The sequence below is a fragment of the Drosophila gunungcola genome (genome assembly GCF_025200985.1).
Source record: "Drosophila gunungcola strain Sukarami chromosome 3L unlocalized genomic scaffold, Dgunungcola_SK_2 000005F, whole genome shotgun sequence".
Lineage (NCBI taxonomy): Eukaryota > Metazoa > Arthropoda > Insecta > Diptera > Drosophilidae > Drosophila > Drosophila gunungcola.
This window is the reverse complement of record NW_026453180.1, coordinates 4,438,564-4,659,500: the sequence shown is the minus strand read 5'-3', so window position 1 is coordinate 4,659,500 and position 220,937 is coordinate 4,438,564. Positions and strand designations below refer to the sequence as shown.

The 220,937-nt window shown below is 38.2% G+C and overlaps 17 protein-coding genes, 8 non-coding genes and 1 pseudogene across 35 annotated transcripts; 9 read left to right on the top strand and 17 right to left on the bottom strand.

Annotated features, from left to right (window-relative positions):
• Nucleotides 1-24,088: 24,088 nt before the first annotated feature.
• On the bottom strand, nucleotides 24,089-26,032 carry LOC128259126 (ras-interacting protein RIP3). The gene is made up of 2 exons (XM_052991321.1): nucleotides 25,803-26,032; nucleotides 24,089-25,192 (listed from the first exon to the last, which is right to left on the bottom strand). Exons 1-2 carry the CDS (start codon nucleotides 25,933-25,935, stop codon nucleotides 24,282-24,284), a joined length of 1,044 nt encoding a protein of 347 aa, XP_052847281.1. The 5' UTR covers nucleotides 25,936-26,032; the 3' UTR covers nucleotides 24,089-24,281.
• Nucleotides 26,033-32,901: 6,869 nt separating this feature from the next.
• Nucleotides 32,902-32,973, bottom strand: Trnam-cau (transfer RNA methionine (anticodon CAU)). The gene has a single exon. It is a non-coding gene; the product is annotated as a tRNA-Met (tRNA).
• Nucleotides 32,974-41,022: 8,049 nt separating this feature from the next.
• LOC128259136 (protein extra-macrochaetae) lies at nucleotides 41,023-45,303 on the top strand. The gene is made up of 2 exons (XM_052991332.1): nucleotides 41,023-41,913; nucleotides 44,098-45,303. The coding sequence occupies exons 1-2, from the start codon at nucleotides 41,314-41,316 to the stop codon at nucleotides 44,131-44,133; spliced, it is 636 nt and encodes a 211-aa protein (XP_052847292.1). The 5' UTR covers nucleotides 41,023-41,313; the 3' UTR covers nucleotides 44,134-45,303.
• A 445-nt stretch (nucleotides 45,304-45,748) lies between these two features.
• Nucleotides 45,749-51,313, top strand: LOC128259138 (uncharacterized). Of its 3 annotated transcripts, none has more exons than XM_052991333.1 (3): nucleotides 45,749-46,054; nucleotides 47,763-47,826; nucleotides 51,055-51,313. In XM_052991333.1, exons 1-3 carry the CDS (start codon nucleotides 46,027-46,029, stop codon nucleotides 51,311-51,313), a joined length of 351 nt encoding a protein of 116 aa, XP_052847293.1. In that variant the 5' UTR covers nucleotides 45,749-46,026. The 3 variants fall into 3 exon arrangements, 1 of the variants encoding a protein (XP_052847293.1); XR_008268030.1 differs by lacking the exon at nucleotides 45,749-46,054 and adding an exon at nucleotides 46,585-47,410; XR_008268029.1 differs by lacking the exons at nucleotides 45,749-46,054; nucleotides 51,055-51,313 and adding an exon at nucleotides 46,585-47,410 and having other exon boundaries at nucleotides 47,763-48,221.
• Nucleotides 51,314-64,333: 13,020 nt separating this feature from the next.
• Trnai-uau (transfer RNA isoleucine (anticodon UAU)) lies at nucleotides 64,334-64,431 on the top strand. The gene is made up of 2 exons: nucleotides 64,334-64,371; nucleotides 64,396-64,431. It is a non-coding gene; the product is annotated as a tRNA-Ile (tRNA).
• A 1,017-nt stretch (nucleotides 64,432-65,448) lies between these two features.
• Trnai-uau (transfer RNA isoleucine (anticodon UAU)) lies at nucleotides 65,449-65,553 on the top strand. The gene is made up of 2 exons: nucleotides 65,449-65,486; nucleotides 65,518-65,553. It is a non-coding gene; the product is annotated as a tRNA-Ile (tRNA).
• A 32,773-nt stretch (nucleotides 65,554-98,326) lies between these two features.
• On the top strand, nucleotides 98,327-98,849 carry LOC128259137 (uncharacterized; annotated as a pseudogene).
• A 29,900-nt stretch (nucleotides 98,850-128,749) lies between these two features.
• Nucleotides 128,750-130,165, bottom strand: LOC128259139 (uncharacterized). Its single transcript, XM_052991335.1, has 2 exons — nucleotides 129,970-130,165; nucleotides 128,750-129,064 (listed from the first exon to the last, which is right to left on the bottom strand). Exons 1-2 carry the CDS (start codon nucleotides 130,050-130,052, stop codon nucleotides 128,821-128,823), a joined length of 327 nt encoding a protein of 108 aa, XP_052847295.1. The 5' UTR covers nucleotides 130,053-130,165; the 3' UTR covers nucleotides 128,750-128,820.
• Nucleotides 130,166-136,630: 6,465 nt separating this feature from the next.
• On the bottom strand, nucleotides 136,631-145,077 carry LOC128259115 (splicing factor 3B subunit 3). Of its 4 annotated transcripts, none has more exons than XM_052991302.1 (13): nucleotides 144,926-145,077; nucleotides 144,382-144,645; nucleotides 143,105-143,470; nucleotides 142,030-142,504; nucleotides 141,319-141,653; nucleotides 140,439-140,746; nucleotides 138,074-140,048; nucleotides 137,832-137,890; nucleotides 137,584-137,642; nucleotides 137,324-137,368; nucleotides 137,092-137,141; nucleotides 136,860-136,912; nucleotides 136,631-136,795 (listed from the first exon to the last, which is right to left on the bottom strand). In XM_052991302.1, exons 2-7 carry the CDS (start codon nucleotides 144,605-144,607, stop codon nucleotides 138,075-138,077), a joined length of 3,684 nt encoding a protein of 1,227 aa, XP_052847262.1. In that variant the 5' UTR covers nucleotides 144,608-144,645; nucleotides 144,926-145,077; the 3' UTR covers nucleotides 136,631-136,795; nucleotides 136,860-136,912; nucleotides 137,092-137,141; nucleotides 137,324-137,368; nucleotides 137,584-137,642; nucleotides 137,832-137,890; nucleotide 138,074. The 4 variants fall into 4 exon arrangements, with proteins under 4 accessions (XP_052847262.1, XP_052847265.1, XP_052847263.1 ...); XM_052991305.1 differs by having other exon boundaries at nucleotides 137,832-137,884; XM_052991303.1 differs by lacking the exon at nucleotides 137,832-137,890.
• LOC128259620 (small nucleolar RNA Me28S-Cm788) lies at nucleotides 136,978-137,050 on the bottom strand. Its single transcript, XR_008268072.1, has one exon. It is a non-coding gene; the product is annotated as a small nucleolar RNA Me28S-Cm788 (small nucleolar RNA).
• On the bottom strand, nucleotides 137,213-137,285 carry LOC128259619 (small nucleolar RNA Me28S-Cm788). Its single transcript, XR_008268071.1, has one exon. It is a non-coding gene; the product is annotated as a small nucleolar RNA Me28S-Cm788 (small nucleolar RNA).
• On the bottom strand, nucleotides 137,435-137,518 carry LOC128259625 (small nucleolar RNA Me28S-Gm3113). The gene has a single exon (XR_008268076.1). It is a non-coding gene; the product is annotated as a small nucleolar RNA Me28S-Gm3113 (small nucleolar RNA).
• On the bottom strand, nucleotides 137,709-137,791 carry LOC128259626 (small nucleolar RNA Me28S-Gm3113). The gene has a single exon (XR_008268077.1). It is a non-coding gene; the product is annotated as a small nucleolar RNA Me28S-Gm3113 (small nucleolar RNA).
• LOC128259624 (small nucleolar RNA Me28S-Gm3113) lies at nucleotides 137,953-138,038 on the bottom strand. The gene has a single exon (XR_008268075.1). It is a non-coding gene; the product is annotated as a small nucleolar RNA Me28S-Gm3113 (small nucleolar RNA).
• Nucleotides 145,078-146,081: 1,004 nt separating the features above from the next.
• LOC128259125 (UPF0415 protein C7orf25 homolog) lies at nucleotides 146,082-147,710 on the top strand. Its single transcript, XM_052991320.1, has 4 exons — nucleotides 146,082-146,328; nucleotides 146,386-146,712; nucleotides 146,930-147,481; nucleotides 147,548-147,710. Exons 1-4 carry the CDS (start codon nucleotides 146,170-146,172, stop codon nucleotides 147,623-147,625), a joined length of 1,116 nt encoding a protein of 371 aa, XP_052847280.1. The 5' UTR covers nucleotides 146,082-146,169; the 3' UTR covers nucleotides 147,626-147,710.
• A 179-nt stretch (nucleotides 147,711-147,889) lies between these two features.
• On the top strand, nucleotides 147,890-148,820 carry LOC128259134 (uncharacterized). Its single transcript, XM_052991331.1, has 2 exons — nucleotides 147,890-148,103; nucleotides 148,168-148,820. The coding sequence occupies exons 1-2, from the start codon at nucleotides 148,080-148,082 to the stop codon at nucleotides 148,783-148,785; spliced, it is 642 nt and encodes a 213-aa protein (XP_052847291.1). The 5' UTR covers nucleotides 147,890-148,079; the 3' UTR covers nucleotides 148,786-148,820.
• Nucleotides 148,821-149,273: 453 nt separating this feature from the next.
• Nucleotides 149,274-150,114, bottom strand: LOC128259132 (protein DPCD). The gene has a single exon (XM_052991329.1). It carries the CDS (start codon nucleotides 149,966-149,968, stop codon nucleotides 149,300-149,302), a length of 669 nt encoding a protein of 222 aa, XP_052847289.1. The 5' UTR covers nucleotides 149,969-150,114; the 3' UTR covers nucleotides 149,274-149,299.
• Nucleotides 150,115-150,586: 472 nt separating this feature from the next.
• Nucleotides 150,587-152,833, top strand: LOC128259131 (B-cell receptor-associated protein 31). 2 transcript variants are annotated; one of them, XM_052991326.1, is made up of 3 exons: nucleotides 150,587-150,708; nucleotides 150,806-151,375; nucleotides 152,313-152,833. In XM_052991326.1, exons 2-3 carry the CDS (start codon nucleotides 150,872-150,874, stop codon nucleotides 152,493-152,495), a joined length of 687 nt encoding a protein of 228 aa, XP_052847286.1. In that variant the 5' UTR covers nucleotides 150,587-150,708; nucleotides 150,806-150,871; the 3' UTR covers nucleotides 152,496-152,833. The 2 variants fall into 2 exon arrangements, with proteins under 2 accessions (XP_052847286.1, XP_052847288.1); XM_052991328.1 differs by lacking the exon at nucleotides 152,313-152,833 and adding an exon at nucleotides 152,172-152,306.
• A 5-nt stretch (nucleotides 152,834-152,838) lies between these two features.
• Nucleotides 152,839-154,992, bottom strand: LOC128259123 (bifunctional peptidase and arginyl-hydroxylase JMJD5). The gene is given in 3 exon segments (XM_052991317.1): nucleotides 152,839-154,203; nucleotides 154,206-154,344; nucleotides 154,395-154,992. Coding segments are annotated over 3 exon segments (1,191 nt in total). The 5' UTR covers nucleotides 154,668-154,992; the 3' UTR covers nucleotides 152,839-153,424.
• A 343-nt stretch (nucleotides 154,993-155,335) lies between these two features.
• Nucleotides 155,336-159,384, top strand: LOC128259117 (FGGY carbohydrate kinase domain-containing protein). Of its 3 annotated transcripts, none has more exons than XM_052991310.1 (6): nucleotides 155,336-155,369; nucleotides 156,306-156,530; nucleotides 157,135-158,148; nucleotides 158,213-158,287; nucleotides 158,896-159,114; nucleotides 159,174-159,384. In XM_052991310.1, the coding sequence occupies exons 2-6, from the start codon at nucleotides 156,345-156,347 to the stop codon at nucleotides 159,321-159,323; spliced, it is 1,644 nt and encodes a 547-aa protein (XP_052847270.1). In that variant the 5' UTR covers nucleotides 155,336-155,369; nucleotides 156,306-156,344; the 3' UTR covers nucleotides 159,324-159,384. The 3 variants fall into 3 exon arrangements, with proteins under 3 accessions (XP_052847270.1, XP_052847269.1, XP_052847268.1); XM_052991309.1 differs by having other exon boundaries at nucleotides 155,355-155,492; XM_052991308.1 differs by lacking the exon at nucleotides 155,336-155,369 and adding an exon at nucleotides 155,519-155,649.
• A 46-nt stretch (nucleotides 159,385-159,430) lies between these two features.
• On the bottom strand, nucleotides 159,431-160,906 carry LOC128259127 (mitochondrial E3 ubiquitin protein ligase 1). Its single transcript, XM_052991322.1, has 4 exons — nucleotides 160,720-160,906; nucleotides 160,087-160,670; nucleotides 159,826-160,033; nucleotides 159,431-159,570 (listed from the first exon to the last, which is right to left on the bottom strand). Exons 1-4 carry the CDS (start codon nucleotides 160,822-160,824, stop codon nucleotides 159,451-159,453), a joined length of 1,017 nt encoding a protein of 338 aa, XP_052847282.1. The 5' UTR covers nucleotides 160,825-160,906; the 3' UTR covers nucleotides 159,431-159,450.
• Nucleotides 160,907-161,288: 382 nt separating this feature from the next.
• Nucleotides 161,289-162,693, bottom strand: LOC128259154 (mitochondrial E3 ubiquitin protein ligase 1-like). Of its 3 annotated transcripts, none has more exons than XM_052991352.1 (4): nucleotides 162,504-162,693; nucleotides 161,861-162,453; nucleotides 161,613-161,808; nucleotides 161,289-161,465 (listed from the first exon to the last, which is right to left on the bottom strand). In XM_052991352.1, exons 1-4 carry the CDS (start codon nucleotides 162,630-162,632, stop codon nucleotides 161,346-161,348), a joined length of 1,038 nt encoding a protein of 345 aa, XP_052847312.1. In that variant the 5' UTR covers nucleotides 162,633-162,693; the 3' UTR covers nucleotides 161,289-161,345. The 3 variants fall into 3 exon arrangements, with proteins under 3 accessions (XP_052847312.1, XP_052847313.1, XP_052847314.1); XM_052991353.1 differs by having other exon boundaries at nucleotides 161,861-162,450; XM_052991354.1 differs by having other exon boundaries at nucleotides 161,861-162,446.
• Nucleotides 162,694-162,955: 262 nt separating this feature from the next.
• LOC128259067 (fork head domain-containing protein FD2) lies at nucleotides 162,956-165,837 on the bottom strand. The gene is made up of 3 exons (XM_052991197.1): nucleotides 165,082-165,837; nucleotides 163,574-163,829; nucleotides 162,956-163,508 (listed from the first exon to the last, which is right to left on the bottom strand). Exons 1-3 carry the CDS (start codon nucleotides 165,441-165,443, stop codon nucleotides 163,026-163,028), a joined length of 1,101 nt encoding a protein of 366 aa, XP_052847157.1. The 5' UTR covers nucleotides 165,444-165,837; the 3' UTR covers nucleotides 162,956-163,025.
• Nucleotides 165,838-183,157: 17,320 nt separating this feature from the next.
• LOC128259391 (MIT domain-containing protein 1) lies at nucleotides 183,158-184,984 on the bottom strand. The gene is made up of 3 exons (XM_052991728.1): nucleotides 184,472-184,984; nucleotides 183,767-183,972; nucleotides 183,158-183,414 (listed from the first exon to the last, which is right to left on the bottom strand). Exons 1-3 carry the CDS (start codon nucleotides 184,835-184,837, stop codon nucleotides 183,261-183,263), a joined length of 726 nt encoding a protein of 241 aa, XP_052847688.1. The 5' UTR covers nucleotides 184,838-184,984; the 3' UTR covers nucleotides 183,158-183,260.
• Nucleotides 184,985-200,541: 15,557 nt separating this feature from the next.
• Nucleotides 200,542-205,093, bottom strand: LOC128259394 (protein snail). The gene is made up of 2 exons (XM_052991734.1): nucleotides 203,608-205,093; nucleotides 200,542-202,220 (listed from the first exon to the last, which is right to left on the bottom strand). Exons 1-2 carry the CDS (start codon nucleotides 204,029-204,031, stop codon nucleotides 200,680-200,682), a joined length of 1,965 nt encoding a protein of 654 aa, XP_052847694.1. The 5' UTR covers nucleotides 204,032-205,093; the 3' UTR covers nucleotides 200,542-200,679.
• A 12,662-nt stretch (nucleotides 205,094-217,755) lies between these two features.
• On the bottom strand, nucleotides 217,756-217,987 carry LOC128259313 (uncharacterized). The gene is given in 2 exon segments (XM_052991619.1): nucleotides 217,756-217,905; nucleotides 217,907-217,987. Coding segments are annotated over 2 exon segments (231 nt in total).
• Nucleotides 217,988-220,937: the final 2,950 nt, after the last annotated feature.

The following is a 220,937-nucleotide window of genomic DNA, read 5'->3' as shown; positions in this document are numbered from 1 at the left end:
TTGTAATATGCTTCTAGATTTTGTGCCTCTGCAAATACAAATGTGAGTTTATTTGCAAAAAAATATTTTGATTTTATTAAATCGTAAATTGTAGCCAACTTAGAAAGAAGCTTATGAAATTAAGAACTTTAGTGGTCTTTATATAAAATATTATAAAACAATCTTATAAATGAGTTGTACATAAACTGCCATATTTTGCTCTGTGCATGGGAGTTAGCCCGCTGACAATTCTATTTGGCACGAGCTCATTAAGCTCCATTTATATGCAACCTGAGCCATGACTGGTCCAAAATCGCGCAAGCAACCGCAGCAGCCGGTCAGCCGCCTCTCGATCTCCCGATCGCCACTCGATCCACTCGAGTCCCCACTCCAAATCCGAATCCGATTCGGAGTACGAATCCAAATTCATATTCCTCACACTCATACTCCCCGTGTTCCGTACTCTATAACCCGATGACAAGTTGTTGTCTGTTGTCGCTGGCGAATGATTTACGGGCTCACCAGAGAGCCAGCATCTCGACTTTAGGTCGCATGCCAAAAGCCGGGCAGCAAGATGCAAAAAAATAAATTAGAAAAATGGAAACACAGGTGGAGTGTTGGCTTTGGCCAACATGCAGCCAACATTCTTGTCTTCGGTCATAGGGCGACACAGTTAAACAAATGGAAAACGATGTTGAAATATTTTAATTGCCTGCAAGTGACATTCAAGCCAAATGATATTGTTGGCAACGACTTGTTCACAGAAAGATGTAAACAACTTTTTCAACAAACCCAAGACGTTAATGTTTTGATTTAAAAGTTGGAGACTGTGAAAAAGTCGTAGTTTAAAAACCATGTAACAATAGTTTAGTTTCTATGACGAATTTCGCTCTGAGGTTATATATAGTGTATAAAATATTATACACTCATTTATCACAATTTCTTCTCCGAAACAGCTTGTCATTCCCGAGACATATGGCTTCTGCACCTATTTGACTGCATCGACACCTTGTCACACCCGAAGAGTTATATTATCGCAGGGGTCATCAGGTCACTTGGCAGTCAATCAGCGACTGCATCTGACTTTTAATCTGCACAACTGGTTTTCTTTTTCCTTATTTTTTTGCCAGAATGCTATATCTTTTTGTCAGCTGCTGGCTGCTAGCTGCTGCTGTTGTCGCAATTAGTGTGCCGCCTGTGTTCACACGAACTCTTAAACTCCGGCTGCGAGTTTTCGCCAGAGCTGCGATTTTGAGTAATCATCGACTGGCGGAAATCCAGCTCCCCGGCAGCAAAAGTAGCAACTCTTGACCCACAAACTTGACAAATCCATCAGCGGTGGTACGCCCCAAAACTCTTGCAGCCTCTCCCTCGATCGTAAATCAAACGCTCGTAACTTTTTCTGTAAATCATCGGAGGGGCTGGCGAACGAAAAATCAGCAAAAAAGAGTGGAGATTCCACTGAAAAATCATAAGTCACTGCATGTCTGGGTAGTCATCTTCATCTTCAGTCCGCTCCACAGGTGGTTGAGGGGCGTAGAGGGGGAGGGGACCTTTACCGCCTCATATGCAAAGTGTCAGTCATAAGTGACTTTTTTGATTTTGTCTGCCAGCAGCAATAACAACAATACCCAAACAGCCAGCACAGCAAATTAATTATAGCCAAGCCATTTTCAGACATATTTCTTTCGCGGAATTTTTTTTATAACCCTCGCAGAGGGTATTGTATGTAGCATGTTTTCACAAAAGGGTTAAAAATGCTAGGAAGAAAGAAATTCTGGCACCTGCAGTGCAGAAACTATACTCAGGAATGTAAAACATCTATAATTTGTGATGATAAACTAAAGAATTGATCGCTTAGTATTCTCCCTGACTCGAAGATTTTTATTATAATACAAAAACTAAAGATTTATTTGGATATAAAAGTTTTCCCAATAGATTCAATCATTAAAATGTTACTATAACACTTATACATTGATTAAAATATTAAAAAAAAATAATGATTTTAAATGCTTTGCGAGGGTATTTCCACCTTCTATCTTCGAAATTAACATTTCATCCTGTATTTTTTTTTGGTAAGCTGGCTGTATTGCATGTTGCATGTCCGCGGAGCACCTTTCACCTTAAACTGTTTGCTTTATGACCTCTTTCAGATGGATATTGTTGACGGCTGTGGCTTAGCTGTCAGGTGTTTTTTTTTTCATCCTCTTTTCCTCCTTTTCGCTCATTTCGGTTTGCTTGATGGGTGTCTGTCCGGTTTGACATGGCCGAGGGCCAAAACATCAAAGCTTCTAGGCACCTTTCACTACGGCAGAATCCGCAGGTTCGCACCTGTGTACGTGGTGTATTTTATTGGGGTTTTTTTTGGGATGCCTTTCTGGATACCTCGTAAGTCTCTAATTAATCGACTTTGCCAGGGTCTTGATTAAACCTAGCTCTCTGTCTTCTTCTTCTTCTTCTTCTTGGCTTCTTTGGCTCGACGTTGTTGGCAGCGGCGTTTGAACTTTCGACCCGGGCCCATAAATATCGGCAAAAGATGTGAGATATGCGATGTCGTCGTTGTGGTACGCAGCAGCAGCAACTTTGTAGCAGCAACAGCAACAGCAGCAGCAACATCTCAGCAGCAACAGCAACAGCAACAGCGACGGCAACTTCCCAACCAACAGAGTCATCATTAGGTAAGCTCCAACGGAGGCCGATGCCGATGTCGTTTAGCATGTCGGCTTTATGTCAATTAGATGTTCGTCTTCGATTAAGTCCAAAAGCCACTGGGCGAGTGCCTATAATTTGGCGCTTGTGACAGCAATTTGCCTGCCTCTCAGTACCTCCCCCCTAATATATGACTTCCCTACCCGTTTTTAAGGTGACATACGACGCACTTGCAAGTGACAAGTGAACCCCGCCTTGAGTACCATGATGACCCATTGACCAATCGATTTGGTTTGATTGATGTTTTGGACTCGCGAGCGAACACAAGAAAATAATAGCTAATATCGATTGGAAACACTGAAAAAAATCAAATAAAACTTTAATATTAAACAAATAAGACTTCTTCCACTTTCATTTTTTTTGAATGAAATTTAATTCTCTTTTAGCTCTACTTTCGTATATAAAGTTACAAATGTTAATATATCAGAAAAAGATTAAAAAAAAAAACAAAATAAAAACCAGAGCCTTTTTAACCAATGTAAAATAAAATACTTGGGAAGAAAAATATTGTTGTACAATTTTTAAGATCTCTAAAACAATACCTACACTTCTTGAATTCGAAAACTTAGGAGTATACCGTATTCGGAATTTCTTCCCTGGCTTTCTGATTCAAAATTAACATTCCACAAAACAAGGCAGAACATTTTCTGGCATTTTTAAGATAGAAAATAATAATTTTTAACTTACTGTTTTAGGTTCTCGTATTCCCCAGTTTTTGCCAGTGTAATCGCGGTTTGTGTGTTAAACACTTTTGATTGCCCCTAATCATCGCAGGTGCCCTTTATTTTGTCCTGGTTCATTGGTTCATTGCGTGAGTCCATAGAAATGGAAAAGTGGGAATTCGAATCGCTATTGATTTTCTTTCGATTGCGGGTTAACTCGATAGTTGTGCCATGTCCAAATTGATTGATAGGTGTAATTTGGAAGCAGAAAGCAAAGGTCTAACGAGCACACTTAAGGAAATTCACTTGGTGGCTTTAGGTTTTCTCAATGATACTTATTTTAATACAATATGCAACACTTGGACATTTAAAATAAGTTTTTTTTTGAAAATAAACATTTTTTGTTGATATGACACTGATTGTCTATAATTTCTAAAACACTTTTAATGATTTAAATGTGTTATATTTATTTTTTAAGCCATCGAATCTGGTTTGGGTTTCCTGCTTATATGGTTCAGCGGCAATTTGGGTGTTTTCCTTTTTCTTGGCCAGCGGCTTAATTTGATATTAATTGTGCGGCCTGACTGACTGACTACCCCTGACTGATTGACGCGATTTGTTTGCCGCAACTTGGCCAAAAGCACACGACTTATGGCACTCCCCTCTCAGTCCAGTCTTAAAAACTCCAAAACTCCCGCTGGCATCGAGCGCCACGAGTTTCCACAGTTTTCTCAGTTTGCTCCCCTAGTTCCAGATACCAGATACCAACAACTCCCGGCTCATTAATAAGCGCCGTCTTTAAGCTAACGTTGGCAGGCACTTGAACCACTTGTAAAATGCAACATTTGTTTGAGCGATAAAATCGAGTCCAATAAATTCACAATGAACATACCAAAAGGTGCATAAAATGCAGCCAGCCACCAGCCACAAGCCAACCGGGCAGACGATCTGCGATCCAGATACAGATACAGATACAGATACAATGTGCCGCCTGCCATCTGTATCAGCGAAGTATGCGATGCATTCTATGCACGATGTCGATGCAAAGCCGAAATGCCGGTGGTTCGGAGTTAGGAGGTCCCCTGTGTTCCAGTCTTGGTAGCCAATGGTCAGCCAGTCGGCCAGCTAGCCAGCCAGCCAGCCAGCCAGCCAGCCAGCCAGGCTAATAAACGAGCGACCACCGCTGCAAACTGACTTCGGCGAGCGCGACAAAATAAAAAATAGAGTTGTACGACGACCACCTGCAGACCGGGTCGCTCCACCAAAAGACCCCCAGCCGAAGATCCAGCGCTGGAGACCCGGGATCGGGATTACATCAAGAAAAATATTTTCCGTTCAACCCTAGACCGTACATTTTTAAGCAACTAAATTACAAAATTACTATATGGTACTTTTATTTTTAAATGGTACGTATATAATTTAATTAGAAGTTTTAAAGGATATTATATTTTGGGCTATAGGGACTCCGCCTTAATTTGTTTCTAAGTTTCACGCTGCCTAACCATAAATGATTTGATTCCCAGTGTATTTTCTTGGTTCTCTGCCATTTGTCGCCATGGGGCTGCGTGGCACTTGTTGTCCATTGAAATGTCGCCGTGTGCCTCCTAAAATATTCAAATCTCCTTTTGAATGGCTTGTAAAACGAGGCAGTGACCCCCAACTCGATCTCTTTGCATGTCGGTGTCAGGCGGAAAAGCTGATGGTCTGCAGTTGCTCCAGTTGCCGGTTTCGGAGAGGGCGTCCCATGTCGTGTGTGTGTGTGGGCTGCTCATTCTGCCTGGGGCAGAATTTAAGCATTGTAATTTAAGCTCCTCCATTGTTCGGGACATGACTTTCAAAGAAGGAAACATTTCTGACTTCCATTTCAGTAGGAAATTCGTTGTAAGTCACTCAAGCAAAAGAAAGCGGGCCCTAAACCTAGTGAATAACACTGTTCTTCAATTTTCACGATAAGTCGGCTGATATTAATGGTCCACAATCAATTTATCAACAATAGTCCCAATAACTTTACGGTTTTAAAGATGATACATTTAAAATTGGATAGTTTATTTGATAAGGTACAATAATATATTATAAAAAGCTTAGCTTTCAAAACATAAAAAAATGCATACATCTTAGTAGTTAATAACCACACAAACTGTGTAATTTTCTTGTTTTGGCTCATGTCTCTGTGAAACATTACTCCACTTTTAAACTAGCCATTTCCTAGTAATCCAGACAAGCGAGTTTGACCTTAACTGGTCACACCTTGCTGTACATGCGGCGATATTAATTGTCCAACATTACGAGTTGTCATTTGACCCAAACCGAGCTGTCCGGCATTCGAATAAGCCAATTTTCAATTGCCCAACTGCAGTGGGGTAAATTGAATCAGCAGCACCCGGAGCAGCGATCGATCTATCTATTAAGATCCCAGCCCAACCAGTAACCATGCAGAGAAAGAAAAATGTACACGATATGGTTATTAATTTGGTGATTTTACCACAGACATATGTTTTATGCACCCGCCTATCATGGCTTATTACTTTTTTCGTTTTTAAAATCAGAAAATTATTTTAATAATTTCGAAACATCCCTATTAAACAATTAAAATGTACTAATATCGACCTGTTTCTTTCTGTGCTTTAATTCCACATCGAAAACAAAACCGAGGCGAGCAATCGAAGGAGAATGCTGCGTGTCGATTGCATGTTCCGCAAACTAATCGAACGAATCGATCAAATTCTCAGCGCCGCCGCAACACGCAACCGCTGAAGATCGATATATATATATATATATACTGGTGTATATATATTTAGAGGGCTGGGCGATTGTCTAGCGGTAACCGGCTGGAGTAACGCCCGCCGCTGGAATTCAATTATGACGATTGCTTATAGGCGCGATCGCCGCGGCGAGCCAATAAACAAATGTACGGACAGCAAACGGACGTAATATTTAATAATAATAAAGCACGCGGCGGCCTGGACCAACAACTAAGCTCAACATCTACTCCAATCAGTGGAGGGGCTACAAGGGGTTAAGGTGGAATCTAAGGAACCTAGAATACTTAACTTGTAACTTAACCTTTTTAAATTAACATCTAAATAAAGAGTTTCATTTTTAGGACCATCATTTTTCATATAATTTTGTATTAAATTTGAAAATGTTTAACCAAAAAATACGTAGGTATTTTAGGAAGGTCTTTCAATTCGAAGACTTCAAAACCTATTTTAAAGGAATGTTGAGGGCCTAAATTATAATAAGTTACTATTTGATTTTGGTTTTCAATTGTACAGTATATCCTCTGCTTTCATAAATTTTTAAAAAAGTGGCTAATCAATTACATACTGAGCACAAAAATTCAAAGTTTTAGGTACAAAAACCAGGAAAGAAAAAATCTTTAAAACTAAGGCATAACTTTTTGTACAACGTGTTTTGCTTCATTAAATTTTGTAATATTTTTATTTGTGCGTCATTTACACAAGCTTACTCATTTTTATAATGCAAATTAGTTAGACCCCTCTGACAACTATTTCATGGTACGCCTCTGTCTTTTTGCTGGCGCCCGTTGGCCATGTGGTTTAAGCCTACACCCGCACCCAACTTGGAAAAAAAAACAGGGAAAAGTAGAGAAAAAGACAAAATGACTACGGTGGCTGGGCAACAATAAAACTTATTTATGTCTCTGGTCAAATTTGCGTTGCTATTTTGGGACTTATTTGACAGAGCCAGCGTTTTGTTATTGTTATGGGCATCATGAGCTTGGCTCAGATTTCGGGATTGGTCTCTAAGATTTGGTTTTTGGATACCCGAGGAGTGGGAGTACGAGAGTGGTGGTGCCAAGTGGTTTCAGCGCCTGTCTTTTGTTTGGTCGCGCCAAAAGGTTTACGACCTGTTAATGTCCAACTAGGCAAACTGCATTGGCCATTTTGGCCACCGTAAAGGTGGGATATTGGCATTATAGTACACACAGACAACAGACAACAGACAAGACAAGACACCCAATGCAGCAACACGGCTGCTTGGCTACGCAATTTGGCGCACATTTTGTTTATATTATTAAATAAATTTCGTGTCGGGCATATTTTCCTGGCATTTTGCCTGTGGGGAAGGTGTGCTGACCCGATCTGTTTTTACATGTGGGCTGGTAATAATGTTTTGAAAGAGCGAATGCGAAACATGAGGCATACATTATGCATGGATTTGAAATTGGTTTGGAAAATTGATATATTGCCTTTATAGTTTCAATCTGAAGTTTAATACATTTTGATCTTGAGTAAGAAACGTATTGGCATTTTATTAATTTTTTATACAGGCGTATATTTATTCAATTGAACTATAAAATGAGAACTTTTTTTTAATATTTGGTTACAAATTTGTTGTCCTAGTAGTGTTCATAATTTTTGAATTCTTCTCTAAATTGCAGTGTTCACTGTTGATGGCAAAATAGCCTTGATTAGATTAACACTGGCACTTTCATAGGGGCACATTAGGAGACTATTTATTTCCGTTCCCATCAGCCTGTTTTTCCCTTAAACTATGGCAATTGTCATCTTATCATCGTCGGGTCTTGGGAATGACCAATTGATCGAGTGAACTTCCACAGACCGACCGACAGTTAGCCCACATAAGCGCACGTGCACTTAATTTATTTCAATAAAAACATAATTTTCAGTCTATTATCCGCACTCTCACACACACACACACACACAAATTCGATTCAATTAAGCTTTGAATTTCATATGGCTGAAAAGAGAGGAGGAGTTCGGGGCTTTTGGGGCCTTATTTTTGAGCGTTAATCGCACCGAAAATTGGACACGCCGACCCGTTGGCATTTATGTGGGCTCAGCGGCATTTAAATTCGGGCTGCGGTGTTCTGTTCTCAATACTCGTACAATAAATCTCGAATTACATTATGCATATGAATGCGGCTTGTATTAAATTTCGTAAAGTGTTAAAATGCGGCTCGGAAAGAATTGGAATCCCAATCGAAATGCACCATAAAAGTGTCACAGACCGTCGGGTTCAGACATAAAACATAATGGTACCCGACTTGGGGTCACTACGTGACTTCTCCGGGTCCACCACACCACACTGCACATCTATACACATATCTGTCTTTCGTTTTCTTTCACTCGAAAGTTCTTCGGCCTGGGAAAAAGAAACAAACCAAGGCGATTCAAATACCTCAGAGACAGTGCTCGGTCTTGTGGACGCGTACGCGTAACTCGATACTTCATATTGCCATGGACATGGATTCGGTCTTGACAAACATGACACTTCATAATTCGCCCGACCGAAGGCAAACATACTAGTGTACAAACACCAGTTTAAATTTATATACCAGTATGTACCTTTGTCCAACTCCAACTTTTGCTCGTGGTGTGCGTGCGGCTCTGGATCCACTTGTTGATGTTGAATCAATGTAGATTAAATATGCACAGTGGGTTAAGTTCTGCTCAAGTATAATTTATATATGTCTATATCAATGGAGGATTTTGTATATAAGCAGATATCATTTCTGATTCCTCTGCCAAACAAAACTTATTTAGGTCTACTTATAATTTTCTTTTTAAATGGGTAGTGGATAAGGAACAAATTTCTCAACTGACTCCACTGTGCGGCTCCTTGGGACATTTGCTGTCATTGCTATTACCATGAATTACATTTCTTATCAACGACTTTCGCTGCTCTAAAAAACGACCATAAGTCCCCCGACTTATGGCATTTATGAATGCATTTTCATTTCCTGTGGCAAACTGAAACGTCTTGGTCTTTAAATGAACTGACTTGAGGTTCGACTTTCGTTTGGCTTGGGTGCATGTTTACTCAACTCACGCGTTGCACTTGGGGCAAAGGTCGGACCCCAATATTTGTGCTTATTTTTGGTCATATTTTTATCAGCCCACGATGACCTAATGCAGGCTAAATATTTACTCCGATTTGTTATGTCTTGGGTGATAAGTGCAACGCGATTACATCAAAATGAACCGAACTGAACTGAACTCCGGATCGAAGCCAAAGACCCGGCTACTGATAATACTTAATGGGAAAAGCGATTTCCCCGAAATTTTTTATAATCAAGTTACATAAGAACATAAAGGTATGAGAAGGAATGACCAGAGAACCGAAACATGTAAATGGAATTCAAGGAAAATATCGGAATGGAGTTGGAGAAATACCAAACAATCGACAAGTGCCTGCCACGCTCAAATTGGAATAATTAAATGCCTCATCGGTGGCGAGATAATCGGCCCCCTCCGGTGCGTCGATAAACCTGAAACCCACCACCAATCCAGCGATCCCGCTGGGATCGGGATATGGATTTTAGAGGTTTCCCCAGTTCCATATCATCACAGACGTCTGCACTTGCTTGCGACCTCTGTCCTCATGATTTGGGATCCCTTGTCCCTTATCCCTCCATCACCATGTTGTATGCATGGCATTCCACAATCTGAACTCAAAACTCATTAATATGCTTCGCAGGCAAAGGCTTGTCCATTTGCCCCCGGCTGATTTGTGGATGAGGATGAAGAATGGAGCCGGGATGCGATGGCATTATGTGGTTTGTTTGCCCTGCCCGACGATTAATGTGATGCGTGCATGCCACGCCCTCTTCATTGGATGCACTCGAAGAAAATTTCCAGTAGGGTACCGTCTTATAACCTTATACTACAATTAAACAGTTCATTTGAGGATGGATAAAATTAAAAAATAAACGAAAATAGTTAAATTACTTAAATTTTTAAAGTATTTAAGTTTTATATAATTTTTATAATATAACAAAATACAATTGTTTTAACCAAAGAGTTAAATATGTATTTAAAAAAAAAATATTGTTTTCTCAAAAAATTTTACAAAAAACAAAGCTCTAAAAAATTTAAAACGATTGCCTATGATCTAAAAAAATGTTTACTGGGCCTAATTCTAAAATATAAAGAATATCGTTTTAAGAATCTATAACTTTTAAATTGTTTACAATTAATTAAAAAAGGAAAGAATTTGTTTCAGTGTTTGTGCGTGCATTCCTTTGCTTTTCGAAATGAGCCACGAAAATTAACAAATCTTTGGCTCATTAATTTGAACACTTGTTGCAGCCGATCAAGAGCCTCGGGGCGGGATCAACGCAGCCACATTAAATATGGGTAGAATCAGGAGCTGAGGACCAGGAGCCACATCCTTTGTCTGTGTGGGAAAGGGAAAATTGAGTCGCCTTCTGCATACAATTTGTCCTTAATCAGTTTTGTGTGAGGCCGACAACTTAACGCTTATTAAAGCCAAACAAAAATACATCCCTCCAGAAAGGAAACGAAACGAAGCGACGTGATTTTGGACAGAGTCTTGAATATATATGTATGAGTAATGCGAAACCGAAGCCTGGAGTCGGTTGTGTCGGCGAAATATCAAAAGGTCACAGGGTTCCTGGAATGTCAACAGAGATTTCCACACGATGCACACGTGCAAAGGCATTGCCTCAAGTGGATTTCGGGACTCAGGAACCTCCCGGATTCAGATAGCAGCACCACAAGTAAGGGCAGATAGTCGGGAGTACCAGAAATTTCGATGATGCAGTACCTGCGATAATGCTTCACACCAACAGTAAACAGGACAGCGCCGAGTGAAAATTATGAGGCACGCACACTACAGTACACCGGAAAATGCAGCGAGCATAAGGAGACAAGTGTCTAGGGTGGATCCAGTAGTATCCGTATAAGAAACGTGATATTGAATTGTTTAAAAATCAGTTTAAAAATTATTTCAGTAAATTCCTGTTACAGAATAATTGGTTCAAACATGAAAGAGTAAGTATATTAGATTATAGCTATTGTAAATTGAAGTGGTAAAAAGTTTATAAAAAGCAAAATAAACTCTTAGAAAAAAATGTGAATGTGTGTATGTTAAAGTAGACTTAAATTATTTCTATTTTTATATTTATAAACTTGAAATTTAGTTATAACTCAGTTCTGAAATTATTTAAGTAATTTCACAAAATAAATGATCTTGAGAGCAAAATAAGAACGATTGAAAATTAAAGTTAAGTTACATAATAATCTATAATTATAATCATTGTAATATTTTGTTTTTCAGAGTATTTATAAAGTGTATTCCAAAAACTTAACGATCTGCTCCCGCCTAGATAAATAGACAATTAGCTAACAGTCATTCCTCTTCCATTATCTCTTGCCTCTCCTCACTATTTGTAGGCCCTGGGAACAAGTGTCCCATGGGCAATCGTTCAAGTCATCATCGGGGACTGGGCATTGGAATTGGGAATGCAACCGATAAGATAAAGCCACTGCAGTGGTGGTCCTTGGGTTTGGGTTCGGGTTTGGACCTTCTCCTGGCTTCCACTTCTTCTCCTCCTCCGATTTGTGCTGCTGACCAGGCAGAGACAAATGTTTGTTTGCCGAGACTTTGATAGCGAGCTGAAATTATCTTTGGACAGGGTTCGGCTCGGTTTTGGTTTGGTTTGGTTTGCTTTGCCTTTCGGCCTGTCTTATGGCTCGCTGATAAGCGTATGCAGACAAATTACACGGACCGACGACGAGTGACAGTGCAGTTAACAATCTAGCAAATTTCAAGAGGAGAAATTTACAGATGGGCTTCTATAACCCGAAACAAAATCTGTATAAAAAAGAATGGACATAGATAAAAAAAATAATATTGTTTATAAGTCTGTAACAAATTAACAAAATTTTGAAATCATAGATAGGTAGGTATACTTATCGATCTATGTAACATTTTTTTTGTATTTCATTAAAAATTAATTTTATTTATAGGTATATATAGAAGGCTCTGTCAATTCATTCAACATTTTTTTGTTAACATATTTACGCTATTATTAAAAGTGTATTTAGGGAAGCTGCACTGTACGTTTCATTTTTTTCACTCGATAAGGTGCATCACCATCTCCGGCATGCGTTTCACCTGTGACAATTTAGCGCGCCGGCGAGTGGTAAAAATATGTAAATTATGTGCAGCCTGATGATGCCCGCCGGCATCCATAAAGCACTTCGAAGAGCCAAATACCAATATTGTGGTCCGAAAGGAAGTTTCCATTTTTGGGTGAAATTGCCAATGTCTGACCAAATAAATTACTCGCATGATTAATAAAATGCAGTAGGAGCCGTGCCGCGCACCGCCAAACGGAAAGTTCAATTTGGGCCAAAATATTTTTATCGCCTCCTCCTGTCCATTTTCTTGCTCCTCCTGTCCAGTTCATCCTCCTCCTGCTGCTGAGACTCCTTCAGTTCCTTTGGCTACCGCGCATTCCCATAAATTAAACGCCAAGTTATTTGAATTCCCTTCGCTGCTCAGGACAGGCGGAGATTGGGTTCGCTCTTGGCTCGATCTTTGCATCTCCCCCAACTCTTTTTTTTTTCACTGAAAAAAATTGCTTGAAGGTATGCAAAACAGCTCTTATGTTTCTAATTTTTAATGAATGTTTGCTTTCGAGCCGAAAAAACTATTTTTCTTTACTTGTAATATATGAAACGCAAATTATTTTCACAGTCTTAAAACTTTAATTATACCTTTATTTACCATCTATAAACTCAATATACTGAAAGTAGTAGTAGCTCTGATATTTTGAATTTTTAATAAAGATTTATTTTAGAAACTGACAACTGAAAAAAACTATTTTTATCTACATACAATGCAAACTTTCTTCAATTTTTAAAATTTAATTATGCATTTTTTACAATCTCTATAGTTTACTGAGAAAATATTTTTTAATTAATTAGTTTAATTTCTAAATTACAAATAAAATAAGTTAATTGCTTTATAGATTTAAGTAGTTTTTCTCTTTGTGTGTCCACCCTTTTGTTTTGATTTCACTCGGCGCTTTTGTCAAATGAATTTTGCAGCTGCCGCAACATACAAAATTGCAGGAGCACAGGGAAGAGCTTCCTTATCGTCCTCCCCTCGTAACCTCGTAACCATCGAAAAACCGCCTCTTTCGAGGTGGAACAGGAGCTGGAGTTGGGATCTCGAGATTGAAGATGTGTCTGTGGTCTGGGGTCTGAGGATCCGGAGCCCAATGTGCCCAATGCCGCTGGGCAGGAAGACACTGATTTGGATACTGTAATTCGTATTTGTCCATTTCGCGTCTTTGGCAATTTTTCCACGCTGCTCAATTATCGTGTTTCATGTTTGCATTCTTCTTGGGCTTCTGTCGCGCCTCTTGTTCTTTATTTTTCGAGGTGGATGGGGCACATTTCCTGTCCAGAACACTTTTTCGATTTCGCCAGCAAAAAGGAGCCCAGTCATCCGGACTCACAGTAGCTTTTGGCAGATTGTTTTCGGAAGGTCTGAGAATTAGTCGGGCTTTAGTGACCAAGAGATGTTCTTCTTGGATTTGTAGATTTTTAATGAGGTTAGGATCTTTTTAAAACAATAATAGGTTCTTAATTAATATTAAATTAAAATAACGATTAAACAAAATACACTTTTTAAGCACTTTTAAGCAATGTTTCTTTTAAATATTAACTATTGTCGAACAGTTTAACATAATACCATTTTTAATCGCATCCATACAATGTTTCTTTTAAATATTAACTTTTATCAAAGAACCTTTCTCATAAAATTCAATTAATATAACAATTTATTTTAATACATTTTTCCTCACAACGTTTCTTTGAAATATTAACGATCAAACGATCTTTCTCCCAGAACTTAATAGGTTCTTATGATCTGAGGTGTGTTCTTGGGTACTTTAGAGAACAGAATCCAGAATCACTGCCCTGCGGGTAGGGTATCCACATCCACTTCCCCAACCGGGTGACCAAATTGCTGAGCATGCAACGCGGTGTGGCATGCAACAACTGGCTGCAATTGTAAATTACCGTCTTGGCCACATTTTTGCGCATTTAGTCGCGCTTCGAGTGTTGCAGCTCCGTTCCATTCGGTTCCGTTCCGATCCGCAGCTGCCAACGTCCCCATCCCCATCCCCAAGCCCAAAACCCAAACTCAGGCTCAATCGCAATTACAATTCACTTTGCGCCAGGACGAAAGCGCCTTTCGGCCATTTAATTTGCGGCTTGAATTCGGATTCGTTGTTGCTGCTGCTTGTTGTCGGTACTTAAGTGTAATTACGCGGCGAATCTCGATCGCAGGCACTGTGCGACCTCTTTTGCCACATCGTGAACTTTTTTTTTGCGAGAGGGGTTTTCGAGGGATCCAGGGGAGTTGACTGCTCATCGATGTCGTTGCTTTGTGGCCCGCGGGCCACTGATCAAGCATTTAACTGAAATCTTAAGCCACGGACTCGAGAGCTTTCCCAGCAGGATCAGCAACACTGCAAAAAAAAGCTGTTACGTCCAAACACTTGAATTTATTACTACGTTTTGCCAAATAATTATAAGCTGTTGGCTTAGATGGGAATTACTTTAAACTCGTCTTATCGCTAAGAAATAGGTGATGATAAATGAATTACCTTAAGAAAAAAGTTAATAGTGAACAGAAAAATATTATTGTTTAAGGAATGTTGTTTAACCATAGTTTAAGTATAGTTACACTTTGGTTGTTTCCGTCTTATGTTATAATTTTGTTTCAGTACGACATTTTTTTTTGGAAAATTCGTGAGTAAGGACTATACAATTAAATGGGATGCTTGCATTTTAATCAATGATCAAGTTAAGTTTGACTTTAATGTTTATTTTATTTTATTTTTCTCTTAGTGCGTGAATGGGTGTTGCTGCTGATTCGGTGGGTTGCATGTTCTCTTTGTGTGTGCACATTAACGGGAATCATGTGGTGAAACTTTTAATGGTCCGCGATACTGGGGCTGACTGTAACAAGAGCTTAATTTGATTTGTGTTTAACATTGTCGGCTGCTGTTGTCGTTTCGGTTTTTCGGCTTTTGACTTTTGTGTTCTTTCAGTGGCCGAAAATGCTGATGGGGATTAAACACGAAGCCCACTAATAGCAGGGCAGCAAACGGTTAACCCATTGAAAGAGCTTAAGTGGAGTACAAGAGATGATATATTATAAATAAATTATACATAACAATGTGGCATCTACATTTGCCATACAGATTAAGTAACACCTAGAACCCGTTGGGAATTATAGCGACGCAGAAGATAAACAAATTGTAAAAGCTAAGCTGGCCTTCATTTTTTGGGCTTCTATATTTTTTACCAACTGCCAACCCCTCCTCTATGGATTAACGCCTTGCACTGACAGTCAGACAGTCAAGGCCAGGTCTGAATTATTTTGGGAACTATGTAGAAGCAGAAGCAGAAGCCACTGCCACTTGGCCACTTTGGCTCCTTGGCTACCGTCTGCTACCACCGAGTGCAATCTATGTCAGAGTTTGACTCGTAATTAGGCTACTTGGAGTGGCACAAACTGGGGATCCGATCCGCAGATGCCAAGCAGCAGCAGCTGTGGCGCGAAAATTGTTAACACATTGCTGTCACTGTGGCTACTGGACGGTTCCGTTCAGTTCAGTTAAGTTCGAATCGGATGGGATAGATCTTGGGAAGTTGTGGATCTCTTTTTCTTGGCTCTTATCGCGCTTGACGGGCCGTTTAATTGAAATTCGTTAAGCATTCGGAGAAGAGGGGCAAGCACAACAAACGAAGACTGGAATTTCAGCCTGGGAATGGGAAATGCTAAGACTTGGCCAACTATGTTGCAGTTCCCAGTTGCAGCTGCTTTTCAGTTGCAATAATCCACCCGCAACTGCAGCCTAGCTGGATAATTGCAGTCAGTTGCAGTTGCTGCCGCTGTTGTTGGCGTAGAAATGCTAATTAAAGTTGGTTTGTTGTCAGTGGGAGCTGCAACTGCAATTTGGCTAAGACAGCCAAGGGTTGTTCAGAAAAGAGCAAAAATAAAGATTAACGAGCCAAAGAAATCGTTAAAGAAATGAAACCAGAAACTGATATAAGGTGGTCATATCTGTGATTGATCAAGAGGACTTGGGAATGCCCTAATGCCTTACAAAAACAACAAACATCAAATCAAAAACTTCAAAAAAAAAAAAATTAGTTCTTTTGAAACCTTTAAGATGTTAAGATGTCTGTAGAATATTGAATAATCTGAGAAAATATTCAAACACTATTTCTGTGTATCTTTAAAAAAAGAAAACTTAAAAAATACAAACTAAATATTTTCATGATGGATTTTAATGAAATGGAAGTTGAAAATAAAATCAGATAGCACAAAATATAATGAAAAATCGAACTAAGATACAAATACCACCATCCAGCACATCTGGAATACCCCAAAAACCACAAAGAGTATTCCGAAAAATGAGTTTGGAAAAAATGCAAATTGTTCGTTGATGAATTAACAAAAGCGAAAATCGTGACTTATGTTTTTGGCAGCTGCAAAGCGAGCCAATACAACTGTCCAGCAAACCGCTTGTTTTAGCTCCCTACGCTTTCCTTCGGTATATTCATATGTATAAGCCTCTGGTCTAGTCCGATTTCTTTGGCTAATCAATGACGCAGCTTTTTGGCAGAGCGAACACCTGCAAGATCAATGTCTGAGGGCTGATTTTCGATCCGCTGGAGAGCTGCAGCTTCCGCACGATAAGTCTGCCTCATTAATGACAGCGGATCGGAGGAATCGGAGAGAGCAACAACAACGATGATGGCCACTAATTTGATTGCCTGGTTATAATGATTGGAAGCGGTCCTAGCCTTTACTTGGCGGATGGATTCCTTGCCAGGCGCTCCTTTGCTCCCGCACGTTTTTCGCGTTGAACTTCACTGAACTTGGAGCTGAAATGGTTGCCAACTTAAAGAAGAAGAAACATTTATATTTAACACACTCAAAAATATTGTGAGAAGTTGTAAATAATTTTCGAGGTCAACTGCTCAAATTGAAATTGGTATATTTTTTTTTGAATTTGAATCATTGAATCTTTAAGGAACAAATAAAATGTAAAAATAATTATTTTTTCCCACCAAAAGGAAATGGGAATTGATTAATCATGCAGATTATATTTAAAAATGCTTTTAATAAAAGAGAAAAGGGTTAGGTATTTTTTATAAATCTTTACAGAGCTTTGTTTTTTTTATTCAAACCAATATTAAAATGTAGGTATCGTTAACATTTATTTTCATTATTTAAAAGTTTGTATCCTCTTAAAATGAGCCAAATATCTTACTGTTTAACTATTTTTAGTTTTGTTATTATATATTTTTGTTTATGCATTAGAAGTATAAGAATTATATTTTACAAGGTCAATATTTTTCCCAAGTGCAGGTTTCATTTTAACTTTTTAGTCGTGATTTGAGTGTCGTGCGAAATTTTTTGTGCAACTTTTTTATAAGTAAAGGAGCAGTTTTCAGCTTGCACTCTAAAGCCTGAACTTTGTGCAGTCATTTAATTTTTTCCCCCGCTAAAAAAGAGAGCCGAGCTGCGCGGGAATGATGGCCAACATTTTAATGTGCTGGCTCTGAGCTTTTGTGAAATTTTTCGACCATTTAGCAGAGTTTTTGTGGCCTTTTTTTTTGGTTTTGTTTGGCTTCGAGTGGAATTTTAATGCTTTCGCACACCTGCGCACAGGCGCAGTAACGGTTATGTGCCCGTAACCTTGTTTCTGGGCCGAAAAGGTGGAGATTGTGAGCTGGCGAAATTTTAAGCGACTGTCTCTGCTAGTTTTATAATTATATTTTGCGACTGACATTGACTGAAAAACAATGCTCTGAATTACGGATAGTCACGTTATGGTTTTTGGCCCAAAATGAAAATTAAAACATTTTGTAAATTTTTAATTTTTGGATTAATATATTTTAAACATTTAAAATATTAATTTTCTAAAATTTTCTAAAACATTGCGTTGTTCTACGTTTTCCTACTTTTTAAACCAAATTTTTGACAGCAAAACAAATGCATTTTGCCTAATTAAAATGCATTAGGGAGTGAAGGTCTAAGGTTACTCATAAAACCGGACACGTCATGCCTTTTGGGACAATCACAACAAACTACCTGGGATGAAATGAAAATCCTTTCCAATCACAGCCAACAATATCGTGTTTTTAATGGCCGATGACTCAACCACGGGAGAAGAAGACAGAAATGAAGAAGTGAAATAAAATAAAGAAACAGCTCACATCCAAACATACACACACACCTGAGCTCTGCGGCTCTGCACACCTGAGAAACGAGAAATGCATGCAGGTGTCAATCGTTGGCCAAAGAATGGTCAGCAGTGCAGCAGCATTCCAAAAAAAAAAAACACAGAAAAAGACGGAAAAAATATAAAACCATCGAGGAAAGAAAAGAAAACCGAACGCGCTGGCAGACGCATTACAAATTCACACCAAGTGGCACCCACAGCCGCAGAAGATACAGATACAGATACAGATACATCCGCAGGCGATTCAGGGGATTGCGGGGAAATGGTTAATCATTTAGGTATAAATCTCGATCGCGTCTTTGTCTGACATTGCCCGTGGGGGCCCACAATCCAGCGAACCATCCAGTAACTCTCCACACAAGCGCATATTGGATCATTAACGTCCTTGTTGGTTGGTAATTTTACACTGGAGAGGAAAGATCAGGGAGCTGCATAGAATTTATTCCAGGCTTAAGAACAAATTCAACTAATTGCTTTGTAATCGTTTTAAGACTTTAGGTAAACTTAACACATTGTATATGGCAAAGATAATATTAAAAACTGAAAGAAGTAAATTCTTGAATTCAAAAAAGATTCGGGCAATCCTAAGTTATATTTAACATTTACGTTGGAAAAAACATAACTTTAAGTTATTTTACCAATCTTAGTGTTAAGTATCAATTAAAAAATGAATGCTTAAGTGTTTAACAAAACTCAAAACATAGTGCTATACTTTGTTATATATAGAATTTAACTAAAAGAGTTTTAAAAAACTGATTGAAATTAATTCTTTAATTCAAGAAAGATAACTCTACGGAAATCTTACAGGACATGTTTGTTTTAATTCTAAATTCAGGCAACCTTTTTTTAATTTTTAATTACAGTTTAAATATACTTTGGAAAAACTAAAAACATTTTGCTACACTTTGCTATCCAGCTGACTTTCCTCACTACCCATTTTTTACACTCCCCCTTCATTTTATGCAAATGAGGTAAATACATCCAATTCGGAATAGCTCCACGGAGCTCCATGGAGCAAAAGATAGAAGATCACGGCCGGGAAAGAGCTCTCAAAGAGCGGCGGCGACAAAAAATTCCAAGAATTGTGCGCGTCAATTGATTTACTCAGCTGTGCGACGGTCGTCGGTTGATAACTCTGAGATTTGTTATATTTGCTTCATCATCGCACCACAAACGAGGCAGTTGAAGTCGTCGCAGTTGGAAATGGATGTGGATGTGGAGGTGAATGTGGATGGGATGGGGATGGGGATGGGGATGGGGAACCCGAAGGAGCGAGGCGATCTTCATCATCATCATCATCATCCGAGCACCGCACACATGTGCGCACATTAAAAAGCAAGTTTCTCAGGTGTTTAAAAGCGTTTAAAAAGAAAAAAGACGCTGCGGAGGAGAGGTGAAGTTCGAGGGACGGCGATCCCAACGAGACAACAATAAACGCAGCCGCGTCCAGGTCCAAAGGAGAGTTAAAAATACTCGAATTCATACTGGTACTATGCCAAGAGCCAAGATTCAAGATCCAAGAGCCAGTTAAAGCCATGATCATGATCTCGCGACTTGCGAGCCATGGAAACCGTGGACGGACAGCTGGCATCATCTACAATTGGGGGCGAAAAAGTAGTTTAAGCAGAGTTACTATAAAACCAAAAGCTGTTAAATACCATAGTATGAAATGTTATGCTTTTAAGTTTTCGACTATTTGTAGAGAAGTTTAATTAAAAAAATTTACTTTGGTTGAACAAAAATACGGGTTTTCCCAGAAACGTAATAGTTGTTATTTTTAAAATAAAAATCACGTTTTTAGAGTTAAGTTCTGATTTTTATAATACAAATTGTAAAAGATATACAAGAATTGTTATATAATATTTATTCTCGATTGATAACTTGATTTTTATAAAATATTTCCGCCTTTTTTTCTGAACACTTTTTTAGCCTATGATTATTTCTAACCTCACAAGAGTTATTTGATTAAAATTTATTTTTTTAAGTATTATATCTTTAGTGTACTATATTATTGTGACCCAAACTGTGTGACGCCAGCGACGACGAGCACGTGAAGGTTGCCCAGCCGCTTGGCCAAGTTGGAGATTTACTTAACGAAATCAAGAGGAAGCGCGTAGGATCGCAGATGTGATGTGGAGGGGGGTTTTTTAGAAGCGGGTTGGAGGTGGCAGTTAACCTAGCTGTCATACAGCATTGATTGCTCCGAGGCAATGGCAATACAATGGCCCCACTGACTCCGCTTGATTGCTTGCTTTGCTTGGCCCAATGGAAAACATGGTAAATATACATGGAGAGATGAGATGAGAAGGGGGCCTCTGATGAGGGCGGTACATTTTCGGACCACGTCTCAGTGACTCAGCATCTATACACATATTTTTTTTTTTTGTGTGCTAACGATGTACGTGTAGCTGGATGGGGAGTTCAGCCAAAATGTTAAGTGCATGTTTTGATTGGTTTGTGGCGGCCCAAACGGATCAAGATTATAGCCCATTGAATGTAGGAAGCCAACTCCGAAAGAAGCCACATTTTCCAGGGGATTGGAAACATCTGGGCAGCGAGGATAATGTGCAACCTTATGTGCATAATCTTCTTAAGAGGTGTCACAGGCATTTATTAAAAATAAGGAAAAAAAAGCCTCCGTTCTGGTCAGCTACAAAAGCCAAATTAATGATGAGGCTAAATTATAGAGTTGCAAATCTGACTATAAGGCTCTGGGGAATGAGTGTAATGTGCGATTCACGAGTGTAAAGGTGTATAAGAAAACAAAAAGAAATAATTAGCTTCTTGTTTGCGAGCGGAGAAATATTAAAATTAAACTTTTAAATCAAAATGTAATGGAAATAATAATTATTATATATAATTATACATTTACAGTATGCAGATTTACAATACAAATTTACATAAAATATGTTAAGGAATTTTAAAAATGTAGTTTACTAATAAATATCCACTTACATTTAAGATACAACAAGATTTACCGGCTTCCTGGAAGAAAAAATTAAAACATTTATTAACATAAGTTTTTTAAGTTTCTTAGAAAGGTTATCAAATATAAAGTTTTTTGAAAATTTATACTTAATCCTAATACTATAGGTTGTCTAAAATTATCAAATAAGAAACTAATATCGCAAAAGTATGCGCATGTATAGTAAAAAATAATAGTCCTGAAAAAAAAAATCCTAATATAATATATCCCGTTGTTTAAGTTTAATTTTAGTTCAAAGAAAAGTAATCATTGCAACAAATGTTAATGTAGTTTTAGGATGAAATATTTCATTTGAATCATCATACCAATTCGTTATCATACTTGTATATATAACGCATATGCTTATATCTAAATATAATATTTCTCAAAGATAAAGAGCGGAACAAATGGCTTCCTAATATACCTTCAATATACCTATACCTGGCCAACGGCAGTTGCTGGCCAAATGTTGCTCAATCCCTTTGTTTGCCACCCCTTTTTTATTACCCATCCATTGAACATCTGCAACATTTACTGCTTTTGCACCTGTTGTCCATGCAAAACTAGGCAAAAAGGTGTTAGAGACGGGGCTCTTAAGTGGAATGCGAAACCCTTTCGTCGTAGCTCCGGATGATGAATTAAGCGAATTCTGGAAATTCCGCAACATGCTAACGGTGGCTCTGGAAAATAAAGACGATGAGAATGCAACCGGCACGGCAACAAACGCATTAACAATGGCCTGCGAGACTTAACACCTGTGTGCCAGAATGCACTCTCTCATGGAAATCTCTACAAATATTTGACGTGAGCTGAATAGAGGGAAAATTTGCATTTGCCGTAAAGCGTCGGCGAAAGAACAAAAGCGAACAGGTAAATGCACTTCTCGGCCATCCGCATCATTAACACGTCGAAGGAGAGGTGCGAAAATCCATCACCGATTCGGGTATCTTTATTGTTCTTAATGTTTTCTGGCCCGGTCTAAAAACGTCGGCCAAGAGAGAATGGAAATTAAGTTTGGAATGTTCGGGGCAGCGTGGAATTTAATGCATTGGCCATGGGCACGTTCGAGTGACAAATGTCAATTTGCATTCGATTTGTAAATGTTTCTTTTGGCTGCCGTTAATTGCGCCCCCACGCCCCTTCAATCACCTTCTTTTGCAACCCAGCTCAGCTCCCCAACTGTTTCCAATCACTGGAATCGGTGACTGCCACTGTGGGCTCGACGGCGTTCAAGCTCAAGAACACACCTTAAACTGTTTTTCAGAAAGCTTTGCATACTGCAAAAAATGGTGACTTTATTTTAACCAATGAAGAAAATATTTGTCAATCAATACCGCCTTTTCTGTCAAATGTGGATGATAATTAGATAAAAAAATTAAAACAAAATAAATTGAAATGCTTTTAATAAAACTTAATAACATATTTGTATAGGATTAGTTGGTAAGTGAAAATAATTATGATGATGGTAAAAAAAGATATAGAAACAATTTTTCATATTTTCTTTATAAAGAGTTAATGTTTTACTGTTTGCCTGTAGGTACTTTCAATATGACTGAATTACATTAAGAACATTAAGAGCTTGTGTAAATTCAAAGCAGGACTTTGCTTGATGGTAATTCAACCTAATAATCCATCTCTCAATCGCTATTTCTAATCTATTCTATCCCAATCACTATTTCTATTTGATCTTTTATGCCCCCTTAGTTTTCCAGAGTGCATTGGTAACCTCTGTGGCTGGCTGCTATTGAAATTGGAATTCATGGGGCAGGCCAAGAGCCAACAACCAACAAACCAACGAGCCAACGAACCAACAACCAAGTGCCGAAGCCAATGGCCATGCCCATGCCCCAACTGCCAACTGGCTGCAACAAGTTCAAACACATGACGTCGTCGTCGAGGCAAAAGCAAAAGCAAAAGCAAAAGCCACCGAGTCGATTGTTGTCGCCTCTCCCCCAGAAAACACACCGCTCCCTTCGAAGACCCCACTGCTCTGGAGGCTCCAGCCTCCAGTTCAATGTCAATTTCGATTCGTCATCCGCAGCTGCGTTGATTTCTCGAGCGACCTATTCCCCGTCCACTGTTTGCTTTTGTAGCCGCGTTCTTTTTTTATGGTCATGTTAAGTTTGGACTTGGCTTTTAACACACGGACAGACGGACAGACAGACGGAAAACGCAGGACCACCGACGATGGGGTTCATTCTAGTGTATAGTAATTTATTGAGGCGATGCGACGCGAGGCGAGGTTCCCCGGTTAAGTAAGTTAAAGTTAAATGCGGACATGTGTGGGCAACCGGAGGCGAGATTACGTCGGATGCCCTTGCATCTGCAGCTGGCAATCACACAGAAAAGCTGAAGTTCAGGCTGCAGAATCCACTCGAACGCCCACACGATTGTCACTATATCTTCTTGGGTTTACTTAGCGGCGCAGGCGCAGCTGAAAAGAGCAATTTTTGCCGGCAGAGGGCTCGGTCATCATGCTAAATTAATATTTAACCACAGAGTCAAATCCTTATTTAATAAATAAATAAATAACTATGCAAAGCATAATGTGTCTGTAATAGAAAGGGTACTTTTTTTATCTGTAGAAGCAATCAACCCGTTGCAATTTAAAATTTAAATTGCAGTGCAGGAGGTTTTAAAAAATAGCATATCAATTTAAAATTGAAGTAAAAATAACCCCCACAATTGAAAGCATAAAAAGTGTACATTTATAACAACGTTCAGTTTTATTATATTTGTTCATATGCAATGATAAAGTCTAAAATAATCTCGGGGCGACCACGGTGCACTGGACTTGCGCACTGTGGAGCTCTCGCTCTCACTTTTAGCTTTAGCTCCTATACTAAATGGTTTATAGGGTAAATGTATCTCGTTTGTTCAGTTCCCAATCCTCGATTTAGTTCCAATTTGTGGAGCTGGTGCTCACTTGCGCCTGATCCAAGGCCATTTGTTGTTGGTTCAACAACATTTGCGAGGGCTGCGGCTGCTGTTGTTGCTGCTGCTGTTGCTGCTGCAACACCAGTTGTTGCGATTGCTGCTGCACCGGCGGCTGTTGCATTGTCTGCAGCAGGAGTTCCCCCATTTTGGCCCTAAAGAACACATTCTGAATGGGCGTCATTTGCTTCATCAGCGGCAGAAAGCTGATCAGGTAATTGTAATCCGAGTCGCCCACATGGAGGACACTCTTGCACCTGGCCAAATCCTGGCTGGTTGACTGCATCAGCTGTTGCTCCTCACGTTCCAAGTTCTCCAGAAAGTTAACCTGTTCATCCACCCGCTTGGCACAATGGCAACTGCTGGCTGCCGCGGCTGCCATGGCACTTCCTTGGGTTAAATTCGGATTTATGGATCTTCCGGTTGCAAATTTCATGCCCGTGGAGGCGGCAGCTGTTGGAGGCACTTGCTCCTCAGCCGCAGCGCTGGCCAACGAAATACTCTCGGAGAGTCGTCGCAAGGCCTGCGGAGTGGAAACATTCTGGAATTCCCGCATCAGAGCATCATTATCCGCCTCCATTTCATCGGGACCCGACGAGGAGCGTTCCTGTTCGCTCTTAAGGGTCGACATAATGGTGTCCGGATCCGGATCTTCCTTCAATGAAATCTCCAGCTCCTCCTCCTCGTTGTTGCTACTATCCCTGTCCTCCCGCAGCAATCGCTGACCATCGAGAAAACTCATGGCCTCCGCATATGACCACTGGTGACCCGGCGATGGTGACTGTTGTTGTTGGTGCTTCTGGAGACCACTTCGCCTGTTTTGGCGGCGATAACTGCATCGCAGATTTTTCCACTTGCCGCGACACACATCGACTGAAAAGGGCACAGAAATAATAATAATGTGATTATGAAAAAGAGGACGTAAACAAAGCACTCATTATATGTTACACTGAAAAAAATGCACTACTCTTAACTTGATTCTTCTTATATCTCTAATATACATAAATTAGATTTTTAAAATGCAAATCAATTATTTGGGATTTTTTCTAGTAACATAAGTGGAAAATCATATTATGATCTCAATAAAGTGCACACAAAAAATATAGCACACTGACTGTTGAGCTTATTTAAATGGAAAAAGTAATATATTTTAAAATGTGATTAGTAATATAATTAAATAAGTATAAAATTTGTTATACACCGTTAGTAATATTTAAAGAGATTCCAACATCTTTTACAAAATTTGAAGACTTGCTTCCATAAGTAAATAATAATAAGTATTGAATTTATAATTTTATAATTGACTTTTTTATTTATATAATATTTTGAATTATTTAATGAGTACTCAAATAAGTAATTAGTAATAATAAAACTAATAATTAATAATTAAATAAATAATGATAGTAATAAGTGACAAAGTTCAACATTTTTTGTTACATAATTTGCTTGTTTGGCTCTTGGTAATTTCTCTCAGTGTACTCACCACCGAGTCCAACTGCCTCCGCCACTGCGTGCCAGAGGCGCTGCGTCTCCGGACGGTTGGCGTGGTCCGGATGCGTGGAGTCCCAGAGAGCGGGCCGCTGCTTCACCTCGTAGATCAGCCTGTGCATGTCCATGTGGCTGTGTCTTTATCGGCAAACTGAGCAAAAAGCGGGCCTTAAGCCCACAAAAGAGGCACTTTGCCGGCGCGCAGGAAAAAAGAGATTGCGTTTCTCTCGCTTTTTATCTCTCTCCGAACGGTGAATTTTCTCGGAGAATGAGGCTCTTGTGACGGCAAAAAATATGGACAATATGTAGTGTGCTCATTTTGTGCATGACAATAAAACGTTTTGTATGTTATTGCACTTGTTTTACAGGTCGGGGTTCGGTCAACAAATTGCATTATTATCTTTTTACAACCAATTCAAAATAATAATAATATTTTTTTTTTCAATTTTAATCATAATAATTATCAAGTTCAATTGTATAAATTGATAATAAAAACCACATGACCAGAAAATATTTTTTAAAAATAAAAACAAATGAATAGATTAGTATTATCAATAGTTCCAAACTTTTTACCCAACCTCTAATTAATAATTTTCTGAAAAGTCCCTAAATTTTATTTGTGTTAATTATCACAATCAAATTTAAAAGCTTGATACTACAAATCACATGCTTTCTCTTTAAACCCGTTTTAGAAATATTCTTGCTGACCAGTATATATTTTTTAAGCTTTACAACAAAACAAATGATTTCATAGGTATTATTCTCCAATGGCTACCAAAATTGTCTACTAAACCAAGACATTTTATGTGATACCGTGCAAATGCCTGTGTGTCCATTAAATTTACAGGGCATTTGTCAATTTGCTATATCATTTAATTATACTATTGCTCTATGGAACGCTTTTCATTCGTTTTTGCATTGTTTGCTGTTTCGCTTTCCGTTCTCTCCGGTTATTGTTGTTGCTGTTGTGCCAGACATTGAACTTGGACGCACAGTGGAGCGGATTGCATTGAAAGTGCATGCTTTATAGTATGGCACACATGTGGTGAAGATGATGGCCCGTAAAGTAACTTCCTATCGGGGGAAGTTCCAAATATTTGCACAGCCGGCGGGCTGTTTGCCGATTACCAGTTGCAACATGTTGTTCGCGTTGCCATAATCCAAAAAGCCAGGCGGCCAAAAGCCGAGAGCAGCAACACATGTTGCTGCCGCTGCTGCTGCTGCTGTGTGCCATGTTGCTGCTGCTGTGCCGGCGACAACAAGTGGACGAGTGGAAAATATGCGACAGCAATTATCTCTGGCAACGACCGGGCTATAGCCTTATAGCATATATAGCACATATAGCATATCCATATGCTGTCGCCTGCTCGGATTTGCGCACGACTTTCGCTTACCATTCCATGCCATTGTTGCTGCTGCTGCTGCTGTGTCTCATGTTGCTGTTGTCATCAGTTGCAGCTGCTGTCAATCTGTTGGCCGCTCGCTTTCAAAAGGCAAAACAACGTAAAATTTACATGTGTCATTTCAAAAATGCAAATATGGACATGATCTGGTGCCCTGGGTCTCTTTTGAAAATCGCATCTCGGATCTCGGATGTTGTTGCTCCTGCAAAGTCTTCCACATGTCCAACTCGTCAGGCGATCAAACCCCAACTGACAGCCAAGTGACGTCTAAATTTTGTTCAACGAAATGATTATAAAGGCATTTATGCATGCGTAGTCACCAGCCAGAACGGAGAATGGCGATGCCTAGCCACTAAGAAATCTGAATACCAATGGCACTCAGAAAAATTCACAATCCAAATAAAATTTAAGAAAAAAGCAGAAAATTATATGTTTTGAAAATAATAATTACTAAGGAAGTACTTTGTTACCCTAACAGATTAATTTTTATATATTTATATATATAAAATCAATATTATAAAAAAACAGCAAAGTTATAAGTTTTTTTTATTTTTTTTCCGATTGTTCCTATGGGAGCTATATGATATAGTCGTCCGATTTTGATGAAATTTAAACCGATATTCTGAAATATTAAACCATTACTAAATGCCGAAGAACTAAACAAAAAATTAAAAAAACAGCAAAGTTATAATTTTTTTCATTTATTTTTCCGATTGTTCCTATGGGAGCTATATACTATAGTCGTCCGATTTTGATAAAATTTAAACCATAATTCTGAAATATTAAACCATTACTAAATGTCGAAGAACTAAAAAAAAATTAAAAAACAGCAAAGTTATAATTTTTTTTTCATTTATTTTTCCGATTGTTCCTATGGGAGCTATATGCTATAGTCGTCCGATCCGGCTCGTTCCGACTTATATACTACCTGCAATAGAAAGACAACTTTTGGGAAAGTTTCATGCAGATAGCTTTAAAACTGAGAGACTAGTTTGCATATAAACGGACGGACAGACGGACAGACGGACATGAATGCTTATAACAAACCATGATTAAAATATAAATATTTTTTCCTGAAAAAATTTAAATATTTCAAAATTGAAATCAAAGAAAAGATAATTAATTGTCTTTCAACAATGTAATATGAAAACCATAAGATTATTGTATTATCAATTAGTAATTAAGTTAATTATTTAGTTTTTGATTTGCAAATTACCAATAAGTACTGCTCAGTCATTTTAATTTTCTTTTTATATATTTAATATTATTCTGTCATAAGCATTTATCTGACTGTATTCTGCCATAAAAAGGAGATTGTTGCTGCTGCTGCAATTGATTTGTTGCTACCAAATGCCCGACAGACTCTGTCAATTGCCAATGTTTGTATTCAAATTTCCCCCGATAGGGGTTTTTAAGTTTATTATGGGTTGGTCAAAAGGCAATTTATGAAGGCTTTGTTCGAGTCCTAGACTGGCTATGCACTAAACGAAAGCCAAAGGCTTAAGATGACGGGTATTTAAATATAAGCAAATAAATAAAAACTATCACAAGTGATTATGTTATAACTTAGATTCTAACGCCCCATAAATGGCAATTGCAATTGCTGTTGACGGCATTTAACGCTGGCCATAAAATGTTGCCGTCGCCGTCGTAGTCGCGGAATTGCAGTTGTTGCTGTGGTTTCTTGCTGATTGTTATAACAAATTTGCATAATTATGCCGCTTATCTTAGCCATATGTCTGGGCTCGGCTGACTTGAAAACTTGAAAACTTGAAAAATGGTAGACGTTTCACGTCTGCAACACGCGTCGCCAATCGACAACAAAGCGGCAACGGCAACATCGCAATTGCAACACCCACATGCAACATTTACTTTTGGCCATTGTTATGGCCGATCCCGATGCTACATGTTGCTGCTGCCGTGTTAATTGCAACTGCAACAACATCATAAATAACCAACTGCCAGAGTGCGGTAGAAAAACAGTTAGTTGACATTGACGCACTGCGAATCATAAAAACAGGACAACAAATTGATTGCCAATCAACAACATGAACACGACAGCAACACCAGCAAGACCAGCAACACCAGCAACTAGCAACCTGCAACACTAGCCAACTAGCAACCTGCAACCTGCAACTCCACAATTGCAGGTGTCAATGAATGTTGCAAATAAGGAAAAGCGCGACAAGCGTGGCGAAAAACGGGGAAAAGAGAGCGAAATGTGCAGAAAAAAGTTAATTGACCACGGCCAATTGCTGCTAATGTGGCCAGTTATTATGTCAAACGGTCAGCGGCTTTTGCTTTTGGCCAGCGGCTTTAATTGAATTCAATGCCGACTGCCTGACTGGCTGGCTGGTTGAACAATTGTCACGCAGTTGATGTTGCAGCAGCAGCAAGCTGAAACTGCAACTGTTGCAGAGACCAACTGCTGCGATACAGTTCGGCACACACCGGCAACTTGCAACTCGCAACTTGCAACTGGCAACCCACACGAATCCGCAATCCACTATCCACAATTCACAATCCGCAAGCGAATGAAAGATGTCCACGAGGCGCACATGGAAAAATTCCAATAGCAATTAAAAATATTTCCAACGCAAATGCAGCCAGCGGGCAAAACGTACAGCTGCTGTAATTGCACTGCGAGAAATATTTATGAAGGGGTTAAAAAAATTAAATTTATGGATTGTAAAGTACACTATGTCGTGTGTTGATATTTGAAGAGGAAATTTTGGGCAATGTATTCTCAGTTGTGTCTCGGTCCGTAAATTATTTTTATTTTCAAAAATAGAACACATTTATTTATTTTTAAATTGTAGTTTTTCGGTTCAGAATTTGTACAATATAATAAGTAATTTAAAAATTACAGTCCCGAAAACAATCGCTGTATTTCAAATTACTATATTAAGTAATAACATAGTATAGTATAAAAACAATTTTTTTAATATTTATTTAGATTTATTTATAACAAGACTAGTAATAAAAACAATTTATGAAAAAGATGTTGCCATTTAATTAGCATTTATCGTACCTTTTTCGAATTCGCATGACATTTCTCCGAGTGCATCCAGACAGATTTCACCTTGTCGTCTCGGATCGATCCAGTTCGCGTCCAGCGTCCAGCATACAGCATTCAGCGGCTACTTACTCCGGGCCATCGCCATCTGTTTGGTATTGGAGTGGATGTGGATGTGGATTGGAGTCTTTGGCAGCTGCGTCGGCCGTTAGAAATGCTAATGAAAGTCAGGCGTCCGTCCATCGGCATCGGCATTGGCAGCTGTTTGCTGCAGTGCCTCAACTGTATTCCCTACCTCCTCCCAAACTTCCCTCGTTTTGCGGTGCGTTTTGCGATTTGATTGCATGGGCATAGAAAGTTGCACGGCTACCGTTTTTGGTGGACATGGACATGGCCAGCTTGGATCAGCTTGGAACAGCTGCCTAGGGGATTTTGCCATCGGCGTATCGATATCTGTGGGCCTCTCAGTCTGGGAATGCTCTGCATCCATCCAACATATGCGATACATTTTCCTTGGCGATCTGTTTTTTTCCTTTTCCTTTTTTGCGAGAGAGCGCGCGGAAATTCTGCACACGTGTCGATCGTTCAAGTTTTTATGATTGCGCGCACAGCTTCCTGCTGCGGGGCAAGGACGTTTCGGTTCAGTTTGCCTTTGTTTCTGCCTGCCTTTCACCCTCCCTACCTCCCTCCCTCTTTCCCTACCGCCCAACCCCCTTTGGCAAGGCCCTTCCGTCCACGTCCGCCCAGCTGTCCACGTCACATGTGTGCGCTTTCCTCGATTTTTGCCCCGATCACACATGCATTGCAGCCGGCACTCGGGCATCAGAAATGCCAGCTTGGCTATTTCCACGGCACATATGCCGGTTTTTAGAGGAAGTCGAAAGGCAATACTTGTATTAAAAACGGATCACGGTAACTTGGTATACATTATTTCGTCATATTGGTTTTACACTTGAAGGTAAGGATTCTAATTCATATTCTGAACGAATTAAATAATTTTAAAAACGTAATTTCGGCAGATATCAACATTATAGGGAACTTTAATTTTAACATGGAACCCTTGTTGCGAATTTAATTAATAGTATCCCAAACATAAAATTTGTTAATAAATATTTTTGAGGTTTCTGGTTTAAAGTATTACTATTGTTTCATTTAAAAATAATAATAAAATAGTGACAATATTTCTTACGACTCTCATAAGAAATGGGAAAGCCAATCAAACAATTATAAAGTTATTTGTTTAATTATAATTATTGGCTACTTCTTGTATTAGTTCTGTGAATTAATTTTATTTATTTACCTAGCTCTTTTTTCCCGATAATTGGAAACTATCATAATTTTTAGAGGGTAAGCAAGATCAAAACGAAGCCAAACACAGACTTCAATCGACGGCTGGCAACCAGTTCGCCTCATCATTTTTATGGCATGCAGCCGCCGGCGTCGACGAAGTGAAGAGCAGCACATGGCCACCGCCTTCTCCTCGATTTAACCCCAGAAAAAGAGGGAAATAACATTGGTTGGCAGAGGAAATCTCAATGGAATCGTGGACATGTGCTTGGAATGCCTCGAGCAGCTGTGTGATATCTGCTCCACGCGTTTGGCATCGGAAACTGTGCAGCTGATAAAGAAGGAGAACCCCGAACCCGAACTGGAACTCACAACTCAAAACCCGCATGGATTGCCGGAAGATTTATGTGGGCATCTTGTTGGGTTTTCGGCAGAGATTTTTCCCAGCTTTTGACCGGGCACTGCCATGGGAAATTTCATGCCAATCAACTATTGCAAAACATTCATTTTACAGGACGCATTTAAATATACATTTTTTTTCCCTTATATAAGATAACTGACATCTACTTAAAAAATACAAATCGTTATTTTAAAATTAAATGGTTTAATGTATGTTAAATTTAAATGTATTAGAAAAGTTTAAGCGAACATGGTTTGACAATCAATTGAATTATACATTCGTGATAGCAGAAAAAGCTTAGGATTCTGAAACCTCGGCGTCTAGAACTCTCAAACTATAACTAAATTCAAATGGGTTTTTTTTTTAAACCAAACAATCAGCAGTGCTAAATAATTTAGTTGGTTAGTCGGAATTCCGAACTGTAATTTTTAGCTACCATAAGATAAGAATTTGAATTTCCCCAAATAAAAGCTAATCGCCATTTATAATTATTATTGGGTCAATACAGAAAGTCAAATGCCGTCTTCTAGTAAGTAGAAGACGGAATTAAGTCCTTATTGTTATTAATTACAATTTGTATTTTAAGGCAACTTTAGTTTTTATTTTGGTGGCTGTCCATCTAGGGACATGTACTGCAATTCCCTCTTTCCGATTAACTACAAGACCTACAGGGAGTCAGGAAAGAACGCAGCCCAGAAGGCACTGGCAACGAACGTTACGCAGAACCACGACCTAGCACCGATACCAGCCATTTAAATAAAATTTATCATTGACATAACATTTACTGTTAGCAGTATATATGGTTAATGAAAAAAAAAAAACTTATAATTCAAACTCAAGAAAAAATTAAATAAATTGTAACTCAAATCTAAACATGTGACTATTTAATTTTTGAGGGTCATTCTTAAACACAAAAACATAACATTTTAAATTATATTTTTTCCTTATAAATAAGGAAAATATAAAAAAAAATACAAAATGAAACACATAGCAGAGCAAGGTTTCGATCCTCGGACCTCTGGGTTATGGGCCCAGCACGCTTCCACTGCGCCACTCTGCTTATGAGAGTCAATGTGCAATGTGGGTGGGTGAAGGTTACAAAAGTGAACGAGAATTATATTCATCTTGTTTAAAGTTGGATAAACACTTAAAATGTCTGTCAATTCGATGTATATTACTATTTATTAGTTATAAATTTCAATTTTATGGAATGTAAGTTCTTAAATGGTAAATACATTGTCAGTATTTAAAACTTAGAAGAAAAAACAATAACAAACATTTTAACCACGTCAAAAAAGTTATTTATAAGGCCTAACAATTTTTGTTGTTACCAATTATCCTAAATTTATTGCTCTTTGAGGGAGTAAATAAATTTAATTTATAAAAAACCTTATCCTCATTTCAATCTTTTAAATAACGGAATACTAAGATAAAAGAGGTTTTAAATGAAAAGATACAGAATACCATTTCAAGGGACCCTGGTCGGCCAGGGACTTAGGCTTCTCCCTTTTGTGGAGTGATTACTTTCGGTTAAGACATCAGCTTAGCCCCTTTTTCGAGTGGGTTATCGGGCAGAAGTCATCAGGAGGAAGCCACTTTTGGGCTCTTTTGTGGACTTAAGCGGCTCAAGGAGCCATTTGCCACCGCACGACACCGGGACTTCGTACCCATGCCCATGCCCATGCCCATCCATCATCCCAGATATGACAAGTGGCCAAGTGCCCAAGTGGCCTTCTCGACTTGGCTCGATCATCTCTTAACTTAAAAATAAAAATAAAAACAAAAACAACAGCAGCAGCAGGAACTACCCAGTGGAAAATGTAAGCAATTAGCAACTGGCGACAAATTGACGAGGCCGAAACAAAAACCAAACACACACGAGAATCCGTGGGTTTTGACCACCTGCTGCGATTTTGTGCGAAAAAAATGTAAGTAGAGGGGAATGGGAAAATGGTGTTGTGACCAGAAGAGCGGATTGTGGCCATAATATTTGTGCCAAGAGGCGGCTGCTGCTGCTGCTGCTGCACATCCGGGTACCTGGTCATAAATGAAGTTGCAGCAGCCAATGTCTCATTTTTGGCAAGCCTCTAATGCCCTTAGCCATTATTCCCGTCTAGACAGACCCGAGCACCTCTGTCGCCCGACTAATGAGGATAACTACTCTCGGATAGCGATCGTTTCTCGCTCAAGATAAAGGATTTCCCGTAAACGCAACTTAGGCACCACAAATGGGTTTCAATTATGCTGATAAATATTATTTTTAGATGGTGGCAGAAAAAAATTATCTAGTTTACTATGCTTAAGAAATATTAATTTTTATAATTATTTTATACCAATGTTGGTATTACTTATATTAACCTAAATCATAGAGTAAAAAATACTTAAATATACGTAGTATATACGTTATTGTAGGATAATGTAACACGTTTTTGGTAAGCACGAGATACTTCTTATTGGGTATTATTTGCAGTAAAAACGGAAATTGAGATTTTTATAGTATTTGATTTTTAAAGTAATTAAATAAAACTATCAGCATGATTTTATTTGCCAATTTCTTTCAGTATTAAATTTAAGGCGTACAATATTAATTCATTAAATTCAGTTTTAGTTTTTATAATTACGTTTAATATTCAAACGACAATTGACCTCGGCTTGGCAAAGCTATTTGCCAGCTATGCTTACTTGTTGGTAAATAGTATAAGTCATCGCTATAAATATCCATATCTAATTTTCCATTAACTAAACTCCGAAAATGTAACGTTACATAAAAGTGTTTGTTACATTTTCAAAACATCTGAAATTCATAGCCTGTTTATCTGAGCAAATGACTGTCTTTACCAACCACTTATTAAACGAAAGTGTGATCAATATTTAATGCCATATTCATATTTGCTTCTCATTTGCCCCCATCTCAGCTGCTCGCAATTAACACGGAGGAATGTGAAAAAAGCCCGGTGTGGCGGAACGGTAAAATGCAGTTCAAATAAAGAGGCAGCCGGCGGTTTTTGGTATGGTACCTTAGTTATCCTGCAGATGCGATGCATTGCACAGCAACTGCCCTCCAACTGCCCGTTTTTCCACTCAATTAGGGTAGCAAAAAATACAGCGCACATTTGCCTAACTATATATATTTTCCAGATCCGAGGGAAAGGAATTTTGTTGTAGCATATGTGACGGCGTCGTGCGGCGCAGTTGTTGTCCTGCCGAGGAGCATTGTTAATCGTATCCTGCGTAATAGCATAATAATCCCTAATCGCATCTGATCTGTTCACCTGGTTGACACACTCGCTCGCTCGCTCTCTCACATTCCCTTTCTCCATCGGAAAGCCGGCTGCACAATTCTCATTCGCATTTTGGCTTCCATCGATATGTGTCCTTTGTGCGCCTTTTGTCGCCGAGTGTCCTTTTTACCCTAACAGGGCTGGGGTTATTTTGACAGCAGTTCATTTGCCTTCTGCCGCCGATTTCACTGCTGTTTCAGTTTCACTTTCCAACTCCCTGCGATGAACACTAAAAAAAATATATATGTACGTTTAATTGAACTAATAAATGTTGTGAGAATATGAACCGAAATGACCTACCATTTTTATTGACAAAATAAAAAAAAAGCCCTATTGTAAAAAAGAAACATTTTTATAAAATATTACTACAATATATACCATAAAATCTATTTTTTTTTGCTTTAATTTCATTTAAGAATTATAAGACAACATTTTCAAGTGTAGTAGTTGAAGATGGTTTTAGTATGGTTTTCCTCCCAAACCCATGTTTTGTGTTTGTTTTTTCCTTGAGTAGTTCGGTTTCAATGTGTCGACTTTTATTTGGCTTCCATTGCCTGAATTTGTTTAGCACTCTTTTGTTGCCTGCTGTATTTTTATGAACAAACGCAATGCTTGACTAATAGACATTTACAATTTGGGACATTAACTTCTCTTTAGTTGGAGAAGCCATTAATAAACCGCCAGTTGTGTGTTTGAGGCGTAGGTAAATGCGAGAAATAATTATAAAAGGGGTTTTCGTAAAAGTAATCCCTATGCGGTTTGTTAATTAATTGCTGTTTAAAGTTCAGACGAAATAAGGTATCTTTGGTAAAGAAAAACATTAATTAACAAATTAATATGCAATTTAGAAATAAACATAATATACTTTTTTTTGATCATCTTTCAAAACCAATTATTTTTTGGACAAAACCATGAGTAATAAACAGCATCGAATATTTTGGCAAAGTTTAACAATCTAAGCATTTATTTGTTGTACAAAATAAATCTCAATTCTCATTATTATGACAAAATCCCCGTGATATGTTCTTATCGATCCAAAATATTTTTGCGCATCTCTCTAATTTGCCGTTTTCTTCACCATAAAACCAATTCATAGACTCATCTATCAGATAAGAATATTTATAGGAAACGCACATGAATAATTCAAAGATTGCATTAAGGAGAATAGAACAACAATGTTATAAAAGCTAATCATCTGGGGACTTGTGCTCCTACGGATAATGAAGATGTTGTGCATCAAGCAGAAATCGATGCCTTAGAAACCAATGGCCAAGAAGAAGAAACTGAAGAATACGACAGCAACGAATTCGATACAGAGGAGTCTACCACGGAGTATTTAAAGCCCAAACAATTGATTCTGGCTAAGCACGAATACCAAACCAGACTCCTTCCAAGATTTTATTAATTGCATAATGTGAATTTACTAAAAAGCATTAAGGCAAAATGACCAACAAACGACCAAAATATTGATTTTTGCGTCTTAATTGATCTTTAAATAATCATAATAATTATTTTTACATAGCTACGAAAATAATAAGGAGCTTCAATAATATAAATGTTCCATTCGCATACCAATCGGATCAATGTGAGCCCGAATTTTAGCTGAGCTTGTCAGTAATAAACATGCGTAAACAAAAAAGAAATCATTTCTGTTTCAGTTCCCATTCCCACGCAATTCAGTTTATTGTTTCGCCAGAGAAAGAGGGAAAAGGGGCGAGTGGAGTAAGTAAACAAAAGCTCAGCGATCATCGACGCCTCAATGAAAGGTTTTTTTTCGCAATTAAATTAGTATTCAGTTACCATACCGGCAACAACAAGTTGAACAAAAACGAAATAAAAAGAGTGGACAGAGGCCGGATGCGGCTAAAGAAAAATAAAGTCCGAGGCAAGGAGCCTTGGATTCAACTGGAATCTTGGATCTTGGATCAGCAATCGCCAATCATCATCTCTGGCCATATGCAAAAATATGTTTATAAATAAACGACACAGGGAAAAAATGCGGCTAATATTTATAATTGCAGATAGAACTTAAAATGACTATATAGAAATTATCTAAATATTTTAGACTCGATTTTATATTAAGCTTTATTTTTTATTTTTTCTATTTTTTTGATTTTTTTATTTGAATAAAATTTTGGCCAAATTTTGCAAAATTTTTTCAATATCAATAAAGTATTTTTATTTTAAAGTTTACGTACGAAAAAGGCGTTTCATATGCAGACTTAACTTTATCTTAGTAAAGGCCCATTGTAATTTGCACTTGCCAAAAATGTATGCTGAAATTTTTATCGGTGCAGCGAATCGAAAACGGTTCCGAATTCCAAGGCGAAATCATTAATGGGATGTCACCGGAGAGTGACAGGGCAGAGCACCCCTTTAATGGCAACTAGATGTCCTCAGCTGGGATTGGAATGGGAATGGAATCAGTTCGTCTGGTCGTTTTGGTCTGGGAGACTAGCGTTGGGTATTTCAATGGGGATCGGATCGGTTCGTATTGGAGGTGATTGGTGCTTCGAGGAGCGGGGCCGTGTGACGGGTATTGGATTTCAACATGCAATGCACGCGGCGCGGCATGCGGCTGCATATCTGCAACGCCATCTCTCGGATACTTTGGGATCCCCCTTTTATCACCGATCCCTCCGATTCGCTCATATATAGTATATATAAAAACCCCTTCCCCAAAAAAACCAACAAGTTGCTCCACCGCAAGTGCCCGCCCGCTGACTGACATGTGATCCTCATCTTCATCGCATCCTCAACCAAGTTTCTATGGCTTGCAAATCTCTGCACTCTTCTCATTAATTTTAATACACTTAAGGGAGTATTTAATATTAATATAAAATAGTTGATAATATTTTTCGGTTATTTGTAATCTTCCTATGTGAACCCTATCTGGGTATGTGCTTTCCTTTAAAACTATATTATTATTGTAATAAATTGTTACCCAAAAATAATAGTTATAGTTTATTTTTTTATAGATTTTGTAATCTAAATTGTTCTACACAACATTTCCCTTATATTCCCGTTAGTTTTAAGGTTATTCTGGAACTATTTACTGTTTTTAAGGTTTTAAGCAAAAAGTAATGAGTTTTAGGTTTCTGAGGTTTAAAAACATAGTATTTAAACCCTCGAAATCCAAAATGTTTTTCATTTAAACAAAGGGTATTTAAATTACGTATTATAGGAGGCTGTCTTGTTTTTTTCCAGAGTTTTATGCTGTTCTCAACCTGTTGTTGGTTCGTTCTTCGGCGGTGCTGCTCATTTGTCATTCAGGCGAAACTCTCGCAAGTCGTAAAGTAAGCTCCGTTCCAGTCTCCTGAAATCTGCCGCTGCTGCGCGGTCATAAAATTATGATCGGTATTTTTTTGCCATTGTGCTCCCCGGGGAAATTTGAACTCGACCGCCTTTTTTTGCTAGCATTTTTCAGTTATTTTCGAGTCTAGTTTTTTTGACATGGAACATGGATTTCTGTTGTATTTCATGCAACACCTTGTCCCCACGATTTCCAAGAACATATCTCGGGACATTCCTGAACTGAGTTTCCACGGAAACTTGCCAATGGATCGCAGTATTTAAAGGCACGAGAGCCTAAGCAAAATAAATATAAGCTCTTTAAGTTCATTCATGTCTCCCATTCAGTCGCATAAAAATAAAAGGCAAACCAATTCAAACCGTTTCTAACGCAGACGATAACCAGAGACGTTTCGTTTTTCACAAACAACGACGCACCCGCTCACATTTAACTAAAATTTCCACAATTTCCTCAATGGGTTTGTCGTTGGCCTCTCATGTGTGTGTAATATGATCGTGAATTTCTTGCCCAGAAACCCTGCAACTTCTCGTCGATTTAGGAGTGGGAGAAAAGTCGAGGCGCCTCGAACACTTATGAGTGTTCAAGATGTCGTAGACCCAAATTAAGATAAGATTCAGATAAGCCGAGCTAGCTGCTTTGGAAACTCGTTAATAAGAATTTGTTTAATCCATTGATAACGGCTAGTTTTCTATTGAATGGAGGCAAAGAAAGCTTATATTTCTTTGGAATTATTATGACAAATTGAAAGACTACCGTTTTATTCTGTTTACGTTCAATTTATACACTTGAGTTGTTGATGCCATCTTCATGTTATTTCTAATTTTATCAATAAAACTTTGACAATTAATCAAAAATTTATAGTTTTCTTGTATTAGAAATATTTAGAGTGGAGCTATTTAATAAATATTAATAGATATACAATCCTTGTGACATCATTATTTATTTCTAATGCATTGAAATTATTTTATGAATATATCTTTGAAAATAAATAAAAAATTTATCATTTTCCTGTTTTATATTTTTATTTTTTTAGTGGATTAATACGAATATTTATTGGCTATGTTCTACATAATAATATAATATAAGGCCTTCCATAGATGTTTTATTTAAATTTTAAATCTCCGAAAATTTTTTGGTACACATGTTTTTTAACTCACTTTCCCCATCCTAAAGCGATTTAATCAAATTACCCAGGAATAATTTTTAATATTCATTCTGTAATTAATCAAGCCCTCGTTTAGCAACTCTCATTGTCTTTTTCGCTTTTTCGTTTTGATTGCGGAACCTCCTTTTCCCACAAAACACTTTTCATTCATTTTCATGCTCATTCACAAAATGTGAGAATAAAGAAAAACAAACATTGCAGTTGAGAGAGAAAGAGAACGGGAAAATAATTGAGAACAAATAGTCGGGTTTTCTCAATTCAGCTGAGAAAAGGAGCCGACCAATCAAAAACCAATTTCCCCTTTCGAGAAACCCGAGCATGTTGCATCTTGTAGAGATTATTTCGATTTGTTGGAGACTTTTGGAAAGAGTACCACGAAAAGCCGGGTCTACAAAGGTGAGTATTTGTGGATTGTGGTAAATTCAGGGGAAATTTTGGTACTTTGGTATTTCTCCTTAGTTTCGGATTGCAGTCTGTGGGTTGCATCTTGTGGAAGGTGGTGAAGCAAGTTGGGAAATTAGTCTACACAAGTTGAGAGTTTTCGTTTTAAGCTGCCATTGAGACTTACGGTGGAATTCAACTTTGTAGATTTGTAGGGGCACGGCTGTGGATGTTAAAGCCACTCCACAGATTTGGGGACCACGAAGAACTAACTTTAAAGATGCTAAAATTGTTATAAAATAAGTGACTTAACATTTCTCGAGCAAATTTTTTATTAACCTAAACAATTAGCTCGTTTATTTTATTACAAATATGTATTTTGTGACTTTCGGTGCTTAAATAAAATTCTTTCACAAAGTTCAAGTCACTTCTCCTGTATCATTTTGTCCCACTTTTCAAGAAATGGAATCCAAGGCTTTATACCATGTGGATGGATTTGTTGTATTATAAGTTCGACATATACCTTTTTCCCCAATAATCCTGACCACTACTCCTTTTTCACCATGATCCCTAGATCTTGCAAAAGTCCAAACTCTCCAGATAATATCTCCAGTAAATTTAAGTTCTTCAAGTGTCGAGAATATGTGTGGTGATTCTCAAGACTCAGAATTCTTTCTCCAATATCCAAAATCCAAATACCCTTTGTAGATATGGAGAGACCTCTGAAAACTCTACATTTCCCCTCTCCAAAAATCCGGTTTCAAGTCATAGTTATATCCACATGGTGGATTCTCAAGTAGCACTTTCCCCTGGCTCTCTCTCTCTCTCTCCCTCCCTCTCTCTCTCTCTCTCCGCAACCACCTTTCTCTGTGCAGCCGACGAAACCCGAGAGCGTAGACTCCGCCTATCGTCGCTCTTCGGATCTTCGGCGAGTATAAAAGCGAGCGCTCTGAGCGAAATGTACTCATTCGTGCCGACCGTTCGCTGAAAACAAGATATAGAAATTGAAAAACGCAAACGCAGAAAAACACGCTGGATTAAAGTGTTTCGTTTAACAAACTTCGACAGAGTGAGAAAATTTAAAGTGAAGTGAGCAACGCATCGCAGCACAAAGCCAAATAACTCGCAGAGAAACCAAAATCAAATTTAAAAAAAAACAAGCAAAACCAATATTTAAGAACCTCGCAGCAAGTAATCCGGTACGACCGTGTAATAACCGCCAAGATTCTACTCAAGGAGCGTAAAGCGATCATCTCGAGAATGAAGTCCCTGACGGCCGTTTGTCAGACAGGTGCCTCCGGAATGCCGGCCTTGAATGCCAGCGGGCGCATCTCGCGCCACCCCACGCATCGCGGCGATGGGGAGAATGCCGAGATGAAGATGTATCTATCGAAGCTCAAGGATCTCGTCCCGTTCATGCCCAAGAATCGGAAGCTCACAAAGCTGGAAATCATACAGCATGTCATCGATTACATATGCGATCTGCAGAGCGAGCTGGAAACGCATCCCGAGATGGGTAACTTTGATGCGGCGGCCGCTTTGACGGCGGTAAATGGACTGCATGAGGACGAGGATAGCGACATGGAGGATGCGGATGTGGAGGCGGCGGAAGCGGAAACGGACATCGTCGTCGATCCGGATGTTCTTCTCGCCCAGCGTCTGGCCGTCGAACAGCCGGCGAAAATCTCTAGTCCCGCCGCCCGTCTCCCGCTCACCGATCGCCAAACGCCCAACACTCTCCTCGTGGCGCCAGCTCATCAGCAGCACCAGCAGCAACTCCAGTTGCAGCAGCAACAGCAACTGCAGCAGCAACAGCCACAACTGCAATCACAGCAGCAACTGTCCAACAGTTTAGCAACGGTGAGTTAACAAACAAATTGCTTAAAGAGTGAAATAGGAAGTGGGCAGATGAGCACAGCGGAGGTCGAAATTTTAGCAAAAATATTAGGTTCCGGACAAGTTTTTAAATCAGTAAAAATGAGAACAGGAAAACATTGACATTTTTTTTAATAAATAGAACAACAGTCTTAAAAACAATTTAGAAATATAAAAGCAGTCTAAAAAATTTATTTGTATTTAATTTTAAATTTCTTACGACTCCGAAAAATCGAACATTAAACAGTGTTTATGAGTTTGTACTCCAGGCAAAAGCACAAATAATTGCAAAAATGAAGATAAGGAACGCCATGTCCAAAGTTTTACAGATGTTTTACCCGTTTTATGACCGCAGTTTTTGGGTTTTTGTTGAATGCCATTATTTTGACCGCAGCTGTTTGACATTTGCATTGCAAATATAGGAGACAATTGAGTGTCAAAGTGATCGGGGCTCTACTTGTTGTTGTTTTGCGAGTGACCTCATTCATAAGGCGATTGACAAATGTTTTTTTTTGTTTCATTTCGCTTTTCGTAAGGACGAGACGAGCCGAGGGGCCCATTTCTTTGGCCCCAATCTTGTAAAATTTCTTTACTGGGCTTTCGACAACAATAAATCTGCGCCGCTGACCTTCCCCGATTTCGTAGCCTCCTCTTGAGTTCACCCGAAAATTTCATTTTCGGTTTTTATAGACATTTCACAGACTGTCTCTGTGCGATTGTATGGGTTTTGCGGTTGTTGTCGCCACACATCGTTTTCTTTCTTTTGTGTGTTGCCATTGCCTATACGTAGCTGTTAATTTTTGTTTTTTCTCGCGGCCTTTTTCTGTTGTTGTGATGTTTTAAATGAACACCTGCAGATACTTAAATTTATTTCACACACACTCGCCTCACACACACACGTATATGCGAGCTTGAAAACGGAATTTGAAATTGGGGAATCATCAGTCTTCGTATTTTTATTTTATTTAGTTTTTTTGGCTTACTTCATTAGCGCGAGCAGCTTCTTTTCTTTCTTTTTTTGTCGGTTATTGATGATGCTGGCAAAAAAAAATTGTTTAGGACCCACGTAAAAACAGGTTCAAAAGAGCTTTTTTCAATGGATTTTTCGAACAAATGCTCGGCTGGGTGGCCCCGGCAAGTGTTATTAATTTTTTATCCGCTGATTGTTGATTAATTATGAAGGTGGACAGCCCTTTTTTATAAATCACGCAGATGGGTTTTGAACTCGGGCCTCCTTTCTTTCCAGCTGGTGATCTCATTCTATGTTTGCATTGGTTTTCAGATCGTTTACCATTTTGAAGTTATCTATCTAAGATCTTTTTTTCTCACTTGGTGCGTAATAAATTTTTTATTTTTGTTGCAAAACATCTGCAGCCCACAAACATATATATTTTTTTGTGTTTGTATGATGTGTCACCACACAACAACAACAACAACAACAACCATCTGAGAATTCTTTCGAAAACACGCACACACATACGAGAACACATGGGGGCACTCAGAAAACTGTAAAAAGAAATGCACGTGTTCAAAATGTTCTCTCTGTGGGTTGTTTTCAGTTGTTTTTGCTGTTTCTTTTTTTTATTTTCGCGCAGCTGTGCGCCAGTCGCCAGTCGGTCGCTTTCTACATTGTATCCCCCCACGGATCCTGCCCCCCTTGCAGTACCCGCCCCCTCGCAGTAAGAGAGCTAAGGAAGGGGAAGAGAACATAAGACACTGCGAGAAAAGCCATAGGGAACATGCGATATTTTTATTTTTAATATCAGCTAATTCACATTAAAATATATTAAGGTTGTTTCCCTATACTTTTTGATTTTTCTGGAAAATTACTCCACTCTCTATTTTTATTTCAGTCTCAGCATCTCTTATTCTTAATTTCACGTAAATTTCTCTTAGTGCCTACGAACTCAAATGAGTAGAAAACAACAAAAGCTCAGTGACAGCTCGTTTGATTTTCTTGGCGCCTCTTTATTGCCTCATCCCCTCTTTTCATCGACATCATCTTCTCATCGAGTGCCCCAAAACAAAAAAAAAAAGCAACAGCCAGTAAAACAGCGAATTAATTGATAACATAGAATGGCGAAATAAATACAGCTAATAAACAAATTATTGTACTTCAACCAGACATAAATACTAATTTGAATTTTCCCTTCTTGTCTATCGTTTTAGCCACTGAATGCGGAGAAAGACAGCAGGCAGTCGTAAGCGTGGAAACGCCCAGCCGGGAAAACCTATAAAACCTATAAACTTATTAACTAAATGCATAATTAAAGTACAGTCAAAACTCCACTCGCAACCTTCGTGTGAAGATCTCCGCATAATATAACGTGTGTGTAACTCTCAAGAAAAACTACAGCCCAGGCGAATCTCTTCAACTCTCATTTTCCCGGCGATTGGAAAAATCGGGGAGAAAGAGAGCTCGCTTTTTGGCTCGACAGAGTTTAGTTTAAACAATTAATAAACACAACAACACAAAAACCTAGCATTAGAGCATCGTAAGAAAGTAAAAATTATGATTAATTATTAAACATTACAACTAGGATGGCGCTTAAGAATGAATGGAAGAAGAAAACTTGGCAAAGCTTTAAACAATTTAATTTTTTCTTTAACGCTTGAAATTACACTAAAGCACATATATATTTTTGTTTTCCTAATTTTAGTTTTGTTTTGGTTTAAACAACGCAAGAAAAAAAATGTTACTAATGCAAAGCAAACAGAGATCAGCAATAAAAATAAAACAAAATGCACAGGCAACAAAACTGTAAGCACGTTTAATTATATGATTTCTTTCACAATGATTTTCCTATTAATTTTAATCAATGAAGAATTTTTCCTATTATTGATTAGCCACAGCCAATAAATAACAAGAACAACCAACTCAGCAGCACACACATTCAAATTCATTAATTTATATTGAGTACGATTTAGTGTTTAAGTTTTGTGAAAGTTAATTTCCAGGCACTAATTTTCACTGACACCCAAAACACACACACAAACTCACCTCATTTTGTAGTTTTTCCGAGACCCTTGGATCGTTTTCCTCTTTTTTTAATCGAATTAACGTTAACGTATAATCCATAATAGTAATTACCAGATATACACTAAAACCTATAAATATATATTAATATATGTTCTGTGATCTGTAGCATACTTTGTACAAAGTGTTTTTTAGCATAATTATGCTATTTTTTAATTATGATTTGATCCGCAATCGAAATTACATATGTTTGTTCTCATTTCGATGGTTAAAACTCTATCATGATGTGAAAGAAAAAGAAAACATTTGATGATGATGCGAAAAAATATATATCTAAAAAGAAAGAAAAAACCAACATTAGCTCTTAATAAATTGCAAAAAATTAAAAATATTAAAAATCAAAAAACTCAATGGAATTTCACTGGGAAGATGGGGGATTACGAAACTACAAGAAGCTACCAGAAATATGAGTAACTACCTGAAGACAAGTAGCCGGAGGCAGGAAAACTCTGTTGAAAAACCATTTCCCATGTAAACAAGTGCAACGAATTACCAGAACAATAAGGTGGATGATAATACCCCCGGAGTTCCATGGGCGACCGAGTTTTCTCACGCAGCCGCCGCCTTTGTCATTAGGGGTTTGGTTTTCCCAGGTAAAGTGGCCTTTAGGGCCCTTAGTGGAAAACTCGACCTGCACACGTGTGCGAATTGTGGACAGAAAATTTCCGTTGAGAAATTTGTTTCCTTCACTTTGGCCTGCTGTTTCTCCTATTATTTCGTTTTCCTGGCCACTTGGGTGTGGATTTAATTTTGGTTTCTTTTTTTTTTTTTGGTTTTTTTTTTTGCCCGCAGCTGCCTGCCCTCCCACTCTCTCCCTCTCTTTCCCGCTATCTACTGGCCTATTAGCGTTAATGATTGCAACTACAATGCATTGACCAATTGGCAATTGCGACTATATAGTCTCGGGTTTGTTTTTGAGATCGGAGCTCGCAACTCGGAGCACTCGGTGCCAGCCGCCCCATTCAAATGTCAATTCGGATCGGAGACCCCTGCAAAACACAAGAGAAACATTTTAAATATCTAGCTACGGAACGATTTTCCGTGGCGGCCACAAATCTGGGATGCTCTATGAAGAGCCCTGTAGTACAGGTTACTGCATGGATTAATGTCATAAAGACAAACGTTATTGAATGTGTTGGTATTTAGAAGAAGTCTACAAAATAAATTATTGACTAAATATTTAAGAACATTAGTTGATTATAACAAACAACGGCTTTTTATCATTATATTTTAATTGCTTAAATTATAAAGATAAGATGATATTATTAAGCACTTTTGATCACAGTAATCAACTTTTATTTATTTTATTTTATTTATCTACCCGATTTTTATGTTAATTTAGATTTGATTTTTAAAGTAAAAAAAATTTATAATGTAGCAACATTTCCTATTAAATTATTAAGTACAAAAAAGTAAAATTTAATATTTGACAGATCTTAGATAAAGTAAAATTTATTACATGGCTCCCATTAATTTAGCAATTATTTTATCGTAAAAAACTCCCCGTTCCATTGGCACCAAAACCGCCAAACTGTTTTCTTGTTAGGGTATGCACTGTCGTTTAAAATAAAATCCCAGGCAAATGGAAAAAACGCTGGTGTTCACATGCATTGTCTATAGGGGACATTCATTGTGCACAGAAAAAAAGCTTAAACCAATTTAAAGGTTTCATTATATAAATCTAAAATAGAGTTACATTTATAAGAGTATTTACAAATCTTATAAGTAATTTAATTTCATATCTTTCTTTGTATTAATAAAATAATTTTTAGGCATATGTTCTCGTAATTTTATTCCATATCTTTATTTGTACCATCTTTCTCAATATACCTTTTTTTGTTTTTCTCTGTGTAGCAGTGCGTTTTATTCGACGACGCCCGTTCTGGGGGCCAATGATCTCTGATTCCGAGCCAAACTCTGGTATGCACTAATTGTTTGCAGAGGCTTGTGGGGCTGTAGACGCTTTTCGCGGGGTTTTTAGTGCGCCGCGCTCACCTTAGTCGCTGTTTCTCAGTCCCAAAAGTCTCGGGTTTTCTCTCATGTAATGATATTTTTTTTGGGTGCGACTGCGCTGAGACGAGAAATCAGTGAAACTTGAATTACCATAAAAACTCGTGTAGCAGTCAACAGCTGCGGCAACTGCGCGATTGCGAATGCCGTCGCCTCGGTTCGGCTACTCAGCCTTCCAATGGCCGTGCCGGAAAATTTTGACATAATAATTGTCAAGCTGACATTTCCAACCACGCAGCTGACAGCTGAGCCTGAACCAGCCGAGCTCCCGAGTGTTAAACGAAGCCGGGCCGATAGCTGGTCGAACTCCCCCCAGCTTAACCCCTTGAGATCGCAGGGGGATTATGGAAAGGATTAAGGAACTTATCGCTTCACATCTCGTAGTGATTTAATGTATTTTGGCTTTCAAAAGTCAAAGCCATTAATTACCTCATTGTATGTATCTATATTCGTTTTTTCCACTATAATGTAAAAAATATGTTTGTGTTTGTTTTACCTAATGACTTCAGGTGCTGAAATAGGTATCTAATTAGGTTGTTTTCAATTCCAAAGCACGTTCAGTAAATAATGACAAATATGTGCCTTTTTTTAAAATATTATCTGTTTTAAAAATCGAAACGTAAAGTAAGTAGTTTTGCAAGGTCTTAATCATAAAACATTTGGCTTAATAAAGCATTATAAGTAGTATAAGTATAAGCCAATTAATCTCATTCATATTCTACTGTCAATGTCTACTGTTTTATAATTATAACATTGATTTTTATAGGGTTAACTGTCTTTTTTCCAGCTCCAACGGAGGTCTCCGAAATGAAAGCTAAACCACAATCAACAGCGCCGACGACTTTGGCGAGGTGCGCATAAAAATCGCATTTAATTGTGATTTTCACACGAAATACAATGCGCATGAGCAACTGGCGCCGCTGGTTAAAATGAGGGGGTGACGTTTCATAAAGGGGGAGGCGGTAATACTTGATGGCAATTTGTGTAACTAGCGGTAAAGCGTAACTACTAAACAGTCCGCGACCGCTGCAGTTGTTGTTTTTGCTTTTGCTTTTGTTGCTGGTGGTGGCTTTTGGGAAACACCTGCAAAACGCAAAACGCACCTGTTTCGCTTAACAACAACAGCAACAACAAGCGGCAAACAAAAACTAAAACAAAGTCAAGACACCAACGCCAGCGCTAGCAATACAAATGTATAAAAGCAACGCGGACACGGCTCAGCAACTTTCGTGGGTTAAGCTGGCCGAGGTGGGGCGAAAAGGGGTTAAGGGGTTACGGGGAACCAAACCCAACCGAACCGAACCGAACCGCCTGACTTTTGTGTAATTGAAGCGGCCATCTGTCTTTGTGGCGGGGGAAAAGCGGAAAAACTGGGTGAGAGTTCCATGCGAATTAGGAAATCGAAACCAAGTCGATGTTGGAGTTACAAAGTCAGGACTGGGGAACATATGTACTTTGTTTACATTGTAAGCACACAGTTGTGGGCAACATGGTAGCAATATTTATTTTAAGTTCTATAAAATTCGTACTGAAACCTACGTTAATTAAATTTAATTTCCGTCGAAAGACGCGTTTTTATAATTTTGGAATCAAATCGTTCTTTAAATTTTAATGTTTTATTTGTTTACTTAACATATTTAAAAAAAATTCTTATATTATTATTTATATTAGATTTTGATTTGATTTAATATTGTTATTTTAATAATGTAATTTGTCATCGTTTTAAATATGACATTGTAAACAGACTGTCATTCTACTCATCGTTTATTATGTTAACAATTTGATTGATGTTTAAATTTTGAATAAATTTTAATTAGAGGAAAGATTGTGAACTAACTCGTGGACCATTTTAACAATGGCATGTTAATATAATTCATTTTAATATATGTTCTTAGTTATTTTAATTTTCTGCTTGCCATATTTGAATGTCTTAAACTATCAAGATAGTAATATCCATTATGGTTACCCCTGATATTTTCACCTCATTCGTTTGGTTGGGGATTGAGTCAGGTGCACGAATCGGAAGCTTAAACTGTGTCCATCACCACCACAGCCGAACTCCAACAGCTGGCGGAAGTTGGCCAGAAAAGCGGACGGCTGGCAGCTGACGATCGGGAATGGGAATGGCTCGGAATGGGAGTCACAGGACTGGGCAGCATTGATTTCAGCTGCGTCACCCAGCCATTGTGGCTTTGTCATGGGTTTGTCATGGGTGGCTGTGGTGCAGAAAGGGGGTGGTGGCGTTGTGGCCTAATGACAGCTCAGATTGGTAAGGCTCAGCCGCCGTTTTTCTTTTTTGCTTTTCGACCAACAATGGCGATGACAATGGTCGAGAGGTGCGGCTGCTGCAGTTGCAAAATCTGCTGCTGTTGCAGTTGCTGCCGCATGACATTTGATCGAAAGACTGGCGCTGCCGCAGAAGCTAAGGGGTCACAGAAACCCACAGCCCACCGCCATCGATGACGAACTTCGCGGCGAGTGTCAAGCCGTAAATTAAATAAAATTATGCACAATTCCTTATCGCCAATTGAATTGTTGCTATTCAATTTTTTTCCCTCTGCCTTGAGGCTCTGACTAATGCGCCACCCGAGTTGCCGAGATTGATATGCGATGGGGAACATGGCAACGCTTAGCGGCAACAGCAACTGCAACAGCCAACAGCAACTTGCAGCAGCAACAACAGTAATATCAAAGACCACCAACAGCAGCTGCAAACTAATAAAATTATTGACTTAGGACTGAAGTTATAAATACTCTAAAATATATTTTTTATTATTTACATATCCCAACAGTTTTGATTTATTTCACTGCTTTCGTGTCGTATTAAACTCATTTGCTTGTGAGTTATTATTTATTTTATGTCTTGAAAAAACTTTGTATCTCGGCCTAATCCATTCAAATTTCTGTGCGTAGCCTTAAAAGTTTGTCGTTCAATTCTTAGTAAACTTGCATTAAAGTAAACTTTATACAAATTTTTCAAAATTTTTGGCAGTTGGATAAAATTAAACTGCTCAACCTAAACATTTTCTTATTTCCATATTATTTCGAAGTGGTATGCATCTTAAAGTTGGTCCTGTATTAATATATAAGGATAAGTAGTATCACACTGCAATCTTAAAGCCTTGGATCCCAACTTTAAGTCGTACATATTTTGGTTCACATGTTGTAAATAATTTTGGCCATTCTAAGAGGGTCCTTTCTGATAGCATTATAATATAATAATATATACCCCTTAATAGCGAAAAACAACATAAGCCGAAAATCCGACAATGATAAATGCCATCCCACGCCTTGCCTATGTTTAAGCCAAATAAAAAGTTAAAAAATCGCAAATAAATACTGACCGGGCTCCTGCCGATGCAGTTGCAGTTGCAGTTGGTTATTTCATTCATTTTCATTTCGTTTTGCTAATTGATTCATTGATCTTGGCGATATCGCTCCCCGGTGACCAGAGCTTAGCCCCCAGATTCCCCTTAGTTTCCCCCTGCGATCCTGCTGCAGATCGTAACATAATTCTTTTGCCGAGCTGCGGTGCGGGTCCAGAGTTTCGCATTCATTTGCACGCCTGTCCACTTGGCCGTCAATTGTGCACAAAGACATTATTAGCCGTCTAGGAATTCAATTCCATTTCCATTGTCGGCCTGCCCAACTGGCTTTTTTCCGACGCTTTTTCACGGGGGCTTGGCCGGGCTGGGTTTTTTTTTGTTTTTTTGTTTCTTCTGTTTTTCTGTTGCTGTTGTAGCTGCAATTTGTTAAATTGACAAAAACTTTTTGCGATAAACTTGGCGCGTTATTAAATTCAATAAATTTCGGTCTTGCACCGCAGGCTGGTTTTATTTAGACGCGTTATCTCGGCTTGCGATCAGCAAATACAAATTCTGTTTAAGATACGAAACAGAATCGATCGATTTGGCCAGGTTAATTGCCAGTCAGTGGGGCGTGGCCATCAGATATTCGATATTCGATACTCGATATGCGATGCGATTCTTATCTGTCACCGCTGAGGCGAATTAAATTTGCAATCAATGAAACCCAGCCAGCTTGTCACAAATGCCACAAACCTCTTCCTCTATTTGCAGAAAGCCCCCGAAACACAAAGGTTGCCGCCAGCTCCAAAGTTTGCAAAGAGACTCCGACTCCAAAGCCGGGACTTCAATACTCCGGCCAACTTCCGTCGCACATTTGCCATTTGTCATGCCATGTCAGAGCAGCGGTCCAAAGATGCCCAAAAATGGCGACGAAGGAACAGACTTCGCATATAATTTACGATTATGTTGGAGGCCCCCAAATGAGAAGGTGGGGGCTGCACTAGAAGAATTTGGTTGGTCCTTCACTTAAAGGGAATAAATTTTGAAATCTTATTAAAAGAACAAAGAAGAATTTGTATCTATCCATAAATTCGAAGATATTTCAGCTTTCGAATCTATTCTAGAATTTATTTTTACATATTATAAAGTTTATTAGAAATCGTTAAAAATAGTTTAAAAAAATTATAATAAATAGTATTTAAAATATTTACTAAATAATTTGCGGTTAGATAAATGTTGTAATGTTTATGTTTTAATAAAATAAACAAAAGATAATGTTATAATAAATAGATTTTAAAAAACATTTTTCTTTGATTAATTTTCTTTTATGTTTCACTAATATTATTTCCAATACTACATATTTAACTTTTAATCAAAAGCATTTAAAATATTTACTAACAAATTTGAAGATTTTTTAAATGTAATTGAACAGTTTCCCCTAAATTTGATATATTTTTTCCGAGTGCACCGTACTGAGTCTGAGGATTGATTTAGGTTGCCGCCAAGCCAAACTTATGGAGCCATTGATGGACGCACTTAGCCGGCAAAGACTTCAAAATTTACGTTGACATTCAGTTGGCTGCCTGCCTGCCCCCTGCCTTCATAACCCACCGGCCGCTGCCGCCATTAACCCCTGACTGCCTAATTATTTTATATGGCAGTTGCAGTCATATACTTGCAAACACACCGGCACAAGCACACCTCCAAAAGCTGCATCCACGTTGGCGTTGCGGCGCTGTTTGCTGTCGATGGATGGAAATTTGTTTGCCATAAATATTGTTTTTCACGCGTTGCCGCAGTAGCTGCCAAAATGTATGGAGATGCCGCCAACACTGCGAAATTGTATAGAGAATGGAAGCTGGGGGGCTGGGTTTTCATTTCATGAGACATCTACAACGTTGCAGCGTCTTTAGTTTTTGCCTAACTTTGTTGTCAACACCGCAACGCCTGCAGTGCGTCAATTTATGCATAAACATTTGCATTCGCTTATTGATTTTTCACCATTTTATTTGAGCTGCCGAAGCATTTTGATAGCGCCTGGAAATGTTTATTGAATTCTGTTTGCATTTTCACTGGCACGAAAATTTATTGAAATTTGCTTACGAAATGTTAAAAGCATTTAGAAAATTTACATATCTTTGATATGTAAATAAAAAAATTATTTTTAGTAGACATTTATTCAACGAAATGGACCACGTTTTAAAAGATCTACTGTATCCCATGTTTCTTTTAGGCAAATCAAATTTGTTTAAAACACAACAAAAAAAATTCTTAAATTTGTATTATTAATAATTTCATTTTTTTTATAAAATGCCTAATAGAAGTACAATTTTTTTTTTATTCTTTTCAACTTTCTTTTGGTAACTTTGTGCCAAACACTTTTTTTATCACCATGTTTTGCTCTTAACTTTCCAGCAACTTCCTTCAATTTTTTAGCCGCCTGTCTATCAGCCATCTCGCTTGTCTAATTAACGCTTCATCGCCGTTCAACGGCGGAACACGTCGAGTCGGCACATCTCAAACGGCAATCGAATTACACTTTTCGAGGACTAAAGCCAAAACCAAACCCAATTCAAATCTTGGCTCATAATCGCAGTGCAAAAATCTCATTAACGCAAGCGGCCAAAAATCCACACACCGAAAATGAAAGGAGCTGGGGGAAAAGCGATTGCCCAAAGCTTGGCCAATTAATAAAGAAGCGTGAAATTGAATTTCTTAGCCGTATATGCGCAGTGCAGACTTCACACCCCAAGATCCGAGCCCAAATCTAGACGGCATCGGCATCGTCTCTTTTTCCTGCGACTGCAGTGCAAAAACTGCCAAGAGAAGGCAACAAATGCAGGTGTGGTTTGGCTGAGCTGCGGCTATTAAAACTCAATCTGAAATTCAAATCGTAATATAGGGCCACCTCTTCTCTGGCAAAAGGCCGCAAAAACAAAAGGCCAGCGACAAAGCAGAGCGAACCGAAATCCGCAAAAAGATCGAAACCCGAAAACTATTCACACAGAAAGGCAAGCAGAAAATTCAAAAGGCCAGAGCGAAGCCAAAGAATTTCTTCTCCGTCGTCGCATTTTGGTCAAAACGAGGCGAAGAACGGTCATTCAGTCCATCCGTCGACCAGGGCTATCTCACCATTTGATCTGAGACGATTCGTCGAAGGTTTGCCCAGGTTCGGGGGCTCAGTTGCACTGTTACACTCAAAGAAAATTAGGCCTTGGAAAAGGAAATGGCATTATTACTTACATTAGTTACATTACTTATCAGTTTCCGAAAATATTTGATACCAAGTATGACAATCTAAACCATATCTAGAACGCAATTAGTTAAAGTCTGATTCTATTTAAGCTGTTCTTTGAATTGTTATATTGACATTTAAAAATGTCTAATTTGGTTTGGTTTATTTAATACGTTTTTTTTTTTTTTTGTTAATTTTAACTAATACAAAAATGCTATACTAATCCTTTACACACCCTTAATGGGCATATAATGGGCTTTTTTTTTTGAGTGCACTACGATTCTGGAGCTGATCTCAGTCTGAGTCGCAGTCTGGGACTGAATATGAGTCTCCATGTGCCCCGCAAGGAATTCTTTCAATTCATTTGGTTTCGGCTGGGTTTCTTTTACTCCTTTACCTTGGTTTTTTTTTTTGGTTTTTGGCAAAGATCCTTTGGGTCCAACGCGCGGCGCATTTCAATGCTGCACGTGCAGGCCAAAAACGAACCTTCTTCTCTTTCAGTTTTTTTTATGTTTTGCTTTTTCGGTTCCCCTTGAGAGGATTTTGCCTTTGAGCCGAGATTGAAATTTGCTGAACACCGGCGTGGCATAACTTCTCTTTTTTTCTCAACTTTTTTCGTGGGCTTTGGTTTGCAATATTTTGCTGTGTGTGTGTGTTTGAGTGTTGTTTTTTGGGATCGACTGCGCTTCCTTTTGACGGTGACGACTTTTATTAATATTTCGGGGATTTGTTTTTGGCTTGGGGCCTTTTTTGCAACTCGGTTAGGGACTGGGAACTTGAAGCTTGGGGGAGAAGAGTACCGGACAAAGCGATGCGCTTCTCGGAATCGTTCCTTGTGATCAGCTTAAAGCTCTGATGTGATGCCCTGTATTTCCAAAAAAAGGGCTTACAAAAATGAGTTTTATTATGGAGCCAATAGAAGATGGAGGAGTATGATTGAGTACTTAAGCTAAAGCCAAAAGTTGGAATACATAACTATTAATTAATTACCTTATATAAAAATCATAATACATAATTTTACATTTTTAAAGATAGGTTATATAATACAATACAATACAATAATGTACTCATACATACTATAAATTATAGTTACATTTATGAAATTCTGTGAAATTTAAACAAATATAATTTATTTATTTTGCAGGTAAGCTTTCAGTTCGATCTCATTCTTGTAGCTATCCCAAACCGTTTTTTTAACAGGGCTTAAGGTTTTTTTCGCGAGGGGAAAGGTTTCAAAAAGGCCTTTGAGTATTTTGAAGACAAATCATGCCCCTTGGTCGCATTGGATCGCTTTGTGTGGCTTTGTCTTGTGGTTTTAGCCAACTCCGCGCTCCTTCTTCTCCTTTTAACATTCGGCCGCAATTCATCGCCCATGTGCCTCGAAGGCATTTTTATCTCATTGCTGGTCTCTGTTGCAGACTTCTTCCAAAATTAAGTTATAATTTTGAATCTGTGGCTGCTGGGTGGTCGTTATTTGCATTTAAATTGCAAACAAATCATCGCAAACTTTTGATTTATAGTGGAAAGTCGTCGCCTCAATTAAAAAATCCCAAAAAAAAAAAACCGGCGAAGATTGCTGATCATTTTTGTTGTTGAATTTGATTATGAATATGCCGCAATGTTGCACTTGGAAAAATGTATTTAAAATATACTTGAAGTTTAAATCAACATGTAAATTCTAAAACAAATGTTTACAAAACATCATAATTGCATAGAATTATAATATTTTAATCAAAATCTAATCTGAAGTTGTTTAAGTTTAGTGAAGATTAAATGTCAAATCAACTTCCCTGTTGTGAAACACAAATATATGCATGCCAGTGTTAAAATTTTAATGGAGGTAAATAATGGCAAAATAAAGTTAAAAGAATAAAATATATTAATTTATTGAATCATGAAAGTTAAGAAACAAAAATCAAAAATATCAAAATTATATTTTAATACATATCTTTAGTTAGGAATTTGTTTTGTTGCAAAAATCATATTTTCCAAGTGTAATATTGATCGCTCTGATGCGGCTGCGTAGGCAGTGGAACGGTAGCCATGCAGATCGTCAACGGCAGCCGTTCCCAGATGACAGCGTCTGCAGCTACTCGTACTTATCGCTCTTTCAATGTTTTTCCTCTTTTCTTGTTGTATTGTATTGCGAATTTTTCATTTTATGTTGAACTTTTTACGAAAGCCGGAAAATGAGGTGCGTCGGCAGATAAAGAAACCCGCAGCCACAGCGACGACGACGACACGGAGAGCTCCGTATGAAAGAATGCCAAACAATTCATAAAACCATGAGCCACAAAGAAGAAATAAACCGAAAAAAGGCGAGAGAGGTGAGCCATTCTTTGGCAGCCACTTGGCAACGAACGTCACGTAGCGGCGGCATCATTAGCCAAACCGCCAGGTCTCAGTCTCAGACTCGGTCTCAATCCCAAGTGGAGACAGAGTCAGAGACTCAGCGGCTTAAAAACCTACACAGAGGAAAAATAAAATAATTTCCGACATCAAATCGGTCGATTTCCGTGGAAGAATGGAAAAGTTCCATTAATGCATGCAACTTTAAAGTTATACTATTTGAAAATTATAACTTAATATTAAAAATATATAAAGTTGTATTGTATTTAATACTAAATTCCTTAGAGTTATTATTTTAATAAAAAATAGTTTTTTTAAAAGAACTATTTCACAATGGTATGTGATTGACAATAATAACATATAACACACTTATACATGAATTAATAGGATAAAATTTATGTCAATTAAAAGGACAACATTTTTTTTTATCAGTTATATACATACATTCGTCTTATTTGTTAAATACTTTTATAATACAACATATTGTTTTTTAAAAATAGTATAAAAGTATAATTTCTAATTTCTAAATATTTTTATTTTTTTTATGGCAAGCTCTAAACGACTTTACTAAGAATTTCTCTACATGTTCTGACTTATTTGTTGCTGCTTTGAAGGCGGCCTTTCCATTTTCCCACTCACTTTGCTGTGTGCAACTGTTGGTCGCCGCTCATTAATCCCGAGCCTCTGATTCCGATTCCGACTCAGATTCGGATTCAGGGGCCATATCCCGCTCTCAGCTTCAGCTGCACCTACTTTTCAGCGCTTTTGTTTGCCGCACACCTGAGAGGAAATGCGTAACAAACACACACAGCTGGTGGGTAATTTCCACGAAATAAGTGCCGAGACTTTGTTGTTACTCTGAGATTTGTCCACGCCGGAGGTCATCAGCTCACACATCGCATATATACTTATGCGGGTGTAAATATAAAATAACCCCTAGGCAGAAAAAAAGGGGCTCGAGAATGGGTATGTGGAACCCACTTTCAAGAGGCCCATTGTTTGGCCATATTGACAGCCATTCAAGTGGATTTCCCCGCATCTTTTAATTGTTCCATAATTAATGTGGGAAAAGATTGTCCAAATGGTAGAAATCTCTGTTGTTGATTGAGACACAGCATACCCTACATCGGTGGAAGAGTTGGAGACTGGATCAGGCTGGGCCATCCGCTATATGTCGAAACTGTCAGCAGAGTTTGAAGAACTCCATCAAGTACTTGATACACTCGCATTCACAGATGTGACGAGCAGTGAAATGCAGCTCAAGTGGCAGATTGAACTCTGGAGAAAAGATGCAGACGATCTACAAAATGAATACTCAATTGGCTTGAATCGAGTAGAAAGCTTCCTTAATTGTTGAAAAACTACTTGAGTAAAGGGGTGAGAAACGTATGGTTCCGTTCTTCGTTTACTTTAAATACAATTTTTAGTTCATCTTCTTCCTTTCTTATAGAAAACGAAAAACAATTATGCAAGCAATTATCATAAAAATAACTAGTTTCAAATCGATAATACAAATAAACTAGTGAGTAAAACGGCTTTTACTTATTTTATTTTTGAATAATAACTTTACCACGTTAACAAACTAATTTACAATCATTTCTTGATGATAAATTATTATTATTTCCTTCTTTAAAATATTATAAATTAGTTATTTGTTTGCATTGCACCTGTTTTATACCAATTCCTTTTTTCCTCCTATTAAATAAACCAAATGTTACCAAAACAGTTGGACAAGATATTGTACTAAGCCCTTGTCAAACTGTTTTTTTCCATCAGAAACGGAAGTAAATAATCGGATTAAAGTATCAGTTTTTAGGAAATGCTGATATTTGTCCATGAAAAGATCAATTTAAAGGCGGAAAAAGGGATCAAAAAATCTTGACCTTGTCCATGTCAATCAAAGTATTTATATGCCATTGCAGTTAAGGTAAATTAGGGTCTTTAAAGGAAACACAAAATAAAGGTAAGATTCAACTTTAAAACCTTGTTGTATAAGACTGCAGTAACAATTCCAGTTCCTTTCATCATTCTTCTCTTTACACACACCCAGCGATGATTACTCATTCTGCTGCGGATTTTGTGATTTGAGGGGAGCAGCAAATTAGCCTCAGACAACTCAATTGGACATCTGCAGAGTGCAGAGCCCCCACAAAATGGTCGATTTGGTCGATTTTGGACCACACCCATTGAGTAATCCGCAAACAGAAATCTTTCCCGGCTCAGTCATTTGGCACATTTAATCCACGCGTCAACGAGCCGGGCACCGGGAAAATGTTTGCGCATAGTTTAGGCCAGATAAATCTCAAGTTAAATGGCCAAAAGTCAAAATAAATTAAGCCCACATGCGCGGCAAAAACCAAAAACAAAAACTGAACAAATAGAAAAGAGATCGAAGCCAGCAGGCGACAGGCAGTCACCACAAACGTTGTCACACCTTTCTGGCCAAGGCATTCTGACCCGTCGGATCTCGGGGTTTTACTTGGAGCCTAAAGTTTGGAGCCAGCAACGCCCACATGCAGATGCATTCGCTCCAAGACAATGGGCACGGCCCCAGTCCTAAAACGAAACACTCACAAAAATATAGGACCAAAAAGCTTTGACCATAGAAAATCTTTTTACAAAAATTATAAAAGTCTTTTTAAATCTGAAGTAGTTTACCCTAAAGCCGTAGTACTATCTTTGTCTTTTTAAGATATTATAATTAAAAACACTTTTTTAAGATTTGGCAAAGCTCCCAATAACAAAATTTAAATATAAAGCATAAAAACTATAATATACCTACCTTTTTCGATAATTCGAATTTCGAGGATTTCAATTAACTTAAGAAATAAATAACTTTAATTCAGAGGCAACAAAACTTGTAAATTAAACTTCTCCAACTTTCTCTATTATATAGGTGTAATTTTTGTAAGTGCTGGTTTGAGTCCCAGTTTGAATGCAACTCCCGAGCTCAGATTTGTCACCAGCTAGTTGTTGGCGGGTTTGGGGTCTTGTGCACATGCGCCAACTGGGCCGCCGTCTCTGATTAAGTTGACGAAACTCAAATTCAAATTGCACGGAAAGGGGTCGGTCGAGGGGGGGCTATATAGTGACATGATCTGGTCCGCGGCTGGGTGACGAATTGGACAAACATTGGACAATTGCTGCGCCCTCGAAATGTCAACGCCCTAGAAACGAGCTCGGCTCAGCTCAGCCCCCCTGCCAAGCTAATATTGAATGCGAGACACTGGACAAAAAAAAGAAAGGTTATAAATAAAAATATATATATTTAATATAAATATTTAATATTAATATGTTTCGTTTTTACCTAGTTAAATGTTTTATAGCTTCAACAGTACATTGTCATGTAAAAGTTTTCAATTTTAGACATAGTAAAATTAAAACTTCAATTAAGACCTTAAGAACCATAACATTAATAGTAAGTATTCTTAAAAGAATTAATTCATTTTTGCTTGTCATGCTTTTATCATTTAATATTCGATATGGACCAGTGTCGCAAAGGCACACCTGATAAATATCGAATAACTAACCCCTTTTCCCTTACTCCCTGCTCCCCGATTTGAATCAGCGTCTTGCTGACATACTTTTACCGGTGAACGCATTTAATTATCGAGACAATTTCGATATCGAAAACTGTTTGTTTTGCATTTCGCATTTGCACGCGCCGCCGTCGCGTCGATCGGCGTTTTATGTTCACCGCTTAAAAAAAAACGGTGGCGTCAGCGTCTGTCGCCCAATTATTCCAATTTTTTCTTCTTTTTTATTTGGCGACGATCGACGATCGAGTTCAAACACCTGCATTGCACTCAATGTGTTTGGTTGCTTTCGTTTGCATATTTTTTCTTGGTTGTTGTTTATGCGCTGCACGCAGCGGCAGACTGCGTTAATTTAACTACGTTTTTTTAATTTACAACTATTGCCGGTTATAAATTCTAGCTAATCGCGTTTAATTGCCAGTGCAGAGATACTCTGCAAATTAATTATGCCAGCCAAGATACGTTTTAGATTCGTACTTCGGAATCTGGCCAAATAATATGAAATGGGGCTGGGAAAAAACCAAAATGAGCGAACAAATTCCCACAAACTTGACTCCGCTTGACCGACCCAACAACGCAACGCAAGCAAATGACGTGAACGTGAAGTTTGATCAGGTGCGCATACAAATCTTACGACGCCAACTTTCAGTTAAACAAAACACACACAACCGGGTACTGAGCAATGTACATGGGCAAAGGCAAAGAGGCTCTGGGTGTTTTTAATGGGGCAGGATAATACGAATTGAAGATACTCTATCGGCCTAAATGGTTTTAGGAACTTAAAGCAAGGGGTATACAAGTTTCAATAAAACGAATATTAACGAAATCTTTCTTTTTACTTAATAATGATTTGAAAGTATAAGGCCTTAAAACCTAAAGTTTTTTTTATATTAATTATTGTTTTTAGAATATAAAATATATTTTTCATTTACAACGTAGACTTTGGTCGAATTAGGAGTTCCAATAAACCATAAACAAATTTTATAGCACAACAAATTTTAATTGACAGCAAATTAACATATAAAGTTAACAATCGTTTTATTTTACGTTATTACTAAACCTGTTGTTAAGCCCCCTATAAAATTTAAGGGTATTTACAGACCTGAACGCCGCAAAAGTAAACTTAAGCAAAAGTTAATGAGAAAGTCAAATAAACGAAACAAATAACATGCAAAGTGCTGGCTAAAAGAGTGCGAGTGAGAGTCCCCAGAAAATGACAGAGAAAGACAGATACTGGCTGTCTGGAGGATGTGAGAAGCTTAGTGGAAATCACCGAGTTGCGCAGGCGTTTTTATTTTTGCTGCAATTCTGCTTTATTTTCGTACCTTGCGGCAATTGTGGGTCGGTAAAGCATTTTGCATTTCAGCCGCTGACGCGTGAGAAGGTAAACAACAAATCCGGCGATGCTACGCCGCCAGCCGATCTGATCCGTGATTAAGTGAGGCTGCCCTGAAGTGGCCCCCGGGTAAAAGTCAAGCCTGCACTGGGAAAAATGCGGCACGAAAGTAACCAATCAATTATATTTTTTATTATATTCAAATGGATCTTTTATATAAATGGATGGCTTAAAGATGCTTACTCCTTTTTGACAGAATCTTCTATCGCAATACTGCAAAAAACATCTCACAAACTAAAAACACTTTCGAGGAATACTACCAGTTTATAAATTATTTTATTTATTATTATTATTCCAGATATCAAAATGTAACTTATTTCATAATTATTTTTCTCTGTGTCATCAGTTTGCCGATCAACTGCAGCTGAGTCAATAATCAATCGTATTGTCCGACCAGTGACTCCACGCCCCCACAGCCCCTTAATCCCCTCCCCCTCCTGGTCTTTTCTCTTCACCCAGCAGCTACAACTGCACCCGAACAGCATCTGCATCATCGACCGCATCTGCATCTGCATCTGCGTCTCCAAGCGAAACTGAAAGTGGCGCTACAAGTGCATCGACAGCTGATAAGCTCCTTCCACAAACCCAACAACTGTCAGACGGTCGCCAGCTGTAATCTTAATGTACTTTTTTGTGTGCCAGCCCACAGAGTCTTCGAGATTGGTCGGGCAGAGGTTCCACAGCTGCAAGGGTGGGCTATATGGGATATTACTACTCACAGATGGGTCCACAATAATAGCACATTAAACAAATACATAGACTCTTAGGAGCAAAGTTGAAAAAGAAAATTCAAAGCTTCAGTTCTATCATAAAAATGATTTCATGTAGCCACATGAAGCTTTCAAAATAGTTTCATATATATTCAAAGTGTTTAAGGAATAGAAATATAATATTCATCAAAAGGTGTAGCCACATACGTAAAATACTTACAATAAAAAAAAACAAAATTGTTTAATAGGATTAAAAAAGAAAGATTTAATATGGCACATGAAAACTTTTAGAACAATACAAAAATATGTATTTATCCATATTTGTACCACTATATGTATATTCTCTTATGTTGGCTCTGTTGAAATGAGTAAGCCAAAGCGCAGCTTATCAATGTTTTTCCAGCGCGGGTCCGTCTGGACAGTTCTGGACTTTATCTTAATTGCCGGGGTTAAGGGAACTTGAACACCCAAGATATACTCTTGTTTGCGTATATTGGCCCAAGTATTTCCCCATTTCTTCTTTGTTTTCTGCCCGCTTATCTGTGGGAGAAAGTGGACAGAAGATTTAGCATGTGCGGCAGTATTTCCTCTGCGCTGATAAATATATTTTTGTGGGTTTTTCCAGTTTTTTTTTTTTGTCTTAACGAAAAATTCGTTCTGAATGACTCATTAAAGTAAGGGGAAATCGTAGAAAAATGTCTTACAATTAAAATTGTATTTATTTTAATACTTTTTATAGCGGTCTGACAAAGTTCTATTAAATATAATTACAAATATATGTACATTTTTGTGGGGATTTTCACAAGGTATATTATTTAAGGGTTTGATGTGTGAAATATGGGGTTTAGTTCAACTTACAAAAATGTATTTTAACATTCTTAGACCTTTGTTTCAAGAATTGAACAGTTTTGATTGGCCTCTCACAAATCGATTTTGATGGGTATTATAGCGCCTGCAATTTGTGCCTATTTTGTTGTTGTCGCTCATAGTGTATTTTTCCATATTTATGTAGTATGTATTCCATTGGCGCCAGACTCGTAGAGTCGTCAATGGTAACCCTGGCTTCCTCATCGACCCCATTTCCATCCCCCCATCAAGTTCCATCTCTGCTCTACTTTGTTCCTTCGTGGGGCTGAAATATATACAGTTTTGATTTGATTGCCTCGGGTTCGCATCTAATTCGATTTCGTTCAGTTCTCAGTATAACAATTGCACATTGAAGCATTAATTTATTTAGGTATGTGGCACATCGTTCCGCTATTTAAACATATATTTAAATTTTATTAATTTGTATTTGTCACCCGTTTTCACCAGTTTTGCACTTCTCAGCTTTTACGACATAATTGTCCGGTAATACTATGGTGGCATAGTATTATTAACTGTCTAGGAGACGGCCGCTGTCACTTGAAAATATATTTTTTTAATAATTTTTAATTACAACATGACATGACAAGGGACTTACTTTGCATGCTCCGTCAAGTTTTTCCGCTGTAAGCTCAGTTTTTTTTTTTTCTTAAGTTTTGAATTATGATTATTAATGTCATATGGTGGTCATTTGTCATGGCTTCAGGTGTTGCCGCTTTGTTGTTGTTTTTCACTAACGGGGATTGCCTTTTGTACTTTATTGTTATTGCATGCTTTTCATTTAGTTAGAAGCGATTATGGCAACATCAACATCAGCAACAAAAGCCAAAGCGACGGCTGAAGTAATTAGCGGCATTTGCATTTCCTGACTCTGGCCTTTTGTTTTTTCCCATCTCTTTTTATGCTCTTGCCAATGGTTTATTCATATTTTACTGGTATACTATACAATGTTTTTTAACAACGGAAAAAACTTTAAAATCAAAATGTGCTTACTGTGGATGTTTTTAAATAACTAAATATATGATATGGATCAAATTTTATTAACTTATTTCAATATATAACTGTTTGAAAACCTATTGAGTTTCTATGCAAAATATTTCGCTTTCTAAAATCATATTTAAATAATTCGTCATAGCTTAATCATTTTTGTTTTTAAAAAAAAACATAAATATGTACACGCACAAAAAAAAAAGTGTATTTCAATCCTCGGCTTTTTATCCACAGTCCGCGGGTTTGTGTTTTATTCTCGTATAGGGGATTTTGCAATTGCAAATGAAATTCAGATGAAATCGAACTGTCGTAACTGACTCTGGTTGTTGTTGCTGCACCGGCCGTTGAAATGGTAATGGAATTGGCTAATCAGGGGGTTATGGATGGAAAGGGGAGCAGGTCTCTATGCGGTACTGTAATTTTCACGGGCTTCTTTGTAATCAGCACACCTGTTCTATGGGTAACTAAATATCGAACTAACGAAAGCGAAAACCCAATCATTTGCATTGTTTAATGAGTTATATCCACAGTTTATTGAAAGTAAAATCGAGACAAAATTCACTTTTCATTGACCTAATACATATTAATAATTCTAAAGTCTTGGCTTTCGCTTTCATTTCTGTTTGAGATAATACACTTTATACGAATTAAATCACAAAGTAACACATCCGTTGACTCATTTGGCACATTTTCAGATTTTCGGAAGCTCAGATTTTCGGATTATTCAGATTTTATTCTTTTTATTTCGTTAGTTCTTATCATCAACAAAAAAAAAATATTTTAATGTATTCACTCATCCAAACATTTGCAAAAACTGGGGGAGGGAGACAGAGAGAAGAGAGACAGGAGAAAAAGAGCGAAAGCGCAGGAGAGGAGAGAAACGGCGAGAGAAAGAGAGAGTGTGAGAGCGAAAAAGTTCTATTTTCAGGGCCGAGCGTTTTGCTTGGCATTTGGCGCCGCTCAGACAACAGCTCCAGTGGCGCAATTGGTTAGCGCACGGTACTTATAATCAGTATTCTGTGTGTATGAGCTATGCCGGGGTTGTGAGTTCGAGCCTCACCTGGAGCAAGTCGCTGGTGACTATATATTTTTGGGACTAACTTTTCTTTTTTTTCTTTTTTCTAAATATGGGAATAGTTTTGAAACAATTTACAGGGTTTTCAAAGCCGTTTTGAGTTTTTTTATACTACTTTTCGATGACAAAAAGCGAGTTTGTGCCTGCTTTGTAGAAAAAATATTTATTTGAGTTTCCTTCACTTCACAAAGTGCACTTCTTTTTTAACGGTTCAAGAAAATATTAAAATTAAAAAAAATTTAATTTTAGTCTATGGAGGACTGTAAATTTTAAATCCCGTTTTTTAGAAGTGTCTATAAAAATAAAGAAAACGCGTATGAGTTCAGGACCTAGAAAGGGCAAAACAGCCAAATAATACAATTTTTTTTTTTAATTTTTGTAGAATAGACTACAATTGCAAATAAAATTTTTTCTAAAAAATAAAATTTAACACAGAATTTATTAAATATAGTTGATTTTTTACAATTAAACAAGGGTTTTTGAAGCAAATTAAGCGTTGTCTATAAAATTTTTTTTGTTAATATTTAAAAATTTTAAAATCATGTTTAATTAAACACTTTAAATATTTTTAAAGGCGTTTTTAAACGAAATATTTTACCTTTTTTTTTACAAGGGCAACTTAAGAACCCAGCTAATCCAAGTATGTTAACTAGAAAAGCTTCCTCTGTGCTATAAAATTTTTTGCAGAGTATGCTACCGTTTGATTATCTCCGCCTTGTTTATAATTAAAGCTCAGCTTCGGCTTATTAGTCATGAACTATTTTTGAAAACGGGAGCATAAAAAGTATGCTTCTCAATGTTCTTAAAAAAATTATTATAACTTACTGAAATCAATTTACCGATAGGAATTATTAAATTCAGCTGAAATACTGTGCGAAATGAAGTAGCCTCAACTAATTTGAGATAAAGCTGGGAAAAGAAAGTGTCAGCGGGAGCTTAAAGGATACGGGATTGTTCTATTTTTCGGGTGCCGGGGGTCTCCTTGAGCTTTTGGCGGCGCCCGGGCAACGGCTCCAGTGGCGCAATTGGTTAGCGCACGGTACTTATAATCAGTATTCAGTGTGTATATGAGATGAGCTATGCCGGGGTTGTGAGTTCGAGCCTCACCTGGAGCAGGTCGTTTGGGGACTTTTGTTTTTAGACCACATTTTGTTTTATTTTTAGTCATTTTTATAAAGTTTTGTTTAAAAGGTTGTGTGCATATTAAGTTGATTTCTGATTACCCAAATAATGTTAATTGTTAAATATTTAAACCAGTTAACTCTCCCAGTTAAAAAACAGTTTACAATTGAGTAAAGTTTACAATTTTTTGGAGTTTCTTAAATTTGCGATTACTGTTTTCCTCTGCGTTTACTTGTTATTTTAGTTGTTTTTATTTATTTTTTTATTCGAAAGTCTTTTATTTTTATATTGAACATTCAAATGTACAAATCACATTTTTTGTTTTAACCTTGTGTTTAGATTCAAAACTTAGAACCCTATGCAGATGGCTTAGTGAACACTTGGCTACTGCTTGTAAACATTTCGGAAATCTGTCAAAAACATATATCTCCAAGATATATCCCTCTATCCGCTCTCAAGTCAAAATCCTAACATTCTCAATCTGAACATGCCACCCAAACAAATCGAGTGGCAGACAGACATAGTTTGTTTGGAAATTCAACAAAAGTGCCCACGACTAAACATGATAATCATTATCTTCCCATGGCCATGTGGATATGGAGTTCTTCGCAGCGGTGCTGAGTTGAAGAAAGCAGCAATTAATCAATATGAAATCGAACAATTTCCGCTAAGACGAGTGTGTGTTCGTTCGTCTATCCACATAAATAATTTTTACGATCTCCGCGCGGCCCAAGTCAATTGAAATTATGAACAGATCTTGCCAGTAAAGGCTAAAACCTAAACAACAATTCCAAAACGCCAAACAGATGCGGCCACAAGAAGGTGTTGAAAAAGAGATCCCCTCGGAGGATCGAAATAGGGATGGGATGGGATGGGATGGGTCTGGAGTCTAAAGTATGGGAATGTGGGCGTTGTGGAGTGCCGAGTGTTTGGAGTAAAGTCAATAAAAACCAAGCATCAAGAGCAAAGAGCTATAGCGGCTATATCCGAAAGCCAGAACAGAAAGCGCAGCCAGCCGCCAATACCAATAAAATGTTTGCAGTCCGGCTGATTTGTTTACACAGCATCGATGACGACGACGTCCGCAAGACGATCGATGGCACAGTGGTTTAAAAACTGCTAGGAATATATTTAAAGTTTTTATTTATATTAGTAAGGGTGCTTACATATGTAGATTTAATAACATATTTTTTTTAACAGTCTGATTCTGTTTCAAAGCCGTATATCTTAGTGGAACAGTACAAAACGTTTCTCTAATTTTTGATTTAACGAAAATAAATGTTTCTCAACGTTCGGTTTTTGGGGCTAGGTTGACTTTTTCCTGCAAATGCCCATATCGCTTAAAAAGTTTTGAACTGTGGCAAAGGACCATATCATGGAGATATTTAAATAAAATTATTTTCCACTACGTAAAATCCGCGTCCCAGTGTACTCGCAGTACTTAGCATATTTTCCGAGCAGCTGCAGCCCTCCAAAGTTCCAGCGGTCCAGCAAACTTTGGTGGTCCCCACAGATGGAGTAGGAAAACACGGAGATCGCTGGCCCTCGAGGGCTTGAGACTTGGGTTTTTTATACATTCAGTTTGGAGTGGTAGGCGTGCGGAATTTTAAACAAATATTTACACAGCCAAAACTTTTCGGGCAGATGCAGATGCTTGATGCCCCATCCGGAGGCAACATAATCACGATGGGATCGGATCTGGATTCGAGATTTGGGATTCGGGCTCAGGGAATCAAACTGCGTTCGTAATGTGTGTTTACAGCTGCAATATTTGGGGCAACATTTATGCAAAATAAACATCGCATGCGAGGAGGGCCTTTCCTCTTCCGAGGGCAGCAATTGATTTGGGACAGACCACCCAGCACATCATCTCACACGTACCGGAACGGAACGGAATCGATCGTATCACGGATCCGCCCGCAACATGATCGCGTGGATTGCAATGCCCCTGATCCTCATCCTCATCATCCTCAACCTCGTGGATACTCATTTGCATGTTTGGGGGGGGGGGGAATTTTGCGGTTGGGCGGTCGCCCGTCTGGCACTAGTGTTTGCCGCTTGTTCTGCTTCTTGTTCGCCGGGTTGTTTATTTATGAGGATCAGGCGTTAGCTGTCCATAAAACACTTAACAAAAAACGTATAAATCCTTCATAAAATATGTTAAAATTACTTCTTTTAATACAAGTTAGGACTTAAAAAATAAAAATATTGTTCAAAACTTCACAATTGATTTTCTAAATGTACTCTATTAATTGGCAAAGATTCAAATAATGACGAGATATGTTTTGAATCTCATATTTATGTAATGTGTTATTTAATTTATTTTTAATATATAATATTTTGTATATAATATTTAATTTATTTTTAATATTTTGTATATAATATTTAATTTATCAGTTGTAGACTATTAATACTATAGTGGAAATGAAACTGCAATTTAATAAACAATGAATTCCGTGGTCTTTTAAACTATTAATTTTGTACACCTACTTGGTTATAATAATTGGCTTATATTTTTCTGTAAACTTTCCAAGCTTAATATCTTAAACACTTCTTATACTAATCAGTATTGAAATATGAATATTACAAGTGGTAGATGGATATAAAAACTGGTTCCGATTATTATAATTCACATAAATTGTTTTTTTCTCTGCACTTTCTACCTCTTCCTCTTTAATCCACCACTCCCCCCAAATTTACACTGCTGCGTGGGCCGAAAAAGAAGTGAGAATTAGGCCAATTAGTGGCTCTTCCTGAGTTCGGGATTGGGACGCGGCTAACAGAGATATCGGAGTGAGGAGTATGTGGTATCTGGCGTATCTGGCTAACATCATCAGCTTGCGGCGTCTGCGGCGGCATGTTTGTGTCTTTTAACACTAATTGCAGCGTGCGGTGCGTTGCATGTCAAGTGGAAATGGCCACACCAACGGATGCATCTCCATCTCAGCACCTTTTCTCAAGTTTTTTTTAGAGTATTTGGATGTGTAAGAAAAACTGAGAGATCCAGCCGACATTTACACCGATCGCACAACCAAAATGATTTGCTTAAACATTAACTCGACTCGAGTATTTGTCATGGGAATGAAAATTCAATTTCGGTTGCAATCGGAATATTTCAATTAATGTCATTAATTAAGGTTTATGCCTTGAATTACGCTCGAGTGCTTTTTACCTTAAGTTATTGGCCTGCATTAACATAATTACTTTGATCATTTATTTTTATTTTGTTGTGAGTGGGTTATAAATAAAAAAAACAGAGAGAGCGGGAGGCATTAACAAATTGGAGAGTTTAAGTAAAATTTTTAAATAACAATCAAATAAATTCGTAAAAGAAAAAATTCGGAGAATTGTTTATAACTTACTTAAAAAAGTTTATTAAAGTAAAAAAAAAATGCAGATCTTAAATATTATTTGATTGCTGGTTCTATTTCAAAATATGTCAATAAGAAGAGAGAGATATTTATTTTTTTAATCATTGAACATTTTTAATAAAATAAGCCGAGACAATGCCCTATCGGAAGCGGTTTTCCAGCTGAGAAATTTCCATAAACTTCCCCGACTGGCGTGCGAATGAGGTGGCCGCTCGGCAATGTGCGGGTGAAACCAGGTGCACTTTCATCTAATGAACGTGCCCGCCCAGCCTTGTTCGCTCACAAGGTGCCAAGAAATACTGGCATAAGTCACGCCCAGAATCGCAGATGTGAGGTGAACGTGAACGTGAACTGGAACCCCGGGGAATCGAATCGAACCGAACTGAATCGCCAAACGCTGACGCACGCGCTTACGTCAATTTGTTGTCGCAACGCATAACTAGACATGTCAATGTTGTTTAATTACATGCAACAATTGTCGGGAGAGAGAGAGGCAACCGCAAAAGTTCAGCAAAGTGCACGCAACCGACAATTCAGCGAGCCCAAGCAAATCCGCATTCAAAAAGCCAAATTTTCGGAGCCAAAAACGGTAGCAACAGCAACAGGCACACGAGCAACATGCAGCAACCAGCAACCAGCAACAGCAAGCAGCAACAACCACTACAATATGCCATTGTTAATTGCATGACATAATCCCAGAGCTAATACGAAACCGAAAACTCAATCGAAAACGGCGAAAACAGCCACAACAATGGTGGCAAACTCAAAATCAAAGCAGACAAATTGCAGCAACTCCAAAATAAAACTAAAGGAAAAATCGTAAAAACGAAATAACCATTAATCGCGACGTGTCCGTGCCTTTTAATTGCTTAACTATTGGCCGGCGGCAATTGTTAATAAACAATTAGATAATTTGCATTGGCAACTTCGAAACCGACACAGATACAGATCCAGAGATACAGATACAATACAGAATCGACTACGGGTACAGATACAGATACAGATACAGATAAAGATACCGATACCGATACTGATCTTGATCGGCATCGGCGACATAAAGCTAATTCGAGTGACGGACTGGCCAATCAACTGGTGACGATCGACGCTGGTGGCCAACTCAGAACGTCGGCAAAAATACGGAAAATTAAGCCAGCAAATACAACAAATATAGAGGCGTTGGAAACGACAGCGTTTCGACAACATTGTCTCAGTTTAGACACACGACGGGCTTCAATTACCATCGCGAATGAAAAGGAATATGGAATAAGGAATAACACCCTATTTCGAGCTTGAAACTTTAAAAATCAAATATATAATATTTTGTTCTATATATTTGTATATGCATATTATTTATTCATATTCAAAATTTCAATAAAAGTTAATTAATTGAGTTATTAAAATTAAGATGAATTTAAATTTTAGAGACATAACAAGCTTATAGTTTTAAACTGAAGCTTATCGTTAAGCCATTCTGAAGCTCGTAATTTAATCCTTGCAAGTCAAGCCCTCTGAATCATTTCTTATATCAGGGTCGGATTGTCCATATGCTAAGTTTGCTGACAAATGCCATATAAACAAATAAACGCGCTCGATTTCATTAGCACGCCAAAGCGACGGACGGATGGATCGGATGAATGGATACGGATGGATACGGATGGACAGACGGAATGGGAATGGGCAGCTGGCTGGAAATGGGAACAGAGCGGATACCGCTGAGGGAAAAAAAAAGATGGTGATGGGGCGGTGGGGTACGAGCGGCAAAAAGTGGGTAAAGTCCGAGGCGCATTCCGCATCTGCTGTTCGCGAGCCAATTGGAAGGCATTTCGGGCACAGCACAGATCTCGCGCACTCGCCTGTTTGCACAGATGTTCATTATTTGAGTTTTACGTTACGTAAATTTGATGAAAACGTTTTGTGTGTGAATATTTCATTTGAAAATGTTAGAGATCGCAGATGGGACGTCGCACCAACACTAGCACAAAGCTCAGCCTTTGATTGATGTTTTTCAACTGCAGCTGCGGTAGCGCTATTTCACTGCAAAAAATACTAATTTTATTTAAGAAATTTAAGAAGAAGTTTTCGTCCATTTTTCTTAAAACTTTTTATTTTCCAACAGTTTATCAGCTGATAAAAACTGTTCTATATAAATATATAAGTGTAGCCATTGAAATTAAATTATATTAAATTAACGAAAGAAAAATTGAGTGATTACCGTTAACTATTTCAAAAATATATTTCTATTTAAGAAAAATATTAAATTTAATTCTAATTCAGATTACTGATTATATTTAGTTTACACATTTGCTTAAGCCATGACACTTTTCCTTAACAGCATTTTATTCCGTTTTTTTTTTCAATAAGTCAAAGCTAATCGTGAACCAATTTTTGAGGTCGGTTAAATAAATGATCATTTTCTTTCTCTGTGCAAAAACAGAAGTAGGTTGACCCCATCCTACATTCCCCTTCTGAAAACGATGATGATGTTGTTGACGTTGATGCGCCACAGAGTCCACCCCGCGGCACCTCCCTTCCCACCTCATAGCGATGGAGAACTGAAAAAAGGCTATTAACTGCAGTTTGTCTACCCAACATATGGAACTTCTGGTCGCAGTTCGCTTTGATCGTATCTCTGCCAAATGTTTTCTTTGGCACCGACTTCACTGGGTCATCACCATGGGCGTTCGGCGTGCAATTAGTGCGCAAAATCTCTACGACATTTTGGGGTCATCGCATCGAATCAATGAGAAATGATTAGCTGCTTCAACAAAATCAATACCGATTAGGTGCGGAAAATTTGTTAAACGAAATTATAAAACTTTTAAAATATGTTTAAACGTATTTACTTCTTAAGAAGTTCCGTTCACTTAAATTTTCAATTAATAATTTGTGAATATTAACGGTAAGCTACATAAACGCTGTAAAAGGGGGCTATTGATCATGTTGATTTACTTGAACTCATAAATCAATGTATTATAGATTTTATCTTAATGGGTATAAAGTCAAGTTTTTTTAAAGATTAAAAAAAAGTATGCCAGCATTATAAAACTTGATTAAGATAACTAAATATTAAAAAGCCATTAGGCTTTGTTGTTAAACATTCTAAAAGTAATAAATACCAGTTTTACTTTCATTTAACTTTAGTAAACTGTTTGTCTAACAGTTCAATCTCTTCAAGGCCCCTTGACCCCTGGAAATACCCATTACTGTATTGCACTACATCAAAGCTAAAGCAAATTCAATTTGCTTAAGTCTCGTTCGATTCCTCCCCAAATCTTACCCTCTGGCTTTTCCATGTTTTGGGAAATTGGTCGTGTTATTAAATTTTTCGACCCAGCGCAAAACGAAAGGAAAATCAACAAGAATATATTATATTCACGTAAAATCGGGCTGCAATTTGGCAGACACTCAAGAACGCATTCGAAATGTTTACGCTAATGGCTGCCACGTACGACACGTGTTGGGATCGAACGGCTTTAATTTAACCCTTCCATTATGGTGAATGGTCCCCAAGGATGCAAAAAAAAAAAAAAGAAAATAGAAGGGGTCAACGGGAAACAGAGCCACAAAAATGAATGCACATAAAAGTTTAATAACTATTTGCGCTGTCGAACAGTAGCACGTCCCGTGAGTCACTCAACACACCCACGAACCAATCATAACATGTGGCTGAGATCGAGTTGAAAGTGCTGCTCAAAGCTGCTGCTTGTGCCACATGCCAAAAAGCGCAGCAAATACACAGAACATAATTCTCAACAAATTAAAATAATGTTTTGTAAGAGAAATAATATTATTTAGCTATTTAACAGCAGTCGTTACTATAGGAGTAATAAATAAAAATATCTTACATTTTGTATTTTATTTATTGCTAATAAACTTGTTATTATTTTTTTATCAACCCTTACGCTTGTTCTTAAACTTTAAATACAAATCCTAGTACCGATTATATTCAGTATTCAGATGTTTTTGCATTTCCACAAGTCTTATTTTTTAAAAATTCCATTTTTAAACTTGAAAACTCCAATTTTCGCCAGTGCATCCTTGGCGTGGCACTTGAGACTTGGCAACTTGGCCGGCCATCTGTCATAATCGGTTCATCGTTGGCTGCATCCGAATGGTAACTTAATAAGACACATTCCCCGCAGTTCTCTGATCCTCCGAAAAATGACTGCAACTCAATTAGAAGAGCGAAACGGTCTTGAATTACGCATACGCCTCGTGTCGCTGTTGTGGCAACACTTTTAGCTCTTTTCCTCTCCAGAAGTATATCAGACATATGCGACATATGGCAATCTTGTTGCCACGACACCATGGACTAAATGGACATCCCCTAAAAGCCTTAGCCATCCAAATTATTCATCCTCACCTCCCGAACTCGAGACAGTTATGAATTATTCAGATGCGCTAAGAACTCGCAGATTTCCCAGCGGACTTTTGAGCGATGAAACGTGTTCCGCTTGCAAAGGTGAGGGACTCGGGGATTGAGGGATCTAGAATACTGAGGACTGAGGGGTTGAGGGATGGTGTGTGTTCATCATCATCTCTGATAAAGATAAAGTTGTCAGCTGTCAGCTGCGATGGGTTTATGGTCATCGGGGGCCACCAGCCTTGTTTCCCGGGAGCACGTGCCTTAATTTTTTTGTTTATCTATCTGGAAAATTTTAATATTTCACATAAGTTGTGTTGTACTGCTGTTTTATTTTTTTTTTTGTTTTTTTTTTTGGTTTTGTTAAGTAGTTTAGCAAAACAAAAAAATTAAAAGCCAATTTCGCTGACCCATTGTTGTTGTGCAAGTCGCGACGGCGGCATTGCAATGTCATTGTCTGTCTGTCGTTTAGTCAGTTAGTCAATGAGTCAGTCAATCATTTGTGGAACGCACCTGCCGACAACCCACGCCACGATTTAAAGCCGGCACCGAGACAAAATCATCATGTAGAAATGATTAAAGAGAGACATTTTTAGTTTAAACTTATAGTAACATAGTATAATATTCTATGGATGAAGTGGCCATCAAATACCTCTAATTATTAATTATACTGACATTATTTAGTATTGATATTGACATGATTAGTTCAAACAATAAAAAGCAAAAGATTAAATTAATAATATGCAATTACAAAGATATATTTTTTTATTGTGTATCCCAGTGATGTTACTGACTTTTCCCCAGCATCTTCAGCCGCCTGTCCCTTTCTCTTACTCTTGATATATCACTGTCTCTTTTCGCAGCTCCCCGTCCCGCTCCGACTTTCTGGACTTGATTTACCGTCGGCGGCGGTGGCGGCGTTGCATTGCATTGCGGAAAAGTGCATCGCACGTTCGTGTTCATGTTCATGTTGAAGCTTTTTGAAGGTTGCCGTTGCAAATGCAATAAAAACAAATGCAAAAAAAAAGTAATCGAAAAGTAAAAAACAAAAAATAAAACAACAACAACTGAGCTTGTTGTTTAAAATTTATGTGCTGATGAGCAGCCAATTTGTCTTGGCAGCTGCGAATGCCAGCGGAAACGCTCTCCAAACCTTGATGAAATGCTCCGGCGGTTCCAGCGTGGGATATTCAATATTATTGATCGCCGGCGTGCTTATCTTAAATTCGAAATTAGCTTATTTGTCAGAGTCAACGAATTCGGAATGGTTTTCATTTTCATTTTTCATTCAATCAACATTCTTTGCGCTCGGAAAGATCGGAGGGGTTCAGGAGATTAGGTTAAAGGTGGCCAAAAAATTGGTATTATTTATGGTGCAAAATGTTTTATATGTTTATAATGCTTTTAAATCAATTTCGTATTATATTAGCACGTAATCAAAATAGTCTTCTTATCATAATCATTTGAAATTTTGTAGATACTCCTTTTTTATAGCCACAAAATATGTATATTTACTCACTTTTTATTACATTTAGTGCATTTGTGGTGCTATTAATTTATTTTTACTTTTTTATGCTATTGTTTTTTTTTTAATAACTTAATAAAATTCAAGTTTGAAAAATATTTGTATTTAAGATTAATGGTATGATAGACAGATGTTGCATGCTTTGAGTGGGCAATTAAAATAAACTAATGAGTTGGCCAAAAATCAAAGGTGAATTAAAAATCTTAGACTGGAAAACAATTGCAGGCAAAATATGTGTGAGTAAACTATTACTTGGAAAATAGAACTACTTCATATAGTTTTAAAGTGTCAACACGAACATAGTTAAGGGCAAATACATATCTAAGCCATTCTAATTTAATTTTTCTTTGCAAAATACATTTAAACAAATAAAGTAAGTATATATAATCTTTATAAAGTCAAGTTTTAGTATTTAAGACGAGAAACTACAGCTTATGTCTGTAAACTTATAGTAAATCATGTGATTTGATCTGTTTTTTATTTTTCAATTAATTTATTCCTTAAACACAACATACAGTATATTTCTACTGCCATAAAAAAAGTTTCAAAATTAAACTACATTCGATCATATCACCATCACGACCCGTTTTCCAACGCCCCCATAACGAAAAGTCGCGCGAGCCGTCACTTAATTTGCGACTCTGAACTTTGACCGTTGCGCTCATAAAAACTTCAAAAGCTGCCAATGCTCAGATAGCTTGAAAAATTTTCCAAAATTTTGCGACATTTAACGCAACGCGATCGGGGCAAATTAGAGGGCCAAAAGGAGCGGAGGAAGAGGAGGTTCGTTCGCCTTATAAAATTTAACGAATCTGTCAACCTGCCGACTGGGCCAAGATTTACGAGAACTCCGCGCTCGACTAGGTGCAGTTAACAAATTGCCAAGCCGCGGACTCCGTCTGCGTTTTTTTTCCTCTGTGGAGTCTGGAGTCTGAAGTCTGGTTTTTTTCCTATTTGTATATTTTTTTCATTAAGCGGGGGAGGCCGATGTCGGATCGGGGCTCAAATTAAATCGATAGCCGTGCTTAAATGTCGGCTAATGCAAAGCAAATAGCAAACAATGAGAGGGGGCAAGTCTGAGTCTGAGTTGGAGCCGCCTGTCAGCAATAGCGATAATTGCTATATGTCTAAGATACCTTACAATTAATTCCCGTAGAAGGTGTATTATTTGTAAAGGGTTAATAATAAATAAGCACATCTTAGCTTCTATCGTTGACAATTAATTATGTTATGTGAGTGACGCATACATTTTATATTACATTTTTATATTTTACTATTACATTTCTTATAAAAATTAATATTTCATCATCCACAATATTTCTATACTCTAAGTTATTTAATTTTATTATACCCTGGCAGAGAATATTAAAATATCTTGCTTAAAATGTAATAAAATATTTATTTTATCTCTGTTTAAATAAATTTTGTTTTATTTTTATTTTGTGCTTGTATCTGTAACACTAAAACAAACCAAGCACAAATTTCAATTCATGCAAAAGAAAAATGCAAATATTATCCAAAACCAAAAAATATTGTTATTCTTGCACAAAAATTAATCTTTATTAAATTTTATAGATGTAAAATTGTAGGGTATTGCTTATTCCACTTAACTACTTTGCTGACTTTGACTTGTTTTCGATACGCTTGCGCTAGAGTCTCGCAAATTCGTGTGAGTCACCCGCCGGCCGCTCAATCTTGAGCCACCTGTGCGCCAAACGACGACGTCAGTTTTGGTTTTGGTTTGAGCTGCAGCTTTTTGCTTTTGCTTTGGCTTTGGCTGCGACTTCGATTCCAGCTTAGGTCTGGGCTTGAGTTTTCAGTTTTCAGTTGTACTATAAGCTAAGCGCCAGGCAGCTGCACCTGCGCCAATCGAAAGCCAGCTGTTGATGTTGCTGCCGCTGCTGCTGCTGCTGTGATGTTGCTGTTGCCGCCTTGCTGTAGCTGTTGCTACTTCAATCCTACTCTGGTGGCGACGCTCTCTTTCCATCCAAGATCGACTTTTTTTTTGCTTTTTTCCAGCAATTAGCCCACTCGACTTTGCATTTTCTAATTAGTCCATTTCGAACGGAGACAGACGAGCTGTGCAGCCGCCCGCCTTCTTCGGTTTGTTTTGCTTAATTGGTCCACGACTTTAGCTTCGACTTCGACTTGGAATGCCCCCCAAAACTCCGAACCGTAACCTTTTCAATTGTTTTTCGTTTTTTTTTCGTCTCTGGCTCTGGCGCAATTTTAATTTTCAATTTCTTGTCGCTGCGTGTCAGTTCCGTTGGCATTTCAATTGAGTTATTTGCGCGAAAAACATTTCGTAAATGTTTCCCCTCTACCGAAAAAAACACACAAAAAAACCCCATGCTACAGTTTCAATTTCAATTTGTGCTTGCATTTTATGGCCGGCTTTGTTGTAGCCTGAAAATTAGCGTCTAATTTGGCTTTTAACTTTATGCAGTCGTAAGTAATTACTTATATATATATATATATATGTATACAGCTGTAGTTGAACCAAAGCGGCTGGAATGGCTTTTTAAATGCCGTCCGAGTATTTTTAAATGAAAGAAATTTGTTACGCGACTTATCGCAGCCGTTAGCAGTTTGGTCACTCCATTGAGATATTCAAATTGAATTGTTAAGGCGACTTGGTTTTGCTGATCGGGTGGGAATAAAAGTTTGGACATCGGGTTGGGAGAATAATCAATGGGACTTAAGATTTGGTTTAATAAAATGGCAACTTGAGGGGACAGTAAGATTTTAAATCAGCCTCATCATTTATTTATAAACATTTTTTTTTTGCTAAAAATTCCTTATTAATAAAATGTAAAAGCACATTTGTTTTTGAGCTTCAAAGATAGATTTCTTATGCTATTGATGTGCTATTATAGTTATTTGTGAATTAATAATATCAGCCACACAGTCAATTCCCTCTACAATTAACTAAGTTGGCTTTGTTTTATAACATCCAATCGATCGATCGATCTCTGGCACATCCGGTCAGCGTGCAGCTCCATCAAGATCAAAGCTGGCACCCTTCGAGGGCAATCGAAATCGAAACCGAGTCGAAAAACACGCCACATGATATACAGATCGTGTTAGGCTGTCGGAAATTCAAGTGCACATTTCTCACTGATAATTCCTGGTGCATGTAAACAGAAATCGAGGATTTCGAGAAGCTTTCGGGGGAGCTCTCTGAACGCATAACGATATCAATTAAAAGGGACTATAAATTGTCACTTTATCAATTGGGGAAGGCGTGCGACGACGAGCACACAAAAACAAATACAAGTGAACTCAAAAAATCAGTGCAAACTCAATTAATTTTTTTTCTGCTGCTGCTGCTGTTGCCGCTCGGTTTTTGCGCAATCGCACTGCGAAAATGTACAAAACCAAAGCACACCGCACTTCAGACCATATCAGGCAGTGGCAGAGGCAGTGTGTATATATACGTAGGCTCCATAAATTCATCAGCCTAATTACATCGAGCAAATACGAGGGGAGCCGGGGGGGCGGGGTCTTGAGAACCAGGAGGGGGAACGCACTTAAAAGCCTTGCTGGCAGCAAAAGCAAAAAAGCGGAAAGAAAAGAACGTGCGCCAGATAAGAACCTACGTAATGAACCTTGGGCTCCCAACCAACCAACAAGACCAGACCAGACAGTCACGGCTCTCTGCGCCTTTGGAGCTATATACGTATATGGCTATAGCTCCGGTGCAACCACCTGTTAGCTTGTGGGCATGGCATCGGCCCTCAGAGCAATGGGGTTAACTCACAGAGTCACAACATACGCGGAATCAGAGCTGATAACAGAAAAGCCTCTGCACTGAGAAATTTAGGGTGTAGTAAATAATATGTTTACTATTTTATTCCAAGAGAGGTTGTGAGGGACCTACAAAATAAGAATCCAAAAATGTAGTTTAATATTTAAAATTGCTTTAGTCAATTTCTACTTGTTCATACCTAATATACAAAAATGTAAATAAAATAATAAATATTTTAACTTTAAATTACTTTACTCAATTTTGTAATATAAAACGTGTTTGTACTAGGTACGTATCATATTTTAAATACATTTATTTGCAAGTGTACATTTTTTTAGTTCATTTAACAAAGTCAATATTACAAGTTCTGTGAACGTCACCATTATAAGTCCTAAACCCTCATGTTGATCTAAATTAAAAGCAACATTTCCATGAAATTATTAAAGAAAGCTTATGCACCATATTGAAGCACATCTTTGATAAATATAGATGTACACGCCTAGTAAATTATTAAATTAATTAATTAATTAATTTCTTTAAATTTTTGAAAAAATAGTTATTAAGATTTTTTGTTCGTGTACTACGCCATGGACAGGCAGATGCCTTTGGCCCACTTCACCCCACTTCGCAGCAGGTTGACTTGGCCATCTGGCGCAGCAGTTTCGCTTATCAGAAGGCGCTGCTTTCTGCTTTCGGCTTTTGCTATTGGAATTGCCTTTGCTTTTGCTTTTGCGCGGGCGTAATGCGTAGCGTGTGTGCGATAAGCCAGGTGCCAAGGTGTTCGAGTGCGAGTTGTACGATCGGTACATATAGTACTACGAGTACCAGGGCACTCAGCTTGCACCCAAGGCAAATGAGTCGGCGTGGTCTATTTTAAGTTGTATGGAGCCCCGAGTGCAAACTGATAAATATTGTTTACACACACTCCAAGTACAAGAGCTGGGAATTGGAATTGGAAGTGGAAATGGAATTGCTTTGCACCCAGAAGAGTAGATTGGCCTGCTTGCTTGTTGTTGGCCACAATAATAAAAGGCCCCTAAGTGGCCACAGGTGTCTAACCGGGCAATCTCCGATCCATTCACATTATGGCCACGCATTTCAATGTTTGTGTTTTGTGTTTTGTAGTTTCTTGTGTAAGCAGTGCTATCAGAATGGGCGCGAACGTTTCGGAGCCCAGACATGTCATCATTTGAATTTCTAAACTGTTTTTTATCTGCTCACTTGTACGTATATTTGTATATTTTTCGTCAGCAGCTCTTGTCGTCTGGCCAAACAGGCTTACAATCGGATCTGGTTTGATTTTTGGTTTTTTTTTGGCCTACAGGTGTTTTGCACTAATCGAAACTATTTCTTCGATAGTCACTCTAATTAATTTATGGCCTCTCATGCCAATCCGGAATACTCTTGGGTTGAGATTTTGACCAACAGCGGTGGCGAGTGCAAATTGCGTGAGGGTTGCCGGAAGTAGTATAATTTTTTGGTTTTGCAAGATTAAATGAAAATGGGGGATTTTTTTTGGTATAGTTTGGGTTATATCTTAACTTTCTGATAGTTTTATAAACAGATGTTTCTAGTAAAACCCATTCATATAAGTTAACATTTTAATTGGGTTTTTTTTTAATTAAATAAATTTGTTTGACATAGTACTATGATGATTAGTCCAATGACGTAAATGTTATAACAGTTCACTGCTTTTACTGCCTAGAACTTTCTTAGCCATCTAATTTCACGCAAATCGTCTTTATTTTTGGATGGGTAAACATTTTTAGCACGCATTGTTATTTGTTGTCATATGAGATTAGTTTTTGGTTGATAAAGTTGTTAAACTGATTAACAGATGGCCAGTTAACTAACCTGGTTAACTACTATGTCGTAGTGTTGAGGGTGATATGGTATTATTTTTCAAGTTTTTTTCTACATCAAGATTTACTGATCATAGTTAATAGAAATGATACTAAAAATCTAAACAAATGATTGTACATTCCCCCAACAGCATTTATTTGACTAAATAAACATCGCTTAAATAAATAATCCATACAGTATATAAGCTATTCAGGATTTTCAGGTGTTTTTTTACCAAATATTGATTGCCAATAAAGGGATCTTTGCAACAGGTGTTTGAGTGGCAGGTGCGTATGGGGCGTGGCACTCATCTAATTGTCGCAACACGACAATTTATGAACTCGCCCCGCAATTTGTCCGCCAATTCGGGGCGACAAATGTGCAAACAAACGTAATAATAACATCAGTCCGTCGGAAAACACTTCACAAAGGGGATCAGATCAACATTGCGAGAAGGGGTACCAAACACTCACTCAAACACTCGGGAGGACACACACCCCTTGGCCAACTGGGCGGACAGGAACCAACCGCATTGAAATCGACATCCAGGGGTTGAATGCCGAAGTCAAGAGGTTTTGAATAAATTTAACACGAGTTTATGTTATATAAGGCAGATGACAGCAGGCCATACATGAATGGGGTGGGAAATCCGGATGATAAAGCGAGTCGGGGGACCTAACAAATGTTGTGTTTTTAGAAGCCGGCTTTGTTTTCCAATTGGATCTCTGTTTGCACTGCCTTAATTTGCGACGTTCATAGGCCATTTGTTCCATTTTATGTCATCATCAAAGGGGGCAGGCCAAAAATGCTGTCAGCTGCTGCTCGCCAAAAGGGAAAAAGTTGGCCATATTTATATTACTGGCATAAAACAATGGCAACACACACACACACACACACATGTGTCAATTTATAAGCGCATAGAAACCTTATTGCCATGGCCAAGCCAACAGGTGTGCGCCTTGGGTTTGAGACTCATTTGAATGGGTGCGCACTCTGAGAAACTGGCCAAGAAACCAGAAACCAAAAGCCACACAAAAATACATTCGAACCAACAGCATTCGGCCTGTCATAACGCATACGTCATGTGGGCTCTCCACTTTAATGGCCAAGACGTGTTCAACGCATTAACATTTGGCAAAAGCTAAAGCAAAAGCTAAAGCCTTTAAACTCTGTTTTAGATTTATAACATTTTATTGTAGGTACACACATGCGCCAAAGTTCGACGCTGAAAACGAAAATGAAAATGTCCAGCAAATATTCAACAATGTTACAGCACAACAGCAATACCATTAGCGATCGCATTGAATTGCTTGTTAAACATTTATGAACGCGCTTCGTGTCATTTGTTTTTTTTTTACCAGTCAACGGCGAAGGCTGTCAGTCAGTTAGTCAGTCGAACAGTCCGAGCGGGATTTACATTGATCCATAAATCTCTGGGCTTTAGGCAGCAAGCCAGTCGAAATATGGGCTTAGAAAGGCGGCCTTAAGGTTCAAAAAATGCTTTTGCAAAGGCAGTAATATAAGTTTTAAAGGTACATAAATGCGTTTTTGAAATGTTTTTAACAGAAGCCATTATGATATAACAGAATTTCTAGCCTAAACATTACTTACTACCATACAATCTACCCAGAACAATGTGCAAAAATAAACAAGTGACTTGATATTTATGACGGCACTTGAGCACTTTCACCCAGATTTTAATCAATCCGCTAGCTACTCAAAGCCAACCGAGATTAAACAACAATTGAGCAATTAGCATTAGGTGGCAGTGATAGAGGCGGTATAAAATATTATTAATATTTTGTACCCAAGGTTCCAGGAAAGATAAATGGTTGGGGAATCTCCTGTCATTTATTGACTTGTAGAATATGAATAAACAAGTGAACCGCCATTTTGTAACTGCCCCACCTAGTAACCCACTCCCCCTCACATGGCAATTGATGCGCAAACAACAAAGCTCCAGTGCGGTGGGTTAGGTAAATACCTGGTCCACAGCTCGGTCCCTGCACTGCGGAAAAATAGGTTACCTAAATATAAATTTAGTTTTTAAGATTTTGTCTTAACGAATTCAAAAATTTGTAAAACAGTTTTGTCACGAGCTCTAGCACAATTGAATTATTTTTGGCCTTAATAAATACTCGAGTATTATTTACCAAAAACATACATTTATATTGTCTTACTATTTTTGACATTTTAAAACCTATTTGATCCCAATTTTTGAAGATTTTTTCTAGGTGTGCCACATCACCTTTTTCTCTCCCAGATGCGACTCTATCTCTATGTGGCCGTTGGCCGCTACGATAGCGCGCAAATCAGGTGCATAACACCTGAGCAAATTAAACACACAAACAAAAAGAATGCCTAACGATCGTTCGTCGTTGGCAATACAACAATACAAGTTGCGCACCACATCACAAATCGCACCATCGAACAGGTGGTTCCGCAGGTGGTCACGCCCCATTTTCAATGGGTTTGAGTTCAGCGCCCAAAGCGCCCCTCTTGCACTCGGCATTTGGTATTATATGTATTATATTATGAGGTTTTTTGTAGTGCTTATATTTTTTTGCTTTATTTTTTTTTTTGGTCCGGACGAGGGACGCTATCAGCTATTCGCGACGCTTCCGCTGCCTCAGTCACCGTCGCAGTCGCAGTCGGTCGGGTACACTTCGCATCACTCCGATAAAGTCCCCATTTGCTTTGCACTTGAATTTTTGCGGCATTGTATTAATAGTATTTGTAGTCATGGCAATGAGTGCGCCACCATATATTCCGAACGTCCCCCCAAAACACACACTCAAGTAAGCGGATAATTTAATGATGCGATGGCGTGTAATTGCACCCGATACCCAGGCTAAAAAGGGGTCGCCTGGAAATTGGGGCTTCAATAAAACTGAATTTAATACCTTATGTCGGGATATACATATTTATTAAAAAATACATTTTTATAACAATAAACGTTATATTATGAACAACCAGAAATTTAACTTTAATTTAAATATTCGTTTATTTATTAGAATGTTATTAAACAAATTGGGATTCCTTTTGCTATGTAATCTAAAATAAACGAGTACTTGACACAGACGAACTGTGCGTCTAGTTATTGTTATCAAGAAAAATGTTGCTGCTGTAAATGTAGATGTATATGTTGCTACTCTATAGTATATGTTATGCTTTCTTGTAGACTTAACACTTTTTTTTTGCAAGCACTGTACAGTCAGCTTTGCAGTGGTGCACCTTTAGTGCATTTAACAGCATTAGCCTACTGAAAGGAAATCCTAGATTTTTAATTTAAAATAAAATTGTTTGGAAATTGAACCGTTGAACAGTAAAAATGAAATGTAATTAATATCAAAGAATACCAAAATTTTTCTCTGTGTTTCCCATTTTTGGTGTGGCAAACCCTGCCACTCATTTAATTGCCAAACAATCTACGCATTCGCGACTCGCACACACTGAGAAAAACAAGCTGAGTGGTATCTAAATCAAATTGGCGTTGCTGTCAATAAAGTGCACATATTATGCAGCTGCCGTCGAAACATGAAAAACAATTTAGAAACGCCACAAATCAGCGGCTCAATGACCGCAACTGCAAACTGCAAACTGTGAATGCACAAAAAGATACACATGCAGATGCAGATGCAGATACTCGAACATAAAGGTAAAGGAGGCAGAGATTCGGATTCGGATTCAGATTCAGGGGCTGCAATCAATAAAAGCGCAATGCCTTTAAACAGGTGCAACGACGAAAAATGACAGGCCGGCGGTCTGTATTTCTTTAGTTTCTTTTATACTCTTTAAGAGGGTACTTAAATTTTAGTTAGTTTACAACGCACTGAAGGAGACTTCTGCCACCATATAATGCTATTTTACTAGTCAAGTTGTTTGGTTAAAACTTTCTCAACCATTTTATTCCGGAATAAACTAAAATAAAAAACTTTATTGGACAATCTGGGCAAATTGGTATAAATACATATGAAATGGGACAAGTTGCTGTAAACGATTTCCGATTTCCTCAGATTTTCATCTAGTTTAAACATAAAGTTAATGTTTAGCTTAACATTTAGTTTAGTTCTTTGTTTTTAATCAGATCTCTTGAAAATCAATCCTTGCTCGTTTACAGCGATTGCAGGATAAGATTCGAGATGGTATCAAGAGTGTGTAGAATTCGACTTGATCTTTTTTTGTCTTCTGGTGAAGGGAAACGCCTGATGACACACTGAAAGTCGCACCAGATCGCCCGCAGCAGTGGGTGGCAACTCTGACAACCCTGCCGCTGATGTTTTGCAGCTGTGCGCCACATGTTGCTGCTGCTCTTGGTGTTGCTACTGTTGTTGTTGCTGCTGGTGGGGCGGTACTGGGCGCCCATTAGTGGCCGCCGCTGCTAATGGCAGCAGAAACGGCAGCTTCGTGAAATGAGCACAGCAGGTGCAGGTGCACCACAAGCACCACCTCGATCCGCAAGATACAAAACCGATCCATGGCGATCCGAAAAAACCGAACCGAAAGTTGACAAATTTACAGCGAGCGAGTGCTGCTGCTGGCTCAAAAATGGCCGGCGGCAATTCATTTGCCTGCCACCGATGACGATGACTAACCGGACGAAATGATGGACACTAAATGGCCGGCAGATTTATGGCGAGCACTCCCAGAAGTGTAACAGTAGACACCGCCTAAGCGAGCCGACGAAAGGCCAACCAAATGATAGAGAAGAAATAGGGTGACATTAACAATAGACCATTAATAGTTTAAGTTGCTTATTATTTTGGTATATATCTTTTTCAATGGCAGCTAAAATGTACCTAAGCTAATGTTTTCGAAAAAAAAAAATTTTATACACATACAAATTTATATCTAAGATATTTGTTTTACGACGAATTATTATCTAAAATGTAATTTACTTGTCTTAATAAAAAGGTGGAAAACTGACAGTTTAATGTTATTACATATTTATTATTTTAGATCAAACTTCATTTAAATTCATGTTAACAGGCATGACAAATGGCAAAAAGCTAAGAAAACTCTTTTGTCAAGTGTTCTATAAAACATCAACTTAAGTTGTACCGTTTGGCTGGCCAAGTGGCGCGACTTCAGCTGGTTTTTCTGTTAACCACTGACGACTGTGGATCCCATTTGGCCCGCTCAACTAGTTTCGTTTGGCCGCCTTCTCAATGTTACTCATACGCACCTGTGGCCTCGTCCGTCCGCCAGTCCGACTGTCCGTCTGTCTGTCCGCATTCATTCGCAATATTTTCACGCTTTTTCGACTTGTCACAACAATTGACACTTAAAGTTTTTGAATAAGCGAGAGATGCTGATGTTGATGCCGCGGCGGCGTTTCTTGCACACCAATGAAAAGACACATCGACAGCAGCTGCACGCGGCCACGAAATTCACAGAATGCCACAAGAATTTCCAAGAGAACAAAGTAAAATGCTCATAATAAAATATAATAATGTGTGCACAAATATTCCGTGCGATAATTTATGTCAAACATAAGCAAGAAAGAAAATAAAACAATAAGGAAAAGAAAATATCCCCTGAATTGTTTGTGTTTAAATTTAAAGTTCGCCATAGGCTTTTCACCCGCACAGCAAAAAATATTTATATTTTCTAAGGTCCATTAGACATATAAACTTAAATAAAAATAAAAAAGGACAAGGGATTTGGTAATTTTCTTTTTTTTTTTTTTGTGCGGGAAAAACGGTAAAAAATTTCCCTAAGACCCACACTCTGCCCTCAAATTTCCGTGCTATGGATGAGTTAAGACAAAGTTACTGACCCACAGATCATAAAACTTTGGACTCCATATTCCAGGTGAAAGTAGCCAGCATTGTCTCTTTCTTTTACCTGTCCCACCTGGCTGCTTTTTCGCCCATTTATGGGGCGTTAGTCTGGCAATTAGTTAGTGTCATTTAGACAAATTGCCCAAAACAAAACAGCCACAATGCAAACAAAAACAAAAGCGCTGAGAGCAGCTCCACGATGAGGAGAAACAACGCCCCGCAATTAGACAGTAACAACGTCAAAAAGAAAGGCCATTAGATGGCGGAATTGGGGATAGGGGATGGGTTGGAAGTTGGATGTTGGGAGTGTAGATGGGTTGGAGCTGCACCTTATCGAAGCCAATCTGCATGCAAGCACGGCACAACTGCATCGCCATTCAAACTCCATCATTCAGAAGGCCACACGGAAAATAAAATGTAACAAATATATGACTTTTAGTAAACTAAATCGTTAAGCTCGAAGGTTTGGAAGTCATAGAAAAACTTAATTTTAATACTTACACAATAGGTTTTAACAGAGAAAGAAAATAATATTAATGGTCTTTAATTTAATCTAAAAATATTTTGAAGTCTTATTGTATTTTTTGCTGTGCACCATCTCAAGTCCATCTGCACTTTGGTAACTGTAACAGACTCTCAACGACGGCCCACGGCGTCTGCGCAACACCTCGTAGTCTCATAGTCGTAAGTCGTACTGGTGCCCAATGTCTTACCCACCGAGGTCTGTGATCCAAGAAAAACGAAGTCAAGCCGGCCAGCCAACTGGTATTTCCCAGCGGCTGACTAACAGAAAACTCGGCGAATGCAACAGGTGGCCGCCACATATAGACGTACACGTACAAGGCCTGCTGCTGCTGGCGAGCTCCCAATTGCAGTCCCAATCCTAAGTCCCCATACCCGCGCTCCCCTAAAAAAAAAAAAAACCGCCTGTCGAAAACGTGCACCAAGTTAAACTGGAGCACTTTTCATACTAGTTTTCCAGGTGAAAATGCAGGCAGCAGCAGCAGCAGTATGCAACATGCAACCTGCAACCAGCAAGCAGCAACTTGCAACTTGCCACTCAACTGAGCGATGATGTATTTATGCTAAATTGCAAGTTAATTAATGTTGTCGCTTAATACGAACGTTAAAGTGGCAAGATGTTTGCTCTCCATGTCGCTGGTTGGAAAATGCCCGGAAATTAAGAGTCAATAGAGAGATTGCAACTCGGTAAAAAGTAAATTGATTCAGGAAGATGTAAAATATTTCCCATATACACATATAATAAAAGTGAAACAGCTCTGAAATTTGCCTGTAAGTATTGTGGAATAAAGTTTTTATGTCTATTTCACAACAATTAAAGACATAAAACAGAATGTTATACTTTATTTCTTAGGACTGATGGTTACTTTTACAAATACAGTGCCAATTTATATATCCTTTCAGTACAACTGTTTAATTTGTATTTAAATTAAAATGTAATAAATGTTATAGAAAAAGTAAACAAAAATTGAACTCACGTATCAACCGTTTTTGTTATACGGTACTATTGCTCTATTAAATTCCAAATGAGCTGAAATGAAAAGAGGTCAATTACATTTTAATCTTCTTATTTTAATTTATGTATTCGGTCTTTGATTGGGAGAAAAAAATCACCAAATCGTAAATTACCATAAGTACAAAGGATCACTGAATGACCTATCACCATTAAAAATCAAACCAATTAAATCCAAAAATACCGCATAAAAAGGTTATTTAATTAAGCCAATCAAATATCGCAAGGTAAGACATTCATGGTTGGATATCCAAATATTTATGAAAATACTTTTTTAACTCCAAATACATAGTTACTCCCCCAAACAAATGGGGCTCAATTTATTTAATTAGTTTTTAACTCCAGTTTAATTATATGCACCCACTTCGACAGTCAAAGTTTTGCTAAAATTATGATGGCATTTTGATGCTTTGCAGGTGCAGTATGGCAAATTTTATGGCATTTGCTGCTAATTTCAATTGTTTCTCTGGCCATTGTTGTTGCAACGTTTCTGGACTCGCTCAATCACATTAGCGGCAAATGCAATGCAATGAATGCATATGTTTATAAACAACATGCAAAATTGTGCAATAAAAACGTAATGAAATTTATGAGCCAACGGAGGGTAGGTAGCAACCGAATGGCAAATGGACCGCCTTAGTGCCAGTGAAAAGTCATAAAAGCCCCGACTAAAAATAATTAGAAAACGCCGAAGAGAATTGCACCTGTTTAGATGTTGCCCAGGCGCTGATTGAATATGCCAATGCGAATCGAAAAGGTGCAAGAGCTGGCAAGCACTGCGAATAAATAGTGTGCATTATAAATATCAACTAATATCTTAAATCCCTAATCTAAATATTTAAGCTAAATGTTTTACATCATTTATATAAATTGTTATCGCTAGATCCTAATAATTTTCATTGTTTTCATATTATTCATATTATTCATTCATATTCATATTATTATCATCATATCACCAGATATAAATTTTTTTTGTGTACATTTCACTAGCAAAATCTAACAATAAACACACTGCTCTTGGAATAACTTAGTAGCTTAAATTGTTTTATAATTATATTCATTTTTGCCTGTGCATGGAAGATGGCACTACGTACTAGATGAATGAAACTTTTATGCATGTGGGGTGCATAATGGTATCGGATGGGCTGATGGGGCCTTTTGATGGGAGACCCATGAATTCATTATGCAGCCAGTCAGCCAGTCGGCAAGTGGAGGAAAACACCTGCTCCGATCGGATTTAAGGAGGGGTTTCCAGGGGTGACGGGGCGGATGAAAATGTCGGCAACATTTTGCAGGTGTATGCAAACCGATTGTTGTTGTTGCTGTTGTTGTTCCTACCGTCGGTTGCTATTATTGTTTGCCAATGCACTTATATTTCATTTAGTGGGGGAAAGACTGGGAAAGTCTTGCAACATTTTTTTGTTGGCCATCGGTTGGTTAAAGATGTTTTCTCGGATCTTGCCACCCCGGGAGTGTTTTGTCAGAAATTATGCTTATTTATTGGCAAGATGTTGAAGGCTGTTTTTTTCGCTGTTTTTGCTGCCGTTTCTGTGCGTTGTTGTACATCGGGTGACTTAATTTGGAAAGTCAAACAGATAAGGTTGAATAAACAGGATAAGACACTTAATTTGAACTAAGTATGCCAGTAAAGATAAGAAGAGATAAAAGAATTAGGTGATAGTAATAGTGGGAAACTACAATTGTATTTACATTTAAAAACAATTTTGCAGGCAAACGATTTAAAAGTAACGATTTTAAATACTTAGTTATTTTTAAGTGACTTAAATGGTTTAACAAACATTATTACAATTATTAGTAATCATTATTCGTTTAATGCATTGTTACAACAAAATACAAATTAAAGCTTCAAAGTAAACTGTAATTATTTTAATTAAATATTATGAAACTGCGTACCTCATAAATTGCAAACTATTAATCTGGCATAGACAATAAACAAAATGAGGTTTGTGTTTATTATAAAGAAATTTCAAAATAAAGTCGAATTTTCTGAAGTAGCCCATTATCCTAAATTAAAATTGTTTGCATTATTATCACAAAAATTGGACTCTCCCCTAAAAATATTTTACCAAACTCACACTTTCCCCCGATGATCTTCTCCAGCAGTTTAGAGGTCAAATGTTTGAGTGCGAGCGATTTGTCTGGCAACTAAGACACGAGTTTTAAATCGAAATCCTTACGAACACATTAAAACAAAGACGTGATCCCCCATCGAATCACAATTCTTTGGGCAGTCGAAATGGATAGAGACAGAAAGTCAAACATAATAAAATGTCAACAGGAACAGCCGCAAAACAATTTTGACAGTCCAAATAGACACGCGCCTGCGACTGCTGCAGTTTTTCGATCGGATCGATCTATAGATACAGATATACACATATGCATATATATGCGATGACAAATGAGAGTTTTTAAGCCAAGAGCCACGAGAGGGGAGTGGCATACCAATAGAAAATTAAGTTGAAGATGTATGCTCGTCTATTTTGGACTTGAAAGTTTTCCGCGCAACATTTGTGGCCATAAATCATAGACGGAAGCAGGAGGCTGGAAAAAATCAGAAAATGCTCGGAAAATCAATTAAGTCTAGTTTTCGGCACACATGCGTACGCACACACAATTGAGTTGTCAATCAGATGCTGATTTTTGTCGCCATTTGCTGTCAATCAGCAGCAACAATTGCAAGCGGCCATCAATTATTTGTTTTTCGACTGTCCTTTTTTTACTGTTTTTCTCTTGATTTTCGATTTCTGCTATTTGCTGCACGTGCGTTGCAGTTATTGCATTGCATGTTGCCGGCTCATTAGTTTGGCTTTTATTTTTGGAAAAGCCAACGCGACGCATTGCCGGCCTGTCTGCCTCCGATTTTCCTCTGATTTTCCTTCCCGACTCCTCTTAGCGTTTCGAAGTCAAAGTTGGAGAGTCGTCGCCGCAGTTGTCGATCGTTAGTTGCCAGTTGTTGCTGTTGTCGTCGTCGTCATCGCCGCATTTTTTTGTCTGCCGATGGCAGCAGGTCACAGTGGATCAAAAGTCGATGGTTTCTCTATATAAAATTGACATTTCAATTACAGGAAACCTAAGGCCATTTTAAGAAACAAAATTTTTAGCAATTAAACTTTATTGTACATAAGTAGTTAAAATATTTATTTCTAGTATTCAACATTTTAAGGTATACGGAATACCATATGCTTATACAATTTGTATTTAACAATAATTTCGATAAAATCACATAGATATAAGCCTCTATTTAATTTTTAAAGTAAATAGCTAAATAATTTTTAAAACACAAAATAAAAGTTTTTGGCTGTTCTAAAGTATTCTAGTATTATTTTTTATTACTATTAATATGCAAACTAAAAATCTGTATCAAACAAAAAACAGAGATATTAAAATTCCACTTAAGAAATTACTTTAAAATGTATTTTAATTATTATTTAAAAAGATAAACCCTATTTTCAGTTAGAGATCAGATCAACCACTGTGCTCCGATTGCACCAAAAACTGATTATTAATAGACCTTTGTCTGGCGCTTGCTGCTGCTGCTTTTGTGGCTGCTGCTGTTGGCTGTTGGCAAATGCCAAACACCGCAATTGTTGCTGTCATTGTTCTGTTACACTTACAATCGCTTCATTTATTATCGTCGCGACTTGGCTTCTCAGACAGTCGCTCAGTCAGTCAGTCAGTCGTTCCGTCAGTCAGTCAGTCAGTCAGTCATTCAGTCAGTTTGTCACTTGTCGCGGTCGTTGGCTCAGCCTCCAATTGCGAGGCGATGCAATGCAGACGCCAGGCGACAAGACACCTAAATTTAATGCGACAACCGCCAACCAGCTGCATTCAATTATTTAGTTGAAAAAAATCATCGTCATCATCGTCGTGTGATCATGATCACATCTTCTCGACTCGCGTCTCGTCGTCTCGAAACAGACAATAAAACATCATTAAAAACCAACGGCGTTGTAACACGCCTTGCAAATATTTTAATTGTTTTTCTTCATTTCTCCCAGCATTTTCCGGCGTTTTTTTTTTGCCAATGCCGTCTTCAATTTGCATTTTTATGACTATGACCGAAAAAGTGTTTGCAATTTTTCCTTTTTTTTTCTTGCCTTTAAGGTGTTAAGGATGTCCACATTTTTACACGCATGTATTTCATAATTATGTGTGAAATGTGTACAGGCATGTGTGCAAATGCTCAAGGACCACACGTGATTATGGCTCTCGGCGAAGAATAATGAAAGTCAAACAAAATTTCTTAGTCACTCATTTATCATAATTGTAATAACATCAAACATAGTTGAATAATTTAAATTATTTATTATAATAGAGAATTGAAAGGAATACTAACAAAGCCATTAAGACTTATACGGATTTCGAAAAATAATATATAATTTATATAAGATATATTAATTTACGAAGTTAATTAAATTTAAAAGTAAAAACAAAATGTTTTATGTGTTTCGTTTAACATCAGAATATTATATATCAATCAAAGGTCTAATCAAAGAAGCAAACCAAATGATCAATGAATTTATATTCAGTTTTTCTTGGTCCATTACATATTATGTCTTTTGCACTTGTAATAAAATAATTAACAACAAACAGAAAGGAATTTCTCGTAGATAGTTTTCTGGCTGTGGGCCAGCACATCGACACATAAATTTCTCCTCTACAATTATAGTTAGTAATTTTGTCGGGGTTGGCCAATTAATCTCTCAATGCAACGAGGCAGATCAGCTTTATCTTGATGCATGTGTCAGGTGTTTTTGTGTGTCTATTGAAATAATATTAGTAGTATGTTATTCATGCCGGGCCATCGTCAATTACAGGCCTTCACTATTCACTATCATTATCATCCAACCACCCTGCACCTGCATGATTAAATTAAATAAGAAAAGAAGCCGCCCCGAAACCGAATTTCCATCCCGATCCATCAACATGGAATATAGTTAAAGCCGCAAAAGGCGAGGCGTGAAGAAAACTAATTCATCAGCCGGACTCATTTGCATTAAATTAAAACGAAGACCGAATGTGTGGGATCTAAAATGAAACCTTATGTTCGTTACGAATTTTCAGCCATACGGAGTAATTTGTGAGTGACGAAATTGGGGTAAGGGGAAGAGACGGGTACGGGAAACTAATAGAACATATGGATGCCGTGTCGAATGATGATGACGCTGTTGAAACGAGGATATGAATGCCGTAGAAGTGCATTTTGTGGCATGTGTCGTTTAATTATGCTAAAAGCTAGCAACAATAAAGGCAGGCACCAACAAGGACAACAAAAACAAGTCAAACAAATGCCATTGATATGGGCGTTGATCCTGAAGAGGGTGCAAATACCAACCCTTGGACATAGAACTAGAGCAGGAAGCCCCAGCTTTTTCTTTTTTCTAATACAGTTGAAACACCTAAGATGCATTTTCCAGGACATGTCATTTTTAAAACCAATTTAAACAACTAACACTAATTCCTAATTTCTATAATGAATAACATTGCTTAAGAAAAAAATCAAAATCAACATTTTTTAATAGACGTAAATAAAGTTTTTAAGCAAGAAACTCTTTTTCTTTGTATATAAAAACCTTGAGATATAAATTTCCCATTTCTGTTAGTTTGATAACAGATGGCGGGTTGCATTAGTGAGTTTTCACTGTAGTTGGTAAACATCTGACTCAAGGAAGACCAACAACTGTCCTAACGATGGGGTTGGCCTTGGGGTCTCGCCCACTCGAGCGTTTATCAGCCCATTCCGGCCAAAACTCACGCAGGATATCGTTGATCCCAACACCCCGCATAAATACCAATAATGAAGCTAGTGGTGACAGTACAAAAGAAAGAATGAAGACCCACCGGAGAAGACTGGCTTCATGCGCGATCTTTATCGGCATGTCATGCTCAAGTCTTCATTAGCCACCGAGACGTCTTGAATCAGCGGCCACGGAATGGCGTTTGGCTGGAGAAGATCCCAAAACGTGGAGCTGGCACATTGGCAACATGTAATGATCATCATAATGTCAGCTAAATGAAGGTGCAAGTGATAAACATATCTCGAATCTAGCTATCTGTAAAGATCGTTCAAATACTTACAGCTTGGTTAATCATTTTATATTTTAGTTTCAATCTTCTCTTCTCCTTTCAAGCAAACGATATATGGAAATAATATTAACAACTAGTGGACAGTCATCGACTGAACACTAATTGCCTCCATTGGGCCATTTTTGAGATTAAGTAATATAGAAATAATTTAATTATTACCCTCTCCACCCATTTTTTATTGATCCAAGACCACGGTGCATTAACTAACACCTCATCGCTGACCAGCGCTGACTGACTGACTACCTGTATTATCTGGTCTCGCAACATTTGGCTGCCAGTTTTCAGCCAGATGTGCTTGGCCAGTTTTTTGTTGTCCAAGCGCCGCCGCCGCCGCCGCACGCGAAAATGCATTTCCCGCTGTGTGTGCGAGCTGATTTTCATGGAAAGCCAAGTCTTGGGCCGCTGCCTTCATGTTTTTCACGCTGTTGTTGCATATTTCACACACACAGCTTGCGGCAACACCTCGTGCCAAGAGTTGTGCCATTTTGCCATTTGCGCCTGGAAAATTAGTGCAAAATAGGCGAAGGCGAAGGCAGAGGGAGATGATGGTACCCCGTGTGTGCATAAATTTGTGTGCATGATCGGCTGCAATAATTTTATTTGTTTACGATTATGTTCGCTGGCCAACAGGCAATAGCCAGTAAGCCAGTCAGTTGACCATCCGGCCAGGCCAACTGCATTCGCGTCACTCATACGCCCCGACGACAGCCACAATAGCAGACTTTGTGGCCCCTTCTCTCTCTGCATCGTGCACAGGGAAATAGTCCTGCATATTTACAATTCAAATTGCAAAAAAAAAAAAAAAATATTTGTAAAAAAGAGGAACCCTTTCAATCTTTATACATTTTGAAACTCGAATTCTTTACCTTCAAATTGAGCATGTTGCTTTCAATCTTTTTTATCTTAAAAATAATTAAAAGCCTAAAAACCATTTAGCTGCTAAACAAATATTAATATTGCCTACAAAGTTCGAAACGCGAATTCTTAAGCGTCATAAACAGTAAGACGCTTTCAATCTGTTTCATTTTAAACATCTATTAATAAAGTAGATTTGAAGTTGACGATGGCCCTATTTGGCCCTTCCAAGCTTCGAAATTCGAATTTTTCAACTTCATTATTTTAAAAATCCTAACAGTTAATAAAAAATTAAACCTTTAATAGTGACTTTAATTTTTTGCGGAGTGTAAAACCCAGCCCCAGATAAACTTCTTTCTGCTCTGAGCCGATCCGATTCATTCCGATCCCAGCTGGGTTGTTGTCGCTCTTGTTGGCAGGCGCCTGCGACTGCGCCTTGCGCGGTCCATTCAATTCATGTGAAAATTGCTATAAATTGTGGCCAGATCGAGCCTTTTTCAGCTGGGGCCAGAAATATATAGTCAAACAATGTTTGGCTGCTTTCGGGGGCCGCACACGGTAGGGATTTATTGTTTATTGAAATTGCCACAAAACGGTGCAAAATAATGAGAAAATCGCTGTGGCCAGACATTTTTATGTTTTCATTTTCCAAAATTGTTTGGCTTTTCCGCTGCTTTGAGTCATGTAACCGTATACGTCATTAAATCTGCTCAAAACAAATTTCCCTAAAAGCCAGAATGCCGTCTATATATCTCTCAGACACGTGCCCATCTTTTGTTGTCATCCACTTCATGGGATGTCCTCCCGTCGGCTGTTAATTTTAATGCTTTGTGCTTGTGCTCAAAGAGCAGAAATCACGTCTAATCAAGATTGATAGTCCGTAACGCATTTATGCCTGACTTTCGACGCCGACTAACCCCCCAAAAGATATGGAAAGTCACCCTCAAAAAGCCAGACGATTGCAACATTTGCGCTTTTCGCTGGTCAATTGTTTGTGCCGCAAGTTGCAGCCACAAAAGGGGCGGTCTGATGACATTGGAAACGAAACCAAACCCCACATGTGCCATTAGCAACGGCTGCCTTGATTAAGTTATAAAATCTGATTCCCCATGGCCAAGATCTCAGTTTGCATTTAACTGGAAATAAACTCACTATGGGGAGATTTTAGAGGTTTTAGCTTTGATTGGATTGCGACTGCCGGACTTAACTATTAGCTAAAAAGATTTTTAACATTAAAATAACATTAACTCGAATTAAGGAAACTTCTTTAGAAAAACTGTTTTCATTTCATTAAAAAACCTAGGATTTTATAATTCTATCTTCAAGTGCATATTTCAATACTACAAAAGAAACATTACATGCTGGACTTAACTGTTAGCAAAAGTTTTTAAATATTAACTCAAGTTTTCCTTTTAAAATAAACAAATATAGTGTATTTTATTTCCATCTTTAAGTGCATATTTCTATATCATTAGGGAAACATTTCATAACAAAGCAATTAAGTGCCTTGAAAAAATGTCCCATTTTTATCACCTTTACATAATGAGCTGTTAATACCACTAATGCCAAATGCTTTATAGAGACATCTGTTTGCTTGGTATTTAGGGGTAAAAACAGTGAAAAATCACTCATTTGCATAGTGCAATTAGTGGGAGCACTCGGATGCAGCTGCCGCTGCCCATCGAACAACTGTCGCGCCCACTTAAATTAAGGGATTCTGATCGGCGAATCAGCCATTCTTTTTGCGGAGAGAATCACAGAACAGCACCGCAATCCGAGCAGATTTCCCATTGAAATGGCAAATATTTACAGAGACAAATGCCTGGCAAAACCAGAAGGAGAGTCGCTGAAATGCGGAAATTACAAAACAAATGTGCGAAAAAGTACTCCTCAGCCTAGCGTTTTTTCAGAACATTTGCCAATATAATTCGCACACAAGTCTGTGCACATTTCGATCCCATTGTTCGGGGGTTGCGCCTCGAAAAACAAATGCGTGAAAGGTGCCATCGATTTCGATGTTTTTGGGTTCGAAAATCCCCCGATCAACCCTCGAGAACAGAACTTCATCGCCCAATGACACGAAATCCGAGCAATTAACTTAATTAAATTGGAATAACAAGTGCTCAGCAGTCGCAATCGGTGGTCCTAATCCTCTTCTTTCGGATTGTTTATCTTTGTGCTCGAACAAATGTCGAATTTTTTGACGAAGGGCTTGGTACACAAACAGTTGTATTGCCTCGCATGTTTGTCCAAGTTTGTTTGCTCCAGTGCGTAATGTTAATAAGTAATTTTAATTTGTCCTTCTACTAAAATGAAATTGGCCGACAAATATGCCCAAGTCTGTTTGGTTTGCTTGATTTGTTTTGGGAGTGAAATTAGTCGAGGGAATAGTAACATGAAATTAGTAGACAAACACAAGAGGGGTAGTTTCATGAGCTTATATCTACTTTGAAATTAAAAGGATAAACATGGAACAAATGCTAGCTTCGCAATACACACTTTGGAAATTTGTTTCATTATGGTACTTTTTTGTGGAAGTTTTACTTTAATGAAACAATTAATATTTTGACATATTGACATGTATATAAAAGTAAAAAGTTTTTAAACATCTTATTTTTGCTAGCTTTCTATTTGGTATTTAAAAGTTTAGACATAAAAAACTGAAATTTTATTTAAAATTAATTAAAAACTTTATTATTTTTTGTTGATTTGGTCCCCTTTTAAATTAATAACCTTTATAATAACTTTATGGTGTTAATAGATCTAAGATCTGACACTTAAGTCTTTATGTGTTTTCCCTTTTCATTGATTTCCCTTTGGACAACATCAAACGAATTTTCGCGGTAAATTCCTTTACAAGAGACACATTCAAATTCCATTCATCTCATTCTGCAATTTTTGCAGCTGCAAAAGACAAAATGCGTGGCGTGTTCCGGCTCCGATTTCAATGCCCTGCAAATAGCTTTAAGGCATCCAAATCCGCCACATATACGGATTTATATCCGTCAGCCATTGCCACCCAACCAGCTGAAGCGAGGACAAACCAAACTTTAATGGCAGTCAACCAACATTGGAATCAACAACCCGAAACGAAGGGACTTAAGACAGTGAAAAAAATTTAATCCTCCAAGTTAATTTTAAAAACTACAATTTACGTTTACTTGTTATTTAAAAATAATGATAGCTATCAAACTAATGCTCAACATTTTATTCTTATATCGAAACAACTACTTTTAAGTAACCAACTATACAAAACTCCAATCTAAGCTCTAAAACAATTTAGCATAGGTAAGGTTTAAAGCAATCTACAGTTCTTGAACAAACAATATTAAAACAACAAAAAAAGTAACAATAAACTTTAAAAAATTTATTTCAATGCTGTTAAAAAAAAATTGATTAAAATTAAATTGTTATTTCCATCCCATTTACGAGGATTCCAATGTTCTATTTGGTTAACAAAATCATTATTATCACTATTTGCCAATTCATTCCTCCCTAAATTTTTCTTCAGTGTTCGATTCAGGAAAACTTTTATTCCTGGCTAAAAGCTTTCGACGCCGAATTTTCTACGCCCCCACCAGCCTGTCAGGTTTCCCCTCAGGCCCCCAACAGAGCGAAAACGAAAGAATTCTAATAAATGTCAGACAAGGACGCTCCCCAAAAAGCAAATTCCTTTTGATGAACTCGAAATTGTGCACGTGCAAAGCCAGGACATGGGCGGAGGGAAAAGGACAGAGGGGGGACGACGACGTCGAGATAGATGAGTGAGTTCCTGGCCAAGGACTCGGAACAACCCCCAAAAGCAAATGTTGGGGTGTGTCGGAGTTAACGAGTTCAAATGTATTCATGAGCCAGCTCTTACCAGACAGCTGGCTTTTATGTGGGAGGTGTCGCGTGGGGGGGACTCCAGCCCTCTGCTACAATCTCCCCCTCTCGAGGATTTGGCTTCCTGCCAGCTGCAAGGGTTGGCTTTTTTTTCTTTCTGCCCCGACCCTGACTTATTGCCTCGCGGTCATGTGGGAGGATGTGTCTCGGTCTCGGCCAAAATTCCCACCTCCCTGACGAATCCGACTCAATGTTTTGCAATTTGCAGGTGTTTTCATTTCCCATTTCGACCAGCTGTAGAAATTTTCCAACAAGCCAAGAGGCTTAAATCAAAAAATTCTTGCTTGAAAAATGTTGTTATTAAAGACTTAAAATAATTGCATTCTAAAGAATATTAGAAATCTCATCCCCAGAAAATGTTACTATAAGGAACTCTAGAACATATAATAAATTATTACTTTAAAATGTAAAAAGGGTAGTCTTGTGTAATGGCCAAAAAAAGTCAATTTTTAATAATTTTTTGAAATTTCTAATAAAAAATATTTAAAATAGTTTTTTCGTAAAATGAACTTTAAAGTTTGTCTTATATACTTTGAAAATTTATGAATATTATATTGTTATATAAAAAGTTAAACCTTCTCATCCTTGTCTAAAAAAAAAAATGTTGAGGCTATACATTTGGAAAACTATTTCCAAAATATAGGTTTAATGTTTTGTACCTCACCTTCCTTAGCCAACATAATTTTCCAAGTGCACCAGCTCGGAAATGATGTTTGTGTGAAAAGTGCGTAAGCCGAAATGGAAAAGAAACAAACACTTCTCAGCGAATGGGGTGATAACAGGCCCTCCATGGACAGCCCGTCTCTGATGCTGTCCAGAAGTGGGCCACTAAAAACATTCAGACGATCCGACGCAGCAGACCAGTTGATCGAACTATATAAAATAAAATATTTCCACATAGATTTCTTAAATAAAGCGTATGCGGGGAATATCAGTGGCGGCTCGTTAAAATTCCCCGTCAGGGGATGTGTGTGTTGGGTGTATTGGATAGCACACACCTTGAGGGTCTGTGGCCCATCAATTCTCAAGTCTAATTTAGTGGCAGTTGGTGCCGCAACAAATCGCCTTCATTAGGCTCACAAATCGCTCGGTTATTGGCGCGCCACTCGGTTAAAAATTTATGCGAATTTATTACGGCCTAAAAGTGAGTGCAAATTGTGCAAATGCGCCCATTCAGTACAGTAGTTAACAGCTATGGCCACCCCGCTGTGCTGACCATCCATGACAATGATCGTTATGGCGGTGTTCCCCCTCGATCTTTCCGATCTTTCCGAGGTGTCGTACTGGGGAGTGTGGCGAACGAGGATGGGGATACCATCTAAAGTGGGCTTAAATGAAGCGATTTCTTGGCCCGGCCAACGATATGTTATAAATTGATCGCGGGGCTAAGTGAACTGCTGTTGGCTGAAGGATTCTATTACCAACTTCATGGGGTTATTTTGCTGGCTTAATCAGGTAACGAGGAAGTTTGACATGAGTTACCTAAATGTATTCTTACACGATTTAATCATGGAGAGATAATTTTAACATGCTTCAATGCTTGATGATGTTGCTGTGTTAATACTTGCAATTTGTATTAAACCCTTTAAATTCGTTGTATTGATTTCGGTGAACTGTTCTATTCATTTAATTTTCGTATATTTTTAATCATATAAGAGTAGTACCTAAAAATAATCTAACATTATGTATTTTTATTTAAGCTAAAATTAAGACATTTGTATTTATTTTGTATTTCCTAAAAAGTGCCATATTAATAGGAAGGTGTAAGAAATTGTTTTTTTAGAGTTCGGTGTTAAAATATACATTTATAATAAATATAAAATGTAATAAAATAAAATGTTCTTAAGAACAAAATTATAATTTGGTTAGTGATACAATACAGCCGTAAAGTTCCCGAAAGATCACCCGAGATCATCCTAAAATGGAATCGAATCACTTTCTAAAAATCTTCCGCCCTCGCAACTCTTCAACTTACACACCTTTTTAATGCGTCTGCACTCTATCCCCAGACAGCTCCGACTTTCCTTCTCCGACCAATTCACGTCCATGTGGCCTGCCAATCAGAGGTGCCACGAAGCATTATATATATTTTCCCTTGCTGCCGCACACGCACTCGTTTTTCGGCGTATTTCGCTTTATTTATCTGGCACATAAATAAAATATTTTCGGTACTCGCTGGTCAGCTGTTTCCCATCAACGGCGCTTGCCACATGGGCGTCCATCGCATCGATTGCCATGGGTTGTCTGCAGATTCTATCACCTCCGCGGTCTCTCGCGGTGGAAGTGGCATAAAGAAGCGCTAATGTTGCATTAAATTCAGCTGAAATCTACTGTTAAGTGGCTTTCAGTGAGCTATTTAATTCTCGAACACCCAAAAAGAGCAAAGGCGATATAAATACGGAATTTCATAAATAAATATGCGTCTGCTACGATCCCAACTTGATTCAATTGAATTTCTCAATGGTATGCAAAGGGTGCGAGTTCTTTGTTTTTTAGGGGCAAGTAAATAACATAGAGGATGTTTTGCTTCGTAGCAATTATGATTGTTTTGGCAGGCCGAGTTTAGAGCAATCTGAGAAATTCTACAAAGTTCGGCCAGCTGCTGAGAAAGTTCATTAAATTTGATTTCATTGAGTTGTGTGAGTTGTGATGTGCTACGAGAAATTATACATCCGGTGGGCTATGACTGAATATGTGACCTTGTTGGAATTGTAATAAAAAATTTTGAATTAGTGGAGACTTAAAGAGAGATAAAATGTTCGAATTTTGTATCTTGCTTTTAAGTTATGAAAACAATTTTATAAACCAAATTTAAATCAGTTTCTGTGATGCGGCCAAAAAAAAGCCTTATATTTTATTATTATATTATGGTCTTTAAAGTCTGTTTTGAAGTTTTCTGTTACAAAACCTGTAGACCATTTATGCATAGCAAATCGAGTTGTCTGAGGACATTATTTATCTTACAGTACTTTGGCAACAAACCAACTTAATATAATTTTTCCTTGGTAAACCTCCTACTACTTTAAACTCCCATCACCTCTATTTAATCACAGATTGTGCATCTTGTTCTCAAGCATTTTTCTATCTTCCCAGCTAACTTTCAACCTTTCCAAAACGACCTAAAACCTCAAAAACAGAGGTCAAAAGATTGGCAACCTCTGGGTTGCCGTCTCTGTATGCAAATCTCAAGTGAATGGATGGAAGGGGCCGCAAAAGAGGTCAACAATTGTGGCTCCTCGCATCCGTAGAACAACAGCCTCGAACTCGAAGGCTTGTCAGCTTTTCATCAAAAAACACATGTTGCCGTCGAGTCAGAGTCACAAGACAAAGGCGGAGACAGCGATTCTAACGAGAATAATATAGTTCTCCATTCTCTTTATTTATATTTATGGCGGTCGACGAAAGGCTTCTTAGGAAATGCATAAAACCTGCGCCAAGACAGCTCCACATGCTACGTAGACTGTGGCCAAATGTGCACGAACGATTGACTGTCGTGAAGCTTCGTTTAAATGCGTTTTTAATTAATTATGCGACGCGCGTGCCGCATGCAACGTGCTCCAAGAGGCGAGGGGGCCAAAGGCAAACTTCAGTGACAACACACGATCGACATAAAAATGCAGACATCGAGCGGACGGAACGGGGGAAGTCGTAAAAATGCGGCAAGAAATTTTCAAATTTGTAAAGCGCTAAAAATTCCCAAAATGCAGCAGTATCTTCTGGATGCAGAGAAAAAAAGTCTCAAGAAAAATTGTTGTACCTTTCGGAAGTAAGTACTAAGTAATATTTTGCAAACTGTTATCCAACATTAAATAAGAATGAATATGTAATGTTGATAAGTGACATATTTTTTATATCATTTTGAAAATATACACTATAAAAACCAACTGTTCTTAGTCAAGAATACAATATTTATTGATAATCTTTTTTTCCCAGTGCACATCCTCTTAACCCCTCAGTGGCCCTCTTCGGTAGCCTGCCACGCATGTGTTAATCTGCGTGGAGCACAATTAATTTTCTGCAAATGCCTGGCAGGCAGCATCGCTGAACCCAACAATGCGCCTCGAAAGATCTTGGGGGCTTTATATATTTTATTAATTACAGTCAAGTGCTCTGGAAGGGAAGAAGGGGAAAGGAGGGAGCTCTGCCGGGGCTAATTACTGAAAAATTGGCAGTTGTCGTTGATTTTATGGTAAATTATTTGTCAGCAAGATGGAAGATGGCCAATGGAAGATGCCAACTGCCGACGACTGGCGACTCTTCAAATGTTTGTGCAAGGAGTGGGCTAAATCGTAGGCTGCGGGGGGCTAAGGGGGCTTGCCTAGACAGATTTATGGCTGGCATTTGAAAGTTTATGTATAACTAAATGCGGTTTTGATTTTAGTTGCAGTTCGGTTGAGTTGAAGCAGCTGCTCTCCGGGAAATTGAAAGAAGTCGTGTTGCAAGCGACTGGAACATCGATCAATTGCGGATATAATAAAAAATAGGATAAGGAATGGTGATAGTTTTCTTGTTAGAAGAGCGACTCGACTCTTTAATATAATATAAAAATAAAAATTTAAAACTTTGTTAGGAAGAAAGGAGCAGTTAACAGCTGCTAATAATTTTTACAACCCAATACAAAATACTCTTAAGAGAAACAAGTTTCTTTAATACTCCTGTTTTATAGTAAACTAAGATCTCTATCCGATTCTCTACCAACGCAACCCAAAGTCTCGTCCTCCTACAAATAAATTAAGTCATGTTCCATGTGATGGCCACTAAATCAACCAGATCACGCACTTGAAATAAAACTGTCAAAGATCTCTGGAGAGCATCTAGTTCTGGCCGCGGATAAAATCGAATAGAACCTGAAATTCACATCAGTTTAACCTTTCCTGTCCTATAAATACACATAACGATTTAAGGCGACATCGATGGCAGTTGTCCGGGCAATTTATAGATGGTTTCTATGGGCTAGGGTATCCGGACTCCAAACTCCAGTCATTGGTGGCCACCCAAGTCCCCGAGTGGCGGGAAGCCATTAAAAAAGACTGGAGTCGGGTTCTTTTTATGATTGCCACTAATCAGAGGTAGACGCTGCCGCATGCTTTGCATATTTCGACTAATTTTCATTAGGCGAACGGCTTGGCTTTGTGTCTCTCTGATTTTTATGAACACGAGACCACAAATTTTAGTTTGGCCAAACACAAATGCCCCATAAATTGTCGGCTGATTAGTGCAACAATTTCAGGGTCATAAAACTTAATAAAAACCCATAAAGACGGTGCAGCTGGCACAGGATCCGCGAGTTAACACTCGAATGTATCTCATAGATACACATGGAGTGTACAAGCGAATGGCCATAAAAATCAAATTGCAATGTCTAAACGACTGTAAGCGACTAATTTTGCACAAGTTAATAAATTTGTTTCCCCGTTTTCTGTTTCTTTCTGGTTTCGGAGGAGGCACACAGATCGTGCTCCAAAAGCTGATCTTCATATTTAGTAAGCTGCAAATTATTACCGCAATTTCCAGACGCAATTTGCCCAAAACCAAAAAAAAGCGAGAAAAAAATGCAGTGCAACGAGCAGAACGCACAAGGAAAACATATGGAAAATTATAGTAATAAATACTTTCGGGGACCAAGGGGTCTCTGAACACTGGACGACACGCAGCCAGGCACTTGGAGGTAAATCTGAAGAAAAACGATAATGGCAGCACTAATAAATTGCGGCCAACATGTTGCATGCTGCACGAGTCTGGGGTGTAACCCCTCCTCCTCCTCCTCCCCCTCTCCCTCGCCCGAACCCCTCTGTAAGATCCCCCTTTAGCTCTTCCTCTTTCACTGCACCTGAAGTCGCCGCGTGACTCAAAAACTCCGTCCAACAGCAACAACAGCAACGCAGCGCCGGGGCGTGCAATTAGAGTACAACGTTTGCCATTCAACTGGGAATACGATTATACAGAGCGAAAATATCACAAAAAGGATACCTTAAAAGAGACATAATATATATTAAGCCAATTTTACATTTAAATAGTTCTATTTTCATTACTTTCCTTATACAATTTCAATTACATTTCCATATTGATTTCCTTTCCTGCAATAAAAATGCTACATATTTGTATTTTTTCCTACTTTCCTTATACATTTTCAAATACTGGATTCCCCATTGATTTCCATAACAGTTTTTATTTCCACATCCATTGCCATATTCATTTCCATATTCATTTCCATATTCCTTTCCATATTCATTTCCATATTCCTTTCCATATTCATTTCCAATTTCATTTCCATATTCCTTTACATATTTATTTCCTTATTTATTTCCAAATTCATATTTGTAAAACACTTTATTAAAAAAAAAAATTGTAGTTTTAAGCTACTGCATTAAATATTGTGCAAATTGAAAAACATCTTGATTTTAACTGGATTTTTCTCAGTGCCTACCTTCATGCAAATAACGCAGAAAAGGGGCAGAGTGGGTTGAATAGAGGGTCAGGCTGAGCGAAGCGGACCCCGAGGGACACTTATTAAAAACAGTTATTAAATGCGACAGGCAACGCGCTTGGAGATTTTTGGTGCGTACCCACATCGACGTCCCATTCCCAAACCCAAACACAAACCCAAACCCATATAACCCAGCTCAGCTCAAAACTCCGGTCTCAGTCCCAATTTGAACTCCATTTCGGACAAAGTCGTGCAATCCCCCGCGGCTTTGCACGTGTTCTCTCCGCCTCAAATTCTCCCTCTCATATTTGTATTTGGATAAGGACATGCGTACGAGCGGCGTCAGCGTTTCCATCGACATCCAAAGCGACGTCAGCGTCGCCTGTAGCCTCCACGATACAGTGAAGACTTCAAAACCTTATAAATAATACTTCTTTGTTTGGAGAAAAATAATGATGTAGAACATTTTAAAACATTTTATTGTGATCTTTAAATAACATTATTAAAAATTTATTTTTACTTGAGTCTTAATAATTGAGGATTAATTTTCCTTTGCCACCTTCCAACTTATAAACAGAAGCAAAGAAAGAAAACTCTTTTTAACAAAAACTTCACTTTCAAAAGTGTAGTTTTTTATAAAAAACAACTTTGTTTTACACATTCTTGAAGAATAAAATGCACATATCTACAACTGTCGAATGACCACTGTAGCTTTCCTCACACTCTTGTTGCCATTACAATTTCATGCGGTTGCTCAGCTCGCAGTATCGCAATATTGGATTTCATGTTTGCCACTTTTTGCAACGCAGTGCGTCGGGCGCGGCTTTTGGCAACATTTTATGCTGATTACACGTCTAATCCTCAGCGTGTGCCTTCGTCCTATTGGGTTAATGGCATGGCAGGAGGCGGTTTTACGCAGGCGGGGAGATTTTCCGGAAAGGGGGATGGGTTGGCTAGAGTTAAGACAGCGTCATTCAATTGCTGTTTGCGCCATTGGCGTTTAACGTGAAGGCCAAAAAGAGCTTTAATTGAATACAGGATGCCAATTGTGTCACCAACAATGGTAAGAAGCCCTTAAATTCCCGGCGATTGTAACTCTTCTAGGTCTTCTATGCGGGCTGAGGGTAAGGAGGTCGAATTTCGAATTTGTTTAGAGAAGGGATTGGCAAGAAACCTTAAAAAGGCTTCCTTCACCTTATACTTATATCGGAAAATGTATTTTTCTAAAGAAACTGTTATAGTAATTTGGCAATTTTTTGGCAAAGAGACTTTTGATTAATTGACATACCTAAAACTGTTCTCTTCGTAACATTATCATTATTTTAGAATAACCATTTATTATATATTTTTCGATATTTCGGTAAAATTATTTAAGAATGTATAAACACCTTAAATAATACGTAACACTTTTATCTTTGTACAAATTACATACACATATTCAATTTGAAAGTTTTGCTCTCTTATTATTATATTAAAAGAAATTCTTACAATATATAATTCATCTAAAGTCGTTTAACTGAATCTAAACACCCTGTTTTCCTCAGAAGCCAAGGAAAATAAACGCTCGGCATGGGATCACAGAACCCAGACGACGATCCATGCCGAACCAAAGGCCCTGGCGTTTAATTGGAATCTTGGGCAAATATAGAAACAAATAAAGGCACGCCGAGAATCCAATAAATGTCCTGCGCTGCACGTGCAAGCCGCCAGACGCCGTCGCCGTGGGATCGAAGTAAAAAAAAAATGCTGGGACGGGAATCGGAATCGCAATTGGAATGGGATAATGGTGGTTCTCTGCGACTGGGCAGCGTTAATTGAACGCTCATGAAATTGATTAAAATTGGCCAGAGAGAAAGAGAAGGGAATGAATATGCGAATGGGAGTGCACACAGAACACAAGCGGTGTCACAACAATCGATTGTTCTTTTTTGTGCCCGCATTTGCTGACATCATCGCAAGAGACTGGGGAATCTCCGAATCACCTCCCCCGTTGCTGCACTTCCGACTTCCGACAAGCTACAGTGGAATATTTGCTTTAAGGTTTTGAATAAGCAATATTTTTCAAACTGTAGAAACTATCTAGGTTTTTAAAATTAGTTATATAAATTTCTTGAATGTGATTAATAATTAAATATAAATAAATATTTCACAACATAGCAACATTTAATATAACATTTTAAGCATTTTTTAACAATATATGTCTTCAATTTTTCTTAACAGATTCATTAACGAAATACATTTTAAAAATGTAATTTCGCAATCATTTTTCCACTGTGCTTCGTGCTCAACTGGCTGTTCCGTTTCTAGAATCTCGATTGATCATAAGACACGTGTTCCGGCGGAGACTAACCCCTGGAATCTGCCGTTATGCGATGCACGTGTTTGGATTTGTGTTTATCATCGAAAGGATTCAGCTGACGTTGCGACCGGAAACCTTTCGGTCGCACTGAAACCCTATAGCGTTGGGAAAATCGATGCCAGACACATCCTGTTGCCAAGAACCCAACTCCCCCACCTTTTCCACTTTTCCCCACTTTTCCCACCCCTTTTTCAGTGGGTGGCTCCCGGTGGAGCCGACGCCATTGCTGCGCAGTGGATAAACTCACAGAGAACCACTGAGAAAAGCGAGAGAGCTGCCAATGCGATGGAGAAATTCTTGGGGAGTCGTAGAAAATAAGTCACTTTGGCTATCAACTTAGTTGTAAGGACGCAAACGCCCCTAAAAATGTCTACACTTTCAGTAAAAAACCCCTTAAATTTCCCCCATCTCACATTTGTGAACTTACTGTATATATTAAATTGTTTTTAAGAAAAAGTAAGGTTTTGATATGAAATTATTTGGATTATAAATTTTACGGTCTTTAATTTTTAGACTTTGTTGCTCCATAATACATTAAAACTTGTATAATAAATATTTCAAAACAAGAAAACAAAATTAAAGTAACTAGCCCAATTGGAATTGTTGATATGGTTTTGTGTTCAACTTGTTAAATCATCAATTCAGACTATTTTTGTACTCAGATAAAAAAACATTAGTTGAAGTAAAATTTAAGCCGCAAAGTGTACAGAGTCCAGTCGAAAGGTCTGCCCACAGATCGAGATCCGAATCGATTCGATTTAAGCCCAAAATCTTGGACACAGGCTGTCCAAACAATTACCGACGTCGATCTGTTTGAAAATTGTGTTCGAACAAACGTCGCATTAACGCAACATTTTCCAATTTTTTATGGCCAGGCTTACTCCCGCCTTGTCCAACAAAGCTCAGCTGCCTGTTATTCAACACGGCGGCGACAGCAGAAACCTCAGCACGGGTTGCTTTCCGATACCCGAATCCCTCCTCTTTTTCCGCTTTTCCCACTTTAAGTTTGTACACGGAGAAAAAATTATAATCTACTCAATTTTTTAAAACTTCCTTGGGAAGCAATTCATAATTATGTTAAAATCCTTAACAGTTTCTGTGGCATCAAATTAATAAAAAGTTTTAATACACTTACTTCATTTAAATGATCCAAATATTAATCTCTTGTTTTTATAATATTCTTAAATTGTTCATATTTCATTTGAAGGATAGAGATTTATATTAGCTCAAAAACAGTAACAAGGGATTATCTTTTGAAATCAATAGCCTATTTAGGTAAAATTTTGTAGCCGTGCACTGCCAGCCAGTCTAGGCTCAATCTTAGACTCGGACACCAACTGCAGCGCTTGTCCAGTTATGCGCCAAAAGCAGTGCAGTCTCCAGCTGTGACTTGAACTCTTTCCAAACACGCGCGCCTGCGCAGCGGTTGCCCCACCTTAGCCCCCCTTCCCACTTCCCACTTCCCACCACCCCTGCTCCATACTCTGCCCCTTTTTTATGGGCATTTGAAAGCGCTTGGAGTCCAGGAATGCCAAAAGTCCAAAAGAGCCAGGCAGGCGGCTATCTCGGCAGTCGTTTAGTGTAATCAGTTGCCGGCACAGGAGGACATGGACAGTCGACTGACTGAGCGGGCTAAGAGGGGTTGTGGAAAAGGAGTACTTTACGGAATAGATGCATCTACGAATATGAATACCAGTCAACACCTGAGATCAATTCAATCAATGAACTGGGATATGCTCACATGCAAGTTGAGGAAACTTTGCGTGGCAAATTAAGACTCAACACATAACATGGTTGATTGGAAATTCAATTACGTAAACGGGCTATTATGTTTTTATATTATTTATTTAATGGATTGTGCAAAGATTTTGTTTGACCTAAAACAAAATGAAGCTTTTTTTTAAATATTTCGCTTAAATTTTTTTTAATTTTAACAAGCTCTTATAGTCGCAATACAAAGATATTTAATTTATTGAGGACAATGTCTTAAAACAATAATGTTTTGCGTATAACCCATAATTTATAGTGTTAAGTAAAATATATACCCAATAAGGAAAGTTCCCAAGACCAAACAAAGCTTCAAGCTGCAAGACTTTTTTTGTCCTGCCAAATAAAGCTATCGCCATTGGAAATCTTTGTGCAGGTAGGTCAAAGATCTTCAAGTGCTGCAATCTGTATCCCACATAAATTCACAAAAGAACATCTATTACCAGCAATCGGAGTGCTGGCCACCGATTCTTTCACTTTATCATTGCTCCAGTTGGGTAAAAAACGATGGCATTCCTGTGCATCGGATGCCATTGCATTTTGGCTTAGCCTGATTGACCCTCATAAAGTCAACTGCCAGCATTTAGCGATCTAAATCAGTTGAAAGCGGCCAACTGGCAACTGGCAACATAGATATTACCAATGCAGGAAACTCTTTCCAGGAAACTCTTTCTTGGCTTTCGGGGCTCTGATTGTGTTGTGTCCACCTTTTTTTTAGTTTTTTCCTTGGTTTTTTCATGTTTTTCTGTTGGTTTTGGGTGCCCAATTGAACCGACCAGCAGCCGAGAGATTTATTTGCAGGCAGCAAACATGACTTGGTAGTTTTGTTTCGTGTGCATGTTGCTCTTGGCTGTTGGCTGTTGTGTTGTGTTGTTGTCTGTGTTGCCTGTGTTTTGGCAGTTGCTAGTAGTCCTCGAAGATGAGATACTTGCCGTCTGATTAGCTGACATAGCAACAGCAACTCCGCAACAGCAACAGCAACTGCAGCAGCAGCAGCAAAATCAGCAACAACAGGCCAAAAGAGTGGGCAGCAGGCACTGTCAGGCTGCCAAGTCAAATCGTGTACACAATTGGCGCGACATGCAACATTATTCTCCTTCTGCTCCTTCGAGGCCGTCGATCCCGAACCCCCAATCCCCATTCTCCGGACTCCAGTTCCCAGTTCCCAAATCCCAAATCCCATTCCCATTCCCGAAGTTGCAGCTGCAGCAGCCTGCAAACTCCAATTGAAAGTGGCGCGGGCGGCTGCTCCAACTCTGGACAGACAATTTAGCCGGGTTCGACACTCAAAACAAAGTTTAAAAAATGTAAAAATAATTGTTTAAGCCTCTAAATCAATCATTTTAACACTATACATATACTATATATTGTATAAAATGTTTATTTATTATGTAAAAGAATATTGGAAAGTTTAAAGCTTTAACAAATTCTTGCAATAATGAAAAAACAATTATTTTGTTTAAAACTTAAAAATATGATATATTTAATCGAAATGTAAGAAACATCGAAGGGACTAATAAGCTAATAGGTCAATATAGTGCAAATCGTGTTCATAAAGTTTAGTTTTAACATTTTTGGTTTACCTTAAAATCATTTAAAATTTAAATAAATTCATAGATTTTAATTATTTCAATTTAAATAAACTTTGAAAGTCACGAAAACAGAGTTTTAGCCATTTATTACTGTGTAACCGGCATGTCCCGATCGCTCCGATTGGTAAACGTTTTGCAGCCTTAGTTTGACTTAATTTTCACCGACCAGGACGGTCGTCGTGGTCGTGGTCCTCTGGCTCTATTGTCTGCTCAGCTTTCGCTTCGTGATTTGCGATTTTATCGCATTGAAATGAAATAATTTGAGTTCAAAATGATGAAGTTAATTGTGTTTATTAGGCTGCCAGTCACACAGAGTCAGACAATGCGAGTCTCGAGTCGTTTGGGTCTCGAGTATCGAGCTTCGCTCCCGCTCTGCTGACTCACTTCGCCCTGAAGGCGCTTCCCTCCCAACTGTCCCTCAAATGTTGCCCAAATAGTCGCAGTCTCAGCATCGGTTTATGCAAATTCGTGAATTTATGAGCTGTGCCCCATTAAGTCATTTTAAAAGACTCTTTTTCCAAGTGGCCCCAGGAGCAACAAGAGTCGCAGTGGCACCGACAACAATACGAAACCCAACTCCCAACTTGCAACTTGCAATCCGCAAGCGGGCAACTTGCAACTTCCAAGTCCAATTTCCGAGTCCAAGTCCAAGTCGTGTGCGATATTAATCGCTTTTGCTGAAAATGTCATGTCAGTTTTATGTCGTAACATGATTACGTGGTTACGATTCCGGAGGATATATGGATGTGCGACGATTAGATGTTGCAGTTTTAGTCAAAAGAAGTGTCTCGAAGAAAGTAGAAATAAGGGTTAATAAGTTTTTTTATTTACCATGGGAAAACTGACTAAACCAAAGGTGCTTCATTCCCTTTGCTTCAATATAAGTTCACATCATTCATTCCCATATTACACAATCTTAATGACATCAAAAACGCGTTTTACATAAGCCGGAACAAAATGGGGAAACAAAACGAATGAGCTGGAAAGCAGTGGCAACAATTTAGGGGTAGAAGAACGTCGTCAGATTAAAGCATTTTGCCCACTGTGCAGCGTTGTCAGCTTAGCTGATTTCATCTCAGGAGGGGTAGGAAGCAGCACAGAAGGGCCGGGATTTCGGAATTGGGATCTTGCAAAGATCGTATCGAAACACGAAAATCGGTTGTCAGACGCTCTTAATGAGCAGAACGCAGCCTCGTGTCGCTTTTGTAAAGGTCACGTGTGCAACGCTTTCGCCCACCACTTTTTTCCTGTTTTTTGTCGTTATCCTTGTTGTCAAGTGGCTAAGATTGGTCTTTACATGGGCGGTTCCATTTCATCAGTGGCAGTTTAGGATTATATTGTGATGTATCAAAGAATAGATTGCCGTTTACCTAAGCCATGTCTATATATTGCAATTAGCACAAAAAAATAGGGGCAACAGAGTTGAAAAACAAATAATAAACTTGTGAGAAACAAATTTGATATGACATCCAATAGGATTTCAAAGTTAAGCTGAAACTTGCACTTTACCAACCAAAATCGTTGCATCTGGTGCCAAGTACTTCTGATTTCTGAGGTGGTTAAAAACGAGCCAACGAAATTCTTGGTGGTAAGTAATCCAGAAAAATCGAAAATGTGTGGCCAAATATGTGTATTAACAAGAAATCCAATGAGATTTCAGGTTTGTACTCGCTATCTCACAATAAAGTGGAGTGTTTAGCCCATGGCCAACAAAAATCGTTGCATCTGGGACCACGCACCCGTAATTCCCATAAAAATCTTTCCAAGGTGGTTAAAGACAAAGTTTTCTTTACCATATTGGTACCCAATCAAACCGAGGTCGTTTAAAGTTGAGCCAACGAAATTTCTTGCATCTGGTGTCCACATAAATCGATTTCGCAGCTTTCCCAGGGAACAACCCCTGAGTTTTGGAGCCCAGCAACCCTCGTCAAGGACCCTTAAAACGTTGTCCGGGTGACAAAACTTTTGTGGAGACTCTCCACTCTCTCTCTCTTAGTGTCATACTCTCGTTGGAAATGCATTTTCCGGCGACTCTCACGGCGCATGAAGTCGGCCATTTTGAATTGATTTGCATAAAGCAAAAAGAGAGAATATGCAACCCCAAAAAATGTGGCCCCCCACAAGAAACACTGTGTAGACATTTTCCTATTGATTTTTCCTTCGTGTGGCGCCCACCTTGGCGCTGCCTCCTTTTTTTTCTACCCGGTCATAAATCCATGCCAAAAGACATTGCATTTCTATACTTTGATTTTTATGCAAATGGGAAACCGAAACGAGGCAGAAATTGTCTTCGAATTGCAGTTGTCTACAGACCACGTGCAAAACTGCAACCGTCAAAAGGAGCGCCTTGCTTTTGGCCTGACTTCAGATTCAGCCACATAGCCTTAAAAAAAAATAAAAGCAAGCTGAACTCGACTCACGATCACGAAATACACAAAAGCCAAAGCTCCTGAAATTATCATGACCCCAGCATGGCAATTGGGTCAAGCAGCGCTTGGCGACATTTGTTCGCTGACACAACACGAGCACAGGGAGTGCAAAAAAAATCGGGGAAGTGTATATAAAAAGGGGAGGTGGGGGTTTGCGTGCATTTCTGACACGTGGCTTTTGGAATTCGAGGCAGCTGCAGCAGGCTCGTTTCCGTTCCTCATTGCTTTCAACTTTTACCTGAGAGCAGGTCACACTCAACAAAATAAATTATTGAAATTTTGTACACACTTGACATACTTTAGAACTTAAGCTACCAAAGAAGGTTTTAAAAGTTTTAAAGTGGAAAAAAAAATCGTGGTTTTTTTTGAAGAGTCAGTAACCCGAAAAAGACACTAAAATTATAGTAAAAGACAAAATTGTTATACACACAATTCGAAATGTGATAACAACAATACATAAAAACCTTAAAAACACAATTAATATGGTTTTATATTGTGAACTTAAAATTTGTTTGCCCAAATTTGTATTATTCTTATTAGTTTAAGGGCATTGGTGTTATAAAAACCTTTATTAAATTCTGTCAAAGATCTTATTTGGGATTCCATATCAGAAATACTGTCTTTTTTATTTATTTATTTTTAGAAAGATTCACCAACATTCACAGTGCATAGACTAATGAGGTCCGATCCCAGGCCTTGTTGACTTAGTGCATTAAGTTGCGGCCACGTGGCCGACTGCCCCGGAAAGTGGGCGTGTGCCTGGGACCCGATCAACCACCGTCGCTATAGACATCACCATCCCAAATATCCTATCGCAGCCTTTCGCCTAATTGACGCACGTCCAGGTCGTGTGTCGCTTCCATTCGGTTATACAAACTTAATTGACGCATTTGTTTGATTTGAACGGTCATGGGAGAGTCCGCCTCCATGTAGTGTCCTAGAAAAACGAGCGGCGCAATCAATTTGCTTGATTGGGTTAGCTCCCTTGGAGATTGTGCACAAATTGCCCAACAAAGTGGAGAAGGAGCATCTCTAATTTGCTTGAAGGCTACCGAGATTCAATTGCCGCGTGTTTTCGGGATGGGGTCACGTAGCAGGCAGCGGGAAAATTATGCTGATGGAAATTCATCATTCTTTCGCTTTATGCGGGTTAGATGCTAAAAAATGTTAAAAGCTTTCTTTTATTCAAAGAAAGTAATAAATATTTAGGTTCCTTAAACTGGCTAATAAAATAAAGTTAACATTTTCTGATTTAAAAAAAAATCATAAATAGTTGATTATTAAAAAAATATCATTAAAGTGTGATTTTTCAACTTTATACTTTTTTCTCAAGCACTCAATCATATTTATAACATTTACATATTTTGTATAATAATTATAAATTGCATACAAACGATCAATTAAAATAATCATTAGCTAGTATCAAAGCAGGTTACATAAGTGCTTATTGCTCGATTAACTTTTAAGCTGCCTGACTTAAGATTGATTAAATTTTTTATTAGTTTGTTTGGTTCCACGCCAATACTTATAAATGACAGTGAGAGCGTAAAAAGTTCTTTACACTCAAATCATTGACTTAAAAAATATTTTCTCTTATGTAATCGAATTTTAAATATATATTTTTTATTTCCAACTGAACATCATTGAAGGCTGTATGTGTTTTTCTGGCCCCATGTTCACACTTGCATAGAAAGATGTTCGAGATGCATCTCATCCATGACCGTTGGGCAATCCTAGTTTCCTGCTTCTGCCGGTGTCGCAATCTGCAGGTGTCTAATCCAACTGGCTGGCCAAGATTTGTCACCTCCATTGTGCCAGACTTAACGCTGTTGGCGTCAGCACGACATTGCCCCCTGGTGCCCCAAAACCCTCTCTGAGTGTTATCTTTATTTTCGAATCGAATAAATCATAACTTTTGCACCTACTGGCACGACAAACGTTTCGGTCACACCCCCAACACACCACATGCACTTCAAAAGGAAAGTATTTGTAACTTATTTCAATAAAAAAAAATTAAAAACAGAATCAAAAAAAGTGCAATTGAATTAAATAAATTTGAGTTAATTTTAACAATACAAAAACTGTCTTCTTACTGTCGAAATATGCAAAGTAATCAATGTCTCCTCCTGTTAACCCAAATTAAATTTCAACTATGCGACAATTCCGTAAAAGGCCGTCAAGTCGCTGACCGATTTCCGGCTGTGTCTAATTATAATTATGTAAACAAAAACCCGACAGACAAGGCGTGGCTATTTTTAAAGCTCAGACATGAAGTTGTTGTCTTGTCGCCGTTGTTTTTGGCTTAATTGCAGCCCGATTTGTTTACGGGCCAGCGCAGCAATCAAATGGGCCCACCAAAATGGCCAAAGCCCGAACCAAACGCGCATTCAAATCAGGCCCAACTGACACTGAAAAATACCATACAGCCGCTCACGAATATAGCAGACCGATCGGCCACATCGGGGCATCGTCGACAAGGCACGCACAGCGACACGAGAAACACAACATCGACATTGTTGACATCCGGAGCTGCCCTGTCGCATGACAATTAGAAAAGGTTCGGCCACCACAGACTTGGCCGCAAAGCGGCCAAACGCCCCCGCATTTTGCGGTCTGGGACACCAGTTAAGACATTCACCAGTATATCAGACAATCCTCGCTTACCAATCGCCAATTGCCAGACAGTCTCAACGGCGAATGAACCCTACCTTTGGCTCTAAAACTCTATGCAAATCTATCGATATGCGAAAATGTTTTTACCACGGCCAACTGACAAGCGGATTACAGTCTCTCCTTACAGTATATCCCCGCTCGTGTACTTGCACATGTGTATCTGATTTCTCCAATTCCTTTTTTGGTAAGTTTCGACATTTTTTAATGTAAAATAGGTTAAACAAATGTTGACAGTGCAAGAGCCCTTCGGTAAGTATAAAATAGTTTAAAACTAATATTTTAAAAGTAATATTTTATTTAATTCCACATATTTGTTACAGATTTTTTAGTTAAAATCTAGATTTGCGATAACCAATCAATTAAGTGTAATTTATTTTTTAGGTCTTATCATCAGTTCAGTAAAGGTTCAAGAAATGGTGTAATAATCGCTTTTCCAAGAAGACCAAAAGACCCTTCTAAAACAAACTATAGAATAATGCTCTCATTTATTAGTATAGCTCTTCTCGCTCTCTTAAGTTTTTAATTTAATTGATTAAAATATAGTTAATCATTATACTCTAAATAAGTAGCTTATATCTATGTTATTCAATTTCTCAAATGTCACGTCATAATTTTTTTTCTCCCTATTTATTTTTTCTAGTTGCTAATTTAAGGACCGTCCCCTTTTCAGCTCTTCTCATTTTGCAATTAAGCGATTGCACTTTGGCTGTTAAAATATTTGCTCACTCACAAGAACAACACACTTAAAATGTCCAAAATTTTGACAGCAACGCCCACCTACACAGCCGCCCCCCGCAAACAAACACACGCATTTAACAAGAGCGCCAAATTAAGCCATAAATTTAGACGCCTTGGACCACCAGCCAAGTGGCAAAGTCAGATGCAAAAAGGGGAATGGGGCATTATAGAGCTATATATATGTAGAGCTCTACAGCTGGAGCCAATGCAGCAACGGCAATGCAGGGAGCCAGGTCCAAGTTGTCTGCGGCCAAGACGCCTCTGCAAGTGTGTCTGTCCTGGGGATCTCGCATAACATCTGCAGCTGCGTTGGAGTTGCGGCTCGAGTGGTCCTCTATAAGTCACCTCCTGAGTCATCATCATCATCATCATCATCATCATCCCACTCCCACTCTCTCTCTCTCGCCCGTTTAATACAAAAATTCAAATTTAATTAGTCTTCAAGTGAAGAAGTAATATTTGTACAATCTGGTAAATTTCGCAGCTGCATAATCTGCATCCAAAGAAGTGGGAAGTGAAATTGAGGAATGGGAATGAAATTGGAATGGGAATGAGAATGAGAATTGCAAATGCAATGGGGACGACTTGCTCATATGACGACTCCTTGACTGAATGCCAAGCGTTGTTGATATAAAACTGTTGGGCAGCAAGTGGGTTGAACACTGGTAAAATATTCCGGGTTAAAACAAAAACTTCGTTTGTAAGTTTTAAAGTTCTTCTCTCAAATATTTTTATGTCATTATGTCCTGTCAAATATTAATATATATTGATTCAAGCTGATGCCAACTATCACAGATATCACATATATCCTATCTTATCAGTTTTTTTTTTTCGATATTCGAATCAAGTTTTCCCACAGTGTTAACCACATGCTTTGCCGTTTGTCCGACTGCAACTGCACACATCTGCATTCCAGACGAGTCAACGGCAACCGGCAGACACCACCGCAGACTCAGCCTGAAAACGATAGATACTATATAGTGGTATATAGCTGGACCCAAAGCCAGACCCAGACCCAGACCATGTGGGATTATGACGCGCCGGCACTTAAGGAGGGGCGATGGCAGTGCTCAAGTCAATTGCAGTTTGTCTGCAGCCAAACGCAGCTGATGATGAGTTCTTCTGTGCAAGTTAGCGGCATCTGCGCAACTCCACAACTCCTCCAGCTTCACCATCGGGTTCTTGATTGGCTGCGAAGACGCCTCCGTTCGTCGTTTTCAGCAGTTCGCGACCCCGAGCATCGCGTGTGACATTTGCTGCCCCTGCAATTGCAACTGCAACTTGCAGATGCTATTGCTGCTGCTGCACCACATTCATTAGCAGTCACTAAATGTTCGCTCAATCAATTCCCCCCGCCAGTCTGTCACAGCTGCTTTCCGGGTGCTGGCTTACAGACAGAAAAACCCACAAGTTTAGCAACAAAAAAAAAAGGATTATGAGCTGTGTTTAAATATATTGCTATAAACTAAAGCAATGCATTGATAAACTAAGTACTTAGTCTAATACTGTATTAGTTTAACAATGTCTTTTGGCAATTGTATCGTTTGTTCTCACATCCTATTTCGTGGTTTAGGAATGATTTAAATAGTATAGAACATAAGCACAGAAATACACTCTCTTATATCAATTATCTTTCTTTCAAAAGTAGTTTATTATTAAGAACAAGAAGAATTACAAGTCTTTACAATTCAAAACAAATAAGAAATATTGCCTAGTTGCTGGAAGAATTAATTCCAAAGCTTATTTCTCGAACTGAACGCCAATATTATCATTTCATCCTTTATAGAACTTAATCATTTTTCTAAAGTGTATAGCTCAAGTGTCCCCCAGCTGAAGTTGTATCCAAAGTTAGATTCGAAGTCAGAGAGTCACAGTGGATGGCACTGTCTACAAATTGCCATTGGCGGAGCTTGTTGCAATCTTAAGTGAATTTATGTGGCAATCTGGTGGCGTCTCCGGCCTGCAATTTCTTGCTCACTGCCTGCCACAATCCATGATGACTTCAATTAATCAGCTTAATGCGCTGCAAATGTTTGGAACTGAGATTGCAGGATGCGAGAGGATGCAGTTCTTGGATTAATCTCAGGATTCTAATTGGGTTCTTCAACTTGCAAGATCTCTTGGCCTAAATAAAAAATTGTGTGGAGGTTCTTGTTTATTGATTTGCTAACTAAGTTATTTGATATCCAGAAAGCTATGTCTATAAAAGTTATATCTTTAGACAAATTCATCTTTTTTAAAGTAAATTTTACACAAATTGTGAAACAATTGCTTTTTGGGATTTAATAACCTGTTTGCTTTTGGGCACCCTAAAACTGAAAGTATCTTTCATAAGTGTCTCGGTATAAAAGGTTATGTCAGGTTGTGAAAGGTGTAAGGCCTCCAACACCAGCTGCAGGAATTATATGATTATATGGACTCCGCATCGCGGCGGCAGCTGGCTGAAATAATTCGCCAAATACGCAAGCCGAGAAAACGAAAAAACAAACATAGTATATATTTGAAATATCGGTCGAATGGCCATATAAAGTCAGAGACAGCGCCGCCATATGCCGCTTTATATGGCTGTGGCAGGTCGGATCGTATCGGATCGCTACGGATCGTGGCCAACTGTTCGCCCAGTGCTGACCATTTTGGCGTTGTTATTTATTTTTCCTTTTTTTTTGCATTTTCTGCGGCATCTACAGCCATTGACAACGCACTTGTCGTCGTTTGGGCGTGTTTTATGCACTTGTCGCCGCTCGTTGCACTAAACAGTTGGCTTAACATGGCCAACAAGTTTGTTAAATGTCAATTTTGTGTCAAAACGCATTTTGAATGCCCGAAAATTGCCGATGCCCCATATATACTTGAAAATTCATTTGACACATCGCACACAGTTTTAGAGGCCCTGAAATCACGCTGCCAGTTTAAATTTAAGGCTCATAATGCCGAAGAAAGTGGCCCCGCGAGCACGCCCATTTCGTAGACCATGGTGGATCATAAAAAAAGACACGCGGGTAATATCAAGAAGCCATAAACAAAGCTAAAATATTGGGCAACACTTTGTGGACCATAACAAAAAAATTAAAGACTAAATGAAAAAGAATTTTTCTTTTACTCTGGGGACTTGAGATCTTATGGTACCCTTTCCTAAACACTTTATATATATTTTAAATGAGATAAACCATTTGATTTACTTAATGGAATTGGTTAAATAAGTTCATTTTAATATAATTTAACCAAATTATTCCATACATATAAAACAAAATTTGTAATTTAAAAAAAAAACATTTTGGGCGATATACTTACCAGAATAATACACATAATGCTATTTAATGACTTAACATTTAAAACTTGTATATGCGTAATATGTACTTTTAAGAAAATTTTAATAACAATAATGGTAATAACATTATGTTTAAGGTAAAATGTGACATTCAAAAATCCCCAATCAAGTGAGTGTATAAGCAACAGTTCTGTATGCCTCGAAATAGATCACAACACGCGTTTTAACCCCTTGGCATCATTAGCAGCTCGTCGAGAAAAGCCCCCCCGCCCACATTCCGCCCCCTCGGTGAAAGAGGAAGAGCAGTGACATGTGGGTCCCACTCAGGCAACCCCCAATCTTTCAGAAATAGCGTGATAATCGCGGCACGCTCACATGTCTTCTGGTGGATCTTGATTTCCACTTCCGATTTAACTGGAAATGCATAAAAATTTTCCCTTTTTTTTTGGGTACAGGCCATGTGTGTGGTTTTCCGCCCCAGCCGCCCCCCTTTTTTTCTGTAAATTTCCGCTGTCATGTGTGCCAAATGTGCAGCTGCAGAGGGGAAAATAAGATATAGAACCAATCGACTGGCTACCTTATGTTTGATTTCATAAATACACGATACTCTCTTCGAATCGGCGGCTGGGAAAAATATGGTAACATGTAACAGATGCGCGCCATATTGCGGCTACGGATCACGGACTGTTTTTGGACTCCGGACAACGGACTCCGGATAGCAGACTACGAATACGGTTTGCCCACCATCGGCATTGTTTATGAACTGCATCCGCAGTCAATAAAACATATACATTTTGATACTTATTCGTATACAAACAGCCGTTTACGGGCCTTTGATCAATTTTTCGAGTAGCAGGGTGGGGTTTTCTATTTTATTGATTAAGTGTGGTGGAAAATTATTCGATTGGGTTCGGGTAATGGGATTTAAAAATATTAAAGTAGTACTTTCTTAATTTATTTAATTAAATATATTAAGTTAAATATTTTTTTGCGTTAAGTCTTACCACAATTTGAAAAGAAGCATAGCTCATTTCCTGAGCTATTTCGCCGCAGCTCAAAAGTAACATTTTTGGTTTCTTCTCTTATTCCAGTCGCGGCGAATTGAAAATCAGCGTTGCTATCAAAATGTATTCTGGAAGGCACGGCACATTGGCGACCACAAGCTCACACACACATTCACCGACGCGGCGGGAATGCATTGGTGAAAGGAGAATCCGATAAACCATAAAAATGAAATTGTTTTTTAATTTAACAAGTTCCACAATGTGGCTTAAGCTATTATTGACCAAATATGATTTGATTTTAAGGAGGTATCGTTTCTCTAGTTGCATTAGTTGCAATTTTCCAGGCTTACACACATATGCAAAAGCCTAGCCCCTTGCTTTGGTTATTTGGTTGTTATTTACTTTATATTGCAAGCACCACTTAATCACAGCATATCTAACTATTATCACTTTGTTTTTACCACAGTTTTATACCTTTTTCTGTGTTTATTTGGCGAAAATTGATTTAAATCGCGCTTAGAAAAAAGACGCGTCCGGCAGTGAAAAAGCGCAGCCAGAAAATGGCAATGGCGGCGTTTTGAGAGGAGAGCAAAAGAAATAACCGAGGATCTAACGGATTTTACACACACTCACGCAATTTTTCTAGGCTCGTACAAACGTAGACGCTTGGGCATTTGATGTTTCGGTATCTCGGCGGGTTAGTATGGCAAAAATTATTTAGTCGCAGATCTATTAATTTTAACTACTTTGTTTTAACTATGGTGTTTACTTTCATCTATGTTCAATTGGCGAAAATTAATAATCGTGCGCTTAGAATACAGACACGTCAGTCGTGCAAAAAACTCAGCGAAAATGCCAAATGGCGACGATTTCAGGGACGGAGAGTAAAAGAAATCGCCGAGGATCGAACGGAACTTTCACGCGCTCTCTTAAAAAACTCTAAGATAAGTAATTTAGAGAATTATTAAGATATTTAACTAGTATTTGACTATTATTACTTTGTTTTTACCACAGGGTTATACTTTTTTCGGTGTTTACTTGGCAAAAATTGATTAAAATCGCGCTTAGAAAAAAGACGCGTCCGGCAGTGAAAAAGCGGCGTTTTGAGAGGAGAGCAAAAGAAATATCCGAGGATGTAACGGATTTTACACACACACGCAATTTTTCTAAGCTCGTACAAACGTAGACGCTTGGGCATTTGATATTTCAGTATTTCGGCGTCAGTATGGTAAAAATTACTTAGTCACAGATCTATTAACTTTTACTACTTTGTTTTAACTATGGTGTTTACTTTCATCTATGTTCAATTGGCGAAAATTAATAAACGTGCGCTTAGAATATGGACACGTCAGTCGTGGAAAAAACTCAGCGAAAATGGCAAATGGCGACGATTTCAGAGACGGAGAGAGGAAAAGAAATCGCCGAGGATCTAACGGAACTTTGGCGAGCTCTCTTAAAAACTCTAAGATAAGTAACTAAATTAATATATGTATGTATGAATAATTTTTGCAAATTTATAAGTTGGTATTGATAAGCTTTAAAATTCCAAACCTCTGAAGTATTTGGGTTATTATTATAGACACTGATCCATTTCGTTTAATTTTCATATAACAACTCAAAAATTTAAAGTGATCCAAAACTTATGTTTTAATTAAATTATCAAAAATAAATATTTTACTTTTATTATTTTGGATATCTTTTGCAGAAAAATCAATAACCAAATATTAAGAAAGCTTTTTGTAAATACCAAAACGATGTTATAATCAACAATAGAAATTTTAAATTAATATTTTTAGTTCTAGGCATTGAAAATTGACGATCCCAAAGTTCAAGCCACTAAAAGCCTTGCTTTAAGTCTCCAACCATTACCACTAATAGCTTTGAAACCGCCTGTGACCTCTGGGACTTCACGATCTGCATCTGATGCAAATCCCCGAGCATGCCAAATCAATCCACTGATGGGCCAATCGACTGCCCATCCAGAGGTCTCAGGTCCAAGAGCCCCTTTCCCATTCCCCATTACCCGATCCCAAACCACAAAACCAGGCGCTTCAGGTTCAAAGCGAAAGACTTGGATCAAAAGAACCAGCGAAGCGAACTCAACTTAACCAAGACGAACTGAGGCAGGGCCAAATACATTTCGATGGTCAGGGCAAAACCCTTTGAACTTCAACTGAACAGGGAGAACAACATCATAACAATTGTTCATAATATCGAACGATTTAATAAATAATTAATTTTAGTTATGGGATCATGCATACATGTGATCCACAACCCTTTGAGTACTCTAGTTAAATATTTCTTATGTATAATTTATCAGAATTAAGTTCTCACACAATTTATTTAAAATATCATTTTAATAGACCTCTTATTTGATTGGTCAAAAAGCATTCAGGTACAAGTACGTCTTCGAAATTGATTGTACATAGAGATTTGTAATTATATTAATCCTAATCACATTATGAACTGCAATATTTAAACAAAAAATATTTTTAAATTCATCATAAAAGCCAAAAGCCTGTTACATTTTTCTCCGTGCAGCGATCCCAGGTTTGAACAAATTGTGTGTAGCGAAGTATTATGTTTATGGCTTTTGTTTGCTCTGAATTTGTGGAGGCGGCCAAAGGGGTCAAAGGGCAGGGGGAGTGGCAGATGTGCCGACCTTGTTGAAACATCAAAACGATATTATTTCCATGCCGACTCGCGATCTTTAATTTTCGTCTTCGCCTGCCTTTTTTTTTTCCATTTCGGTTTATGTTTTTGAAAAATTGCACAAGTTAAAAACCATTTCATTGCATTTACAGGGTTTCACTTGCCTCCATCGGCGGTTGCGGTCCGCTGCCATTCGATTTGTTGTTGCCTTGCCTTTTGCCGCTTTTCATGTTGCTGCTGCATTGTGTAATTTATATGCGCCAGGCCAAAACGAAGCCGTTGGGGCGGCACTTTGAAAAATATTCCTTTAATTACTGCATTACAAATTATTGACACCTAAGCGCAAACTTCAAGTCCCTAAGTTTTTATTTTTTAAAACATAGATTTTCAAATTAAACTAGATACACATTATTAATATTAATATTTTAATCAATAACGAAATATGAATTTCTTATTTCTGCGAGTGTGCTGCACTGGCCATTGCTGCGGACGACTACGTGACCTCCAATTCGGGATCAGTTTCATGTGCGTTAAAGTGCACATGTTGCCTGTGTGTGCCGGTGCCACTCCCCCCGCGATTCGGTGTGGTCCGCCTTTGATGGACGCCGCTGCCGCCTTCTACAGTGGGACACCCGAGCCAAGTGGAGAAAAAAAAACAAAACCAAAAGCAAAAAAGCAAAAAAGCAAACCAAACTGAAACGAGCCAAAACACACGAACACAGTGTCGGCCAAAAGTTTATTCATATGCTAATTTCGCTTAGCGTTAAGACACACGAAAATATGGACAGTCCGCGCCGCACTTGTCGCTTTTTTAACTTGCGGCTTTTGCAGAGGGGCTTTCGAGGGGGCGAGAATATCCAATTAAAATTGTTCAACGCTGCGACAAATATTGACTTGCGGCTTTTCGGCTCTTTTATGTGGATGGCTCTCCCTTCGACGGAACGAAAAAAAAAAAAAAAACGAGGGTCAAATTGGAAGGGGATATCGGTTGATTACTTTCATATGGAAATCGACTGACAGACCGCCAATGGGGTGCCACCATTCTGGGATTAAGATCTATAAATCTTCGATTCTAGGTGGCGTGGAAATAACACAAGAAACATATTAGAAATTTGTATAATAATTAATATAATAATTTAGACATGTTTTTAGAAGTAGTGCATATAAATCAAATTAAAATTGTGCTTAAAGAAATATAATAAACATATTAATATTATACCAACTAATATATATTAAGGGTTTAAAAGTTTGATTAAAAATTATTGATTAGTTCTAGCTTCTGCCTGCTTTTCATTGGTTTCAACAAATTTAACTCTATTTAAACAGTTGCAAAATTATATTAATATTAACATGTTTTAAGAAATAGTGCACATAAATAAACCTTGAGTTAAAAAACGTTTCATATATTGAATAAAAATTATACATAACTGCTATTGCCTGCTTTTTATTGATTAAAACACACTCAACTTTATTTTAACAATTTATAAGTAAGGATTCCATTTCAATAGTGTGTTACTACTGGACTTACTAAACAAGTTTCAATATTGAGTTTTATAACCCAGCTTGGTAATAACTTGGTTTAATTTAATTCCCAGCATTACAACTTCCTCTTGGTAATTCACGCAACGTTAATGATTCACAGCCCAAACAATCTCGATTTGCTATTGTTTTTTCTCCTGAAAAAGTCTATACAAGCGTACAACTCTTTCAACCGCCGCTCGGAGGTCCACTAATTAAGTGTGGAATGTTACGGCAATCAGCCTGGCAGCGGGGTTACGCCGGTCCCACATTTGCCCCTCAAAATCACTCGAGGTGGCCACAAATGGTCATTGAATGCGAGGGTCTTAATGAGGCCTCCAGCCAAACAAAAAAAAATCTACAAAAAAAAAGACAAAAGCTGGCCGAGCCAACATATCAACGCTTATGTGCGTGGACCCATGGACCACGTCGCGGGTGCGTAGATCTAAAAAAAAATATATATTACAGACAAGCTTGCTATGGTTTACCAATAAGTAGTTATAATTTTGGAATTGCAAAAATTCAATTAAATTAAAAAAAAAAAATTATAAAAAATATTTCCATTTAAAACATGTTTTTAAGGCCTTCGAAATTTACTTAAATTTACTTAAAATTACTTTAAAATGCTTTTCTTCCAGGAGCTTGGTTACTTTTTCAATAATCTTTAAAACAACTTACCTGAAAAGTCGTATCAATCTAAATTTCCGTAGAACTGTAGTGGCTATATAAAATCGTATTTTCGTTTTTAAAACCAAATTCGCTTAAGTTAGATTCAGCATATCGGATTTCGACTGTACTATGGGGGCTTTAGACGAATGGGAGCCCAGCTGAGTGTGATTATCGTGGCCATTGTTGCCCTCCGGTTTAATGTGATCTCATGTTGATTGATTGCGCACACCTGTGTGTGAAAGACGAACTGACGAACTGAATTCGTTCGTTTTTGTTTAACTCTTTTTTTTTTTTTTCTTTTTGAGTGTGTGTGTGTCTCCCAAAAAACCGATCTTGATGGATTGGATTGGTAGAGAAAGCTTGAGGCTTTCATCTCGGCCTTTGTGTTATGCAATTGTTAATACGAAAACAGGAAAAAAAGTAACAAAAGCTATACCAAAGAGGGGCAGAAAAATAATTATTAGGGGCCAAAGCCAAACAAAAGTGTAGCGTTTTTGCTGCTTTTGCGCTTCGCTGACTTTTTGACGGACAGTTGCCGTAGTAGTTGCTTTTTATTGTTACTATAACGCAACTGCCGGACATTGTGGAGCTGCATGGGTGGCTCTCATTCCACCGATCCCAATCCAAAGCCATTGTGTGCCATGGTGCGCCCTGCAATTTGTATGAATTTCAAATTTCTTCAACATTGAATATGAAAAAAGCCTTGGCGAAACGGCAGCAACGAGAACAGCAACAACAACAGGCGACGCAGTCAAGCAGTTTGAATGAATAATTTCCGCAGTCGTCGGTCGTCTTCCGCTGGGCCCCGTCTACAAAGGTTCTGCCGGGCACTCAAAAAAATGATTTCCATATTGCAGGAAAGCTTCAAATTGTATTAAACATACAATTTAACTGATTTTAAACCTTTTCAGAAGTTAGCAAAATGTTGAATTAATCAATTTTTCAACAAATTAAAACTTTATCATAATTAATAAACCTAAATTTAAATTAAAAATTGCTGACCTTATTATCTTACAAAATACCCACAAGCTTAACTTTGTATCTCTATATCTTCAATTTTGAAACCAAAGTTGAAATGTATATTATTTTTTTAAAAACGAAACTTACCAAATTAAATTATACTTCAAATATTTCCCAATTTAGCTAATCAGAAAATGGACTAACTTCTAAGTAAACCTTTGCAAATTCCGTTTTAATAAGTATTTAACTTTTTTTATGGTGATTTTTCTGTTAAAACAAAAGATAAATCTATGCTTTGTTCACCCAATAGTTCCTTTTTTATTCTGTTTTGACTTATTTTATTTTATTTAAAAAATTAAACTATTTTTACCCAAGTGCATGGCTGCGGCTGTTTATCGTTGTTGGGTTCTCTGCGCCAAATGAAAATGAACACGTGCGTCCGGTTGCTGCGGCTCAGCTGCTGCTGTTGAAAATAAATACAAGTATGTGGATATTGTGCGGCATTTATGTGGCCCTGTGGCAGCAGCAGCAGAAGGAGAAGCTCTGGGACCATCCAACAAATTTCACTTTATTGATGAGCACTGCACTTGAATTGTGGGGCCACCTAAGCAAACAAACAAAAAGCACAAGCGATTTGCAACGCTTGGCCGCACAACGAGGCGTATGCGCGATTTGGCATTAACATTAACATGGAGCAACAGCTGTTCAATCGGAGCGCCAAAACATCGCAAAACTTGCACCACCTGGATTTCCAGCCCCACTGCGGTTCGCCTTGTGCGTTTCAAGTCCACAATTTAAATGCTAAGTGGGCAAAAATGCGTTGGAGATGACATTCAAATTGCACTGAAGCAAAACCAAAAGCGATTTGGGTGATATCTTTGGTTTTGAAGTGAAAAAGAATCAGGAAAAATTAAGGGAAATTGGTGAAACTGTGTGGTTACTGGTGTGAGATCTCAATTAAAAAATCACAAGAATAAAATTAGACAACCAAATCAAAAAACCCATACAACGTGTATCTGATTTTGTTGTAATTAAAATCTCAAATTACAATTTATTCAGATTCATATAAAAAAAAATAAGATAAAGTTTTTTCTGCTTTGGTTTGTAAAAATCCAGATTAAAATATATATTTTGTTTTAAGATATGGAAAAAACAGGAAATTGTTGATATAAAGAACATAAATTTAGCTTAGTTCCTTAAATATTGATTTTTAGGAGTCTAATATGAATACTCTTAAATTAATTAGTACAAATATATTTACTTTCAGCTACGCCAAGAAACAATTCATTTTTTCACTTTCAAATTCATAAACCTTAAATTAAAAATAAACCTTCAAAAAACTGCCCGACCATTATTTAAATTAATTCCTACATATTTGTATTGTAAATGCATGTGGAGATGTTCAGCGCTCAGTCAACTATGCAATTTCAGCTCAGTAGAGTTTCTGTTTGTAGTAACAACATTATTTCATTCAATCTCCGGCAGAGAACAATAAAAACATCGTACACTTGGCCGCAATGATAAAACCCCTACATCTGTAGGAAGTGGCTATTGCATGTATCACACATAAAAATGACTGTACTCGCCTGTGGATGGGGATTCGAGTATACGAGTGTACGAAGTGTATATCCACAGCCCCTCCCCAAAAAAAAGGCCCCATGTTGATTGCTCAGCGGAGCTTATCTCGAGCGAAATGACCCCAAAATGCGATGGCAAAACAGCAACAAGGAGCGAATTCGTCACGGACTCAACCCTGAATTTAATGGTTCACAGATTGCCATTTGTCATGGTCAAATTATCTGCATATTAAATTCAATTATGTAATTACATAAACACAGACAGTCAGAAATGCAAAAGGTTTTATGATTATTGCACATTTTAAAATGGGTCAATAAAACTTTAGACTACAGAGATATTAAAAACATTTTAAAACGCATGCACTTAAAAGGGTATTAAATATATTACCCTTATTACTTACACTTCTATAAACAGAATCGAAATTTAATACATAAATCACTTTAATTGGAAAACACAGACCCCATCAGCAAATAGTTTAATCAAATTGGCCAGCTAGCAAATAGAGCATTTTACAAAAAAAAATAAAAATCTTGCACAATTCAGGAATTTTGGGAAAGGCAATTCCAAAATTGAAAAGCCAACTGGCCGCACATGTTGCTCAGCTGTTTGCAATTACTTTTTGGAAGTAGCAGCGGCCACCATGTCAAAGATACAAATCAAAGACATTGCCACAATTGCGTAACAGCCGGCACAACCCCATCTATAGCAGATATAAGATCTTTGGTTCTGGAACTGAGTAATGTGTGTCTGCTTCAGGTGGCAGGAAAATGAAGATGAACTGCGAATGGGGCTGCCATTCGCCGGAACTGAGCGACTTCCGCTCCACTCGAACAGCCGTTCATCTTTTCGGGATTTTCTGCAGTAATGAACATGGAAAAAAGTATTCTATATACAAAATAAATCAGCGAAGGTACTAAAACAAAGTCTAGCAAATAAAAACATAAAACTTTTCTAAGTAAAATACGTTGTTTAAGACATTAAAATATAAATAATTGTATAATTATTAAATTATCAAGATAAACAAAAAAATATATTATTTAAAGATTTTTGAATTGACTTTTAGGTGAAAAGTTTTTGTTAAATAACTCTTAAGTTGAAAATATTGATATGTTTTGTTAACAACGACATTATACTGCAGATTTGAAACATTTTGTATTAGAGACTTATATTTTTTTATAATTTATTTGAGTAGATTTGCCCTTTTGAATATTTTCCTATTTATTCGTAGTATTTTGTTTCGGTGTAAAAGTGTTCGATCCTCATTCTCCGGGTTGCAATTATTCTTAAGTTAAATTTAATAACATGTTTTGTTTATATTGATTGTAAACTGGGGATTTTAAACCATTTGGACTAAGAGCTTGGGCTTTTCTGAGCACTTGCCTTGTCCTTTTAAATTTATTCGTTATGTTTTTTTCGGTGTAAAAGTGTGCGATCCTCATGCTCCAGATTGACAAACAACACGTGTGACTGATGGAGTGAGCGAGTGAGTGAGTGAGTGAGTGAGTGACTGGCTGGGCAAGTGAATGAATGAATGAACCAACGGATGGATCGGATTGGAATGGGTGAAGTGTGCAGCAAGTGTGTGGGGCAATGGCAATCAATGTAATGTTCATGCTGACGCTGGGGCCTGGGATCCAAAGAACTGGAGACTCGAACCAGATTCAGATTCAGGACCACAAATTGCTTTCAATTATGTTGCATGCGGCTGTGCTCCCGTTTTTATGCCTCATTGTTGACGTGTCTCCGTTGGCAAGTTTTTACCCCTTCTCCATTAACCATCCACATCCACAAGCAGCGTATCCATCGCATCCATTGGTTCCATCGTCCACTTCCATCTGGGCCATGTTTCGTGTTTTGTGTTGATGATCTCCGTGTGCGACTGATCAAGTTGCCTCACGTATTTATCTTGCGACTGTGGCAACTGCACTCTCGACAGCACCATTATTGTCCCCATTAGCGCTGTACAATGGTACTAAAAGCGCTAAAAAGCTTACTAAATTTAAAATTTTGTAATTTGAGATTTTAAGCTTTTTTTAAGGTAAGTTGGGGATGATTAAAAAATAAGACCGAAAGCACATTGGATAAAATAGTTCAAAACGGAGATTGAAGATAGGTAAAATATCTGCTTATAATCCAAATTAATAATTAAAATAAATATAAAATAAATATAAATATAAAAGAATCCAACATTAACTAAAAAAAATCACAATTAAATGTTTAAATAAATAATAAAAAATAATTTTTTTATGACATTTGAAGCGTTTTATAGTTACCTTATAATACATATACTTATGCGTACATTTTAAACAGCCATTTGCCATCTCATTTCCACTGTGTCGCACTCATTGCTTAGTTCTTTTTTTATGACTTTGATTTTAAGCATCGGTTTCAGCATTAAAATGTTCCATTATAAGACCACCTCCCCGAGATCCTCAGCAAAACCGCAGCAAATTACTTGCGGAAGTGCGCCACGCCCACTAAAGTGCTGGTTTGAATCATCGAGGAGGAGATGGGATCGGGAGTCCATGTGGGATTTTGCGATTGAGTTACTCGGCGCATCGTCATCATCATTATCATTATCGTCCTCGTAGAGATATCTCTTTGCTTTGGGATGGGATCGGCTGGGATCCTTCAGCTGCGTGCAAATTTGTGCTTTTAAAAACAAACTAAAGTGAAAATTATGTCAAACCTGTTGACCAGCCGGTCGTCGTCGTTTGGATCTCGTTCTGAATCCCATTCTCGATCTTGTTGTCCATCTGCATCTGCATCTGAATGCCGATCTTTTAGCATCCGACTGGAATTGAGTAATTTGTTGCAAAGACAATTAGATGCAACAGATTGTTGACTAAGTGACTGAAACGTTTACAGTTGAGATGGTCGGTGAAAGGAAGTCGAGCAGTCCTCAGTTTGGACCCATGAAGATGTTTTTTGGCCCGGGGGCGAACAGTTGGACTCGACGGAACGATGAGCCGCTGACAAGCTGGGCATAGAGTAGTCACTGACAGAAATGCTACCCACAAAAAGGACTTACCTTAAATAACAATCGACTTTAGTTAATTATTATAAATAAAAAAATCAATTGATGCTAATCACAAAGAAATAAATGTTAAAACATATTAAAACAAACAAAAAAGATATGTCTAGAAATAATATTAAAATATTTTAAAAATTATAGTTATTAAAGAAGTATTTACTTTAAACAATAATAGACTTCCCACTTTAAATAATAGTAGATTTTAGTAAATATATAGTTGAGAAAGAGTAGTACGTTTGAATTACTTAAAGTTTTAACTACTAACAGAAATGTGAAGCTTTTAAATATAATTTTTAAAGCTACTTCGTTCAAGTCAACTAAAAGTATTTTTGAACCAAAGTTTTTCTACAAGTCCAATTTAGCAGGAGGGAGAGAGTTCATCGGAGTTCAGAAGGCAAACGAAAGAAATGAAGATGCCACCGCAACGAGGAGACTGCGACTGCGATTGGGCCCTCGTAGCATTTCATAATTTTCAGCCAATTATGCGAAATTGGCAGCGAAAACAAACAGACCTTGGGCCGAGTTAATGACATTGAATGGGGTCAGGTCCCCAGAACCACAAAAAGCTGAAACGACGAGTCTGAATCAGGGGAAAGATTGCTGACAGCAATCAACAGTTGTGGACTTGTGGACTTGGGAACTTGAAGACTCTCCGCATGTGAGTGTCACTCCGCCTCGTCCCAAACCCACCTCATTTTCCCCCTTTGGCAGTCAGCAGTTTATGCGCTTGAAACTAACAGGTATTCAAAACCGACTTTGTAATTACACTAACTTGGAAAATCAGTAAAGTCAGGTGAAACCTTTTGGAAGAACAAAGAAAATAAGTTCACCTTAAGATGAAAATATATATTAAACAATGTTTTTGATTGGAAAAATAATAATTTATATTTAATGTTTAGTTAATAGTTAGGAGAAAATAATTCATTTTATGATAATCATCAAAGATATGGTCAAAAAGAAATAGTAGAATAATTGTAATAGTAATTGGAAAAATGTATCCACAATGTACGGCATTTAATTTATAGACAGATTTCTTCGGTCTAATTAATAATTATTAATATTTAATATATTATGTTTTGAATTGAATGGGATTTCTTTTGTCTTTGTAATCATCAAGGAAAATAATTATTATTAGAATATAATGAATTATATGTTATTCAAATAGCTTGTAAATTAATTTTATATGTTCATTTTTAGTTAAGGATTATAATAAGTTCAGCTTTAATATTTAATAATGTAATATAATTTATATTTTTTACCTGAGTCTTAAGAACTCGAGTAATTTCTGTTATTACAATTAGTTAAGTGCATGTCTTTAATTTTCATGTTCATAAATCCGCTATTGAAATTACTTTGTGTGATCCACTTGCCTTTTATCTGAGCATTCACCATCTTTCACCTACTTTTTCTCCGCTGATCGCAGATTGCAGCTAATTCGCCTGCTCAGTTCTTATCGCATTAATTGGCCACTGGCCGATATATATATTGGATATACCCGCCGCGGGTTAGAGATCGCGATCACAGCCTCTCCCAATAACCATCCCAATACCAATCTCTCCCAACACGTGCACATCAAACTCTACGCTTTATAATTGGTTTGTCGAGCTGCCAGCAACCGGCTAAGTCGCAGTCTTAGCTTCAGCTTCAGCTTCAGATTCAGATTCAGTATTCAAAGCCCCAGCTCAAGCTCACTTGTCTGAGCAAAGGCCGAAGAAAAGTAAAGCCGGGCCGAAGACAGGCACTGAGAAAAACTTAGATCTTTATTTGCACTATAAAATCAATAGCCTATACCCGTTAGTATATGCTTTATACCTTACACATTAAATATAAATATTTCGGACGATGCATCAGATGGCTTTTATTTTACTATGAAATCAAAAGAGATCAATTAGGCATTCTTTGTAAACATAATTTCTATACCTTACGTTTAACATAACAATATTTCGCATAATGTTTCAGTATCAGAGGATGAAAATATTATTAAATCATTAGCTTATGTTGTTATTTTAATTCATATCTTTTGAAATAAACACAATTTTAAACATTTCTTAAGATCAATTCATTTTGTAGACTTATATTCAATATTTAATATTATCACGTCAAAATGATAATTTTTATAGTTTTGATATATTTGTCTTGGTGGTAAATATTTGCTATTAGAAAACCACGATTACTGATTATAATTATCTTTATACTTATCATTGAATAGAAAAAAAAGTTTTTGTTCAAGGCAAAAATATTTATTGAAGCATTACAAATCACATAAGTTTCTGGTCTTGATTGAAATTTTTATAAAACAAAATATTAAAATTGAAATGTAAAGCAAAAATAAAAAAAGAATACTATAGGCAGGACTTTTTACCCCAAAAACGTTTTTTAAATCCTGTATTAAATATTTTGTTTTACTTTTCATTTAATATATTCAAAATAAAAAACTGTTGTTTATTTTTTGAATTTTTTAATAGATTTCTAAATCAATGTGTTCTTTACAGTTTTGACTTTAACATTTTTCCCACTTTTCGCCGGTGTGTCCAAAACCAACGTCAGACGATGCTAAGTGAATTAAAATAATGCTGCCGCTGCTGCCTTTCGCTGATGATGATGATGTTGTTGGTGATGCTGATGAGGCCGGGTCTCTGGTCTCCGATCTCGGGAACTCCTCTTTCGGAGATCCGCCAGGCAGCCACTCTGATGATTCTATTTATTACACGGCAGGCAATTTGCAATTTTCCGCTGCGTTTTAATTATTTGCCATGCCCGTTAGTTTTAATAAAGTTGCTAACTGTGAAAAGACGTGACTGCCGGCGAATGGGGCATTTAATTCGCACTCGCACACCCAGGGAAAGTGTCGGTCTATCGAGCTTTTTTTCAGTTCTATCCATCCATATCCAGTACCCACTATCCAACTGTCTAGTGTCCAGTATCCAGTTTCCAACGTCCCAGACTCCGGAGCAGACATCTGATTAAAATCTCGGCGTGTCCGGCAGAATTTCGCAGAAAATTCTTACACGCAAACGGTGGACAGCTGAAAAGTTGCAGCGTTAACACCCATATTGCCTCAAAAAGTCCCCAGATCGTGGTGCACTTCGTGCGAAATTTTATCACGCAAGGCATTCTCGAGTTGATAAGCATCTGCGGAGCCGGGAACTCTGCGAATGGGACTCCGATTCCAAATCCGCGATCTTCGCAAGGCGATTGCGATCGTCCTGCACTGATAGGCGACCAATGCGCGGTCCAAATTCACGCCCCACAACAAAGGATCAGTGATGTTATAGCTTTTTAGCAGCATAGCATAGCTAACTATTGATAGGCTTTCTTCCAGAATAATTTAAATAATTTTACTTCAATGGAAACAACTATTCTCCAATTTGTAACCCTTCAACAATTAAATTCATGTGGGCTAATGGCTTAATTATCTGCATCTCCTTAATAATTATTATGCTGAGTTTAGGGAATTTAAATATTTTTGTTTGCGAGCTAAGCGTAGCAAATATGTTAGATTGTTGTTTTAATTTTAATTTAATTTAATTTAAATTTGTAATTTACTTGAATTCAGTTTGACCTAATGCAGAATGTATAGTATTTTAAGAAACAACTTACCACATTAAACCACTAAGTCGGTTTTTTATATTAAGCCCAAAATGTATAAAATACAAAATTCAAAGATATAAATTATATATATTTTTTGTATTGGTTTTTTAGCAAAAGTTGGCTACTATGTTTCTATAACATAACGTTTTTAAATAGCTTCCATCACATTTGCCTTAGGACTAGCTAGATTCAAGCAAGATTATTAAAATCTCTCTATCTCTGTAAGCTCTCTAGATCTAAAAAAAATAAGTGGAATGCTATAAAATGTTTAAAATATAATATAAATATTTTAAAATAATATATTTAAGCAACAACGGACAAGTAGCCAAACTGGCAACACTCTGAAAATCTGCAGGCTGGGGACGCCGTTGTCTTATCTCCAGCTGGGCATCTGCTCATCTTGCCCCATTCCACACGCTTCAAAATCCCCATCCATATCGCCACTTCTCTCTCGGAAATCTCAGAAATGGCAACTGCTTCAAGGCGCCGCAGAAAGGGGCGTGGCAGGTGTTGCAGGGCTGGTTGGTTGTACGTTGTACGTTTTTTTTGTTGTACCGGGGGTGCCAAGTGTTTGCGCCAAGCGTTGATTGTCCTTATCTAAGGCACAGATCGTTTGGCCAGAAAAACGAGCAAAAGGCGACGCGAATCGCATGCGTAGATGCTGCCTAGAGATCTTGAGATTGCACTTGCGTGCCAGTATGGCAAAAAAGCATCCAAGAAAAAAAAAAAGAGTGTAAAACCAAGAAAAACCAGTGCCAAGTGATGAATGTCCGTGTTATGCGATCTAATGATCTAGAAATGAAGTTAATAAATCGTTTAACCAGATGGCACAGCTTTGGTCGACATCGGAAAAGAGGCTGCCTTTTTGCTCATGTGGATTCCTCAACCCCCAGACATCACAAGATCAGAGATGTCGTACTTAGCCAAATGTATATTATTATCTACAAGTTTTGCTTACAAATTTAAACTTGGCAAGATTATTATTTATTGGTTTTGTTATATAGGTGACCCAAAACATGTGATATATAAAAAAATTTCTAAACACCTGCTTAACATAACATGACCAAAAACCGATTTCAAAGTGATTTACATCGAAAATCTTTCCTAAATTTTATTTTTCTTTTTTTAATATTTAACAACTTAGTAAAAATATTTATTTACAAGTCAGAATTAAGAGTTTTTTGTGATTTTCCTAAAAAGTGTTAAGCATAAGAAATGTTCCACTTATTTTTGAACGTAGTTGAAAATCATCTTTTATGTAAAAGTTAGAGCTTCTTCAAAGTAATTTATTTTCTAATAAATCCTATTTCCGTATTATTTATATGCTAGCACATTCTAAATTGATTTTTAATATTAAAAATAAATCTGAAAATTCGCTTTAAAGAGTAGTGATTACTAAATGCACAACAGACCTTGTTAAAACTCTTATTTAGCTACCAAAACGCCCATTGACCATCTCTACAGCACTTGCCCCGTTTGGCGAGTGATCGACCACCGGGCCGAGCGACAATTTGCATAACTACTGTGCTTATGCCGCAAACACAACAAATTACAACGATTTTGCGTACATGCCGGGCGGATGGAAAACGAGGCGTTTAGCAAATATCTGTCTGCCTGGCCTGGTCTGATGTCCCATAACGGGAAAATGAAAATGAAGAGCAGTGCAAACAAGGCCGAGATACAATACCCAAGCCACATGGTAATGGCCATAATAAGACCGCAACAAGACAGGCGAACATCAACTGGCATTATGCAAAGTATCAACAACAAATTACCTCAACATTCCATATTCCTTGGTTCTTTTTCGGTTACTTTTTATTTAGAAATTGCTTAAAGTCTAGAGATGATTATATTTAGGTGGTTGTGCGAATTGTGGAATTCGCACAGTGGCTTAGGCTAAATATAAATAGGCGGCAGTCGATTAGTGGTTGATTAAATGTTCAATTAGTATAGATGTACAAACTGCAAGAGAAAGAGAGTGGTATAGGTTTCATTTATATTTCTGATTTATAATATAACAACTTACCTAATGTATGATTTATTTTAAATTATACGCCACATACCCCAACGCAAGAAGATCTGTAATCGAACAAACGAAATTTGTTTAGTTTTTAATATTCATTAAACAAGTTTAAAATCCGTTTAAAAGCTCAGTTACTAATTTACAATCAAATCATTTCATTAGTCTAACATATGTAAATAACATCATTAGGTTAGTTAAATGGTGTTCTTTTTTTAATAATTCCTTTGTTTCTTACCTTTAAAACATTCCGAATGTAGAGTTCCATTGAATTCTTTTCTGATGTAACTGCAAGTAAAGACAAAATAGAAGTTAAAAAAAATGTTCATGATTTCCAAGCAAATATTGAATAGTTTTTAATGTTCTCAGTTACTAATTTACAATCAAATCATTTCATTAGTCTAACATATGTAAATAACATCATTGAGTTATGAAAAAAAAAATTAAATTGTATTAAATTCAATTCTTACCTTAAAAACGTTTCGAGTGCAGCATTTGATGGTTTGCCAGGTTAACTATAAGAAAAAGAAATAATTTATTAACAACATTTCTTAGCATTTAGCAATGTTATGTTTATAGTTTTACATCAGTTAAACATAACTTTACGCTAATCATGATTTCTCATAGGTGTCCCAAGGTAAAATAGCTATGTCATCATTGAAAATACAGCTGTTTTTGGTTTACATTTTTTTCAGCAGCTAAACAAATTAAATTTTAAATTAAAACCCACCTAATCCAAAAGAAGATGGTTTCCATTGGGAGGGCTTTTGTATTTTTGTCTGTTGCAATCTGAAATATAATACAACATTTAATTAGTCATGTTTTTTAAGAGGTAAACCCAATGTTAATTTAAAATGATTTCAGTTTATAGGTTTACACGAATCATGGCATTTCATAGGTGTCCCAAGGTAAAATAGCTATGTCATCACAGAAAGTACAGCTGTTTTGTTAAGAAATTTATTTAAAATTTGAACCCACCTAATCCAAAAAATATAGTTTCCCATTGGGCTTCTGTACTTTTGTCTGTTGATCTGAATCTGAAATAAAATAAAACATTTAATTAGTCATGTTTTTAAATAAATAAAGATAAGTAAATTTGAAATACATTCAGTTTATAGGTTTACACGAATCAAGGCATTTCATAGGTGTCCCAAGGTAAAATAGCTATGTCATCACAGAAACTTAGCAGCTCATTGTATATACCACCAATCCCAACTCACCTTAGAATGCATATCGCGTGCGTATGTCCTCCAGCTTTTTGCAGATCTGATTTGGGGTGCGGAACATATCTCCAGCGATGCTCTTCTGCTTGGCTGCCTCGATGGACAGATACTGCTCGCATAGATCGCCATCCAGCACGTTTTTCACCGGGTAATACGAACTCCTGTAGCTGAGATGGTCGCGTCCGCAGAGCGGTGGATTCTCGTTGCGCATATGCATCTCCAGATGCTGGAAAAAGTCGTAATCCTCGCGACTGGTAAACGGAACAAAAGCGCCCACAGTGCCGCTTAATGTGGCGTAAATGAGGGCTTCCGATCCGCCGGGAATTAGAGTAGCTTTCTGCAGCGACATGATGATCTCGCCCACGTGGAAAGAGCATATGTTCTCCGACTTTTGCGAGGCACCAGACAACAAGCCACGATCCCACAGAGATTTAGTGCCGGTTGGATCCTCATCGACATCATCGGTCACCGAGTGCGGCAATCGCTGAATGCTCAAGTTGCCAAACTTATCGGCAATGGCTATGGTGTCGTAATCCAGCAGTGTTGTGGCCGTAACCCAACGCGGATGCGTGTCGTCAGCGAATATGATCAACTGATTCTCGGCGCGACGATAGCGTATGAAGAATACAGATTCCTGAACATCAGACACGTAAACGCGATGACCCATCGCCTGGATATTGACAATCTGATACGGAATGTGTTTGTTCTCGCACTTGCGCAGCATTTTCTTCTTGCCATAATCATAAATCCGCAGCATTCGTCCGCAGCCGGCCAGCAAACGACCCTGGAAGCCACACAGTGCCCCGGGAATCTCATCGATCTCCGTGCGATGCATAAACTCCAGACTCGAGCAGGTGGGATCTATTTTGTAGATGTCTATGCAACCGCCCTGCGAAATCCTCGGGTTCAGCTGCAGATCCTTGGCGATTCCCACGGCCAGATAATACCGACCATCGGCTGCTATGGAGAACTTCAGCATGGCCATCGACATAATGGCCTCGTTTTGGGTGAGCGGCACATTGAACATCGTTTGGCCGTGCATGGCATCCAGGCAACGGATTTGCGAGGCCCAGAGACCCAGACCCGCTTTGGGTGATGAGAAAACATCCTCGGGCAGGACTTCGTTGATGAAAGCATTGGCCATTTCGCGGGCCAACTCGCGCTCCTCATCTCCCGCCGCACTGCGCATCTCCTCCGCCATCTGCTCCTTGCGGGCACTCTTCGTATCCTCTGTGTAGGCATTGTGATCCGTTTCCGCAATCAACATGCGACCCGTATCCGGATGGATTACAAAGGTTCGCGGAGTGTATTGCAGGGGGAAAGCCACTTGATTGAAGACCGCTCCCAGTTTTTCCAAGGCCAAAATCCTCAAAGTGTTTGTGGATATGGCCACAATACCTTCGCTGCACTGCTCGCTCGAGAAACCAGAAGCATACTCCAGCGTTTCATAGGACAGAGGCGTCAAATGGAATCTGTTTTGGTGGTAGTACGACAACCAGGTCCTACTGGACATGGCCAGCACTGCTTCGGCGCCCTGCATCTTGATGCGGAAGAGCTTGACGGGCCGAGAGCCCAAATACCGTGTCCTGGTGTCGGCCAAATCTCCGGACACCGGATCGAGCACAGTGCGCAGCAGGACGCCGTTGCTCAGGCCAATGTTTAGGTAGATGGTACCCTTGTTGCTGCCACTTCGCTGGGCGGGAGCATCCTCATCCAAAGTTCCCTGGGTCGTACTCTCCGTGTGACCCATTTCCACCAGGCAGAGGGATTCCGCAGGCGAGGGTAGCGCTTGCATGGAGCAAGGAGTCAGGCAGTTGTTGGGATCCAGCGACAGGATACGCACGGTATTGTCAGCCAGACCAACGGCCAAGAACCAGGAACGCTGCTCTCCCTCTGGAACAGTTCCCAAGGCCATGCACATGATCTCTGCCGGCATTTCAGAGCGTTCTGTATACTCATTTAGCTCTCCCGTCTGTAAGGATAAAAAAATCCTTATTAGTTGGGTTTTTAATTTAAGTTAATTGCTTTTTATTGATTTAAAAGCTCAGCACTGCAGGACACATAGTGTCTCAACATGATTGTTCTTTTCGTGTTATTGTCATCAGAGCAAAATATATTCAGGGTGTTTATTTCAAATAATATATCAGGGGTGCTTAAAACTGAACTAGGGCAGTGTATTTATCAACACAATGAAAACAAAAACAAATATGGTTTAGCGATGAAAAAGAAGTATCTGCTTGTTATTAAAAGCAGTCTTTTAGTAAAGGAGACTTTTATATATTCATAAGGATTACCGATTAAAAATAAACTGATCAACACCCTGATTAACTAACAAAATGCCATTAAAAAATTCAATGCTTACCGGATCCATTTCAAAGTAGACCAACTCCCTGCCCGACAAGGTGATGACCACCTGGCGCTGATTCACGGCACACTTGGTAATCGACTTCTTGCCCGGGGCCTTCCACTCGTTCACACGTTTGTCGGAGCGAATGTGGCGAATGCCATCGGGATAAACCTGAACCAAGGCATCATCGCCCAGGGCGGCACAGCAAAGTGTCGGTGTGGTGCCCAGGAAACCACTGTCCGTAACTTCCTCAACCGTTTCGCCAATACTCAAAACGAGAGTGGCATTCACGAAGGACACGATGATGTAGGCATCAAACTCGTCTAAAAGTAGGGGAACAAAACAAAACTTAAACCGTGAGTATGGAAAACAATGATAAACCATTCAAAAATTGTTGCCTATCTTTGGAGACATTGAATAATCAGTTTATCAAGTTGTAATCAATGGATAATTCAGCTGAAACACGGTTGATAAATATCGCATCATGTTCAATGTCCGACTGGCTTAACTATAGTTTTGTATTTGGTTTTTTCGAGTAGTAGTTGTAGTAGTAGTAGTATCTGTTTGACTTATGAGCTGCATTGAATGTTGCCTTACCTATCGCTTCACAAAAGACAATTTAAATTTTACACAAACGAGAGAGTAAATTCTCTATAATCGCTTGTCTTTTTCGATAGTTCACACATGACGTCTGTGTTTAAGCGCCTGAAATAAGAGAGAACTGGTGGTTGATAACTTGTGGGACTTGTTTGGAGAATCGTGTGTAAAGCTAGGTGTAATCTATATCTCGATCTGTATCAATGCACCAGTTGAGTTATTAGCCACATTTCAATCTTACGTCTAATCTTAGCTTAGGAATCATGACTTTATCATTAGCATTCGTATGGAGACTCACCATCAGCTCGTTTCTTCACAGTCCAAACCGCATTGGGATTACCGGGCAACTCGGAAACGGCCATCTCGGAAACCTCCAAACCGTGGCGAAGCACTCGCAAAGTGGAGCGAGGTCCTCGTCCGCAGAGGACGTACAATTGCGGCGTATCCTCGTTGGCAAGATCAGCCACCTGAGAGGTGATTATCGGCGCAAACGAGGGCAGTTCGTCTACCAAAACCAGGTTCTTCAGGGCACGTGGCGCAAAGAAGAAGGTTTCACCCTCCTCCAAAGGCATGGCTGAACTGAACTCTGGCTCATCATCATCGTCGCCCAGGTGAGCAATTTGGTAAAGGTAGCTAAAAGTTGAAGAAAAGTAGCGTTTAGTTATGATTCTGTCAAACACAATTTAGAAAGAAAGAGATTGGTAGTATAATATTGACAATTTCAGGAATTTCTTTATATAACATAACTTAATATTCCTGCCAGTTTTTATTATATGTATATAATATGGCATTCCAGCATTTTTCAGTGGAGAATAATCGAATTGGAACAGAATATTTATATTTTAGGGAATGTAATAGGTTTTGAATATTTTAAAGACAAAATCTGTTAAGATAAATTCTTTTAATTATTTTCTGAGACCACCTTAAAATTCTTTAGCCACTTGTAAAACGCCTCTGTCAATATATTAAACCCCTCCTCCTATCAAATCTTTCCAAACTAGATACTTACTGGTTGCCAAACTCGCTAGCCACGAAGAGGAAACCCGTCTTCAGCACACACATAGCTGTTGCTGGAGGCACTGTGTCGAAGTACTTCAGCTTGATCTCAGACACCACATCGTCATCGGTTTCCAGGGTGATCTTGAAGATGTCTCCCTGCTCCGTTTGCAGCAGAAAGAAGTACATGCTTTTGGTGCGATGTGTGGCAGAGCAGATGAAGATCATGCCCCTTTCAGGATCGTCCAGATCGTTTCTCCTGCGCGGAATGGGGCAACGAATGTCGTGCTGATCGCCGAGATTCTTGTAGGTCAGATAGTTCTCCGAGCAGATGAGCACGCCCGAGGGGCCATCGTTGCCTCCAGGCACGGAAACCAAAAAGTTTGCGTGCTCCTCCAAGGGTTCAGAGTACTTGCGAACCACGTGGTTCAGGCCGAGATCCAATTCGTAGAATGTCAGCGTTTGCTGTGTGCGCTGGGCGGCATCACCTGGAATAAATAGAAAGGGGTATTGGTTAGTAATGGTTTTTGATATAAATGGGATAGCAGACAATCTATTTGTGATATAAAATATGTGAGTATTCATATGAGAATATGGTTTTCTCGGTAGAAATGTTTAATGAGTAACAGTAGCACATTTTAAATAAAGTTAATATTTAAAATGGGTGTTTAAGACCAAAATGTTAAGTAACAATTTAAAAATTAATGTGACAATAGGGTTATCTGGGTACAAATTTAGAGAATTTCATTAAAAGCTAGTTCTTTAAACAGACTACAATGTATATATTTAATAAAACATATTTTAACTATCAAAATTTAAAAAGAGTTTCCATAAAAGCTTGTTTTTATGAAGACATTGATATTGTAAAATATTTAATAAACCCTATTTTAACTTTCAAAAATATATAAAAAATTTATAAGTGTGGGTCACAAATCAGTGAAGTGTGGCTAGGTAATTACAGCAACACCAATGGTTCAGTGATCGCAATTTATCTGGCACTAACGTATTCAGTGTTCGTGGTTAAATCCACTAAACCTGTGAATTAAAGCGCCTTTTGGTACAATATTATGTTAAAGGGTAATGCCCACCTGATGGGTCCATGTCAGCCTCCTCGTAATCGATCTCCAGACAGGCAAACATGGGATTATCAAAGCCCACATCCACGCCCACCATGTGATATGTCAGGGTATTCGATTTGTGGGCCTCCAAGGGCGATGAGATCGTCAGACGAGCCTGTGTATCCCGATTCATGATGTAGGCCAACTTCTGCTTCTCCACGGCGCCAATCATCACGGCTCTTCCCTTGGGATCGATGGCAAAGTACTGTCCAGGCACAATCCTTCGGCATCCCGACTTGCCAAAGGTCTCCTGGTGCACCTTTTCCAAAGCATTTTTGGATGGGATATACTCAAGGATCACAATGCGACCCGAATCGGAACCGGCAACAATGTAATCTGGAAGTCAATAAAGTTAGATTTAACATTAATCATATATTTTTAACATTTTAAAATATATTTTTAGGTATTTTTTGGTAGTGTAACTCGAAGTTTCAATTCGCCATTCCGTTGAGTTGGTTTATGGCAAATGCGACGCCAAGTCTTTCGGTTATTCTCGCACTTAGACGTGTTTATAAGGTCTTACTGGGGTCAACTAATAGTGTTGCCTCAATAGGGATTTGTGCGTCTTGGAAATGTTGTTAACTTGGCTTAAAAATTATATATATTAGTTTATAGAAACTTCCAATGCTGTATAGATTTAAAAATAAAAGATTGAACTGGTTTAAAAGGAAATTTTAGAGTTAACCAAAAATAGATAAGAGAAAAAAATGGTTCCCCCCACGTGGTATTTTTTTCGAACTCTTTGGGTTTGGTAAATCCAGATTTAAACACGTGTTTCTTAAAATAAGCATGCATCTTGTAATTAGATTATGATAGTAAACTCCTTGAATGTTTTTTTAATCTTTTTTAGTTTTTTAAAGAATTGTTTGACTAAGAAAATTTAAATTCAGTTTTATATTAAACTTTTTTGGAGCTTAGCATTTGCAACCCTGTTTCGTTTTATTTAAAGAATCTAGAGGTTATTTAAACCTTACAAAAATAGATACCAAAATGTTTATTTAGAAGGTTATTATCTTATTAATTCATGTCAAACCTGTATCAAAAAGTGTCTCCCAAGTACCACGTGGGCTTAATAGTTTTCAAGTGAGTTCGAAATATCAAAAGAATTTTCGGTAATAATAAGTGAAGTTTCTATCTAGCCCTATCTTTAAGACTAAAAATATAACCTTAATAACAACAAAGCCAAGTATAATTTGTTCAGATGATTCTCCCCAGTAATATGTTATATTATAATGCTAAAGCCTCACCTTTAGTTCCGCCCGTGAGACGAAAGGCCATCAAAGCGCGGATGCATCCGAAGATCTCCGTGGAGAGGAGCGTGTGGACCTTTCCCGTGTTCGAGTCCGGACGGAGGAGCTCCAGGGATTTGCCACGTGACAGGAGAACCTCCTGCTGTTTTCCTCCGGAGAAGTTGCCATGCACCGCGTGGGTCACTCCCGTGCCCTTTTGCAGGGTCAAATTGTACAGATACATAGTGTTACACTATACCACTTTCACTCTTTTGCCCAAAACTGAAAGAAAAGTACAGTTGAGGTTAGGTACAGTCGCCGATGGAAAGCCTCTTAAATATCTTCATATAAATATACATATATTTTGTACTACTTTGAAAACCATGGCCACAGTATGGGAAATTCGTGTCGCCTAACGATGCTAGTAAGCAGCATTTAATTTTTAGTTTAGCACGCTTCAAATGCGACCAAAGCACAGACATTTCTGATTTCTGGAGATACTTCGTGCGGAAAATCTATTAAATACCAGGGGCTACTGTTAAAATTGGTTTTATTTGTTTACCTTCTGCCGGTTTAACGGGTGACTTAGCACATTTCACCAGCGATGTCTTTGGATTAGAATTTTCTTGATTACTCAGGTGGCGTCATTTTCACTTTTTCATTTCCACATCTGGTCCGGTCGGCGGAAAAAATTGAAAGAAAAAGTGATGGGAAAACGTCGATGTCAACACGTTTGTCATCGGTATATTTCCAAATATCGGTCCTATCGATGTTTGGCAGGGACTTTCGATGTTTATCCATCCATCTCTCTCATTCTGTTAGTTCGACGTTTGGCTAACATTTTTCTGTTAGTCCGACGTTTGGTAAACCTACCACAAGCACGATGCCAGCATTGGTGTCATCGATGTTTTCGATCGGCCTGCCGATGTTTGACAGGCATTGTCAATGTTTTAGCCACTGTTAACTTCTCACTCCATTTCTTGCACACTTAGCCTGGTTCCATACCATTTCTGGCACACTTTCTGTTAAAATTTGTTGCACCTGCTGAAATGCACTCACTATTTAACACCACTCGTGTAAGAAATGTGAAAATAATATTTAAGTACTGTAAACGGAATTGAATACTCTTATTGATTTGTTAGACCCTTTGTTGCTTGTTCTTCTATTGTATCGGCTCTGCAACATAACATAAGTCGTAAGACTTCTAAGAATTTTAGTGTATCACGCAAGAAAAAGAAACATATGTTTGTAAAAAAATCCGGTTTTTATGCATTGTGTGCATATGTATGTATATTGAGTGCGCCAATTTTTGGCGCCAAGTTTTGGCGCCATAATTTGTCCACATGCATAACTTCTAAAATTGGCGCGAAAATATTTTTTGTTGATGTTGATCTTCATTGCATATATATGTAACTGTAACCGAAACAAAAAATAGTCGAAATAGTCATATTGGTTGTAACTGTAACTGTAACCAAAATCGATATTTGATTTGGTTTTAATCCCTGATTGTAAATAAATAAAAATTCCTGTCGTAGTGGCAAAATATAATAATGAAATAACAAATATTAAAATACAAAACATAAAAAAAAAGAATACCTCTCTTAGAAATAGTATCGTAGTTTGAGCAAGAATACCGAATATCGATAGTGCCCAGTGGGAACTGTCTACCTGGAATAAAAAAGAAAATGCAGTTACTAGTGTTGTGAAATCCGCAATTTCGCAGCCATCTTTGTTTACCAAACTGAAACAGCTGACAGTTGAAAACAATTATTTCGTGATTTTTGTAAATATTAATCAAATATAAAAATGGAGGAACAAGATGTTCAAGAGAAACTTAACGAAGAGGCCCACAAGAAAGTTAAATTGGGGGAGGAACTGAAAAAGGCGTTAATTGACTTTGAGGACCTTCCCGGAGTCAGTAAAGTGCAGAGAAAAATTCAACAGGAACTAAAATTTCTAAATAAGGTTTGTTTTTTTTCACTATTCTGGAAACTTCCACTAAACGACAAGTTTTTCTTGAAGGTGATTACTACAAAATCGGTAAAGGAACACCATATAACAAGTAGTAACTTTGTCTACTATGATTTTCTGATTAAAACTCTGCGTTTGCAACAAGGAGTGGTGGACATCAATGCCGTTTTTCGCCTAGAATCCCGAGATAATCCTTTGCGAGTTGATATAGTGGCCAATAATGGTCTCAAATGGGTCAAGGTGATAGCCAGGAACTCAAAGTCCGTTGAGGACGCGGCCAAAGGATGCGTAAGCATCGGGGCGAGGAGCGTTTTGGATCAGGCAGAGGACTATCTAGAGGCTAGTGAGCTCAGTTTCTGCATGTTCCAGAGGCCCAAGGTGGGTAGCTATGATTTTTGTAATTTATACAGTCCATCTTCTTTGTTTTTCAACCATAAATCAATGTTTTGAAACCCATGTAGGCATTATGGAAATGTTGGTTTTGGAAAACTATACATTGTTCCACTTATTTTATGTTGAACGCACCAAATTTGAAATATTTTAAAAGAGACAAAGTTAGTGCTTATCACAACTCATAGAATTTATCCTCTCTCAGATAGTCTTTTACTTCTCCAACAAAATCGAGGATTCTCTGCATGAAGAACTTCTAGAAATGGGCGTGCAAACAGCCTCTTTGGAATCACCCGATAGTGATTTGGATCAATATGCCACCACCTCGAATGAATTGAATCTGGATGTGACCACTCTACTGGCCTATGTGAGTGCCCTGACCAATGGATCTGCCAATTGGGTCTACAAGGAGCCACTGCTCACCGAACAAGCCGAAAGGGAAAGAGCCTCGCCACTCAAACCTTTGCTAGAAAAAATTCTAGAAGGAAAAACTTTAGTTTGCTGCCAATTAGCCTACGATGCCTTTCAAAGTATCCTAGATATTGTGGGTGGCGAGGGCGAACGAAAACGAGCCGAGGAGCTGATGAACAGGGTAACCGTTTTTCCGGATGTGGAAAATATACCCGAGGAATTCTCCCACATACGTTTCACTGCCAATGTGAACGAGCGAAGTCTAAAAATCTTTAGTTTCGGCATGGCCAGACAAATTTTCACCGTGACTTCGAACAAGGCTTTTGTTAGATCAGCTAAAATGCAGGTATGTATAGCTATTTGATAAAATGTACTTTTTGAACTATTCTATTTTCTTTATTATATTTTGCAGGGTATCAATGTGCCTGTGTTTATACATGCTTCTGTTGCACTTACAGAGGGAAAACAAGCCACAGGAAGACCGCTTTAAAAGACAATAAATGTTAACTTTTTAAATATTTATTATGTGATTTTTTTAAAAACATTTTGAATGGAAATAAATTTTAATCGTTAAATTTTGTGTGTATTCTGCAATAAATATTAAATCTGCAAATAATTGATTTCTTTTTGTATATTTCAAAAAGTTTTAAAGTGAAAATTAATTTGATCAATTTAAATTTGATAGGTTGCAACTTAATTAAATCGATAAATTGATCTATCGATTGATTTGAAGACAGAGCTGCCATATCGCATGCGGAAAACATATGTAAACAAAAGAGAAATTTGGGGAAATTGCGACTTTTGTAAAAGAACAAACATTTTAATAGCTTAGAACCAAAAGACAACACATTTGGATATTAGTTTTGTAATATTTCAGTGGAAGGCATATAAAAAAAAATTAAAGGAAAGAGGTAAACTTAAAATTCAACGAGAAAACCGCAAGCATGGACTGCGCACCACTTAATTTGGTAAGAACTCAAATAAAAGTTGTATTTTTCCTGTGAAAAATGTAATGTTTATATTTATATAAAGGCTCATTTCCACGAGCGAAGATCAGAGCGTTTTATACGCAATCATCGCTATGAGGAGGCCATAAAAGCGTTGGAGACATCCCTAATTTACATGCAGGATGCCCAAAAACGAGTGGCTCTGCCAAAGTCCATAGAAGTTCTGAACACATTAACGTTGGACTTCCAGCGAAAACTGCGCCAAATTGAGATGCGGAAAACACAGCATGGCTTAAATAAGTTGAAGGACTTCGCTCCGTTAAAGGAAACCAGTCCTATGTTACCATTACGGCCGGAAAATGGAGCAAGTGGAGCCGGAGGATCCGCGCAATCGGTGGCCAAGGCAATTGACAAAACAGTCCAGGATTTCGATGCCAAGTTTACATCGTCCCTGATTATAAAAGTCCCCAACAATTTGGCCAACTCGGAGCCCCAAATGGAGACGCTAAGGAAGAGTGATCCCCTGAAGGATGTGGATGAACGAGATCCCTACGATAACCACAGGCTCACGGGCAGCGATGATCTGGATTTGCCCTCTTTGGCCCCTTTGGAACTGCCCTCCTTCGATTATAGTCTCTTCACCAGCTCATCGGCTCCTTCTCTGGCCAGTTATGCCGGCATGGCCGAGAGCTTCCAGAAATAGGCTAAGAACAATGATTTTCGTACCTTCAAAATGTCTCTGATTTTGTTTAATTTCGATCGGAAGATTGGAAGATCTCTTATAATACAATGGCCTGTAGTTCAAATTGCAACTTACTTTTAAGCCTTTTTACCTTCATAAAAATTTTAAATTGTAGTGCCTTCAGTTTAAAATTGTAATGACCCCTTTAAAAAAGCTTTACTTTAAAAATACTTAATCTGAATGACTGTGTTTACATAGTAATTGACTTGCAAGACCTGCTATTGGTTCTAATTTCAGTTATTTCGAGATCAGTTTCCAAGTCCGCAAGTTCGTCACAATGACATAAAAGTATATATTATATAAATATAATCTTAGTCATATTTTGAATGTTTTAAGCGACATTTGCTATGAAAAATTACTAGACAACTTGATCTGGTCCCATAAAAATGTACCGAAATCTTTGAAGCTTAAGCCCAGACCCTGCCCTATAATAATCAAAATAGGACGTATTTTGTAGTTCTATAATCTATCTTATTTATTTGGCCATCAGACCCTTTAGCAGGTCGTCCATGTCCGTTTCAGTTTCGACATTCTTGAGTAGCAGCAGAACCTGCGCCTCCATTTCGCAGAGAATGGCTGGTTTTTGGTAGGTTATAATCAGGGTGTTGAACTGGTGATGAACGGAGAGGCTTTCCTGCGAGGGCTTTATCCCACAGCGATCCAAGTCGGGGATCTGGATGACCTTGTAGTACTTCTTGTTCGAGGTGCGCACTATGATGGCCCGCTTTTCGGGATCGGCGGTTACATTATAGATATCCAGGGCAAATGGCATATTACGTATGCGCCACTCGATATTCTTCTTGGTAATCCTCTTGGTTAGCAGAGGAGCGGTGTTACTTTCCCGTAGAGTGAAATCTCCGCCGGATAGGGAATCATCATCGTCACCAGATCCTTGTGCTTTATTTCCAGACCAATTCAATTGACGTGGCTCCTCACCCAACTCGATTTCCCACTCCGATTCGCCCATTATCTTGTTGCTTTTGGATTTCCAGGCCCTGCGTTGTACGATCCCAGTTTCCATGTTGTATTCCTCGGCCATTTGCCTTCCGTCCGGAAACTTATAGAGCACCTTGCGTGCCCTGCCACTAATCATCGAGTTCTTCTCCGCCGATTGCAGGTAATTCAGCCAGTTTTGGTAGGACATCTCGGAAGTAATGGAAGATTACGTGTTAATCTTTGAGGAATCGAAAATAACAACTGAATCGAAGGAGAGAATTTGATCGATGGCGCAAAGTTGAAAATTTGTTGAAAAGCACATTTCGTTGGCAACCTGGCAACCCAGCTGACCAGTTTGTTTACATCGCAAACAGGGCTGCCAACGCGTGGTAGGATTTTAAACATTTGGTTATATTTTTTATTTAGCTTTTTTTGTCAATGGTTTTTTTCGTAATAGCTTTTAAAATTTTTGATGTCTTTAATTTTAACTGTTTTTATTGATACAAAGTTGACACAAGTTTTTTTTAAAGTATACTAGTATAATAAATACTTGATCACTTCAAAAGGTTAAAGAAACATAAATTAAACAGTTTAAAAAAGTTACTTTGAGTAGATACACAAATGAGTATTAATGAATCTCGCTGTTTTTATAGATTAATAGGTATAAAAATAGTATTGAAAACAGAGAGAAAAAATACCATTTTAAAATATATAAAAAAAATAATCTTCAATAGACTTTAGAGGTAAAAAATGTGGTAATTAATAAATCTATTTTTCTATCTACTCTTATAGCTTTTTTTCTGGCTGTTTTATTTACAGTAAATTCCTAAGCACAAGTTGGCAGCTCTGATTGTACACAAAAAAACAGAGTTGACGTGGCCACCGCGGTGACTACATAAAATATTCGCATATTTCATCACGGCATCTATTTAATTATTGCTATTTAAAGTAAGCAGCCGCACGTACTCCGGCCGTAGTCTAAAAATAGAATCCCAAGGAATCCGTAGAACTAACAGCTAATTTGGGAATATATTTTTCCTTGCAGACAGCAGTCGACGAAAAAAAAGAGTGAAAATCGAAGCAAACGAATTAATTCAAAAAGCATTTAAAAATGAGTTTGGTGTGGACTTTGATCGCTGGATTTCTCTATGCAGAAATAGCCTTTGTCCTTTTGCTCGTACTTCCAATTGCAAGTCCTTACCGATGGAACCGGCTCTTCAAATCCAAGTTTCTGGCCATGTTGGGCCAACAGGCGCACATATATTTCGTCCTGATCTTGGGAGTCCTAATCCTGTTCCTGCTGGAGTCCATTCGCGAAATGCGAAAGTATTCCAATTTCGAGCAGACCGGTGAAGTGCATTTGAATGTGGAAATGCAGCACAGCATGAAGTTGTTCCGCGCTCAGAGAAATTTCTACATTTGCGGATTCTCCGTGTTCCTCGTTCTGGTCATCCGGAAATTGGTGACCTTGGTGTCGGCACAGGCGAATCTCTTGGCCCAAAGTGAGGCCTCCCTGAAGCAGGCCCAAAGTGCCACCGCAGCCGCAAGATCTCTGATGGAGGACAAGAAGACCGAGAAGGCCAAGGAAGCTGGCGAGGATACCACACTGATTGAGGTAAGTCTGTCCATTATTATGGCACGCATCCTGCATCACCAGATCCCCAGGACTAATGGCATGTCTAGAGAGCTAACACCTAAGACTTTGGAGTTACATTGGCTACTACCAGCTGTAAAAATATGGCAATGCATATAAGAAGGTGTGGTCAAAAAATAGGGTAGTCAATAGAGAGAAATCAGATGAAGCTAATTTTAATAGTAGGGTAATCAGTATGGAGAAACCATCAGATCAAATCCCATTTTCATATAATTATAGTCACAAATTAAGGTTTCATATTACTATCTAATTTACTTGCTTATTCTGCATTAATTTTTAGTTTAAAATACATTTTACATTATACCATAGGCACAAAATATGGCTACTATTTGTTATTTTAATTTCTTTTATAATTCTATTTTAGCTTCTTTGATTGAAAATGAATTTAAGAACTGGTGTCATAGATATCGTAATTGTATTAGGGAGGAGATCTGAATATTTAGTTTTTCTTCTACTAAGATATTATATGAAGTCAAAAGAACGTAAATAAAAATATCATGTAAATAATAGTTGATTTAGAGAGGCAATTTAAAAGCATAACTTAATCTTAAACTAAAAGCAGCGTGGAGACTGCAAAATAGTACACAGTTTTCACCGTTGTTCTAAACTTTTAAAGTGAAAATTGTGATAGGACTACTGCTATTATCTTGACCGCAGCTGAAAGTTTTTGAAACCACACCCAAACACAAAAGTTGGGCTATGAAATTCCGCAGCCACTTACTCGAAAGTTAAATCATCTTGTTAACTCTTTAAACAGCTGTCAAGACTGCGGAGACGTGTGCAAGGACTCACCGCCCGAGTGTCCTAAGTATCCCCCATCTACAGTACCCACCTCACAACCATTCCCATTCGAGTCCGAAAAACCCAATCGAAACTTAAACCGAAATCGTTTTTGCAGCTCAACAAGCTGCGCGAACGCGTCCAGGAGCTCACCTCCGATCTGAATCGCGAGAAGAAGGACAAGGAGGCGGTTAAGTCCCAGGCGGAGAGCCTCAACCGCGAATACGACCGACTCACCGAGGAGTACAGCAAGCTGCAGAAGCAGATCACCATCGGCGGAGCCGGAAACAAGGATGATTAAGCCCTCGAAGAAGAGCGATGTCCGAAACATTTAAATAACGATAAGACTTATAAAAACATGGCGGTGGGGCAGCGAAAGCAGGCACATTTAAAAAAGATTATAAACGATTTTTAAAATCGATAAACAACAAGCACACACATCTTAATGTTAGTCCTCATTCATATACACACAACTACACACGCCCATTGATAACGAATGGGGCTTATTGATAGTGGTCTCCCCTTTGCGTTTGTTTTGCCCGAAAATTCTTTGTATTTAATTCCTATGTGTTAAGTTTTGTTTGCCACAGTAACACACCCAAAAAGCGTCGTGGCTATTAAAAGAACAACCATAAAGTACTCCTCCAGTTTTGGTAGATTCGATGATTCATCTTTGGGCTGATAGTCCACATCATGTCTGATTTACCAATCGCTGGTTTATTCATTTTAATGACGTCAAACGGCAACCTGTTTGTCCAGCTGGCGATCAATGTTCGCTCGGAAATCGGAACTATATAGCATTGCACTATTGCACAATATTTTGTTGAAAATTACGAATAAGTGACAATTAAAATTAGTTCAGCAAATGAAATGATAATGAGGCATCTTATCTAGGCATTTTAATATGGAAAATTAAACGATAATATTATATTTAAAGCTTATAAAATTTGGTTTTATATGCCAAATCTAAATATTTATCTGGGCATTTTACAGTCGTTCTTGTTAATAATGGATTATATTCCTTGTAGTAGACTTTTAATATGGCTTATAAATATTAAAAAAAAAGTATTTTATGCTAAACAGTAAAACATTTTTTCTATAATGAAAGTGATAAAGAGACAAGACTACTATTACTACTATTCTTGAACCTCTGCTTTTTGAATCATAATATTATCATCAATTAATTTGAATTATATGTTTCAAATCATAGATATTGAATCATATCCAATATTACTCCCACCAAAAGCTGACAGAGAAGCTGGGGGCCTCAGATCTCACGTAATGCCACCATTTGGGTGGCATGTACAAACAGTCGCCAGGTTGAAGGAGCAACTCGTAGAACTTGACTCTTTCCAGCAGCGGATAGGTATCCAGATCCAAATGGGCAGCATCTATACGAGAGGTATTGCTCAAGAATTCGCTTTCGTGGGGATATAGGTTGTCTGTATCTGCAGGAGCAGCTAGTATAATTCTTTTAGAACCAAAAACTTGGCACAATATATTGTGTTTGGGATCGTAGTGCATGGGTGATATGGTTCCCGCTGGTCCCAGCCAGGCTTTGATGTCCACATCTCCCGGAGGATCCTCGTTGCTAATGGAACAGTAGTCGGGAATGGATATATCTTTCTTGAGAGCTGGGATCTGGGAGAAGAGCTCGTGCTGGGCGAGATACTCAATCTCCTGATTGGATTTATCTCCTGCAAATTGCCTGCTCAGGAAATCGCAAATCTTCACCAGCTGCTGGGACCACTCTTCACTGGCATAGTTGGATCCTATTTCGATGGGCACCGTGCGATTTCCGGCCACTTGGAGAAGGTAATTGAGATCCAACCATTTAATCAGAGCAGGCCAATGTTGGATGGTGTTTAAAAGAAGCGTAGGTTGTCCTGCTTGAAAGCACTTTGTTTGAAATTCTTTTAAGCTGGGCGCTTCTAATTGGGGTACATCACAGGTACAGGAAATTCGTTTTAGTGGTTCCAAAATGGGCAGAGTTCCGGAACCCCCCAAACCTTCTTATCTAGGTAATCCATTAAGGACGCTTTCAGTTCACTCCAATCCTCCGTGCAACCCAAAAGTTGGGCCTCATCCAGGATCCCACTGCATAGCTCCTTTTGGGCAGGACTCGTGCTCTCCAGGAGTAGGAAAAAAATCTGAAAAAAATCATTTTTAGTTGGTACACTTTGGGATAGATAAATCCCACCTTGAAATAACAACCTATGGCATATATCTTCCTTGTACTCAAAGGTACTTTGCTAAAGTGTCCTGTGTGAATGCGTTCCCAATTCCTGTCCACCAGGGCATCTATGAGGTATCTTGTCTCCTCTTCCTGGGAATCTCCTCTAGAATTTAGTTTCTCCATGAAATCAATAGTCTTTTTAAGTATATAACGAGCCTCAATTTCATTTTGAACAACACTTTCTATATCCACCCAACGGGGAAGCAGTTTCGACAGCTTTAATAACTCAGAATCCATGGAATACTTCAAAACTCCTGTTTGTTTACTATTTTGTTTACTAAGCCGCTGAGTTGCCAGATGTATTAAATCATTTATATATCGATACGAAAGAAATAATAGTTTAATCGATGTTTAAAGGTCTTTAAAATATATTTCTTTTAGCAACTGTCGCTGCAAAGCATATTTTTAGGCAGAATGAATCAGAAATGTAGGACCCAATATTTTTTAACTAAGTTATATCTTAATCATTTATTTTGTTTTATAGACGTATAATAAATTCGCTGCTTATCTCCGATAACGATTGATAATTCGAAAATTTGATTTGGGGAAGTCTAGATAACAAATCGCTAATCTATAAATCTTTTTGTAAGCGCACTATTAGAAAAGAGCTCAAGGCCTTACAGTTTTATGATAATCAAATTAAATTTTATAATTTTTGGAATAGTCCAATAAAATGTTTTTAAGAATAATGAAATGTGATTTATATTGGGTATTCTTTTAACGACTTTTATTTTTTTTAAGATTTTAAGATTAGGTTTTTATATTTTTCTGGATATGTTTTTGAGTATTATTCCTTTAATTGTAATTATTGTTGGAAACCAGGTATTTTTAATTTTTCACTGCAAAATGATTTTTTGAACAGCGTCTGTTGAATTTGAATATTGAATTGAATTCGAACTAGTGGTTGAGAGCGACTCGTCGAGACTGGTTCTGCGACAGGTGACTGCGGAATAAATATTAAAATAAAAGCAAATTCAAATGTGTGTGTTTTTGCGGTGATAAACAACCTGCGCATATGTACAAGTAAAGCAAAACATTGCTCAAATATTTGAAAACAATCAGGTGTGCCTGTTTTGTATTTCTACTAATTTCGGTTTGCTTTCGGTTAAAAATTGTATTAATTTTGGGCCTTTTCTAAATTAAAATGTTGTTTGGCTTAATAAAATGTGGCAAAAGATTGGTGCAAAACAAAATCATTTACCAGCAAACAAAATTAATGGTAAATGTTTTGGGTTGATAGGGGAAAACCATAATTCAATAAGTCAATAAGCCAAATAATTTAATTGAAATTTACAAATAAATATGTCAGTAGATGTAAGGGCTACTAGGTCAATAAATAAAAAGGAAATCACAAGATAAATAGTGTGGAACTATAGTGCACAAAATAGTTCCTACAATAATAAACTTTTTAAAGCCAAAATGAAATTTAACAATATTCATTTATATATACTTAAATTTTATTTGTATTTTTATTAGAGAAAACTAAAGTTTTTCAGTATGAAATGAGTACATATAGTAGCAACCAGCAGAAACTCAAAAGTATTTAAACCTCTTAAAAAAATGAATGGATTTATAAGAAATTATGAATAATTTAGTTTGAAATTACACACATATATCCAGTAATGTCTCTATATGATCAGCAGCCGAACCCCACTGAACTCATAAGTAATTGTAATTCAGTGAGATCTTTACAAACCGGTACTTGGGTTTATTTTAACGATTTCTGGGTTCGCTGGGCGTTCGCATATCAGGTTGCTTATCAGTTTGCCTCCGACGCTCGACGACTTCACACGCATTTGGTTTCGGTTTTGGTTCTCGATTCGTTTTCGTTTTCGGTTTTTGCATTGAGTAAATAACATTTATTTGACCGCCAAGGTGATTAGAGGCGTCTGTGACGGAGTCGGCGACCTGGAAATGTCATCCGGACCGTACTTTGTGGGCGTCGATGTGGGCACGGGCAGTGCAAGGGCCGCCCTGGTGGCCGCCGATGGGCGTGTCCTCGAGCAGGCGGTGCAGGCCATCAAAACCTGGAACCCAGAGCCGGACTACTACAACCAGTCCTCCGATAATATCTGGCAATCCATCTGCCAGGTGGTGAAGGTAAGTTTTAGGGGCTCTTAAAATCATTTCAAGATCGATTTCAACGTTTTTTCATTTTCACAAAATCAGCTAAATGAATCAAAAATCAACTTGATTGAAACAAAACATAGAATCAAAAGGAAACAAAACAAAAATCTTTACAACTAAATATAAATTGATCTTAATCACAGTCTACTTATCTTAAGATTGATTTATAAAACATTATGGTTCTTATGTTCTTATCGTGTCAAAATAAAATTTGCGATCGTTTGGATAACTTTGTTGAACATCCAACTAATAGGTCAAAATTAAAGGCGTTTTTAAGTTCAATAAACTAAGTTTTTACAACAAAATATAAATTAATCTAACAAACTTGTTGATAAATAATGATAAGCCTAAAAAAAACAATCTTAGGATTGATTTATAACCTAAATAAATTATTCACAGTAATAGCACCACAAAATTAAAAATAAGTAATTTAGGAAAATTATGATTGATTCAAAATTATGATCCATAGACAGATAGAAGCATAAAATGATTTATAATTTTTTTCCGTGCGATAACCTCCGTCGTTTGGCGACGATTCTCGCGGAGATTAGATTAACCCAGTTTGCTGATTTTACAGAAAGTCATTGCCGGCGTCGATAAGTCAGAGGTGAAGGGCATTGGCTTTGATGCCACCTGCTCCTTGGTGGTTCTGGGTGCCCAAGGATCGCCGCTGAGTGTGAGTAAGTCCGGTGAGGCGGAGCAGAACATAATCCTCTGGATGGATCATCGAGCGGAGCAGGAAACGCAGGAGATAAATTCGTTTAAGCATACGCTTCTGAAATATGTGGGTGGCCAGGTTTCCCTGGAGATGGAAGTGCCGAAATTGCTCTGGCTGAAGAGGAATCTTTCGAAAACTTTTTCTAATATTTGGAGAGTTTTCGATCTGCCTGATTTTTTGACCTGGCGAGCAACTGGTGTGGATACCCGATCGCTTTGCTCCGTGGTCTGCAAATGGAACTACGATGCAGCAAATGAGAGTTGGAACAAGCAGTTTCTCGAGCAGGCGGATTTGGAGGAGTTGACCCGGAATAACTTCGAGAAACTGGGCAGTGATGTCCAGCCGCCGGGCAGAAAAGTGGGCAAAGGACTTACGGCCAAGGCAGCCGGCGAATTGGGATTGCCAATTGGCACTGTGGTCAGCACTTCCTTAATTGATGCCCATGCTGGGGCCTTGGGAATGTTTGGCTGCCGTTCAAAAGAATCCAAGGACGACGATGTCCAGGGCAAAATGGCTTTGATCGCCGGCACTTCCACCTGCCACATGAGCATCACCAGAAAGGCCTGTTTCGCCCATGGCGTTTGGGGTCCATACCAGGATGCCATCATACCTGGCTATTTCCTTAACGAAGGTGGTCAGAGTATTGCAGGTCACCTCTTGGATCACGTCATTAAGTCCCATGAATCCTACGCTGAGTTGAAGTCAACACTGGGGGAGGATAAGTTTATCTATCAGCATCTCAATAAGCTACTCACGAAGTTGGCGGCTGAGCGAGGACTCGATCAGGTGAACTGTCTTACCCAGGATTTGCATGTCTGGCCGGATTTTCATGGCAATCGATCGCCCATCGCAGATCCCACGCTGCGAGGAATGGTAAGTGGCCAAGTCTATTCGCTTTCTGATCAATAGCTTACACAGAAATTGATTTTTGTTTAAGATTTCTGGCTTGGACATGACGCGTGGAATTAAATCTCTGGCCATTAGATACTTGGCTTTCGTTCAAGCTCTGGCTGTAAGTTATAGTTTATATATTCTAATAGTTAATAATAACTAAGAATTATCTCAATATATTACTAAGAAAGATAACCACCAAATCATTACGCGAATTCTTAAGCTTATCTGGAACCTTTCACGACGAGCATGTGTTAGCCTTATAAATTTACACATATTTACATTTTGTAACTGATTTAAAAATAAAAAACGCGAATTTTAAAGCTCATATAGAGCATTTACACATTTCTGCTATGTTATGATATTTATTTGATTGCTAACAAAAAAATCATAAACGCGAATTCTTAAGCTCAATTGAAATATGGCCATTTTTTGCGTTACAAAATTCCCAGACATCTGTACATTTGTTTTAAAAATCGATATGCGAATGCTAAAGCTCATCTTGAACCTTTTATGACGTGTATTTAGTTATGTATATATATATGTACATTTTCTGCTATATGATATGATATTGATCAGTTATTAAATAATAAAAAACGCGAATTCTTAGGCTCAATTGAAATATTTCAAGAAGTGCATTGCACACACATCTGTACATTTGTTTTGTTTGTGACTGTCTTAAATATGAAATATATGATTTTTATTCGTTTAATTTTTATTGGTTTTCAGTATGGAACTCGTCACATTATCGAGAACCTATATCAGTACGGCAGAGCGCCCTTCCAAACGCTCCTTTTTTGTGGTGGACTGGCCAAGAATCCTTTGTACGTGCAATGCCATGCGGATATCTGCAAACTGCCCACCTTAATTCCGGACGAACAGGAAATGGTTCTGGTGGGAGCTGCTGCATTGGGAGCAGCTGCATCGGGACACTTTGACAGCTTGGAGGTGGGTGGGCTTACAGAAATAACTATATAAAATTCATCTAACTTTTTGTGCATTTGTAGAGCGCCTCAAAGGCTATGGGTGGCACAGGCCATCTGGTCAAGCCAAACCCAGAAACCTTGGAGTTTCACAACCGCAAATACAAGGTGTTCCTACAGCTGCTGAAGAACCAACGCCAATATAGGAGCATTATGCAAGGAGACACTGAATAACTTACACTTTTCGTTGTCTTGAACTTTAAATAATTTGAAAATAAATGCCTTTACATGAGCATTGTAACAAAATAATGGGTTGGCGCACACAGGTACAAGGTGATCTTGTTTGGCATTCGATTGGTTTCTAGGCGATGAAGGCGGCTGCCTTGGAGGCGATATTTGCACGACAAACGGGGCAGGTAATGGAGATTTTCTGGGCGCAGTCCTCGCAGAGACAGACATGACCACACGGCAGTAGGATGATCTAAAAGCAGATAAGTGGTAAATAGCTAATGAAAAAGTATAGGTGTAGTACTAAAATTATATATTATGTAGTACTAAAATTATATAGCTTCTTTAAAGACAATTTTATATATAACTTAAATTAATTATGCAGTTTAAGCCAAATAACTGCGTACATAATCAGCATTTAGTTTTGTTACATAAATGTTAAATTTAGTATAAACACCTAATTTAAAGTACAAATTGTTATATAATTTCGATGTCTAATGGTATTCACCTCTTTCGGATTGGTGGAGCACACCACACAAAGCTGATCCTGTGACAAAGTGTGAGGACGACTCCTCGCCCGTCGTTCCCTTCGCTCCGTCTCCAGACGATTGCGAATTTTGGCCTCCTCCCGTTCCTGTTTCCTCCTGCGATAGATCTTCTTGGCAATGAATCCAATCAGGACAACCGAAATGGTGCCACAAATTACAAGTTTAAATCTGAAAAGTGTTCATATTTTGAAATCTATATACCCAAAAGGAGTTTTACCCACATGGAGGCTGCCTTGGCATCTTCAAACCGCTTGATGAGCGTGGACTTGGTGGCGGTGGTCAGGAAAAGAGGTCCCTCCTGCGAAGGCTGCATCCTGAGGGTGTTGCCATCCAATTCCAGCTCTCCGATGGCGGTGAGAAAACTGCCTTCCCTGAGCACCTCCTCGGTGGTCTGCAGCCCCCTCTGACGAACGCCAGAGAAGAAACCAAAGATATGATCGAAGAGGGACAAACTGGAGGGTTCATAGTTGTCATAAACCATGTCCACATCCAAAACGGCTGCACTCAAAGCATCCACAATCTCCACTCCGTGCTGTTGATTGCGCAACTCGAAGGGCATCTCGTTGGCGGATTCATGGAGCAGCTTATGGTGCTCCGTCCAGAAGCCGGCGAATCCCCGCGTGATCCTGTGCTCATGCAGCTTCACTATTTGGAGCACCCCACTAACACTGGGCACCAGAGAACTTCGCAATGGAACCCCAATGGGTGTGACTGTGCCGCGAATTACCGCATATGGTATCTTCTTGTCGTGCTGCTGATCCACCACCGATTTTAGCTGCCCATCTATATTATATTGCGGTGCGGTCTGCAAATTGAATAAGTAAAATCCCATATGAAATATCAACTATACGCACCTTAAGCACTTGGGCGGTGCGCTTATATGTCACATACTCCCGCGCGCATAGGCCTAATATTAATAAATCCACGCCCAGTGCAATTGATTCGTGTAGAAATTCCATATTATGATTTGATTTTAATGTTTTTGTTTTACCCACAGACCATATGTTTTTTTAGTGTGGCTGTGTTTGAGCTAGCGCTATTTGGAAGTGATAACGCGTTTTCAACACTGTGTTGTTGACCGTTATTTAGGGAACTAGTTCAAGTCATATATTATTGTACTGAAGAATTTAAATTCATAATAGTTATGTTTTGCAAAAGGGAACGGATGCAAAATAAATTAAATTTCGTTATTAATTATTTAATTTAATTAAATTAATAAAACGAGTACACAAATCCTTTTCTTATCAAACTATTTGGGTTTTATTTTTTTAATTCCGGAAAAAAAATCAAACTCTAAAATGTACTAGAATAGTTTTTATTATTATTTATTTATTCAAAATAAGTTAGAATCTAGAGTATGGACTTATTTTGCAGAGAGAAGAACTAGCATTTGTCAGGGTTTAAGATCTTTTAATATTATATTTTTTAAACATCATTATATGAGAAAAGAAACAACATGATTAATTTGATGCTCTGATTTCTAGGCAATGAACGCGGCTGCCTTAGATTCAATATTACAACGACAAACAGGACATGTGATGGAGATCATCTGGGAGCAATTCTCGCAAAGGCAGACATGACCACAAGGCAGTAGAATGATCTAAGAGAAATAATATGGTTATTATCTATTAAGGGATTTAAAATGGTTTATATAAAGAAAAATATAGTTTAAAATTTTTTTTTGTATCAAGATATAGATAAAACAAAGCCAAGAAACGGAAAGTTTTATAAAGGGTCTGAAACCTACTTCTTTGGCATTTGTGCCGCACACTACGCAAAGCTGATCCTGCTTCAGACTGACAGGACGAACCAAATTTCGTTCCCTCTCCAGGCTATTGTGTATTTTGGACTCCTCTATCTTCTTTTTATTCCTCTTGTAAATCTTGCTAGCAATAAAAGCAATTAGAAGGACAGAAATGGTGCCGCACACAAAAAGCTTTAAACTGAAAAATATACATAGTGAATATAAAGAAAGAATTTTTTAATACCACCCACATATTTTCTCCATTGGCTTTTTCTAATCGCTTTACAATCGTGAATTTGCTGGCTGTTGTTAAGAGGAGAGGTCCTTTCTGGGAAGGTTGCATCCTCAAAGTGTTACCATCCAATTTCAATTCTCCAATGGCGGTGAGAAATCCTCCGTCCCTCAAAAGCTCTTCGGTGGTTTGAAAACCTCTTTGGGGAACACCGGAAAAGAAGCCACAAATGCGATCAAAGATCGATAGAGAAGAACGTTCAAAATTATCATAGACCATGTCCACATCCCAAAAAGATGTTCCCAAAGCATCCACAATTTGCACTCCATTTTGCTGATTTCGTAGTTCAAAAGGCATATTCTTTGCGGATTCATGGAGCAAGATGTGATTTTTCCTCCATAATCCAGTGATTCCCCGGATAATCCTGTGCTCATGCAGCTTAACTATTTGATGAAATCCATTTGCACTTGGAACCTTGGAATATTGGGTTGGTCTTGGATCTCCAATGGGGGTAACCATTCCCCGAATTACCGCATAAGGTACCTTTCCTCCAGGTTGCTTCTCCACCAACGATTTTAGCTGCCCATCGATGTTGTATTGGGGAGCTGTCTGCTAAATAAGTCATTACAATGAATTGTTTATAAAATATTAAGTATACGCACCCTTAGCAGCTGCAATGTTCGTTTGCAGTTTACATACTCGCGTACACAAAATCCTAGTAATATCAAATCTACACCAACTGCAACGCAGTCGTTAAAGAACTCCATGTCTTGATTTTTGGAGTTTTGCATTAAGTTTTTTAATAATTTTGACTCGCATTTAATGGGGTACTGGGTTGTATGAAATATCAAAAAAGATAGTGTGTTTTGAAATTAAACTGCTGTAACTATATACTCAATACTCAAGATTATATCCCCTATACTTTTTGGATTCCTTTCTGTATCGAATAATCTAAGGGCCACATATACTTATCTAATTAGGAAATTTTTCAGTCCCAATTCTTTAAAATTTCATGTAACATCAGTTCAGTCTTTATGACAATTTTTTTTGGGGTATAAAACACAAAGTCAACAAATATTTTAAATGGTTTAACTTTAATTTGAGTACTAATCACTGTTTTCTATTAAAAACAAAGTCATTTATAAGGTAATATCTTAAAAAGCTAAGATCAAATTGTGCAGTTTTCATGGCTTGCCAATGATATTGTCGATGGTAAACAGTGTGGTCTTTGACCGATTGTTTGCCATTGTGGATGAGTTGCTTGAATCCTGAATGCCTCGAAAAGAATCATTAGGGATTGGCGCACCCGAAGAACTTATTTCCCGACGATTGAGTGGCGGAGTAAAGGCACTCGGGGAATGTAAATCCTCATGGAGTGAGGCACTATCGGCAGGATTCTGAGCTGTTTTACTGGAACTAGAGGAGGCGTCCACATCATCTGGGGATTCTCTGATCTCGGACAGCGATGAACTTGGTATGGGTCGCATTCCTCTGGCATCATTGTTAAAAAGACTGTTGAAACCCAGAGATACGGACAAATACTGCCTGTGTAAGTCAGTAATCCTATCCGAATAATTGGGTCTCTCGTTGCAGAAGATGTCGAAATCATTCAGCGGTTCGCTGGGTAAACGAATATCTGCGGTAGAATTGCTGCCATCACTGGAATCCTGAAAGAAAATATGTTTTTTAATATTTTATTTATACTTTTTATAGTTTTAGATAGTTTAATTACCTTTCCTGACTCCCTTTCGTAGCGATTTGAGTTGGCGCAATGTCTTTGTCTGCGGGTCCTTCTTCGCCGGTAGTTTCCCTGCTCGAACATATCCGATGCCGAGGAGTCCAGCATCCAGTAGCTTCCCTTGCCAGCACTATCATTGTCCTCGATCGTGTTCTTATCCCGAGGCACCTTTACAAAGCAGTCATTCAGGGACAAATTGTGCCGAATTGAGTTCTGCCAGCCCTGTTTGTTCTCCCTATAATAAGGGAATCTAAAAAATAAACAATATTGATGGTTAGTTACTGGATAGTTCTCTCTAATTTAATAACTTAGGAAATTTATATACCATTTTCTAATTCTTAAGCATAAAATATCTCGTTGTTTGTTTGCATTTTGGTCAGCTTTATTAAAACAAATTTCAAAAGCCTACAAATAATGTTTATAAAACAATTAAAAAAAACGGACATAACAAAAAATACTATATTTATTTATTTTATAGTCATGCCGATGACTCTGTAAATGTTATTTGTATAGCTTATTTATTTATTTATCTACATTTAGAAATTTAGAATGTAACACATTTTTCTATATATATATTACATAGGAAAACATTTTTTTGAATTGATACACATCATATTAGCCAATGTCCATGTTCCCCATTTAGTTTGTTTAAGCCAAACGATTTGCAAAAGCAATAAAAATAATATTTGTTTATGTTGATAAAGAAATCGGAAAAATTTGGTTTATAAACACATGAAGTCATTGTTCTCTTTCTTGTATTTTCAATTATTAGCGCTTCATTTTAAATATTTGCCCGCCATTTTCAAGAAATTGTGTTTATATAGGAAAAGATACCATCCGAAAGAAGAAATGTATATAGTATACAAGATAACCTACGCAAAAGAATAAAATATTTTTAAAAAATATGACCATAAATATAATTCAAGAAATGAAACCATTTTTTAATGGAACAAATAAATGACCAAGTAATCCTTGATACTTTATATATATATATATATTTTTCACGTTAAAAGAAATAAATTTACGCTCAATATTTCAACGATATAAATCCCAGTTTTGGCAAATGTTGCGTCAACTGTTTTGAAATGCGTCTTGGGATGAAATTTGTTTCAGTTTAAATAGATATTCGGAATGCTGCGATTGTTTATTTTGGCATTTGATTTAGTCAAGGCTGTCATCTAAATTAACTTGATTTTCGTCATGGGGACTAAAAAACGCAAACTGTAGGGAAAATTAAGTTGACACTTTTGGGAAATAGACAAAATAGTAAATCTTAAAACAAATTAATTAGTATACAGTTCTAAAAAGAAAATAGTAACAATAATTGCTTAGAATTGTGCATTATAAAGTTGTAGATTCTACTGATAGTTAATCGCTGGTTAATTGCTTGTTAATTAAAAATGACTTAAAATTTTAGTTTTAAAAATAAATATTTATTTAAAAAATGACTTAAATTATAATAACAATGGCTAAATCTCAAATAAAGATAGATTCTAACTTACTTGTCCATAATAAACTTGTAGATTCCACTGAGAGTTAATCGCTGGTTAGGAGCACTACTTATGGCCATGGCAATAAGGGCAATATAGGAAAACGGAGGTTTTTCCGGTCGATGTGAGTTATGCAGGAAGGATATGGGCAAACCCCAGATATTATTGTGCAAGGCCAGGAAATTATCAATTCCCTGGTAGTAAAAGGCTGGAGAAAACGATCCGCACATCAAACTTTCCATTCCGACGGCATTTGGAGCCAACGGATTTGGGGAAACTTGGGCTCTGAGATATTCGGGGTTTGAAAGCAGGGAGTTAACAAGCTCGTCATTATCCGGCAGACCCGATCCATTGGCATAGCAAGATGGTAACATTTTCTTCTGGTTTTCCTTTGTATTTTATGTCGAATTAAGGATTTGACTATGTTTTATTTTCAGAAAACCTTTTTTCGAACTTTGTTTTTTTCACTTCACTTAATTTTCTTTGATCTCATGGGATTTATGTTTCCCGGGAAGATATAACATCCGAAGTTATTGGAGATACGTGCGCGACTATTTGGCTATCCGTTGCGTCAGCCAAGAAGTCCGATCGACTAATGATTGGACTCGGATACGCAGATCACTTGTAATGCCTCATCCAGTACTCATGTGCATGTGTTTTTTGGGGAGAGCAGCGTATTGGTCTATAAATACAGAGATATACGAACACCCTCAACAAAAGATCCACACATGTTTGAGTTTTCAGAGAGAGAAAAATAATTTGTTTCTGCGAAAACAAATAAAACATATTCTTAAAAGTATAAATTTTAAGATAAAGTTACTATTTCTCCTTAGACAAATGATGATTCTATATATCATATAAATTTTTTATTTGTTTTTTTTTTTTGAGATGTCTTATTCAATTATTTAAATTTTTAGTTAATGACATCATTATTAATCTGATATCCTGGATTATAATAGTATTTATCCAGTTATCCCCGAAATATAGTCTTTTTTTGAGGGGGCGTTGCTTACATATATATTCTCCACTCTCTCCATGTTTATTTATGTCCATATGCTCAGAGCGATATTCGATTTTCATTTGCCCGCATTTTTCAGATGGGCGGAGTCAAAATATCTCTTTTGAATGTGTGTGTGTGTGCTTGAGAGTTCCCAATGTGTTTTGAATAATATGTGAATTTGGTTTTTCAACAAATGAAAATCAAGCAAAGTTTACACATGAACTACACGCAATTTAAAGGAAATTTTGCAGCCGATCTTTGAAGTGTTTTTAAGAGTTTTTGAAAAATTCAAACATATAGAAAGACTTTTAAGTCTCAGGCTTTTTCTTATAAGAATTCAAGTAATTTTTTTAGAATAAAAAAATTTTTAAGTATTTCTAAAAAAGATTTGTTTATTTCTGCAAAAGCTTTAAATTTTTTTTACTAACCATTTTTATTTTGACGCCTTTCAATGGTTTTAAGACTCTAAAATAAATCGAAATGAAAAGTTTAGATACCTCTTCTGTTCAATTGGTTTGTAAACATTATTAAAATAAAAGAGTTCCAAGAAACACTTCGTTTAAATATTATGCCGGATAACAGCTGCCGAAGATAATGCCAGAAGGTTTATCTTCATGTAGTCCCTTGACATTGCTATCTCGTAGAATTTCCTTCCGATTTTTACGACTTTTCCGAGCGAAAGAAAGCAAGAGTAAATGGTGCAGTCAAGTACGCAATTTTTCCAAAGCAACCGAAGTCTTGGTCTATATCTTAAAAGGTCGTAAAATAATCGTGTATACATTTCAAACAGGACTACGATCTACGGATTTTTACGATCGCTCCGTTCTCAAGTAGAAAGCAGAGATCATTTGAAAGAAATAAAAACATTGAACGCAAATCGAAAATACCAAATACCAAATACGAAATAACGAAGCAATTGAAGTTCAGATATTCACATATGTGAAAGAAGATGCCCACAAAGGATTCTTCACGCTCTCTCCCGATTTATTCAAATTTTACGATCGCTTACCGCTGGTAGAAATGGGTCATAAAACAATGGGTTATCCTATGGCCTCTGATCCTCTGATTTTCTCTGAGGGCCACACATTCGAGAGATGTCGCTGCTTATTTTTAGACCTATGCTGGGAATAGTATTGGAAACAAATATTGTGTTTTTTATGGCTCAGCTCGGTTTGGTTTTTGGTCTAGAGCTCTAGAGCTCTACAGCTCTAGAACTCGATTCTCAATGTTTTTCGTTGTGAAACAATGTTTTCTTTTGGGTTCCCTATTCTTTTTGCCCTATCTGTCGCACTAAGCCATAAAACGCCTCGGATATTGTTTATTTTAGTTGCCGCTCCCGACCGCAACTTAATCGCTGCCTGTAATTGCATAGTTATTGTTTAGTGCGTGACTACCGATGTTGTTGTTCCCGTTGTCATCGCTTGATTTATGCTGCGAGTTCCCTGTTTTTTGGTTAAGACACACATGAATAATAATGCAGTGGAACTTCAGTACTTCAACCTCCGTTTTTCCCTTGTAATATATTACCTTAATTAGGATGTTCTATTGTTATTTTTCAATTTAAACTGATAATGCTTTAAATTTATTTAGAATATAATTTGTTTATAAGATTTGAATTTAATATTATATTTGTTATGTTTTGTTTTGTATAATTTATCTTTCGAATTTCTGGGTTTTCAATAAAACTAGCTTCATACTATAATTAAATATTTCAAATTTCAATTAAAAGGGAAAGGTTATTTGAGCTAAATAATAAAATAAATTAAATGAAATTATTTATTCGTTAGAAATAAAAAGTGTATATAACCTAGTTTTGTTATTATTATCATTAAATTTAAAAGAGATATTCTTTAAAAATAAAAATGCAAAGTAGACATTTTATACCAATATTGGCTTTAAAGTTTATATTTTTTAAACGAGTTTTAGGTAACAAAAAAGGTAAGTGATGTATTTTAGTAAATTGCTTAGTTACGGTTTACAGAAGCTGTTCGTAATGTTAGCTAATATTTAAGTCCAACGAACATTTTTCTTATAAAAGTTTCACTGTATTAGCTACGATTTAAAGCACACTTGAAGAAAAGTATACTGTGGCTTGGCGTCGTCACCTTGTCAAAATTTGATTTAATCACTCCACACTCGTTGTTCCAGAGATCAAAGACAACAAATCATCGATCAGCGGGATTTGTGGCTGTGCTCAACAAGCAGTGATTTGTCAAAATTCTATGGGGTCTACTGCCCCATGCCCCATGCCACATGCCACATGCCTTATGCCCCATGCCCCAGGAGTTCCCAGTTTATCGGGAGGCATTAACATGTAGTATAGGGCCTATTTATAGTGCGCCGTAAAATGCAGGGTGCCGTGTTTGACAACAAATAGCGTGGACCGCAGAGCAGCTCCCTCCGTTCCACATCATTGACAGCAAATTATCCACATTACCTGAATTGTCAGGAGCCGCTCGTTGCCCATTAGCCATTACGGCGGTGTGAACGTGACCTTTGCCGGCCATTAAATGGCACACTCAGCTCCAGCGTCCCGGAATCGGAAATTTATGCGATTCTTGACACTAGTTGCTCCTGGCTACTCCATCCTCCATTTCACCATCCTCGATGATAATGATGACTTTCGGAACGCCAAGAAGATTTCTGAAATGAAATGCGTGAGCAATAAACTGGTTGTTGACCTGTGACGACGGGAGTTTTCCTGCGTCCCTCGTTTTTCCCCCGTCTTATTTGTTGGTAACAGGTGTTGGACACACGAGTAATCGCCGCCATTTCGATTCAGCTGCTTGGCCAAAAGGGTTGGTGTTAATTAATGTCGGGTTTCAAGTCGATGGCGGTTAGCGAAAACCATAATTTATTTAGCCATTGAGTTTGCCGGCAAGTGCAATTGATTTGTGTTTGCGGAAACTTTTGTTTTGGCCAAAGGAGTCAAAGGTAATTGCCTGTTTTTTCCCTTTGAATCATTGAACATTCATTGAACATCAAGTTTTTTATAAACATTACATGCTGATAGAACTTAATAAACTGTATTCCATACTGATATTTTGTAAAACAGATTTTTGTATTTAAATTTAACTTACATTAAAGATAAGCCTATTTAAGCTAGAATTATTTCTGTAACAGTTTTTTAAACAAGGAATGCATGTTTAAAGATATATTTCAATTCCTTTATCTTTTTCACTTTTTATATTTTATTATATTATTATTGTCTTTTATTAAATATTATTTTATAGTTTTTTTTAAGTTAAACCAAACTCAAGGCGCACAATTCTAAATAGCATTTAATAAACAGCATAATAATTTGACGTTTTGTAAGACGGATGTTTCTTTTAAATGTAACTAACATTAACAATTAGTCTTTTGAAACCTGAATTATTTCTGTAACTTTCTTTAAAATATTGACTGCATATTCAAATACTTGTTTTAAATTACTTTAAAAATGTCAAAATAAATTCAATATGCCCTTATCTTTGTTACTTTTTATCTTTAAAAATTAAAATGGTTGTTAGAAAAGAATGTCTTAAATTATTTAAGTAAAAATTTAGTTTCAAACGAGTGTATATATTTTTTTTAGCTTTGAAAGTTTCGCCATCTTTGATTCACTTGAAACTCGAATCATTTGCAGCATTTTCCTGCTGACAGCACCTCATTTGCACTTGAAAAACCTATAAATTGAGTGGTAACTTCGCCTTCTTCCCCGCTATTTGGCATCTTCAAAAAGAGCAATCTATACACAAATCGGTATTGAGTGGCCCCCAAACCACGGGATTCTCATGGATTATTATTTCGTATTACTCATATTGATTTCCAGCCGCAAGAAAAGTTTTTCACGAAGGGGGGTTGGGTGGAAAACGGAGCTGAGCTGGGCGGATGTGTTCGGAAAAACATAAACCAAGCACTCACATTGATTGCTTTTGCCGGCCGAAAATGAATCAAGTGGAAACGTGAATGTGAATGTGAATGAATTTTGCACGTTTTATAGTAAGTGCCAAATTATCGGCTACTCAACCGGCCAACGAAAAGGAATATCAAACAGTTTTGCTGCACAGGTTTAAAAACAATAAACTTTCAGCAGCAACAGCAATGGATGTTTGTTTATTTGTTTAAATTTAGAATATCGACCACATTAAAATAGCAGCAGCTTTGAACTAAAAATCTCTCAAGTGGCCGGCGCGGGTCATTAAAAGAGATTTCCAAGATGTATTACGAGCGAAAGCCCCATTTTCACCGATATTTCCCCTTTTCAGTGTTTGCAGTGTTTTCAGTTGCCCAGTGTGTTGTTGTTGCCATGATATTTTGTTGGTTGACCCCGCGGGTAATTTGCACTTCAAAGCGGGCCCCATGCAATCTGTGTTTATGCCATCAAGTGGGCCAGCTGGTGGCCCCCAAAAAAATAAAGATCTATGGCATTTATGAGTAAGTGCGGGCTGGCTGGGGATTCCTCGAGTTCTTGAGTTCTCGAGTTCTTGAGCTCTCGAGTTCTCGAGTGCCATGTGCTAATGAGACGGCGATTCCCCCCTGATTATCGCACATTAAGTGAAATAAGCTGTGGCAAGTCTGTCTACGCACCTGACACGATGCCACAGTGGGCATTTCCTTGGGTGTGCATTCTGATTCCGATTCTGATTCGGGGGCCTTCATCGATCCTTGTCGCCGGCATAAAGCAGCTGTCAAATCTCCAGTTGACAGCCACTTTCATTTCGATGCATTATTAAAATACGGGCACTGGCAACATCCTGACAACTCCCCAAGGACCTGCACTGCGCGAAAAATTCACTAAAATTGTAAGAAATTAAAATAAATTAAATTTCATCCTTTATTTTAATTTAACCACAGCCAAGCAAAATGTTTCATAGAATCTAAACTATTGTCACATGAATTTCAAACTATTGGGTATGAAAAATGTCCAAATAATATGACTTTTAAATTAAGACCACGAATGAATGAATATAAAAATAAATAAGGCCTTAGACAACATTTTAAGACTCTCGGTATAGAAGTAAATATTTAGTATTAAATTAATACTTATACTTTATTTTCAAGAACTTATAGTTTATTTTCAAGGACTAAACTTAAACCTTAAGAAAATTAAACTATCGGTTTTTGTTTATACTTTCAATTTCCATTCCTTACAAAAAAATAATCTCTTCTTATTGACTCTCTTTTTAAAAGAGAAAGAGAGCACGTTCCGTTTGATCCTCTCTCCTTCCAAAGTTCTCATTCCTTTCTCCTTCCAAAGTTCGACGCCATTTCTGCATTTCCTTTTCGTGCTTTGTCGAAGCGGTCGCGTTATTTTTTCTAAGCATTTTGTTTATAAAGTTCCCATTTATTTAGTTCTAAAAAGTTAAATCTTGTGTTAACAACAATGCAATGATAGCTTAAGCCACTGTGATCATGAAAATAAAGCACCAGAAAGTGAAAAAACTACATTTTTACATTATCATGTGTGTGTGAACCTAGAAAAGAAAAAACAGCAAATCCATCAAGACCAGTAACTACAAAATGATAACTTGATAACTCTAATTGCTTTTACTATGACGTGCAACTATCAATATCAATAAAAAATGCAATTTTCGTCTTTTTCAATTCTTTGCAAAAATTCTTGTCGCACCAATACATTCACACAAGTGTCGCGCGTTTGGATATGTATGTGTGTGCGGGCGCTAATTCGCCGTGTTTTCCATTTACTTCCAGCACTGTTCTTGATGATGTTCAATTCGCCGCGTTTTAGAAAAAGAGTGTGAAAATATCAATATCAATATCAATTTAATTTAAACCCAATTAAAAATTCTGCTCAACAAATTTGGGACAGATCAAAATATAAGGTAAGGTTTATAAAACTGTTCTTAAAGCTGCAAAACTTTTTGAAGATAAGATTTTATATTTGGTAATATTTCTTGTTGCATTCAATTGAAAAATTTGTGTTATGCTGGTAGTCACATAACATTAATTACCAGTGAATAATGCAACTTTAGAAATTACTTATTGCAGAAAGACATATATTTATTTAAGACAATAATTTAACAAGTAAAACTGAATCTGTAAGGGCCTAAAATATATATGTACATACCAGTTGAATTGAACATTAAATATATTAATTAGTTACTTAAGTACACTTGGAAAAAGGATTGGAAATCCAATTATTCTCTGTTGCCGACAGGCGTGAACTTTTTTTATAGTATTAGACAATTTTTAAATATCAGCTCTTAAATTCCGAGAAGCGATTTGTAATAAGGCCAAAATAAAATGTACTGGATAGTGCTTTAAACGGTTTGGATTAGAATCGTCAAGTGATTTCGTTTCAAAAGTGATTTTTAAAATGGATTTTTTTTCATATGTTTCTAGTTGTCTTAACTATCCTAGTAATCTAATGTCATGGAGTAGGAGTTTTTTCTACTTGTAGCTTACAAAAGTAAAATTCAAGTTAAAAAAAGTTTAATTTTTTTTGAGTGCATCTTGCAACACACCCGTGCCACCTTTTTGGGGTAGCCAGGTGACTTGGAGCAACAGCAAAAGCCAGGGCCCGTCGCAGACATCTTGGCGACTGTCGGAGCCAAACGCTTGTTTATTTTTCATGGGAAAGTCAGCCAACAAGGGGCAGTTGGGGTGGAAAATTCTCTGTTGCTGCTGCACTTGCTTGTATGTAAATACAAGTAGGCAAAACTTCATGCGGTGCTCATACACCCCTCCACATTCCGTATTCCTTGTTCCGTATGCGGAGTCCGGAACACACGCATCGCGCAACAAAGGCACGTGTAAACAAGCGGAGCTGATTTCCCTTTCCCTCGAACTTTCCAAACTGTAACCCCACACTCCACACAAGTGACGATATAGCCACGAATGCGTTGGCACTTCTTGCCACATCGAAGTTTCAATACCCTCCAGGCGATCAGAAAGAGGCCTAGGAACAAATAAATTTCCGCTGGAGATTCAATTTGCAGGCGAAACTTGGCCTAAACTGATAAGATCAAAGCTCTATCCGCTTTCACCAGCTATAACTTTAACTTACAAGGGTTCAAAAGGGGGCAAAAGGAAAGTATTATATAACAATAATTTGATATGTTAAGAACACAAAATAAAACATTAAAAGTGTTTAAGACAATATATATTTTCGGAAAGCATGTTGAATGATTTTGACGAAAATCTTCAATAATTTTCAGTTCAAAAAAAAAAATACAAAGACTTTTTTTTGCACTTTTTAAATTAAAAATTATTTTTTTGTACCTAAGAAACATACAAATAAATACTATTTATTAAAAATCAATTTAAGCTTAAGACTATTAACAATAGCAAGTACATTTTAAAGGAAAAAATTCGTTGTAAGACTTTTGTTTGATGAAAGTCAAAGTAAAATTTATTACAACCCACTTTAGACAACTTTTAAAGCGATCTCGATTTTCTGCGCGTCCTTTTTACTGTCTTATATGCAGTTAGTGAAATACCCGTAACTCCAAAAGTTTGTAATTTGCGAGAGACCTTTGCGCCAAATAGTTAGTATTGACCCCCATTCGGTATCAGTTTTTTCCGCCTGCAAATTGGAAGTAAGCGAAGTGGAGCGGGAAATGCCAGAGTTCACCACAAAACTGTTCGCACCCGCTGGCGAAGAGTGCATAATAAAAAGGGCATCCTACGTATGAATATTTTTTATATATATACGAATGCAGGCCGTCGAGGCGTGGCGCGGCAGACAGAGTGGCGTCAAAAGTTGCCCGACTTTGGGATGGTTTTCTGGGGGCTGAGGGATGGGGGCCATGTGTACGTGCAACTTGGGGAACTAGGGGGGAAACAGAATGTTATGAAAACAACGGCAGCCAAAAACCACTTGGCACGGGCCGCACCTTGCTGTAGACCCAATGGTAAATGGTCGACAGTTTGATATGCGGTTTGGCAGAGCCAGCAAAATATCAGTTTGAACGGAACCGAAAACCGAAAACCCAAGCCCCAGAAGAAGCTGCTGATTTAATTTTCCATGGCCGAGTTTTTGGAGTAATTGTGGGTGGTCTCTGCTCCGCCGGGCGGATTGTAAAATGGAACTCGTCAAATGTTTACAAGCAAATATGCCACATCATCAGGGGAACTGAAAAACTTGAACGTACGAGGACGGAACTCTCTCCCGGAATTCATAGATTTATTCTTCTCTGGCTAAGCCGCGAAAATACTGTGGGGAACAATGAGTTGGAATTCGCTTTGATCTTTTCGCACTTTTAAATGTTTGAGAAATCTTTGTAGAAGGCATGAATCGGATTTCGGAGAACCAATAAAAAATTAATGGCAGCGCACCCGTCTGTTGTTGTTCTTGTTGTTACTGTTGCCGCCCTGTTTTCTTCGGCTGTTATTTGTTTTTTAAATTTTCTGTTTGATAAAGCGCACCACAAACAAAAATGGGTGGCGAAAATAAATCCTCCTACTCCTCCCCCACCCCACCCCAAAAAAAAGAAAACCATAAGAAATAAATACGTGTGAGGGCGCAGAGATGTGCAACTAGTTCAGTGGAAAAGCCAGCAAATGGCCTCCCTCCATTTTCCATTTGCCCCAACTTGCCTCCCGGTCTCCCTGATTTACATTTGATTCGATTGGAAGGCGGAAATCTTCGGCAATTGCAGATTAATGCCCTGACAGCTGCCTCCTGGCGAGAGTCCTGGCTTTTCTATACACTGAAAAAAAACATAATCCAGCACTCTATTTATTCAAAAAAAATATATGTGAAAACAAGAATAAAAGTACATACATTTTTTATACTTTGTGAAAATATTACAACTACTTATAATACAATTAAAATTGAGTTCTAACTAGCTAACATACTTTATTGAAGTTCAATAAAAAAATTCGAATTAAAAAAAAAATAATACATAAAAATTACAACAAAATTTGCTTTTATGGCTGTCCATTTAATTATATATTATAATTCAAAGAGGGTACAAATACGAAATTAATATATGGAATGTAAAGAAAATGTATTTTATTTAAAAATACGTTTTTCGACAAGTGATAAAAATATTTTTCTATGTGCAGCTGTCGTTCCTGGCTCTTCTCAGGTGTCAGGATACTTTGCGCTGATTAGATAAACATTTTGGGGAAATGTGTTAAGCCTTGTTTGGCTTTTGTTTTCGGCTGGCGGAGTAGGTTGGCCTGGCCTGGCCGATTGCCTTTAAAGTCAACTTTCTGCGGGCCAGCAGAGGGCTGCGCAAATGGCATTTTTATTGAGCCATTAAAATTTTCGCTTTGCCTTCGATGCCTTGGTCCTGTATATCCTGTATATCCAGCATACCTATTCGTAAGATGGCCATATCTGGCGGCCAGGACGATTTGTCCCCCGGCTCCCCGCCAACATTTTGATTAACGTGCCACTGATGCTCGTTTGCTGCGTTGTTTTTTGGGTTTTTTTCATCCTATATTTTTTATTTGCCCGCAAAAATCCCACCTAAGGGGATAAAGTTGTGAAATATTTTGGGATTTGCGCGACTTAGGAGTTGTCCCATTCCCATTCCCCATTCCTTCTTGGTGCTCTAGGTGATTAGGCAGCAATCCATATTTCTTGCGGCCAGCAATGGCCAACCAACTGCTACCTACTTTTCTATATATTTTATTTTCTATTCCGCTAAAGATTTATGTACATATTTGCTTGGCTTTGGGTTTTGGAATTTGCCTCATTAGCTGCAGCCGTCCTCCCAGAAATACCCACCCATTTTCACCTGGGGGCGTGTGCGTGTGCTTATCACATGAATGTCATTACGCACCTTTTGCCAAACCCCCATTTTAGCCATAACTTTTTGCCCCTTCCATGGGAGAAAAACAGGGAAACAGGGGAAAGTGCGAATGTGAATGCGAATCCGAATGGGAATACGTGAGTTCTGCAAGTTATGTGCGCGTAAGTGAATGAAATTACCGTAAGGCATTTAACCAATGCAAGAAAGACTCCTGGAATAGATACATAAATGACAATGCCGCAAAGCGTTTAAAGATCCCGCATAAAAATGCTGCCTTTGGGTTTGTTGGGATTGCCAGGCGTTCAAATCCACACCATCGCAACACCATCCCCAATCCCCAATCCCCCTCTCAACTGACTGGTTGTCTTTTCACTCTGGCGAAGGCGCGCTTATCGTTTTGACAGGAATATCTGCGCTTTCTAAATGCCGACGCCGTCGTTTATGACGCTGACTGCTGCGCTTACGATTGAGTCTGAAAACCCCCATCTCGTTTCGCCCTCACCCCCCTCCCCCCTGATTTTAGCCATCCTGAGGAACCTTCTTTTGTCGCCGTAAAAACGTGCTGTGCCTGGTTGTTACTTTAATGGCTTTTACTCCCCACGAATCCCGGAGTCGTCAGGCGAATTATGGAAGCTGCCGTCGCCGACATTGCCAGCTTCATCGCTATCGTCATCGCTGCCATTCGGGCACTGCGAGAAAATCTGAGCTAAATGGGGGGATAATTAGGTAGTGTATTTAATAAAATGGAACACATCTACACATTATAATGATGTGATATCCAACCTAACTATGTAACCTGTCAGAAAGAGTTGAGATGAAGTTAAGTTGATCGGAAGCACAAATTTGCTTTCTTATTGTAATATTTTTTTTAAATATAAATGGTATACTAAATTTTGTTACATGAATTGGTAAGAAATTCAAAAACTTAACCTTAACGTTTTTATTTTGCCCAGCAATTTAACTCAATGTCAAAATTGAACATGACATTGAGAAGCTAATAGACATTTAGGAAAGTAAGGAATAAGATTTAAGAGGCGTAGTTACCTTTTGCGTATTTAATATACTTTTACAAAGTATTATTTCTTTAAGGAAGATTATTCTTTTTTTTAACTGTGTATAGCATCCTCATCTCTTGGCTTGCGCTGGCTTTGTTTTTCAGCACTTTCGCGTGCCTGCGTGTGTATTTAATAGTCTGTGGTTTGACATTGACTGCCTGGCCTGGCCTTATATACACACAAAGAATCATATACAAATGTACATAAAGTGCGGGGCATTAAGGCCGCTCAAGTTGTAATCTGGGTGAAAGGGCTGGCGCCGATGTCGTGCCAGGATCTGGATCTACATCTACCTGCTCCAGTTCTATCTTGTAACCGACCTCTAGAGCTCCAGCGATTCGATTATCTGTCAAATTTTAATTACTCAAATTACAACTTGGCTTTTTATGCCCGCGACTTACTTCCTCTAATGCTCACTGAATCTCAGAATTCCGCCCCCACACTTTTCCCATTTACCATTTCTCCAGCGAGTTGTCAACGCTGTCACAATGTCTCCTGGTCATTAAACATCCAGCTCTGAGGAGGCGTGGATTTGTGGCGAAATTTTAAAGCCTGCTAAATAAGTGAAATAATTGACCCGAGGTAAATTCCTGGCTAAGAATGTGGCCTGGATTTGGCGAAAAGGAAACAGTAGCATAGAGAGAACTTTAAGCAAGCTTTTAATGAAAAATCTGATAAGTATGCTATAAAAAAGGTTTTTTAATAATAATACAAATAAATAAGATGTAATATTAGTATTTGTTTAAAGAACCCAACACAAAAGTGAAGATGTCTACGATTTATTTTACTTATTCTTTGTATTTAATATCTACCCAAAAACATCAACTCAAACGTCGGCATTTAAAGTTTAAAAATCAGTTACAACCATTTTGTGCCAGGTATTTCGTTTTAAAACGAGCTCAGACTAGAAAAAAACTCTTGAGCTCAAAAATACCATTATACCTTATTAAATTCATAAAAATTTTTCTTATCTGTGTTAATGCATTAAATTCCGGCTGCGGACCCTTTTCGAGTTCATCAATTCGCAAGCGAATTTGACACGCATTTCGGTCTATTAACCAAAGAAAACCATAGCAAAAAGGATTTTCAAGGCAACCAGTAGCCAGTGGCTGCCAAAAGATATCTCTGGCCATCTATCTTTGGTTTAAAATCGTTAAAAAACGTGACGAGGGGTGAGATGAGAGGGGGGAGGGGAGGAACAGGCAGATAGCCCAGGGATATGAAGCGACTTAGGCCGCGTTAGTCCTTTAATATGCCAAGATTGACGTCGATTATGCATTAATAGGACACGCACTATAAATAACGCGCCTTTGGCCCTAGCGAAGTCCTGTCGTGACGTCTAAGGGCCTAATGAAGGCTTTTTTCGGCATACGTTCCACGTAGTCGCCCGGGGGAGCGCGTGAAAAAGAGACTGCCGAGAAGTACACTTAAAGAATAATATTGCATTGATATACAACTATATTTTTAACATCCGCTAGCAAGAATTAAATCTACTTTTAAACTTATATTATTAAAATGTTAAGCTTCATTCGTTGATGAAAAAAAGACAAATTAAATGAAATTTACAAAAAATGTTATAGCAAACATGTATCTTATCTTCATTTTGAAGTTTGTTTGTATAAACAAACACCTTACTTAAACACATTTCAATTAACCATTTTCAATCCATTTTTAACATACTTAGTATCTTATTTTGTTTAAATCAAGAACATTAAAGTAACCATTCAATTAGTAAGTGTCTGCCAATCTTGATTGCCACATTAATTTCAAAATATTAAGTGACGAGAAATCATTATCTTGTGAATTCAAACGGATCCTTGCTTCGCTTCCGTGTTAATTTGTTACACCGGGTTTTTTTTCGATTTCCGGAGGAAATTTTAGCAGTGCAGTAGGCGTCACCACCCATTTCGAATTTTGCGCTGACATTGATTGATTATAAATCGGCATACATTGCAAATCCAAAGAGAGGACAATAACTGCCTCGGCTGCTCCTGCTGCCAATGCTGTTGGCTGTCCTTTGTGTTGCTGCTGTTGTTGCTCCTTGTGTTGCTGCTGCGGTTGCCTTTGTTTGGTCTGTGACAGCTTTTAATCTGGCACGAGGCACAGCGGCAACACCAACTGCTCGACAGCAACAATGGCCATTCCTAAAGTGCCTACGACGACGACGACTGTGTGGCATATTTGAAAATCACTTTAGTTCATATTTCGGACGCACAGCAGCCTGAGACCTCAGCCAGTTGTCATTGCGTTCTCCTAATGCCTGTCCAAAGCGTTAATGATGCGGTTGCTGGTCAACCGCAGCAATAGCCGCAGCAGCAACTAGCAACACCCATCCGAAAAAGCCACCCAGCTCACTTTCCCGCCCCCTTGAGTCCTTCACGCAATTTACATAATGGTCGGCTCCTGATGCAGGAGCGATGCTTTCAACAACAATAACAACGACAGCAATAGCAATAGCAGCAGCAGCAACAACAGCAATACCAACAAGCAACATCAACAACATCAACAGCAACAACAACAACCGTTGATGGCACGTTTTTGATTTCAATTGCTATTGCCAGTAGTTTCACTTGACTTTATGTGCTCCTGCGTCTCATCCCCAAAGCAATGCACTCAGAAAACTAAATCATAGATTTGGTAAAACTTTAGGCCTTAGGGAAAACACAAGTATTTGTAGGATATGTTATTAAGATAGATGGGCTGGTATGGATGTTTAAAGATATTTATTAATAAACGTTATCTGGAAGAAGTCAATTTATACATTTTTAGGAAGTAGGAAACAAGAATAACGCTATTTGCAATATAATAAAAATAATACAAATGAGCTTTTTATGTTTTGTGATTAAACATATTACAAACATATTAAATATATTACTAAAAAAAAAATAAATCAACCAGTTAATCACATATTTGCTTTAATTTAAGAAAGGATTCATTTATTTTGTAGTAATAAGTGTTTTATTAAGAATTTTAACATTTTATATTGAGAATTTGTAGCCTTAGTAGTCAACCCCTTGCTAATTGATTTACCAAGAAGATGGTCAACTTTCCTCTCAGTGCAGACATGTTTCTCGTTGGTTTCTCTTCGTTTCTGATGTCTGGCCTATATAGGTTGCTTGGCGCCATTTTATGTACGTAGCAAAACAAAAGTTATGGCCCGATTTTCCCTATCGCCTATGTCGCTCGGCCCCACCCACTTTCTATTTTTTTTTCATGTGTTTTTGTATTTTTATTTTGGGTTGGGGGCGTTTTCTGGTAACAAGTGGGACATTTGCCAGTTTGCCTGGCCGTTGTTATTGTCCTTGTTGTTGATGTTGCTGGAGCAGCAATAAAAACAAGCAAAAAATGTTGACGCCACCCTTTTTTTCTTTTCTCGGTGGTCCAAAGTTACGCATCTAATAGGAAATCGGCATAAGTATATGTGTACACAATGGAAATCCTAGTTTTCCCTATCCCAATCCCAAAAACCCAATGATAATTTTAAGCAAACGAGCTAAGGGCCATGGTGAAAGTCAAAGTCAATTACGTGGCGCTTTCACAAATCTTTCCAGCCAGGACAATCGTGTTAAGGAGGTTGGGTTTTGGGGATGCTATGGCAAATTAATAGAGAACACACACGTAGGCAGGAGCTCACCCACAGCCACAGCCACACCCACGCACACACTCTCACACACACACGGTCTCGTAAAATGTAATGTCATAAGTGCTGCGCTGAACCTAAAACATTCCGCTTAACGCGACCTCCTTCCCTTGTAGTAGCTCCATCTATTGTCCTCTTCCTTTCTTCATCCTGGTTGATGGCCAAGTGAGAATCCTTGGCTTCAACATTACGACTTTCATATGCCCAGTAACAGGTTTTTATAGTTTTCTGGGTATGTAATCTTAAAAAAAAGGAAAAATAGCTAAATCTAGCAAAAAGATTAGCCAAAACGCATAAACATTCTTTTTACAGGTAAAAAAAGAATCTGAAAAGTTTAAAAATGTATAATTTATATAGATAGCAGAATAAAGCTCCGGTTATTTTTGAAACATTTAAATATATTAATTAAACTTCGAGATAATTAATAACACTTCTATCCTTTAACTGCAAATTATACAGCAATTCTAAATCTTGAAAGAAGCTTTAACATAAATTAAGACTTGTGAAAATATGAAAAGTCTTCGATAACAGTTATTTAATGTGAAATAAGTAAAAATGGTAAAAAGGGCATTTTAAAATAAAACAACCCGTTGATTAGGAAGATTTTAATTAACAATACCTTAACTGCTTGATACGTTAAAATAGGTACTTAATTAATAGAACCTATTGATGAGGAAGTATTCTGAGTGTTGGACCATTTCCACAGGTCCTCGAATTCGACATACCTCTACCTCTGCGCCACCCAAAAAACACCGTGAACAAAAAGTGGCTTCGACTTGGGCATCGGCATCTATTTTTCGGAGGGGCGGAGTAAAATATTCGGATTAGTTATGCTGTTGGTCTGCCCCGGGCAATGTCTGCTCGACTTCCTCGTCCCTTTGGAGTAGAGTGGTGGGTTTTTTTGTGTGCCCTTTGTGTCCTCGCACTCGCACTCGCCCTCGACCAGGACGAAGATGAAGTCCTGGAGCCGGACTATAACTAATTCCATGGCTATGTATTGTAGTAGTTTCCTGCGCTGCCGTCGCTGCATTCATTGCTCACAAATTGGCAGGCAGCGCTTGAGGCTTGTGCACTTGTGACCAAAGAGTCACTGGACTAAGGGAACTCAGGCAAACTCAGGCAACTCAGGGAGCTCAGGGAACTCAACGAACTGTTGCGTGGCCGAAGGGAATCCGGATCTGTTGTTCAGTCAGTTAGTGGCTTATTTGTAGGCAAACATTCGAGGCGAAGCGAAGGCCCCGGGATCCATCTAGTTCATAGATTTATCTAAAATAAGTGAACCATCTAATTGTTCAATAAGTTCATCCTGGGCCCCGAGCAGCACAGCAGAAGCTCTTGTTGCTTGTTTAGAACATCCAGGGAATGAATAGCCAGCTTAGGCAAATGGAATCCCCACTCCACAATGCTGGCCCGCAGGCTCCGACCTCTAGACGTGCTTAAACCCAAAATTAGGGGTGGTTACACAGTGGGTGTGGGTGGGTGCTTTTGTGGGTGCTGGGTGGAGTATGGGGTGTCTTTTCTGGGCGGCCTTCTTACGGGCCATAAAATTTAAAAGCGAGCAAAGCATTTTAGCTCTGGTGCAATTTATTAGGCCGGCTCATCGCGCCGCATTTCGGGCCTTTGCGTAACAATTGCCTTCATCTGTTGATAAATCCCTGGCATGGCACCAAGTAAATTGAAAATATACCCCGCCGCCCACCGCACACACGAGTAGAAGGTGGCACAGCGCTGCGACTTCGACTTCGACTTCTCCTCCGGTTCCGATGTGCAGCCAACTGTGTCGCAGTTCTAATTATCCACGCACATGTCTACTGGCATGAATTTTATAACAGGCCAACTTCTTTAACTTTAACTTGGAGTTAAAGGAGACAAATTTGTTAAGAAATTGTTTTTTTTATTTAGATATATAAATATATACTTAAAGAACTTAAAGTTTTGCTAAAGAAAAGGTTAAATTAAGAGAGGAAGATTCGCATATCTACTGATCATATGTGAGTTGCTGTTTCCTAATGTTAAAAAACTTGTTTAAAAACGTTTTTCTTAGCCATCACTTATCATATATTTTAAGACCTTAAGTTTTGTTGAAGAAAAAAAATAATTTTTCTAAAAAGCAAAAATAAAGACGTTAAAATAAAATAAAAAGATTTGTCTGGTTACTGATATGTGAAACGAAAATGAATTATGTTTTGGAAACGTTGTACATTCATTGCTTTAAATGTTAAAGATTTGCTAAGAAAGAGCATTAGTATAGTTAAATAGCTCTTTAAAAGGAGTGAAAAAGCAGCTAATTTCTTTTGAGTTGCATAAAAGTTCGACCTACAGACGTTCGACTGTAACCCCATTGAGGCGAATACCGGGCCGAGCCCTGGGGACACGGACACAGGAGCTGGTAAAGCAGGAGCTTCCGATTCTGTCTTTTATGCAACTGCAGTGGCCACCCGCTGGCTGCCTCAGTGGCAAGCGGCATTCAAAACAGCAGCCAGGACGGGCCGCCAGCTGTGCAGCTGCCTCCGCATCCGCAAGTGGCGTGAAAGTTATGAATTTTAAACATTTTCTGGCAGAGAACAGCGTACAGCAGAGAAAACGCCCCTCCGGCCACGTCCATATATTAGTTTTGGTGTCTTCGTGGCGTCTGCAGATTTATAGCAGCCCAAAATCTGCAATTGTGGGCGACTACTACTCTTCGTTTCGAAAAAATTGAAAGAAATCTTTATAAAAATCGTAAGAGAATAGAATGTATAAAAGAAGTTGTATCACTTAAAGCTAAGCATTGTTATATTGTCTGTGCTTCAGGATGCTGCGCTGCTGTTGCGCCAAATATCCACATCCGTTTGGAGGCATTTTCGGAATTTGTAGTTGACCAGGCCAATCGAATACAGGGGATTGGCGGCCTTGTAAAAGTGCAGACCCCGTCCAATTTTGATTATGTAGCCATTGCTCAAGCTGCAAGCAATAAAAGAACAGATAAGAAATGTGTGTATACCTGCATAGTAGGGTGGATCGATTTGTCTGACGAAAGTACAGTCAAATGGTAGATTTATATCTTATACTTTTTACTTCTTTTGTGGTATTTTTTTTTTAATTTAAAAAACAACAACAAATACAGGAAAAATGATCCTATTTCATACTTTATACTTTTTTTGTAATTTACAAATAAGTATTAGTGGTCTTTTTTCAATTTAAAAACAAATGTTCTTATAAATGTTATCTATATACCCAAGACTTTTTGTCTTTTCTTTTCACACACTAATCGATCCACATATTTTTTGCTGTCGCAACGATTTTGCAAACTTACTAGATTTTGCGATCGTGCAACGTGTCTTCGTATTTAATGGATACAGCAATGTTTCTCCGCTCCAAATCTGCTTTTATTTGTCCAAGGTTTGTCTTTTGTTGATCGGGGTTCTTATGATCCTGATACTCTTTGGTGATCAGGCGAAAATACTTTAAATTCGGGCAGTTGGTAACAGCTAGCTCTAAAAATCTCACTAGGTTTTGATACTGCAAAAGATAAAAATATTTGTCATAATTATTATTATATATGTGTTAAATTATAAATTTTTTTAAGCTAACATCTTCGGGAGTTATATTTTCTTTTCTTATCTTTATTCAATATGCGCTCATATCAATGTTTTTCGCTGACATTGCAATGCAGTCATACTAAATTATCTATTTTTATTGGAAATCCGGTTTTAAGCATTCCTATATATTTGGTTTTGGTTCTTATCTACTATATATATGTACAATTTACTGTGCTTACGTTTTCCTGTAATAAGAACCTATCTTATGTTTGAGTTATATATAATTTATTACATTGGGTTCGTTTTATTTTTTCTTACCGATCAAAAAAGTTAATCTTTAGTACTGTGATTGTATTCTACATTAATCTGTTTTATTTACTTGGTTTTTATTAACTTGTCAACTATCTTTATTTTAGATTTTTCAATCCTATCATGGAAACACCTTTCTCCTCAGCCATAGTAACTGCAATATTTCTCACCTGATAGTTCTGCGTCATATAGGGTTCCTCCAGCATAATTTCCACGGTCTTGTCATCCATGTATTTCCCAAAGAGCTGGTCGTAATCGAAGCCAGTGTCGTTCTCATCGATGGAAACATGCGAGACCACCTCGCCGAGCATGAGTTTGCCATTAACCCGCGCTTTTATGGCATCAGCTCGGTCCATATACTCCTTGATCCTGGTTAGGAATCCCTTTCGCTTGGTTTCATCCTGCTCACCGTTTACAAACTGCATAAGTTGAGCGATCCCCTCTGTGTAGAGGGTTTGCGCCTCCAGAATTCGAGCATTTTGGTCGCATTCCACGGCGCGTATGAGTAATTCCTTGGCTTTCAAAGCGTTGCTCATCTTGGCATCTCAGTGAGTAGTTTTTAAGTACTTCGAAATGTAATTATTTTACTGCTTAGGAGTTCTTTAATCGAGGATCGCTTACATTTAATCTTAAGGTACAACAAAAAAAAACAGCAAAGATAGCGGTCAGCTGTTAGTGTGACCGTAGCGTTTCAATCTGAAAATTCCAAAACGCGCGCGATATATCTGAAAAAGTTGATCAGACACATTTGGTATATACTAAACGTTAGCTTTGACCGTTGTTATTTGAATTTCTAGTAAATAAAGAATATTTATCTTAGGCAAAAACATGCCGTGCAAAGTCATCGCAGAATGAAGCGATTTCCCATAAACAATTAGTAAGAATTTAAGAATTAAGAATTTAAAATTAATTAATTAAATAATTTTTTTATCAGCTTCACTAGAGTCGGTATAGCCGTGTTGGTATGCTTCTATACCGTTTCCAAACTAAGTTAGAAAACTTAATTATTTAAGTTTACAGTTAAACAAAAATTAGCTTCTATTGTGCAATATAAGGTTGTTATTCCATTTTGGTGAACATGCTGCAAGAGTACAAATTGTCTAGTCAAACTAAAATCATAATCTTCCACTTTTAAATTAAAAAACACAAATGGTAGTCAAGTGCTCACTTCAAGCTGAAATTCCTTAACAAATAATTGTGAATTTTTTCAGTGGAATGTTCCACAGTTATTTTTTTACCTTTTTTATATTTTATCTATGGCAAACTTTTCAATTGCAACATGTGCAAATTAAAAACGTCCCAAATTTGCATATTTCACTGTAGCTCTGAATGACGATCCCTTTATGGCTGTGTCGCTTACGAGCAATTACCTGAAATCGAAAACGAAAGCGTTTTATCGCCAGCCAACAGTCAGACATGCCAACATCGAGCCAAATTCAATTTCACTAAGCCAAATATTAATTTATTTGTGTTTTCATTTCTGGCTCGAACCGCTCGAACCAGGTGACCAATGGACGTGGATAAAGATGAGGACGAGTCTGGTCTGGCCATCCCATCCAATCCCATTCCATCCGTAGTCAGCCAAGGAAAAAACCGAAAACGTTTCGTGTAATTTCGAGAATTGGGTGGTGGGATGTTTTCTTTTTGGTTTTTTTTGGTGGGTGGCTAGAGTGGTTTTTCCCGACCATCCCGAGTCCGTATTTTTATTTATGTCATAAATTTTAAGCCATTGGGAGCTGTGAACGGGAACGTGACGTCAGCTTATAGTTCGCATTGCGGGGCTTAATTTTTCGCATTTTAAATGCGTATTAAGCAGAAAGAAAAGTCATTTTAGGTGATTCGACATAAAACCAGCTACCCAGCTCATCCAATTGCTTATAAATATGGCTTAATACATGCGTGTGATGATGTCCTTGTTGACTATGCAATTTGTTTGTGTCAATAAACTGAAATGTCAAAAAAATATTGCATAATTCAAAAAGCCATAGAAAGTGATATTTGAAAATTCAAATGATAATTTCATTAAGCGAGTTAAACAATTTAATTCGATTGTTTTTTATATGCTATGACTTTAAAGAGACAGTTTTTATGATGAAAATTCCTAACTGCCCTCTTGTAAATTATTCAAATAGTTTCATCAAACTAAAAACCAAAGGATCCTAAAAAAACATTGCATACTTTTCGGATAAATTCGGAATGCAGCCAACTTGGAAATTAATTTCCCGACTTCGGACAATTTGTTTTTTTTCGTAAATTAGACAACTTGAAGTGAAAGTGACCTTGTTAAAGACAACATGATGGCGGAGAAGTTGAGCTCCTCGAGTGCCACGCAGGACTAACTTTTTGTTTGGAATAGTGGAATTGTATCTTGTAAAACACAAACTCAAGTGGGCTAAAGCTGCGAGCCTAGAGCTCTCTGCCATGGATCCACATGTCACCCAATAATGCGCCTGTGATGTGCCAAGCCACTTGTCCGAGTGTCGAGTGGTTGGGGGTCTCAGGGCTAGTACACAGAAAACAAATTTTTGGACAAGATTCCAATACATATATGGATTTAATTTGTTTAAAAAAAAACAGGTTGTTGAAAAATTCACCTCCAAAATAATTTTTTTTTTTCCAAATCCATCATGTTACAGTAAAAATAAAAAAAAATAAAAGTCAGTATGTGGGTTGGATCTGCAACTTTTCATACTGGTTTCCTCTAGGAAGTTGTAAAATTCACCTCAATTTTATGATATTCACACATCGAAATACTATCAATATGAAAGTTCTGTTTAATTTTTCTGCGTGGCGATTTCAGGGGGTTGCTGGGTTAAGTTCTCGCAAGTTGGGGTGACTTAGAGGATGGATATATAGGAATCGGAATCGGCATCGGCATCGTTTTCTGGGGGCAGTGGTTAGCTTGGCTTAGCTCATATTACGGGTATCTTGGCGCCAGCTTTTTATCGACGATTATTTTTCTTTTAACTGTGTTGTTGGCCTGCTTTTATTGTTGCTGCTGAGCCTTTTTGCGCTCAATATTTGCTTGCTAGCTACTTCGTCTTGCTCGCATTTTGGCTTCTTTTTTTTCCGCCACTTTTGCAGCCTTTCTCGTTGATTTTTATTTGTTTCTCTTTCAATTTATTTTGCCATTTCGTTTTCCTTTCTGCTGTCATTGCTGTTGTTGTTGCCGCTGCCATTTTCAACGCTTTTATTACAAACACACACACTCACTCACTCACTCACACACACACACACACACACACACACACAGACACATGTGAAGCAGCTCCCCACATTGTGTGTCCTTCACAGTCACAGTCACAGTAACAGTCGCATTCACATTCGCAGTGCGTGTTTGTCAGTCTAACTGTTTGCTCTAGTACACTGCACAAAATCAGTAAAAACTAATCAATAAATTATTTAAAAATTTTAGGTTCTGCTACACAAGTTAAATAATAAATACAAATATAATATTGACCTAAGATATCTAAATAGCGACTAACTGATTTATAAATGTATAGATAGTTTTTTGTATATTTCGATTTATAATGAAAAGGATTTTCCAAAATATTTTAAATTCATTTATTTCTAAGCAAATTAGTACAGAAGACTTACTATAAAGTTAACAACTAGAAAATTTTAATGACAAAATTGGTCTGTGCAGAAACAATACACATATATTCTTTCCAACTCGTTTCCGGCTTATAAAATGCTTATAATTGCAGAAGAATTGTATACTGAATATTTTATAAACGTTCTTGAAGTGTTCAAAATGTTTTTCTGTAAATTACTGTGCACGGATTTAAACTTGTTTAAGCCCTTTTGACACGAGTTTTTCTTGGGCTTGAGTGCACGCCATACCCTTGACTTTCGATGGCATTTTCTCAGTGTGTTTGCGAATCTGTTTGTTTGCTGCTAAATGTGCGCTCAGCCCGCCACTCATTTATGTCGTCGATGTGCCGCAGCCGCCGCTGTCACCCTCTGCAAAAAAAAAAACAGCCCTTCGCTCATCAGCCTTGCCGCCCATTTCGCCAAACCCCTGCCACGCCATCACCACCTCCCCGCCCCTCGGCACGTTCGTTAACGTTCAGTTTTCCACTTGATGCTATTTATGTTTGCTTCCATTTTTCAAGAAGGATCAAAATTTATATTGGCTAAAAAGTCCCTCGAGAGCTTTTTACCCCACTCCTCACGTTTCTTGAAGGAAACAACTCACACACTCTTACAGATGTAACAAATTGTAACACAATCGTAACTGTTTACTCGGGGGTCAGGGGTCGCCAAAATCATAACCTCGTAGCCTCCTGCGAGCGCGGTAAGTGGCCACGCCTTGCTCTAGCAGCCCACATGTGTCCCTCAACTCGAGCGATTGAATTGAGCTGTGCAATTGTTTTGATTTCTAGCCCAGGGCCTTCATTTTCCCGCCTTTCCCGTGGCTTTTCATAGCCCCTTACACACTCCTCGACATTATGACTTCTCGTATTTATCGCCTGTGTGGCAAAAATGTAATAAACAATTCGAGATGCTTTATTGCTCTGCAGCAACTCAATTTATATGGCCTGGCCTTTGAGGTGCTCTCTGGTCGTCGGCTCCTCTATTATTTCTTTCTTGGTCTTAAGATCCTGGCCAAAAGCAATCCCCATCATATTGGCCCCTTCTACTTTGGCCTGCTTCTGTTGTGCGTCAGTTTCCCTATTAAGCACACACAAATTGATGATGTTAACAATGACGGTACAAAAATCGCCGGCTCCATGACTGGCCAGAAAAAGCAGAAAGCTGACGTTTTTGCCGGCGAACCGGAACAGCGCATGGCCAACTGAAATGGAAACTGGCTGAGAACTCTGAAAATTTAGTTCAAGAAATATGTGTTTTATTGGAGGTGTTCCAGAAATCTCGGATTATGTATGGGAAGGTCAATGTAAATGTCGGATATTTCAATCAGAATATTGAAATATGATCAAGAAAATGGGCTTTGTAAATATGTCAGAAAACGAAAAAAGCTTCTATATTACTTTAAAAATTTAAATAGGGAACTTCATTTTGCCTCCTTTTATATTAAAGTCTAAATAAATGTTGAATTTTACTTTTTTTTAATGGTAATCAAAAAATACATTATCATAATAAACTCTGAATAAATTTTATGGTTAACATTTATTTTTGGGTTTGGGCATACGGTTGAGTAAGCATCTTGTGTTTTTTATTACTTTAAGGCCATGCAATGAAGCTTAAGTAATTGCGTGCAAAAAGGTAAGCAAAAATAAAATATGTTTATAAAATGTATGCAAAATAATAAATATTTTATTTGCAAAAAAACAAGAGATTGTGCTTTATTAGAAGATTTGTTTCAATTTGGCTTTTAGCCTAATAATGCTTACATAGTTAATTTAATATGTATTAGACTAAAAACTTAAATTAGTAAATTGATAACCAAGCTAAAGCTCTAAAAAACCATTATTAAAACAGGCAAATTGAGCTGCTGCGTTTTAAAGTTGCAATACCAAAGTTTATGCTGTTGCTACTGCAAGTGATGTTTATTAAGCTTCGTTAAATATAAAACCAAAAGTTCGCACTCCCCCGCGAAGAGATTTATGGCCGTTTCAGCATTTTCAGGAACACAGTCAATAGCTCTTCGTGTTTGTGTTGCAGGCCAAAAATGGCTTTAATGTTTTCACATTTGCTTTGTTGGCTTTGATGGAAGCAAACTTTGTGGATCCCAAACCCATCCCCATAATACTCATACCCGAAAACCCCACCCATTCGGATCGACAAATCAATTGAAAACTGACAGTTGTGACTAAACGGCGCATATTTCCTTGACATCTGTGTGGGAGTCTGTGTCTCTGTCCCCCAGTCCCAGTCCCATATCCCGAATATATATAATTGGCTATTGAGTGTGTGCTTGTCTGTGTCATGCATATTTCTGTATTGGATTTCAGTCCATTACGAATCGCTCGAGTTTCGGGAATTGGATATCGGCTTTTATATACATATATAGATAGTATAGTATAGTATAGTATAGTATAGCGGGGGTCCTGTTGCCGATTCGGTCGGGTTTCTGTTTCTGCTCCTGCTTCTGTGTTTGGTAGCAGGTTCTGTTTCTGCTTCTGTGTTTCTGCCTCTATATTTTCTGTTCCTGCTCTCTCGGTTCCGTTTGTGCATTAACGAAACTCACGCACGCCAGCCTAGCCAGCAAAATGTCAGGGGCTTGATTTATCCTGGCCAACTCCGGCACTGCGTGTTTGGCCACAATCAATCGATTGCCGCCATCGCCATCTCCATCGCCACATAGCCATATAGCCATAGCCCATCAACGTGGGCCCATCACCGCCCGGCTGTTTGTAACTGTCGCTCAGGGCGTGCCTACACTCAAAAAGTCATTTTTCTAAAACAAAATATGCACTTACCGTAAAGGGCTGCACAAATTGTTCGTCTCTAGTAAGATTCTCCTGTGGCACCAGGATAGTCACAGACAGAATAAGTAAATAATAAATAACACCGAAAAAAATAGTAAAAAAAGTTGTAATGTTAGTTTTGTCACAAGAAATCAAATGGAGTCTTAAGCAAAAGAAATGTTTGAACATTGATATTCTTAGTTAATAATTAAGTTTTGTAGTTTATTAAACATTGTTTAACAAGTGCAATAAATAATAGGAGCTTACTTGTCTGACAGGCAATATTAACAAAGATTGTTTAATACCTAAAGATCATTTCCAATATATGTCTCTCTGAGTGTAGTATCGGAACTGTTCGGCACAGGATGGGGCCCACTGACTAACTGACTGACAGGACAGGAACAGGATGGAACCGGGCCCAGAAAGCGGCAACAGCTGAGCAGAGACGCACACGGGGGGCGATAATTAAAATCCGCTACGGTACGCGCCCCATATAATTAGTTGGCCAGGTCGAAAAACGCTAAATGTTCAACGCCACAACACCGCGGAGTACCAGTCTACCGTCCACTCCATTTTTCGAAAGGCTGCCCCGCGGCGACCACTTTCAATTCTGATTCCAAATCCCGATGCCATGTGCTATCTCCATCTCTGTCCATTTTTATGGATATGTGCGTAAGCGATCCGTGCGAAAAATGGGCGCTTCGCAGCAATTACCACCGCAGGAGAAGTCAGAAAAGATTCGCCATGGCCGATAAGTCCGTTTTTCCACTTCCCGCTCTCCACTTTCCATTCAGTTAAGTTCCGAGCGTGCACGCCTACGCACCTTTTGCTGTCATGCAAATCAGTTTGCGGCGGGTGGCCTCCAAGTCCTGAGCCCCCCTCTCCCGCCTACTTCTACACTATATAGTATGGCCCTTCCCCGTTTCGGCCCACTCCCTCACATATGCGTAACGCCCGTTAAATTACGAAAACTTCGACTGGCGAGGCAATATATCTGATAGTGATGAGTAAAAGGTTGGTTCTTGGTAGAAGATAACCGTTTTTCATTAACTTAAACCCCTCCTAAGTAAAACAAATTTCACAGTATCCTATTTTTACTATAATTAGTGGATTTTTTTATAGCTAGGCAAAATATTATTTAAAAGTGCAACAGGATGTATTTTCCAAACAATTTTAAGTCGATCCAAACCAAAATCTGTAAAGACTTGTGGTCCTTTATAAACCTTGTGAAATATGAAATGAATCTAACAAATGGCGCCCAACGCGCGAAACTTATATATGCTAAATGTTTTCTTTTTAAATTAATGTGTCATAACACAATTTAAACAGATTTGTGGGAATGTTTAAATTATTTGCATTCACCTTACTTGATATTCTGCAGTACCCACAATTCTAATCCATTCTTCCCGCCAAGTTGTGGTTCTTGTTTTAGAACGTATTAGCGTCAACTCTTGGCGCTGGATTCTAGCCTCGAGGAGGTCAGGTGGTTGGCCGGAACCGTCTGAGTTTATCACTGCGTTGCGAAATGCGAATCGGAACATCCGCTTCTAAATGCCAGGCATTTGCTGGGTTCTCCCACCAACAAACCCCATATCTTTCTAATGGGGTTAGACCTGCAATTGTGTCCAGTGTTCGGCGCTAAATTGAAATCGACCAGGGCTGTGAAATCAGGAATTGGCGGAGTGAACACCCACACGCCTTGGCTTATATAACGCGCGGCTTATGTAATTTCAGCGTCACTTTGGAGATTTATAAATTTTCGTTGGTTTTTCTTTTCCATTTCGCCTCGTTTTTGTTTTTTTTTTTGCTTTCCCCCCGTTTGCTTGTTGTTTTGTATCTCATTCCCAGTGAGAGAAGTCGCATTAGCCAGCTGGACGGCGTTTCATTACCAAAAAGGAGGGAAAATGGGGTGAGGTGGAAAAGCTCGAGCCCGAATGGAGCTTGGGAAGTATGCAATGTAAATAAATGGATAGGAAGAAATCAACGTTAAAATAAATGACACTAAAACTGGAGACACACTCACTTTGTTTTTGTTCTTCATTCCGCTCATTTAGCCCGCGTTGCTGTTGTTGTTTTTTGTTTTGGCCCGCTCTTCAATTGGCTATTAAGCAAATTGATTCAGTTAAATTTATCTTAATGCAATCTTCAGGCGGCTTCCCCGCCATTGAGATAGTGCATAATTTGAAGGGCATAGTAAACAAGCCGACAATTCACGCGCAACAACGGCCGAGTATATCTCTGGCACACTTGTGGATACACAGAGATACATCTCGTGGGTCCGACACACATCACATGGCGACAAAAGCGAAAACCGAAAAAAAATAAGAAATAATGGCAGCGGAAAGCAAAGTATCCAGGCTGAGTGTCTGAAATATCCAGACCCAATCCCCAAAACATCGGACGAGGGGAAGGACGACCGACGACCGACCATAAAGCGCTCGAAGCGTGAAGAACAAGGGTGAATGCGGAAAGTTACAGAAAAAAAGCATTAGAAAATATATCTGGCTTGGCTTAAAAAGCGCGCTGTTGATTGTTTTGCTGGATAACGGCCACGACGATTCCATTGCCCATGATGTACCCATCCCTTTTTTTTGTATTTTCCGAACTGTTGCGGGGTTATTTTGATTCCGTTGTCGCCATCCGCTATACGCGCCATCCGCCTATGATGGAATCGCCCCGAAGGTCTGCTCTGTCTTCCCCCGACGAAAAACACCCAAAACCAGAGGCAGAAAACCAAACCCAACCCATGCACCCCCCCAGCCTTCAGCCCTCCGAAAACTATCTCTCCTCGAAGTGCCCGTATATGTGCTACTGGGCAATCTCTAAGCCGTATAAATATGCCATCGTCTGAGGACAATCTACTAAAACCATCGGATTCGACTCGGCTCGCGTGGCGACGGCCCAGCCCAAAAACAAAATGGAACACAGAAAAAAAAACGACTGGAAACTGATTAAATTAGAGTCCAACTTATCTAACTTGAATTTTCGCAAGCCGCATTTTGTGTTAGCCAAACCAAATTGAGCTTGATTGGCTTTGAGTGGCTCAATTTGCGTCTTGAGTAAGTTGTATCTTAAAGTTGCGATAAAGTTATAGAAAGGAAAACAGAAATAATAACTACTGTTAGATTTTGTTAACCCTAAACATAACATTAAAGCTTTATAATTAAACTTATCGCCGTCATCTGGCAGATAATCCTTTTTCAGCACATATTAATCTTTAAGTTGGCCATATTATTTTACTCTTCGAATTTCTCGCAGTGCAGAACAGAATCAGCCTCGCCTTAGAGCCATTGATCGGCCTATAAACAGAGTTTTTCTCTTGCCTTGTTATTGCCCCATAGGCAAATCATATAAATTATGCTCAATTTTTTCCTTTTGGCTTTTAATAAGCATAAAAACTTATGATATGTGAAAATATGCGCAACAAACAACAACAGTGTGCGGAAAAACCAGGGGGCTATATGGTCCATGGGGCTGTTTATGCTTCAAAAATTGTTTACTTTCTTGTTTTTGGCTCACAGTTACGCGCAGTTATGGCAGCCACAGTTGGGCCAGGAATTTATTTAGCTGACAACACACACATCTCTACTGCCGGAAGGGGTACTCGAATATATCCAACGCCGAACGTGTCACATTTCCTCTGGGGAATCGCTGGCATGTACTTAAAGTTGAATTTAACTTTGATTTGAGGTGGTCTCTTACGGAAGTAGGCCGCACTTCGCAAGGTCTTAAATAATAGGGGTTAATCTTTGTGTTAGTGCCGGGTGATTGAGAAATAATATTTGTGAAAGCTTAAAAAAATCACAGAAATTACTCATACGCCATGTGGTCTAAGTGCAATTTGAAATATACATGGGCTTGAAATGTTCAAAGTCATTTAGATAAATTATTAAAATCATTTCAAAAAATGTTCTCCAGTTAAAATCCTAACAAGCTTATGTTTGTTAATGGTTACAAACGAGTTATATTGATAGTTTAACTCTTAGTTTACAAATTACAATAAATTGAATTAAGAAGACTGATATAATTCACACTGCCATTCACACTTGTTAAATTTAATTGTTCAAAATTCAATACAAAATCAGCGCCCAATAATTTTAAACATTCCACTTCTGGCAAAAAAAAAACTTGGGAAGATCAAAAGAATATTGTAACTGCAATTACTTTTCCGTGGAAAATACTTAGTTTCCGTTCCGATGATTCACACAAAGTGCATTGAATAAAATTGCCGAGTCTGCCGCTGACAGAGGACCTTTTCCACAAATTCCCAGACTTTTCCACACCAAGACCCACCAATTGAAATCAAACGCATTTGGCTGTAGCTTTTTTTTGTCAGATTTTTATTTTTTTTATTCACTATGTTTGTTTTCTCATTTACTACGCAAGTTGTTTTGCATCGTCGCACTTTTCTCCATCTCGGTTTTCTCCATTTTGGTTTTTTCATGTATAAATTTGTCATGTGTTATGAAAATATAATATACTTATGTACGTTTATGTTAGATGTTTTACAGAATGCTTGGCTTCGTTTTTTTCTCGTTAGTAACTATGCATTGATTAGCCATTGTGGTGTGTATTTGTGTGGTTGTGTTGGATTGTTGGATTATACAAATTAATTGATTAAGTACAAAATATATAGTATACTCGTTTAATGCGTATATAAGTTTAATATATTTTTATTGATGCACTCTAGTCGAAACCACGCAATCAAACTGAAGACATTCATAAATTCTTTATCGATTTCTTCATCCCTTTCTCCGTTTTGTCTGTTTTATTAGCTGCACAATTTTCAACAACTTAGCATAAAAACTACTGAAAAACATGAGTCATAATTGAAATTGACCTTTTGGTAAAATTGACTTTCGAGGGCGGATCCTGGAAACTAAGACTCCAATCAAGCTTGGCAGGCTTTTCTTGTTAGATTTGCCTTCCATTTTCCTTGATTGACACCAAAAGCCAGGACCTTTATGTTTGTTTCTTTGTGTGTGTGTGTGTGTTTCGTTGCCATTTATGTACATGAATGTCATATACATAATGCACGTCATTAATAATGTAGAATGTTTCGCATATATTGCATAATAAACGCATTTTTGTGTGTATATATTTATAGTTGCATATATCGCTGTATATATATTCGATTAGTTTGTCTCGATGCAATTAAATACATAATTAATGTTTGCTTGTGTGTGTTACTGTCCTGTGTGTGTGGGTGTTTGTTGTATTTCTAGGTACAGAATTCATTAATTTTTTTTACTGGCTTACTAAGGTGCTGTGTTGTTTTTTAATCGTAAGCTTAAATTTATGTTCGCTTTTTGTTTTTAATAATATTTGGTTGCAACACTACTTTTCTACAATTCTACAGTTGTGTCCTTTGTGTCTGTGTCGTGTTTGTATGTGTGAGTGCTCTAAATACAAGTTAAAATGATTTTACCTCTACGCAGTAACTCTTTTTTTTAACTATTTCTGTATGCGTTGTGTGTGTGGGTAATTTGTGTGTAATGTATAATCGACCAAAATAGGTTTGTATATCTATCGCAACAATATGCACCTATGCAAAAACATAAGATGAGTTCTCATTAGTTTCCTTGGTTTTCGTTGTATAAAGTACATCAATTGGTCTCGTCAAGCAGCACAAAAGTTGCGATAACAATATGCAAAAAACAACTCTAAGTGTTAATATATCTGTATATCGATAACTAATAATCGTTATAATCGTTTAATCAATTCATCGTTTGCCAGCTAAATCCAAAAATCCCTACGGCTCGTTAATTATACGTTATTGCTTATTTTTTTGTTTGCGCCTTTGCAGATTTTTTCTTCGCTTTTTTCTCATTTTGGTTTGTTATTCCCGTGTAAACTAAATTGTTTATATTCTTTATTCTGCTATATATATATATAGTGTATAGTGCCATAAATGTTCGGGGTTTCGCCGTACTTATCGCAATAATATAACGAATTCCAAATATTTACTCATAGATACATGCGATTTAATACTTTTTAGTTACCTTAATGCTCTATTGCTTTCGACTTGCGTTCTCGCGTTTTTGTTGCATTTGTTAATTGCTTTTGCTTTCGATTCACTATGACTGTACCATATACAATACAATAGCTGTAAATAAGTATAGCTTTTTCTCCATTACAATATATATTCAAAGTGTTAAGTCTTTCATTTTTTGTTCTCGCTTGCTTTTTCGTTGTCAGCTATATACTATATATATAATTTTCATGACTTTGTTAGTTATGTTCAATTCTTGAATTATTAGTGTTAACGTGCCAAGTCTTTCATATTTTTTGCTCAATTATTTATACATTTGGGGGTGGTGTTTTTGTGATTTTGATTTGGTAAATAAATAAATCACGCTCAATGCAAACTATGCAAATTAAATTTTTTCGAATTAAATGCGTGCAAGGACACCCCCTTTCATTTTTTTCAGCAGTTTCCGCGGGGTCGGTGTGCCTCCCCCTTTATATTCGCCTGTTTTTTTATTACATTTCCCTTTGTTCGCATTCGCCTAACGAGCGCTCGTTAAACTGCATTGACACAAAAAGGACAACACAACATTGTGTTGCCATGGGTGTGTTTTCCGAGGGGGTGGTGTCAGCAACAGATAATGGAAACAATGGATCATGAACCTAATGCTACAAATACTGAATTCAACAATTGCATTTCGCGTTGCGCTGGTTCCGTTTATGCGTCTGTACAGGGTTTATTTATGAGTGAGTGGTCCTACTACGCTACTAATGTATCAACTTTAACAATTTCCTTGGTTTAACAATACGTCATGATCTGGCCTCTCTTTGTATGTGCGTGATTGGAACAACTGAAAAGTTTAATTTTGGACTAAAGCTTTTCCAAATATTTATGCCTGGGGGTTATAAGTAGTAGTGAGTTCTCCTCTATTACAAATTTTAAAATAGGCACCCCCTTATATTCTATCTTTACCACTACGTTTTATTGCTTTTCGATACACGTTATTTCTATTAAAAGTTTCTGGAGCTCAATTTGATTTCTCGTTTGCTCTTTTCCTTTTGAGCAAAATTAATGAATAGTTCTGAAAATTGTTAGTGTGTATTTGGACTATCACAATATTCGAATTGCTTTGGGTTCGTCTTTTTGTTATTCATCAAAAATTACTCAGCAACAGAAGCCAGTTGAAATAATAAAAACTGTAAATTAGTTTACAAATAAAAAACATTGTTTTGCTTGTAAAATGTGTGGTTATTTAATATGTATTGTATATTTGTAACTTTATAATTGCTTCTCTCGTTCTCTTATTTGTTTTGCTTTTTTGGTTTTTACAAGTGTGCTTCGATTGCTAATTGTAAGTAGTTCCAACCTTACAGTATTTTTTAAGACTAATAAATCGATTAACTTGTAAGTTAAGTTAAGTTATTGCTTTACTTTCCGTCGCCATCGCCTTCTATACAATTGTTATACAAAATTTTTAAAATTTAATATTATTGCCGGGCTCCAATTCAATTCAACATTTTCATAATGCAAATTTTATAAATATTCATTACATTTTTCTCGCTTCGATAAATCATAAACGATACATAAATAATAGTTGACTATATTCTAGATAACGCTATATATTATATATATAATTAATTGTAGTTGTAATTGAAATAATTGTAATTGTAATTTGTCTTGCGGTTTGCAGGGGTTTTATTTTTGTTTGAGTATTTGCTTTGGTACTTTAGCCGATTTAGTCGATTCCGATTGCGATTTCGTCTCGTTATTCGATTATTCGATTAATATTATTCCTTAAAAGTGTTGCCATCTCTCTCGTCCGACGCTCCCTCCTCCGAACAACAGTATAAAAATAATTTCGTGATTATACTTACTAGTTTAACTTACGAGTACATGTCTGAAGACTAACCCTAGCTGTATATAATATATGCTTTGTAAATATTACGCAACTACATACGTATTCTAGATGTATATATATTCTATAATCCCCGATTACCCGCTTAGAAATACCAACAACTTTGGTTTTGGTTTTTGGGTCATCTAAACTTGGCTACGACTAGGGCTACAAAATGTTCGTTGCACTTCTTTCCCCTCTTCCTCTTTGAGATCGGTTGCTGAAGCTGATTTCAGTTGATGATTATAATGCTGATGTATATGCTATATCCTAATATTTACACGTTTGTGCAGCGATTGAGTGTTTGTGTGTGAGCTTGTGTTTTTGTGTGAGTATGAAGATGAATGAGTAAATGATTGGATGAATGAATATGAGTTACAGTTACATAATATAGGGCTAAGTAATATCGTACTAGGTCGGTTAAGTGTCGAAAGGTGCAAAGTATTATTCACGCATGGACGAAGTGTACTGTTAAATGCTTGAGACTAGATCACACTCGATATTTTCGGTTCTGCGATTGAGGGGGGTTCTCTCTATGCGATCGAATACTTGGATTTCTTTGGTCTTATTCGCTGACTATACTCCCAAATTGGGCCTTGAACGGAATGCAATGTTTGGGAATGACTTCGGTAATAAATAAGTGAGTTTGCTGTTAAACAGCGACTAGATGTTCACTTCTAAAGACTAAAATAAATAATTATAAGGGGCTACACTTCACTGGGTAGAAGGGCTAATTGACTGAGGAAAATAAAAATCAAAAAATAAAACGGGATTCGAACCGCTCTCTGTGATTTCTTCTAGCCTTAAATGATTTCGGAGTGAATTAATGGGGGGACTTGACCTATATAAACGTGATCTTGTGATGCTTTCTACAAGGATTAATATGGGGCTTACACAACCAGTTCTCGGGGAGTTTAACTTGGTCCTTGTTGTTTTCGTTCCGTTTCGTTTTGGTTTGTTAACATTCGATAGTGAACCGCTCCCACTAGAACCGGTTCGCAACACCCGACTAAATATTGCTTTGCGTTTCGTTTTTTGCTTGCTTTTTGATTAATTTGTATCGTTGTCTTTTTATATATCGAATCTAAAAATTGTTGAGTGCTTAAATGTCGCATTGGTGTGACTTAGTTTAAAATTGCTTAGCACAATGGCTAGCACTCGTAATTACTGCTTATAGATAGGCTGCCCTTAAGTCCTAATTCGTTGTTTGAGAAACATTGCATTTGCTTTTGTATTCGTTGCATTAATTTTAATCACTTCGTCGTCGTCGTCAACGTTGTCGATTAAAGAGATAGAGATAGAGAGTAGGGAGATATTGTTCGAGTAAGAGTTTAGAGTTAGCTAGAGGAGAGTGTTCTTCGAGAGTTAGTTGGAGAGAGTGGGTAGATTAAAACGTTCGTTTGGCTTAGCTACAGGTTATAGTACACTCTATATATGCATTTAAATATAGTACTCTTATGTGTGGGTTTTTGTTTTCGTTTTCTTTTTGTAAGTAGTTAGATAGATATAAGATAGCTGCTAGAATTGCTTAGATTTCTTCAGGTTTTCGGAATGCATGTGGCTTTAGCACCTCATACACAAGGCTCTCTGTGTGTGTTTTGGGGTGTGTTTTTTTCATTTTTTTTTTGTTTTGGAATGTGTGTTTGGGTTTTAGGAATGTTCAACTCACTTAAGTTTAAAAGAAGAACCATTATGTTGGTTTACACGGGGGTGTTCCCGAGATCTCTCTTTGTATTTGAACGATTTCGTTTGGAGGCACCTTTAAAAAAAAGGAGTATTCAAATCGCCAAAGAGATTTCAGGACCTATCCCATTGAGTATTTTGTTGCTTGGCTGCCTAATGCGAATTTCTACAGTCTCTGTGTTACTCTACTACACTTTGCTCTTGGACGTATTGTGATGTATGTATCTTCTATAAAAACGGCTATCGGTTAACCTAGTTGTAAATGGTAACGGTAACTTTAACATTAACGGTAAATTAACTAACCAGCTATACAGTTACAGCACATCCATCCTCTTGTATGGGCTCGGGAGTGCAATAGGTATCTCTAAATGTTTCAAATCTCTTTGTGGTCCTTCGAGCCGGATCTTGTGTATGCTTTTAAAGAGAGATTTCGATTGCACCCCCACATATGTTATATGCTTACATGGCATAAGTGGCTCCAGCACTGCCCTCGATTTTCACCCGCTCAAGGAATTCGTGTGGCGGGGATGAGGCCATACTTGCCCCACTCTCACTGTTGCTATCGTGCATCGACAGCGACATGGACATCATCAGCTCCTCCTCGTCCTTCAGGCATGCCGATTCCAAGTGCTTGTTAAGGTATGACTTCAGGGCGAAGGTTTTGTGACACCGCTTGCACTCGAAGTTCTTGTCCACCGAATGGGTTTGCATGTGAGCCCGAAGATTGGAACGATCTGCAAAGGCCTTGCCGCAGTGCGCACATCCGTAGGGCTTCTCGCCGGTGTGGGACCGTAGGTGCCCTTGGAGCAACCAGGGTCTTGAGAACAGCTTGCCGCAGACGCCACAACTATGGGACAGCTTGTGGGTGAGGACATGCATGGCCAATGCGGGCATGGAGACATAGGCCTTGCCACAGGTGTGGCACTTCTTGGCCGATTGCGAGTCCAGTGAGCGATGCGTTTGCTTGTGACGTGACAGGTTCGAAGAGGTGGCATACTGCTTGCCACACTCGGAGCAGGTGTACTTGGTTTTTTGCTGGTCAGGCGAGGGCACTACTGCCGAGGCAGGATCTGCCACATGCTTGCGCTTCGAACGACCATCGCTGACGAAGAAGGCCTCGTAGGTGTAGGCCACCGTTTTGGCCGATGCTCCGGAGGCGCCACCATGTTCCCCATCCATCGCACACTCGCCATCCTGATTTGTGTTCGTCGTATTGCTGTTCTCGTTCTGCACCTGACTGCTGCTGCTGCTCGAATTGCTGCTGGGACTGCTGGGCATGTGATTGCTGCTGGAACTCGAGGCATTGCTGGCGGGGCGTTGCTCATTTACCACGCTGGCCGCTGCAGCCAGTTCGGCAATCGATGATGTGCTTCGCAGATGCGCATGCGCCTCCAGAGTTGGCAAGTGGGTGTGGTGTGCCTGCTGTTGCTGTTGCTGCTGTTGCTGCGGCTGTTGCTGCTGCAGTGGCAAATAATGATGGTGTTGCTGCGGGGCAAGGTGTTGCTGCTGGGAGTGCTGCTGTTGCTGCTGCTGCAGTTGGTGTGGCTGCGTGGGCGGGTGGAAGGCTGTGCTGGCACTCAAATCCAGGATGGCATGGGCTGCATGCAGGTCCTCCTCCGCCGGAATCCTTCGCCGATAGCCATGCGCCGGCTTGTCATCCAAGGAGTACGGCCTGTAGATGTCCTTCTTCTTTGGCGGCAGGGATAGTGTGGCACCCGTGCTGCTAAAACACTTCCTTTCGCTGGAGGTCTGACCACTCGAGAGCGGACTGTAACGATCGCCGGCCCCACTGGGCGAACATGAGGGTGACGAGGTGGTGGACGAGGGCGGCGTTTGGTAGGCGGCCAAGTGCTGATCTCCATTTCCCCCGTTTCCGTTTACGGATGAGGCGGACGCGGCTGCCACCAGAGCTGTGGCCGCGGCACGGATCACGGTTATCCCGCTCTCCATACGGGGCAGGTACGCGGTGTAGTGCAGCGGCGACAGTTCGCGGGTATAACCTGTAATTGATACGAAAAAGATGAAAATGATGGGTCAAACTCATTTATAAAAGTCCTTTGATATACAAAACGCATAAAGGCTAGAGCCCAATACCAAAATTCAAACTTTCCCAAAAGATTTAATTTATAAAGCATTTCATTTATTTAAACAAAATAAAAAATACCCATTTAGGAATAATATCCCTTTAAAAACAAAAAACCTAAAAGCCAGAACCCAACGCCAAATTAAAACATTTCCCATAAAACTTAGATTTTAACAGCATTTCATTTATTTCCAAAAACATTATTGTTGTGCAGCACCATTAACTTTTTTTTTAGTTATATTCATATAAGCCCACTAAGAATTTTCTTTATCCTTGTTTCAAATCCAATTCTTACTTTTTTTAAGCAGTATACTTGAAGTATGCTAACATATTTTTAATATAAATTAAGCCTAGTAAAAATTTTTTAATAAGTGTACAACTTAGATTATACATTTCAAAAAATAATGCAAGCTTTAGTTATAGAAAGTGGGAAAGAGTATACCAAAAACCTAAATCTTTATTCGTAGCTTTCAAACCTATAAAAACTTCTGTTTTCTTTTCCATTCTGTTATAAGCTGTCAAAACACTTATCCTTTGTTCTTCTTGAGAAGTTTAAACAATAGCACATTTTGTAAACTGAGAAGCAGCCACATAGTACCATTTTATGGTTCCTTTGCGCTTAAATTCTATAATCCAAGGAAACCAAGGCAAACTTTGAAAGGTCAACTTAAATATCATAAGAGTTATGCTAAGATGAGTATTTTGTAAGTAACAAAAATAAATACACTTTTTTAAGGAATGATATTTCCATAAGAACTTTGTATCGCAGTAAAAGCATTCTTTATTAAACAAAGTTATTTCGAAGTTAAAGACATATGATAGTTGAAATTCCAAAACATAAATTAAAATCTTTTGATGCTAGTAAGTAAACATTTAAAGCACATGCCAACGTCTTCATTAATGAATACCAAGAAGGGCAGACTATTTTGACTCCATGTCTAGTTTCTAATTTCAACTGAATAATTAATTTTCCAATTGTACATGGTAAAAAGCTCTGACAGGCACATATTCTAACAATACCAAGGACCCGCGCAAACGGTTTAATTTTGCTATTTGCCATTGTTTTCACGCTGCAGAGGGGAAGCCACCGAGTTGGCAGTTGGCGAATGGGTCGGCGTCCCTCTGGCCGGAATCGCAAACAATATTGAGTGAAAACAAAGGCAATTAAATTGATTCGGAATTGTTTCGCAATCGCACAATGGCCACATCAATGACAGCGATTACGTGCGCCCTCTTTTCGACGATTTTCCGACTACCGGACAACCCGACTACCGATTTTCCGACTTTCCCGGGGGCGAACTTACCGTTGTAAACATTGCCGGCCACTCGAGTTGCCGCCTCCGGGGAATGAGGTGGCGGACTTGGAGCCGTAGTGCCCGCCGTGGGCGAACTGGGTCCCCAGCACTTGGACGTCGTCGACGTCGTCGTCGTTGTCGATGCCTCAATGTTGCTGCCACTGTGCGATGTTGCTGCTTCAATAGAAGTTGCTGCTGCTGCTGTTGCTGTTGTGCGTTGCTTTTCCAGCTTGATCAGAAACTTGTCGCCCACCACATCGATCTCCTCATCCTCATCCAAGGTGGAGCGTCTGGACTTGAGATGCAGTTCCTCCAGATCTCTAGAGGATGTCTGTTGCTGTTGCTGCTGCTGCTGGTTGTTGTTTGCATTGTCCTCCGTGCGATCCAGCCAGGGATAGGCCTTCCACTTTTTGGCTATCAGGCAGCGCGGCATTTTACTGGGCTTGAGTTGAGTTGAGGTTAGAGTTTTTAGTCGTTTGGCTAGGAGCTGAAGAGCTTAGGATCCAGTTAGATCTTAAGGGCTATGTGCTGAAGCTAGTGTCGAGTTTCGAGCGAGCAAAGACCGTCTCAGGGGGTATAATTTGTGGCAAAAGCGGAAAGGAAACGTTGCTGTTGTTATCTCGCATGTGAAAATATATATTTATATATATATTTGTTGTATATAGAGTTTGGCTCGCCGAAAGATCTGTTAAAGTTTTAGACGTACAGCTTGTTGGGACTTCTCAGGCCTGGCATTTTTGCTCTTCCTGATTTCTCTCCGTGTGTGTGAGTGAGTGTGTTTTTGTGTCGGTTAAATATTCTTTGTAATTTGCATTTTATTGTAAATTGGTTTTATTTTGCTGTTAGGATTCCTCGGGTTTCACAGCCACTTCACACATTTCGGCGCTTGATTCGTTGTTGTCAGACCCGTATCCGTCATTTGGGCTGGAGTTTCGTCTCTCTTTCGTTACGTTTCGTTTCTTTCTTTTTTGGGCCGGAGTTTTTGCGTTTTTGGCCAGGGCCACCGATTTTTGGTCAGTTCCCCCCGTTTTCTCCCCAAAAACCTCCACGGAACACACACGGGCACGTTCGCGTTCAGTTGGCTGGCTGCGTGTGGCTTATCGATTTTTACATTTGCGTTTACGTTTACGTTTGTTTTTAACACGAAATTTGGACTCAAAACATAACAGGGGGGTTATCCTTTCTTTTTTGTTTTTCGGCTCGCAATTTTCTCCTCGGTTTTTGGAAACAAAACTTGTTCGATGGTCAAGTCAAAATTAAATATTTTGTTTGGAGTTTCAGTTTAACAAAACGGAAAGTTGACAGAATTTTTAGTGGAGGAGTTGTAGTGTTTTTTTTGTTAAGAAAGTTAAGTTAAGGTTGACGCGAGTTGAGAATAGTTGAGTTGTTATTATTGTTGTTGTTGGTAGTGAAAAAATTGATTTAGGAGAAAATATAATATTATATAAGATAGAGAAGAAATGCGAACGAACCGAACGTAAGCAACTCTTGAATGCTTATGAGAGTGTAGCGGTCCGAGAGCCTGCTTATAAGGGTGTCCACCCCCTAAAGCAGCCGAACAGCCCTTCGTACCCTAAGCCGAAGTAAAACGAGGGGAAGAGCGAGAGAGTGGGAGAGATGAGAGAGCGGAACGCCTGAGAGCGGCACAGCCCCTAAATTCCAACCCCCAGAAAGGAAGCATAGCTGTTGCTATTGCTGTTGCTTGTCCTAAGGGCTAATGCAGACTATTAAATATTTTAAAAACTTACTAAGATAAGAAAACATTAAAGAAAAGCTTTAAAAAATTGTTAAAACAAATAAGGGGTGGCTTAAAAGATTAGTATTTCCCATTAAACACCTTTAAATTACGAGTTTTTTTAAATTGTTTAACAAAATCGTTTGGTGTAGAGCCTCCTTAGAGATGAGGCAACAATCAGGAAGTGTTTCATTGCCAAAACATTCCCCGCTGTTGCTTTCTCCCAATTTTTAAAATTGTTGCGCCTCTCTCTTTCCATTTCTCCCGCTCTGTCTCTTTCTTTCGGGGGAACCAGCCATACTACCATACCATACCATACCTGAGAATTGGCTCATGGCTCTTTGGCCCTTTTGGAACTTTTTCGGCTCGGGGCTCGCGGCTCGCGGCTCTTGGCCGCTTCAGGCTCCCATATTCACGGGGTGGATTTTTCGCCCAGAATGTGGCAGTTGTGCTGAGTTAATTGCTGTTGCATTGCATTTGTTGCTCGGCTCTGATTTTGAACAAATTGCCAGCGACGCGCTTGGCACAAGAGGGGGTGTACTTCCATATATAAATACAAAGTACTAGAGGGTGAGGGGATGCAACAGTCGCTGGTCCTTGGCTCTAACTCAGTTAGTACAAGATAAACAGCACAAACTAACTTCTGTCGCCCTCACTCCACGGCCAGCCATCCACTGGCCATGAATAAGTGGTTTACTTTCCACAGCCAGATCACAGAGTTCGGATATGAGTGCGGCAACTCAAATCGTTGGATGATTAATTGCAGCTCCTGCCGAGTTGGTTTTGATTGACAGCTGGATGTGTCATATGCCACACTCCCAGGATGAAATGAACTCGATTTTGGGACGGAAACCTAGGGTTTTTGATGCTCACAAAAGGGCCTTGTTATGTTCAAAGTTTAACCAAATATTAATATTTGTAAATATCTTTAATTTGGTAGCTCTTCGTGTTCGATGGAAATATATATAAACTTTCACGACTGGTAGCCCAATTCAAAACTTACAAATAAGCATAAAATTTAAAAAATTTACCAATAAGAATTGAATTTAAGAAAAATATGTCTGTAAAAAAGGAAACAAAATTTAAAGCATGTGTTTCAATACAAAAATTAAACTGCAAACACTTTTAAAATACAGCTTTTATATTCAAATACAGCTTTAATATACAATTTTAAAATGCATACAATTTCGATACTCCACATTATCAGATTTTTAAACTGCTAGGCTGTGAAAATCTCAGCGGATTCTTTTAAAATCTATTACTTGCTGTAATATCCCTTCAAAATCTTGAACAAACTTATACATACAATCTGTTTTCAGTCAGTTCAACACACACAAAACTAATTAATTAAAGTGGAGCTTCGGTTTTCTGAACGGGGAGCTGGAGCTTTGCATAATCAGACACTTAAATTACAAAGTTCTTAACCTTTTAATTAGCCAGCGACAACAGACAATTTGTCTGCCTCAGACGAGCTTAGCGTCGCTTCTGCAGCCGTTGCAGTCGCAGTCCTTTAAAAATTATACTTTTCATTGGAAATTTCATTCGGCTTACTATGGTATCTCCGAGAGGTCCTTTGTTCAACCCACTTCCTGCTCCCCAAGCCATCAAAAACTCCAAAACAGATGTAACCTCTCCTTCTATGGTTTCCTTGTTTAAACTATTTGGAGTTTTTTGAGGAAAACCAAGAAGTGCCCACCGATCTATCTGTCCATCCATCTCGCGAAGTGACAGGCCATAGGCCATAAGGACCTCCTCGTGCATTCATCGAAAATGAACAGCGATATGTAAATATGAATGCTAAAGTAACGTATAGACCATCTGTGGAATTCGGCTGCACTAATTATAACAAAAAATTGGGCTCACCCTACGCCCGGCACCTCAATGGAAGCCCTACATATGCCACGTTCAACCCCACCCTGTTTACACTGGGAGAAATGTATTGTAATTTAGTTTTGTAAGTTATTTTTAATAGTTTATGTAAATATAGCTAGCTTATGTTAACAAATAAGTATTCTTCAGAAACAATACAAATTAACCATTAAGTAAACATAAGTAAGTTTATTAAAATCTTTAACGATTTTAGTTTTACTATACTTTACTGTATAAATTATTATTGTATAGTAAAAAGTATAATTTTACATTTTTAAGAGAAAACCAAAACTTTGTTAGGATTTTTATACTCTTCACCGCTGTTACTATTGTCATAGAAACTTTATTCTTGACTTTGATTTTTAAATTGCTTTATACTAGGTAAGGAAAATGTGTTGCCATACTGATATGTTTTATTTCCCAATTATACTTGAAAAGTCTTTAAGAATTTTAGTGCGTATTTTTTCTCTGTGTATATCCTTTCTTGAAGTGCAGACGAAACCACTCGCCTGGCACACGGCTACGTGCAAATGGTAATCTGCTTTTCCAGCCAACACACTTGAAGGCGATTCGGAACAAGATGCGCTTTATGCGGCCCACGACGAAATTGTTGCGCTTCGTTAGCTACGCCCTCCGCCTCCTTCAAGAATTTAGGACTACTACACTATATAGGACCTCGATCCCTAGATCGCCGCTGGCCACGCGCTCACTCCCGCCCCTCGAAGTATTTCAATTCCAACCTCGATCCGGAAGGCAACTGCAGATGGTGAGGCACTGAGGCGATTCAAGCTCTACGGCATATGGCTTTCCCAGTTTGGCTAGCGAATCGGAACTTGGGGCACGCGTCACGACAGGAAAATGCAGTAGAATAGTCTGGCTTGCAGAGGAAAAGCGGCTTCAGCGACTACCAAAATTATGCAGCCGGCGGAAAAGGACGAATGGACTAAGGACTGGGCGGAATGGGGCGCGCTCACCTGGAACAAGGACAATATGGTTAATGCAGCGACAGCCCTTCCTGTTTCGTGTTTTACGAGCAGTGCGGTGTGTGTGCTAAGTTTGAAGCTATTAGTTTTTGTTTATTTCATGTTTTTATACCCTGTATTTCAAATGGGTTTAAAGGCTTGCCAGCGGTGGTGTTTCTGACACATTTTCGGTTAGTATATAGGGTCTTTAAGGCCAAGTACTTGATCGGTTATGTCCGCTTTTGCTGGTGTACTTTTGGCTATAATTATATCTAAAGGACATTTTTAATTGTCCAGGTCGAAAGACAGTTTTCATAGTTGCTTACAATACATTTTTATTGCACAAATTATCAGTAGGACAAAAATTAAACTCTTTAAAAAAATAACACACTAAATATTCATAGTCAAAAGTATCAAAAATCAGTACATTTTTTTATATTAAAAATTATTTTAATACTTCTTATAAAGCTTAATATTTATATAGGTCTAGTCTGTTAATAAAACGCACTAAACGGATTTTTTTTACAAATTTGTCAGCTTTTTTGTTATTTTTTTAACACATTCGTGATGCTATTTAAGCATCTAAAATTAAGTTAAACAATATGTTTACATTTTTGCATGTCAGGTTATTTTAAGATTATTGTTACAAACATGAGGGTACAAATCTAGAAGGGTATTGCGTTGGTCAACCCATTATTTTTTGTTAATTTTGTTAGTTTATTTAGTTTTAAGTGGGGGTGTACAAAAAGTACGAAAGGTGCACCGCAGCCCAGTTGCGGGGATTCAGTTGAGCGCTTTTGGGATCGTGCAAAAAGCAGCAGGAGTTTCATGAGTTTCAGGAGCTGCCAGGACCAACAGGAAATGCTCTACAAGTGCTGCAGCTGGCCCAGCTGTTTTGGGTGTTTCCCCTTTATTTTTTTTTTCGTTGGCTGTTGGGTGGGTATTACGCCCAACTCTTGGCCCAATCTAAAATGCACACCCCACTGGCTGCAGTCGCCATTCGGCTTGTCAGCTTTCCAAGGGCTATTTGGCGTTGCCTAGCGAGTTGCCCCGAAACTTCGGCTATAACCAACCGCCCCAACCCTGAACATATATCCCCGCTATATGGACAGTCCTCTATACAACTGTGGTTGAAATAACAGTATTTGGACACTAAACTATTTTTATTCTTCAAAATGTATTTGAAAAAAATTAAGAAAATAAGAACGTTTAATTTCTTAAAATTCACTTTTTGATATAATGTATAGTTAATCATTATACAATAATCATTAATACAACCATTAAAGTTAACAACCATCAAACCTCTCTCTTGTCTGTATTTTGTTTTGGAATAAAAAGGATTTTAAAGGTTTTCTTTTTTAAATTTTAAAATATTTTACCTAAGTTAAATGATAAATTTTATATTTGCCCAATTAAGTTTACAGTATTAGCATCACAAAAACAAAAAAAATGTTATTTATAAACAGAGTAATCAATGTTATATTATTTTATAAATATTTAAGCTTTTTAAAATGCAAACTTTTATATTTGCCCAATTTTGTTTATAGTATTGGCTTCACGAAAATATAAAAAAGTGAATTAAAATTACTTCCAAACTTTTTTCCATAAATATTTTCGTAAGCTAAAAAAATACATGTTTTTTGACCGCAGCTGTAAATCCCCTCTATATGGCCGGTCCGCATTATATGCCTCTCCCTCACTCGCCTGAAGTGTGACGCTCGCGTGGCACGGAAGTGACGGCGGCAGCTGTAGCCGAAACTATAACCAGAAACTGTTGATCCTTTCCTCCTTCCTCTCCTATCCTCTCCTCTCCTCTACTCAACTCCTGCTTGAAAACTGGGCAAGGGGCATGGGCATGGGCATTGGCATGGGCACCCAGAGCAAGCCGAAGGGCTAAAGGGAAAAGCAAGCCGGCGGCAGCGGTACGGAGGTAAAAATTCACAAAGGTATTGGTACTGGTACTGGTACTGAGAGCCCAAGGGAGCCAGGTGTCTGGCATGCTCATTCCGTTTTCCATTCAATGATGTATTAAAGTGGAAACAGCACGAGAGTACCAGACTGCTGAGTCTGAGTCTGGGTCTGGGTCTGATTCTGAATTGTATATTGTGCATGATGCCCTATAGGAAAAGGGTGTGCAAATTTGCAGAGAAGTTGGCTTAGAATGGGGAATCGTTTTATCCGATATGAAATAAACTTATTTTCTTGTTCGTTAGATGTCTAAGCACATTAATTTTGCAATAAAGCATTGTTGTAAAGTAATATCAAAATTAATTTAAAAACCATACATAACAGATCGGGTTTTTTGTATATTTAAAATTATCAAGGCTTATCTTTCAATATAACTATTTTAATTATATTTCCTAATTTCATTAGACTTTTCAAAGATAAATATTATTATAAACAAATTGTATAATTATATTGCATAAACATTTTCATATTATACACAATTTCAATCCTCAATAGTTTGGATAAGAAAACCATATGATGTTTAATGCTTAAAAACGTTTTTTTTCATTGAATCGTTAAGAATGGTTTTTTTTTATTCCTTTATCCTGGCTAGGGATACATTTGTACCCCATTGATTCGCTGGCATATGTAGAACAAAGCCTTCGGATAAAACCCAAAGTATTTCCAATAACCGATACAATAAGGAACTGAAACAATCGAGGTGTGTATGTAAAGCGGGAAAAGTCGAGCAACATGTAATTTGTAAAGCTTCCTTTGATTAGGCATCCGTATTCGTGTGTTCCTTTGTCGCCGCATGACTCGTGTAGTTTATGGCACCATAAACCAATCAGTTTGGCCTCGGACAAAGAGTATTCACGCTTCGATGGTTCCGCAATTGACTTCTCTTTCATCTTTATTGTATTCGCGATGTCTGTAGGTTTGGGAGTCTGAATTCTGAGTCTGAGTCTGAGTCCGGGTTTTCGGCATTTGCTATTCGGTGGTATATATCCTTTTGCGTCCCGGCGCTGTCGAGTTTTTCCCAAATGCTATTTATTCCTGTTCCTGCTGTAATTTCATTGTTACTCCTTTTTGAATGGCTGTGTGCAACAACCACCACCCCATCGTCATCATCATCATCATCATCATCATCATCGTCGTCGTCGTCGTCGTCGTCATCATCCGAGCAACACGGCACCACCACTTCCACTTCCACTTCCACCACCCAACACCACCCCATTTTTGGCATTTGGCGTCTGCATAGAAACAAACAGGTAAAAAAAAGAACAATAACAGTATCACAACGAGGGGAAGTGAAATAAAGGCGAGTTTACGTCATCGCCCGAAATTGCACTTTGCCCAGTTTTGATGGGCCAACTTATTAGCATATCCGGCAACAGGATATGAAGGATATGGGCGGATACTTGCAGGGCTTCCCCAAAACTCAACTGAACTTAACAAGCGCGTGTGTCCAGTTCATTTCAGAATCCAGTTACCATTCCGGTAATTCGAAACTTTGTATTTTTAATTACATTTGTTTCGGACTTTCGTACGAATTGGGTTGGGCTGTTGGTTGTGATAGGGATAGAGGGAATCGGGATTGGGATACCCTCTCTCTCCCTCCTTCTCTGCATTTTCAGTAAAATTGGCAGCTGTTGCAGTTGGAAAACAAAAGCGAATGAAACCCACAAATCGTTAGACGAGAGTCCCGAGTTCAAAGACCTCTTCTTATGAGTGAGGAAATCGAAGGGAAGGGCACGAACCCTGGATCAAAACGTTGAGGTGCGGTCCAGGTAGCCGAAGGCAGGCAAAATATAATAAAAAGAACAAGGACTCGCCCAGCGATCTGCAGACGGGACATCAGGCGATGATCTACATAAACACACACTGAAAAAAATCGATCGCTTGGGATAAAAAAGTTGTCTTTGAATAAGATATTATATAAATATACCCCTTAAATTATTTGAAAACGTCTGAAAACTTATAGTAGTAAAAAAGACAAAGAATGAAATGAATATAATCGATTTCTTGGGATAGAAAAGATATAAATCTATCTTTTGGGTTAGAAAAGTTGTCATTAAATCATATTTTACAAATTTTATAATATAAGTTAAAAACACAAGCAACTCACAAATCACTTTAGAATCCTTCAACAGAAATCAGTGAATGTTGAGTAAACAGTTTTCTTGCAGTGCCCAAACTGCATTCTGCATGATAATGATGATTGCTGATGTCAGGACCAAAAACCCCTGTAAAAAACAGCCCAAGGGCAAACCGAACCCCATACAGAGAGCGAAGACCGCTTTTCACTCGCCTTTCAACAATTTTCCGACAGCTGTCCACATTGGCATTATTTCATATTCTATTTTCCATTTTCCTCTGCGTGGATGCAACAGCAGCTGATTCCTGATTCCTGACCCCGGTTTTCTGGGTTCCAGGTTCCAGGTTCTAGGTTGTAGGTTCTGGTTTCTGCTGCACCCAGATCTTGAATTTCATTTTCGGGACTTCTGGATAAAGACTCGTTTAGGGAAGGGGACTGGAGTAAGGATTGGGATTGGGTTTTGGGCTTAGGCTAGCGCCCTCTGGCATTTGTTTTGTTTGCCATCCATAAACTAATGGCTTTCCAGGATGCAGCCGCTTCGGAAAATACTTTGAATATGTGAGGCTTCATTTTCCCTTTGCGCAGCAGTTGATTCAATTAAACCCCCTGAGAAGTCAAAACTGGCGAGGGGTAGGCATCAATCAAGGAACCGAGTTGATTCTTCAATTTGTGGGAATTACTTAGCCAACACTCATTCGCACAAAGGAAGCTGCTTTCGGCAAAATCTGTGCTGTGCAAAGTGGTAATTCCCAGTGTTAGAGAAGCCATGTGAAGATACACATTACTTAGAGGAGATACAAATTAAAGCTGGGATTCTCTACACTGAAGTTAAGGCAAGAGATTTTAATTGTTGCCAAAGTTAATATGTATTTAATTTAAATTAAATTAATGTCAATATATTTAAGGTTTTAAATCTACTTTAAGCATATATGCCAATTATTAAGCGTTGGCTTCTTAGTCTTTAATTGATAGTTTAACTAACATTTAAGAGCAATTTAGTCCATTTAAAATTACAGATGCACATTGAGTTTTAGATTTTCGAACGGATTTTTCTTATTCTCATTTTTTAAAGACGCTTTAAGCTAAGAGGATGTCAAGAACATCCTGTTAAATTTTTGCAGAGTGCAGCTAAAACAAAGCAAGCAGGATGGCATAGAACAAGTTAAGTTGTTTGTCTGTGGATTCCTGTCTTCAGACGAATACGTACTCGCACATACGTACATATTAATGTGTGTGTTTTTGTGTGCATATTGAGTCACTAATCTTAATTACTTGTGCAGCATGCAACAAGAGCACTTAGCGCTGATATCCTGGCAGACTCGTGTTGTTTCAGACATATGCACATACGTGATTATAGTTTCCGATGGCCTTTAGTGCTGCCTGCCCTTCAAGATACCTTACTATATAACCCCCCCCTTCTAGTTTTTCCTTTTTTTTCCCCATATCTCTATCATTGAAATAAATTTTCAATGAACGCGCCCATTCGATGGGCCTTTCATTTTCATTTTCATGCGTGCCATTTGCAGCAGCTGGCGTTTTGGTCCTTGCAGCTTGTTGCTGATGTGATGCTGATGCTGATGTTGTTGCTATTGCTATTGCTATTGCTATTGTTGCTATTTGTGAAACGCTTGCAAATCTGTGGCAGATGCTGCGCCGCACATATATCCGCAGCATATACATTCCCGTATAGTATATCATATTTGGTTTGCGCATTAGCCCGGCCAGCAAGGCTAAGCGACACATGGAGCTCATCCACGTAGATGGATACACTCCGTGCCAAACAAACGCAATTGGGGGTATGTGAATAGGGAATACCATATTATGGCTAAAAACAGAGCTTTTACATTGATTTAAATGATTAAACTTAATTAGCAGCATTTATTGATACACCTTATAGAGTTTATCACGATTTAAAGGCCATTTTTAATAATTTGTACAAATAAATATATGGCATTGATCGCTCAAAATAGCAATTAAGTTGTTTACCAGTCTTGATAAAATCATAACTGATAATATATATTTAGAAAATTTCACTTTAAGTAGGCTTTTAAATTTTTAAAATAATTTGTTTGGTTTTGTAGAAAGAGCCATTCTTAAATGATTAAATTAAAAATTTAAAATTTTAAAATGTTTCTTAGAAACTTATTTTAAATATATTTAAGATTTATGACTATTACGCCCGTCAAAACTGAATATTTTATTCCGTGTTATAGATAGAGTTATTATTAGACTAGCTATGATTAAAAAAAAAGATAAGGAAATGTTAATATATTTTACTAGCATCTTAAATCTTCTAGTTGAAATGGCAAGCTTATTAAATTTTGTGCTTAGAATGTTTCTCAGAAACGTATTTAATATTTATGATTTAATGACTATTACGGCCGTCTAACCTTTGAAATATTTTATTCTGTGCTGTGGATAGAGTCATTATTTTGACCCTGGCTGTGCATATATGTGGAAGCGTGCTTGTTTGCCAAGTAGATGTTTAGGGGGTGGCTGATGGGCGAAACGGCTGCCCCAGCCCCAGCCCCATCCTTTATGTTATCCACCATGTCCTTGTGCTTCAACTCGACAAATATTCAACACGTATTCATTTCCTGCGGACGCTCAGTTGCCAACTGGCAACATTCTGTGTTGCAGGAGGTGTTTGTATGGGGAAAGGGGAAAATGGGTAAAATTGGGAGAAGGCGGATAAAGGGGGTGGCGATGACGAAGGAGATGCTGCACAAGTGCAGCCAGGACATGGATACTTGCACTTGATGCCGTAGCTACATAGCTTTGGCTTTGGCTTTAGCTTCAGCTGTAGCTGCTGATGAAGTAGCGACAATGCGGCAATGCGTCGCAAACTCACTTTGAGTGCTACTTGGCAGCAAGACAACGACGCCCAGACATTCAGGAGAAAGGCGAAAGCCAAAGGGAGATGCTGATGCTGATGCAGATGCACATAGAGATGGAGGTGCAAAAGGATGTGCGAGGATTGGTCCTTGGTGGCGGGAAGAAGATGCCAGCGACGACAGCGTGACACGTAACAGGAGGGCGGAGGACCAAGGACGAAGGACAGCGGAATTTGCCTGGCCAGAATAAAGGAAACTCTTCTTCAATTGGCGACAGATGTGCCAAGGAATCTTTCCGTCTTCCGATGAAAAGCAAAGCTGCGCTATCACTGAGAGATGAGTGTTGGAACACACGCGCTGAAAGAAAGATGAATAATACAGAATGCAGATCAAACTCCATGTTGTTAATATATATATATATATATATATATATATAGCAACATTGACATTTGAGTTTAAACGTTTTAAACGTTTATCTAATTCATTTAAAAAGTTCGAGGAAAAGGACATAATCATTTAAGTCATTAAACATAGTATCAAATTAGTTATAACTAGTCAGTAATTGGAACCATTGAGAGATAAGTGTTGAATCCCACGCGTTAACAGAACGATGAAAATACAGAATGCTGATAAAAGTCAATGTTACTTATTAGGAAATACTATTGATTATAATGAGTTTAAGATTAATTTTAGTTCACCATTTCAAATTTGTTTAAATACTAAACTGAAAAGGACTATTTTATATTGATTAGCATATATCATAATATTTCAATTATTTCAAATAATTAAACATAAAATTGCTTATATTTTAAAACACCCATGTCGACATAACTAAATCATAATTAGTTCCAAATTAGGCTTTGATCTTCCGTAAATTTTAATGCAATCCTTTTTGTCATATTACTCATAGCTTTTATTTAAAAATCCTCAAGTTAAGTGTCAATTTTATGCATTTGGATAAATCACTAATTTTCAGTTATGTTCGAATATTGTTTTCAAAATCATTCTTAAATAAAATCTTTTAGAAAATTTTAAAAAATATGCGGTTTACTTCCATCAATTACTTGTTTCAAAGGCCTATTGTCTTTTTCCTTATTGAAGTACATTTTTCTTTTCTTAGAAGTCTACATTGGTTTTTCAAGGCTTCTTTTTCTATTTCTTAAGTTCCTCTGCATAACCCTATGCTTTACCCCTTTTTAGGCGGAAGTTCCCCGTGAAGTCTTGATAAATTTCCCTCACGAAGCGACCTCATCGCCAGGCAAAGCGAAGATGTTGATCCTTTGACGATTGCACAACACTTCCAGCGCACATGCATTCAGTTCCCAGTTGTCGGAGTTTCCTCATACCAATACGTAGCCCACCTCTTAACCCCAACCTTTTTTGGCCCAGCATTATTTCACCCCCCTGGAGGTATCTCGTCAAGTGACCCTCTCGATGGCTGTGGCTGCTACTCGGGCTCGGGTTCCTCCCAGGATATCTGCAGGACTTCTCCAGGAGGAAGCCGTGAACGCTTAACGCCCGCTCATTCCCTGTGAGAGAGTCACACGTAGCCACGAAATCATTTTTCACCACTTAGTCACGTCGCTTTGACAGCACATCCCAGGGAGGATGGGGTATTCTGGATCCAGGATCCAGGATCCGGTGAGATGGGGACGTGTGTGTTGGGGTTAGTCTGGTTTGCGGGCTAGGGATATATATGGTCTCGGTCGCAGCCTCAGCATCCGCTCTTATCTGCGGTTTAGTTGCTTATAATTGGCAGACATGTGGAAAGTGGAGTGAAAAGCGAAGCAGAGCTTTCCCAGAGAGTCCTTTTCGTTGCGAGCCCCTCCCCCGAAAAACCGGATGCCGACTGTTAATAGTTACACTCGCAGGATATCTATATGTCAGTAATTAGCCAACCGTAAGTCGGTACTATACTACTTTCCCACGGAGGCGAACATTGCGTGATGTTGTCATTATTAGTATGTAGTTGAACTCCTACGTAACTTGTTTGGCAATTACATTTCGAATTGCTGTCGATCGTTAGTTTCAGGAGGTGAGGTGAACTTTCCCGCCACTTTTTGGGTGGTGGGTTGGCCAACAGATGGCATCAATCAAGTGGAAACCACTAAGTATAATGCAGCATTGTTGCCCAAAAAGTTGCCAGTGCAGTTGGGAAATCTTGTTGCCCACTCAGCACCCCTCTTGTACGTACCCTCTTATATAGTATACTGCACGTTGGCAAAATGTGAGAGGAGACAAATTCTAAAAGTGCTTAGACTGTACAGCTGTGCCTTAAAATAGAAAATGCCTAAAACATTCTTTTCTTTATTAAATGCATTTTTCGGTTGGTTTCTGGCAGTGTAAAATTAGTCTCCCAACAAGTGCTTGTAGTACGTGTTGTCCTGCTATTTGGTTACCTTGTATGGTTGCACTTCCTTCGCTCTGCTTGTGGCACGAATCAAAGTATTGAATTTCTATATCCGTTTTTTTTTGTATTTTTTTTCTCCTTTCGCTTCATTTTTGTGTATTGTTCGGGTGAAAGGGGCGTTTTGCTCCGGTGTTGCCTCTGCTGCTGCTGTCGATGTTGCTGTTGTCGCTGTTGTTGCTGCTGCTGCTGCTGTTGCTGATGTTGCTGCTTACATAAAGGACAACAGCTCAGCAGGACTAAATGAGTGCACAGGAAGTTTTTACATTGCTCACCTTGAGCAGGGGGTTTGGGTTGATGGGTTTTTACGTGTGGGAATGGAACGGAACTGTAACTGTAACTGGGTGCGGGGCAATTAGGTCCTGTGTATATGCCGCCTGAGTATCTGAGGCAAAACGGAAACTGTCGCAAGTGATCGGCGTGTTGATAAGTCCAACAGCAACAACAACAACAACAATCAGCGGGAGCAACAGCAGCAACGGCAACAATCACCATCAGCACCAAGTTGAACCCAAAATGTGTTTCGCATTTTGGCATTTTCGCAATTGCCAAGGCAAAAGTTTCGGATGCGTTTTGTGTGGTGGATCCCACAAAAATCCATTTTTCGCATTGGTATACCCTGACAGAGGTTAATTGCTCGAGTTCGTCATTTTAAAGGTCTGCGATTTTTTCTCTACCCCAAATTACATTGAAAACTTTTTCGTATGCTTCGAGGTCTGTTCTCTATTGTGCGTCCTTTATTTGTCACTAGCTCTTTGTTTTTTTTTCCCAGATGCTAAACTAAAGGGCATCCTTAAAATGGCATTGAAACAAAAAGTTATCAGGGAGTTGCTAATAGGAACTTCCCACTGACTGAAACTTTTTACTTTAATTTACTCAGTCAATAAACTTTATCTTAATTAAATCTAGAAAAATATCACAATTTACCAAGAAAGTCATTTTCATATTTAGTCAGGTGTTTTGGCAATACTGCCAGAACGTGTTAAAAAATATGTAGTCTGGTTTCAATAATTAGGTTTGTAAAACAAATAAAAATTACTCATATGCATCAGTACATTTTGTATATGTTTCTTGTAAAGTATTTATAATTTTTTGAATACCATTAATATTTTTCCTCATTTTTGTAATAATTAGGTTTGTAAAAGAATTTAAAATGGCATAAATAAGTAAATATGGATAAATAGAAAAAAATTCACTGGTTTTTTGTACAATTTTTTTTGAAACACTAAACTCAATTACTTAAAGTATTTGTTCTGAACATTTTTTTTAAACCGCTTACGTTTTTCTTCACTTTCTGAAAAGTTTGCAGTTTTAGCTGTCAAAACAACAGTTTGTAAACAAGGGTATTCAAACCTTGGTTATCGAAAGTTTTTTTTTTAACATTTTAAAGGTATTTTTTGGTGCAAGTTCGGGTTCTGGCTTTCTGTATAGCTGTAGCCACTCGAAAACAAAGTGCTATAAAAGTCACGCCCGAGGCGAAATGAGTTTTCAGTTGTTGCTGGGGAAGGGAAAGGGGAAGGAGAAGGAGGTTGGGGATTGGGGAAAGGAAAGCGGCTTTTCCAGCGCGTTTTTTCCGTGTTTCAGCATCAGGTAAGCTAACCTTTTGTGCCGCCCATTAGAAACATGCACGCAGTCGGCTTACTTAAGCATACAAATTGTGTACCAGAGCCAAATGCAAATGCGCCAGACTCCCGGCAATGTGGAAATGGGAAATGGTAAATGTGGAATTGTAGAAATGTGGAAATGCGGAAACGTGCGGGGATTTGAGGCGGCTCTCTTGGCTGGAAAAAGTTTGCCATGCGTGCCGCCATTTGACTCGCAAGATTAACACGCTGCCAAAGGAACGAAAACTGTGCAGATGTGTCCAATTTAGTGGAACACTGGACCAACGCCCCCGGCCAGATGCTCTGGCGCTCCTTATGATTATTATGTATACAGCATACAACCCCCAAAAAATAGCAAGAAAAGGCAAAAGGACCGAGAAACCGAGAAGAAAACCGAAACCCAAACCCAAGACCAAAGCCTTCGGGCAGCTCGACAAGTGGCGGAAATTAATGCAGTAATTGTGGTAAGTGCTTGTCCTTCTGGCTGCTGATTCATAATCGCATGTATTCAATTAAGGAGATTAATTATTTTTGGGGGATTTAAATTTGCCGGGTTTAGGCAAAGAGTTTCCTACTACTTTTTTGCCAAGGGGGTTAACTCTCCAGCGGTCAGCGAAAGGTCACGTGGCCACCATAAATATGCCGGCTATCGATTGTACCTGACCACGCCACAGAACTATCCATCTTCCATAAGATGTCAGCGGCAGGAGCTTATGCAAAGTTCTCCTTCTTCCCTTTTTTGGGGGGAGAAAAATCTGGGAATTTCGACCATGACAATAATCAGCTGCAGGAGGGTGTCAAAAGTAACTCCCCCTTTTCGGGGTGGTTTCGGTTTCGGTCTCAGATTGGTTTGGTTTGGTTTGGGTTGGCCAAATAAATTAGGCAACAAAAAATTGACATTCCAAGGAGGCCAGGACATCGCCACTGATTAGAACAATATGCGTGAGTATGTAAAAGGCAATCTATAGACATACATACATTTACTTATATATATAGATATCTGTATAGGCGTATATTTATATAACGCATTTCTAGAGCTGGCCGAAAAAAAAGATGTGTTCAAAATAAATATGCGTGCGTGTTGCTTCCTCACACCCAAAGTACAGTAGTCGAAATGAGTATAGATTTGTTTGTTTGTATGTCGTTAGCATTGTTTTTTTCCCTCAGTGCGTGCGTGAGTGTGTCTCCATCTGCATTTGTGTGTGTCCTCTGGCTGTGTGTATGTGTGTATTTTTGCCTTTCGTTGACACTTTCACAATTTATGGCAAATGCTGTCTTTCCCCTGCCACAGGAAAAAGACGCCAGCGAGCAGCAGAAGCAGCCCAACCAACCCCCTGAAAGTTACTTTCGCCACCCACCAAAAACAAAAAAGACATTCCAAAAAAAAAAGGAAGCCCATTCAATAGTATCGGGAGGTACGAATTTAGGGGTACCTAAAATAATATTATCTAAGAAAAAGGCTTTAAAAAAATAATAATTAGAATATTAGTATAACTTAATAAATAAATTAAAAAGAGATCAATATCTAAAAATCAATTCTAAAAATCCTAATCAAATACATTTGATTGAATTTATTTAAAATAAGCCGATCTAAGCATTATCTGTTCTTTTAAGATTCATAATAAAGTTATGGAGTGAAATATAAAATAAGCTACTTAACAAAATTAAAATAATAATTTCTTAAAATAACCTTGAAAAAAATTAATTTGAAAAAGTGATAAATTGTTAAATAAATATTCATTAAAAAACAAAATATACACTTGATATAATTTATGCAAATTAAACCTTAAAACCTAGAACTTATCTTTTCTTTACAATAAAATAAATACAAAATGATGACTAATCCTTTCTTTTAAGTTTAATAAAAAATAACATTTTATTTT

Excerpts from the sequence above, each read along its gene's own strand:
- LOC128259126 (XM_052991321.1), bottom strand. The coding sequence starts at position 25,935 with ATGGACATGCACAGGCTGATCTACGAGGTGAAGCAGCGGCCCGCTCTC. Across the intron at positions 25,193-25,802 it reads GGAGGCAGTTGGACTCGGTG|TCGATGTGTGTCGCGGCAAG; the intron begins GTGAGTACACTG and ends TGCCCTTTTCAG.
- LOC128259127 (XM_052991322.1), bottom strand. The coding sequence starts at position 160,824 with ATGGAATTTCTACACGAATCAATTGCACTGGGCGTGGATTTATTAATA. Across the intron at positions 160,671-160,719 it reads GCACCGCCCAAGTGCTTAAG|ACCGCACCGCAATATAATAT; the intron begins GTGCGTATAGTT and ends TTCAATTTGCAG. Across the intron at positions 160,034-160,086 it reads GATGCCAAGGCAGCCTCCAT|ATTTAAACTTGTAATTTGTG; the intron begins GTGGGTAAAACT and ends AACACTTTTCAG.
- LOC128259139 (XM_052991335.1), bottom strand. The coding sequence starts at position 130,052 with ATGGCCCAGATGGAAGTGGACGATGGAACCAATGGATGCGATGGATAC. Across the intron at positions 129,065-129,969 it reads GGATGGTTAATGGAGAAGGG|AAAATCCCGAAAAGATGAAC; the intron begins GTAAAAACTTGC and ends TCATTACTGCAG.
- LOC128259115 (XM_052991302.1), bottom strand. The coding sequence starts at position 144,607 with ATGTATCTGTACAATTTGACCCTGCAAAAGGGCACGGGAGTGACCCAC. Across the intron at positions 143,471-144,381 it reads TCTCACGGGCGGAACTAAAG|ATTACATTGTTGCCGGTTCC; the intron begins GTGAGGCTTTAG and ends ATTGACTTCCAG. Across the intron at positions 142,505-143,104 it reads GGCTGACATGGACCCATCAG|GTGATGCCGCCCAGCGCACA; the intron begins GTGGGCATTACC and ends TATTTATTCCAG.
- LOC128259391 (XM_052991728.1), bottom strand. The coding sequence starts at position 184,837 with ATGAGCAACGCTTTGAAAGCCAAGGAATTACTCATACGCGCCGTGGAA. Across the intron at positions 183,973-184,471 it reads ATATGACGCAGAACTATCAG|TATCAAAACCTAGTGAGATT; the intron begins GTGAGAAATATT and ends TATCTTTTGCAG. Across the intron at positions 183,415-183,766 it reads TTGCACGATCGCAAAATCTA|CTTGAGCAATGGCTACATAA; the intron begins GTAAGTTTGCAA and ends TATTGCTTGCAG.
- LOC128259067 (XM_052991197.1), bottom strand. The coding sequence starts at position 165,443 with ATGTTACCATCTTGCTATGCCAATGGATCGGGTCTGCCGGATAATGAC. Across the intron at positions 163,830-165,081 it reads TACAAGTTTATTATGGACAA|ATTCCCTTATTATAGGGAGA; the intron begins GTAAGTTAGAAT and ends TTTATTTTTTAG. Across the intron at positions 163,509-163,573 it reads ACGAAAGGGAGTCAGGAAAG|GATTCCAGTGATGGCAGCAA; the intron begins GTAATTAAACTA and ends ATTTTCTTTCAG.
- LOC128259125 (XM_052991320.1), top strand. The coding sequence starts at position 146,170 with ATGGAGGAACAAGATGTTCAAGAGAAACTTAACGAAGAGGCCCACAAG. Across the intron at positions 146,329-146,385 it reads AACTAAAATTTCTAAATAAG|GTGATTACTACAAAATCGGT; the intron begins GTTTGTTTTTTT and ends TTTTTCTTGAAG. Across the intron at positions 147,482-147,547 it reads TTAGATCAGCTAAAATGCAG|GGTATCAATGTGCCTGTGTT; the intron begins GTATGTATAGCT and ends TATATTTTGCAG.
- LOC128259134 (XM_052991331.1), top strand. The coding sequence starts at position 148,080 with ATGGACTGCGCACCACTTAATTTG. Across the intron at positions 148,104-148,167 it reads ACTGCGCACCACTTAATTTG|GCTCATTTCCACGAGCGAAG; the intron begins GTAAGAACTCAA and ends ATTTATATAAAG.
- LOC128259131 (XM_052991326.1), top strand. The coding sequence starts at position 150,872 with ATGAGTTTGGTGTGGACTTTGATCGCTGGATTTCTCTATGCAGAAATA. Across the intron at positions 151,376-152,312 it reads AGGATACCACACTGATTGAG|CTCAACAAGCTGCGCGAACG; the intron begins GTAAGTCTGTCC and ends TCGTTTTTGCAG.
- LOC128259136 (XM_052991332.1), top strand. The coding sequence starts at position 41,314 with ATGAAGTCCCTGACGGCCGTTTGTCAGACAGGTGCCTCCGGAATGCCG. Across the intron at positions 41,914-44,097 it reads TGTCCAACAGTTTAGCAACG|CCACTGAATGCGGAGAAAGA; the intron begins GTGAGTTAACAA and ends CTATCGTTTTAG.
- LOC128259138 (XM_052991333.1), top strand. The coding sequence starts at position 46,027 with ATGCTCTATGAAGAGCCCTGTAGTACAG. Across the intron at positions 46,055-47,762 it reads TGAAGAGCCCTGTAGTACAG|CTCCAACGGAGGTCTCCGAA; the intron begins GTTACTGCATGG and ends TCTTTTTTCCAG. Across the intron at positions 47,827-51,054 it reads GCGCCGACGACTTTGGCGAG|AAAGCCCCCGAAACACAAAG; the intron begins GTGCGCATAAAA and ends CTCTATTTGCAG.
- LOC128259132 (XM_052991329.1), bottom strand. The coding sequence starts at position 149,968 with ATGTCCTACCAAAACTGGCTGAATTACCTGCAATCGGCGGAGAAGAAC.
- LOC128259394 (XM_052991734.1), bottom strand. The coding sequence starts at position 204,031 with ATGCCGCGCTGCCTGATAGCCAAAAAGTGGAAGGCCTATCCCTGGCTG. Across the intron at positions 202,221-203,607 it reads GGCCGGCAATGTTTACAACG|GTTATACCCGCGAACTGTCG; the intron begins GTAAGTTCGCCC and ends TATCAATTACAG.
- LOC128259154 (XM_052991352.1), bottom strand. The coding sequence starts at position 162,632 with ATGCAAAACTCCAAAAATCAAGACATGGAGTTCTTTAACGACTGCGTT. Across the intron at positions 161,809-161,860 it reads AAAGCCAATGGAGAAAATAT|TTTAAAGCTTTTTGTGTGCG; the intron begins GTGGGTGGTATT and ends TATATTTTTCAG. Across the intron at positions 161,466-161,612 it reads GCGGCACAAATGCCAAAGAA|ATCATTCTACTGCCTTGTGG; the intron begins GTAGGTTTCAGA and ends TATTTCTCTTAG.
- LOC128259117 (XM_052991308.1), top strand. The coding sequence starts at position 155,575 with ATGTTGTTTGGCTTAATAAAATGTGGCAAAAGATTGGTGCAAAACAAA. Across the intron at positions 155,650-156,305 it reads ACCAGCAAACAAAATTAATG|GTGATTAGAGGCGTCTGTGA; the intron begins GTAAATGTTTTG and ends TTGACCGCCAAG. Across the intron at positions 159,115-159,173 it reads GACACTTTGACAGCTTGGAG|AGCGCCTCAAAGGCTATGGG; the intron begins GTGGGTGGGCTT and ends GTGCATTTGTAG.